The 243793-nt window shown below is 46.0% G+C and overlaps 1 protein-coding gene across 13 annotated transcripts; it reads right to left on the bottom strand.

Moving 5' to 3' along the window:
- Window positions 1–13111: 13111 nt before the first annotated feature.
- Window positions 13112–207843, bottom strand: TRAF7 (TNF receptor associated factor 7). Of its 13 annotated transcripts, none has more exons than XM_085629421.1 (22): window positions 207764–207843; window positions 203265–203427; window positions 163001–163152; window positions 160456–160513; window positions 157788–157879; window positions 139102–139218; window positions 138915–139007; window positions 135010–135043; window positions 133764–133947; window positions 124697–124831; window positions 123573–123790; window positions 121013–121086; window positions 114907–114955; window positions 113790–113917; window positions 111634–111716; window positions 86430–86469; window positions 85925–86041; window positions 48135–48257; window positions 39283–39402; window positions 35820–35951; window positions 26061–26180; window positions 13112–17094 (listed from the first exon to the last, which is right to left on the bottom strand). In XM_085629421.1, exons 4-22 carry the CDS (start codon window positions 160505–160507, stop codon window positions 17080–17082), a joined length of 1926 nt encoding a protein of 641 aa, XP_085485547.1. In that variant the 5' UTR covers window positions 160508–160513; window positions 163001–163152; window positions 203265–203427; window positions 207764–207843; the 3' UTR covers window positions 13112–17079. The 13 variants fall into 13 exon arrangements, 11 of the variants coding, with proteins under 11 accessions (XP_085485547.1, XP_085485538.1, XP_085485543.1 ...); XM_085629412.1 differs by having other exon boundaries at window positions 157788–157882; window positions 163038–163152; XM_085629417.1 differs by having other exon boundaries at window positions 163038–163152.
- Between the last annotated feature and the right edge of the window lie 35950 nt (window positions 207844–243793).

Raw genomic sequence — 243793 nt, 5'->3', positions numbered from 1 at the left:
AAACCTTGCAAATTCACTTAAAAAACCATAGGTTTCACACATGTTATAGTTAGCTGGACATTTCCCTCGTAAAAAAACAATGAAATTCCCCCGTTATAGTTAGTGCAGGCAACTATAACTCATGCGACCGCAATCCTCTGCTGATGACGTCAGATATTACATCACTGATTACATATGTGTCTTTCTGAAAAATAAATATTTGTAATATATGTATAGCTAAAGATTAATGGAAGAAGACATGGGTAAATAGGTGTCTAAATACAGTGATGTAATATCTGACATCATCAGCAGAGGATTGCGGTCACGTGAGTTATAGTTGCCTGCACTAACTATAACGGGGGAATTTCATTGGTTTTTTACGAGGGAAATGTCCAGCTAACTATAACATGTGTGAAACCTATGGTTTTTTAAGTGAATATATATATATATATATATATATATATACACACATACATATATATACACACATACATATATTAACTATTGGAGGTTGACAGTAAGAAGTTATAGTTAGGACCTATTTTCCATAGGAAAAGTGTTTTTTGATTTGCCTATAACTTTGGCGCCGTTTGCCGGATCCTCACAAAAGTTTTAAAATGAATGGGCCACTCACTTCAGCTGTTGTGTTGAAAGTTTCGAGGTGAGCCATCAAGCGGGGGCCAAGAAAAAGGAGGGGGTCCAAAAACGCTTTTTCTCCATGTTAATTTCTATAGGTAACTTTAGACACGGCTACAGACAAACCTGCTGAACAGAATTACACCAAATGTGGCAAAAAGGTAGTTCTTGGTTCAGAGAGCACTCTTTTTGTTAAATGGTGTAAATCCGTTGGGTAGTTCCTGAGAAATTTAAAGATTTCTCAGATCTACAACTGTGGCCGCCGTGGATCCGTGAACCCTCCCGATCTCGTGACTAAGATCTGATTGGCTGCCATCTTGTGACTCAGTTGAAATGAGTCACAAGAAAAAAGGTTAAAAAACAAGAAAAGGGGGCTGGGTAGAAACACCCTGAGCCCCAAGCATGTTCAGGGGATCCCACAGGGACTCCCCAGGACCAAAAAAAGCATTTTTAAAAAACAATTTCGGCAGGATTCGCAGTAGATCTGTGAATTCATCTGAAAGTTAAAACAAAAAAAAATAAAGCGCAGACTCCTGTGCTTAGTTTCCGTTAGGCCCCTGGGTGGGCCAGGTCCCAGGGACTATTAAAATGATGTAGGGGCCCCTGCAGCTCCAGGTACCGCCTCCACCCCGGGGCTCATAGTGTGAAATGCGGGGGGCCATATGGCCTCTGCAGCCCTGGGGACTGCCACCTCCCTGGGGCTATGTTTGAAAATGTGTTGGGGACTGTAGCCCCCCCCCCCCCAAACAGCCCCAGGGACCACCACCTCCCCAGGACTATTTCAAAGATAGGAGGGGGCCGCCTGGCCCCCCTACTGGAGCCATAAATGGTCCTGGGGATCGCCACCTCCCAGGGCCAGGAGGCGGGGAGCCAGCAGGGACAGCGGGGGCCTTGAGGCTCCCCCGTGGTCCCCAATGACCTGAGGTCCTCTGGTCCAAAAAATTACCTGGGATGGGGGCCTTTCGCCCCCCCCCCACCTTCCTTTTTTACTGAAAAAAATGGCCAGGCCCTGGGGGATGGGGTCCACAGGGGCCAAAATCAGCCAGGGGAGGGGGGCTGCGTGCCCTCCCTTAAATGAAAATACATTCTAAAAAAAAAAAGAAATGGCCAAGCTCTGGGGGATGGGGTCCCCGGGCTGAAAATGACCTGGGGGAGGGGGTCCTTTCGGCCACCCTCCCTTTAAAAAACAAATGCAAAAAATATCGCCGAGGCCTCGGGGTTGGGGTTCCAGAGTCTGTGAGGACCCCACCCCCAAGAATGTACTTGAGGGCCAACTACCCCTCCTGTTAGGTCTAGTAGGCCCCACACAGCAGGCTTGCTGAGAAGTTGTCGGAGGTCATGCCCCCTTTCTCCACCACTCTGCAAATGTGCCTCCCAGTGCACTACTAGTTGGGGGATAAAGTCCTCTTGGCTCGAAAGGGACCTTGGGGGCCAAGAAGCCCTGCTGGTACCTGCTGCAAGTCCTACACAGCGGAATTCCTGAGAACTAGTTGGAGGCTCAGCTCCCTTTCTCCACCACCCTGTAAATGTGACTGCTAGTTAAAAAAATCTTAGAAAAAAAAAAAAAAAAAAATCTTAGAAATTCACAAAAAAAACAAAGGTTACAGAGATGTTATAGTTAGTAAATAGAATTAAAAAAAAAAAATTTGTGTGAATGTCTAAGGTTTTTTAAAGTATATTTGTTAACTCTAGTGTCATGGTAAACCTTTGTGTTTTTTTTAGTAGAAAAAAAATATACATATGACAAAATTCGTATTTACGACCATCAGGTTATTTTCTAACATGATTAGATACCATGCTGTTTTTGTATTTCTAGAATGAGGCTTTTAGCATATTTATTGTATTTAAATACTCTAATGTGTTTGCAACGAAATAATCTGACTTCATATGATTTTAAACAGAATTTAATTTTGATTTTGATGTATATATTTATATATTTCTAGTACTGTCGGTAGTTTCATGGCAATTTACCACGTGTTTCGAAGTCTGTTGTCTAGTGGCGGCCACAGTTGTAGATCTGAGAAATCTTTAAATTTCTCAGGAACTACCCAACGGATTTACACCATTTAACAAAAAGAGTATACTTTACTACTAATTAGCGATTCTTTTAAAAAAATAAAAATAAATTGTGGGTCCATATGTGACTATGTGCATCCAGGTGTGAGTGGGTGTCTAAGTGACTGTACAGGGTGTAGGTGTCTGTATGGGTGTATACGTGAGTGTCTGAATAGCTGTGTGGATGGCTTAGTGGCTGTGTGATTAGCTGTATTGGGGAGTGAGTGGGTGTGTGAGTAGCTGTATTGGAGTGAGTGGGTGTGTCAGTGGCTGTATGGGTGGGTTAGTGGGTGTGTCCATGACTGTATGGGTGAGAGTGGCTGTTTGAGTGAGTGGTTAAGTGAGTTGTGTTTGAGTGGCTATATGGAAGCGTGAGAGTCTGTGGGATTGGCTGTATGGGTGACTGAGTGGCTGTGTAGGTAGTTGTATGAATGGGTATGCGAGTCATATGAGTGAGTGGCACTATTGAGAGGCTAAAGGGGTGAGTGTGTGTGTGGCTGTATAGGTAAATAACTGGGTGTGCCAGTAGCTGTATGGGTTGAATGTGTGTGTGGTTGTGTGAGTGGCTGTATGGGTGAGTGACTGGTTTTATGATCAGGCACTATGAGTGACTGGGTGGGTGTGTGTGTATGAGTGGCTCTATGGATGTGCGAGTGGTAGTGTAAGAATTTGTATGGGTCTGTGAATGGGAATGTTAGTGGTTGTGAGGGTGAGTGGGCATATGAGAAATTGTATAGGGGTGAGTGGTTCTGTGGATGATGTCATCAGTGATGTCACTGACTGTCATCAGTGATGTAATATGTGAGGTCATAAGCAGTGCATTACAGTTAGCTCAGGTAACTAGAACTGCTGAATTTCACTGGTTTTGTACGAGTAAAATCTGAGCCCAACTATAGCATCCCTCTAACCTTTGTTTTTTCCAGTGAATATCTATCTATATTGACCCCCCAAAGCGGGGTCGACCCCCCTATCTACATTGCCTTACCTATATATATATATATATATATATATATATATATATATATATATAAAAAAACAGAGTTCCCTCCAGGTAAGGCCACACATGGCAGGTTAATCCTTTAATCTGGGGATAACATAAGCAAACAGCCTGGCACTCCTCGCACATATAAAAAGCCAAACGCGTTTCGGGCGTGGTCCCGCCCTCGTTCACTGGCTGCAAGGAATATATATATATATATATATATATATATATATATATATATATATATATATATATATATATATATATTCACTTAAAAAACCATAGGTTTCACACATGTTATAGTTAGCTGGACATTTCACTTGTGAAAAACCATTGAAATTCCCCCGTTATAGTTAGTGCAGGCAACTATAGTTCAGATAACTATAACTCGCGCGCCCGCAATCCTGCTCATGACGTCACATATTACATCACTCATGACATGCTCAGTGGCATCACTCATGACATCACTGACGACATCATCCTTGTGATAGAGTGGCGGTCGCGCGAGTTATAGTTATCTGAACTATAGTTGCCTGCACTAACTATAACGGGGGAATTTCAATGGTTTTTCACGAGTGAAATGTCCAGCTAACTATAACATGTGTGAAACCTATGGTTTTTTAAGTGAATTTGCAAGGTTTTTTAAATGCTAATTCCTAACTATAACGTGTGTGAAACCTATGGTTTTTTCAGTGAATTTGTACGGTTTTTTAAATGCTAAGTTATGTATTTATTTATTCATTTTTTGTAAGGTTTTTCACCGTACGCGCACCGTACGCGCACGGTGCGCTTCGTGCACCGCGCGCCCACGTTACGCATTTCGCGGAATTTTTCTGTTTCTACCGTACGCGCACACTACGCGTACTCCGCGATTTTTCGTAAAAAAATTAAAATACATTTTGGCCCTTGGGGGTCCTTCTGGGACCCCCTGACAAAGGCTAGGGGGTCAGGAACTGTCCACCCTGCCCCCTTTTCACGTTCTCCACCTTTGTTTTTCACCCCCTCAGACTGCGAGAGACAAAATGGCGGCCGACACTTCCTGGTTTCGACCGATTCGAATGTTTGCTAAGATGTAACAACCAATCAGAATCGCGCTCGCGCACGGCAGCGTGCGCGTACGGTAAGTTTTACCGTACGCGCACGGTGCGCACTTATAGATATATATATTGATTTAAATGCTATTTTCTCAGGAAATACTGAACAGATTTACACCAGACCTGCAAAAGGCACATCCCTGACCTGAGGACAAAGTCTCTGCCAAATTTCAAGTAATTCTGTTCAGCCGTTCGGGCTGTAGCTTGGACTAAAGGTCCTATGGAAAAATGCATGGGGAAAACGCGTTTTAGGACCCCCCCTTTTTCTCAGCCCCCGCTTGACGAATCGCCCCGAGACTTTCAGGGAAGGAGTGGCGCGGATCGCCCCACCTATTTTGAACATTTCGCGAGGATTAGTCAATCGGCGCCAAAGTTATTCCAAATAGAATGTTGCGGATTTCCTATGGAAACACGATCCTAACTATAACTATCTACTGGCGACCGCCAGTAGATAATATATGTATATATATATATACACATATACACCTACCTATATGCCCCCTTCAAAGGGTGTCGACCTGCTACCTACATTACTTTTCTTTTTAAATGTGGTTCACATTGATATATATCTATATGTAGATTCCCTTATCTATCTATATGCCCCCCCCCCAAGCGGGGGTCAACTCCCTCCCTACATTGCTTTACCATTTATATATAGACATATATCTATCTATATATATGCTCCCCCAAAGGGGGTTGATCCACTACCTACATAACGTTTATTTCCACATGTGCGGTTCCCCTGGGTGCCTGACGGAGCAATAAGCAATGATCCTCCGTCAGACGCCTTTGGGATCGTGGAAAGGGCGGAGAGGTTTCCACAAATGTAGGAGTGCACCCCTTCTGCACAACCTGAAGCAACCACTTATCGGAAGTAACTGCAGACCATTGGTGTAGATAAGAAGGTTATGCTGAATGGAGGGTGTACTAAAACGTCTTAGAGGCTGCGGCTGCCCGAGAAGTGGGGGACTGGACAGCATGCTGGGTCTAGCTCCCGCATCTTCTTTGAGCTTCGAGACCCCGCCCACAAAAGGACGGATTAGTCTGCTGGACTGGTGGGTCCGTCTTGTACTGTGGTTGCACATATGTGCCTCAACCAAGTTCGAGGTAGGGGTGAAATGGCTGCTGTTGAGATCAACCAGATAGTGAAAGCCCAAGGGGCTTGGCGGTGTCCAGCCCTCCCGAAAAGGCTCACTCAATATGTCAGCACCGTCACCAAAGGGAAGATTGGACTTTCCCCCACGAGAACACAATGGACCACAACCAGGCGTGGTGGCACAGCGCCACTCTAAAAGCCATGACTCTACCCAGGTTGTCCGTGGTATCCAGCCCACACCTAATGGCAAATTTAGCTGCATCTCAGCCATTCACCAGGGCTTGGTTGAGGATGCCTCCTCTGGAAGTATGGGAAGCAGCTATGCAACCGAATCCCAAAACATATGGCAATATCGGCCCAAGAGGCGAGCGGTATTCAGCAATCACAAGGCTAGTTCTTCTGTTCTAGCGCGGGGACACGCTCTGAGCGTAACCAAGCGCTCTATAAAATTCCCTTATTATTATTATTAGACTGGTGAAAGAGAAAATACGCTGCTCGAAGGTGTCCAGCCTTTTAGATTTACTGTCCAGTGAGGGGTGCTGGGAGAGAATCGCTGAGCCTCCTAGGGCAAGTCAATCATGCGATGCACAGGAGCCCCTGTGCAAATTTTGGTCCCCAGTGATGGCTTTTTTAAAGGGAAGCAGAAGTTCAGCCGAACTGGCTCCTGGATAAAGCACCTCTGTCAAGACATTAGTCTTGACTTCAACAGCAGGCAGCTCAAGGACCTCTGCCGTAATGCACATCCGGTGGCGAAGGATGCGCCTCCCTTGGACACAAGGCCTGGAGGGAAACCTATGCCAGAGTCCAGTGAGGTGTCCAGGCCACCGGCATCACCCAGCTCCTTATTCCCGTTTTCTGCATAGTCCTCTAGGGGACAAAGGCCAGATGTGCAAACATTAGGAATACCAAATTTCTAATTGTGATTCTCTCTGAATTGCTGTTAGAAAATCGGTTTTCCTAATGTATAAAACATTGCGTTTCATTTAGGGATTACTTTTGGATCGCAAATCAACCTACCCCATCAATATTAATGAGGTAGGGTGAAGTATGCTACCCATTAGGAATCACAGCCATCACAGGGATGGTGGCCTGCTAAGGTCAGCAGTCCCCCAGATCTGTGATTGCTTTTTAATAAAGCATTTTTTTTTATTGCAGCCAGTTTTCCTTAAAGGAAAACAGGATGCGTTAAAAAGAAACAATTTAAATCTTGAAGTTAAAGCACAAGTTACTTACTTGTGTAACGATATATCTGTAAGAGACATTAGTTAGTGATAGATTCCTTACCTTAGAATATCCCCAGGTGTCAGACTGAATCCGGAAAGTTTTCATCAGCAGTATCCTTGCGCATCGGTATGCGCCGTTGTGCAGCTCCGCGAACGTCGCTGGCGTTGTAGTCGCCGAGATGGCATCGTCGGAGCTACTTAGACGTGCCCACGCGCACGGACGTCCGTTCTTTCTTTTTCTGCGCCAGCTAGCGCAGATCCGAGAAAGAGCAGTACTCCTAGTTCATATTTTAACTTTGTTTTGAGACACGTTTCTCTTGTTTTGTTGAGTTCTCGAATTCTGGTGCAGTGCTCTTAAAAAATATTTACATTTTGAAAGGGAAAGGGGTCCCTTGTGGCCCCCTTACCCTTTGCAAATGGGTTACCTCAAGTTTAGAACTGGTGGTAAAGTATTAGTTTTGCGACTGGAATCAGTCGCAAAACAGTAATACATACCATACCGATTATTTGGATGGGACGCCCTAAACATGGCCCTTCCAAATACTGAACCACAATTGCAAAATGGGATTTGGTAACAATTTACAGAATCACATTTTGTATATTTGAAAAAGTATTTTTCTGGTCGCAAAAAGCCAAATTCTACAGAAAAATGTTTTGCATATATGGGTCCAAATCATTCCTCCTCATCTACCCCTTCAGGAAGAAAGGGGTGATCTATGGGCATGAAGTCTACAGGTAGGTGGGGTCTGGACAGTACTAGCAATGATGTCAGATGGGGCTGGTGAGGCACAAGCTTGGAGTCATGAATGACAGACTCGTCGTTGAATGGGGCCCGTGGCATTGGGGATATTGCTGGAATAACCGGCACAGGGGTGGAATAAAACACCAGTGATGGCAACAGTCCTGATCGGGGGTAGATCCAGAGGGCCTGGCTGGCATTGGGGGTGAATCCACCGGGGGTAATCCTTTAGTGGCACCACATGGCACCATGGGGCCCGAAGGCACACCAGTAAGAGTCAGCGCGTCAAAAGTGGCATGCATGTGCTGGTGAAGCACTGGCTCCAGGGAACTCAAGGTAGGGCGCAGGTGGTTTGCGGGAGTGTGGCCTAGAAGCACAGCGTTTGGACAAGGAAGCCTAAGAACGCTTCAATTTTTTTTTTTGCTTCTTGGACTTACCTGACTAGGAGGAACAGTTCTTGGATCGTGAAGATGATCATCTGAGGAAACTGCTCCAGGAACGGCCTCCCAATCTCCCACAGGAGCAGTGAGGAGCCTTCTGCCATGCCGCCAGGTGCTTCAACGCTCGCTCGCGAATTGCTTTCTGCTTCATGGGCTTGTAGTCTAAGCAGGCCTTGGGGTCATGGCTCGGCCCGGGCACCACAGACAAACCAAATGTGAGACTGAGATAGATAACTCAGTTTATTGGGAGACATGTCCCCAAAGCTTTAAACATTTTTTTGAAAAAAGACGTGAAAAAAAGTTGGGAAAAAAAAAGAGGCAAAAAAAAAAGACAGAGGAAACTCTCTGGATCCGAGCAGCTGCCGCAGAAAGAGAAAAACTGATGCCAGCGCGCAAGTATGGTGCTTATATGGCCACCGCAATGTCACTTCCGACAGGATGATGCAGACACAGCCGTTCCATGCCACCTACCGGTGCATCCATAGAGTTTCTGCTCACAACTTTCCGGATACTGTCTGATGCCTGGAAAAGATTCTAAGGTGGAGAATCTGCAGTAAGAAGTCTCCATCAGAAAGAAGCTTAATAAAAATAGGCTGATAATATGTCTTGAAGCACCACAGTCCACTGACATTTCTTAACGAGTATATTGGTCTCTCTTCCACCAACCACTCCCAGAAAGCCCAACAGACTAGGGTTATTCTTTCACAACCTTCACTCAAAGTCCTCTTATCTATAGTCATAAAGCCACACTTTCTGACTTGTGAATGGAAACTTGAGATTAGGGAAACTTCTAAGCCTTGACAGTGTCAAATCTCTGTTCTACTAGTGTTCACTTTCTGGAGACCCTTTCAATCAGGTCTATTAATTCTCTGCTTGAGTGCTGTTCCAGTATTCGTTATCCTTTTTATGACACTCACAGCAAACACAGCACTAGCCTCCTCTATCTCTGCAGATCTCAAACCCTCAAATTTCCCAACATCCTTCTGCTAAAAATGTTGGTTAGTGAACCATTCTATTTTATTTTGGTTAGGGGCATGTTTTCATTTACCATGACTCATTGTGAACCCACACTTAAAGCTATGCACTTTAATGTCTCTTGTACAGACATTATCATTGTGACAGTAACTAGCATTCACAACCAGGTGGGTAAAGAGTGCTGCTGCAGTAGTGGCTCCAAATGCCAAGGACAAATACTAAATACAATCTCTGAAGGCTGCCGCTGCATCTTTTGATGTTCCCAATGCCCCTCAGTTGTCTTGAAAGGTCATATATATATATAGGAAAACGTGAGGAAGGCATCACATGAGGTATTGTCGTGGTCAAGAAGAGATTACATACTCATGCCTGTTGGGTCACAGGTGCTTTGCGTGGCACTCAGGACAGTTATGAAAAGGCATCAGCTTCAGTGTGTGCATTGTCAACGAAGGAGTGATAGTAGACGAGGGGTATCTCTGTGCATAGCCAACTAGGGAGGAGTCAAAGTGTGTTAAAATCCGGGATCTCTGGTTGGCACAGGTAGGTACTTGTGACAAGCAGGGAACCTTTCCTCTAGTCAGGATAAGGGGGTACACTCCTAAAATAACCCCTGCTCACCCTCTAGGCAGCTTGGCGCGAGCAGACAAGGCTTATCTCAGAGCGTTATAGGTTAAGCATTTGTGAACACATACAGTAACCAAGTGACAAAACTACAAATGGACACCACATTATTAAAAATAAGGATTCTTTATATAGAGTTACCACAAGACCATTAAACGACAAAAATACACAATACTGTCACTTTAGATGGTAGAAGGTTGCTTAGTTCTCTTAAGTTCTTAAATGTGACACTTTAAGTCAATGTACCTTTTAGATGCGACACGCAGGGCAACGAAAGTGTTGTAACAATGTTGATGCAATGAAGTTTTTGGTGCAAAGAAATAAAGACGTGAAGATCTTCCAGATGTGTTACGCTTCTCCGATGTTGCGAGAAGACTCGACGCGACAGCTACAGCGGCGTGACCATTTACACGATGCGACGACAGCGGCCTTGGCAGCGGCACTCTTCTCCGACGTTTGCGAGACGCTTCCGCTCGATGCGATGTTGCAGCGGCGACACCCCTTTACGCGATGCGACGACAGCAGCTCCGACGGCAGCACGCTTCTCCGTGGATGCGAGGCGCTTTTCTTGATGCGGTGCGATGCGACAGCTACGATGGCTGCGATGGCAACACGCTTCTTCCTCGATGCGAGACTCTTCTCTTGATGCGGTGCGATGCGTCAGCTACGATGGCTGCGATGGCGACACGTTTCTTCGGCGTTGCGAGACACTTCTTGGATGATGCAAGACGCTTCCGCTCAATACGATGCTGCAGCGGCGACACACTTTACGAGATGCGACGACAGCAGCTCCGACGGCGGCACGCTTCTCCTCGAGTCGCGCTTCCAGCTCCTTGCGACACGCAGTCCCTCAGAAGGCCCAACAACAGCAGCAGGCACTTCCAAAGAACTCTGGGGAGCTGGGGGGTGAAGTCTGTTCCTGAGACTTCAGCAGGAGGCAAGCTCTATTCCAAGCCCTTGGAGATCTTTTTAAGCACAAGTTGAAATAAAGTATTTTGTAGTCTTTCTCCTCTCCTTCAGCAGCAAGGCAACCACTGCAGGCCAATCCACCAGGTCAGGAACAGTACTCCTCCTGACAGCTTTCCCAGTTCCTTCTCCTCAGGCAGAGGTTCTTCTTGTCAAGCAGGATCTAATTTCTTGGGAGCAGGGTCCCAATACTTATACCCCCAATTCCTTTGTTCCTCTGGGGTAGAGGGGCCTTTGCCCAGTCCAAACCAATTCCTGAGCACTTTGTTGACATGACTCTGACTTTCTATTCAGGGTGCAGGGCAGAGACATCAGCCACTCCACAGGAGGTGGAGCCAGCATTGTGGTGGCAGCGCACGGCCCTATTCAGAGTCCAGGTGCACTCCTCCCACCCATCTGGATGTCAATCTCTCTATTCACCACCAGGCTACCTAGCCCTGCCCCTCTTGGTTTCCCCAGCCCTGTCACTCACACAAACCAGACAGGCAGATACACATCATAGCAGAGGCGGGCTGAAATGGTTAGGCAAGCAAATACCAACTTTCTAAAAGTGGTACTTGCAAACACAGAATATTAAAATAAACTTTACTAAAAGATGTATTTTATTATTCTGAGTTCAGGCATACAAAACTCGAATTTCTACCATGTTCCCTGGGTCTGTTAGGATCATAGGATGTAACAATTCTAACAGCCCATTCTGGCCTATGGGAACAGGGAGCCTTGCAATAGTGAAAAACGAAAATGGCTGTAATTCACTATTAGGACATACCACACACATCAGGGCTTGTCCTACCTTATGCTTAAAATGCACCCTGTCCTTGGGCCTACCATAGGGGTGACTAATATGAAGTTAAGGGAAGGTTTAGGGACTGGGAAGTGGGTGCACTTGCCCAGTCAGCATGACAGTACCAGACTGCATGCAGGTTCTGCAATGGCAGACCTTAGACACATTTTACTAGGCCACATCTGTGGGTGGCACAACCAGTACTGCAAGCCCACCAGCAGCATTTGTATTTACAAGCCCTGGGCACCCCTGGTGCACTTTACTGGGGTCTGACAGTAAACCAAATAAGCCAATCATGGAATCCAACCAACATATACATTTTAAATAGGGAGCACTTGCACTGTGGCACTGGTTGGCAGTGGCACAGTGCTCTGAGCAGCTAACACCAGCAAAACACATGAGGCACAGCGACAAAAAGTGGAAGGGAGACTCACGCCAAGGTGCCAGGTCTAACAAAGTGCATCCCATGACTCAAAAGACTTTCTTCAGAAAAAAACAACTTGCAAATGTCCAAGCCTAACACTAGATGACAGGAGTATGCAGAGCATATGCATCTACAGAAACACATGCTAGGAACATATGTTCTTCTCAGCTTTCTAAATGTGGGAAGAGGGATATGATTTGGGAAAAAACTAGTTTGTTCTTTTTCTTATTACACAAGCAGCAAAAACACCTTACTTTTGTTCTACAGTTATTTATGCACCATGTCTTTTTCGTTACACACTTTATTACAATAATAATTTTTTTTTTTAACGTTTTGTCTGAATGCGAAAACTATGTCATCTGTCCCAAATCCTCATTGCCCAACCCGCTGAATGGATTTGATCTGAAATTTGCAACAATGCAAAGATTATGAAATATGACTCTTAGAATTGATAAAAGAAGGTTAGCAGAGGTTGTGAGAATGTGAATATTACAATTATGTTACACTTCCCCCTTGCTTTTAACCTAATGTGGAAGTTGGAGAACAGTTTTCTGATGAGTAAATTTGTTGCTTTTTACTACGATAGATCAGGGTAATGATCCTATGCTGCACAATACTACTGTGCACTTTTTTCTAAAGCATTCTCTTTTTTTTGTAGGCTGCCATGTGAAAGGTATATTGTTACTTCGCTTAATATCTGATGGAACTACAAAAAACCAGAGTTAGTCGTTGGGGGCTGAAAGAAAAGGCAACATTGACCGGATTGTGGTCCAGGATGGAACCTCCGTCCTCTACCTTTTTATACATCACAAAAAAAAAAATTGTAAAAAAAAAACCAATAGGAAGACCACACAATGGAAGTAGTTGGGGTGTTCAAATGATCAAAGCAACACTGATTATCAAAGCAACACTGATAATCAAAACGCACAAAGTTCCTCTTAAATTCCAGGGAATTCGATTATTAGCAATAAACACAAACCGCATAACAGTGGGCACTGTCTCAAACAAAAATTAAAGAATTTCAGCTCCAACCAATGCTGTCAATACATTTACATAAGCATCACACATGTCTTTTCAGGGTCCACCAACAAGGAAAAAATAGTTAAATCTTTATTACACTTAAAAACAGTACAAAAAGTTGGGTAAAAATACAACCACGATTTTTCCGCTTTAATCCAGAGATCATGACAGTGGAAAGAGGGCTTTTTTTTTCATAACTTGATTTACAAGATAATTTGCGGCATTAAAAATCGTACCTGTCAACACAGTTCATGAAAATCCTCAAAATTAAATATATATAACCAGTCGACCAAAGGCTACAATTTGGTACACGTGTATGAACTAAGGAGTGCGTGAATATAAATATATAAATGCATTTATTTATGTAAGATTAAATCAGAGATCTAATATTTTTTAACTTTAGCTATAAGCAGGTTGAATGTATGCAACCGTGTATGTATGGAACTATCATGGTACTGGTATGTGAGTTTACGTATGTGGCTATATTAAACATACACTTGTTTATTACCACAGAGCGAAAAATCCTCAGGGTGCTCACTGATGGTGCTGGCCTGATTGCATTGCAGACAGAAGTCCCTTAGCAGCGAAGGCTTCCCCTGTACACGCAACGGATGGGTATGACCAGGACCCTCACCTGGTGTACACTGTACTCATTTCTGGACCATTCGGCCAAAAGAGAGCGGAGAGCAAATATGGTGGTTTTAGAGAATTTGACACCTGCCCACTGGGAAATAGAGACCCATCACTCGTTTCTCGAACATCATAGAGCAAGCTGCACAACAGTAATAAACTCTGATCAGAATAAATTTGAGTCTGATTTATTTTGGCTGGTCGGAGAATGGAAAGGAAAACTGGTCCAGACCACTTATTAACCTTGTACCAAACATGAAGGAAAATGTCTGTAAGGCCTGATGTCCAAATGGCTGATCATATCCTAGAATTCCTCTACTATGAACCACCTGAGCATGAATCCAGGACCCATGATCCCGGTTAAAGATTTGAACAGTGTAAACAGGATCCCAATGAATCACTTATTTGAGTAATTACTCAGTCACTTTCCACATTTTTGCCAAACCAAGTATGAGAAAATTACCAAAAAATCTAGTTCTGAAGGTGGTACTAGGCAGAGCTTAGCAATGGTCAATAGCTCACTAATGCCAAGGCCTGCAAGCCATATCCACTCCCATAACTAATTACATGTTCTTGTTACAAATGCCAGATTGTTCACAATAGAAAAGAACACCGTCCCAAAAACAAACCGTTCCAATGTATACATGTTACCAATAATTTAGTGCACTGAATAACGTGACTCCTGCTGCAAATGACAGTGCCCATTGGGCACCCAGCAGTGTGTATAACACATATAAAAGCTGAGCGCATACAACTACATTGACACAATATAAAATGTCTAAAACGGACTATAAAACTTTTCTGAAATTCACCCCACCAGGAAGAATTTTACAATCTAGGAAGCACCCCATGCTAGAGAAGGAAAATGTTACTTACCTGTAACACTTAGTTTGCAGCTTTTAGTGCTGTAGATTCACAAGCTGTGCATTTCTTCCGGCTTCTAGTAGTTGGGGTACAATAAGAAGATAAAACACAATCTAACCTGGTATAGGGCCTCTGTTCCCTAGCATCATGAGGGTTCTGCACTTAGAACCTTCCAAGTCCACTCCCAAAGATTTTAAACTTTGAGAAAACAATTGTTCTGACCCCCAACCCCTAGATGCTGAAAGCAATGCACAATATGTGTTGCAGAACAACACCTGCTGCAAATAGAAGCATGTATATGTTTGTATGTGTTGGAAGTTTATTTGTGTCAAAGTTTGTTCCCTAGACCTACCTTGTGATTGCAAATACATGAATATGTTGGTACAGGATTTGTAAAGGGACTGCATTAGTTAGGTATTTGCATAAGGCTGAACCTAGTGTCCTGTTAAACAATCCATATTTTTCACTGAAGTAGTGTTTCAGAAACTGATGCATGTGTAGAACAATAGATTAGGGCAACCAAAAATAACCTAAATAAGATATATTAGCTATCTTTTCAGTGACTAACAAATCACTAAGGATGCTACAAATTCACGTTTTCAAGTTTTTAATGGAATGTCTTATCTATGTATAAATAAACTTAATTAAAATCTGTACCAAATTAATAAAACTGTTTTGTGGATTCAGCTGCACTGGCCTTCTATGATGTTCTGCCTTATCTTGGAGTTGTTTACCTCACATGGTTGGCTCACTAAGTTAAGTGGTTTATGTTCTACAGCAGAATGTGCATCTAAGCAACGGGATGGCACTGATCAAACCGTATTTAACGAGCTATCAAATTAATTAAAAGTGTCACATGTAAGAGTGCAAGAAAGACCCATGCAAGAGTGGTCCAGAATGCCATCAGTTTTTAATCAAGAAGTAGCTCTTCCGCAGCCATAGGGGGAAGGAAAGCTGAAGCGGAAGCATACAAACTGAACCATTATCCACAGAGGTCTAAGGTACTTAAACTATTTTAGAGAACATCCTCCCACAGGGTTGCATCATCTGAGCACCATGGCACCAGAGTGGACACTTTCCAGAGACATCAATGGACCTATTGAGACAGTAACATAGTGTGGTCTCTTCCATGATATAGCATCACTGACTTGGGACCTCACTCATATGGAAAGCTGGGGTTTTCTATATAGCAGATCCTGTACTGGGGAGCCCTGTTAAGTCAGCCAGATTTATTTAGCATGAATGTGTAAAAACACTTATCAGATGCACTCCAAGGATCTGGAGCCTGCTAAAGTAAAATAACATGTGGCAGATGGCACTAATGTTGGCACGCATGCTCGGGCCTACCTGAATAAGGGGGCTTAATAACTTGTTTTTCCACCAATTTTACTTCATGTGCTGAATATTCCTTACTAGCTGCTTCCAAAGTTGTATCCCTCTAAGAAGACCATGAATGTCAAAAATCATAACTCAAACCCAATTTCTTTTTGTGGTTACAGTCAGACTAATGGAGGCTGTGGTAGTCCTTTGGAGCAGAGTCAACCCACCACATTTTATCTCAGTCGGTAGAAACGTGATTGTAGTCTAACAAAACTATTATTTATGAATAGATGGCAGATACCTACGTAACTGTGTAAATATTTGAGCTTAAGCAGACACAATTTTAAGTGTGTTTTAACACACATTACCAGTGAGCTTGAAGAAAGAGTGTGAAAACACATGATTGCAATTTGGAGTTTTAGCACATGAAAACGCGGATTTGCAAGAATGAGGAGGGATTGCATGTAATAACTGAAGTGTCACCAGCAGGGCATGCTAGCACTAGATATACTTTCAAATTACTTTTAGCGATGGTGTTTTTGCCCAGGGTATAAACAATATGATCGCTGGTCTCCATGATTGCACTTCTGGAGCCCTCCAAGCAGGTTTGCACAAGTGTGATGCGGTTGCAGTGTATGCACAAAGCAGCACAGTCCAGTCGGATAGGTCTGTTCCAAAGAGGTGATAAGGCGGTGTTTGCATTGCTCGGTTACCTCTGGTCTTGTTTTGGCGTTTATCTGACACCATTTCAATCTGAATACGTGGAAGGCTGCAGCTGGGTAAGAAGCAGCACCTCGAGCTGGCACTTATTAGCAGCAAGGTCGTTTTGGCCAACAAGATATGGCCATCCAAGGTTGGACTGTGTGCACAATCGATGTCCGACTGTCCTATTGCACAAGTATAGCCGCTGGCTTCAAAATAAATGCCATGTTCATTCTAGCAACTACAGTCAAACAGAGCATTCCTCTTCATTTGATTAAAAATAGTTTTGGTGCTGTGAGGCATCTGTCTTTGGCCTGCTCCACAGTCTCTTGCAGAAGTGGGTGGCATTTTCAAACCGGCAGATTATGGCACCCAGCAGAGATCCTCTGCGCAGGAACGCCTTCGAGATGACTCCGCAACGAGTGCAAATAAGTAAGATCCAGCTGTCTGTATCATAACCAGGCCCACCCACTGAAGGCAGAGGAAATTATTTGGTAACGGAGTCTGAGGAATGGTATGTCAATGTCTATTAGCAGGTCCAAACCTGAAAAAATAGATAGTGAAAGAAAGGGCATTAGTGGAGAATAAGTCTGAGAGAAACAGCACATCACATCAACACGGGGGAAGAAAGCTTCACACAGACTAAAAAAAAAACCTCTGTGCACCGATGGCTCATGACTTAACCTCTCCTATCTGCTCTCCACTACAAACAGGTCTCATCTCTCAGCTGCTTCCCAGGAAAATATGCCTCATACCTTTCCATCTATCAGAAGTCCCCAGCCAAAGCAGATGTCTTAAACTTCACCTCAGTTGACACCACCAACACAGGTGTCCTAAACCTTCACTTTTCAGCTGGCCCCACATACAAGAGAGGCTTCATAAGTTTAAATCCCCTAGCCGCTGCTGGCAACAACAGATGTCTTATGCTTTCACCTTTTAGTTGCCCCCATGTACAAAAGGCACAGTACACCTTCTCTCAGCTAGCCCCAACTATAAGGGAAAGGTCATAAGTTGACCTGTCTGTTGGCCGCAGCAACACATGCCTTATACTGTCAACTCTTCACTGTCCCCACTTGCAATATCACCCATTTGCTATCCCCAACTGCAGCAGATGTCTCATGACTTCAGTACCTCTGCTGATGTCAAAAAAAGATCTGACACCGTCACGTCTCAGCTGTCTCCATTCACAACAGACCCCTCTCAGCTTTCACCTCCCAGCAACCTCCTGTTACAGCAGATGTACTGTAACTTTATCTACCTCGGCTGGCCCCAGCAACATATGCCTTATACCTTCAACTCTTAGCTGTCCTGGCCTACCGCAGATTCTACGTACCTTCACCTTTCACTATTCCCAACTACAATACATATCTCCTAACATCACCTCTCAGCTGTCCCCAACAACCACAAATGCCACACGCCTTCACATTAGAGCTGCCCTAACTACACCAGATGTTTTATATCTTTACTTGTCACTATCCCTAATACAAGACATGTCTCGTAGCGTTTCCTCTCTCAGCTGTATCCAGCAACCACAGATGCCAGACACTTTCACATCGCAGCTACCTCACTACCTAAGATGTCTTATATCTTCACTTCTCGAATAACCCAATGACAGATGTCTCAACTTCACCTCCCTCGGTAGACCCCAGCCAAAAATGACTCCTACCTTCACCACATAGCTGTCCCCAACTACAAAAGATATCTCACACAGCCCTCCTATATATGTCCACAACTATAACAGATGCCCAACACGTTAAACTTCAGCTGTTCCCAACAACACATACCTTAACCTCTCAGCTGTCTCCATCCACAACACACACCTTAACCTCTCAGCCGTTCCCATATACAACACACACCTTAACCTCTCAGCTGTCCCCATCAACAACACACACCCTAATCTCTCAGCTGTCCCCATCAACAACACACACACCTTAACCTCTCAGCTGTCCCCATCAACAACACACACCTTAACCTCTCAGCTGTCCCCATCAACAACACACACCAAAACCTCTCAGCTGTTCCCATCAACAACACACACCTTAACCTCTCAGCTGTCCCCATCAACACACACTATAACCTCTCAGCTGTCCCCAACACACACCATAACCTCTCAGCTGTCCCCAACACACACCATAACCTCAGCTGTCCCCATCAACAACACACACCTTAACCTCTCAGCTGTCCCCATCAACAACACACACCTTAAACTCGCAGCTGTCCCCTTATACAACACACACCTTAACCTCTCAGCAGTTCCCATCAACACACACCTTAACCTCTCATCTGTCCTCATCAACAACACACACCTTAACCTCTCAGCCGTTCCCAACAACAACACACACACCTTAACCTCTCAGCTGTCCCCATCAACAACACACACCTTAACCTCGCAGCCGTCCCCTTATACAACACACACCTTAACCTCTCAGCAGTTCCCATCAACACACACCTTAACCTCTCAGCTGTCCCCATCAACAACACACACCTTAACTTCTCAGCTGTCCCCATCAACACACCTTAACCTCTCAGCTGTCCCCATCAACAACACACACCTTAACTTCTCAGCTGTCCCCATCAACACAACTTAACCTCTCAGCTGTTCCCATCAACAAAACACACCTTAACCTCTCAGCTGTCCCCATCAACACACACCTTAACCTCGCAGCCGTCCCCTTATACAACACACACCTTAACCTCTCAGCAGTTCCCATCAACACACACCTTAACCTCTCAGCTGTCCTCATCAACAACACACACACCTTAACCTCTCAGCTGTCCCCATCAACAACACACACCCTAATCTCTCAGCTGTCCCCATCAACAACACACACACCTTAACCCCTCAGCTGTTCCCATCAACACACACCTTAACCTCTCAACTGTTCCCATCAACAACACATACCTTAACCTCTCAGCTGTCCCCATCAACAACACACACCTTAACCTCTCAGCTGTCCCCATCAACAACACACACCAAAACCTCTCAGCTGTTCCCATCAACAACACACCCTAATCTCTCAGCTGTCCCCATCAACAACACACACCTTAACCTCTCAGCTGTCCCCATCAACACACACCATAACCTCTCAGCTGTCCCCAACACACACCATAACCTCTCAGCTGTCCCCATCAACAACACACACCTTAACCTCTCAGCTGTCCCCATCAACAACACACACCTTAACCTCGCAGCTGTCCCCTTATACAACACACACCTTAACCTCGCAGCTGTCCCCTTATACAACACACACCTTAACCTCTCAGCAGTTCCCATCAACACACATCTTAACCTCTCAGCTGTCCTCATCAACAACACACACCTTAACCTCTCAGCCGTTCCCAACAACAACACACACCTTAACCTCTCAGCTGTCCCCATCAACAACACACACCTTAACCTCGCAGCCGTCCCCTTATACAACGCACACCTTAACCTCTCAGCAGTTCCCATCAACACACACCTTAACCTCTCAGCTGTCCTCATCAACACACACCTTAACCTCTCAGCTGTCCCCATCAACAACACACACCTTAACTTCTCAGCTGTCCCCATTAACACACATTAACCTCTCAGCTGTTCCCAACAACAACACACACCTTAACCTCGCAGCTGTCCCCCTTACACAACACACACCTTAACCTCTCAGCAGTTCCCATCAACACATACCTTAACCTCTCAGCTGTCCTCATCAACAACACACACCTTAACCTCTCAGCCGTTCCCATCAACAACACAGACCTTAAACTCTCAGCAGTTCCCATCAACACACACCATAACCTCTCAGCTGCCCCCATCAACACACACCATAACCTCTCAGCTGTCCCCATCAACAACACACACCTTAACCTCTCAGCCGTTCCCATCAACAACACACACCTTAACCTCTCAGCTGTTCCCATCAACAACACATACCTTAACCTCTCAGCCGTTCCCATATACAACACACACCTTAACATCTCAACTGTTCCCATCAACAGCACATACCTTAACCTCTCAGCTGTTCCCATCAACAACACATACCTTAACCTCTCAGCCGTTCCCATATACAACACACACCTTAAACTCTCAGCCGTTCCCATCAACACACACCTTAACCTCTCAGCTGTTCCCATCAACACACACCTTAACCTCTCAACTGTTCCCATCAACAACACATACCTTAACCTCTCAGCTGTCCCCATCAACAACACACACCAAAACCTCTCAGCTGTTCCCATCAACAACACACACCCTAATCTCTCAGCTGTCCCCATCAACAACACACACACCTTTACCTCTCAGCTGTCCCCATCAACAACACACACCTTAACCTCTCAGCTGTCCCCATCAACAACACACACCAAAACCTCTCAGCTGTTCCCATCAACAACACACACCCTAATCTCTCAGCTGTCCCCATCAACAACACACACCTTAACCTCTCAGCTGTCCCCATCAACACACACCATAACCTCTCAGCTGTCCCCATCAACACACACCATAACCTCTCAGCTGTCCCCAACACACACCATAACCTCTCAGCTGTCCCCATCAACAACACACACCTTAACCTCTCAGCTGTCCCCATCAACAACACACACCTTAACCTCGCAGCTGTCCCCTTATACAACACACACCTTAACCTCTCAGCAGTTCCCATCAACACACACCTTAACCTCTCATCTGTCCTCATCAACAACACACACCTTAACCTCTCAGCCGTTCCCAACAACAACACACACCTTAACCTCTCAGCTGTCCCCATCAACAACACACACCTTAACCTCGCAGCCGTCCCCTTATACAACACACACCTTAACCTCTCAGCAGTTCCCATCAACACACACCTTAACCTCTCAGCTGTCCTCATCAACAACACACACCTTAACCTCTCAGCTGTCCCCATCAACAACACACACCTTAACTTCTCAGCTGTCCCCATCAACACACCTTAACCTCTCAGCTGTTCCCATCAACAACACACACCTTAACCTCTCAGCTGTCCCCATCAACAACACACACCTTAACCTCGCAGCTGTCCCCTTACACAACACACACCTTAACCTCTCAGCAGTTCCCATCAACACATACCTTAACCTCTCAGCTGTCCTCATCAATAACACACACCTTAACCTCTCAGCCGTTCCCAACAACACACACCTTAACCTCTCAGCTGTCCTCATCAACAACACACACACCTTAACCTCTCAGCTGTCCCCATCAACACACACCTTAACCTCGCAGCCGTCCCCTTATACAACACACACCTTAACCTCTCAGCAGTTCCCATCAACACACACCTTAACCTCTCAGCTGTCCTCATCAACAACACACACCTTAACCTCGCAGCTGTCCCCTTATACAACACACACCTTAACCTCTCAGCAGTTCCCATCAACACACACCTTAACCTCTCATCTGTCCTCATCAACAACACACACCTTAACCTCTCAGCCGTTCCCAACAACAACACACACCTTAACCTCTCAGCTGTCCCCATCAACAACACACACCTTAACCTCGCAGCCATCCCCTTAGACAACACACACCTTAACCTCTCAGCAGTTCCCATCAACACACACCTTAACCTCTCAGCTGTCCTCATCAACAACACACACCTTAACCTCTCAGCTGTCCCCATCAACAACACACACCTTAACTTCTCAGCTGTCCCCATCAACACACCTTAACCTCTCAGCTGTTCCCATCAACAACACACACCTTAACCTCTCAGCTGTCCCCATCAACAACACACACCTTAACCTCGCAGCTGTCCCCTTACACAACACACACCTTAACCTCTCAGCAGTTCCCATCAACACATACCTTAACCTCTCAGCTGTCCTCATCAACAACACACACCTTAACTTCTCAGCCGTTCCCAACAACACACACCTTAACCTCTCAGCTGTCCTCATCAACAACACACACACCTTAACCTCTCAGCTGTCCCCATCAACACACACCTTAACCTCGCAGCCGTCCCCTTATACAACACACACCTTAACCTTTCAGCAGTTCCCATCAACACACACCTTAACCTCTCAGCTGTCCTCATCAACAACACACACACCTTAACCTCTCAGCTGTTCCCATCAACAACACATACCTTAACTTCTCAGCTGTCCCCATCAACACACCTTAACCTCTCAGCTGTTCCCATCAACAACACACACCTTAACCTCTCAGCTGTCCCCATCAACAACACACACCTTAACCTCGCAGCTGTCCCCTTACACAACACACACCTTAACCTCTCAGCAGTTCCCATCAACACACACCTTAACCTCTCAGCTGTCCTCATCAACAACACACACACCTTAACCTCTCAGCTGTCCCCATCAACAACACACACCTTAACTTCTCAGCTGTCCCCATCAACACACACCTTAACCTCTCAGCTGTCCTCATCAACAACACACACCTTAACCTCTCAGCCGTTCCCATCAACAACACACACCCTAATCTCTCAGCTGTCCCCATCAACAACACACACCTTAACCTCTCAGCTGTCCCCATCAACACACACCTTAACCTCGCAGCCGTCCCCTTATACAACACACACCTTAACCTCTCAGCAGTTCCCATCAACACACACCTTAACCTCTCAGCTGTCCTCATCAACAACACACACACCTTAACCTCTCAGCTGTCCCCATCAACAACACACACCTTAACTTCTCAGCTGTCCCCATCAACACACACCTTAACCCCTCAGCTGTCCCCATCAACAACACACACCTTAACCTCTCAGCTGTCCCCATCAACAACACACACCAAAACCTCTCAGCTGTTCCCATCAACAACACACCCTAATCTCTCAGCTGTCCCCATCAACAACACACACCTTAACCTCTCAGCTGTCCCCATCAACACACACCATAACCTCTCAACTGTCCCCAACACACACCATAACCTCTCAGCTGTCCCCATCAACAACACACACCTTAACCTCTCAGCTGTCCCCATCAACAACACACACCTTAACCTCGCAGCTGTCCCCTTATACAACACACACCTTAACCTCTCAGCAGTTTCCATCAACACACATCTTAACCTCTCAGCTGTCCTCATCAACAACACACACCTTAACCTCTCAGCCGTTCCCATCAACAACACACACCTTAACCTCGCAGCCGTCCCCTTATACAACACACACCTTAACCTCTCAGCAGTTCCCATCAACACACACCTTAACCTCTCAGCTGTCCTCATCAACAACACACACCTTAACCTCTCAGCTGTCCCCATCAACAACACACACCTTAACTTCTCAGCTGTCCCCATCAACACACCTTAACCTCTCAGCTGTTCCCAACAACAACACACACCTTAACCTCTCAGCTGTCCCCATCAACAACACACACCTTAACCTTGCAGCTGTCCCCTTACACAACACACACCTTAACCTCTCAGCAGTTCCCATCAACACATACCTTAACCTCTCAGCTGTCCTCATCAACAACACACACCTTAACCTCTCAGCCGTTTCCAACAACAACACACACCTTAACCTCTCAGCTGTCCCCATCAACAACACACACCTTAACCTCGCAGCCGTCCCCTTATACAACACACACCTTAACCTTTCAGCTGTCCCCATCAACAACACACACCTTAACCTCTCAGCTGTCCCAATCAACAACACACACCTTAACCTCTCAGCCGTTCCCATCAACAACACACACCTTAACCTCTCAGCCGTTCCCATCAACACACACCATAACCTCTCAGCTGCCCCCATCAACAACACACACCTTAACCTCTCAGCCGTTCCCATCAACAACACACACCTTAACCTCTCAGCCGTTCCCATCAACAACACAGACCTTAAACTCTCAGCAGTTCCCATCAACACACACCATAACCTCTCAGCTGCCCCCATCAACAACACACACCTTAACCTCTCAGCCGTTCCCATCAACAACACACACCTTAACCTCTCAGCTGTTCCCATCAACAACACATACCTTAACCTCTCAGCTGTCCCCATCAACAACACACACCTTAACCTCTCAGCTATTGCTATCAACAACACATACCTTAACCTCTCAGCCGTTCCCATATACAACACACACCTTAACATCTCAACTGTTCCCATCAACAACACATACCTTAACCTCTCAGCTGTTCCCATCAACAACACATACCTTAACCTCTCAGCCGTTCCCATATACAACACACACCTTAAACTCTCAGCCGTTCCCATCAACACACACCTTAACCTCTCAGCTGTTCCCATCAACACACACCTTAACCTCTCAACTGTTCCCATCAACAACACATACCTTAACCTCTCAGCTGTTCCCATATACAACACACACATTAAACTCTCAGCAGTTCCCATCAACACACACCTTAACCTCTCAGCTGTCCCCAACAACACACACCTTAACCTCTCAGCTGTCCCCATCAACAACACACACCTTAACCTCTCAGCAGTTCCTATCAACAACACACACCTTAACTTCTCAGCTGTCCCCATCAACACTCACCTTAACCTCTCAGCTGTCCCCAACACTCACCTTAACCTCTCAGCTGTCCCCATCAACAACACGCACCTTAACCTCTCAGCCATTCCTAAATACAACAGGTCTTAAATTCTCAGCTATTACAAACGACAGCCTCTCTCAGCTATCCTAGCTACAACAGAATGCTAGTACCATCACTTCAATTGATATGCTTAAACTACAACAGATGCCTCCACTTTACTCTCCAGTTGTCTGAACAACAAAAGAAGCCTCACACCTTTAACTCTAAGCAGTCCCAAACTGCAACAGATGCCTCACAGCTTCACCCTCTCAGCTGCTGTTCCACTATATACCAGACGCCTTATGTCGTCATCACTCACATCTCCCAGTGTAGTAGAGGACTGTCACTCATAGCGAATGTCTCACCCTCTATGGTCCTTATAAACAGTCTTATTCCTTGCACTACACGAGTGAGACCTCACTGCAAAGAATATTTCGTGCAAACATTATCTCTCAAAATTGTCCTCAGTCGCTAGTTATAACAATGGGAGAGCCATTTATTACCTTTTCCTGAAGCAACCTTTGCTGCAAGAGACATCCACTATGTCCACTAGACTTAGAGCTTAGGATCCCTAGAGGGGCTCCACATCAGGTCTATCTTAACAGCACAATCTTTCTGACCTCTCTCTCAAGAGGCGATCACCTTCACTCAACATGAGAGGTGACTTTTGTTTGAACTGCACAGTGAGCAGTTCATTACTGTAAGACATGGCTAGGAATTTGGTAGGAATATTACTCAAACTGGTGCTAGTATAGTTTCCAAGTGCAATTAAGATCAATACAATTTCAGCGTTTATCTTGTTTACAGAAATACTGACATACAAGCAAAAACAAGCTATCAAACCTATGTCACTCGTGAGGTGGTCATTTTGTCTAAGTTATTAGTTTGCATGTTACACAATGGAAACTAAAGCAACTCTAGGCATCTTCAGTTTCCCAGAAATACACTCCAAGTATTATGTAGTGACCTCATCCACACAATATAACCTATATATATACCTTGACAGTGCTGTCCACAGCCCCAGAGAATAGACGCCCACGGGAGACAGCAAGGGCAGTGACACTGCCCTGGTGACGGAGCAGAGTCTGGGTGCAGATCATATTGTCCATGCTCCAAACCTATGGGATTAGGATAGAAAGTTAGTTAAAGGTCTAGAAAACAGGATTGTGACTTGCCAGCCAAGATCAAGCCAGTCTCGAGGCCTGTTTACCTCATCCCTGACCCACCACCAGACTTTCTTACAAGCCAATCACAGACCTATGATAGGCCCCACATCAGCAAAGCAAATCAATGGCCATACCCTACAAAATGTTTTCTTTTAGATTACAGAGATAAAAGGACACAAGAAAAAGAACAATTTTTTATTATTTTAAGTTCAAAATGTATATGCATAAAACAACCACCTACTATATGCCTACTAGACAAGTAGAACAATGTGTTTTTGTTAAGTGTATTTAAATGTTTTGTTAAGTGCAGACTTGTGGCAGGAGCCACTTTGAGTTTAACATTTATTACATCTGTACAAAGTGACCATGCATACATCCGCCTGCTGCAAAAGGGCCCTGCTAATCCAAGCCTCTTTCATAAGGAGAGAAAAAAACAAATTTTTTTTTTGTTGACATTTTTTATGATATTTGCATTAAATCACAGCCGTTTACAATCAAATGTATCTTATGTCTCAGCAGATCTAACGTTATCCACACCATTGCCACACAGAACATCACATATGTACAGATTAGTTCCTCCGCAATTCCCCACCCCATGAACAGTAAAGTACGTAAAATCGTCCCCAGTAGCACATCCGTTGCATTTGTCATTCGCTCAGTTCCAGATCTGAGTCCTCTGGAGGAGGGGCGAGTACGTTCCCTCGATAAGTGTTCCATTTGCCCCATATCCTCGTCCATTTTTGCGGACACCCTCTATGAACAAACACCGTTTTCTCCGCTACCATTGCGCTGTCTAGGTCACAACACCACTGTTGATGGGAGGTGACCGTCTGTGCCCACCAATGTTGAGCAATGTTCCGTTTTGCTAGTGTAATACCCATGGTTGCCCAGCTCTGCTCCGCGTGGTTAAGGTCTGTTGGCTCCCACACATTGAGTAGACATCTCCTCGGCTCCGGGGATACCTCAAAGCCACTCACTCATGTGATCGTATCCATAACCGCCCTCCAGTACGAGGTAATGTGGGGACAGTCCCATAGTGTATGATAAAAGGAGCCCGCCACTTTGCACCCTTTAAGACAATGCGGTGATTCAGCCCTCCCTATTTTGTAAAGTGTGGTCCTAGTATAATATGTTATGTGCAATATTTTAAGTTGCACAAGCTTCAGTCTGGATGGGGTTGCCACCTCCCGTGGGGATGCCAGGGCCTCCTGCCAGTCTTGTTCATCCAACTCACCTACCTCGGCTTGCCACTTCTCCCTGAGATTGTGAGTGGAGTCATTTTGGTTGTTGATCAGTTTGCGATATGTTAAAATTGCCTTTTTGGTGAGGTGGTCCGTCAATAGTCCATCCTCGAGTGGCGAGGACTCAGGGAGGTCAGTTCCAGGGGGTATGGCCTTTGTTAGTGCGTGTTTTTTTTTAATGTATCTGTAGTGCTCCGTCCCTACCATCTGGTATGTTGCTTGCAGCTGTGCCGAAGTGACCACTCCCCCCTTCTTCCACAGGTCCCCAACCGTGGAGATGCCTATTTGGTGCCAATGGGAGAAACCTTTGCTGGTGCGTAGCTTACCCCAAACTAGGGGTGTCCCAGAGTGGCGTCTGTCGTGTTATCCTTCCTTCCCCAACCAAGCGCTCGCTGTGCTACAAACCATACATGCACAGTGTAGGCCGTGGGGCCAAACAGAGCTTGTTTCCGAGTTTTATCATACAGGACACCCATGATTCCATCTATGCCAAGCGTGTGCCTGTCCATACTTAATGCTGGTTCCTCTTGTGGAGCGTGGAGCCATGGGTTGATCACTATAAGCTGCGAGGCCCAATAATATAACAATGTTGGGAAGGGCTATTCCCCCGTCATACCAACTCCATGTAAGTTTACGGAACGCTATCCGTGGGGGCCTCCCCTCCCAGAGAAGGTGCCCCACCACTGCCTCGATTGACTTGAAGTAGGAGTTAGGGACAGGGGCTGGGTGTTTTACAGTGCATATAAAAACCTGGGTAAAGCCATCATCTTGAACAGGGCCGCTCTCCCCAGTAGCGTCAGCGGCAGGGAGTGCCACTATTTCACATCACTGCAGAGTCTCTTCAGGGGGGGCAGGAGATTGCGGTCGTAGAATTGTGCGTGATGTGGCGTGATGTGTATGCTTAGGTTATTTAAATCCACCATCCGCTAGCAATATCTCCACGCCCCGGGATAAACGTGGGGGAGGACCCCTAAGTATGTAGAGCACCGATTTCACCCAGTTAATGGTGGAACCGGAGACTCTGATGTAGGACTCGCAGATGTCAAGCAAGCATATGAGGGACCCTCTGGGGTTTGCCATATATAGCAAGATATCATTTGCGTCGAGGGAAATACGATCTTCCCAACCCTCTGTCCACCGCAGCCCACGTATTAGTGGATCCCACCTTATCCATGCCACCAATGACTCGAGCACTAAAGCAAATAGAAGCGAGGATAGAGGACACCCCTGCCTGGTGCCACGTACCAAAGGAAATTCCTCTGAGCGACGTCCATTGACTACCACTTGCGTCAGAGGTCGCGTGTACAGCAACCTAATCCAGGCACAAAACTTGGGCCCAAAACCAAAGTGCTACAGCACCGCGACGAGGAAGGGCCATTCAACCCGGTCGAAGGCCATGCTGGCGTCCAAGGAGAGAATGACCGCATCCTCCTTGATGGTGGGTATTCTGGCCAACAAACCATAAAGTCTCCGGAGATTCATTGCCGTGTTTCTACCTGGCATGAAGCCGGATTGGTCGGGGTGTATCAGGGTCATGAGGTGGGGCTGTAGCCTGGCTGCCAGTACTTTTGCAAGTATTTTCGCCTCTGCGTTAAGATGCGAGATCCGGCGGTAGGAGGCACAATCCTGCGGGGGCTTACCTGGTTTTGGAATCATAATAAGCGTGGCTACTCGCTGGTCTCTTTGGCAGACGTAGGTCTTTGATATAGGCCAAATTTTCTTCTACAGAAGTCGTTGCTACGGGGTGTATACTGTTTCGTAGTGGTGTGAAAATGCTGTGACTATGTAATTTGGATCTGTTAGTGTCTCACCTGAGGGCAGCTGGTTCTGTGCCACCCAACGACTGGCCCATTCTTTTTTTATCTAACCAGGCTAAGAGCCTGCCCGCCTTGTCTCCAACTTCATAGATGGTGTGTTGTGTTTTTGCGATTTTCCCTTTAGCACCCTCCCATACGTAGTCCCTATAGGTTTGTTTCGCCAGGTTAAGGGAGTGGGTCGTGAGGTCAGTGGGATCAGCAGCATGCGCGCTTTCTGCCCGGCCAACCGCCTGTTCAAGGCTACCCAGGAGGTCATCTGCCTCAGCAGCACTTAGAACCCTACACTGGCTGCCTATTCATAAGAGAGTACTATTTAAAATCCTGCTCATCACCTTCAGAGCCTACCACCAGTCGGGTCCCTCCTACCTGTCCCAAAGGTTTGGAAAATACACCCCCTCTCGATCACTCAGGTCTTCCAACCTGAACCTACTGGTGATCCCTAGATTCAGGCTCGCAACCAAAGGTGGCAAATCGCTAGGTTTTCTGGGAGCTAGAGCCTGGAACAAACTCCCCTCCCAGATGCGTCAGATCCCCTCTGAAATCCTATTTCGCAAGGCCCTCAAAACCTGGATTTTTAATGCGCCTGACACGTTAGTCCTAAAACTAATCTAACCTAACTCTCCTTAGTTCTTTCTGTCAGCACTTTCTCTTTCTTTTTCCAATGACACTCTCACCACTAGCGCCAAGATGCTCCTTGGAGTGTAAGCCGCGCTTTACAAAAACTACAAAACTACATCAAGTTCCTCCACCTGTTGTGTTTGTTCCTGTTTGTGAGCAGTAATTAAAGAAATAGCTTGTCCACGGAGGACTGTTTTGTACGCTTCCCATAGGGTGACGGGGAAGCCACTGAGTGCGTGTTTTCTCGAAAGTAATGTTCAGAGGTCGTATGGAGGCGTTTCCAAATTTTGGGTTCTCTGAGGTATTTAGGATGTAAAGGGTATGTACGTCTTCTGCCCATGAGGTGCGAAAACACCAATATTGAATGGTGGGTGGATGAGGCCATAAGGTAATGTTCAAGTTGTGAGAAGAAAAGTTACTTAACATCCTAGGTTGCTTCACCTACTGGGGATCTACATTGAACATCAAAAGTATTCAATAGAATAGCAATTCATCCGAACAAAAGTTTAGCATATGGGTCCTTGACTTCCTTCAGGATGTTCATACAGCCCTGAGGGGTGTTCAAATAACCATCTTGCATGAGCTCAGAAAACAGGGTACCAAATTCGAGGATGGTAAGTTGGGGGTGCAGGATCTGGACAAACTTGTGGAAGAGATCCAAACTGCATGGAAGTCTCACATGCAGTCACACTGGTAAGTGAAGATGATCAGTGAACCACCACTGGTGTGACCATTTTGACACTAAGAATAATCTTTGCTCAGGAGTATGCCAGCATGGTGATGACCGACGGAATCAGGGATATCAGAAGAAATGCTTGCAATAGCTTCTCTGACCAGTTAATGAAAAGGGTATTTCATTTTGTCCAGGTGAGTAGTACATGGAGGCGAAACCTAAGAATTTCCTGTTTTCTGCAACTGTGGACACTCCCATGTGTCGAGGATGTGATCCTGTACATGGTCATTTATGACAGACTTGAAATTCTCCGACAAATCTTGCTGTGTGCATCTGTTCTTGCAATTGAACACCTGGGAAGGTGAACCTTTGCAATTTACAAGTCTCTGGCTACAAATAATTTTTAAACTGCTTGTGCTTCAAAAGATAGGAGCCTGGATCGTTTTGAACCTAAATTGGTCAGATAATGCATTGTGGCTGTACTGTCCGTTTGAACAAGCAAATAACTTATTGCTGGAAGAAACAATTTTAGTGCGAAACAGCCTGTCCTCAACGACAGTAGATTCATATGGTATGACCTTCTTATTTGCAACCATATGCCTTGTAGTCACAGATGAGAAACCATTCCCCAATTAATCTGGAAAGGAAAAGCGTTATTTGCTTGTAACCCTAATTCTCCCCCATGGGTAGTCCCTCTGAATTCATAAAAGGCAGAACACCTAAGCATATGTGCGAGACGCCAGTACACAAATTAAGACATTTTCACGTTTCCCAAGCCGATCAAATGGAAGGAAACATGCTGAAAAAAGTAACATTTACAGTTTTTTGTTCTATTGGCCAAAATTGAAAAATCAGCCATACATATGGCTATGAAATACCACTTAAAATATAATAAACTACACAACATAAACAGGAAATAGTGACCCAAGGTAAAACAATACACATTCAACCATGCTTCTTTAAGAACCTTGGATGACTGCATTGTCGTATCAGGCCCAGCAGGATGTAGGTTAGGAAGCGCATCTTTAGAGTATTGTGAAGATACGAATGTACAGTAAGCCAATTGAAACTTGTCACCCCAAATGCATAGAGGTAGGCAGGGCTTTCATTTAGAGGGAATACCCATGAGGAAGAGGAAAAAACTAGGATTACAATTAAGTAACATTTCCTTATTCACCAAGAGATTCCCTCTGACATTTATGAAAGGTAGAAGGAGAAGAGCGAGATAACCCAATACAGAACTGAACCTTTTGTCAAATAAGTTATGAAGAGAAGCCTGACCCACCACAGTATCTATCCAGGAGACAGTCCAGACAATACTGATCAGTAAAGGTATGGACGGATATCCAAGTGGCCTCATGACAGATGTCAGGAATGGAAACGTTCCTCATTAGAGTCATATTAGTGGCTATTCCCCTTGTGGAATGGGTCCAAGGCTTACCAGGTAAGGTTCAAATAGTTTTCTCATACAAGGTAACAATGCAAAACCCTATCCACCTACCTAGGGTTTGTTTGCGGAAGACTAGACCAGTCCAGATGGTACCATAATTGGCAAAAAATTGATTGACCTTACAAAAACCCTTTGGTCTTCTCGAAATATCGTAATGCACCTTTAACATCAAGGGTGTTTAAGGTGCTCTCTGCTCGCGACTCTGGATTTGAGAAAAAGTGGAATTCGGAAGAAATAAAGGGTGAGTTCTTGTGGTATCAGGTGTGAGAAGATGCATGTGTATGCTGCAAATTATTGCGCTGTTGAGTATTCTCAGTGTTGGAGTAGTCCACCAGGAGTCAGTTAGGGACCTCACCAAGAGAAGGGCTGAGATGCATTAACATTTGCTCCCGAAATGTTTTTTGTATATATATATTTATGCCTAAACTTGTGCCTAGTTAAATAAACCAGTGAACTGAAATTCCCCTGCTGGGGACAGTAAATATAACTGTTCTGAATGGTATGTTTTTACGAGGAAACAAACAAGTATAGCCTTAAGGACCAGTCTGGCTGCGGCGTTCGGAACTTTCTCGAGTTTCCTGAGGAGTTTCTGTAGTAGAGTCTGCTGCTGATGAGTGCGTGGGTGACCATCTTTCTGGCCTCAGAGGGGAGCCATCTGAAGGTCTTTCAAATCAGGCAAAGAGTGTGGAAGCATGAGGAGGAGATGCTGTTGATCTGGCGATTCATCATGAGCGAGCAGTTCAGTATGAAGCAGAGGTTTCATGTGCATAGTCCGTGGATGGGGGTGGGTGGTTTCCTAATGTGGCGGGCCACGAGGAGTCTTCCAAGCGGAGGTGTTGGGCCCCAGGATGAGGACTTAGGTCTTATCTGAGTTGCGCTTGAGGCAGCTGTCTCTCATCCAGGTAGCGACAGCCTTCACCCCTTTGTGGAAGTGGTTTCTGGCAATTGTGGGCTCGTTGGTGAGGGAGAGGATAAGATGGATGTCATTAGCGTAGGAGACTATGTTGAGTCCGTGGTTCCTGACTATGGCTGTGAGCGCTGCCCTTTAGACGATGAAGATGGTGGGGCTCAGGGAAGAGCCCCGAGTGACTCTGCAGATAATCTCCATGGGTTCTGAAAGGAACGGTGGTAGTCCAACTCGCTGTGTTCTACCAGTGAGGAAGGAACAGATCCAGTCCAGTGCTTTGTCGAGGATGCTGGCGTCATGGAGTCTTGTGCTTAGGGTGTGGTGGGAGAAGGTGTCGAAGGCAGTTAGAGGTCCAGGAGAATGAGGGCTGCTGTTTCTTCCTAGTCGTTGAGAGAGCGGATGTCATCAGTGGCGGTGAGGAGAGCGGTCTTGGTACTGTGATTGCTTCGGAAGCCGGACTGAGAGTAGTCCAGGACATGGTTGGCTTCGATGAACTCTAAGAGTTGAGCATTGATGGCCTTGTCAATGACCTTGGCTGGGAAGGGGAGCAGGGAGATTGGTCTGCAATTCTTGAGGTCTGTTTGGTCGGCAGACTGTTTCTTCAGCAGGGGGTTGATCTTGGCGTGTTTCTAGTCGGCGGGGAAGGTGGCGGTCTCGATGGTGCAGTTGATGGTACGGCGTAATTCAGGGGCGATTGAGGTGTCGGCTCTGTGGGAAATGTGGTGTGAGTAGGGGTCCAAGGGTGCTCCGGAGTGAATACTCATCATGGTCTTGAGAGTGTCGTCTGTGGTGAGAGGGGTTCCAGTTGAGCAGGATCTGTTGGGGGGCGGCGTGGTCGCGTGTGGAGGTGGGAGGGTCTTGCGTGTCAAAGCGGTTGTAGATCTGCTTGATCCCATGGTGGAAGTCGGTGCCGAACTTGTTGCAGAGGTCGCGGTCTCGCTGTTGGGTTTGGTAAACTCCTTGACGATGGCGAAGAGTTCTTTGCTGTGTTGTGCTTTAGCACTGATTCTGTCCTGGAGGGCAGTTTTCTTTGTAGTTTTCAGGAGGATGTGGTGTGTGGTGACCATGGCTTTGAAGTCTGCAGGGGCTTTCAGGCTTTTGTTGTTCCTCCATCTCTTATCGAGCCTTCTACAGTTATGTCTGGACTCGTGGGGGGCGGCAGTGAACCAACTGGGTTTCTTGGAGTGTTGTTTGCTGGGTGCTTGGATGCCGGAGTGTGGTTGTGCGGATGGTGGTGCTGAGGTGTTCTTTGGTGACCTTGTTCCAGTTACGGCTGGCGTGTAGTGGTGTACGGTGGGTTTGGTGAAGGCAAAAAAATGCAGTGGTCGGTCCAGAGGAGTTCAGAGGTGCGGCTGCAGGTGATGTTTTCGCTGGCTGAGAAGACTGGGTCGAGCGCATGTCCCACGGCGTAAGTCGGAGACGTGGCTAGCTGCTGGATTCCAATGTTGATGAGGTTCTTCAGAAGGGATGCGGTGTTCTGGTCATTTGGGTTGCCTAGGTGGAAGTTGAGGTTGCTGAGTAGGATGTACTCCGTAGATGCGAGAGCCTGGGGTGCAATGAAGCTGATGATGGTGTCAGTGAAGGTCGGGCGGGGGCCGAGCGATCTGTAGACGAGGGTGCCGGTGAGGGTGGGGTTGGTCTGGACCTGGATGTGGAGATGTCCCATGGTTGTCGATGGGTTGTCCGAGTGGGTGGTCAGGCGGAGGGAGTTCTTATGGACGATAGCGATGCCTCCTCCTAGTCAGTCAGGTCCCTGCAGGTGATCTTGTAGCCGTCGGGTATGGCGGTGGCGATGTCCGGGCCCGTACTAGGTTTGTCCAGGGAATGTCAGGGGAGATGGAGTCGAGGAGGTCCCAGATTTCCGTGGCGTGTTTTGTGGAGGGAGAACGTGTTGAGGAGGATGCAGCTGAGCGGCGTGGCGTCCAGTGTCACGGGCGAGGAGGGTGCTGGCGTAGTATCAGTGGAAGGTCTGAGAAGCAGGGTCAGGGCGCAGACTGGCCTGCCTTTGGTGCGTCCACTGCGCGGCCGCCATTAAGTAGTGTGAGGGGGGTTGGACAGCTAAGAGGCGGGAAGCGCGGCCCTGGAAAGGGTGGGGCCACGGGGGTCCAGCACAGGCACGGCGCAAAAAGAGGGTGAAAAGTGATAAAAAGTTAACAGAGTAAAAAGTGAAAAGATTGAGCAAAAAAGGGGAAAAAGAGGAAAAAGGTAAACAAAAGAGACAGAAGCACAAGGACAGAAGACAGACCAGCAGCAGAGCAAAGATGCTCCCTACTTACCTACCTGGGATGAGATGCAGGCGGTAGCCTGCGGGGGGAGGAGGGCCTTGAACACCAACCGGCAAGCGTCAGTGGACCTGCAGGGGCAGCATCTACCAGGCGGAGATGCGCAGGGAGGGAAGCAGTTCACTGACCAGGTCAGTGAAATTGCGCCTTTTCTGGCGCAGCAGCCGCCATTTAGTGTGAGGGAGAGGGCTGGGAGGCGGGAAGGGGGAAATGCTGCACTGGAAGGGGCGGGGCCACGGGGGTTGAGCAGAATGTTGGTCACCGAATGGAATCCTTTTTATGCTCCATTTGGCGGCTTTCCATCCATGCACATGGATGCTTGGGTCTAGTTGTGAAGGTGTTGCACACCCCCTCTTCTGGTTCAAGGAGCTGAGGATGACAGATCTCTGATGATCAAGACCTTCATTTACATTACACAAGCATAATCCTTCGGCAGCCCCTGGCTCAAGCTTCAGATATCGCTTTGGATGAGGTGGGATACACAAGGAACCTTGCCTCCTCTCCCGGTTTGTTGTCCTTTCTGATGCAGTCCCAGGAATGGACTACTGTTTGGGGCAACACAGAACCAGAGGCTAAAAAAATATTAAGAATTAGTACTCTTACCCTTAGTGACCGGTCATATGAGGCGCTGAAAACTTTGGTTTGGTCTGGGGTGGAAATGACTGCCAAGGCATAAACGGTGCCCACATGGCCTGTCAGAGTGCGCACCTGCTCCTTTGTCTCAATGTCCCACACCTAGAAAACAAAGACAGAGTCATCACATCAGGTACAATCGCATCACATAGAAACACTAGCATTAACTAATATGACATTTACAAGTCTTGACACACGTTCACCAATAAACCCTTTTATCTTATGCCACAATGCATGCCCATATTCTGAGAGGGTGTATGGAACAGCTTGCAGGTCCAGTGTATCAATCCTAAAGGCCTAGTCAGGAAAGTCAGCCTTATATCTGACCCTATTTAAAATGCAATTATGTATTTAAATGCTAACATAGAGAAAAAACAACATCAAATGTAAATATTTCTTAAAGTACACCGCTGGAACACTCCATCTCATGATGAGGAGGTCTTTTGAAGGTGTTCTCAAATTAAGACTGCGAGGCTTCCCTACTTTCTTCTGCAGCATCAGCTGCCTGCTCTCGTCAAGTCCAATCTCCTTTATATAGCCCTCAGTGAGTCTCATGACTATCAAAGACTCTCTATCCCATACAAGTCATATTCCCTTTCATCCAACTCTGTAGATCTACCTTTCCCTAGACAGGCATCTCAATTCTTTCATACACTAACTCCCCTGGGAGGTGCTGTTGTTACTCAATCTTGTACACTCCCCTGTGAAGAATACCTCCTTTCTCTGGAGCACTCACTGTCCTATGTCGTTTTGTATCACTGAGGTACATACACTTTAAGACTTTCACTACGTTTCTACTGAGGCCTTTCTCTCATCTGTAAATGTAGAGGTAAATCGACATCTATGAAAAGCGTCTCTTCGCACTGTTGTCCACAGCCTCTCAATGAGACCATTCCGCACTCCATTCGGATGACCGTCTCTCGCAGCCTCTCCTATTCCATGCAATACTCAACCTCTCAGATAAGGGAGTTCTCTTTTCCCAACACTCCATCATGATCTTAATCTTCTCTACGATATAATTCCACCACTGAAAACATTTTTCTCCTCAGAAAGGGTTCCTTCATTTTTCATGCTCTTCACATTCTTGGCATTGTGAAGCCACTTTCTCTTGCTTGTGGTCCTGCAATGGTAACTCTTCTGAAAGCCTTTGCGTTTTCCTCTCTATCTCAACTCTATCACAGCAGGGACAGACACTACATCTACTCCTTGTCGCTGAATAGCACACTTCCAGCCCACTCAATTCCTTGAGACAATCCAATGCATCTGGCGGGCCACTTTTTTGTTTTCAACCAGTTTGAGATTTAGGTATAATTAAGACATGCACAGTACAGGTCAGATAAGGATAACATCAAAATGTCAAGGATCAATTGAACAGCATTCAACATGCAGTGTAAAGTCTTTGTACAAACTGAAAAGGCTAAAAATCAGAGATGAATGAGTACAGATGTGTGGGAGATCGGAGTAACAGTAATAGAATCCTAAGATAGGTAATAATATCTCGCCTGAGGAGTGAATGAACTAATATCCAGATCGAAAAGTACCATGTCAAAATTAGAGAGAGAGAGAGAAGAGAGAGCCGCAGCACTCGGGAACGATGTGTGTTAGAGAGAGAGAGAGATATATAGGCGGGGGAGAAATCTGGTAATGTTGACAAGTTCGACAAGACCGGTAGCGGGGCAGGACTGGAAGAGTCTCAATCCAGCATAGGTTTCCAAAATAACCTACATAGTTTGTGTGGCTGCACACTTTTCATGATGGTTTGGACTTTTGTAAGTAACTATCAAATGAAACCTACAGTCGGCATGCACTGGATGCATTGTGTAGCTTTTTGTACATTATATTGTCTGCACTTCTAGTGTGCCACCGTTTATTAAAGGGAACCTCTGATGTTGATTTCTTCTCTAATAATATTGTCTTGACACCTTAAGTCAACATAAAGTCTAACAATAATAGTTTATGCTCCGGGAGACCTTTGGTGGATGGGTTGTTGGCCGCAATCTCCAATGTTACTGCTAAGAAGTCAATTATAGTAAGTGAAACTTTTTTTTTTTTGCACATTTGCTACTGTGAAAGTTTTGATTACAGTCTGTCTCCTCTAATGCTATTTCCTGTTTCAAAGGTTGATGGAAGATCACAAAAAGCTGAAGAAGAAGAGTGCAAGTGGTTAAATGCAAGATAAATGGTAACGGTACAAACCCAGAATTTGAAACATCCATCACAACGAACATGTTATTTTCAGGCTGTCAAACACACGGTTTGCTTCCAATGTACTTAGAGAGGATTTTGGGTGCACCCCCTTCAACCATTGGCCTTGCACTTTGTCAACCATATCTGGCTTAGCCAAGAGGAGCATTCGTCTCTCACCTGAGGTTATTGGCTGTGAGGATGCAACTTTCTGCCTTCAATCCAGTGCTTGCATTGACATGCATAACAAACTAATTTACAACTATAGGCGTCTGACGGCTCCTGCTGGCTCCCCCTGTGTCTCGCTCTGCGTTTCGTGGTCGCTCTTGTTCCTGCCTCGTACACCTCACATTTTACCTTCTGTGCTCTTTATTCCCCTGCAGGACAACATATCTCATTCCTCCCTTCTGTTATCCTATGTGTGCTTCTTGTCCACCCCTCCCCCCCACCTCATCATTTTTCATTCCTTCTTTCCTGGGTTCCATCCGCCTTCCACCTCCTTTCAATAACCCATCAGCCTGTACCCTCCTGCCTCCTCCCCATTAGTTCTGCTGGGACAGAGGTTTTTTTTCTCCTCGGTGCCTAAAAGCAAAAGGCAGTCTATAAAGAAAGCTTCATAGCCTTCAATACAATCTTTTGTTTTTCTGTTTTCTATATCAAATGAAAGTCGGGTGGCAAGGGGTCTTAAATGTAGCCCTTCTTTTCTTGCAATCAGAGTGAAGGTGGAATATAATATAGGTTCCCTTGCCATTAAAATTGTATTTGGCATATAAACAAAAACAGAACTGTACTGAAGTCAAGGGATCTTAGGCTGGCTTTAAAGTGCTTACGCTTTTGGTGGCACACTAAAACCAGTCCTATTTTCTTTGGCAAAGCATGTTTTATAGCGTATATACAGAGTCATAATTTAGAAAAGAAACTGCTTAAAGAGTAAGTGATTCTATACCACCTGAGCACGAAACAGTTAACAATTTTGGGAGAGGTGGAAATGCTTCAACCTACCACTGCTTAAGGAATATCTAGCTACATCGCCATGGGCTGTACCATAAACTTACTTGAATCTATGAGCTGAGGTTTTCTATTCAGGCACAGAGCTAAAAGCACTAATGAACTTTTATTGAACAATCAGCAGTCACTTTAATAACCCACACTGTGCACAATGTTCTCCTGTTATCTTCCAGGTGCCAAATAAAAATGACCACCCAAACACTGTCCACCGCAGCAAGTCAAGAATTTGAGAGGCTCTTACGTGAATGAGGTTCTCATATGTTCCGCACACAATGTGGTGGTTTGTCACAGCGATGGAATAGACGCTCCCGCCAGATGTCTGCAGTACGTGGATGCAATCTAGGGTGCGGATGTCCCAAATCTGAAAATGGGAAGGAAGAAGAGACTAAGTTAAAGGTTTGCAGGCAGAATATTTTGCATGTCACTCTAGTGATTGTGATCCTCCACATAGTAAATTATGCTGACTTTTCTGATGAATACTTCCAACCCCAGATTCCTCACCTTTAGAATATCCACCTGGTGCCAGACCGGATCTGGAAGCTTTTCATAATAGTGCTCCAGTGTGGTACTCAGTGGTGCTGTGCAACTCTAAGCTGGCTTTGTTCCACCCTATATATGACAGTAGAGCCACACATAAGTGCAAACCCTTGACGCTGATGTCAGTTCCTTTCTTTCCGTTCCTTCAAAGGCAGATCTGGAACTCTGTTCCTCCTTTCGTGGGGTCTTTTGACAATACCCAAATAATTAATCCAGTGTGCAAGGGAAAAATGTCTCTGCCAGAAAATAATTGGTTTCAAACCATGTTTCAACTAAAGAAAACAGATTTTGGTCAAGGATCCACTCTAGGTGTGCCTTTGGTGTTTGGGCTCATGGCACCACTCTACGTCGTGCAATGAGTGCACCCTCATGTACCCCGAAGGTGATCCTGGACCATGAAGCAAAACTGAATGTCGCTAAACACAGGAAGAAGTCCACTACTGCAAACGGTCGTTGTTGCGGTCGAAGTTGTCTGGAAATTCAAAGTCCAAGAGAAAACATATGAAAGCAAAGCAGAACTATGGGCCATTACTCCACTCCCTTCCCGAAAGGAAGTTGAGTTGAGAAGCCGCGTTACTGCTGGCAGGTCAGTCTCCACTGCCATCTGAGCCCCTGGAACACATCTCAGGTTCTGCGCTTACTTCAGTGTAGACTTCTCACTTTAAAATCCAAGACCTGCGCTAGTCCCTTCCCCATCAATGCCGGCACAGATGCCACCCATGCTAGAGGAGGATCCGGTGCCAACTCCGATGTCTGACCCACAGCTGGCTTTGTCTTGACCTTGACCAAGGTCACGCTCTGAATCCGCAACAATAAACCCAATCATCTTACCGCCTGAGGCTGATCCCCTGCCTCCATCATCACCTAGGCATACTAAGGCTGCAGTGTTTATTTGGATCCTATTCGGACCTGAGCTTTCCTCCACTCAAAGATGACGATGGTGTGGATGGGGATGATTTACCCCTCACTATCATGAGCACAGTTTCTTCATGGACTTGCAAGAGGCCAGTGGGCTTGATACTACCTCTGATACATGGTTGATTTTGATCCTTGAGCTCCCAATGGAAGAGAGTAATTCCTTTGCTGTGGTAATTCAACATGCTGCTGAGGTCCTGGATCTACAGCTGCCTTCAGTGAAGGCAAATGTCTTTACTTAAAGGTTTTCCAGTCTGGGCTTGATTCATCTGAGGCCTGCTCCTATTCACAGAAGACCTCATTGACACTCTGATAAACACTTGGTCTGAGCATGTTCTTGCCCACTGATGAACTGGCAAGTGGGCAGACACCACAAACCAGCACCTGGTGACCCTGATTACCTCATGCAGCATCCTATTCTAGATAGCCAGGTAGTCCAGGATTCCACCATGAAGGTGAATCACAATTCATTCCCTACAACCACCCTCTGACAGGGAGTCAAAGAAAACTCAGACGCTCGAAAATCTAATGTTTTCTTGCTCTAGCCTCGCCTTGAAGTCGGTAAATATTGCTTAACTACTGGGCTGCTACACGCACTTCTTCTGGGCCATGGCCAGCAAGAATTTGCTAGCTATCCCGGAGGAATTTAGGGTCTCCTTGGCTCAAACCATTCAGGATGGTCAAGATGCAGCCAAATACGTGTTTTGTGCTTGCCTAGATACTACGGATTGTCAGAGACGAGCAATCAGCACTAATCTGGTGAGCCATTTCCATGTGTGGATACGATCCACAGGTTTATTTGGTGACATATAGAAATCCCTTCTGGACATGCCTTTCGATGGCTCACACCTATTCAGCGATAAAGCCGATTCCGCTTTAGAACGTTATAAGGGCACGGAATGCTACCTAGGCCTTATGGCCTCTTCAAGACTGTTCCCTCACCAGTTTAGGGGCTTCAAGGCTACTCCAAGGGATTGGCATACAGGCAATGTCAGTCTCCCCAGCCCCCCACACCAGTCCCCATAGTCTTTTTGGGGACAGGGAAGTGGTTCTGAAAGGTCTTCCTAGCCCCCTACCTTGTGGCTAAAGCTTCCAATCTGCTTATGTTTGCCCTTAGTAGCACATAACCACCCTGTGGGAGGCAAGATCCAGTACTTTCTCCCAGGATGGAGATCTATCACATTTGACAGGTCGGTACGCCAAACCGTTCAGTATGGCTATGCCATACCATTTCTTTCTGCCCTGCCACACCTGCTGTCCACATCAGAGCGATTCTCAGAGGAGCACCTGCTCTTTCTCATGCAAAAGGTACGAGCTTCACTCTCCAAAGGAGTCACAGAGTGGTCCGGACTCAGAATTAGTGATAGGTTGTTACTCTTTGTATTTCCTCGTGCCAAAGAAGTATAAAGGGCTTCAGTCCATCTTAGATGTTTGCCCTCTGAATCGTTACCTGTGGCAGTGCAAATTCAAAATGCTTACACTAACCCAGGTTTAATCTGCCCTGGGGACCCAGATGATTGGATGAAGACCTTGGACCAGCAGGATTCATATTTTCATATACCCATCCTGCGGTCCCCCAGATGGTACCTGCGGTTCAAGGTTGGCCAAGAGGACTTTCAGTTTCTCCTGTTCCTTTTCAGCCTCACCAGTGCCCCTCTGGTGTTCATGAAAGAACTTGTTCATCTGGCTTATTTATGTTGAATGCAAACGAACAGTAAGCGTCTTAACCAAAAGGAGGCCTTGTGAAAAGAGGGATGAGAGTTTGCATACACTATGGGAAAAAGGGTGGTGGTCACACCACTACTTATTTGGTAAAACTGCCTTCTTACTTTAAATATAGAGATTTGTGTCAACATTTTGAGATAACCCATACTGATTTCTCCCACGAGGGCGGACATGAAACAAACCCGTCCACATATCTACACACAAGGGGAACCACCACCCTCACTTTTTTCTAAAATAGAAACATTTCCTCTGATTTACTCCATCTCCTAATTTTTTTCTCTCCTAACTTTACCTGTATTTTACACACTTGGACACATCTATCACAACACACTTTACCATTTTCAGGTGTGGTCACAGGTTTGCTGTGTCATGGAAGGAATGGATTTATGTACATCTTTACAGATTTATCCCATATGATGACTGCAGATCAAACTAAGCAACATTTATTAATGCTCCATAAAAAGGGTTTTTGATTTTTTGTTTCCACCATAATTTTGCTTATAATCAACCTTATCAACAATTTTGCTGTGAACAACTTCCACTAACAACTTTGCTAACCAACCCTTCCGCCGACAGAAGGGCTCATCATGAACTCCCCTTCTATTACAGGTATCACAAATCATCCCAGCAAATCTACTCAACGTGAAACCTCTCAGGCATTCGGCTATTTGTGGATTCTCTAAAAATGCTGGCAATCAAGAATGCCACAATACTGTTTACCATTTATTTCTCAACATACACATAGTTGCAGGCATCTTTGATCAAGGAAGTGAGGTTCTCAAACTGTTAATGCAGATGAGACTTTTTCAATCTCTGAAACCTCCTGCCCTGGGATAGGAGCCTTCTCAGTGAGAGCTCGGTTATAAGGATCTTCTTTCTTCATGCTAAAGAGAGATGTCAGCCTCCTCCCGGAGACCTTTCCACCCGGCCAGAAAAGGGCAAGTTCACCCTATGACCCCAGACATGAGCAGAGATGAATGAATTCCTTCGATGAGATGTCAGACATGCCAACAGCTGATAGCATCCTTGTATGAGGGAAAATGTGTGACAGCCTTCCCACCGACACGTGCAGAATGTGGCAGGAAGGGTACACTCCTGTCATGTTCCCTACTCAGGGCTCGACAAATCCACTCGCCCGCTCGCATTTGCGAGGTACAATTGATGAGGACGAGCTATTTTTAGGTCCTACTCGCCCTTTCTGGCGAGTAGGAAAACAAACTAACTTTTGTCCTCTGTCTTTAAAAACAGAGCAAATGTGACAAGATAACCAGATTTAAAGGCATTTTTATTGCTCACAAAGCGAATGAGCAATAAAGATGCCTTTAAACCTTGTTAACTTGTCACATTTGCTCCGCTTTCAGAGACGGAGGTCAAGTAGGTTGCAGTTAGGTCGAGGAGATTTTTCAAGGTACTAGACCTGCAGGACTAGTACCATTTTTCGGATTTTTCGAGCCCTGCTACTGCTTAAGGGGGCACACTTTGTAGAACTCCTTAGCCTTAAAAAGGAAATAATACTGTTCATATAATTTTCAGAGAAAAGAACGGGTAGATATCTCTCACACCTCTCTGTAATGAGTTATGCTCAAGTTAGATAGTGGGTGTTAGGAGTAAGACAAACAAATTATCTCGGATTTGCATGGGGTATTGTAGAATCCTCAACTTAGTCCCCAGAATGAGATAACATACAATACTTAGTATTTTCCAATAATTAGTTATTTACTATGCAGTTTGTACAAATCATATGTATTGTCATAATCATATGTATAAGAATAATAATATTTATACAAAATCTCAGCAGGCCTAATTAGAACATGGCGAACCTTAAATATTCCCAAAATAAATTTCACCACATATCCCTACTCTATTAATCTAAAAACTACTTTATTTGTATAAACACTCTACAGATTATATGCTGCTGCAGGGTTTCCAGTCGGAAATCGACCACTCAACAACATCTCCTCAGTAATATGTCAGTGAATGCTGCCCCTCCCTAATTAGATCATTCTTCTATACCTTTGTCTCCAATGATTCCCTATGTAGAGGCCACTTCTGCACAGTTCTTTGGTTGCTACTTTGGAACAATGACACTATCTGCTTCGCAGATGTGCACGGAAGGTAAGCAAATGTAACCTTTTATGCTTCTTTCTACTTCATATCTGTAAAAAGCAGGATAGCTTCAGGACTGAAATCATTTATACGCAACTCTGCAGCCTTCGGGGAGCAGAAAGTTACCGTTCTCGGTTTTATTTATGCAGCTCCAGATAAAAAATGATGATCGAGTAGACACTTTCTTAGCATTACTATTAGTTAGCTTTCTATACCCCAAGTTTATCAGAGGTTCTAAGAAACTAATACATTCGTGTTGACATATAATCAGGCCGGGTTTGTAAGTAACACAGATCTATTACCAGGGAAGTCCTGCCAACCACAGCACTCTCTTAAACCTGGCACAGAGGAAGTTCCTTTCCCTTAGATTTCTATACAAGAGAAGAGGGAGGACAACCCTGTACCTCTTCCTGAGCGCTTCATGCCTGGACATAGACTGAGGCATCTACCCCACAACCTACATTTTTTCATGCAGATGACAGTTTACCAGGAATCAAGCAGCGCATAAGGCGGTCCCCTTGCTGAGACTTCTAGGTCTAAGAAAAGAGATTAATTTTATTTATTTTGAAAGTTTTATACAGCGCGAACAAGACCCAAAGGGATATCTGAGCGCTGTTGAGCGTTGTCGTCAGCAATTATACAGAACATAAAGAAGGTAATACATTTACGAAGAGTAGGGTAAAACAGTGGTGCAATATAGCGCTCCAAGTAAAACATCATACAAATAGAAAGAACCAAAATGTGCGATGTGCATCAAGGAATATTAAAAAAAAGGGAGCGAGCAAAAATCAACAGTTGATGCAGTTAAAGGAGCTCTCTAGGACTGGAACAAAAAGAAGGGAAAAATATATCCTAGAACATCAGTGAAAAATATTTCAAGATTTTGGTTATTAACAGAACATACTAACATGATCAGAGCGATTAACGTTCGTTCATTAGTAGTCTCTTGACCAGTTCCACTACTTCCTTGACCAGGAAGTAGTGGAAGGATTTGATCTGATCTCTGATGGCAAGGAGTTCCAGAGTCTTGGAGCAAGACCGGAGAATGCACGGTTGTACGATCTTTTCTTTTTGAATCTTGGAGGTTTCAAGAGAAGGGTGGACGTACTTCTGATAATCCGGTTGGAGCCCGATAGCTCAAGTTTATTAGCTAAATAGTTTAGCTGCAAAAGGTCGGGTGAAATGTGATCAAATTTCCTAGAACCCGTTAAAAGCCTGGCCGACGCATTAAAGGTAGCTCTGAGAGGGGCCAGGCTAGCTTTAGGAAGTCCTGCGAGGGCCACTAGCCCATATTCCAATCTAGGTATAATTAGGAATTGATCCGCCGGCCTGAGATCTTCGGGGTGAGGAATGGTTTGATTTTCTTCAGTGTGTTGAGATGAAAATTAGCTCCCCTAGTAATAGCACTGATGTGTGCTAGCCTGTTTAGGTGTTTATCCAAGGTGATACCTAAATATATAATTTGAAGAGAGTGGGCGAGACCGTAGAACCTTGTGGGACTCCAATCAGGGTAGGGGTACTGGAAGCGAGGGCATGATTAACTTTGATCCTTTGCGTGCGGTTGTGAAGGAAGGAAGCAAACAAATTTAGGACCGGGCCCGACAATCCCATTCTAGGTTGTAGGAGATGAATAAAATGTTTGTGTTTGATGGTATCGAAGGCTGAGGACTTGTCTAGAAGGATCAGGAAACAAGGGACATTTTGGTCAAGGGCTCTCACGGCATCAACAATGTGAGTTAGTGGAGTCTCAGTGCTGGGCCCTGCTCTGAATCCTGACTGATGAGGATCCAGGAGTAGATATTTCTCAATATGTTAGCAGAGCTGTGAGTGAACGCATTTTTCAAGCAATTTCGTTAGAGTTATGCTGTTGGTGATAGGTCGGAAGTTGTTTGGATCTGATCGGTCCGCATTGGGCTTCTTAGGAATGGGAGTAACTTGCCCAGCTTTTAGGCAGTCCGGAATCTTTCCCTATAAGAGGGATTCATGCATGATCCTGGACCAAAGAGGGAGAATGGCCGAGATTAAATCTTTATAGAGCTTGGCGAGTAGAGGATCACAAAAGTGGTTTGAGGGTTTGATGGATGCCATGTTGCGAAGTATCTCAGTGCAGTCTGGTAGGAGAAAACTGCTCCAAGAGGCGTTGTTTTTGAGGTCCAAAAGGTGAGTGTATTGTCGTGAATTCTGCCGCCTCTCCTGATCCTGCGGGTGGTATCTTGGATAGCAAAGTTGGGGTAGTGGGTAATATCTCCAGCTCTATTTTCATTGTTTTTTCAGCTAAGTGAGCTGTAAAATCATCACCACTAGGGAGCAGGGATAACAGGTGTCGAGCTCTTGTTAGAAGATTGGTTAGATTGTTCCTTAATGATTTCGAAGAGTTTTTTTGGTCTGTTTTTGGCTCCATCCAGTTGAAGTCTGAAGTGTTTGATTTTTGCCAAGTGTATGTGTTTGTTGTAAACGCTTATCATTTTCTTCAGTTGAGAGAGATTTGTGGTGGAAGGCGAGTTTCTCCAGAGTCTCTCAGAGAGTCTTAGATTGCGCCGTTCATCATTTAGGGCACCATTAAACCATGGTTTAGAAAGTTTGACTGGGATCCTTTTGAACTGTTTCGGAGCAACCGAGTCAAGAATGTTAGAAAAAGTGTACATGTAATGCTCTAAAAGATCTTTAAGGTTGGTCAAATTAGGAGGGGGGGGGGGTGGCTGTAGTCTATTTTTGGTGATTGAGGATATCACACTAATGTCGAGGTCTCTCATATTGCGAGTCATTTGTTTCGCTTTAAGGGGTTGACCCTGTCGACCCAGTCCCTTGTCTAAGAAGAGGAATGGAATTTGAAAACGAATAGACCACTCACAAGGTAGGACTTCTCCTATTTGTATGAAGTTGTCTTTGGCAATGATGAGGTCTGAAGTGGCGCCTTTATTGTGGGTAGGGCCGTTACAGAGGTGTGAGAAATTGAGGTCAGAGAGGAAAGTCTTAAAGGAATAGACAATTGGATCATTTGTGTCATTCCAATGCAGGTTGAGGTCACCGAAGAATATGTGGCAGGGTTGATCTGAGCTCGAGCTAATGACCTCCATAATTTGCTCTGTGAAGACTAGATTGTCAGCAGGAGGGTGATAGATCGAGAGCAGCACACAAATCTTCTTGCCTTTGTTCCAGATTTCAGAGACTAGCTGTTCACAGGCGGATAAGACAGTACAGGAGGATTGTTTTACTGTGAGGTTGGAGCGATGAATGCATGCAATGCCCCCTCCTGTTTTATCCAGTCGATCACTTCTGAGTATAGAGTAGTCGGGAGGTATTAAGATGTCAATAATTGGGGAGGAAGTATCTTTGAGTCAGGTTTCAGTGATGATCAGAAGGTCCAAGTTGTGTGCAATGATGAGATCAGAAATATCAGAGATGAAGTCTTATATTCAATGAGCTCAACACCACAGATTTTAAAACCAGGTCAGAAAGAGTAGGGCTCATCTTGTGGCCTTCAGGCCTTATTAGACTGATAAGGACCAACGCTGAGGCAGCCATGGCAGAATGGTGAGAGAATCCACATAAGACCAACAAGACTTCACAAGAGACCTCCTGCAGAGACATACAGACATGGACTGAGAGCAGAAATAAACTTCAAGAGACGGACAAATATGGAAAATAAAAAGACACAAACTTTCTCCCGAGATTCACACATCTGATCACAGGGAAAAGTGTAATCTATAGACATTTTGCACACAGTAAAGATAGGACAGAAGAGAAAGTAAGGACCTACCCATGAGACTCCTCACACTGAGGCTACTAAAGCTTGTCTTTTGCACATACCTTTATTGTCTGGTAGGAGCCACTGTACAGGTAATTCTGGGAGGCAATGAGTGCACGCACCCAATGATTTAACCCAGTCAATTCTTTCTTCAGTTTCAGCTCTGTGCCCACAATATCCCAAACCTGCAAGAAACATACAAGAGAGAGGGAATAGTAAACAATAGACTGAAGTTCAATCGTGTAATCTGTATAACAAGTTTACTTCAATAATCTTCAGTTGTCAATCACATCGTCCCCATCCAACAGACAAAGATATATAATGGAAAGCAATCCTCATTACACAAGGAATACCATCTGCCAAGGCAAGTGGTAAAACCTTTCAGCAGACTGGTAAACCCATGCTATAAATGGATTTAAGATGATAACTATTTTGCATTGTTAGAAGAGAAAATGTGTAATGAAGACTGTTTATCCAGCAGTTTAAAAACTTCCTCCTGGTATTTTAGAAGAAAAAAAGTGGTAATTAGGACCAGTGAGGCTCCTCCCTGAGAATGGATGGATGTGTATAGGAGACACAAACCACTGCTTGCACAAACAGTGCACACATTTACAACAGAAGAACAATGGTCTAACTGTGGGACGTGTTTGCTCTGTAACGGTCAGGCATGTGATGGTGAATGGGCTTTTGTACACAGGGCACAGCCATTCAAAAAGGGCAAAAAAGCCTACTGGCAACCAATTGCAGAGACTCTCAAGGGGGGCTTTGCCCACTAGTATGAGACTGCTGCCGAACACCAGGAATTGAATAATGGGTGGTAGGTAATACTACCATCAGGTTCTTAAAGATTTACCCATGACCATAACTCTCAAGTGAAATCTCAGCTTGTAGGAAATTAGGTTCCTGGTAGAGCAGGGTGAAACCCTACTCAAGTAGAAACCACAATTCTTGTCAAGGTAAAGCACTAGCAAACCTCAAATTAACCTCAGCTTAACTCTCTGGTAGCTTGGCACAGAAGCAGGCAGACTTAACTTAGAAGATATGTGTAAGGTATTTATGCATCACCTAAGCACTAATGAAGTAAAAACACAACAAAAGAAAAACCCATATCAATTTACAAAAATAGAGTAAAATCTAATAAATTAGTTATTTGATAGTAAAATGAAAAAAATGTAATTAGTAGAACTAGAAATATACAATCTTAAAAATGTAGGTAAAAATTAGTGCTCAAAAGCACAAAGCGCCAACTATGATTATCTGGTCACGCCAGACCGAGACAAAGACACAAGTACAGTCCGATGTGATGGAGCGCAGGCTGGAGACAGAGACCAAGTTAGACCCACTGAGCAAAGCACCTTAAATCCTGGTTGCGCCGAGGACTGTCGTGCATCGGTGGTCCAAGGAGCTGGAAGACTAATGCGAGGCCCTGGATCGAGGATGCGTTGAGCAGCAGTGGTTCTGAGGAGTTGTAGACTGCGATGCAAGGCCCTGCGTCAAGGATGCGCAGCGCAACGGTGATTCTAAGGAGCAGGTCCTACGTTGAGGCTGCATCCCACAGCAGCGTGTCTGAGAAGTTATGGGGTCCTGCAGAGGGTAAGCGTCTCGCAGCAGCAGCGCCAATGCAGAGCTGTGAGGTGATGCGCCGGTTCTACTGGGACCACAGTTTGGGCTAGCAGAGCATCTTTAAGGTCCCCTTTCAGGGGTCCAGAACTGGGGTGGCACCACATGGCTAGGATTTACAGCAGGTAGAGCCCAGGTGCAGGGTTCAGGGTGGTTGGAGCCTTTTCTGTCCCTGAGGCTCCTATCGTGGCCTACCAACTGGCTCTTGGAGTCACTCTGGTGGTCCTGGATTCAAGATGCAGGTCCAGTCCTTCTCACTCAGGCAGCAGAGTGGCAGGGCAGTAGAGTAGCAGTCTTTCTTGTAGCATAGCAGTCCTTCTTCTGAGTCTTCCACAGGTCCAGATTCGTACTGAAGAGTTGGGTCTGAGGGTGCTATATTTATACTTCGTGCCAGCTTTGAAGTGGGAGAAGCTTCTAGAGTGTTCCACCCCCAAAGGTGTTTGGACAAGCATGTCTGGGGGCACAAAATACTTCCTGTTCTGGCCAATGGCATTTGTATGCGAATATCTTCATGCACACATTTGAAAACAAATTCATCCTAAGCCTTGAAACCTGGAAAAAACATGCCATGATATTTCTGCGTTACGTTGACGATATGGAAAATGCTACTTACCAGTATGCATCTGTTCTTGGTATGTAGCGCTGTAGATCCACACACTGTGCATAGATCGCCATCTGGTGTTGGGCCCGGATGTTTGCACTTTGTTGTTGTCCTGGAAAGTCTTTGGAAGTCACGGGATAGGTGGCTCCTCCTTTGGACAATAGTGCGCATGGGCATCGACTCCATCGTCAGATTGTTTTTTCGTCAAGAAGAGAAATGATGGCGTTTTGTAAGAAATAGATGTCCATGTCTGTTGTATCTAAATAAGATAATACTGGAACAGATAAAGGTAGTCGGGGAGGTGGGTGGGCGTGTGTGTATCTACAGCTCTACATGCCAAGAACAGATGCATACTGGAAAGTAGCATTTTCGAGGCATATGAGCTGTAGGTCACACACTGTGCATAGATTGCATAGCTGTACTCCTCCTTAGCGGCGACCACCAGTATCTGCTGCAGTAGTTTGAAATAGTGTTTTGAGTACAGCTAGATGTCATCTAGGGGAATGTTCCCTAAAAATGCCATTGAAGCCCCTATCTTTTGGGTAGAGTGGGCTTTAGGGGGAATAGATAGTGTACGTTTTGCTTTGTGATAGCAGATTTGTATACATTTGACAATCCACCTTGCAATGCCAGATTTTGATATGGGATTGCCTTTATGTGGTGGTGAGAATGATACAAAAAGTTGTTTTGTTTTACGAAAGGGTTTTGTTCTATCTATATAGTAAAAGGGGTGCTCTTTTTATGTCCAGTGTATGAAGAGCTCTTTCTGCTACTGTTTGTGGTTGCAAGAAGAACACTGGCAACAACAGATTGGTTCAGATGGAAGGGAGAAGGAATATGCTACTTACCAGTATGCATCTGTTCTTGGCATGTAGAGCTGCAGATCTATACACTTTGCATAGATCGCCATCTGGTGTTGGGCCCGGATGTTTGCAGTTTGTTTTTCCTCTTGGAAAGTCTTTGGAAGTCACGAGGTTGGTGACTCCTCCTTTGGTTCGTATTGCGCATGGGCTTCGGCTCCATCCTCAGATTGTTTTTCGCCAGCAGGGAAAGATGGAGCGTAGTAATAACAGTAAAGAAACCCATGTGTGTTGTATCTAAATAAGATAGACTGGAACGGATACCGGTAGCCGGGGAGGCGGGTGGGCGTGTATAGATCTGCAGCTCTACATGCCAAGAACAGATGCATACTGGTAAGTAGCATATTCCGTTTGAGGCATATGAGCTGCAGATTATACACTTTGCATAGACTATATAGCAGTACCCAACCCTAGCGGCGACCACCGGCATCCGTTGCAGTGGTTTGGAACAGTGTTTTTAGTACAGCCAGGCCCACACTAGCTTGCTGCTTGGTTTGCACATCTACACAGTAATGTTTTGTGAAAGTGTGCGGTGTTGACCATGTCGCTGCTTTGCAGAGGTCATCTAATGGTATGTTCCCTAGAAAAGCTATAGAAGCCCCTATCTTCCTTGTAGAGTGGGCTTTAGGGGGAACAGATAGCGTTCGTTTTGCTTTGTGATAGCAAATCTGTATGCATTTTACAATCCACCTAGCTATCCCTGATTTAGAGATAGGGTTGCCTTTCTGTGGTGGAGAAAAAGAGACAAATAGCTGTTTGGTTTTTCTGAAAGGATGTGTTCTTTGAATATAATAAAGTAAGGCCCTTTTAACCTCCAGTGTGTGTAGAGCCCTTTCCGCAACAGTTTGAGGTTGTGAGAAAAAAACTGGTAATTCTACCGATTGGTTCAGATGAAAGGGAGAAATTACTTTGGGTAGGAATTTTGGGTTGGTGTGGAGTACAACCTTGTTCTGATGCATTTGGAGAAAAGGTTCCTGTATAGTGAGTGCTTGTAATTCACTAACCCTTCTAAGGAAAGTGATGGCCACTAGAAAAGCTGTTTTCCATGTGAGAAATTGCAGTTCACATTTATGCAATAGTTCGAAAGGCGGTCCCATTAGCCTTGTGAGAACTATTTTTAAGTTCCAGACTGGTGAGGGTGGTACTCTGGGTGGAATTACTCTTTTGAGGCCTTCCATAAAGGCTTTGATGGCAGGTACCCTGAAAAGTGATAGGTGCTGTAAGTAAGCAGCAATTGCTGCGAGGTGTAACCGAATGGATGTGTATGCTAGGTTACACCTTTGTAAATGGAGCAAGTAACATATGATGTGCTGTATGGATACATTTAGAGCAGAGGTCTTCAAACTTTTGGATGCCGAGACCCCCCTGTCAACATTTTGAGGCGTAAGGACCCCCTCTTGACAAAAATGTCTAAACCTGTTGACTAAATTGCGTGTGATGAAAATGTAAATAAGGTTATGTGATGCCGCGTATTTTGGGATAGCATTGCTTCATTATTTTGATATTTGTTACACACAGTAACGCTGAGGAAAGATTTCACCCAATCAGTACCCATTTATAACCAAAATACAGCAATTATCATCAGAAAGATTTCAAGTCAACCTTTGTGAAGGGCCTTCCACTCTGCAGCAATACGTGCTGCCACATTAGAAGCTCACCTGGCCCTGACCGGAAGAAGCAGGGGTCCCTTAAAACCCTGGCGGTTTTGTGTAGAGTTAAGCCGTTTACCCATGCAGCTTTCCTCTCACCCCCTCCCTTCCATCCCTCTCTCCTCTCCTAACCCCGGATCCCTCTCTCACTTTGCAGGTCATTTTCTTTCACCCCTTTTTACAACTTCTGAACTCTCCCCATTCAACCTCTCACTTCACCTTTAATCACCTCTTGCCATTCTGTCCTTTCACTGCCCTCATCTCTAACAGTCTCTCACATGTATCTCATGGCCTCTCTGGCCCTGTCACCTCCCGTGCCCCTCAGCACTTCTCATTCACCTCGTCTCTTCATTCAAATTTTTGTCTATTTGCATCTTACACCTCTCCAGTCCCCCCATTCCTCTTCCACATCTCCCATTTGTTCTAACAGAAGCCCTCACCTTTGGATCACACTCACTTCTTGCGTGTCCACACTTCTCTGCGGCAATTCACATTTCTCCTCATCCCTGACCTCTTCAATCAAATTCTCTCACTCCCTTGCTGTCCTCTCTCATTTTGGGTGCGGATGCAAGTTCAGAATGGGATGAATGAATGTATGATTACTGATGGGCTTGTTTGAGTGAGTTGCATATTGAGTAGTGAGGGGTACAGGTGAGTGAAGTGTCACATGAGTGCAGGATGAGTAGTGTACTCGTGTGACTGCAGGTTGAGGTATAGTGTGAGCAGGACAAGTGCATTTTGAGAGCAGAGTGATCACTGTGAGTGCAAGGTGAGCGGGTGAATGGTGCAAGTGCATGGTGATCAGTGTGAGTGCATTGTGATCGCTGTGGGTGCAGGGTGAGCGGGTGAATGGTGCAAGTGCATGGTGATCAGTGTGAGTGCATTGTGATCACTGAGTGCAAGGTGAGCGGGTGAATGGTGCAAGTGCATGGTGATCAGTGTGAGTGCATTGTGATCACTGTGAGTGCAAGGTGAGCGGGTGAATGGTGCAAGTGCATGGTGATCAGTGTGAGTGCATTGTGATCACTGTGAGTGCAAGGTGAGCGGGTGAATGGTGCAAGTGCATGGTGATCAGTGTGAGTGCATTGTGATCACTGTGAGTGCAAGGTGAGCGTGACAATGAAGGGCGAGAATGAGGAATGAGTTGTCTGAATGCAGGGTGCATTCCCAGACCCATGAAGTAACTCAGCATGTTATTGACGGGGGCGTAGACTTTAATATCTAAGTTAAACTATTGCGGCATTAATCGGGGATCGAGGGTGAAGGAAATAAATAATGTGCTGATCCTGCAACAAACTTCCAGTCCTATGGTTAGGGTTGCCAGCAGATTATTTTGGTGGCCCAGTCGGTACAAAAAAAAGCAGTCACCTAAAGCGGTATTTTCAGCGCTTATCTGTGCATACTTCCCAGGGCCGGCTTTAGTGCTGGTGGTGCCCTGTGCGACAATGTTTGTTGGTGCCCCCCACAATGACCACCCCCACCACGGATTCTCTCACTAGCACCCTTTAACAGTGACCAAGTCTCCATAACCCCACACTCTCAGATGCATTGAATTAGTTATATAGTGCCACTCATACCAGTGTAGGGTGTCCGAGCACTTTGCATCACACACACATTACACAGAGACAATCAATCATAAGTGTGTAAATCAGTGTATAGGAAATGTTACATAAGCCAAAGGACTAAAAGTATAGGCGTCACATGTCATCCATACTGGTAGGCAGTATAGTTCAAGAGTGCTTGGTGTGGAGAAGCACAAACGCAGAGTCGAAAAAGAAACAGCATAGTTAGGAGTTTCCTTTAATAATAAGAATTGATTTCTAGCCAAATTAACCCTTTTTGCAACATTAATCAATGGTCTAATAATGTATTCTTTGTAGTGTGCATGCTGTTCTAGGATGAAAGTTAATAGCTCACTATTCTCTATTAGGACTTTAAGTTATAAATTGCAAGTAACAAAAGGATGTCTCTTTTGAAAGCAGTAACCTGCTGATCTCTTCACATCATACCCACTCTGTAATCTACTTGGTACACGTTCTTTGCAGCAGGCATATTAACCCTCTGCACTAACTTCACTTAAGTCCAAACCTCAACTATACAAAATGCTGACCTCTCTCCAGGGAGATAATTAATCACACGAGTTATCTTGACATTTATGTGAGGCCTGGTAATTGCCGGGAAAGAAACGCTGCAGCAGGTGCTTCAAAAGCACAATAAACTTTCACACACGGCGCCCCCAGGAAGCCAACTTTGTATTCCTTTCCATGAAATGCATTCTCACACTACGGCAGTGAATGTAAAATCCAAATGTAAGGAATAGGCACAGTGGGGACCCAGGGGGTACTGGAACCAGCAAAAAAACCTAAGCCTCTGTAAGCAGTTTACAAAGGCATGTTAAAATGCAAATGGTCTTTAAAGACCTGTGAAAAAACACGGGGGTGCCGGAGATAGGAATCCAGACACTGCCCACCTGAGCCCCCAGCAGCTCAAGTTTCACTGCAGCAGGCCGGGCTGAGACACAGTACGGGGGGAGTGTGGGGGGGGGGGCTGAAGCCCTTGGGCCTGAGCAGAAGTGTGACTGGGAAGGCGCGACCCCCTTTGCATCACTCCACGGCCCCCCTGGGGGTCGCGCCCCACAGTTTGAAGACCCCTGATTTAGAGGGTTGATTGTGTTGTTATGGCAGTAAACAACAAATCTCTTCCACTTCGCAGCATAGCATGCCCTAGTAGTAGGGCGTCTAGCTTCCCTGATAATATTCATGCAATCAGGGGGAATGAATATGCTACTTACCAGTATGCATCTGTTCTTGGCATGTAGGGCTGCTGACATTCATATCTGTGCATAGATCGCCGCCTAGTGTTGGATCCGGATGTTTGCACGTTGTTGTCCTGGAAGAGTCTTCGAAGTATCCTGAGATAGGTGACTCCTCCCCTGGACCACAGTGCGCATGGGCATCCTCTCCATCCTCAGATTGTTTTTCGCCATTGTGGCAGTGATGGAGTAGATACAGAAAGTGATGACCATGCTATACAGTAATTCTGAGAGCTGCAGCTGCTACAGGCGCCGGGGAGGAGGGTGGGCGATATGAATGTCAGCAGCCCTACATGCCAAGAACAGATGCATACTGGTAAGTAGCATATTCAGTTCGAGGCATGTGGGCTGCTGAATTCATATCTGTGCATAGAATACATAGCAGTACCTCCCATTAGCGGCGGCCACCAGTGCCAGCTGCAGCGGTCTGAAAAAGAGTTTTGAGAACAGCCTGTCCTACAGCTGCCTGCTGTTTTGAGTGTACATCTACACAATAGTGTTTGGTAAATGTATGTATAGTGTACCATGTGGCTGCTCTACATATATCCTGTAAAGGAATGTTTCCCAGGAAAGCCATGGACGCCCCTAACTTACGTGTTGAGTGGGCTCGTGGGGGAATCGTTAATGTGCGTTTAGCCTTTTGATAGCAAATTTGAATACACTTAACGATCCATCTGGCTATACCTGCTTTGGAGATGGCGTTGCCTTTGTGTTGGGGAGAAAAGGCAACGAAAAGTTGTTTTGTCTTCCTAAAGTGCTTAGTTCTGTCTATATAGTACAGGAGGGCTCTTTTGACATCTAGTGTATGGAGCATTCTTTCAGCGACATTTTGTGGATTCTGAAAGAAAACGGGCAGTTCAATAGTTTGATTCATGTGGAACTGCGATATTACTTTAGGCATGAATTTGGGGTTAGTACGTAGTACGACCCTGTTGGTATGAACTTGTATGAATGCCTCTTGAATGGTTAGTGCCTGGAGTTCACTAACTCTTCTCCACGAAGTGATTGCCACTAGGAAAGCTACTTTCCAGGTGAGGAATTGAATCTCACATGAGTGGAGAGGTTCGAAGGGTGGACCCATGAGTCGGGTGAGGACCAAGTTGAGGTTCAACACTGGTGCTGGTGGGTGTCTTGGGGGAATTACTCGTTTAAGTCCCTCCAAGAAGGCTTTGATGGCAGGCACTCTGAATAAAGAGAGGTGCTGCCTGTTTTGGAGATAGGCTGCTATTGCGGTCAAATGGATACGTATCGAGGTGTATGCCAGATTGCATCGGTATAGGTGTAAGAGGTAACAGATTATGTTTTGAATGGATGCGTCTAGCGGGTTAATGTCATTGTTGTTGCAATAAATGACAAACCTCTTCCATTTGGCTGCATAGCAAGCTCTGGTAGTGGGTCTCCTAGCTTCCTTAATGATCTCCATACAGTCAGGTGGCAGGTTTAGGTAGCCAAACTCTAGGACTTCAGGAGCCAGATTGCCAGGTTCAGCTGTTGCGGATCTGGGTGCTGAATTTCTCCATGGTTCTGCGTCAAATGCGCGGGTTTGATCCACAGCCTTTGATGCGACACCACGGAAAGTTCTAGAAAGGTGGTGTACCATGGCTGGCGTGCCCATGTTGGAGCAACCAGGATGAGTGTCAGTGAGTGGTGTCGCAGTTTGCGTGCCACCAGCGGTATCAACGGCGCTGGGGGAAAAGCGTACGCAAATCTGCCGGACCAGTTCATCCATATCGCATTGCCCTGCGACTGTGGATGTGGGAACCTGGCGGCAAAGCTTTGGCATTTTGCGTTTTCGCTAATGGCGAATAGGTCTATCTCTGAATGACCCCACTGTTGGAAGTACGGTTGGAGTACTGACGGGTGTAGCTCCCACTCATGCATCTGGTGGCTGTGTCTGCTGAGCAGATCCGCCATCTGGTTGTCCTTGCCGGGGAGGTGTTCCGCCATGAGGAATATGTTCCTCTGAATGGCCCACTTCCACATGCTCTGAGCCAGATGAGACAACTGTGGAGAGTGCGTTCCTCCCTGCTTCTGTATGTAGTACATGGCAGTCATGTTGTCCGTCCGGATCAACACGACTTTGTTGCACAAGTGTACCTTGAAGGCTTTCATTGCCAGGAAGATTGCCATCAGTTCTAGAAGGTTGATGTGCATCTTCTTTTGTTGTATTGTCCATAGTCCCTGCACTGTGTAATGGAGTACATGAGCTCCCCATCCCTGGAGAGACGCGTCCGCTGTTAGTATGATTTGTGGAACAGGCTCTTGGAACGGTCGGCCTTTGCAAAGGTTTTGTGGATTCCACCAATGCAGAGAGTTGTATGCCCGACCGCTCACCAACACTAGGTCTTTTATTTGCCCGTGAGCCTGATTCCATTGACGTGCCAAGCACTCCTGAAGCGGGCGTATATGTAGTCTCGCGTGCGGGACTATGAAAATGCAGGAGGCCATCATGCCTATCAACTGCATGAACACTCGCGCAGGAAGGGAGTGTTGGGGTTTGAACTTTGAGATCAGCATTTGCATGCCGTTGATCATCACTAAATTTGGCTGAGCTGTGGCTGCCAGAGTGTGTATGGTCGCACCTAGGTACTGTTGTACGTGTGCGGGTTGGAGATGTGATTTTGGGTAATTTAGTGAGAATCCCAGACTGTGAAGAAGGTGAATGGTGTGGGACATGTGGCTGGCACATTGCTGGGCTGACTTTGCCTGAACAAGCCAGTCGTCCAGGTAAGGGTAGACGTGTATGTGTTGCCTCCGTAGATGTGCAGCCACAGTAGCTAGGCACTTTGTGAAAACTCTGGGTGCTGTTGTCACGCCGAAGGGAAGAACTTTGAATTGGTAGTGCTGCCCCTGAATAGTGAACCTGAGATATTTTCTGTGTGACGGGTGTATGGGTATGTGGAAATACGCATCTTTGAGGTCTAGTGTGGCTAGGAAGTCTCCCTGTCTGAGCAGCGGGAGAACCTGCTGTAGGGTGAGCATGTGGAAATGCTCTGAGAGAATGTAGTGGTTGAGGGGTCTGAGGTCTAGTATAGGTCTGAGTGACCCGTCCTTTTTTGGTATTAAGAAGTACAGAGAGTACACCCCTGTCCCCTGCTGGTGGACGGGGACGACCTCTATAGCGCCTTTTTGCAGCATACTTAGCACTTCCTGCTGTAATAATGCTAAGTGCTGTGAGGACATAGGACGGTTCTTTGGCGGTATTGTGGGTGGAGTGGAGGTTAATTCGAGGCAGTAACCGTGTTGGATAACATCTTTGACCCACCTGTCCGTGGTGATGGTATTCCACGTGGACAGGAACCGCTGGAGTCTTCCCCCGACAGGTGTTATGTGGTCGGGGGGAAGGGAGAGGGCGTCACTGTTTGTTCTTGGGGGAGGACCTGGTATTGCCGTAACCGCGTCCTCTGCCCTTTGTGCTGGAGCCACGATATCCACTTCGGGTGTTTTTATCGTAGGTACTTTGTGTGCCCCTTTTATTGTAGGTTTGCTGTGACCCCTGTCCTCTACCCGCTCCTCTATTTCCGGGGCGACGAAAGGAGCCACTACGAAATGTCTGCGTTTGCAGAGCCCCCATTGACTTTGCAGTGTCTGTGTCTTTTTTTTATCTTTTCTAGGGTGGTGTCAACCTCTGGTCCGAATAAGTAGTCGGGGTTGACCGGCTGATTGAGGATGTTATTTTGAACCTCAGGTTTGAATCCGGAGATTCGTAACCAGGCGTGTCGTCGTAGCATGACGCTGGTGTTTATTGCTCTCGCAGCTGTGTCGGCGGCATCCATTGCACACTTAATGGATGCGTTTGTGAGAAGTTGTCCCTCCCTGATGAGGAGCTCCGCTGCCTCTTTGTACTCGTCAGGTAGATGTTGGAGTAGGGTCTCTAACGTGTCATAGTGTGAGCGATCGTAGCGAGCTAGGAGCGCCTGTGTATTGGCAATGCGCCATATGTTTGCCGCCTGGGCTGCAATCCTTTTGCCAGAGGTCTCTAGCACCTTGGACTCTTTGTCCGGGGGAGGAGCATCACCAGTTGTTTGCGAGTGTGCCCGTTTGCGAGCATTAGCAACTACGATGGAGTCCAGAGGCAACTGGCCTCTAATGTACGTAGGGTCCCCAGGTGCTGGCTTGTATTGTTTCTCGATCCTGGGGTTTATTACCCGTGCCCTGGTGGTTTCTTTGAAAATGTCCTTTGCTGGCTTGAGGACACCTTTCAACATGGGCAGAGTCTTTTCAGTCCTCTCTGAGGATGCGAAAGTGTCCACCAAGAAATCGTCCTCGATTGTGTCTGAGTGGAGTTGCACTCCATGATTGGCTGCGGCACGTTCAATGAGGGCGTTGAATGCAGCAGTGTCCTCTGTGGGAGACGTTTTTGCGCCATAAAGCTGCGTGTCCTGTGTGTCCATAGCGGCACCTGGGTCTACAGGGTCATCCCAAGCTTGATCAGGGTCCCGTTGGCCTTCAGGGTCCATATGCCTGGGGTAGGTGGTGTAGTCACCCATGTAGTCCTCTATTGCGTCCGTGTCGGAGTGCGTCGGAGAGAAGGACTGTGGATCTGGGTAAAAGGTGTGGAGGCGTTCATAAAGAACTGGTTCCGATTCCGCCGGCAGTTTTTGCTTTAGCGGGATCCTGTAAGAGTCCAAAGCCTGCTCGGAAGTGATCTTACGCTTTCGGAGCATGAGCCTGCCGGTGTCGGCGTCGATGAAGTGGGACGGTGATGTCCCAGTAGGAGAATGTTCAGTAGATGGGGACCTTGTCTGGGTGACACGTGTTCTGATCTCGAATAGTTTCGGCGCCGTGGATGGCGGCAAACCAAAGGTGATGTTGGTTGGTGCCGAAGGTGCCTTTTGAGCCTTTTTCGGCTCGGAGCCAGACGTGGCCTGGAGGGCTGCCTTTTCTCTGATGCGTTGCAAGGACGCTGCAACTTGTTGCACCTGGAACGCCGACGGTTCTTTGGCGCCGAGTGGTTCTGTAGAGGTAGGTGTGGACTTCCTTGGAGCCACAGGGTCATCGAGTCGAGGAGAGGTAGTAGCTGTCGACGGCGTCGATGATTGGACCGTAGTCACTGCTTTCGAGGTGGATTGCGATGCAGCGGCCATTTTAACCTTGGTGGTCGGTGCCGATTGTTTCGGTGCCGGGGGCCGCGGCGCTTTGGCGGTACCGATGGCCTTTCTCTTTGGGTCGGCGCCGACATCGGCTGCAGCGAGTTCGGCACCGATGTCCCTTTTGGTGCGGTCGGAGCCGACTGTTTTGGCTGGCGTCGAAGGTGTGGTGGTACTCGAGCCAACCAGTGTTAGTTTCACTTTCGGTTTCTGTTGAACCGGTGCGACGATTGGTTTCGGTTTCGTGGAAGGGAAACCAGTCTTTTTGGGTAATAATGGCTCTCGCTGGATGTCCGAGGCCGGGCCAGAGGGCGGGGCCGAAGAGCTGCGGGATTGATCTTGGGTAAGGCCCGAAGGCGATCCCTCGACCGGAGCCGGAGACTGACGCACTGGGATATCCTCCGTTTGGACGGGTAGGCCCTGATCGTCACCAGAGCTACCTTCTTCGGCCCCTAAGGCCTCATCGTAGTCTCCTACCTCATCGTCGGCTTTTTCCCTGTGAAAAAGCTCTTCATCTACGTCTTCCGATCTGGGACCGTGTTCGCAAGCGGGGCTGGAGGGTATGTTCTCCACGCTTTCAACATCTTCGTCCTCGGTGCTGAAGATGTTGGTCGGGGCCGGTGCCGCTTGCTGCGCTTCAAGTCTCGCGGCTCGTCGATTCCGGAGAGTCTTCTTGGATCTGAATCGGGCACAGGCCATACATTTCGATTCGTCGTGATCCGGTGAGAGGCATTTGTTGCACACCGTGTGGACGTCGATATGTGGATATTTAGCGTGGCAAACAGGACACCGCTTGAATGGGGTCCTCGATTCCATCGTCGATGTAGGGTCGATGGCCGGATATAATGGATCCGAAAAAGTTGTTAAAGTCGCTAAACTAGCAAGTAAACTGTCGATATCGATCGGGAACAGTACCGACGAAAACTAAAGGCCTTTTGGCCTGAAAACTAAATTTTCCTAACTTGAGTCAAGATAAGCACATCCGAACCCAATGGCGGAAAAAAACAATCTGAGGATGGAGAGGATGCACATGCGCACTGTGGTCCAGGGGAGGAGTCACCTATCTCAGGATACTTCGAAGACTCTTCCAGGACAAAAACGTGCAAACATCCAGACCCAACACTAGGCGGCGATCTATGCACAGATATGAATTCAGCAGCCCACATGCCTCGAACAGTTAAGGTATCCGAATTCTAGGACCTCAGGAGCCAGATCGCAAGGTTGAGCTGAGCTGGGTCCGGGTGTCTGATCTCTCCATGGTTCTGGGTTAGGAGGCATGGTGAGAGGTGCAGCTTTTGGTGTGGTACTACCGAGAGTTCCAGCAGTGTGGTGTACCACGGTTGTCTGGCCCACGTTCGAGCTACTAGGATTAGTGTTAGGGAATGCTGTTGTAGCTTTCGCACCACTAATGGAATTAGTGGGAGAGGTGGAAAAGCGTATGCAAATTTGTTTGACCAGTTCATCCATATCGCATTGCCTTTGGACAATGGGTGTGGGTATCTGGCGGCGAAGCTTGGGCATTTTTTGTTTTCGTGGGTGGCAAAGCGGTCTATCTGTGGATGCCCCCACATCTGAAAGAACGGGTGAAGAACCTGTGGGTGAAGTTCCCACTCGTGGATCTGCTGTGTTTGTCTGCTGAGCAGATCTGCCACGGTATTTTGGACTCCTGGGACGTGTTGGACCAGGAGAAAGATTTTTTGTGGAATTGGCCATCTTCATATGCTCTGTGCTAATTGAGAGAGCTGTGGAGAGTGTGTGCCCCCCTGTTTTTGAATGTAGTACATGGCAGTCATGTTGTTTGTGTGAATAAGGACTGCCTTGTCTAAAATCTGCGTCTGGAAGGATTTTAGGGCGAGGAAGATTGCCAGTAACTCCAGATGGTTGATGTGGAGTAACTTCTGTTGGGGCGTCCATGTGCCCTGTACTGTGAGATGTAACAGATGAGCTCCCCAGCCGGAGAGCGATGCGTCTGTTGTCAGGATTATTTGTGGAACCGGGTCCAGGAACGGTCAACCTCTGGAAAGGTTTGTGGTGTTCCACCACTGCAGAGAGCGATGGATGCGACCGTCTACCAACACCAGATCTGTCAGTTGCCCCTGGGCCTGGTTCCACTGGCGCGCTAAGCACTCTTGGTGTGGACGCATCTGGAGTCTTGCATGGGGCACTATGAAAATGCAAGAGGCCATCATCCCTATTAGTTGCATAAACACTCTTGCTGGGAGAGAGTGATGAAATATGAATTTCTGACGCAGAGCCTGTATGTTTGCAATCCTGGCAGGATTGGGATAGGCTATGGCTTTTGAGGTGTCTATGGTAGCACCGAGGTATTGTTTTGTGTGCGATGGTACCAGGTGGGACTTTTGATGGTTCACTGTGAACCCTAGCTGGTGAAGCAGTTGGATTGTAGCGGCCGTGTGTTGCACACATTGTTCGTAGGACGTGGCCTTTATTAGCCAGTCGTCCAAGTAGGGGAAGACATGAATGTGCTGTCTTCTGAGGTGTGCAGCTACTACTGCTAGGCACTTGGTGAATACCCTTGGTGCTGTTGTTACCCCGAACGGGAGCACCTTGAACTGGTAGTGTTGCCCGTCCACCACAAATCTGAGGTACTTTCTGTGAGCCTGGTGTACTGGGATATGAAAGTATGCGTCTTTCAAGTCCAGAGTGGTGAGGAAGTCGTTCTGGGAGAGGAGTGGAAGAACCTGTTGAAGGGTTACCATGTGAAAATGGTCTGAATGTATGTAAGTATTTAGAGGTCTGAGATCTAGGATAGGTCGTAGAGTCTCGTCTCTCTTTGGAATCAGAAAGTACAGGGAGTAGACCCCTAAATTTTGTTGATTTATGGGGACCTGCTCTATGGCTTGTTTTTGCAGGAGGGAGATCACCTCCTGTTTTAGTAACGTCGCATGTTCTTGAGACATAGGGCGTTGCGTGGGTGGAATGTTTGGGGGGTAGATGTTAATTCTAGGCAATACCCTGAACGAATAATTTGGGTCACCCATCTGTCTGAGGTGATTGTCTCCCAGACGTGAAGGAAATGTTGTATTCTGCCCCCGACCGGAGTGGAATGGTCTGGAGAGAGCGGGGGAAAGTCATTGGGTAGGAGGTGTGGCAGAGCGGGCGGTATTTGTCTTGCCTCTGCCTTTATTATTATTGCCTCTGTATCCACCTCTTTGATAACCCTTTGTGAAGGTATATTGAGGAGGGGATTTGTAGGACGTGGATGCACTATCCGAGGAGTAGCCTCTGCCCGTGCCCCGAAAGGAAGAGCGGCGAGAGGAGCGACTAGGAGTGTATGACTGTAGGGCTCCCATGGATTTCGCCGTGTCAGTATCTTTCTTCATCTTTTCGAACGCTTCATCAACTTTTGGGCAAATAGATGATCTTGGTCAAATGGGTGGTTCAATATAGAGACTTGTACCTCAGGTTTAAACCCTGAAACTCTGAGCCAGGCATGGCGACGGAGAAGGACACTGGTGTTTATGGCCCTGGAGGCTGTATCTGCTGCATCTAGGGCACAGCGTATAGAGGTATTAGTTATTGTTTTTCCCTCTTGGATCAATTCATTAGCCCTATTCCTGTATTTTTCAGGGAGATGGTGCATGATGGTTTCTAACTCATCATAATGCGCCCTGTCGTATCTGGCCAATAGCGCTTGCGTGTTGGCGATACGCCATATATTGGCGGCTTGTGACGCAGTGCGCTTCCCTGACGCGTCTAGGAGCTTGGACTCTTTGTCAGGTGGTGGTGCTTCGCATGACGCCTGAGAATTTGAGCGCTTCCTAGCTGTAGATACCACTAGGGAATCCAATGGTGCAGGACCTTTAATGTATAAAGGGTCTGTGGGGGCGGCTTTGTATTTTTTCTCTATACGGGGGTTGAGGACCCTGGCCCTGACTGGGTCTTTAAAAACCTCCGGTGCATGTTTAATTACTCCCTTTAACATAGGTAGAATGGCAGTAGACCTATGTGCATTGTCGAAGGTGTCTAGGAGAAAATCTTCCTCCACTGGGTCAGTATGTAACTCCACCCCGTGGTAGTGTGCCGCCCTTTGTAATAGGTGGTGAAAGCCTAAGGAATCTTCAGGTGGGGATGGCCGAGATGGGTAAAGGTCATCCTGTGGGACATCTGGGATGTCTGGATTGTTATAGTCGTCCCATGGGTCTGGAGATCCAGTAGGGGTGGGGTCTTGTGGCACATCTGCTGGATCATAATAAGGGTCTCTTAAATCATCTGGGACAGGAGACAAGGTTGGGGAACGATAAGGCGGAGGTGGGGAGGGTGGAGGAGGTGGGGAAGGCACTCTGAAAGGGGAGGTAGCAGTGTCTTTCCTCTTTGGAGGTGGAGGTAGAGCTGGTTTGTCCAAGTGTCTCTTTTTGGAAGACAATGTCAAATGTCCAGTTTTTGGATCCTCGGTGAGTGTCTTTAGCAGAGGATCCGGTGTGAAAAGATCTTGCGACACTGGTTGTTCGGTCGGCGCCGAGGTTTTCGGGGCCGACGGCTTTTTAGGCTTGTCTAAGCCGTGCTTCTTTGGGACCTCCGATTTTTTGGTCGGTGTCGAAGAAGGCTTCGGCACGGGAGTGTCGGTGCAGAGGGCCTTGTGATGTTTGGTCGGCACCGGAAGGGCAGGTTTCGACACCGAAGGCTTTGGTACTGGGTTCGGTGTGGAGATGGAGGCCGATTTTTTCTTCGGTGCCGAAGGGTGTTTTTCGGCACCGCTGGTCGGCTGGCTCGAGCCCGAGCTGCCGGAAGGCTTAATAGGCTTCTTTACCGGGCCCGAAGGTGGGGTGTGAGAAGCAGTATCCTTGGTCTTGCCTAGGCCCGAAGGCGAAGGTGTGACCGAAGCCTTTTTGGGTGTCGGCGTGGGTGTGGGAGGGGGTAGATTGGTACTCACGACCCTCTGCGCCGGGGTGATGTCCTCCACATCGGAGTCGTCGGCCTCGGAAGCACTGACGAGGTCGTCGTCCTCTTCTTCGATGTTCTGTTGTCCCGGAGCTTCGACGTTGTCTCCGAAGAGGTCGACTGGAGCGGAGGTCGAGGAGTGCGCCATGTTGCGTCTAGCCCGTCGATCTCGAATAGTCTTTTTTGAGCGAAAAGACTTGCAGGCGGAACAGTCTCGGGCCTCGTGTTCAGGGGAGAGGCAGAGGTTGCACACCTCATGAAGATCGGTGTGGGGGAATTTGGACATCGAGGGCACTTCTTGAAGGGAGTTCTTTCCATCAGCCGAGACCGGAGCCGGAATAGGCCCGAAGGCCGCCGTCGACGACTGGAATCGAAGAAATGCCGAAGAGAAGGTGATTAAGATGATTTATTATCTGAAGGAGCTCGATGAGCGAGGATTTTTGCGTCGATCGTTGAAGTGAAAAAGTTCGGAACCGGAGCGCGAAGTATTACATCCGAGCCCGATGGCGGAAAAATACAATCTGAGGATGGAGCAGAAGCCCATGCGCAATACGAACCAAAGGAGGAGTCACCGACCTCGTGACTTCCAAAGACTTTACAAGAGGAAAAACAAACTGCAAACATCCGGGCCCAACAACAGATGGCGATCTATGCACAGTGTATAATCTGCAGCTCATATGCCTCGAACAATACAGTTTTGAAGTGGTTTATATACACCGGAATCACACCGGAATCAGAATTTGAATATCGCCAACGCGATCTGTTATGACTGCGGCCAGAGGGATGTTCCCTAATTGTAGAGCACGCATGACATCCAGTTGTTATTTAAACACTCCAAAGATCAGAGAGTGATACCTCCGTGACACGCCACAACCTCTCTAAAATTTAAACAATCAGCCTGTGCATGTTCAACCCCCTTATTTCAATGGCAAAGAGAACCACATATGGATACCCTAGTCTGGAGATGATCATGTCCATCATTAACTGGAATGTATAGCTCCTACTTGTGATTCTTCAAGAATCGGTACTCACGTTGAGAGACCCGGTTAGGTGTGCCTCACTTGGAAAATCCCCCATAGCTGAACACACTTCCACAGATGAATCACTTCCTACCACGTTCCAAGATCACACTGCCCAGTCTGTTTAGTAAACAATGGTGGTGGTGTCAGACAGAACATGAGTGATGATCCTTGAAATGGAAGGGATGACAACCTTCAAGCCTCAATCATATTTACATGCAGGTGGTGGTCCAACACAGATAAAAGGCTCACTGTCCACATGCCGCTATGAGAAGAGTCCCAGCCCAGAGCTGGGAAGCATCGGGTTCAGAGCCATTAGAGTCGGCCAACCCACAGGAACAGGTAGGCTGACCCTTGGGGAATGGACCTGAGGGACTCAAAGCCATTTTAAACAAATCCAGTATGGCAGTACAGAAGGCCTCTGGCTACGTGGGGTCACCCAATGTATTTGGAAATTGCAGTTTCATGTTTTTTTTTAATGCTGCGATTTTCTTCAACGACAAGGAATAGTGTGGTGTTTGGGGAACAATGTCAAGCATCCGAATTGTCCCAGGAGCAGGACGATTTCCTCAAGGAAAGCATTTTGTCTTTTTTTTGCTTGAAGCTATTTCCGAAGCCAGTTCCGTGCCAGGAGACTTACCTGAAGAGGAATGGAATGCTTTGGCGTCTCAAGAAGGTCCTGGGAAAAATAGCTTGGCTTCCTGCTCCCTTGTGGCCTTCTGGCGCATCAACATACAGACGTTCAAGGCTGCAGAGTCATGGTAAAAGCCAAGACACCACAAGCAGATGTCATGTGGGCACCACAGTTACATTTTCTTGCAGCACCTGCAACACGGTTTAGATACTCAATTTTCAGGAGATATTTTACCTACCTCTATCGAAAGTGGAAGAATATAATTGGTGAAACACGGAGAAAAGCTCCAGACAGGCATTGACCAGGCACAGACAACAAGAAGTGACGCCAGCGTGCCGATTGGCACCAAATGTAGCATACTATCATCACATCTGGTGGATGCAGTTGTGGCTGAGGAAACATGGTGTCATGCGGCAGTTTAGGAGAGCTATTGCTGTAGGAAAGGTTTTTTGGCTCCAGCATGGCATCAAGAGGTTATTCATCAAGTGAGAAAATTGCAAGAAGATTTATCCATCATAAGGGCCCTATCCAGACACCTTCTTACATGCAGTCACTCAAGAATGAAGACCACAAGACATGCTATGTTGTATTGGTTACTTGTGTACTGCTTTTTGCCACATTAAGCAGCTTTAACACTGCTAAAAAGAACCCTCTTTGGATAGGAAGAAACATTTGTTCATAACTCTGGTTGCTGATTTTATGCAGGCAGGTGGAAAAGTCTATAGTTGTAAGGAAATCTTTCTCTTCAAGCAGTAAAATGACAACTTGCAATGTGGTCATCTTAAATCTGCATGTGTGTACATATCGTTTAAGCAACTTAGGTCGACTATTGATATTAAAGTTCACCCATCTTTCTTGGTTATGAGGAAGTATACTGATTACATCTTTGTGCCGTCTCGGTTAGAGGCACTTCTATTGCACTCTCATGCGGAAGGTCTACCTCCAAGACAAGTGGTCAGCAGCACCCAATTCTCTGTGACTATCACCTTCATGACCTGATGTAGTGAACTCATATTACCCTACCGTGTGCATGACTGGTCACTTAAGAAACACCTCCTCCCCTAGTGATCATGTCTTGACCTCTTCCCGTTCTTTCAAAGGACAGCTTTTGAGTTTTGTCAGTAACTGTACTGACCAGAATGGTGCTGCACTCCTATGAAATGATGCTCTTCGTTGTAGCCCTTCGATGGATTGACTGTGTCTTTTGATTTGCTAAAGAAGATCCTTGACCCTTAATGAATAAATAAACTGCTATAAAATGGCATAATAAAGACTTCTGTTTGAACCTCAGTTGTAAACCCAGCTAATCAGGGTTAAGCATGCTGTCATAATACTCAACTTCTAGTCAACTGTTTCTTTGCGGATCAGCCACAGAGAGATGGTCTGGCACACATTATCGCCATCTATCGTGCCCCTCAACAAAATGCTGGAAGCCTTCTCCTTGTCCTCTTCAGGTAAGTATTATGAAATGTTCTCAACAGCTTACAAACACCGGGGGTCATATCTACACAAGAGATATACTCATTTGCAATGCACCCTGCAATAGTTGACCCACCTACTTCTCCAGTATGCCGGTCTTTCTACTAGTTAGCAGGCAGAGCTCATTTTAGACGAGATTTGAGAGATCTCCCAGTTTGGCAAAAATATCTTTAGCTGCCTACAGCACCTCTCTCATGCTGGCTTACCAGGAGCCGGTATTGAGGACTTCTCTTTAATTGCTTGCAGTATCTTGGACAATAAAGGTAGGAATGAGTTCCCCTTTGAAGAGGGGTAAGTGCATCGATAAAGAGTCTACTTCCTCTAGCTATACTCCAGACAGATTAGCATGTTTTGCATCAGATTGCTGCAGATGCTAACCTCACCTTCAAGTCAAGACCACAATGAATAAAAATCAGCCGGATAATCATTCTACAATTTTCATTATCCACTCTACATTGGACTCTTCTTCAAGTACATGTAGGTTGGTCACCCGAAGGTTTAATGTGGTGTGTCAAATACTGTGTCGAAGTCATTCTGAAACTCATCCTTCTCTTGTGGGGCCCGACTTACTGGTAGTGAAGGGAGATCGATATAGTCAGACTATCCCCTAGATCTCTTCTGAAAACATTTAGGAATGTGATGTGTCCCCTACTACCATCTCACACCATAATTTGTCAGTCTCAGACAAAATCTGTCTTGCATTCCAATCAAAATGATCAATTACTCTTTCAGCGTAGAGCAATACAGGGCATATAATAATCTTAAGAGTCAAACCTGAAGTGGTTTGTTTTTTTCACTTGAAGTTTTTTTTTACGACTCCTCGGCATATCCCGCAAGTTCAGAAGAGTCACCCCTCTCTCTACCATTAGCAGTCTTCGCTTTGGTAATGATGGCTCTGGCTCTATATTTTTTTAAATTATTTTTTATTTTTTTTTCTGAGTACAGCACAACATATCAGAATGACATACAGTTTTACAGCTGAGGAGAAAAACAAAAAAGGAGAAAAAGAAGGAAAAAAAATCAAGACAATCTGCGTTATGTTTCACAATAGAAAAACCAAACAAGAACAAGATTATGTTATTTCGATTTCCTTAGTATGGCCAACCCTAAATGCTATGGCCCAATCTGACTCAACGTTTCCTTCCAGTTATAGATGGGAGCCCATATTTGTCTACCGAGTGTTTTTGCTCGCTTACCCTTCTTTTCATAAATTCAAGATTAAATACTGAGAGAAGCCGAGCGAGCCAGAGCTGGAATGTTGGGGTCGCTTGATCGAGCCAAGCCGAGGCTACACAAATTCGTAACACTGCCATGGCTAGGAAAAGAAACCGGTGAAAGACAATTTGAGTCTGGGTTTTATCCACCCCAAGAAGTATCAAGGCTGATGTTAGCTTGACTTTAATACCCAGGGTGGACTCAAAAAATGTAGAGATAGAGATTTTCAATATATCTAGGCGAGGAAAAGTAGAAAACATATGGGCTAGATCGGCATCTAAAAAATTACACCATGGACATCTAATGCCCTCCTGCCCCCCCATTGTGCAATCTTTGCCGGGGTGTAGTATAAAGAAAGGAATATGCTACTTACCAGTATGCATCTGTTCTTGGCATGTAGAGCTGAAGATCTATACACTGTGCATAGATCGCCATCTGGTGTTGGGCCCGGATGTTTGCAGTTTGTTTTTCTTCTTGGACAGTCTTTGGAAGTCACGAGTTCGGTGACTCCTCCTTCGGTCCGTACTGCGCATGGGCTTCGGCTCCATCCTCAGATTGTTTTTCGCCAGCAGGGAAAAGATGGAGCGTAGTGATAATAGTAAAGAAACCCATGTGTGTTGTATCTAAATAAGATAGACTGGAACGGATACAGGTAGCCGGGGAGGCGGGTGGGCGTGTATAGATCTGCAGCTCTACATGCCAAGAACAGATGCATACTGGTAAGTAGCATATTCCGTTTGAGGCATATGAGCTGCAGATTATACAGCAGTACCCAACCCTAGCGGCGACCACCGGTATCCGTTGCAGTGGTTTGAAACAGTGTCTTTAGTACAGCCTGGCCCACACTAGCTTGTTGTTCGGAATGCACGTCTACACAGTAATGTTTTGTGAAGGTGTGCGGTGTTGACCATGTGGCTGCTTTGCAGATGTCATCTAAGGGTATGTTCCCTAGAAAAGCCATAGAAGCCCCTATCTTTCTTGTAGGGTGGGCTTTAGGTGGAACAGATAATGTTCTTTTTGCTTTGTGATAGCAAATTTGTATGCACTTCACGATCCACCTAGCTATCCCTGATTTTGAGATGGGGTTGCCTTTATGTGGTGGAGAGAACGAGACAAACAACTGTTTAGTCTTTCTGAAAGATTGCGTTCTTTGTATGTAGTAAAGTAAAGCCCTTTTAACATCAAGTGTATGTAGAGCCCTTTCCGCAACAGATTGAGGTTGCGAGAAAAAAAACGGTAGTTCCACCGATTGATTGAGATGGAAGGGGGAAATGACCTTGGGCAGAAATTTTGGATTTGTGCGAAGTATCACCTTGCTGTGATGTATCTGTAGAAAGGGTTCTTGTATCGTGAACGCTTGTATTTCACTAACCCTTCTAAGGGAAGTGATAGCTACGAGAAAAGCTGTTTTCCAAGTAAGGAACTGCAGCTCACATTTATGCATTGGTTCGAAAGGCGGACCCATGAGCCTTGTAAGAACTACGTTTAGATTCCACACAGGTGATGGTGGTGCCCTGGGCGGAATTACTCTTTTAAGGCCTTCCATGAAAGCTTTAATAGCAGGCACTCTGAAAAGTGATAAATGCTGTCTGTTTTGCAGGTAAGCAGCAATTGCTGCTAGGTGTAAACGGATGGATGAGTATGCCAGGTTACACCTGTGTAGATGGAGCAGGTAGCATATGATGTGCTGTATGGATACATCTAAAGGTTTGATTGTGTGTTACGGCAGTAAACAACAAATCTCTTCCACTTAGCGGCATAGCATGCTCGAGTGGTAGGACGTCTGGCTTCCCTGATAATGTTTATGCAATCGGGGGGAAGGTTAAGGTATCCAAATTCTAAGATTTCAGGAGCCAGATCGCAAGGTTGAGCTGAGCTGGGTCCGGGTGCCTGATTTCTCCATGGTTCTGGGTTAGGAGGCATGGGGACAGGTGCAGTTTTTGATGTGGTACCACTGAGAGCTGTAGTAGTGTGGTGTACCACGGCTGCCTGGCCCATGATGGAGCTACCAGAATTAGTGTGAGGGAGTGCTGTTGGAGCTTCCTTACCACTAATGGAATTAGCGGGAGAGGTGGAAAGGCGTATGCAAATTTGCCTGACCAGTTCATCCATATCGCATTGCCCTTTGGACAATGGGTGTGGGTATCTGGCGCCGAAGCTTGGGCATTTTTTGTTTTCGTGGGTGGCGAAGAGGTCTATCTGAGGATGCCCCCACTTGTGAAAGAATGGGTGAAGAACTTGTGGATGCAGTTCCCATTCGTGCATTTGCTGTGTTTGTCTGCTGAGCAGATCTGCCATGGTGTTTTGTATCCCTGGGACGTGTTGTGCCAGGAGAAAGATCTTTTGTGGAATTGCCCATCTCCATATGCTCTGTGCTAACCGAGAGAGCTGGGGAGAGTGTGTCCCCCCCTGTTTTTGAATGTAGTACATTGCAGTCATATTGTCTGTGTGAATGAGGACTGCTTTGGCTGAGATTTGTTTCTGAAACGATTTCAGGGCTAGAAAGATCGCCAATAACTCCAGATGGTTGATGTGGAGTAACTTTTGTTGTGGCGTCCATATACCTTGCACTGTGAGGTGTAAAAGGTGCGCTCCCCAGCCGGAGAGCGATGCGTCCGTTGTTAGAATCACCTGAGGAACCGGGTCCAGGAACGGTCGCCCTTTGGAAAGGTTTGCGGTGTTCCACCACTGCAGAGAGCGATGGGTGCGACCGTCCACCAACACCAGATCCGTCAGCTGCCCCTGGGCCTGGTTCCACTGGCGTGCTAGGCACTCTTGGAGTGGACGCATGTGGAGTCTTGCATGAGGCACTATGAAGATGCAAGATGCCATCATCCCTATTAGCTTCATAAACACTCTTGCTGGAAGAGAGTGCTGAAGGATGAATCTTTGGCGCAAGGTTTGTATGCTTGAGATTCTGGCTGAATTGGGATAGGCTATAGCTTTTGAGGTGTCTATAGTGGCACCGAGGTATTGCTTTGTGTGAGACGGTATCAGCTGGGACTTTTGGTGGTTCACCGTGAAACCTAGCTGGTGGAGTAGTTGGATGGTAATGTTTGTATGTTGCACACACTGGTTGTAGGACGCGGCTTTTATTAGCCAGTCGTCCAAGTAAGGGAAGACGTGAATGTGTTGTCTTCTGAGGTGTGCCGCTACTACTGCTAGGCATTTGGTAAACACTCGTGGTGCGGTTGTGACCCCGAAGGGGAGAACCTTGAACTGATAATGTTGGCCGTCCACCACAAATCTGAGGTTCTTTCTGTGAGAAGGGTGTATTGGAATATGAAAGTATGCGTCTTTCAAGTCCAGTGTAGTGAGAAAGTCGCCCTGGCAGAGGAGTGGGAGAACTTGTTGGAGAGGTACCATGTGAAAATGGTCTGAATGGATGTATGCATTTAGAGGCCGGAGGTCTAGAATGGGCCGTAGGGTCTCGTCTCTCTTTGGTATCAGAAAGTACATAGAGTAGACCCCTAAATTTTACTGATTGACGGGGACCTGCTCTATAGCTTGTTTTTGCAGGAGGGAGATTACCTCTTGTTTCAGCAGTGTGGTATGTTCTTGAGACATTGTACGGTGCCTGGGTGGAATATTTGGGGGGGTAGATGTTAGTTCGAGACAGTACCCTGACCGAATAATTTGGGTCACCCATTTGTCTGATGTTATGGTTTCCCAGGTTTGAAAAAAGTGTTGTAGTCTGCCCCCGACTGGAGTGGAATGGTCTGGGGGGAGCGGTGGAAAGTCATTGTGTGGGCGGTGTGGCAGAACGGGCGGTGTTGGTTTTGCCCCTGCCTTTATTATTGTTCCCTCTATATCCACCTCTTTGATAGCCCTTTGTGAAGGTAGTCTGAGGAGGGAACTTGTAGGACGTAGAGGCGTTATCGGCAGAGTAACCCCTGCCAGTGCCTCGAAAGGAGGAACGGCGAAAAGAGCGTCTAGGAGTGTGGGATTGTAATGCCCCCATAGACTTCGCCGTATCTGTATCCTTCTTCATTTTTTCCAGGGCTTCGTCTACTTTTGGGCCAAATAGGTGTTGTTGGTCAAAAGGGTGGTTCAATATAGATGCTTGGACCTCCAGCTTAAAGCCTGAGATTCTGAGCCAGGCGTAGCGGCGAAGCAGAACACTGGTGTTTATAGCCCTGGAAGCTGTGTCTGCTGCGCCAAGGGCACATTTAATAGAGGTGTTGGTAATGATCTTTCCCTCTTGTATCAGTTCATGAGCCTTATTTTTATATTTGTCTGGGAGATGTTGTATGATAGTCTCTAGCTCATCATAGTGCGCTCTGTCGTAGCGTGCCAGAAGCGCTTGCGTGTTGGCGATGCGCCACATATTGGCAGCTTGCGCGGCGGTGCGTTTGCCTGACGTGTCTAAAAGGTTGGATTCTTTATCGAGTGGTGGAGCTTCACCAGATGACTGAGAGTTGGAGCGCTTCCTAACTGTGGATACCACTAATGAGTCTAAGGGAGCAGGTCCTTTAATATAGGCAGGATCTGTGGGGGCTGCCTTATATTTCTTCTCTATTCTGGGGTTTAAGACCCTAGCCCTGACTGGGTATTTGAAAACCTCTGCCGCATGTTTGGTCACCCCTTTAAGCATGGGTAATATGGCAGTAGATTTATCTGCGATGTCAAAAGTGTCAAGTAGGAAGTCTTCCTCAACTGGATCACTGTGTAACTCCACCCCATGATAATGTGCCGCCCGAAGTAACAAGTGGTGGAACCCCAGAGATTCCTCCGGTGGAGATGGCCTGGATGGATAAAGATCATCCTGAGGCACATCTGGGACATCTGGATTGTGATAATCCTCCCATGGGTCTGGTGTTCTCGGAGGAGTGGGGTCCTGTGGGGCATCTGTTGGATCATAATATGGATCCCCTTGGTCATCAGGGTCTGGAGACGGGGTTGGAGAGCGATGAGGCAAGGGTGGAGAAGGTGGAGGCGGAGATGGAGGAGGTGGAGGTGGTGGGGAGGGTACTCTGAAGGGGGATGTGGCAGAGTCCTTCCGTTTTGGCGGTGGAGGAGGAGCTGGCTTGTCTAAAAGTCTTTTCTTGGAAGACAAAGTCAAATGTCCAGTCTTTGGATCCTTTGTTAAAGTGTTTTGACGAGGATCTGGCGTGAACAGCTCCTCCGGCATCGATTCCTCTGTCGGTGCCGATGTTTTCGGAGACGACGGCTTCGTTGGTTTATCCGTGCCATGCTTTTTCGGGGCCTCCGATTTTTTGTTCGGTGCCGAGGCAGGCTTCGGCACGGGAGCGTCGGTGCCGAGGGATTTATGTTTGGTCGGCACCGAGAGGCCAGGTTTCGACACCGATGGCTTCGGAACGGAGCTTGGTGTGGTTTTCTTCGGTGCCGAAGGGTGTTTTACGGCGCCGCTAGTAGGCTGGCTCGAGCCCGAGCCGCCGGGAGACTTATGATGCCTCTTCAACGGGCCCGAAGGTGGGGTGATGGAAGCGGTATGCTTGGTTTTCCCTAGGCCCGGAGGCGAAGGTATAACCGGAGTCTCTTTCGGTATGGGCGCGGGAGTGGGAGGGGGTAGAGTACTCACGACCCTCTGCGCCGGTGTGATCTCCACGTCGGAGTCGTCGGCCTCGGAAGCGCTGACGATATCGTCCTCCTGTTCGGTGTGCGCTGTCCCGAAGCTCCGGTGTCTTCTCCGAAGATGTCAGGTGGAGCAGAGGTCGATGAGTGCGCCATGGTGCGTCGAGCTCGTCGATCCCGAATTGTTTTTTTCGATCGAAAAGACTTGCAGGCAGGGCAGTCTCGGGCCTCGTGTTCGGGAGAGAGGCAGAGGTTGCACACCTGATGTAGATCGGTGTGGGGAAATTTAGACCCACATTTTGGGCACTTCTTGAAGGGAGTCCTTTCCATCGGCCGAGACCGGAGTCGAGATAGGCCCGAAGGCCGCTGCCTGGAATCGAGGAAGTGCCGCAGAGAGAGATGAAGAAGATGGTTTCGTCTGAAGAATCTCGATGGACGAGGATTTTTCGTCGAAGGTCGAACTGGAATGATTCGAAGCCGGAGCACGAAGTATTACATCCGAGCCCGATGGCGGAAAAAAACAATCTGAGGATGGAGCCGAAGCCTATGCGCAGTACGGACCGAAGGAGGAGTCACCAAACTCGTGACTTCCAAAGACTGTCCAAGAAGAAAAACAAAATGCAAACATCCGGGCCCAACACCAGATGGCGATCTATGCACAGTGTATAATCTGCAGCTCATATGCCACGAACAAAGTGTTTTATAATGCTGGGCCTGAAGCCCCGCAGAGCATAAAACAGTCTGACCCAGAACCATGGATTGGTTAATATTATCTATATCAGTCCCCAGCCTCTCTTCCCATTTTTTGCCATGTTTTTCTAAATCATCCGATTTAGATGCTATCAATTCACTGTAGATTCCCTTAATGGTACAACCGTCCCCATTACTAATGACGTCCATGATTTTAAGACTTCCAAATCCATTAGAACCACCCAGCTTTTTACTAAGGAAACTGCTAATTTGCAGATATTTAAAAAAATTCCTGGTATCTATACTAAATTTGTCCTGAATTTCCTTAAATTGGTAAAAACCTTCCGAACGTATTAAATCCCCAATTCTCATAAGACCATGTTTAGCCCAACCCGCCATAATTTGATCTGAGAAGATTTCTGGCAGCGAAGGGTTGCCAAATAACTGAGTATAGAAATTCATTCGACCCAAACCAAACTTCTTCTTAAAGGCATTCCAGATTTTAAAGGCTGCCAACAAAGTTTTGAATTTGGTTCTCTTAAAGTAACTAGGCTCGCTAAATTTCAAAAAGCAATTTTCTGCATCTGCCCCCAAAAGTAACCTATATACGTCTGGGATCCTATATTCCATAGCAGGATCTAAATATTTGCCACCAAGCATCTCGCACATATATTGAAAGGCTGCGGCCCAGTAATAATATTTAAAATCTGGGACTGCCCAGCCCCCTCTATCCAGAGGGAGAGTCAAAGCGTAGGGCCCTCCTTGTTTTGCTGTGCGCTCAAATGAATCGATTGGCCATATTATCTAAAACAATGAGCGATTTCTTCTCAAATTCTAAGGGTATTGCCCTAAACAAATACAGTATTTTTGGTAAAGTTACCATCTTAATCACGTTGCAACGGCCAACCAGTGACAGGTGCAGGTTATGAAATCTATCGAGGTCTGTTTTAGCCTTCTGGACTACAGGGTCAATATTTACATCAACTAACTTGTCCAAATCTGGGGTTATGATAATCCCCAGATAGACCGCTGAGTCGATCATGAGTGGGTCAGAGCGGCTAATTGTGCTATTAACTACTATCCGAGTCTTCTGTTTATTCAGGGCATATCCCGATATTTCGCCAAAAGCCAAGGCTATCTCCTCTACTGCAGTTATAGCCGCTAAGGGATTAGGAGTAACCAAAGCTACATCGTCCGCATATGCGAGGACCTTTGTAGCTAGCCCTTGATAAATCATAGGCAAAATTTCTGAAGAAGAGTCGAATTGCCGAATTAAAGGATTTATATATATCGCAAAAAGAAGGGGTGAGCAAGGACAGCCCTGCCTGGTGCCTCGTTTCATCCCAAAAGGTGAAGTGTATTTCCCATTGATTTTAAGGCGGGCAGTTGGAGCTCTATATAAACTGCTGATGGCTTTCATAAATCCTTGCCCTAGCCCAAACCAGCTCATTGCCTCCCATAAATAATCCCGGGAGACCCTATCAAAGGCTTTCTCTGCATCCAGAAGCACCATAGCCCTAGGGTCTCCTGAGACTTCTGCTGCATCAAATAATGTTATTACCCTGCAGATATGCTGGGTGGTCCCTCTCCCCGGGATAAAACCATGTTGAAACGGATTAATTACTCTTCCAATAATGGTATTGAGTCTATTTGCAAGAGCTTTAGACAGGATCTTTACATAAGCATTTATAAGAGTGATTGGCCAATACGAGCCTGGGTCCTGGGGTGGTTTACCCTTTTTTAGGATTACTATAATATCTGCACCTGACCAAGAAACGGGGACTGAGCCCCCCAATTGTGCAAGTTGTATTATTTCAACCAAATATGGTCCAATTTCTTCCAGAAATATTTTATACAATTCCAAAGGAATCTGGTCAGGTCCCGCCGCCTTACCAGAAGGAAGGTTTTTCAGCGCGCAGTAAATCTCCTCTTGGCTCAAGATAGCTTCGAGTTTCATACTATCCTCGTGCTCAATTCCACGCAGTGGTACTTTATTGAGATATTCATGGATTAACTTTGTCTGTCCCTGGGGGCCGGCATCATAAAGCCGTTGGTAAAAAAGTCGAAATACTTCCTGAATCTTGCAAGGGTCTGTTACTATCTTCCCATGTACATCTCTGATCTCCTTTATCTCGCTCAATACCCATTTTTGTCTAAGTCTAACTGCCAGCATGTGGCCAACCCGTTCGTTAAATTCGCGGCAATGTTCCTTTTTAGCTAAAAAGAGCTCGGCTGCTTTTTCGGCAGCACGATTTCCAATTCCAGCCTTAGCCCAGGCAAGCCTGAGCAGAACATCTTCCGTTGCTGAACCTGAGTTTAAGGCTACCACCAGCTCCTTCTCAATACTAGCTAGATTTTTATATAGCGCTTCCACCCTATGTGCCTCCTTCGCCTGTCGGGACACACTAAAACCGATTGTCTCCCCACGTAGACCAGCTTTAAAGGCGTCCCAGACAATCCCGGCGCTAGCGCTATATCTATTTATATCCCAAAAGGTCTTTATCCAGCCTTTCATATGGGAGATATAACCCGAATCTGAGAATAGCCCTCTTTCGAAAGTCCAAGTCCGTTCAGCCCGCCCGCCTTTTGTAAATATTAAAGTAAGGACACGAGGATTATGATCAGATAGTATCCTAGGATACTTCTCTATTTTAGCCCGATACACCAAGGATTGTGCCACAAAAAAATAGTCAAGTCTATAGACTGACTGATGTGGGGCGGAGAAGAAAGTGCTACCAGGATCCTGGGGATTTAGCTGTTGCCATATATCTACCAGTCTGTGATTTCTTACTATATTTGTTAAGGCCTTAAAAACCTTCTTTTTACGACCAACATATAAATCACCAGTATTACTCCACAGCCCACCAAGCCCGTTGATATTAAAATCACCACACAATAACAGTGGGGTGGGCCAATTCTCTAACTCGTCATCTAAGTGCTCCAGGGCCTCTGAATCGTCAGCGGTGGAGCTGTACAAGGAACAGAGAGTAAAATGCTCCCCAGCAAATACACAGTGTACTACCACCCACCTTCCCCACCTATCTGAAATCTTCTTTTTGATGATTATATCCTTCCTACGAGTAAGAATAGCGACCCCTCTTGTCTTAGTCCCTTGTTTAGTAGCCCCCAACAAACGAAATCCTAGTTGTTCTAGGATCCCTTCTCTGCTCTATATTTTCCTAACTGAGGTTGAGTGGTCGTTTTCGAGCAGGTTCCAAAACGATTTTCTATATGAGGTTGAGGTTTTGTAACCAAGATACTAATTTATGCTTTTATTTCGAGTCTAATGGCATTCATATGATCTTTTCTAGTACTATTCTATATTTGTTTGTACACTTTTCGTTTTTCATCATGGGATGTGGGCTTTGGATGGTCAAAATGAACAAGGGGCTTTTCTGTGTAAACATAATAGGGTTCCACAAAGTGTACACTTTAGTGTCCTGCTGTTCTGTTTCAGAGTTAGTAGCCAGAATGTGCAGCACATTTCAGCAAACTGAAAACAAACCCAGTGTCAGTATTAATACTGCTGCACAGAAATGTCCAGTTTTTCTTTGGTATGTAACATACATAATCAGGACAATGAGAATTGGTTTCAGGGAAAATACAAATCACCAAAGAGACCTTCAGTGACACTTTAGGTAGAGGTTGTATGAGAATATTCCATGCCCAGAGAGACGAAAACCAAAAAAGTATTCTATCTGTTCCAGCCCTGCTCTTTGCTATGCCAAACATCATACAATATTCTCAACTCAAGATAAGAAAAGATATCTGAAATTGGTATCAAAGGCACATGGAATTGTTGTTTTCAGGCCGACGTTATGAGTGACTCAGGCTATCCCTACCTGCTTATGGCTGATACAAACAATTTAGAGATTACAGTAGATAAATCGTATTCTAAACCCAAACTTTTACATGGTCTGAATATGCACAGTGTGTAAATCTACAACAGTTTCTCCTAGCAAAACATCATCGTTGATCTTATTACTTATTTTTGTAATGTTGCTGTGTTTTCAACAATCTAGTAATACTTTGGGCTAAAAGGCATCCACTAAAGCATGTAGTTACATTGGACAGGCCAGTTACTGCTTGCTTGCAACATCATCTCGGGTGATCATCAGGAAGCTAGCTGTATCAAACAAGGCTTTACTTTTACAAGGTTTAGAAGTTATATTATTTTGTCTATTCCAGCAGGAAAGGGTTCAAGATGGGTGCTGCAGTAGTAACTTCAGTAATCGTACCAACTGATTTAGAGTATGGTTGCCAGGTTGGCAGTGAAGATTTTCAATATTGATACATTTGATTTTAATCAACCTTGGTTTGTAAGTTATGGAAATGGTGGTTGTACCGGTGGAAACTGAACAGAGAAATCTACAGCAATATCGGAGACCATAAGGGGACATAAAATAGCACGCCTGCAGCAAAATACACTACTGCTATTATCAAGTTGATTCTGTCGACAACCAGGGAAAAGTGTCACTTTGCAGCCAGTACCAGAAATAAACAGTTTCACTGTATCAGCAACGTACAATCCTAACCTTTCCATATGCCCCAGATTCACCTGCAGAAGAAAAATTACTTCTAGACTATTTTACCAATCAAGGTCCAGACGTCCATTGGCATACATGGGGTTTCAAGACACCAGTGGAAAAACCCAGACATCAAACTTGTCAAGTCTAGTTATGCCTCTCACCATTAATTGAGAACCATATGGACACTCTTGCACTGGACATTTTGGATGTGCTGAGCACCTTCTTGCCACCCCATTGTCTCCTTCCTTCTCATTAGCAAGTTCAGCAAAAAAGTGGTCACACATCAAGTTCAGACTTTTGTGGAAACCCATGACACCCCAATGACAAGGAAAAGACCTGAGGCCTCCCTGGCCAGAACAGAGGACAGCTACATAATTTAATTGACATCCATTATGTCATATATATTCTGCATAACCGGTCAGCGGTATCGTCCAGTGGATCACATCTTCTAAGTGGAGAGGGATAAAAGGTTCAGAACTCAAATGAATTCAGTCATTTTTCATGAACCAGTCCAACAGGGTAGAATCTAAATTCCTCCTTCTCGTCACAACTGGTCACATTCAGTATTCCACAGTGATCTGTTCTTCTGCCAACAGGTCACAGTAGTCGTGTGTATACCAGTGTCTGGCTAAAGAGGGCCACTTCTTAGTTTTAAGTGAGGTACTACACCAAACCACCAAAACAAGAGGCCTTAAATTACAGAGAATCAGGAATTAGGCTGCAAGATTATATTCGTACTTGAGGACACACACATCATCATCACTCCACTTTGAAAGAACTACATTGAGTACTGTTTGAAATCAGGAACGAAGTATAAGAAAAATGCACAACTGACAAGGCCTGCAATACCTTAGGCAATTGACCCTCCAAAGCTTTCCTAGTTGCAACTTGAAATCAAGCAGCACCAGGTAGCTCCAGATAGATAAAGTTCCCCATTGCTGATTTGAAAAGCATTACAAATGCAATAGGTCTCGCCTTTGATTAAGTTAAAGCCATTTGCTTTGCTAATGGTATTGTATAGCAAAGCAAATGGCTTTAACTTAATGAAAGGCGAGACCTATTGCATTTTTGATGCTTGTTCCTATTGGTCACGGTTACAGGGTCCAGGTCCTGAACGCATATTTTACACGATATACGGGACACACAACTTAGTTTTCAAATATAAGTCAGGAACGTGAGACGCGAACAACGAGGTCGAAAAGAGAAGCAATGAATAAAAAAAGTTTAAGCGCATCAACTTGGGGATGCTAAGTTGCGTGCTGATGATCTAAAGCTGTGGCATGAAGGTCCCAAATTGAGGTAAGTCCCATGCTATTCACATCTGAGAATCAGAGGGGATTCCACAGTCACAAAGAAGGTCTGGGGACGCGCACAAATGAAGACTGCAGGCTGAGCTGAGACACGGCTTCGTAATCCGTATTGATTCCAAGAAGCCCTCTGCATGGCGAGACAGAGCAAGCGCTGCTTTCGCCAGGCCGAGACCTAAAGATCAATCCGTGTTTTCTCTGCTAAAGACATGAATATAGGGTCGAATAGGGACCGTTTCTAAGTCAGTTGTGACAGGAAAGCCCAGAACCGGAAAGAGTCATCAATGAGTGGTTGGAATAGACTCTGGGTGGGGAGGTGTGTTGTTGTATGTTACACTCCCTGGGACATACACACTAGCCGAGGAGGAAGAAGCCCCCACAGCCTTCATGGAGGGAGAGGGGCTGAGGCCAAACAGGGCAGTTCGGAGCTATCTGACCTGTGCTCATCCTCCCCGTGTTCTGCATTTCAGCAGGAGGAAGAGTGAGAGTGAAATAAAGAGAGTGGGTGAAAGAGCTAGAGAAAGAAAGAGAGTGGGTGAAAGAGAGCTAGAGAAAGAAAGAGAGAGACAGCAAAAGAGAGAGGAAGAGAGAGACAGCAAAAGAGAGCAAAAGAGGGAGAGCAAGAGAGAGAAACACAGAGAGAGAGAAACAGAGAGGAAGAGAGAGAGAAAAACCGAGAGAGAGAGAAACAGAGGAAGAGAGATAAAGAGAGAGAAAGGGAGAAAGAGACAGAGAGAGGGAGAAAGAGCAAGAGATGGAGACAGTAGCGAGAGAAAGAAATAGAGACGGGAGAGAGAGAAAGAAATAGAGACAGAAGAGAGAGAAAAAGAAAGAAAAAGAGACAGAGGGGGAAGAGAGGGAGAAAGAGGAAGAGAGAGAGGGACACAGAGGGGATGGAGAGAAAGAGCAAGAGAGAGAGAGAAAGTGAGAGGGAGAGATAAAGAAGGAGATACAGAATGAAAGAGAGGGAGCGAGAGAGGGGGAAGAGAGAGGGAGAAAGAGCAAAAAATGGAGACGGGGCGAGAGAAAGAAATAGAGAGAGGAGAGAGAAAGAGAAAGAAAAGAGACAGAGGGGGAAGAGAGGGAGAAAGAAAGAGAGAGACGGGACACAGAGAGGGGAGGGCGGAGAGCGAGAGCAAGAGAGAGAAAGTGAGAGGGAGAGGAAAAGAGGAAGAGATAAAGAAGGAGATATAGAATGAAAGAGAGAGGGAGCGAGAAAGAGAAAGAGGGAGGGAGAGAGAGAACGAGAGAGAGAGAGGGTAGAAAGAGAGCAGTTGCAGAGAGAGAGAGAGGGAAGGGAGAGAGGTACAGAGAAAGTAAGAGATGCCAGCCGGGTTCCAAGCCTGGACGGATTCTGAGTTCTAGAAATGACTCAATTGAGTCTGATACTCAACTTTGCATCAACCCATCAACAAAGAGTTGTTTGTGGAGTGCCCCAAATAGTAAACAGATTCAGGGGGTCTGACCCCACTGTAGATAACGGTGTGCAGCTGGTAACTCCGCCCCAAGGGGATGCAGTGTTTTGCCAGTGTGGTTTTACCACGCTATGCCTAGTTTCAGGTATTCAAATGGGAGATATCGCGAGAACAGCAGGTGTTTCTCCCGTTCCAGGGGGCACAATTTCGGATTGTGCAGCCCTGGGCCCCATGCCCACGTGGTTCACAGCAGTTCTGAATAGCTAATAGACTCCTCACCTTTACTCCGTGCCCCTGAGCAGAGTTCAGGCTCCTGTTCCTCGCTCGCTATTTCAGTCAGACCGCGGGCTGCCACTTCTTATTTGTTGTAGGCTTGTCTTTAGGTTTTTAAGGATCCAGGTAAAAAAGAATCTGTGGGGCCCACTTCTTACGTTTATGTCTGGTGGCACGAGCACCTGACTCAAAGTATGAAAAAATCATCCTAGATTTTATACAGCATCTGCTGCCCTCTAGTGGCATTTTGAGCTCCCTCATCATTAATAATACACAAATTACGGCCCACCTTTATAAATCTATAATTAGATTTTTAAGCAAGTGACTATGGAAAAGTGTGGGGGCGGATGGATAATGCTGCCCTGACTCTCCCCTGTGATGGCCCTGCCCGGCTACAATCTTCATTCAGCACTCGCAAATCAGAGACTGGGTTCATAGACAATAACTCACTGTGCAGAGCTATGCTTTGCCCCTACTTTTCCCTCAATGCACCAGAGCAAAGTTTGGCTTCCTCCCCGCGTGTTGTGACTCCGAGCAGACGCCTACTCCTCACTCCCTGTTAAAGAGCCAGCCCTGGCTCCGACCAGTCACTCACCCAGGAGCAGAGCTCAGTCTCTGTCTCCCTACTCGCCCCAGAGCTCATGGCTACCAAGAGACAGCAGAGTGTGTAAACCCCCTTCTCAATCACTGCTCCAAAGCAGAGCTGAATTCCTACTCCTCACCCATGTGTACACCGAGAAGGGGCCTGTCCCCTCTGAGGAGCCGCTCAAAGGCTGAGACTGCCTCGCCGAGCAGCCGGCCAGGCAGGCAGCTGCTTTCACCGGAGGAGAGACGCTGTCCTCACCGACACTCGAGGAGGCCAGAGAGTGGGGTTAGGGTGTCACTCAGACTCAGGACAGAGCTCAGCTCCTCCCTCTTGCTAGAGACGGGCTTTATAAGAGCTGCAAAAGAGATGCGAGACAGGGCAGAGGCACACACAGCAAGCACCCCCCTGGGGCTCCCCAGGTATGTGTATATCCATGCAAGAGATACTGAGCGCCTAACCTGTGCTCGTGAAGACCAGAATGGAATGGTCTAGACCTGGCCACTGTCACGGTGCCGCTACAGCTCAAAGAAGCTCCGGTTACACCATTAGGCGCCCTCACCCTTCCTTAACCCCCCCATCGGTGCCACTGTGAATGCATTAGACGAAACCCTACCCTTCCAAACAACGCACAATCAAGTTTAAAAAAATGTGTATATATACACGTTTCCTGCGGGGAAAAAAATGCCAAGTCCGGAACACTTCTTTCTAAAGTAGCTGCTGCGCTCTACAAGCGGTCTCATTCACGAATGGGGAAAGAAGTGCAGTAGCTAATAATTAAAGGAGTGTGTGAACTGCCCCAAGTAAAAGATCAAAGCCCGCAGGGCGTGGATAAAAGGAGACAGGGTGGCAAAAATCAGCGAGTGACATGCCTTCGGTGCCATCATCGCACTGCCTTTGGCATAATTCGTGACGCAAAACGACGTGCACGGATCAAATCCTAAGGCGGAGCTGGGTCGAGGCTTCTGGAATCGTATTGATTCCAAGAAGCCTCTGCATGGCAGAGCAGCACATGCGCTGCTTTCACCAGGCCGAGACCTGAAAAGAACGCAGAATAGAGATAACTATCAAGTAACCAGGTGCACACTGAATGCAAGGTCTAAAAGCTCTGTCCATTCCTTGCTCATTCAACAAAAAAAAAAACACACTCAAGAAGACCTTCTCAAAAAAGGCCTGCCTTGAACACTCATGCTTCTTGGACAATGTTCTACTTCAGTATAGACACTGGTCACTTCAAACATTTGATGCTCTTCGTTCAGAAAGTAAAACATGCAATCAAAGACACAGAAATGTCTATCTCCATCTCTGAAGAGGCACAACATTCGATAAACACTGGTGAGATCTAAATCCTGGGCAAGCCTGTCGGAGGGGTGAGTGGGAAGTCTGTTTAACAAGTCTAAATAAGTAGTCATGAGGCTATGTGCTAGCATTCTATTAACCATCTGAATAAATAAATGAATGGCCTACTTAAAACCTCAGAAGCTTTATTTCTGCTTCCGATAAATGTTTCAATAAGCAACGACATTACATTTGTAGAGAATCATGGAGGCCTAATATGTTCTGTTGATGCATCTCCGATACTGACGGAAAACAAGCACTTACCCACCCACAGGGTATGCTTCACACCACATTTGCCTACCTTGATTGCTTTGAGTGAGCCGCTGAAGAGCATGTTGTGGGAAGACACCAGCGTGCAGACAGGGTTGTCGTGGGCTCGTATAGTGTTCACCTTTAGAAGGGACGGGATGTCCCAAACCTACAAAAACACGAGTGACAGAAAAATATGGAAAAGGTGATCTAAACATCAACATGCTTGAACATTGAGGCTTTAGACACCCCAACAGTCTGAAGAAAGTGATAATGTATAAAAGGTGGACTATCGCATTACTGGTAACAAAATAAATACTTGGAGACTGAAACTACTGCATACTCTAGTAAACGTTGTACTTTAAGAGGGCCAGTGATCACAACCTTCTTCTAGTGGTAGGAATTTGTGCATAATTTAGAGTGTTCAGAGGCAAAGATCGTTTTGCAAATTAAACAAACTTTCAGGCATTTTACGTGTAAGCCAGGACTGTAACAGCTAGGTAGCTCAGACTTAAATACTTCTAAATACTTTTCCTGACAGGGACAGTCATACTCACAATAATGGTGCAGTCTGCAGAGCCGCTGTACAACTTGTTCCTAGAAGAGGGAAAGTAGGAAAAGCTCAGTGTCAGTCATGCAGCAATCTTACTTTGTGACAATCATTCTCGATGAGACCCCTTAAAGCACATACTCGTGGGAAACATTACTAGCAGTGCTGGTGCACGGACTTCGTTAACTTTATTTCAAGCCCCTACCAGTCACATTGTATTCAGAAGAGCGCCACCTTGTAAGTGGTACTGGTTTAAAGTGCAATAAACAATATTCCCATGATGCATGGCTCCACCCCACAGCCATTTGCTGCATGTACCACCCACCAATTTTTTGTAGTTAACTGCTGATCAGTACAACATTTTTAATGTGTTGGATGTGGGGCACCGAGGGCCACCATGAATTGATGGAACCCAATAATGTAAGCTATAGACGTTATTATGATGATTGGGCTACATACATAGTCTTAGTTTTGCATACATACCCCTACTTCCCCTCTACACCACTGTGCCAAACTGGCACAGCGGGTATCCAAGTCCATTTTCTGATGTTGTGCAGCACAAAATCCTAGCGGTCAGCCTCTTTGATGTGTGCAGAACCAGATCTCCAGTTATTTTTCCAAGTGTCCTTATGGCCCTAATCCTGTGCAGCAAACACCTCCCACTATCCTGCACATACATAGTTAGACCATTTCCTTGGGCGTTTGTACAATTAGTGGTTACTGGGATGGGTCTATAGTGGGTACTGTCATTTATTACCACAAGAAGACTCATTCAGCAGAGCTGATACATACACCCCTCCTTGCTGAAAACTCCGTTCTAAACCGGGAAATACCAAATACTGTGAAATACCCCAGGGCTCCAGGGTTTTTCCCATCATCATTAATCTCTACACAAATCCTCGCAGATTCATTCTTGCAGAGAGCAGCATCTTGATCTACCAATACGCAGATGATTCCCAACACTACAAAAGATATTTTCACTTAAAAACATACAGAGAAAACGCAAATCCTTCCTCAAACTAAATTTCACGAAGACTGAATTCTTTCTGTTTGCCACTCAACAACCCCAGATCCAAGCATAGCTCTCCCTAAATTTACCATGCTTCCCCTCCCTACTGACAGAACATGCGACATCGCTGGAATTTGCCCTTGACAAAGACTTCTCATTTAAGCAACACACCGCAAGGAAGACCAAGGGAGCTTCATTCCAACTATTTCTCTAGAAAAAAGTGAAGCTGCATCTCCTGGAAGATTACTTCTAGAAGATTTCTTTTGCAAGATTACTTTAGCCTAAATCCTTACCCATCTGGACTGAGGCAATGTTCTGGCCAGCGGATGCCCCAATACAACCCTAACACTCCTTAAAGGTATCCTACACACAGTGGCATGCCTAATCAAGGACTCGAAGATACTGGACCACACCACCCCATGTTAAAAGACCTAACTTGCTCCAGTTTCCAGCCCGGATCACTGTCAAGATGAGAATGTCCTTAAGGAGAATCCAGTTTGTCTGGCAAAAACCTAGCCACCTCTGAGACAACACTAGACCAGGATCCTGGATATCACCAGCCTGGATACAATAACGAAAACACAAGACCTCTGTGTTACCACTAGCAGAATCTGAAACAGCATCCCTATCAACATAAGAACAGCACCAACTCTCCCACAATTTAGGAAAAAAAGCTTACGACATCTCTTCATGGAGCACTAGGACTGACCCGACAGTCTACTCTTGAGCTTCACCCAATAACTGCATCTTCCCAGGAGCCATGCCCCAAATTCAGGGCTAACTAAAACACATCCACAAACTAGAAAGATCTTGCTCACCTCCTCAAGTTCCAGCGAGAGCTTGCAAACATGCCATCAGAACACAAGTGTAAATATTACCTGCAAACTTTAGTCTAGACCAACAATAAAGGCAAATTGATCTTCATTGCACTCAAGCAAACCTCTTTATGCCCCTATTCGCGTCTCCCAATCAATACAGAAATCCACTAGCACTAACCAATATTTGTGGAGAATAATAACCCCATCAGATAAACATGGTCAGTGCAAACACAAATAAGGTCAAGTCATGCATTTCATCATACTGAATGCCAAAATGGCACACAGGCTCCGCCAACATCACCACCACCTCACAAGTCGTTGTATATGGTGCTGCATCATTCTTTTCTCTATATTTAAGGAAATATAACAACTCCAACTTCTTCTGCATTGTAAATTCATCTCTATTGATGGCAGCTGTCTCCGTCTCCTTCAAGACTAAACAGCTCCTAACTTCTCAAAAAAAAAAAAAAACACACAACACAGATGACCTCTCCTCCACTACCAAACATGCTCTGCAATTAGTAACCTTTCTTACTCAAGGAACATCCTAGACAGGAGAGTCTCAATCCAGCTCTAGGATAACAATCATCAGTATCAACTGCTTCACAACTACTAATCCAGGTTTCGATCCCCTGTTGAGTGATTTCTAGAGCAACATTGACTTCATGGATGATTTCAGAGAACCCTGTCTCCTAGGTAGTTGTCTGACACACTCAGGAGATTTTTGACAGGGTAAGACATAAGGTGTATAAGCATCTATCTCCTCCAATTAGAACTTCTACGACACTGTCCTCGCCTGGTTACATCTATTCTATCAAACAGAAAACAGTGTTTCCAAATAGACTCATCTAGAACACCGTCATCACATGAGGACTACCCCACATTTCTATACATATTCCATGCGTTTAACTCCTACAAAGAAGCCTTGGGGCCCCCTACTGGCACAAAAAACAAATAGAACTATCAATATGCTGATGTCCCTTAAGTATACTTTGGTGTGGTCAAGGAATGACAGCGATCACCAGAGTATATCTATTGAGAATATCCAAAAATACGTCCACTTTTTTTTTTAACTAAAACTAACTGCAAACTCATATACCTCACCACTTCCAGCCAAGCTTGAATCTAAGCCAGTTTGTCAGACATGAATCTTGAAGGCTTTCCCCTCTGCATCACACTGAGTAAAATTACGGAGAACTCGGAGTAAAATCACAGAGAAATCTGATGGAAATCACAGACTCTAAACCGATCTTAAAGTGAAGAAAAAAAGCCTGAACCTATTCTAATGAAGCACAAGCCTTCTTGTTGCCAAACAAAACAGGGACTTGACTGTCTGGCCCTCTCTCACATCCACCTAAGCACAGACCAAGAAACAAGTGTTCTCTGAATATGCTGCATGGTCCTGGAATGAGCTGCCCAGTCTCGAATATCTCCTCAATGAGATGATTAAAGAACTAAAAACTCACTTCTTCCCCTTACTCCTGCTACTTACATACCGACTCATACTGGCCACATCCTCCACAGAGGTGCATCCCCCAATATCCCCACCTCATCCTCAAGGGCTTATGTAATCAAGTTATTCTGTGAACTTTGTAAATAGCCTCACACTGCATTCCACAACTCCTTAGGCCAGCTTCATACTCTATCACCATCATCCGTGAAATAAAAAAAAAGTAAAATAATCACAGCTTGGATTGTGCTCAGGGCTCATCATTCCCATTTTCATATTTTGGAACACTATCCTGCGGTCATATTTTCACGCATGATGTATAAACAGAGAGCGGTTACATTCCCTTTATTTTGGGTATTATAGTTCAATATAGAAAGTATCACAGGGGTACTTTACTGAGCTATCAAACATAAATTGTGATAGCTGCACTTTATGGAAAGGTAGTGTGCTCAACAGTTCAATTTAAAAGGAAAAGGAAGATTCTGATGGCTTGGTAGGTCTGAAGCTGGACCAGTCATACAATACACTCAAATTAAGAGGTGTGAGCATCCGAAGTCACATCTATTAGAGCGTATGTACTAGAGAAATGGGCCTTTGAAGAAGGCAGAGAAATATTCATGAAGTTTAAGCTGGATAACTTCAAAGTCACACCAGACAATGTTTATCGCAAAAAGGTAAACTCAACAAACACAATTACGGGGGGCGTGGCCAGGCGCCGACGAAGATGGCCGCCTAGGTTTCGAGCTCCGCTAAGCTAACTGTGCTGCCCGCGAAAATTCGTTCAATTATCCGGGCTGCACGCATCAGAGTCACGGCGCTACCTTCCCGAAGGGTGGCGCGGCTGATAGAGGCCGGGAGCGGCGTCCAGAGAGCAAGGGGGAGATCGGCGGCGACGGCTGTTGGTGTCGCGGCGGCATCGGAGATCGGCTGGAGCCTGAGGCGCGGGCTGGCCGCCACTTAAGGTCCCGGCGCGCGGCCTATACCACCTGCGGGGCTGATGCGGGACGGAATATTGTGGGCGGAAGCCGAGCTGCTGCCGGTTGGCGGAGGTCCTGAGAAGCGTAACAGCGCGGGGGCTGACGCCGCTGAAGGCCGGTGGGGGCGGCTGACATCTGCGGCACTGAGCTCCGGGCGTGGAGCTTAGCGCATGGCCGAGTCCGGCCTGAGAGGAGAGGCCTACATCCGCAGAGGCACCACTCCGGGCTGGGAGCAGAGGTGAGGAGTGTGACGGCCCTAGCAATCGGGCCCAGCGGATCACCGCGACCCGCGGGATAAGGCTGCAGGAGGGGCCGCGATCGGCGGAGGCAAGGCAGTTGAGCCGGTGAGGCCTGCCCTGGGGGTGTGGCGCGAACGGACCAGCAACCTATTGCCCAGCATTTGAGGGACCCCGATTGTGGCTCCCGCCCGGTGGATGGCGCAGACGGAGGGTGCGAGCGATTGACGGGAGGAGCGGTGTTACAGCCGGTGATCATACCACGCAGAGGGTGCCGGCCGGAGGGGCGGCGACGGGACGCTGCCCGGGCGGAGAGGAGGTGACAACGAGGAGCCGGGGGTCCTTGCCGGCGCCCGGGCTGGGACACGTCCTTGGCGGAGCGGCAGACTACGGTCACCATGCGCCCAAAGGTGGGGAAGCCCACACAAACCAACAAGCTGGATAAATACGCGGTGCCCACTGGCCCGGCGCTTTCTGAGGTAACGGTGGACGCTAATATGGAGAAGGCGGAGCCCTCCCTGACCTCCATCATGGCCGCCATACAGACACTGGGCACTAACCTTGAGACCAAAATGGACAAGATCTCGATCGAGGTCAACCTGCTGCGCACGGACCTCGGCAAGACCACGGAGAGGTCAAAAGCCAACGAGACGGACATTAAGGCCCTGCAGGCCTCAGAGAAACGGCTTGAGGGCCGCATCAACAACTCGTCCTCCAGCACCGCCAAATGGCCCTGCGGCTCGAGGACCAGGAGGGGAGGGCGCGACGGAGCAACATCCGCGTCGTAGGTGTGCCGGAAGGGATGGAGGGGGGCAGCGTGGAGCTCTTTCTCGAGGACCTCATTCTCCACCACTTGAAGCCCGGGAGGCTTTTGAAGCTCTTCACCGTCGAGCGCGCTCACCGGGCCCCGATCCCCAAACCCAGACCGGGGGCCCCGCCTAGGACAATTATCGCCAAGATCCTGAACTACCGGGACCGGGACGCCATCCTTCAGAAGGCCAGGCAGCAGGGGGATCTTCAGCACGAAGGGGCCACCATCAGATTCTTCCCGGATTTCACGCTCCGGGTTCAGCAGCAGCGCCGCTCGTTCTTGGGCGTCAAGGTGGCGCTCAGGGACCGAGGTATTAAATATATAATGTTTTTCCCCGCCAAACTGAAAATCATCGCGGAGGGCAAGTCGTACTTCTTCACCTCGCCGGCGGCGGTCCAAGAGTGGCTCGACACAGCGCAGATGGAGGAGCGCAGGAGGCGCAATCGTGAACACCCGCTGCGGGTGGTGGCGGCATCCCCTGGCTCGGTGAACGGCGGAGTGGGGAGAGCAGAGCAGAGCCAGGGGTCGTGGGGGTCCAGATCGAACAGCCCCCGATGGGACTCTCCCCCGGACACGGCGAAGCGCTGAACATTCCGCCCACGGCATCAGGCCGCAACGAACAGTAATGTATTTGGCCTGAACTGGGGTCCCGATAGCTGTAGCGGGGCTATGGGGCGGGCGTGGGTGCTCCCCCCCTTAACGACATTGAGATGGTCCCCTGATTGCCTCGCACACTTGAGGGAGTAATAGTTTGGGTAGCACAGTGGTGGCGGCGGCTGGAGTTGGAGCCGGCCTCAGTTCTCCCTAACAGAGTTTTTCCGGGGAGGGTGGTTACTCTCTCCGGGTTGGGCTGGGCGACAGGCGCTCTGCTAATTGGGGCAGTGGGTAGTTTAAAACCTGCGGAGCAGGGGGCAGGGTGGGGGGGCTTGTTTGGGGGGATGTTACAGCGGATGTCGTAGAGTTGTTACGAATGACGGGTGCGGGTCCACTTGAACTGGCCCTACTTGTGATATGCATAGCTGTGGGTTGTTGGGGGGGTGGGTGGGAGGGGGGGGATGTTGGAAGGTTGGTATGGTCACACACTGATGGTCGGCAAGGGATGGCGGGCAGCGCTGGTTCTCGGAGACGGGCGGGGTTCTATAGTAGAGACTATGGCTAGTTGTGGGGGGGACAGCCTTAGGATCCTCAGTTGGAATGTCAACGGGCTGGGGGATGGGCTTAAACGTACCATTGTCCTGCAGTTTATTAAACGCCACCTCCCGGATGTAGTGTTCCTGCAGGAAACGCATTTGATGGGGAATACATGCCAGGCCCTCAATAGATGGGGATCTACTCTAGCGGTGCACTCCGGCTTCACCTCTGGTTCTAGGGGAGTGGGGATCCTGTTTCGCCGTTCCCTGCCCCTCCACATTGACCGCACGGAGATAGACCCCCTTGGCCGATTTGCGGGCCTGTCGGGGAGATGGGCGGGTCGCCGGGTTAACTTCATCTCTACATATATCCCCCCCGGCCTGCAGACACAGGCGTACGTAGACTTGGGTAGACTCTTGCTCTCCCTCGCTGACGGAAAGTTGTTCATCGGGGGTGACTTTAATGCTGTGGCCTCCGGCACCCTTGACAGGCATCCGCCCAGGGAAACGCCCTCGGGGCAAAGGTGGTTGGCGGACTTCCTCGAAGCCTTCGGGCTCACGGCCGCCTGGCGGCTGATGCACCCCACGAGTAGGCACTTCACCTTCCACTCTGGTCCACATCGCTCTTTCTCCCGTCTGGACTACGTCTTAACTTCCATGCAGCCACACATGACCATCCGAGAGGCCTCCCTCCTTGCGCGTGGCATTTCTGATCATTCGCCAGTATACATACAGGTCGCGCTAGGGGGTGGCCGGGAGGGATGCATTTTCCCCATACCCGCTTGGCGTCTCAAGAGTGAGGACATGCGGAAAAAGCTGTCTAGCTCCACTGAGCGCTACTTCGAGCTCAACGTCGGATCGACGAGCTCCACGGTTGCCCTATGGGAGGCTTTCAAGGCGGTGCTACGGGGGGAGGCCCTTTCGGCCATCACCGGCTGCCGTAAGGAACGAGAGGCGCAGGTCGCCTCGGTCGAGGCGGACCTAAGAGCACTTGAAGAGGCCGCCTGTGAGGATACGGAGCAGAGTGTGCAACATCGGCTGCGACTTAAAACCGCAGAGTATAGAGAGCTGGTCACGCACGCTGCCCAGACTGCCATTCAGCACAAGGTGGGCAGGATATATGACCAGGGAGACAAGGCAGGCAAACTTATCGCCTGGCTGGACAAAAAACAGCGGACCACGACAGTGGTGCCGGAGGTCAGGACACCGTCGGGAGATACGGTAATGGAGCCTAGAGAGATTGTCGCGGAATTCGCAAAGCACTTCTGGTGGGTATACAGCAGGGGGTCGGACCCCCGGAGGAGGACTGACGACTTGCTGGCAGATATTCGCATGCCCTGTCTGTCGGAGGCTGACCGGGATGCCCTGGAGGCCCCCCTCGCCGCGACCGAATTGGAGCGTGCGATTGTAGACCTTCGCCCGGGGAAAGCGCTAGGCCCCAATGGTCCGCCTATCGAGCTCTACAAGTTTAAACCTGACGTCCTTGGCGTGCATCTCCTCCGAATGTTCGAGGAAAGCGCAGCGGTGCGGAGATTGCCGCGCTATCAGCGCCTGGCTACCATAGTGGCCATACCAAAAGAAGGGGAACCAAGAGATGCCTGCTCCTCGTATAGGCCGATCTCTCTGCTGAACGCAGAGCCGAAAATACTTGCTAAGACTCTTGCTAACAGGCTCCACTCAGTCCTCCCCAAGCTGGTCCATCCGGACCAATCCGGCTTCATGCCCCACCGTAACACGGCGCTAAACATCCGCCGCCTGCACGGTGTATTGGGAAGGTGCCACACGATTCAGGAAGACGCGGTGGTGGTGTCGCTTGACGCCACCATGGCATTCGACACCCTCGAATGGCCCTATATGATGGCAGTACTCCGCAAAATGGGCTTTGGTCCGCGCTTCATGGCTTGGGTCCGCCTTCTATATTCGGAGCCATTGGCCCAGGTGGTGATCAACGGCAGGGTGTCTGAGGTGTTTGGTCTGGAGAGGGGCACCAGACAGGGATGCCCGCTCTCCCCTCTCCTGTTCGCACTTTCTCTTGAGCCGCTGGCATCGTGGATCCGGCAGGACAGCTGCCTCACAGGGCTGCGGTGGACGGACGGCTGGGAAGACAAAATATCGCTGTATGCCGACGATATCCTTCTTTACCTCTCCCAACCACGGAGATCTATACTGGCGGCGATGGATATCTTTGTCAGTTTTGAGAAGAACTCCGGCTTCTGCATCAACGGGGCTAAATCCGTCCTCTATGTTCTCCATGGCGATCCTCCCAGGCTTCCTGACAGCTGTCCGCTTGCCGTGGCGGAGGAGGGCTTTAGATACCTCGGAGTGTTTGTCACGCTGGATAAGAATCTCCGGTTTGAAAAGAATCTCCTGCCACCGCTGCAACGGCTCCAGCGTGACTCAACCTCGTGGCAGTGGCTGCCGTTGTCACTGCTGGGCCGTGCGGCCCTCTTTAAAATGATGGCACTCCCTAGATTTCTGTATGCTCTCCAAAACCATCCAGATCTGGTGCCTGCCTCCTACTTTGCGGCGGTGGAGGCGGCGCAGCGGACCCTCCTGTGGTCGGGCGCACCTAGAATAGCGTTGCGGAAACTCACGCTGGGGTGGTACGACGGGGGGATAGCCCTCCCGGATATCCGCAAGTACTATTGGGCCGCTCACCTCTCGGCGATCAATCAAGGGACGTACTGTGACGGGAATGACCCGGGTTACGGGATGGATAGATGGTTGCTCCCGGGGGGGAACTATGAGGTTGCGCTGTACTCCAGACCGGGCAGGCTCCACCTCACGGGGCCGACGAAGCATTCGGTGCAAATATGGCACGCCGCGCACCGGGCATTGGGCTGGTCTAACACGTTGACCCTGGCCACACCCCTGTGGGCATCGGAGAGATTGGGTAGCCTGCGACACACAAAGGGGTTCCGTAGCTGGGATCTTATGGGGATCTCCCGGGTGGGCGACCTGTGGGGGTCGGAGGGGGTCAGATCCTTCGCTTACCTCCAGGGGACTTATGACATGGCGCTTCCGGAATATTTTAGGTACCTACAGGTCCGACACTCCCTCCGGGCTAACATCCCTCCGGGGACTCGGTCCCCGCGGGCCTCCCCGCTTGAGGACAGGTTACTGGATGGGCACATGCCGGAGCACGCCATTTCGCTCACATACAAAAAATTGATCAACAACCCCCCTGATCCCCTCGACTCCCTGAAAGAGAAGTGGGTGGCAGATGGACTTGAGAGTGACGACGAGGAGTGGATCACCGCTCTGGCGTCTCCAAGGGAAGTAGCGATATCGGCTAGACTCCGACTGGTGCAGCTTAAAATATTGCACAGAGTACATGTCTCTTGCACCAGGCTACAGGCGATGGGGAGGGGGGGGGGGGAGGGACTGTGCCGGCGGGGGTGTGAAGAGAGTGGCTCCTTCTTCCATATCTTGTGGGAATGCCCAGGGGTGCAGCGGTACTGGAGGCGAGTGGTGTCCTGCATGAGTGAGGTATGGGAGACTGACCTTCGCACAGAGGCTAAGAGGTGTTTGCTTAACATTTGGGAACCCACGGACTTGTCCCAACGAGGGAGACTCTGGGTCAGGCTTGGGCAAATGGTCGCAAAAAGAAACGTAGCCCGTCTGTGGGGTGCATCGACTCTGCCGAAACTGGTGGACTGGCAAAAAGATATGGACTGGTGTATGCTGCAGGAGAAGGCGGTATATACGGCACGAGGGTGCCCCAGAAAGTGGGGGGAGGTGTGGTCGCTCTGGAACACCTACAGAGGGGATATAGTTGAGCCTCCGCAGGCCCGCTTGTCTGGCCTGGAGATCGCGGACGTAACCTAGGCTGTTGTCCGACCTCAAGTATATCAGTCTAGTCTTGCTGCTGTCTCTGTATGTTGCCGGTGCTGTGGCGCCCCTGATGTTAGGATGAAACGATCTGTCTTGTGTGACCTTGTTATGTTATGTTTTTAAAAAACAATAAAAAGATTTTCAAAAAAACCAAACAAACACAATTACTCAGAAATTGTGAGTCATGGAAGGTTATTTAACCATTCTGATGGTGTGATTTCAGACTATTATGGTTTTTACAAAACACAGACACTGAGGGTAACACTGGTTGCACATTTAGGTTTTGATCCGTAGAATTAAATGGTTAGTTTATGTTTCTGCTTTTTGAGATTTTCTACAGGGCTATTGGGCTTTTTTTTTTATATTTCAGTCACCCCTGAAGAAGGGCTTGTGAGCCTGAAATGCATTGGGTCAATTATTACATGGTGAACCAGGATTTGTCAATTCCATTGTGCTACAGGACAAAGACTGGATAGGCATGTCTGTAACATTTGAAGCTTGGAATTAATCTGCCTCTATGTGCAAAAAAGTACAGAAAAACATGAAACAAATTTGGATATTTTGGAAGAAAATTGGAAGTTTGGTTTGTTACCTGATTAATTTACGTCAGTATGGCTGTGCAGCTTGGGACTGAAGCGTAATGATGCACCAGCTTGTTTGGGGAACTTCAAAATGTGCTACTGGGACAAAGCACACATCAAGCTTGCATGCATAATTCTTGCCTTTGAACATTTTTAATTATGTAAAAATCCGAGGAATTTGAGTGCATGGACTAATCTATTAGTGATTTCATTCTTAATGACCAAGTAAGGGGTAGGACTTGAAGAAACCAATGGTGATTTATCTATGAATTACTTCTAATTAGCATTTGAAAACGGATGCATCCAACTGAAAGATTACACCAGCATAGATAACTTTTCAAGGATAGATTACTCCTACTTTCTGTTAGTGGTTCAAGACTCAGCGATTTTGAGCTCATCCACAGTGCCACGATTACAGAAACACTAGATACTAAATGGGAAAAGTATAACACCAGAATGTGCCATCTCAGTCCACTGGTGCTCAGGGATGACAAGTTGGTAGCATAGGTTAAAGCAAAGATAATCATGACTTTGAAAAGAAAACAATCACAATACAGCATAAAGGACTGCCCGGAAGCACATCTAAATGTCGTCATGACATATTATTCTTAAGGATGCAAAAATTAGAAAGCTATCTAGAAAAGAAACAGTGTGCTGATCCATCAAACTGGGAGATACAGAAAGGATGAGTCACATTAAAGGCCATGAAGCATTATCAGAAAGTTGTTTTTGATCTGTTTTAGCTGCATCAACAATTGTTAATTGGGGATTTAACTGGGCACCCCACAAACTGTTCAAGGTTAGTCTCATCGCCCCGAAAACATTAGAAGGTAGCAGGGGGGTTTATTTATGTCAATGTGAAAATGTGCAAATCATGTAAAATATATGAATTTAATAAAGGAGAGATCACATTTGTAGTAAAACGGTCTTATTTAATTTAATGAATGTTCCTAAGTACAACTATCACAAACTTTTGCTAAAAAGACATCTCCAAACAAGACAAAAGGGCAATAAAAAGAAACTGGAAAATTCACATTCATCTATAATCGAAGCAAGGCTAATAGATATCACTAAACTTGGTTCATTGGAGACGGGGTGTTTTAATAGACTCTGAGGGTTATTACTTCCAAAGCTATTATAGGATTATCTTATCTTTATTGTGATTAGACAATGTACTAACCACTTCGCACATTACAATGTAATTACTGTCTTACGTCCCCCAATTTGGATTCATCTACATGTCCTAATTAGGAATTTCTCCAATTCCTATTAAAATTTGTATTTTTCTGTTCAGTCGTTATGTTCATGTGTCTGAAACTTCTTCAAACCAATTTACTTTTGCATGGATGTAGGCCCTAGGAATTATGTCCGCTGTTTTCTTTATTTCTGTAAGCATCAATCATTCATTCAATCATAACATTTGTAAAGCGCACTACTCACCCGTGAGGTTCTCAAGGCGCTGGGGGGTGGGGAGTCCTGCTACTGTTCGAAAAGCCAGGTCTTGAGGAGTTTTCTGAAGGTCAGCAGGTCTTGGGTCTGCCACAGGTGGGTGGGGAGGGTGTTCCAGGTCTTGGCGGCGAGGTGGGAGAACGATCTGCCGCCGGAGGTCGCTCTTCGGATGCGGGGGACTGTGGCGAAGGCGAGGTTGGCAGAGCTGGCGGGTGGGGGTGTAGAAGCTGAGTCGTCTGTTGAGGTAAGCTGGTCCGGTGTTGTGGAGCACCTTGTGTGCGTGGGTGAGGAGTTTGAAGGTTATCCTCTTGTTGACGGGGAGCCAGTGCAAGTTTCTCAGGTGGGGTGTGATGTGGCTGCGGCAAGGGATGTTGAGGATCAGGTGAACAGAGGCGTTCTGGATGCGTTCAGCCGTCTCAGGAGTTTGGCCGAGGCTCCTGTGTAGAGGGCGTGTCCGTAGTCCAGTCTGCTGCCGACGAGAGCCTGGGTGACCGTTCTTCTCGTTTCGGTGGGGATTCACTTGTACATCCTGCGAAGCATGCGGAGGGTGTTGAAGCAGGAGGATGAGACGCCGTTGACCTGTTTAGTCATGGAGAGGGTGGAATCGAGGATGACCCCTAGGTTGCGTGTGTGGTCGGTGGGTGGGTGTTGGGGCTGCTCCCAGTGCGGTCGGTCACCAGGAGTCGTCCCAAGCCGAGGGGGTGGAACAGAGGATGAGGACCTCCGTCTTGTCCGAGTTCAGCTTCAGTCGGCTGTTCCTCATCCATTCGGCGACGGCCTTCATTCCTTCGTGGAGGTTGGTTTTGGAGGTGTGGGGGTCATTCGTGAGGGAGAGGATTAGCTGGGTGTCGTCGGCATAAGAGATGATGTTGAGGTCGTGCAGTCGGGCGACGTGGGCGAGTGGTGCCATGTAGATGTTGAACAGCGTTGGGCTGAGGAATGAGCCCTGAGGTACGCCGCAGATGATCTCGGTGGCTTCGGAGCGGAAGGTGGACGCTCTGTGTTCTGCCGGCGAGGAAGGAGGTGGTCCAGTCCAGGGCCTTCTCTTGGATCCCGGCGTCGTGGAGGCGTGTTTGTAGTGTGCGGTGGCAGACCGTGTCGAAGGCGGCTGATAGGTCCAGAAGGATGAGGACTGATGTTTCTCCGTTGTCTAGCAGGGTCCTGATGTCATCTGTGGCGGCGATGAGGGCAGTTTCGGTGCTGTGGTTGCTGCGGAATCCGGATTGGGAGGGGTCCAGGATGCTGTTCTCCTCGAGGTAGCAGGTAAGTTGTTTGTTGACTATCTTCTCGATGACCTTCGCCGGGAGCAGGGAGATGGGCGGGAAATTCTTGAGATCCTTGGGGGTCCGCCTTGGGTTTCTTGAGTAAGGCGTTGATCTCGTGTGCCTCCAGCTCTCCGGGAAGGTTGCGGTCTCGAAGGAGATGTTGATGACTTTCCGGAGATGGGGTGCGATGGCTGTGCTGGCTTTGTTGAAGATGTGGTGTGGGCATGGGTCTGACGGAGATCCGGAGTGGATGGTGTTCATGGTCTTGATGGTGTCGTCGTCGGTGATGTTGGTCCAGACGAGCAGATGGTTGGTGCGGATGGGGGTCGTGGGGGTGGAGGTTTTGGTGGTTGTCGGCGCGGTCGTGGCGTTGAAGCTGTCGTGGATGTCTGCGATCTTGCGGTGGAAGAAGGTGGCCAGCGAGTCGCACAGGTCTTGAGAAGGTGGGACGTCGTTGGAGTTGGAGAGTTCCTTCACGATGTTGAAGAGCTCTTTGCTGTTGTGTGCGTTGTTGTCTAGGCGGTCTTTGAAGGAGGCCCTTTTGGCCTCCTACTCCGTTGGCGCAGTCCCTGCGGGTGATCTTGTAGCCGTCCGGGATGGCTATGGTGATGTCGGGTGCCGGGGCGGGGTTCAGCCAAGCATTATGTTGATATTTAATTTGTAATGTAAAAAATGGGAATACTATTTTCTTACTGAAAGTTGTGATTAGTTTATGTTCCAGTAGTAAAAATTTAGAAAAGTATTTAGTGCCAATCTGGGTACGACACAACAGGATTGTGCAGAACATTTTGGTGCTGTTGCTAGATGTCATTCTTTCCCATATACTCAATGCTCCTTTACCGTACGCAATTTGTATATGATTTTTTTGGAGGAGGGAAAGAACCATGAATCCTTCTCAGACTCTCTACTTTCCCTCTTATTCAAGTGACTGACTCCTTTCTTCTGCATGCGTTTTCAGTTTCAGTCCATATCCCTTTCATCTTTTTCTTTCCTAGTCCCCCTTTTTCTTTCCTAGTCCCCCATTTTCTTCAGGCTTTTTTTCCTCTTCACTACTTTCCTTTACAATGTTCTGTATGGTTTGCATCCCCCCCCCCCACACCTTATCCATGCCTCCACTCTCACAGTCTGTCGTCGCCACGCTCACAGTCTGTCGTCGCCACGCTCACAGTCTGTCGTCGCCACGCTCACAGTCTGTCGTCGCCACGCTCACAGTCTGTCGTCGCCACGCTCACAGTCTGTCGTCGCCACGCTCACAGTCTGTCGTCGCCACGCTCACAGTCTGTCGTCGCCACGCTCACAGTCTGTCGTCGCCACGCTCACAGTCTGTCGTCTCCACGCCCACAGTCTGTCGTCTCCACGCCCACAGTCTGTCGTCTCCACGCCCACAGTCTGTCGTCTCCACGCCCACAGTCTGTCGTCTCCACGCCCACAGTCTGATGTCTCCACGCCCACAGTCTGTCTTCGTCACCGAATTTTCCCTGAACCCTTATGGCGTTCAACTCATTCCCAAACAGGTAACAAAAATCTGTCCAAACGAGTAGTGACAAAATGGCAGTGTCAGTTTTTAATGATAGTATAATTCTACTGAGAACCCAGGTTGAATAAGATGTTGAGGGAACAAATCACAATTGTTAAGGAAGAGGCAACATCTCAATTTCTGGCATCTCTACGTCAAAAAAGAAAAACTCAATTGGGTGTGGACATGTAGTGAACAACTTCCTAGCCACTTTCCAAACAACGATATTGTCAGGTCCAGCTTCATAGGACTTTTAAGGGTAGAAAAACAGTGGACGACTGTAAAGGAATATGCTACTTACCAGTATGCATCTGTTCTTGGCATGTAGAGCTGCAGAGTTGTACACTTAGCATAGATCGCCATCTGGTGTTGGGCCCGGATGTTTGCAGTTTGTTTTTGTTCTTTGGACAGTCTTTGGAAGTCACGAGTTCGGTGACTCCTCCTTCGGTCCGTACTGCGCATGGGCTTCGGCTCCATCCTCAGATTGTTTTTCGCCAACAGGGAAATGATGGAGCGTAGTAATAACAGTGAGAAACCCATGTGTGTTGTATCTAAATAAGATGTACTGGAACGGATACAGGTAGCCGGGGAGGCGGGTGGGCGTGTACAACTCTGCAGCTCTACATGCCAAGAACCGATGCATACTGGTAAGTAGCATATTCCGTTTGAGGCATATGAGCTGCAGATTGTACACTTAGCATAGATTATATAGCAGTACCCAACCTTAGCGGCGACCACCGGTATCCGTTGCAGTGGTTTGAAAAAGTGTCTTTAGTACAGCCTGGCCCACCCTAGCTTGCTGCTTGGAATGCACATCTACACAGTAATGTTTTGTGAAGGTGTGCGGTGTAGACCATGTGGCTGCTTTGCAGATGTCATCTAAGGGTATATTCCCTAGAAAAGCCATAGAAGCCCCTAACTTTCTTGTAGAGTGGGCTTTAGGCGGAACAGATAATGTTCTTTTTGCCTTTTGATAGCAAATTTGTATGCACTTTACAATCCACCTAGCTATCCCTGATTTAGAGATGGGGTTGCCTTTATGTGGTGGAGAGAAGGAAACGAACAATTGTTTAGTGTTCCTGAAAGGTTGCGTTCTTTGTATGTAGTACAGCAAAGCCCTTTTAACATCGAGTGTGTGTAAGGCCCTCTCTGCAACAGATTGAGGTTGCGAGAAGAAGACAGGTAATTCCACCGATTGATTGAGATGGAAGGGGGAAATGACCTTGGGCAGAAACTTCGGATTTGTGCGAAGTATGACCTTGCTGTGATGTATTTGTAGGAAGGGTTCCTGTATAGTGAACGCTTGTATTTCACCAACCCTTCTAAGGGAAGTAATAGCTACGAGAAAAGCGGTTTTCCAGGTGAGAAACTGTAGCTCACATTTATGCATTGGTTCGAAGGGCGGACCCATTAGCCGTGTAAGAACTAAATTTAGATTCCATACAGGGGAAGGTGGTGCCCTGGGAGGAATTACTCGTTTAAGGCCTTCCATAAAGGCTTTAATAGCGGGCACTCTGAAGAGTGATAAATGCTGTCTGTTTTGTAGATAAGCAGCGATCGCTGCTAGGTGTAGGCGTATGGATGAATATGCCAGGTTACACCTGTGAAGATGGAGCAGATAGCATATGAGGTGCTGTATGGATGCATCTAAAGGGTTGATTGTATTGTTACGGCAGTAAATTACAAATCTTTTCCACTTTGCGGCATAGCATGCTCTAGTGGTAGGACGTCTGGCTTCCATGATGATGTTCATGCAATCAGGGGGAAGGTTAAGGTATCCAAATTCTAAGATTTCAGGAGCCAGATTGCAAGGTTGAGCTGAGCTGGGTCCGGGTGCCCGATTTCTCCATGGTTCTGGGTTAGGAGGCATGGGGATAGGTGCAGTTTTTGATGTGGTACCACTGATAGTTGTAGTAGTGTGGTGTACCACGGCTGCCTGGCCCACGTCGGAGCTACTAGAATGAGTGTGAGGGAGTGTTGTTGTAGCATCCTTACCACTAATGGAATTAGTGGGAGAGGTGGAAAGGCGTATGCAAATCTGCCTGACCAGTTCATCCATATCGCATTGCCCTTGGACAATGGGTGTGGGTATCTGGCGGCGAAGCTTGGGCATTTTTTGTTTTCGTGGGTGGCGAAGAGGTCTATCTGAGGATGCCCCCACTGTTGGAAGAATGGGTGAAGAACTTGTGGATGCAGTTCCCATTCGTGTAGTTGTTGCGTTTGTCTGCTGAGCAGATCTGCCATGGTGTTTTGTACGCCTGGAACGTGTTGTGCCAGGAGAAAGATGTTTTGGGGAATTGCCCATCTCCATATGCTCTGGGCTAAGCGGGAGAGCTGGGGAGAGTGTGTCCCCCCCTGTTTTTGGATATAATACATTGCAGTCATGTTGTCTGTGCGAATGAGGACTGCTTTGCCCGAAATCTGTTTTTGGAAAGATTTTAGGGCTAGAAAGATCGCCAAGGGCTCCAGATGGTTGATGTGGAGCGATTTTTGCTGTGGCGTCCATAGACCTTGCATTGTGAGGTGTAGGAGGTGCGCTCCCCAGCCGGAGAGCGATGCGTCCGCTGTTAGAATCACCTGAGGAACCGGGTCCAGGAACAGCCGCCCTTTGGAAAGGTTTGTGGTGTTCCACCACTGCAGAGAGTGATGTGTGCGGCCGTCCACCAACACCAGATCCGTCAGCTGACCCTGGGCCTGGTTCCACTGTTGTGCTAGGCACTCTTGAAGTGGACGCATGTGGAGTCTTGCATGGGGCACTATGAAAATGCAAGACGCCATCATTCCTATGAGCTTCATAAACACTCTTGCTGGAAGAGAGTGTTGAGGAAGGAATGTTTTGCGTAAGGCTTGAATGCTTGTGATTCTGGCTGAGTTTGGATAGGCAATACCCTTGGAGGTGTCTATAGTAGCCCCGAGATATTGCTTTGTGTGAGATGGTATGAGGTGGGACTTTTGGTAGTTCACCGTGAAGCCTAGCTGGTGGAGCAGTTGGATGGTGCTGTTTGTATGTTGCACACATTGGTGGTAGGACGCGGCTTTTATCAGCCAGTCGTCTAAGTAAGGGAAGACGTGAATATGTTGACGTCTGAGGTGTGCTGCTACTACCACTAGGCATTTGGTAAACACCTGTGGTGCGGTGGTGACCCCGAAGGGGAGAACCGTGAATTGGTAATGCTGCCCGTCCACCACGAACCTGAGGTATTTCCTGTGAGAGGGGTGTATTGGAATGTGAAAGTATGCGTCTTTCAGATCCAAGGTAGTGAGAAAGTCTCCCTGACAGAGGAGCGGGAGGACTTGTTGTAGTGTGACCATGTGGAAATGGTCTGAATGTATGTAGGCATTTAGAGGCCGGAGGTCCAGAATGGGCCTGAGGGTCCCGTCTTTCTTTGGTATTAAGAAATATAGGGAGTAGACCCCTAGATTTTGCTGATTGACGGGGACCTGCTCTATAGCGTGTTTTTGGAGGAGGGAGAGTACCTCCTGTTTGAGCAGTGTGGAATGTTCTTGAGACATTGGACGGTGCCTTGGTGGGATATTGGGTGGGGTAGATGTTAGCTCGAGACAGTACCCTGACCGAATGATTTGGGTCACCCATTTGTCCGATGTTAAGGACTCCCATACGTGGATAAAGTTTTGTAGTCTGCCCCCGACCGGAGTGGGATGGTCTGGGGGGAGCGGAGGGAAGTCATTGTGCGGGCGGGGTGGCAGAACGGGTGGTGTTAGTTTTGCCCCTGCCCTTATTGTTGTTGCCTCTGTAACCACCCCTTTGGTTGCCCTTTGAAAAGGTATTTTGAGGAGGGGACTTGTAGGAGGTAGAGGCGCTATCGGTGGAGAAGCCTCTGCCTGTGCCACGAAAGGAAGAGCGTCGAAAGGAACGTTTAGAGGCTTGTGTTTGGAGTGCCTCCATAGACTTTGCTGTGTCTGTGTCCTTTTTCATCTTTTCCAACGCTTCGTCTACCTTTGGCCCAAAGAGAGTTTGTTGGTCAAAAGGGTGATTGAGTATGGACGCTTGGACTTCAGGCTTGAACCCTGAGATCCTGAGCCAGGCATGGCGACGAAGCAGGACACTGGTATTTATGGCTCTAGAAGCAGTGTCGGCTGCATCGAGGGCACACTTAATGGAGGTGTTTGTAATTAGTTTACCCTCCTGTATCAGTTCATGAGCCCTGCGCTTGTGTTTTTCGGGAAGGTGTTGCATAAGAGCCTCAAGTTTGTCGTAGTGTGCTCTGTCATAGCGCGCAAGCAGCGCTTGTGTGTTTGCAATGCGCCACATGTTTGCAGCTTGAGAGGCGGTGCGTTTGCCAGACGCGTCTAGAAGTTTGGATTCCTTGTCTGGCGGTGGGGCTTCTCCTGAGGACTGGGAGTTAGCCCGCTTTCTAGCTGTGGAGACAACTAGGGAATCTAAGGGAGCAGGGCCCTTAATGTATGCAGGGTCTGTGGGTGCCGCCTTGTACTTTTTCTCGATTCTAGGGTTCAGTACCCTGGCCCTGACAGGGTCTTTGAACACCTCTGCGGCATGCTTGGTGACACCCGTAAGCATGGGCAAAATAGATGTGGATTTGTCCTGTATGTCAAATGTGTCCAGTAGGAAGTCGTCTTCCACTGGTTCGCTGTGCATGTCCACCCCATGGTAGTGTGCTGCTCTCTGCACTAAATGATGAAACCCTAAGGAGTCCTCTGGAGGAGACGGCCTGGATGGGTATAGGTCGTCCTGAGGCATATCAGGTATATCAGGGTTGTGGTAATCTTCCCATGGGTCTGGGGTCCCCGGTGGAGTGGGGTCCATTGGGGCGTCCGCCGGGTCATAGTCCGGGTCCCCGTCGTCTGGATCTGGGGACGGGGTCGGAGAGTAATGAGGTAAAGGTGGCGGAGACCTGGGAGGGGGAGGGGGTGGAGGAGGTGGAGGAGGCAGGGGTGGAGGTAGTGGGGAGGGCACTCTGAGGGGAGAAGTAGCAGAGTCCTTCCGTTTGGGTGGTGGAGGAGGAGCCGGAGTATCAAGGCGTCTTTTCTTGATAATTAAAGTCAATAGCCCAGTCTTTGGATCTTTAGACAGAGTCTTTTGCAAAGGGTCTGGTGTGAACAGAGTCAGTGGCGTCGAATCGTCCGCTGGCGCCTATGATTTCGGAACCGAGAGCTTCGATGGTTTCTGTGCGCCATGCTTTTTTGGGGTCTCCGGTTTTTTCGGCGTCGAAGGAGTTTTCGGCGCCGGAGCATCGGTGCCGACGGATTTGTGTTTGTGTTTGGTCGGCACCGAGAGTCCAGGCTTCGGCACCGGTGGCTTCGGAGTCGAGCTGGGTATCCCTTTCTTCGGTGCCGAATGGTGTTTTTCGGCACCAGGCGTCGGCTGGCTCGAGCCCGAGCTGCCGTGAGACTTCTGAGGCTTCGACACCGGGCCCGAAGGTGGGGTGATAGAAGCTTTGGTCTTGGTTTTACCCAGGCCAGCAGGCGAGGGTGTAACCTGAGTCTCTTTGGTTTTGGGCGCGGGGGTGGGAGGGGGTACAGTACTCACGACCCGCTGCGCCGGTGTGATGTCCTCCACGTCGGAGTCGTCGGCCTCGGAAGCGCTGACGACGTCTTCCTCCTGCTCGGTGTGTAGTTGCCCCGAAGCTTCGGCGCCGTCTCCGAAGATGTCCGGTGGAGCTGCGGACGATGAGTGCGCCATGGTGCGTCGAGCTCTTCGATCCCGGATGGTCTTCTTTGATCGAAAAGACTTACAGGCGGGGCAGTCTCTGGCCTCGTGTTCTGGAGAGAGGCAAAGGTTACACACCTGATGGAGGTCGGTGTGGGGAAATTTAGACCCACATTTTGGGCACTTTTTGAACGGAGTCCTTTCCATCGGCCGGCACCGGAGTCGATGAGGGCCCGAAGGCCGGTGCCGATGTACGGGATGGAGAAAAGTGCCGCTTCGAGAGATGAAGATGATGATGAAGAAACTCGAAGAAAACGAGGATTTTCCGTCGAGGCTGGAACCGTAGAAGTTCGAAGCCGGAGCACGAAGTATCACATCCGAGCCCGATGGCGGAAAAAAACAATCTGAGGATGGAGCCGAAGCCCATGCGCAGTACGGACCGAAGGAGGAGTCACCGAACTCGTGACTTCCAAAGACTGTCCAAAGAACAAAAAAAACTGCAAACATCCGGGCCCAACACCAGATGGCGATCTATGCTAAGTGTACAATCTGCAGCTCATATGCCTCGAACAAGTATCCTCTGAGGAAGGATGTCTCTTAGCTAGGTAGAGCAAATGCAGCATAATCCTGTTCTCTGTCCTCTATGGCCAACAGAGGGAGAAACAAGAGCTCAATCCGCACTGGCCGTCCTCAGAACGCAGCACTGCAGCGGCAGTGACAAAAACGCATACAGGAGATCACAGGCCCACTTTAGCTGAAAGTCATCTACCCGCAGCGTGAAGGCGGGCAGCACAGCACACAAAAGTTGTGGCACTGTGTGTTCTTAGCAGTGGCAAAAAATACCCAGGGCACAACCCACTGGGCAAAAATGCCATGACGCCTTGAGCCACCACCATGCAGACATCATTCATGGTTGTCCAGAAGACATCTGCTGAGCTCGACCATCTTGGCATTTACGGAGTCCACTAAATGACTGATCAACAAAGATTCTTTGCAGGTCAAGTCACCGCGTGAGTCTCAGTGCTTGCTGGAACAGTGCCTGCAACCCCACAAAGCCCTGCTTGTTGCAGTGCACCTGGCATTTATGTTAAAAATCAGGACTGGAACCTCTCCCCTCTCCCTCTGATGCACGGCAGAACAGCCTTTACGATCTCTGCTCCAGCAGAGACAAAAGGCCCCAGGTTTCCACCTTGTTCAGGGGACAGCCCATCCGAAAGATAATGCACCCGTCACTACTGAAAGACTTGGGTGGGGTAGGGAGAATGGGCTGCCTTGGGGTACATTGTCCTCTGACAACCACTACTGAAGGTTCCAGGCTGCCTTGTCAGAAGAACAGATATTGTCTGAGAGGCACCTCCAGTGCTGAGCCCATCACAAGCAGACATTTGACAGCAGAGCCCACATCTACCGGATTTAAGGCAGAGATGACCAGCAGAAGAGACAACATCTTGAACATGTCCTTCCAGCCTCTCAAGTCTTCTCTCTTTTTTTTGGCAACAGAAGTAACACCTTCTGCCCTTCTCTGCTTTTGAAACTCTATGGCTCCCCTTTGACAACAGGGTACTGTTCCTGGGCTGGGACTGTGGCAATATCTGCTGAAGTCTGAACATAGGTAGGTGGACCAGAAGTGGGAGAAGACACAAAAGAAGGTTGGGTGCATGGAGGTTAAATAACTTGTCTGAGGTAAATGACTGCCAGCTGTAGCCTGTCCATATCAGCTGCCCATGTCAAAGAGAGTGGGAATAGGAGCGGCTTGGCTACAATAAGGATAAGCGATGAAGGAGAGAGGGCTGCTGTTCTTACTGGAGGCCTCCACATCTTCTGGCAACACGAAAGTGCTGTACAGGCTACAGAAGAGGCTGAGAGGGCTGCCTTTTCCAATAGGCAGCATTCTCTAACTTTAGGTACTCTTGACAGAATTGGCAGACTAGAAATAGCAAGTAGAAGGAGCAGGTTGTGGCACTGCTTTATTTGGAGCACCCCAATGTAGAGCCAGATTTTTTTTTCAAAAGCCTGAAACCATCATACGACATATCAACGAGGGATGCATGCAGGTTCCCACAATATTCTGTAGCACGTATCCATGCATGATGTCAGGTCCAGACCGGCACTCAATCAATAATTAGCCGTGTCATGTTGGTCATCGATTGGTGCTGCAAACACATTCTGCAACAGTGAGCAAAATCTTGCTGGTCATATCCCAGAGGATAGGTGAATCCCATCATAGCAGACAGGCTGGCAAACTGGCAGATAATTAAATCTTTTTTCCAAATGCTTTCATTGTCTGTCTGACAGGAGGACATGGGGGAATAGCATTAGAGATGACAGTGCTGGAGGAAGCTTGAATCACCACACTATAAGGTATCAGGTGCTCGGGAAGGAAGCCTGGGTTTCCAGAAGCAGGCATGAGGTTTAGCTACACTGCGATTCACCGCCAGAGCCAAGAATGGCTTAGATCAAGTCAGTATCATTGCCTCTGTTAGAGCCTCATTAAATAGCTGCAAGACGCTGAAGCTGCAGGCTGACGCTGCAAGAGTTCAGATGCCAGATTAGTCTAGTTTCTACCATGGTCAACACAACGTTCAACTCTTCTGCTGATCTGCGAATTACCACTGCAGAAGCACTCTCCTCTGTGTGGGGGACTTAGTGGGAAGTCCCAGAAGAGGTATGCAGGTGACTAGCCTTTTGCATACGTCTCCATCAGTGTTGTGAGGAGAAGCAAATTAACAGCCTCCTCGCCATCATCATTATCACGAGGAATGTGCTGAAGCCCATGGACTACGTCTGAATCCGATCCAAATAAAGTCTCTAGTCTCTGGAACTACTGCTTTCATTGTAGTTGCACTGCCTGTGAATCCTCCCAGACAAGGGCTGACATTGATTTCATAATGATACATCAGCCGAGTTTGGGTGAAATCAGCTCCTTATCCGAAACTGTCATCATTATTGGGTCTAGAGTCAGTGGTCGGATACTTTGGCACAGGTGTGGGGGTATGCATCAGAACCAGTTTGGGCTGGAAGGAAACTATCATACGTTAAAGTAGGCCCACCATAAAGTCCAACTTGGGGTCCCAGCATATCTGGGGGCCCAAAGGTGCTCCACGGGGACCTGGAAAAGTCTGGAGTTGCAGCATGTCTTCCTTGAAGGTCTCTACCAGCAACTGAATCAAAGACCGCTTGAGAAACTGTAGGCAAGTCCAGGTCAGACCAAGGATGGGCTCTGAGTTGAAGAGGTAAGTGCAGACAGATCCCTCAATTGCTCACTGCATTACTTTTCCCTGAAGCAGGAATGATGAAAGGGAGAAGAATGTCATTTGGACTTCTTATGCTTATGGCAGGACTTTCCTTTGACTTACCAGAGAACAGTGACTTGCATAAGGAACAAGACCTGGAGCAGGCCTGGGAACTGGAGAAACAGTGCACTCAAGTTTTGGAGCAAAACCTGCTTTATTTATGCTTGTGACGTACAGCTTTGCCTCTGGTTCCCTAATGGTCATAGGGTGTAATAGGGAGCATTTATTGCAGGACTTCGAGTTACGCTTGGACCTTTCTCAGGTGCTGTGAAGCTGCAGGTAAGCCCAGTGGCGCCACCTACCACCACTCGGAAGCAATTGCTAAAAAGTTCCAGATCCAGCCAGTCTGGGACTAGGGGTAATTCAAAATGTGAAGAATCAGCAGTTAAAAAACTTCATCAAGATTTTGGGTTTCTCACGTTACCAACAGACATGGCATTTACATGACATTCTACCTATGTCAGCTTTAAGATGATACAGTTTCGTATACCACTTACTTTAATTAGGCAGCATCTGAATCTGTTTGAGAACACATCATATCAGGTTGGAGAAGGGACATGGGTGGTGAGTGGGTATGCTGTGCATGAGAATGAGTGGGTGAGTGGACACTGATCAGGGATAGGTTGTTGGGCCAGCGTTGAGATGCCTCTGTCAGAGCCTCATTAAATAGCAGCAAGACTCTGAGGTTGCAGGGTCATGCTGCAAGAGTTCAGATGCCAGATTTGTCTGGTTTCTACCATGGGGAACAAAATATCCAAATCACCTCCACGGAAGCACTTTCCTCTGTTTGGGGCCCTAGTGGGAAGCCCAACTCTGTCTCAGGAGAAGTATCCAGTGGACTAGCCTGCTGCATACATGCCTCCATCAGTGTTGTGCAGAGAAGCAAATTATCAGCCTACGTGCTCTGTAGTGTCTAGGTTACATATTTCTGATATAGGGCAAAATATGTCACTGTTCCGCAAAAGGGCTCTTTTACACAAACTGCTTTCAGTCAAATTACTTACAGAACCTAGGAGATAGAGATCCTTGGACTGAGAGGAGACTATGGTATGTACTAGAAAAAGCGAGATAGAGCGAGTGAGTGTGAGTATCAATGCTCTCAAGCAAAAATGTTTGCTTGTATATTCACAACTCTCAATGTATTGATGTATCTTAATCTCATCTGGGTTCACAAACACACATGTGGGGCACTGAGGTACTACAGTCAACTCACCCTTGTATGCAAAGAGCAAGCACAATCCCATCATGTCCCTCCAAGGTCTTCTGGCACTTGTAAGTGGTGCAGGTGTCCCAGACCTAGCAGGGGAGGAGAGTCAGTGGAACAATCACACCATCAAAGTAACAGTAGGAGGATGCTAGAGCAGGACAACAGCAGCGACCGCAGGCCTGATTCCAGTACACCAAAGCATTAGCATGAGCATCATCATGAGGAGAAGATTCCAGTGGATTAGATGATGAGTCAATGAAGCAACTGGAGGGGTTAAGTCAAAGATACCAGAGTACGATAATAAGCAGTGACCACTGTGCCCAACTGCACGACACCAAACAACAACTACATGACCTCATAGCACAACACCAGAGCTCAAGCAATTAAAACAGAGTCTGATTTCAGGGAACCAAAGTAGACGACACTCAGGAAAAGCTGATGTCAAGATACCAGTGAGTCACAAAAAGCAGTGACTGCAACTGAACCTAGAACCAAGAACATGTGTACAAGGCGGCAAGAATAAACAAGTAGGGCCCATTCCCTAAGTCGAGACCATGAGCATAAAAAGTGACAGCAGGGCCGCATTTTAGATCAGGCAGTGAGCACACACGACAGCAGAAGCAGATTCCAAGACACAGAGAGTTATAGCAATGATACCAGGTGTCAATTACATCATGAGTACACTAAGAGACAGTGAAACCTGATTAAAGGTACCAATGTATTACAAACGTTACTGCAGGTCCTAATTCAAGCGCTCAACAGTAAAATCAACATCAAGGTTATATTCCAGCACGCCAGAACAAGAGTGCAAGCAGCGATCCAGGGAATAACTCCAAGGCACTTGAATACTGCAACAAGCTAAGATAAGAGGACCTGAATTCAGGACCGTAGATCATTCACACAAGCATAGAACTCACGATCTAGACCTGGGCAGCACAAGCGTAAGAAGTGTCAGCAACACATGAATAAAGGACACCAGAAGCAAGCACTGACTGCAGGAGCTGGTGTCCTGAACACCACGAGAAGAATCAACACAGAGGACCTTATGTCAGGACACCGTAAGCACAAGCAACGGCAGCCAGACCTGGTTGCAGGGCAACATGAACACAGGAGTGAAAATAAAACCAGACTGTGGGCACAGCAGCGAGTAGGGGGCGTGTTTCCAGGATACAGCACAAACAATTACAGATGAAAGAGCTTCCAGGACACAGTCAGCACAAGCATTGACAGCTGCCGTTAATCTGTGCCACCATGAGTAAAAGCAGAAACAGGCTTCTGAACGCTCCAAGCCCAGGCGGGGTAATTCCAGGCTACTGAAGCACAAGCTGTGACACAAAGGCTGATCAGAGAACATGGAAGCATGCAACAGAATTATTCATTGAAAAGAGAATTTCAGTTTACTTAGAATGGGGGAAGAAGAGAATGTGATGCACAATACAATTGATAATGAGGTTGTCTGGCTATCCTATCGACCCTCCCATCCTATAATAAACGTGTGCTTTCTCCATTTCTTTCTATCTGTCTGTCTTACTTGGGTCACGCAATGTAAACCAGTGTCAAAGAATTCGGATGGGAAACCCGATGTAAACTACTGTTAAAGCGTAATGTGTTTGATCACACAATGGACCGCCAATACCTAGGGTAGTTAAGTTAGACTGGTTTATGTGTTTGCATAACTAAACTAATAAAACATGTTTTTTTTAATTGGAAGGGAATTGACAAAATGAATCCTGGATTCCTGTTAAATTTTTCCATGAGAAGCACGTTGTGGGAAACGTTCCCTGTAAAGAGAAAGTCACCTATGAAATACAAGAACTAGTGCTGGGGAAGAGCCATGATTGGTTGCGGCCAAGAAAAGAGCAATGCTCTGACAGCACATTCTATGTAGAATCCTTTCATTGTGGAAACTATTGATTTTCATGGACACAGCTAAGCTTGGACACCACTCTGTGTATGGAGATATGGGAGACCCATAATTCACATGCAGTGTTTCCCGTAAAGTCAACTATACTTAAAAGGGATTGAAAATGAATAAACATCACCCATGGGGCATAAATGGTCTAATACGTAGAGCTGCAACAGCTAGATGGGTGTGTAAAAGTTCTGACGTTCCGCACTCGGAGTCTGGATACATCACACATCAAAAGGGAAGATGCTCTTACCTTAATTGTTTTGTCCGATGAGCCGCTGAAGAGCAAGTCACCAATGGAGTATACGCATAAGCACCACACAGGACCCTGATGCCCTACAAATGTGCCCTTACACTTGAATATCTGTTGAGGATCATAGGCTGCAAGACAAAAAATACATACAGAGAATCAAGAAACTGACCAATAGGCCACTCCTACTTTAGAAACACACCCCCCCACTGTCTTTAGATTCTCAGTAAAAGTGCTGGGTGCCAACTTATCACCACCTTCAAGCAGCAGATCTCCCACTTGAGAGCTGCAGTTCCCACACCCTCTGAGATGCAAGGTCCTCGGTTTTGTAGGACCAAGGTAATGAGAAAGGGATTATGACTGATTCCCAATATGGCTACCAAAAAGTAAACATTTGGCTTTGTGGAGAGACCCAAACATCCAGCAAAACCAATTGCTTGGCTGCCTGTCATGGGTAGGAGAATGAAATGATCTAACAACAGAGCCAGACTGGACAAAAAATAGGCCCAGACACCAAAATAAAAGTGGCCCCTATTAGTGAATTACAAAATTAAAAAAGTGGTTCATGCTGGCAACCTGGGGTATTTTTGAACTTGTAAAGACAAGCTGTATATATGTTTTACAAGGTATGGATTTGAGCTCGTTACAGGCAAGGTTTGATTTAGCATCCAGGAAATAAACAGTAAAAACCAGCCCAGGAGGCCATAAAGCAGACCCACAAACAGCACAAAAAAACTGGCCCACACACTGACCTGTCAAACCAGCCCTTCTGGTACTGCCTTATTGCACTATAGGCCAGCCTGACCATGTCTTACAATCACATCTGAATCAATTCAAATATCAGTGAAAAGTTTTGTCTCCAACAAGCTCAAATACACCTAACAGCACTTCTGGAGGATGGGGAGGTGGAAGAACCTAGGTTTAGTGGGAGAGTGCCCTCTATTATGCGGTGCCCTTTGTTTTGAATCCTTCGAAAGTTAATATATTTGCAAAGTCAACATTTCTAAAAGAGACATTAAAGGGTGCTTGTATAAGAAAGCCACATCCATCACCATGTCAAGTTCACAGTGAAAATTAGAATGCCGCAAGAAACAATAGGAAACGTGACAAGCATACTCACATCCCAGGATCCCCATATTCAGCCTTGCATTGATGTGGGAAAGTTCATCCTGAAAATGTAGAAAAGCTGTGACTATTCAGAAGACACCACAAATTCATTGAAAGCAAAAATATGAATAGGTATGAACCTAAATCTTGACGTGTACCCAAGTATTCTAAAGCAAAGACTGCAACACTGTAGGTACGCATGAGCCATTAGACCTGCGCCTTTCAGCAACTGGATTCAACCAAGAGTTGGGTCACAACTTACAGATTACAAACAAACTGCAGGGCTCAACTAGTGCAAGAGGGAGAGTAGGCTTTCAGAACTGCACTCCCTAAACGGTGTCTAGTTTGCAGCACATATAGGGAGCTAAAAGATGGAAAGGGAGCATCAGCTTCAATCGTAATGTGGGTCTGAAAAGTAGTACAAGAATATTTGGCTAACAAACATGACTTCAGGGGTAAGAAGGGACAGGAGGATTAGGTTCAGGCTCATGACTAAGCAGGTGCTGTTGGGTAAAGCCCATGAATCTAAGGGAAAACAGTAGCTCTAGAGCAAAAACCAATGACTTTAGGAGTGGCTTCAGACTGGCAGAAACAGCTATATAGATCTACAAAGGCTGATGGAGCAGCACTCCTCTCTGCAAGCACGGCTCCAGGGCTTGGACCAGGGCTCACAAGATTATCAAAAGTTGCTAGTTGAACAACAAGACAGTGGGTGGGCTGGAACGTCAGTGTTAAGAGCAGGACTCCGAGGGGGAGCAGAAAGAAACAAACATTGTACTTATCTGTAACAACAGTTTTTGAGCTTCAGCCTCTATCTAGATTAACCTGCTGTGTGTTATGCCGCCATTTAGTGGTTGGGTCCAGAAATATTCCCATTTGTTGTTTTTCTTCTTTTAGGGAGCCCACCAGGGGATGAGTCATACCAACCCCCATGACTTCTAAAGTGAAACCACATGGCCACAGTACATGGGTACCATCAAGAATCATTTTTTCTGTTCAGCCAACCTTTCACTTTACTGCTTTAATTGCCATTCTGTTGTGTAAAAACATGTATATTCAATTAGTCCAATTTTCTCCATTTGGACACAGTACAAGTACAGTACAATACCAAAAGTAATTTTGAGTGTACACTGCTTCAGTGTCACTAATTTTTTTTCTGGGATTTTCTCGCTTAAATCTTTAGTTAGTCTTAAAATCCACCAACACCGAATCGTTAATGAAGGATCCATGTTGCTCCTTCTGTGCCTCTTTTACCAATTCTGAATCCTCTGCAACAAATAACCAAGTTATTGCAGGGATACCTGGTTAGACTGGGCCATCTCACAGTCTAAAGAGGTATTCTTAACAGCCCAATGCTGTTTCACACTCACCTTCACAGCTGTTGGTCGAAAGGCCTCACACGCCTTATAGCCCTCAGACATATAGTACTTTCACTTATAGTACTTTCAAAGACAGAAGTTCAAACTATACATGCATCTTTCTGTACCAATTTAGGATGGCAGTTAATGTAAAATCTAATAGGAATATTTTCCACAACTCCTGATTAAAAAAACTCAGAAGAAACCCAGGGATATTCGTCATCCCCAGACTTCAGCAGTTTCCAACCTCCCTCAGTAGACGACCAACTAGTAAGTTCGGTTTCCTTTGTTTTCTGATGTGGAGCTTTTACAAATTCAGTGTTTTTCTAGACATCTTTCCAATTTATCTTCAATTTCTGTCTGTGCACCAAATTACAGCACCATGCTTCACAGCTTCTTTCGAAGACCATCTACCCAATGCTCTCTACAATAGCTTCGAACCCAACAGCAGAAAAAAGAATCCTTAATTATGGCGACCATGTATTGGGGCACATGGGTTCACATCATAGGATGTCGGCATGACTCTCCTGGTTGAAATGTTTGTTTTTAAAATGGAGCAGTTTCCGGATCCAACCATTACAGGGTGGAATAACAAATAGCATGTGAATCTCGAAGAGTATGAATGCTGCAAAACTGTAGGCTGAGGTTTAGGACTCTTAGAATAGGTCTAATTTATAGGGAAATGACAGGGCTCCTAAGGTGAGACTGAAGTCCATTGTTCCGAAAGTGAGAAGAAACTATAGAGCTCGTGGGTTCAGCTTGAGCAGTAGGGTGATGTCTAGGGCTATAAGTGTGGGTTGGATCCTTAGGGTGTGGTCCATTGCTGTGGAGTTGAGCAGGATCTTTAGGGTCAAGTTGAGGGATCGGAGTTCAAAATATCCTAGGTTTGGAGGGTAAGAAAGGACTTTTGGGAGAGAAATAGAATTAAGGGATCACATGGGCTGGAGGATGACAATCAGGTCTTTGAGATTGAGCAACAGCTGGGGTTGAAGAACTGGTCTCAGAGGTTGTACAGGAGCTACGTGGTGAAAGTCAAAGTATAAATGGTCAACAGAGACTGCATAAGTGCATAGTTAACAATATGCTCATAGGGGAGTCGGAGCTGTTTTGGACATCTGGGGATGCAAAGTGAATATAGGACCATTGATCGACAATTTAAAACTACCCCAGGAAAAGAATCAAACAGCTGCCAAGCAATTCCTTCGCAAGACAAAAAAAATAACATTCATAAAAACCAGTGCTTAACTTGTACAAAAAATAATAATAATAATAATAATAGGTAAGTGCCTGGGGTCTTGTCAGGAGGCCACAGTAGCTAGCGCCACACATTGCCCCGGCCATTCTGCTAATGATAGTAACACAACTATTAACCATCACACACCCACAAGTGTGACAATTCAGACTATTTCAGGCCCCGAAGCTATAAGAATAGCTTGGGCACCAGGTAATAGCCATTGTTAATGCATACTGAATTAATAATTAACTGCTATTGTAGTCATCTCTAAATTAGCCAGACAGCATCACCTTGTGGCAGACTGTCACCAACGCAGGTGTTGACATTTAAGTGCCAATGCTGAGCACTGGAAACCATCGCCTCAAATTAAGCACTGATAAAAACACAATAAAACATACTCAATGCAATGCTACATTAGCTCACTGAATCAGACAGGATACACCAGGTGTTTGTGAATCAGAGTTCTTCTGTGACTATTAGGTTGTTGATATGAGCCCTAAAGTAGCAAAACAGACGCAAGGCTCTATGGCTTTGCTTGCGTTTCTACACTCTACACTTTCCTGAGCCATTACTCACTAGTGTAGTATCCTGCAATTCATAGAGGAAGGGAGTGCCCAGAGTCTTTGAGACAGAGATCATTTACAGGCTAAAGAGAATGAATACATTGTGATATTTATGCTGCAAGGTACAAACCTGTTTTCCACACTGGTTACATGAGTAGGGGTGTCTCTGACCAGAGGTATGCTAAGTCGCTTCCGGAGACCTGAATTGTTGAAGATTGAATGGTTGATGCAAAGTAAGAGCTCCACCCGACAGGATAGTGGGAGATCTTCATGCTAGAAGATTTCAGCTACGCTTGGCTATACTGATCATTTAAACTGGACAGACCATCTGATTCTAGCCTTATCAGCCCTGCCTCTGATTCCTGGGTTTCCCCATCAGTTTCTGGGGCACAGATGGACACTGAGCAGCACATCAAAAGACCCATTTCTATACTGACACTGAGAGGGTGAGTCACGCATAGGTGAAGTCCTAGGGGATTGAGGGAGTTGGGAATCCACTTGTTAAATGAGGAAAAGAAAACTTGTGTGCCTGTGGTCCAGACACAGAAGAGATGGGTACTTAAGAGGAACTCAGCCTCCAAATGTAAACCTCTAGTGCAGCAGCTTCTGTCACGGTGGCGTTAGGCTGAAGCCAAACAGGCATTTGCCTTAATAAGGACACTTCATATAATGTACACAGGAGCTGCAGCTCAGTACGTTGTCAAGAGAGTATACCGCAATAACAAGAAATGTATTTCCGATAGACACCATTTCATCCATTTTCCACACTGACAATGGGAAAAGGAGAGTAAATGTTAAGGTTTCTTTCCACCAGACCAGGCCTGTAAACCTAACCAAGTATACCAATGTGTACCAAAAGCCATGAACACCAACACTGACAGCAAACTCAACATCTTTCACCTAGTTAAAAAAAAATGCCTTTCTTGCATCACCTCTTCTTGGTTGTTATTAGCAGAATGTTACAAATTAGTGAGAAGAAAAACTGTTCTGACTTATTTGGTTCTCTGCTTTGGCTAAAAATATTGCCAAATTGAGCTTAACTCTTTATGAAAGAAATTATGGCATATAAGTGGCATTTTTTGTCCACTGCACAGCTAGTAAAAAAAACACAGAAGGACATTCACCCGCTTCAAGGAGTGGGGGAATCCTAAATCTCATCCTACATTTCTTGTGGAAGCTGCACCAAGAGTCTGGTGTACTGACGACTTAAGACTACATTTTTCAGCTGTTTTACCTCAGTACCCTCAAGATGACACATTCTCTCTATTTGATCAAGACTCTCTGTTAAATCTAGAAAACCTGTGACATATTTTGTATGTTTTACTATAAAACATAAATCAGCTTAACCTAGGGGGACATATGCAGAATTATTGTAGTAAGTTTAAAGTTAGTTAATATTTTATTTTGTGTTTTAGTTCATGTTTTATACCAAGCTTATATTTATCTTTTTTTTTTATCTAGCTCCAGTGCATTTGACCTAAGTCACTGGAGAAACAAATGTTTAAATACATCATATTTAATCTTCACGTAGGTTGTTTGTTGCGTGCAAAACTAAATTAATATTGACGCACAAGCTATGATTTTAACCAGAACAGTCCGTTTTGTTTAAACAGAAGTTTACCACCCTGGTAACAATGAACCGTCATACTCGAGAGCTCTGCAGACAAATGCCTCCAAACTGCTCAGGATTTACAACAGCTCCAGAGTACTGTAAAAACAACTTTGACCTGGCGGCCTGGCACGGTTTACATCCAAGTACTGTCATCACCAAAGTCAACAGATACATGACTGAAAGGGAGTGTGTGCGCACACACACAAATAAGTGCACGTACATACACAGCTTGTTAATTAAGTCGCTAATAACTTTCGTTTTTAAGGCTGTTTCTATAGTTGGGAGAAAACTGATGACTTTGTTCTCTCGGAGACCCACTGAACGTAAGAAATTTGGAAGCACTTGTTTGTTTTACTATGACTTTTTTGTTTATTTAATTGACTGCTTATTCATTCATACACATACCATAAAAAGGCGTTTCCTGTATGAACTTATGATGATTGTATAGATATAGCCACATGGCAGGAAATCAAGAAACCAGTACATGTTTCCACAAGGTCAGTGGAGGCACAGAGGAAGTGAGTGAACTAAAACAGAAACCCATCCACCGTACGGTTTTGGATTTTTGAAGCATGACATGCAAATTATTTTTTTTACAGAGGTAACTTTTTTCATATAACCACTGGGAAAGTGTGCTGATAGTGGTTGTCTTGGAAATAATTTCGAAAGTATTTATAGCAATGACATTTTAGCTTTAAGAACGCATTTCAGGAATTCTGTTTCTTGCACCATTTAAACTTTCCTCTTTAACAAATACTGCCAATCTTTAATGTATATTACGTTATGGCGACTAATATCACATGCGGAAGTCTGTGACGCTTTGCATATGACAGAAAGACTGTGAAACCTTGATTACTGATACATAATTGCATTACCTAACCAGCTGTCCTGTGCTTCGTCCATGTTATTTAGTGCAATACGGCTAACACTTACATACTCATACAGTGGCTTTACCTATATTTACAGGAATACAGTAAGGATAAAAAAAAATTATACCAAACATGTTTTATTGCTGCTTAAAAGTTTGTGTAAGAGAGTTCAATGTATATGCATCACAGCCAGACCCATACCAGACATTCAGGACATTGGCAATACATTTTTTCATTCTTAAATTACTTAGACATGATTCTGAAAATCAACCCTGGACATGGCTTTCCTAGATATATGTTGGACTTGTCTGGCCCAGTGCCTATAGACTAGCTAACATTATGGAAAAGGTGCTATATGACTGTTCATCCTTCTGTAGGGTTGCACACAGACAGTTGACAGAGTGGCCCATGCAGACGCCAGAGGCCTGCTTGTGCCTCAGGGAAGTGGTATTCCCTTTGATCTTGTACAAGCAGCATACTCACATTCAACATGGACGCGTCCCTGCGGAACTCCATCATGTCCTCGCTCAGCTTGCTCTGATTCTCGTCCAAAACATCTATTATCAACAAAAAAAAAAGCGATCAGGAGAGATCAGGACAAACCAAAATCATCTCCCTGCAAGTGCCCCTGGCATTTGACACGTGACTGACTGCAAAAGCAACAAATGATGGACGGAATGCTGAATAAATCAAGCATTCACCCTCAGTCAAGAGATCTGGATTAAATCCAGCGTTCCTTTGCTCACTACACCACCCCAGTTTGGACCCAGCCATACACAAATCAGTATTGACCCTGCACCTCATTGGACTAGTCCAGCCAGAACGGCCATGCTGGGTCATCCCTGGACCGGAAGCAAGCATCCTGGGACTGGTTTCGGGGTATCACCTCTCATCAGCCAGGCTAGCCTAAATCCAGTGGCACAGCGAGCAATGGATCCACGTCTGGGCATACCAATCTCGCTTAGGGCAGAAAAACGCTGCGGCAACAAATAATGGATGGAATATGTTCTTTTTGCATTTGATACACTAAGTGGGAAGGGTATTCCCGGACGTGGGTCCCGTGCTCGCTACACCACCAGATTCAGTCCAGCCTGGCTGATGAGGAGATACCCCAAAACCGGTCCCAGGATGCTTTTTTATGGTCCAGGGAGGAACTGGCCTGACAGTTCGGGCTGGACTGTTCCCATGGGGAGCAGGGTTAAGACTGATTTGCATATGGCTGGGTCTAAACTGGAATGGTGTGGCGTGCAAAAAAAGCAATGGATTTAACCCAGATTTGTGACTTGGGATGAATGTTTGATTTGTTCAGCATTCTATCCATCTGTTTTTTTTGCATTTGTTGCCCTAAGTGGGGAGGGTATGCCCAGATGTGGGTCCCTTGCTCGCTACATTACCAGACTGAGGCTAAACTGGCTGATGAGGGGTGATACCCCGAAACTGGTCCAAGGATGCTTGTTTCTGGTCCATGAGGACCTGGCCCGGCAGTTCAGGCTGGACTGTTCCCATGGATAGCAGGGTCAAGACTGATTTGCATATGGCTGGGTCTAAACTGGAATGGCGTGGCATGCAAAATAACAATAGATTTAACTCAGATTTGTGACTGGGGGTGAATGTTTGATTTGTTCAGCATTCCGTCAATCATCTGTTCTTGTTGTGACTGCCGCTACTGTCGGAACACACAATGGTCTAGCCAACATTAGCCTAAAGCCCATAGATGGTAAACCACAAATCAGTTTCCTTCATTTCATCCCCCCAAGGTTCTAAGTCTGTCAGGTCCGATAGTCTGAATTCTCTTGCATGAGTGAGCCATTTGATAAGCCTTTCATTTCTGCCTCAACCAGTGATCTGTCCCTGTGTCGCTCTCCTAGCGGAAACATAGGCCTGGGCCCCCCACGATGAATGACCTAATACAAAGTTGTATGGTCCACAGACATTCATTCACTGCTTTACAAGGATCACATGTATCCAGTGAGGGCATCAAACCACTGCCACCTTGAGATGGTCTCTAAATGTCAAAAAGAAGCCTGCTGCCGCTGTACCCTTGGCACATGCCACCATCTGACTTACCACTAGGTGTTAATGTTTCACCCACTGAGAACTCGCACAAGACCATCTTTTAACTACTAGGTATAAAGAGAGCCATAAGCATCACTGACAGCTACCCACCAGGCTATGCACTGTTCTAACGCAATAAGGTATCTTTAGTCGACAGCTTTGTCCCTGCTACAACTCGCACTTCCCAGTTCAGTTCCTGCGTGTTTCAACTGGGTTATTTTTTTTCCACTCTCTGCACTTGAAAGAATGTTAATCCATGTAATTAACACCCCCTTTTAGGAAGAATATCGTAACAAGTCTATCAAGTTTTCCCCAAAAAGCAGCCTCATGCCACAATTTTATATAACCACACCCCTGCTGAAATGATTTGTAGGCGCATGGGGCGTTTTAAGGTCTGCTTATCTTTCTGGAGATGTGGACTCAGGGCTGGACAAAGTAACATCATGAGGCCTCATCGGCAATTTGTAGTCTGGCTTTTATTCAACATCAATTTGCATTCCAGGACTAAAGGTTTTGCATTTTTAGGCATAGCAATGGGCTTTCAAGTCTCGGCATGCTGTTATTCATATCCTGATGAGCCGACTATGCCAGACATGGCATGGCAACCCTGCACATTTATATAACAGGAGCATTTTCAGATAATATTGACATCTTTAAAATGTTCAGACATGGGTAACTGTGTTAACAAAGTGAGTGAGATGATAGTGTGATGCTTGGTAGTTTGGTAGTAATTAAAGGCAGTGCCTACACGGCAGGGAGAGTTCTGCTATACTCTGGGTTACATACCAGAGACCCAGTGAGACACCAGCATGCTTTACATATTCTATCCTTCGAAGGAGAGACTGTTTTATGAGGTTAATGATGCGGATGGTCCTCAGGAAGGGCTATGATATGAGGTTCAAGGTGCTGATGGGTTTCCAACTATGCAGTGAGCTGGGGAGAGCTTAAACACACTTTCTGATATTTGCAGAGAGAGCTTGTGACTCACCAAACTTGAGTTCTAGGTTCTTTTCGAGCTGATCAATCTTCTCCGAGAGCTTGCCCAACATTGAACGGAGGAATGCGATCTCCTGATCCTTTTGCGCCAGGGCCACCTGCATCTCATGGAAACGATCATCTGTCTGCTGCAGGAACTCTTTTAACCCTTCAAACTTGCACATTTCCAGGTGCGTCTCATAGGTGTCCTGGTTACCTATGAAGGTGCAACTGGCAGGAAAGAGGTTGGGTTACAAATAGTACCACTGTAGTCAACTTGATCAAGAAGCCTCAACTAGATCTGTTCAATACACAACCTCTCTGGAGGGACCACCTTCAACACATGCAAGGAATTTTAAAACAGGGCCCTTATCTGTAGGGATCACCTCTAAGGGTAAATGGATAGTTTACCTTCCCTATCCCCTCTTCCTCTGTGTAAAGATAGTTTAGTTTAATATATGGACGCTGTATACCGGGATCACATGTACTAGATGAAGAGAGCTGAACCTCCACGCCCATATATGATTTCTCTTCAGGAATCAACTAAACAGATGATCGGGAATTCAGGCTCTGCACCCACTGAAGGCATGGCTCTCAATTGTGGTTTTGGTGGAGAGGATTGAGAGCAACATCAGGTTCCATGGCTTTTAAATTCATGAGCTCTTTCGCCTGGTATCAGTGCCAGGCATGGCAAAAGTTCAGTCTCCGTTAACTTGCCATTTCTGCCCTTTTCCTGAAGGTTCCTCACTGGACGTACTCGGAGCAATACCCTCTGCACATTCAATTGTTGCCCTCTCCTTAATCGTTAAGCTTCTCTAGAGATGCACCAACCACTTCAGTGAGCAGGATTTCTGGTTTATTGGTCTATAAAACTAGGTCTAGTGCCTGCTGCAGAAATCTATGGAAAATGCACTAGTAACCAGTCCAAATCCTGCTCCTTCAAAAAATGATAAAACCAGTGCAACTGAAGTTAAAAATAATACAGATTTTCACACCACAAGACTCCTCACTTTGTAGTGTGTAGTCTGTATTCAATACATATATTAGTTGCAGGTCAGTAAACTGCAGTGGGTAGCATCTATCCTCAGAAGGGCCAAGAGGAACTGTCCCATACTCCCAAACATTCCTAGTCCTTACCCATATTTGGAGTGAGGGCACTTTATATGTTCGCACTCCTTGAGGTGAGGTTCAAGGTTCATCTTCAGCAGCGGAGGGCAGTTGGGGTTGTTGGGACACCGCACCGGTCGGTAATCACAGCTGCTTTCATGATCCCTGTCACCAAAAAATGGAAAAGAAAATAATGAGGAAATGACACAAAGGTGATTGGGCAGCACGCTCTGGGAGGTGGTGCAGCCTCCAATCAGGGGCACCAGGTGCAAGCGCAACAAAACCACCAGAGTACTGAGCTCAGCACTGGCGACAAGCAAAAGCTTTGCAGTCGGGTGATCAGAGTGGATGGCATGGACAAGGATAGATTAGCACCGGCAAAACCAACCAGACGTTGTCTGTATTAAGGAGCACAAATAAAACCACATATGTCCACTTTTAAAATTAGACTCAGAATCCACCAATAAGTGTTTAATGTGAAATGTTGCTTACACCTGATCTGACATTTTAAACTTCCCACCAACTATGAGCTTACCTAGGATACTGCCGCCCACAACCCTCTACAGATATAACCATCAATGATTTGTGTGGGGGGAACAAGTAAGAAAGATGGAAAAATTTCCGTTTTGTAGAAACTATCATGTTCCAATTCCGACATCTGACATTTGTAATCATGGTTAAAGCTGCCACGAGTAATAAGGCAACTGAACAATAAAAGGTATATCCCCGGGTGGTTTATTGGGCATCCAAGATTGTGGGTCTGTTTTTTATGCTACTTTATGGATAATACTCCTGATTTTACATCTTCTGACACGGTCAGAATGGCTCCAAAAGAGAAAATGTCCCCAGTAGGCGGAGATTGTTCCGTGCTATATAAAATAGTCTATTTTGCCACGCTTTGCTTTAAAGTCAGATGTAATTGCCAGATAATTTTCTCCGCTTGAAATATGTTAACACATGGATTACACCACATTTGCTCTCCTTCATATTTTAAAGAGAAACTTGGGACACTTGTTCCGTAATGAGGAACAAGGTCACTTTTTTTTTTAGTGAGCTTCAATCTAGGAGAATGAACATTAGGGTTTGGCACTCCCACTAGCACAGATGGACCGGATATTTGCCTATGTAGGGGAAAATTCTATTGTCACATTTGAGAGACATCTGTATTATCCCAGGAGAGAGGTGAAGAGGGTATCCCACATTACTCCACATGTTAAGTTAAGTGAAAAACTATCGCCTACATACTAAAAGAGAGCAATGAATGCTATCTGGGCGTATCCACTGAGGACTGTGCCAAGAAGAAAGGAAAGCGACCAAAAACATCCAGTCTCCTGTTGTTACCCACATTAATCCATGAAGAAAGAGTAGAAGAAAATTCAAATCCATCAAAATGCCATTATTCAGGAATATATGGCACTTGAAAATCTGAGAAGGATGTTTTCAGACAACCACTGTCTGTTCTTGGATCGAAGGTCCACCACATCCTGGATGAAAAATCAAAATGGACTAATAAATTGAATATGGAATGACGATGCACAAGTTAAGATGTAAGGAATACAGAGATAGCAGAGGGGGTTCTCATGTCAGTTCCATACAGTTGAACGTGTAAGCATTCATGGTTGCAAGGTGTATAATGCTGCTAGTTAGAATGGCATCAGAAATTCCTACAGCATGGATTCCTTAAGACACTTCATGAAGACTGAAAAACACTACAGTGACAAATAAATAAAGAGAAAATATCTGCATTTGGCAGGCGCAGAGAAAATGGTGGAGGGTCTTAGAGGGGGACCATGGGGAGGTGGACAATTAACACCTTCATGAATAAGTGAGGTTACTCAAAAGTATTTAATAAAATGTTACATGATTTAATTAAGTGATGACGCTCAATAAGCGTTTCTCACTTACGGAGTTTGGTACTCATTTGCAAAAAACAAAAAATAAAGTTAAATAATTCTTAATAAAGAATACATAAAATATAAACTATGAAAAGTATTGAAAAATACATATTTGATGTGAAATGAATGTTATCAGCAAAAACACAAAAAAAGATAATGTGTCTGTGCCTAGCATCTACATTTTTTGAGTTTTTTATACAACTTCAAGATTGCAGTGTGTTAGTAATATAATGAGAAATGAAAAACTGCCATTTACGCCTACGTAGCTGGCTTCGAGACATTGCGTCTATTGAAAAGCCTCTATTAAGGATAACGCACTTTCATCAAATCTTTGTTCATGGATAGTCCACAAATAACTATGTTGGCCTAACCAGGTCTAGGTTCCAGTGTTGGACGATGGGTCCAAAAAACGATTCAGAACCCCATATGGCTAGTTATTCCAGATGTAATGCATTTTTTTCTGCTTGTGTAAATTATACTTAATTGTTTTCTAAGAAGGGTTCAAAAATATATCTAACAGGCAGCCCGGCAACATTAGTAGCCAAGTGATTTCACTGCTGAAAACCTTTTTAGGTCGAGGACCGTCCGGTCTGCCGAAGGCAGAACCGGAAGTCGGAGATTTAATGTTTCTGAGAGTGGCTCTTTAGCCCGCCTCTCTTTTTGCCTCTCCTCCATTGGCTGGCTTCCTAAACGGAGGCAAGCCATTGGAGGAGAGAGCCGTCCCTCCAAATAGGCTCCGTCTTTTTCAGATTCGGGGCGTGTTTCGTGCTCTTCTTTCCACTTTTTAGCCACGCCCTTTTTTAGGCGTGTTTTTCTCTCCTCCTGCCAATGGCAAGAGGAGAGAAAAAGAAACACGCCCCCGAATCTGAAACCGCCGCTGCGTTTCTCTGAGGCATTTCTGCTTCGCCTGGGAGAAAGGCGGTGGGGTGTGCTTGTTTTACTTCCATTCGGAGCGTTTATAATTTTCAGTGCGGTCCGCTTCTGCCGCACATGTTTATTAAATTAATTACTGTTCCTTTTCGGCGCGGTGGGCTTCGGCCATGCTGGTTTATAATTTTGACCACCCCTGGGAGGGGAGAGTTCGATGGACGGGCTCTGACGGAGCAAGGAGACCGTGAGCTTTCCAAGTCACAAAAGGTAAGCGCCCTGCACTGAAACACATGCTCCCAAGTTTCCGACAACGACTCCTGCAGCAGCTAACGTCTGGACACCTGGGGGAGGGGCCGCAGAGCCGTGGACTGCGAGAATCGAGCTCTTTATGGGTAACGTTTGGATATTTTAACTCTAGAATGGCGTGCCCTCGGTGACGCACTTGTAGGGCGCTTGGGAAGCTGTGAGTCCGAAGGGTACGCATGGTTCCGCGTGAGTGTGCGTCCTACTGGGAGACCCCACCTCCTCTCCACATTTGCCTGTTCAAAACTATCACACCTGGGCCGTTTGGTGCATTTTCAAAGCCGGGCTCTGTGTAAGGGATCCATGGGGAAGAGCAAAGGGCGGGGGCTGCATGCAGGGTTGGGCGGGGGCTGCATGCAGGGTTACACAGGGGCCTTTCTGCTCTTCCGGACCCCAAGCATCACTCGCACACCCTCGTCTCCACCTTGGACACTGGATTAACACCTCCCTCCGACTGGAGAGCTGTGCTTCAGGCAGACACACATTCCACTTGCACATATCACACAGCAGAGCTAGCCCTCTGACAACACGTCACACAGTGCGAGGTCCGGACCAGCAGTGTTGTCATGTTACCTTTCACAAATCTTACATTCTCGCGCATCACCACACATATCCCACCAGGAGGCACATATCACGCAGTTGGAGCTATCCCCATCATGCAATCTTAGGTCTAGGGGAGCAGACCCATCATGATAGGTGTAACCCATTTTATAGTCTCACGCCTCAGACAGCAAAGATATCCCCCAGGGAGGCACACATCACACATTCTTATTCACAGCAGAGCTATCCCTCTGACATGTCACACAGTGTGAGGTGCAGGCAGCAGAGCTGTCACCATAGCTTTCACAAATCAGACAACGGGACATTCCACTGGCACATATCACGCAGTCTTCACAGCAGAGCTATTTTTCGGACTGACACACTTTTAAGGTCTCTATACTCCGAGAGAGATAGACTTCGCTTGACCATCACGAAAGCTCAAACCTCAAAAAAGAGCTACCTTGAACAGTACATAGTTATTAGATGCCTCGGAAGCTGAGCTATCCGATAGGTAGGTAATACACATCTCGCGTGCCAGACAGCAGAGCTACCCCTTACAGTACGTATCTTATGAGCTCTCACTTCTAACAGCCGAGTAGCCTGCAACCTGACGGCACGGGTCTTGGTGGCACAATGGGAGAGGTGTGTTGGTGCAGCACGTGCGATCTTTAAACAGCAGAGCTATCTCTGATGTACGCAGATTACACTGACCGTACAGCCAGCACTCCGGCTACATGTCTTACAGCCTCCCTCCATGATGCTCTGTGTTTTTAAGGCGGGGCGCAGTTTTGGGATTGAATGTCTGCGCATCACTTGGAGGGGTCATTAGAGGTCAAACTGTTCTCTTTGGCAAAGGTTTCACCTTTATGTTATTTCCTTTTTAATTGTATTCAATCAATCAACGTTAATTGTTTGGTTAATTAATTAAAACCGTTACAAGGTTACTAAAGAACACACCAAGAAATCTGTAAACGCACTTCAGACCTCAACCAAGACTTACACACTCGATTCTCCCTCTCACATTACTTCCTCACCACCCCCACCCCACACACTGTGGCCATGTGTTTAATTGCTGCATTGCTTACCTTCAGATATACCCGCCCCTTACCCATACTTTCACCATCCTAGTCAATTAAATTGTTAATGTTGGGTTTTGTTTCAGACAAATCTGTAAAAAATCCTTACTTTTGCATGAGAGGCCAGTATTGGTGTACAGTGTGAGAAGCAGATACTGATGTATGAGGGCCAGTATTGGTGCGCAGTGCGAAAAGCTGACAATGGGTTTGCATGAGGGGCCCTATGGTGCACAGTGCGAGAAGCTGCTACTGTTCGAGAGTGTGAGAAGTCACTGGTGGGCAGTGAGAGTGGCACTGGTGAGCAGTGTGAGAAGCTGCCATTGACAGCTTAAGGAAAAGGTACCTGTGGACAGTGAGTGTCTGGGGCTGGTGTGCGGTGTGAGAAGCTAGCACAAGTGAGTAGTGTGAGGAACCAGCACTGATGGGCACTGTGGGAACTAACAGTCGTGGGTTTTATAGTGCGTCTGCATTGGTTGGTAGAATGAAACGTTCATGTAAGCATTTAATTGCGTAACTATTATACACTTATTTCTCTAATACAACTACAATCGAAGATGGCCACCAAGAGAGCGAACCTGTCACTAAACTCAGCAAGGCGCCGCGTGATTGTGTCTGTATTGTTTATCAGTTCCTATTATGTCTTGACATTTGTATGACAACAATGAGGCAGCTGTGCAGCTTCTGACATTTAGCAATCTTACCTGCGGCGTAGTTGCAGCTCCTTCATGTAGGACACACTGCTTAATTTATGTTACGAATGTATTGTGTTACACAGAACGACCTTAAACCAGCGAGGTTTCAAAGAAATGTGCAGAGTAGGTTTAAGAGAACAGCGTATATGCATTGACCGAAAATTAATAAGATGCAGAGTTCAGAATTAGAAGCTCACAACCTCACAACTTCACTCTCTCTCACTCACTACCTCAATCACTCTCTATCTCACTCTTTCTATCTCACTAACTCACTTTCACTCTCTCTTTCACTACCTCACTCTATCTCACTACTTCACTACATCACTCTGTTTCTATCTTAATACCTCACAACATCCCTCACTACCTCACTCTCGTTCACTACCTCAATCTTTCTCTATCTCACAACATCACTCACTGTTTCTATCTCACTACGTCAGAAAATACCTCACTCACTAACTCACTCTTTCACTAACTCACTCTCTACCTCACTCTCTCTCACTACCTCACTCTCTATTTCAATACCTCACTCTCTATCTCACTACCTCACTCTCTCTCTGCTAATGCAATAGGTATCACATATGCAAAAAAAAAACTAATGCCAATAGAAATGACAATGCCATTTATTTAGGGATACAAAAATCATAAAAAAATAATGAGCAATACCAATAGCTCTACCTAGAATGTTGCCGAGACCATTGCATTGTAAATGCTTGTTTTAAAGTTCTAAAGGCAAGCCATATTTTTTTTTTTAAACCAAGGATCTTCTTAACCAAAAGTGAAAGCACAAAAAAGGTGACCGTGAAATGCCAATCCTACCCTTAATGTCTTTTTGTCTTCTTTAATTTCAAGGTCTGTACAAGTGGTTGAAAGGTATCTGGAGCTGCTTCAATGTTTATTGAGTTTTTTTGTATTTATAAAACAGTATGGATCTAAATCTGGGCATATGTGTCAGAACTTGCACAGGAGTACTGAACCTGTTCATACTGGGATAAATCCTAATCATAAGGAGCAATACTACGGTGTATGGAAACTATTGGTGCACATGGGCAATGCCAAAACAAAGAGGAAAATAACAGAGCACAGGGCGATATAATGTATTAGGATTTAGCAAAACAGGAGCGTTATATCAAGGCTCAGTAAACAATGGTAGAGCACACACATGGTGCTACACTCCGGTCTTCGGAGTTACCAGTCTTTACTAAGCATATGTTGAGGAGTGGAGCAAATGGTGCTATACCTGGGCATTGTGGAAATATGGAGGCTATACATTAGTATATAGGGTACTCTTAAGCAGATTGGGCAATACCTGTGCCGAAGTAGCTTTGCCTGTTCATATGCGGCTGTATATGACCATGTGAGGTTACGCCTGATCATTTAGCAGGTGCATGGAGAGAATACATGTGCGCATTACGAGACTAAACTTGACATGAGACTAAGCATAAGAGTTTGAGCCTACAGATATGCTAATGTAGCAACACTTGGTAAACGAAGGTGTACCTCCAAATATGAGGCTAGATCTGTATCTACAAGTCTGCGATGGACGTAACCCATATAGAGGGGGACCAGGGCCAGTACAGAGCACAAGCAATATGCTCTATGTGAAGTAGAGGCCGGACACAGCCACAAAATATCACCAGGGGGCAGTCTGTAATGGGCATGATCACTGCACACAGGGCATGACCAATACCCGTGGCTTGTGCACTGTTCATGCAGGGCTATGGATGGCACTTAGTATTTCATTACAAAATCTATAAAAATCACTGACAAACCCTAGATATGGTAGAGTTAATATTAAGCTGCGAACAATAGTAGTCACGTATCAAATCTTGGAAGTTCAATTTTTAAAAGTTCCGATGGAGTGATGTTTAGATTATATCCCAAAACAGGCAAATTCATTTGAAATTCTGTAGTTAAGAAGATATGTGATTTGAACTCCGTCACCATGCTCTCCTCTGTCCTCACTTGATATCACAAATATCACAATCAATGCCCACACTGGCTGCATCATACAGGACATCCTCACGAAAGACATCCCTCATGTGGTATAAGATGGAGTTTTTCACACACAATTTAGGTCCCAATATTGTGTGGAAACATTATGAATCATAAGAAGGCACACTTCAGTGATAGGACGACGCCTTTGAGGACAGGACATAGAACTATAGCAAAAGATGGCATTTGTAGGTTATTAAACCACACAGGGGACGGACGTCATTTTCAGGCTGTACACTGCCACTCTGAGCATTTCATGGGACTACAGAGCCATATGATAGCACTTCTCGAAAATATGATGCCACTTCTTAGGCACATAATGGAATTTTTTGTCAAATGTTGGTACTTTTTAGACACATGACACTATTCAGACATATCAGTGATTGTTTAAGGTACACCTTTAAGAGACATTATGGCATTCTTCATTTATTTGATGGCATTCATCGCATCGTCATATTGTTAATCTTTTACTCAGTTAAACACATTCACACTTTCTCATGACCTCTTCCCTCTTACTACAATCTTAAAAGATATTGATCTTCTACGGAAAGTTTAAAGGAGACCACTATTGGGTAGCAGGTGCTGAAGGTTACAAAGGGACATTGGAAGATATTTGGAATGTGTGATTAGGTGTAGTGGGATGCTAGGAGAGTAAATGTTGGGTAAATGGCGACTGAGTGGTTTAAAAAAAATGTCACGCCGTAACCCTTAAGTTGCTTCAATTGATGCAGATTATTGCTTCCACCACAACTATCACTCTACCGTAAAAAAAAGGTTGTTTTCCAATGATTTTAATAAAATGTAGTCTATATTCATTTTTGATAACTCTTTTCACTGAATGTGTGCATGGCAGGTGTTATGTAGGTCCAACAAAGACATCTGCTTGCAGCATCCCCAACATGCTTTATCCCTTGAACCTTTCTGAAGAGACTTTTGACCTAGTAGCCACTGAATGGCTGAGGAGCAGGAAAACAGCAACCGACGCCTGCGTGTCGGTTAGTGCCTAATATACGCTGGTGTCGTCTTGCCTAGAAGTGCTGCTGATGCCCTATGGTGCCATATGGCAGGGCTGGAGTGATAATGCTGGAAAAAGGTTTTCCAGAACAGTCTGAAGCCCAGAAGGATAATTCATAAGGAGACAAATATGAAGGAAGATGTATAGATCAGAAATGACTTCTCGGTCTCCCTCCTGAACAGATCATCACATTCATAGCTCTCTAAATCTGCCATAAAGCATACCAGTAAATGGGATTTAATCAATCAAGGTCAAACCATCAACAACCAAAAAGGAAAATGAAGGCTAGAAAGCAGATCAGTGATGTTCATGCCCAAGTTCACTAGATGCAAATTTTAAGGCAGAACTCTTAGACGCAGTGAAAAAAGTTTTTAGAACCATTTTCCATTGGACATGAAAATAATAAGGGATCTCAAACAGTTCTAGTAGCCACTTAAAACTTTACTCTTGTTTTATTAATGATTTAACACAAGTAGTTTTCCAATTTCTGGCTACTCCGCCCCATCCTTACTTTGCTCTCCCCTCTCATTGTCAACCCTCATAGCATGCATCATTCTTTCCTATTTATAGCTTTCTCGCTTTTCAGGTTACATGCCATTGCTGTATCCTATCCTATTGTATTGTGGTCATTCAGTTGTTAGCAGCAGTTTATCCAAGGCATGCAACGCTAAACAAAAAGTGAAAATCATTGGAATGTAATCAAAAGCCACTTACTTGCGTACGGTTAGTTTGATGGTGAAAGGACACCCTCTGGGGTCGACTTCAAACGCTGATGGCTTCTCGTTTGCTGCAGGCTGGCAGCCATATTTACAGTGAATAAAAAGCTCCCCTATCTGTTCCGCTACAGCAATGTTATTGACCACCACTGTCAGCTTGGCATTGTCCACCGGGCACTTGTCTGGCAAGAAGGAAAAAAAAGTTGGGGGTATGTCAGCTGTGCTGCCAGGAAAGAAGTTGAGAGAACCATAGGTGAATGTCAGAACATAAGGGGGCCATACAGTCAAGGGTGTGTCCCAGAGAGTCCCCAGTCTGCTCCAGGGAGAAGGTCTTTATGAAAGAGGCCTATAGGTGTGACATTCAAGTAATAAACCATGCATTGCTTCTTGGAATGATCAAAAGTTGCCACATATCAGGTTGCTCATCTAGTCCTAGGTGGTTCTTCTCATTTTGGTGCAAGCAGTTGTGATTCTACATTATTTTAACAGGGCTGCAAGTACCAGATAGTCAAGAAAAAACAGGACTTAATAAAGCACACATGAGTGAAGCATGGGAACTCAATAGTTCTGACTGCTCTGTGAATTTACCACAATCTTGCTCTTGGTAAACCTTCACTATTCTAGTGCTAGAATAAAGTACTACTCTGTCAAAACATTTTAGAGCGAGCAGTAGAACCCATAATTATTCTGATACTGTAACGACACAGTGCTTCAGCAATGCCCTTCAATCCCGAATAACTGAATATTTTACCACTCTAGCACGAAGACCACACACTAATGCTAATGCACTTCAATAGTCACCAGCAGAAACCCATAACTATTTCAGTGCTGAGAAAATGCACTACTCTGCCATGGTACCACAATCCGAAAAAACAGATATTGTTACCATTACAGTAGCAGGACCACTAAAGGAGCTCAAGCTAGGTCCGCAGAACCCTTCGGTCTTCCACAACTATGACCATGAAACAATTTGTTGTTCAGGTTACAGAATCGCACCCTGCTCACTACAAGCACTGCCAATCCCACACTTCATGATGAATGCACTGCAGTAACAGAAGGCATTCGACCCATCAACGTTTGTTGGTTTAACCTACCCTCCTCTGCTGGGGAATCTCAATACGGACCTACAACACCCTGCTCCCTCTTCACAGTACACCCCAGACACAAACACTAAATAGAAATCTATACTTTAGCAAATTCTGCTATTCCATTCCATGGAGGACAGTGCCAAAGATGGTACCTACCAGAAGTTAATGCACATCGCCGGCAAAACGAGTGCTGTGGAGAAGTGGAAAAAGAAATGTTTAACACATTAATCTGAGAACACTAGAGCACAGTATGATCCTCATAGTGGCACAACCAGTAACTGCAGGCAAATCAGTGGCTACCGATCTTCTGGCTTATTTATACTAATACTGTTGTTGCAACATTAGATTAAAAAGGCACACATGAGAACTTGGGTCAGTATGACCTCACAGAGGATTCAACAGCTTTTTAAAATTTAAAGTAAACAACAAAAACCTAAAGAATAAACAGGTAAGCTGCTTAATGTACAGGAGGAATCAAGTGGCCATGCACTGCTGAGAATTCTGGTTACTTAGCCTTATACAAAATTAAACAAGCTACTCCAAAGAATGTGAATTGCAGCTCAATGATGAAGGATGCTCTAATAGTTAAATAGATTTTTGCAAGTATCCTCTGTGAATTAAGTGTGGTTCATCGTCGTCTCTATTCAAAAACCATGTCTAGGACTTGGCCTAACACCATGCGTTTGTGATCTCAAACGCATGAGGAGATCAGATGGACATATTCAGCAAGGATGTGAGGAGTAGCTCACTTCCTTGCCGACATATGCATTTGCTTTAATGAATGTAAACTGTTAAATAGCTGTTAAGTAACAGAGTTCAACTGAAGCACCAGAAACTTGTGATGTCCTTCATTCAGCTGCTGATGGGTCAACAGTGGATATGGATAATGATCAGAACTCGCCTCCTTGCGACGTCGCAAGTGGGTGACTTCTGATTATTACCCATATTGGTTTCACTTGACTTGCATCTCCAATCATATGCCTCACTGTGGATCCATTTTCATTTTGCTGCGATATTTGCCCGTGGTGACTACGTCTCAAACCTAGTATTATGGAACATTCCTCACAGTTATCAAGTACGCCTGATGAATGGTGCCATATTATATGTAAACATACAAACGCCCAGAAGTGCGGTGTTAAATTTCTTGTTGTCCTTTGCCTCTTCCAGTTTTTTTATTTTGCTGTAGATCCAAATTAGATTTTGCTACGTCCCTTTTCATTTATTGCAAATTAGACGTTTCCATTTGCAAGCATAGATAGAAAACTTGAATTAATCTCAGTCACTGGTTATAACTCTGGTTGCATTCCTGTATTTTTTCTGTGCATTATATGCACGGACAAACATATGCAAATAAGGTTTTGTCTTGCCTTGGGTGCTATGCCAGGTCCACTCAGAACAGAACACAAGCAACCCCACAATGGTTTCGAACACCTAGAGGTGAATTTTGAGTCCCATGGCAAGGCAAAGTCAGGACCAAAGTATGGGTACAACCCTCCGTCTATGACACTCACTTCGCACAAAAAGTGATGAATGGAGTTCTGGAAATAATCTCTGCGATAGGTAATCAATTGTGTCAAGAGTCCGGTCCATTCTTTTTTAAATTCTCTATGCCATTATCAGATCAACCCTATACAAATAAGGATTGACTATGCATCAAGATGCAATCCACCCAGAATTGTTATGCCAGGTACTCTCTAAATGAGATCACAAGCAATTCCAGACTGTTTTCAGTGAAGACTGATTTGCCTGTTTGAGTCATTTCCCAGCAGAACCAATACATTGCACTCTAAGTGGTTCACAACATTACTGTCATTAGGCTATTGAATCATCTGTACAAGATAGTGGATTATTGTTTGGGGTGAGTGATCACCTATTTTGAGGAATATTAACACTAACTTGTCAGGATGAAACCCAAAGTCACTAAACTAACCTGAGCTCTAACCCCTGGTAGCTGTGCACACGGAACAGACTGACTTACTTAACGTATAAAGAATTTATGTATTACCAAAACAGTGATAAAAGCAGAACACAAAGCAATAAAAATCCCAAAGTAAGTAAGCAAATTAAAGTACATTTAAATAAACTAAATGACAGCAAAGCGATAAAATACAATTTGGGAAACCAGAGATATGAAAGTTTAAAGAAAAATAATGTCAAAGCACTAAGCATGAATAATAGTTTATAAAGTGATAGACTGTGGCCTAGGCGCAATTTCCGGACAACAACATTGGGGTGCTGGCCAAGTATCCCAAGTGAGCTCATCCCAGTCAAAGATTCTACCTTCTGACTTAGTTTTTTGTATGGCGCTCAAAGTCCTCCATCGGGGCAAACGTGAAGCTGTATCAAAATCAGTCACCTATGTGCCCCTGACACCTAACGAGGTCTTGGAAGTCCAACAATGTTCCAGAAACCCCGAAAGTTTGGGAGCAGCACCACTGGGTCATTTGCTCCCAGGACCTCAGGGACAGCAATTAGGGGGCAGGATTTACTTCAGCGGAGGCCACCTACGTCAGTAAATCCTACCCCCTAATTGCTGTCCCTGAGGTCCTGTGAGCAAATGACCCAGTGGCGCTGCTCCCAAACTTTCAGGAGGAGGGTGCCTTGGTATGCCATGTTTATGACTGGCATTAGCTAGAGGGTGGGGGGAAAACTCCTGGCTCCTTCCTAACCACTGGGGTAAAAATTCCCAAGACGCAATTCTGCCTACATTTTCAGCATAATTCCACAGGGATTGTAACTCCTAAAATCCAAGATGGGCAAACCCTTTCTATTCTGTGCAAAATTCACATGCCCACTCAGAGGTGAAGCCCGGGAAATAAAAAGTCCCCTCCCTGTGTTCACTCCAAACCAGTTCTGGGGATAGCTTCTCTGCCACTGGGTTGAGAGCTAGCCTGGCTAGTGTGGGCCTTGGGGACAAAAGATTTTCCATCATCTTCCGGTCCCTCCCTACACTAAACTATGAATGGGCAGGCTTCATCTCTGTCTTTTTCAACATAATGAACTTCCTGCATCCATCCCAACTGTCCATCTGGGCTGAGAGGGCTCAAATGCCACACATCCAGTCTATCATGTCAATAGGCCTAAGCTATTTTTCTGCTGTTAGCAGTTTTCACACCTCATTAAGGTCAAGCACTTGCTGGGCAGCAGCTGGCAGGCTAATGCAAATTAACCTTCAGGAGCTTCAGGCAGTGAAACAATAATTTTGTAAAAGTTACTTTTCATAATATCTATAAAAAAATCTATTCTAACATGAATACCATTTTAGAAGTTTCTGTCAAAAGTTACAAGTTTATAATTTATAATCTATACTTTCTAGGATCCGGCTACTGCGCAGCCAGTCAAAATAGCTCGTCACTGGAGCAACATACCCACTTCAATTTCACACATATTCCACTTTTAAATATCAGACAACCCTACCTTATGGGCAACAAGGTGTACTAAGCGATGACACTAATATATAAATGCAGGGTTTCCCACCTGTCAAAAAGAATCATTTTGGCAGGTCTGACATCAGGTTTTTAGGCTGCCACGGTCAGGCTACACTTGGCAGGCGTGAAGCCATATTTTAAGGCCAACCCTATGGATGGAGCCCTAGGTGCTGAATTCCACAGGTGGCATTTAACTTCCAAACCCCGGGTGTATTACCTACACCATATACTAGGGAATTATAGGCACAGTAAAGATGTCGATTAGGGGTAAGTAAATGTAAACATCTTTAACGGGGGAGCACAGGCACATTATTCCTGTTCAGCAAGTGTAAAGGGCACAAAGTTTTTAAAATAACAGCAAAAGTAGGATCCAGAAAAAGGTAAAAGATCTGGAGCTACCATGCTGAAAAGGCAGATTGGCTACAATCTGGAATTAGGAAGTCAAGCAGGATTACCGTACGAGTGCTATAGGTTAGTAAACCCTAATACATCACAACACAATAAATAAAACTCAAAATCCTTCATGTCCAGAGAATGCTATATCTGTTAGTTGTGAGGCGACAATGCTTACATGATTAGGAATCAGTCACAATACAACATATATCTGATAGAAAGATAAAAAAAGATCCTTACTCCACATGTGGTGATGACCGGGTCTTTGAAGACGTTACAGCATAGCTGGCAGCAGAGCTTTACTGATGGCTGTTCGGAAAACACCAAGGGCTCCTGGAAAAGAAACAAGGAGACTGCATTGGAAAGACAGCACCTGAATAGCTCAATATCTTCAAAGGGATCAAACAAGGAGCACTTAGACACTTACCTGCTCCTCCTCTTCCTCGTGCAGAGAGAATGTGGAGCGCAAAGACATGTTAGACTCCGAGTGCAAAGAGCGAACTGAGATGGCAGAGTCTGACCGCCGGGGAGTGCTGATTGGAGGCTACAAAGGAGAGGAAAGAATAGTCACTTAGAAGAATAGATGTCTGTCACAGCCACTAAAACAAATGCATCCGGCTGAACCACAAACACCATTTAGAGCTACCAAAATTAAAACTGCAGAAAGAGCTACCAATAATTGAGCTGTAGACCGAGTAAAGAAAGCAAGAAATCCAGGATGAACTACCAACATATGGACTGTTGGTAGGCACCAACATTAAGTTACCAAAAAAGTATCCTAGGTACAGACATCAAAACAAGATCCAGATACAGCAATCAAAACAACGGATAAAAGCAGAGTTACCAACAAAAGTGCCGCAGGAAAATGTTCCAACAGATGCATAGCCACCAACAAAAGGATCTAAAACAGAGAATCTCAGGCAGAGCTTCTGACAAAGTGATCTCATGCAGAGTTACTAATACAGAAGAGGTGCCTACACAGTGATAATGAGCAGAGCTGCTGACACAAAGGTCTTGGTAGCAAGGCACCTAATACAAGTGTCTCAGGCCCAGTTATCAACACATAGGTCTAGTACAGAGCTGCCTAGTCATGGGCCAAAGTTACCAACACATCTGGACATATGCAGAGATAGAAACAAAGAGGTCGATAGAGTAAACAAATGATGGAGTCCAAGGCAGGCAGAAGAAGACACAATGACCTCAGGCACTTATTGGCAAAGCAGCGTCCGGAAGAGTTTAAGTCCCACATACTATACTCTGTAACAACCAGCATCAATCGGGCCGCGGTCACATAATACAAGCAAGTTAGTAAAGCGTACAGCAAAGGAAATGTCCTCCATCTCTCCCTCATACAAATATTTTAAAAAGTCATTAATAATAGTTGACATTTGTGAGAAGTGTTTGACTGTCTTCTTGGATCTTGATTTTCCAGTGAACATCAGCGTGGTGGTATTTGTGCAAAAATATATAAAATCTCTACAGAACAACATCCCTGCATCCATCAGGACCAGCGTCCCAACGCTGCTCCAATTTAGGAAAGAGGTTAAGACGCGCCTCTTTAAAGAACAGTACATCACAATGCTTTAACCATCCACAGTCCAACTACCCCTCTGATCACTCGTTGACTCTACGCTCGTCTTTCTATATGTACAGAACTCCGCTGCCTTTTGACACACATACAAATACCATTTACTTACACAAATATCCAATTGTTTGATTACTCCCTTGCTGCTCACGCTCTAGACTGAACTCCAGATAAATCAAGCACAGGATTTGGGAGAGGATGGATGCTGGGAAGTAGGGTGTTCAGGGTCGAAACAGTGCCAGAAATTATGTTACTTCCAGAAAAAAGTACCCATGTGATAACGTCAACAGATTAAAAATATTTTCAAAGTATCCAAACACACAGATAACACCACCATATTTTTTAAAAAATCCACAAACTAAAACAGAATGGCAGTTGCTTTTCAAATTTTCTTTCTATGGAGGGAAAAGGTTGGGCAGCCATTTTGTGTCCTTTGGTAACCACCTTTCAAAGAAGCTGCCTCTATAACAACACACATAACCCAGAGCTGGTACCAAAAGTACTTATCGATTAATTTGCCATATGCTCCATTTGTAAGGGAATTAACTTATTGCTCATGTAACAGACCGGTTGAGAGCGCAACAAACAATCAATGTTTCTGCAGCCTCCGAAATGAATAATAAGCGATACGCGAAAACAAGAGGATTGAAAGCATACTAATGAGCTCTACAATCAGGGAGCCGAAATAATCCGCCTGGAAACCGACAGGGCTTGGTTAACGACAGGGTGGCTTGCAAACAATGGGGTTCAATATATGATAATGAAATCCAGAAAATCAGTCCCAATGAAGAGATCTGCCAACCTCTTTTTAGTTCTGTGATCAGTGGCCTATTGCTTCCTCGGCTAAATGTGCACAACATAAATACCAATATTTATACAGATACGTATAGCTGCAGGTAACAAAAGCGGCCTAACTAATAACGATAGGAGCAAACAATAGGTGGGATGAATAATCATGAGATGTGCAAACAATGGCGCTTAATAAATGTGAGGGTAGCACACAACAGAGCTCAAAGGTGATCCCGAGATCTACAAATCCCTGGCCTCCATGAAGGACTGCGAGATGCAAACAATACAGCCAAAATTGTAACTATGAGCCTGCAAACCACGGGCTTGGATGAATTCCACTGAACTCTGCAGGTGGTGGGGCTCACATAAAGGTGCCAAAATACACAAGCAATGAGGCAGAATGCATAATACCATTGCAAAGGACCAGATTCAACGGATAGGAATGAAATCTGCAAATAAACTATACGTGATGAAGTAATGATTTGGAGATCCACATAAGATGGGGCTGAAAAGAAAATGAGTTTGTCATTCAGTGCATGCGTTTACAGCCGGAGATGACAAAACGGTGGACCAGAATGAATGATCGTAAAATCTGTTAATAACTGCGTTTAAAGAATAATAATGATACGAACAAGAAATGGGAAGCAGTGAAGAATAATGAGATCTGAAAGTAATGGGGCCAAATGTATGATAATGAGCTAGGCAAACAAAGGAGCTGGATGATTAATGAGATCCGCAAACAAGGGTTTCAACGAAGACTTCTACACAATGCGGCAGATGAATTACTGAGAGAGTTGCAAACACTGGTGCAGATATGATCTCTCAACAACGGGGTTTAAGGAAAGAGAGATGTGGTTGACAAGGCTGAATGGCTAATAACGAGATCTGAAAAAACGAGAGTCGGTGGCTAATACCATGTAGCTGATCAGCAGAGAAATGGGCCGAATGAATGATGATTTAATCTGGAAGCAATGGAGCAGAATGAATAATATTAAAGCCTGCAAACACTGGTGACATTAGCAAATAATGCATAAACACCAGTGAAATTAGCAAACGATGGGGCGGATGAATAATCCGAGCTCGATAAACACCGGTGAAATTAGCCAACGATGGGGCTGATAAATAATCCGAGCTCGATAAACACCGGTGAAATTAGCAAACGATGAGGCTGATGAATAATCCGAGCTCGATAAACACTGGTGAAATTAGCAAACCAAGGGATTGATGAATAATCCAAGATCTATAAATCACTGTGAAATTAGCAAACTATGGGACTGATGAATAATCCAAGATCGGTAAACGCCTATATAATTAACAAACAATGGGACTGATGAATAATCTGAGATCGATAAACCACTCTGAAATTAGCAAGCAATGGGATTGATGAATAATCTGTGATCGAGAACACCAGTGAAATTAGCAAGCAATGGGATTGATGAATAATCTGAGATCGATAAACCACTCTCAAATTAGCAAGCAATGGGATTGATGAAAAATCTGAGATCGATAAACCACTCTCAAATTAGCAAGCAATGGGATTGATGAATAATCTGTGATCGAGAACACCAGTGAAATTAGCAAGCAATGGGATTGATGAATAATCTGAGATCGATAAACCACTCTCAAATTAGCAAGCAATGGGATTGATGAAAAATCTGAGATCGAGAACACCAGTGAAATTAGCAAACAATGGGATTGAGAATAATCGGAGATCGGTAAACACCAGTGAAATTAGCAAACAATGAGACTGATGAACAATCAAAGACCGATAAACACCAGTGAAATTAGCAACCAATGGGATTGAGAATAATCGGAGATCAGTAAACACCAGTAAAATTAGCAAACAATGGGACTGATGAACAATCAAAGACCGATAAACACCAGTGAAATTAGCAAACAATGGGTTTGATGATTAAACCGAGATTGCGAAACACCGACATAATTAAACAAAGGGATTGATGAATAAACCAAACTCGATAAACACCGGTGAAATTAGCAAACAATGAGGCTGATGAATAATCCGAGATCGATAAAACACCGATATAATTAACATACAATGGGACTGATAAATAATTAAAGATTGATAAACACCGGTGAAATTACCAAACAATGGGACTGAAGAATAATCCGAGCTCGATAAACGTCGGTGAAATTAGCAAACAATAGGATTGAAGAATAATCCGAGATCGGGAAACACCAGCGCAATTCGCAAACAATGGGATTGAAGAATAATCCGAGATCGATAAACACCGGTGAAATTAGCAAACAATGGGACTAATGAATAATCCGAGCTCGATAAACACCGGTGAAATTAGCAAACAATGGGATTGAAGAATAATCCGAGATCGGGAAACACCAGCGCAATTCGCAAACAATGGGATTGAAGAATAATCCGAGATCGATAAACACCGGTGAAATTAGCAAACAATGGGACTAATGAATAATCCGAGCTCGATAAACACCGGTGAAATTAGCAAACAATGGGACTCATGAATAGTCCGAGATCGGGAAACACCAGCGCAATTCGCAAACAACGGGGGTGGTTACATCAAACTTAGATCTTAAAACAATGCATCTGAATTAATTACTGTGAAATAAACAATGTAGTTACATTAACAATAACGAGTTGTGCAATGATTACGATGCCTGTAAACTATACGGCACAATGCAGGATTGTGAGGTCTGAAATGGAGTTGAAGGAATATTGTGAAATCTGTTAATCGCGGCGCTAAAGAAATCCTTTTTTTGAACTATGGGGCGGATGGAACGTTACAAAGGGGATCATCACATATCAATTCACCCACCTGTAATTGGTGAGCAACACTTGGCTACGAGACTATTCAATTAAAATAATTGTTAGAAGACCTTAAATTGCACTTTGCTGGAAGAAGGCACAGGTGCAACGAGTCAAATTTCATTTGGAGGGAGGGCTAGAAACAACACCCGTCTATCGTACCCGAAAAGGCTTTGGCGTGCGTTTCATCAAATCACCGTAAAGGCGTTTAATCCTATACACTTAACGTTTCCTTGAATGTGTAAAAGGGGAAAAGTATGACGGTGTACGTGTGCCTAATACCCACTGGTCTTGCGGTACTGTAAACCCCACACCCTGGCAAGGCCCCTGAAATGTGCCTCGGTGCAACCCGCGGCTTATGGGCAGAGAAGGGCCCTGTGGTCTGCAGGGCAGCTTGGACCTAAGACTCGCGCCCGCCTATTACCGCGCCCCAGCCGGTCCCGGAGACAGGATCCGTACTCCCGGCCCCCACTGAGTACCTGGAAACAAACCAGCCTAGTCTGATGCTCGGACACAGCTGTGGCCGCTCACAGGTAGACGCAGCGCCTCGAAGCACGTGGAAAGCACTGGAAGGAATGCACATGGATCCTATGAGTTTACACAGGACCTGAAGCGGAGCCTGCGTGTGAAAGGTTCAATACTTAGCGCCTGGCCTTCCAGCAGAAGGGGGCCTAGAGGCCCAAAGGTGCAGCGCCTCGAAGTGTCAACGCTTAAAGAAACAGACGCGATATTACCGCGGGGCAAGGGCGCAGATCTGTTTTTCTTGAACCCGCACCTTGGAGCCCAAGAACTGACAGGGTACCTGGCACCAAGCACTGGCAGCTCCAAGCATCAATGTCCTCCGTACTGTGCCGCCACACAAACACATCCTCTGATTTCCACTCTGCTGTTTCCCCGCAAAGCTGGGCACAGGATAACCCCGTCTCAACAGAGGGCATCAGACCAGCCAAAGCCGGAAGTAAATACTGTTTCCAAACCTCAGCTCTCCTCTGGGGACCCGCTCCGACGGCCAGCAACGGACGTCACCTGCACCCCAAAGCATCACTGGATGCGCCCGAGCAGGTGCACCCCCACCGCGCTGTGCCCGGGTACAGCGCCTGCATGGCGCGGGTCGCCTCTGGGCGCACAGTCCATGAACTGACCCCAAGCACGGCCGGCCCCTCGCGGCCTCGGCAGAGGGCTCCGGCCTGTCCCCTCTCCAGCTGACTTCTGCCAGATTTCTTTCTGCCTGAACGTGCTCACTTCCTCCTATTCAATTCCACGAGAGCTCCGCTGCGCCGCTTCCTGTTTCACTGTTTGTGGGGGGCGGGAGGGGAGGCAAAGAGGAACAGGGGGTGGGGGAGAAGGAAAGACGGCGGAAGGCGTGAAATAGGACACAGAAGTGCCCTGGGAAAATATGTGAGCACAAATGGAATTCAGTGTTTCCAAGCCGGTATGGCCGTTCTGCTCACTGGTGACTAACGCTCAATGCGCCAAAGTGGCAGTAAAAAAGCGAACTTGACATGTTCAATTATTTTTATAGAGTTTCAGACGAGTGCTTATGAGGTTTCAACATCATGCGATCCCAATACTGGCATCTAAGTGACCCTAAATATCAGATGTTCCTCGCAATTATTTCAATTGGTAACGGGAGAACTTTAGCTGAGGTCCCCTGGGTCCAAATCCAATATTTGCAAGGCTGCTCTAGAAACAGTGGCAAGAAACGCGTCTCTGACACACAGTTCTTTGAGCTGTTTCAGGTTAGAACCTGATCCCTAACCAGATGTGGGACTCTTTGCAAGGCTGCACTAGAAACAGTGGCAAGAAACGAGTCTCTGACACACAGTTCTTTGAGCTGTTTCAGGTTAGAACCTGATCCCTAACTAGATGTGGGACTCTTTGCAAGGCTGCACTAGAAACAGTGGCAAGAAACGCGTGTGACACACACTCCCTTTAGCTGCTCTAGAAACAGTGGCAAGAAACGCGTCTCTGACACACAGTTCTTTGAGCTGTTTCAGGTTAGAACCTGATCCCTAACCAGATGTGGGACTCTTTGCAAAGCTGCTCTAGAAACAGTGGCAAGAAACGCATGTGACACACACTCCCTTTAGCTGCTCTAGAAACAGTGGCAAGAAACGTGTCTCTGACACACAGTTCTTTGAGCTGTTTCAGGTTAGAACCTGATCCCTAGCCAGATGTGGGACTCTTTGCAAGGCTGCTCTAGAAACAGTGGCAAGAAACGCGCCTCTGACACACAGTTCTTTGAGCTGTTTCAGGTTAGAACCTGATCCCTAGCCAGATGTGGGACTCTTTGCAAGGCTGCACTAGAAACAGTGGCAAGAAACGCGCCTCTGACACACAGTTCTTTGAGCTGTTTCAGGTTAGAACCTGATCCCTAGCCAGATGTGGGACTCTTTGCAAGGCTGCTCTAGAAACAGTGGCAAGAAACGCGTCTCTGACACACAGTTCTTTGAGCTGTTTCAGGTTAGAACCTGATCCCTAACCAGATGTGGGACTCTTTGCAAGGCTGCACTAGAAACAGTGGCAAGAAACGCGTCTCTGACACACAGTTCTTTGAGCTGTTTCAGGTTAGAACCTGATCCCTAACCAGATGTGGGACTCTTTGCAAGGCTGCACTAGAAACAGTGGCAAGAAACGCGTGTGACACACACTCCCTTTAGCTGCTCTAGAAACAGTGGCAAGAAACGCGTCTCTGACACACAGTTCTTTGAGCTGTTTCAGGTTAGAACCTGATCCCTAACCAGATGTGGGACTCTTTGCAAGGCTGCACTAGAAACAGTGGCAAGAAACGCGTGTGACACACACTCCCTTTAGCTGCTCTAGAAACAGTGGCAAGAAACGCGTCTCTGACACACAGTTCTTTGAGCTGTTTCAGGTTAGAACCTGATCCCTAACCAGATGTGGGACTCTTCGCAAAGCTGCTCTAGAAACAGTGGCAAGAAACGCGTGACACACACTCCCTTTAGCTGCTCTAGAAACAGTGGCAAGAAACGCGTCTCTGACACACAGTTCTTTGAGCTGTTTCAGGTTAGAACCTGATCCCTAACCAGATGTGGGACTCTTTGCAAGGCTGCTCTAGAAACAGTGGCAAGAAACGCGTGACACACACTCCCTTTAGCTGCTCTAGAAACAGTGGCAAGAAACGTGTCTCTGACACACAGTTCTTTGAGCTGTTTCAGGTTAGAACCTGATCCCTAACCAGATGTGGGACTCTTTGCAAGGCTGCACTAGAAACAGTGGCAAGAAACGCGTGTGACACACACTCCCTTTAGCTGCTCTAGAAACAGTGGCAAGAAACGCGTCTCTGACACACAGTTCTTTGAGCTGTTTCAGGTTAGAACCTGATCCCTAACCAGATGTGGGACTCTTTGCAAGGCTGCTCTAGAAACAGTGGCAAGAAACGCGTCCCTGACACACAGTTCTTTGAGCTGTTTCAGGTTAGAACCTGATCCCTAACCAGATGTGGGACTCTTTGCAAAGCTGCTCTAGAAACAGTGGCAAGAAACGCGTGTGACACACACTCCCTTTAGCTGCTCTAGAAACAGTGGCAAGAAACGTGTCTCTGACACACAGTTCTTTGAGCTGTTTCAGGTTAGAACCTGATCCCTAACCAGATGTGGGACTCTTTGCAAGGCTGCACTAGAAACCGTGGCAAGAAACGCGTCTCTGACACACAGTTCTTTGAGCTGTTTCAGGTTAGAACCGGATCCCTAACCAGATGTGGGACTCTTCGCAATGCTGCTCTAGAAACAGTGGCAAGAAACGCGTCTCTGACACACAGTTCTTTGAGCTGTTTCAGGTTAGAACCGGATCCCTAACCAGATGTGGGACTCTTTGCAAGGCTGCACTAGAAACAGTGGCAAGAAACGCGTCTCTGACACACAGTTCTTTGAGCTGTTTCAGGTTAGAACCTGATCCCTAACTAGATGTGAGACTCTTTGCAAGGCTGCACTAGAAACAGTGGCAAGAAACGCGTGTGACACACACTCCCTTTAGCTGCTCTAGAAACAGTGGCAAGAAACGCGTCTCTGACACACAGTTCTTTGAGCTGTTTCAGGTTAGAACCTGATCCCTAACCAGATGTGGGACTCTTCGCAAAGCTGCTCTAGAAACAGTGGCAAGAAACGCGTGACACACACTCCCTTTAGCTGCTCTAGGAACAGTGGCAAGAAACGCGTCTCTGACACACAGTTCTTTGAGCTGTTTCAGGTTAGAACCTGATCCCTAACCAGATGTGGGACTCTTTGCAAGGCTGCACTAGAAACAGTGGCAAGAAACGCGTCTCTGACACACAGTTCTTTGAGCTGTTTCAGGTTAGAACCTGATCCCTAACCAGATGTGGGACTCTTTGCAAGGCTGCACTAGAAACAGTGGCAAGAAACGCGTCTCTGACACACAGTTCTTTGAGCTGTTTCAGGTTAGAACCTGATCCCTAACTAGATGTGGGACTCTTTGCAAGGCTGCACTAGAAACAGTGGCAAGAAACGCGTGTGACACACACTCCCTTTAGCTGCTCTAGAAACAGTGGCAAGAAACGCGTCTCTGACACACAGTTCTTTGAGCTGTTTCAGGTTAGAACCTGATCCCTAACCAGATGTGGGACGCTTTGCAAGGCTGCACTAGAAACAGTGGCAAGAAACGCGTGTGACACACACTCCCTTTAGCTGCTCTAGAAATAGTGGCAAGAAACGCGTCTCTGACACACAGTTCTTTGAGCTGTATCAGGTTAGAACCTGATCCCTAACCAGATGTGGGACTCTTCGCAAAGCTGCTCTAGAAACAGTGGCAAGAAACGCGTGACACACACTCCCTTTAGCTGCTCTAGGAACAGTGGCAAGAAACGCGTCTCTGACACACAGTTCTTTGAGCTGTTTCAGGTTAGAACCTGATCCCTAACCAGATGTGGGACTCTTTGCAAGGCTGCACTAGAAACAGTGGCAAGAAACGCGTCTCTGACACACAGTTCTTTGAGCTGTTTCAGGTTAGAACCTGATCCCTAACCAGATGTGGGACTCTTTGCAAGGCTGCACTAGAAACAGTGGCAAGAAACGCGTCTCTGACACACAGTTCTTTGAGCTGTTTCAGGTTAGAACCTGATCCCTAACCAGATGTGGGACTCTTTGCAAGGCTGCTCTAGAAACAGTGGCAAGAAACGCGTCTCTGACACACAGTTCTTTGAGCTGTTTCAGGTTAGAACCTGATCCCTAACCAGATGTGGGACTCTTTGCAAGGCTGCACTAGAAACAGTGGCAAGAAACGCGTGTGACACACACTCTCTTTAGCTGCTCTAGAAACAGTGGCAAGAAACGAGTCTCTGACACACAGTTCTTTGAGCTGTTTCAGGTTAGAACCTGATCCCTAACCAGATGTGGGACTCTTTGCAAGGCTGCTCTAGAAACAGTGGCAAGAAACGCGTCTCTGACACACAGTTCTTTGAAATGTTTCAGGTTAGAACCGGATCCCTAACCAGATGTGGGACTCTTCGCAAAGCTGCTCTAGAAACAGTGGTAAGAAACGCGTGTGACACACACTCCCTTTAGCTGCTCTAGAAACAGTGGCAAGAAACACGTCTCTGACACACAGTTCTTTGAGCTGTTTCAGGTTAGAACCTGATCCCTAACCAGATGTGGGACTCTTTGCAAGGCTGCACTAGAAACAGTGGCAAGAAACGCGCCTCTGACACACAGTTCTTTGAGCTGTTTCAGGTTAGAACCTGATCCCTAACCAGATGTGGGACTCTTTGCAAGGCTGCACTAGAAACAGTGGCAAGAAACGCGTCTCTGACACACAGTTCTTTGAGCTGTTTCAGGTTAGAACCTGATCCCTAACCAGATGTGGGACTCTTTGCAAGGCTGCTCTAGAAACAGTGGCAAGAAACGCGTCTCTGACACACAGTTCTTTGAGCTGTTTCAGGTTAGAACCTGATCCCTAACCAGATGTGGGACTCTTTGCAAGGCTGCACTAGAAACAGTGGCAAGAAACGCGTGTGACACACACTCTCTTTAGCTGCTCTAGAAACAGTGGCAAGAAACGAGTCTGACACACAGTTCTTTGAGCTGTTTCAGGTTAGAACCGGATCCCTAACCAGATGTGGGACTGTTTGCAAGGCTGCACTAGAAACAGTGGCAAGAAACGCGTGTGACACACACTCCCTTTAGCTGCTCTAGAAACAGTGGCAAGAAACACGTCTCTGACACACAGTTCTTTGAGCTGTTTCAGGTTAGAACCTGATCCCTAACCAGATGTGGGACTCTTTGCAAGGCTGCACTAGAAACAGTGGCAAGAAACGCGTCTCTGACACACAGTTCTTTGAGCTGTTTCAGGTTAGAACCTGATCCCTAACCAGATGTAGGACTCTTTGCAAAGCTGCTCTAGAAACAGTGGCAAGAAACGCGTGTGACACACACTCCCTTTAGCTGCTCTAGAAACAGTGGCAAGAAACGCGTCTCTGATACACAGTTCTTTGAGCTGTTTCAGGTTAGAACCTGATCCCTAACCAGATGTGGGACTCTTTGCAAGGCTGCACTAGAAACAGTGGCAAGAAACGCGTCTCTGACACACAGTTCTTTGAGCTGTTTCAGGTTAGAACCTGATCCCTAACCAGATGTGGGACTCTTTGCAAGGCTGCTCTAGAAACAGTGGCAAGAAACGCGTCTCTGACACACAGTTCTTTGAGCTGTTTCAGGTTAGAACCTGATCCCTAACCAGATGTGGGACTCTTTGCAAGGCTGCTCTAGAAACAGTGGCAAGAAACACGCCTCTGACACACAGTTCTTTGAGCTGTTTCAGGTTAGAACCTGATCCCTAGCCAGATGTGGGACTCTTTGCAAAGCTGCTCTAGAAACAGTGGCAAGAAACGCGTGTGACACACACTCCCTTTAGCTGCTCTAGAAACAGTGGCAAGAAACGCGTCTCTGACACACAGTTCTTTGAGCTGTTTCAGGTTAGAACCTGATCCCTAACCAGATGTGGGACTCTTAGCAAGGCTGCACTAGAAACAGTGGCAAGAAACGCGTCTCTGACACACAGTTCTTTGAGCTGTTTCAGGTTAGAACCTGATCCCTAACCAGATGTGGGACTCTTTGCAAGGCTGCTCTAGAAACAGTGGCAAGAAACGCGTCTCTGACACACAGTTCTTTGAGCTGTTTCAGGTTAGAACCTGATCCCTAACCAGATGTGGGACTCTTTACAAGGCTGCACTAGAAACAGTGGCAAGAAACGCGTGTGACACACACTCCCTTTAGCTGCTCTAGAAACAGTGGCAAGAAACACGTCTCTGACACACAGTTCTTTGAGATGTTTCAGGTTAGAACCGGATCCCTAACCAGATGTGGGACTCTTTGCAAGGCTGCACTAGAAACAGTGGCAAGAAACGCGTGTGACACACACTCCCTTTAGCTGCTCTAGAAACAGTGGCAAGAAACACGTCTCTGACACACAGTTCTTTGAGATGTTTCAGGTTAGAACCGGATCCCTAACCAGATGTGGGACTCTTTGCAAAGCTGCTCTAGAAACAGTGGCAAGAAACGCGTCTCTGACACACAGTTCTTTGAGCTGTTTCAGGTTAGAACCTGATCCCTAACCAGATGTGGGACTCTTTGCAAGGCTGCACTAGAAACAGTGGCAAGAAACGCGTGTGACACACACTCCTTTTAGCTGCTCTAGAAACAGTGGCAAGAAACGCGTCTCTGACACACAGTTCTTTGAGCTGTTTCAGGTTAGAACCTGATCCCTAACCAGATGTGGGACTCTTTGCAAGGCTGCACTAGAAACAGTGGCAAGAAACGCGTGTGACACACACTCCCTTTAGCTGCTCTAGAAACAGTGGCAAGAAACGCGTCTCTGACACACAGTTCTTTGAGCTGTTTCAGGTTAGAACCTGATCCCTAACCAGATGTGGGACTCTTTGCAAGGCTGCACTAGAAACAGTGGCAAGAAACGCGTGTGACACACACTCCCTTTAGCTGCTCTAGAAACAGTGGCAAGAAACGTGTCTTTGACACACAGTTCTTTGAGCTGTTTCAGGTTAGAACCTGATCCCTAACCAGATGTGGGACTCTTCGCAATGCTGCTCTAGAAACAGTGGCAAGAAACGCGTCTCTGACACACAGTTCTTTGAGCTGTTTCAGGTTAGATCCTGGCCCCAATCCCAAATGCTGCACCATCCCATACAGGTAAAAACCTCTGTTAGAACTTACAGCTCCAGCACACTCAGAAACATTTAGACTGTCGACTGTTGCATAGAAATTGTAGCTGGTTCAGAGTAGCTACTTTGCAAACAAGCATTGGCAAAGCCAATAGGTCTCACCGACAAGAAAGCTATTTGCATTTTGTGCTCTGTATGTTTTTTAGCCCTGTTGTGCAGCAGCGAAGTTGAAAGTAAAAAACAAAACAAAAAAAGCAATATGAGGCGACCACGTGATTGCGTTTTTTTTTCTTCTATCTGCTGGCTGGGACCGGAGGCAACATGAAGGGAGGAGGTGTGAGGGGAGTAACCTGGACAACGGAAGGTGTGTGGAAAAAGGGCTATGACACGGCCATCACTAGCTGCGTCAGATTTTTTTTTCTGCCTATTGGTGGTTGGGAGGTGGAGGGAGATAAAGTGGAAGGCAACATAGAGGGAGGGGGCAAGAGGCAAAACAGCAGGAGGGTGAGTCGGGGTAAACAGGTCAACAGGGACGGTAGGGAGGAGGGCGGGGAACAAGAACATGGACAGTGAAGGATCATGGGCACGCTAAGTCTGAAGATGGGGGGGCGGAGGGCACACAACAATGTGTACAACAACGGAAGGAGACAGGGCAGGTGGGGGGCAAGCAACAACACGGACAACGGAGGAAGGGTAGGTAGCGACAAGTAACATGGACAAGAGTGAGAAACACAGGGTGGTAGTAGTACACGAGGGAGCTGATTAGAAAAGACATACTCTGGTAGAGTGCTTTAGCAGAAAGAAAAAAGTAGTGCATAAAAAAGTGAGCAGTGGAAGGACACAAGTAATGCATCCATACTCCGGGGGAGGGGCAAACACAAAAAGAGGAAGTAGGCCTATGATAGCTGACCAGTAAGAAGCAAGCAAATGAGAATGACAATGAAGCAAACCAATGGTAAGAAATAGGCGGCCTCTGAGCCCAAGTTAGAAAACAAAAGGTCTTGAAGAGACTGCGCATGCGCTATCTAGGCGAGACCTAAAAAGAAAAAGCAGAATTTGTGCATTTTCTGTATAAAAAGCTTCCATGAAACTTTGAAAAGATCCAATTCATACCCTGAATATCTAATTATGTCGTGCAGATTGTGCCAGTCAATGTAGACTTTTACAGATTCAATTAAAGAACAGCGTGCAGATGTAAACAAAGAACACAGATCATTTGTTTTTAAACACCAAAATTCCTTCAAAAAGTAGAGCGGATCAGTTGTAGAGGACAAATAAACTTTTTTTTATTACAGTACTGCCTATCGCAGTTATGACGTTTAGAAATGCTGTAAATCACAGCTGATATCATTACTCAAGTTTACGGTTCTCCGTTTACTGACCTTGAAAGTTGAAGGAATGTGTGACGACATTCAGATGTCAGCAGCGAGTGCTGAATTTATCGAGCCTTCCAACGAAAAGCATGCAGAATAAAAGGAGAACAGCTTTTATTGTATTTAGAATATGTATACTAAGATGAGGATTTGCCATAACTGAAGACGAGGCCTGAGACGAGTATTTAAAGGACACAAAGATCCTTCAATAAATCAACTTATTTTCCAATTATTTTCACTTGATGTAGCTGCAGTTAAGGGAGGAAATCTGACCTGGCCAGTCAGTATGCGGCAACTTGGCCAGGTGTGCAAGGCAACACTCTATATATTGCCTGTGCCCTTGAAACCGTGGCACAATCAAATACACCAACAACTACAGTGCCAATTTGGTGTGGGTCATTATGTCGGGTTTGGGAGAGAGTAAGTTAACAGTGTAGCAAGAAGCACATCACACTGGGTTTCAGTACCTAAATGGCTAGAAAGGACAGCTCCTCCATCGGAGCGGAGGAGCGTCGCCCCACAAGCCCCAGAGACGAAAAATAAAACGGTGATAAAGTTCATTTATTACTGTTTTATTTTCAGCAACCTGCCCTGAACTAAGTGTCAGGACGGGGCATGGTCAGCGCTGCCGAGTGGCAGCAGCAGAGAGCTGTGCCCTTTAAAATGTGCATGTCTCTTTTGCCGGCCGTCTTGGGCCGGCCAGCCAGACATGCGCATTTTAAAGTTCTCTAACCTAGCTGTCTTAGACAGCTGGGTTACATAAAGCGCCACCCTCCCGTGCCCTTAGGAGAGCGGAGAGAGGCTGCTCTATCCAATCCTGGCGCTGCTTTCATGCTGTGAGAGCATCACCAGGATTGGATAGTACAGTCTCCTGCATCAGGAGCCTCCGAGGGAGGAGGACGTTGCGCTGCAAGATAAAAGGCAAGTCTATTTTAATTATTAATTTTTTGTGTCCCCCTGCCCTACCGCCCCTGGAACAAGCCAGCCGCCACTGATGGCTAGTCGTTCCAGGAGGCACTACCATGTGGAACTAGAACAGCGTCTGAGTCAAGAAACAGTGATGAAGAACCAGAGCTTCGCTATGTATGTATGTATGTATGTAGTATTTTTATAGCGAGAATCTAGCCAAAAGGCAGTGGAGCGCTGTACATGGTCAAACACAAGCCTAAAGTCAATGTATAAGAGGAGATGGAAGTGGGTTGAGGATAGAGAAGGCATTCTCTGCCAATACAAAATTCTATCTTTCGACTTCAATTAATTTAATCACCAGCACATTACTGTATTGTGAGGAAGTTTAAGAAGACTCTACCTCCATCTCACAGAGACTTGACATTCTCATGCTAACTACACAAATGGATTCTGTCTCTAGTACCCACCTTTCCTTCATAAACTTTACAATGCTGCTACAAGACTGATTGACCGATTATAGGACACCTCCTTGTGAACAAAGACAAGGCGTGAACGTTCTGGTCTGCAGTGAAATGCAGTGCCAAGAAGATGCCGGGGTTAATTACTCTTTGTAAAACACAAAGATGTATTATGGTTTTGCTGCATAATCTGTAACTAATAAATGCAGACGCTCCCTTCGATACGCACCTAACAGACCCTTGTGTGCACTAACTTTCAGAAGGCTACACCTGGCCTACATCCATTCTTAAAGAAGCTGAACAACTGCAGCTCCCCCTCTCAGGCACTAAGTATCATTAACGCCCTCCTATTCCAGAAACACTGTAACCCCACGCTTTTAGGACAAGATGAAGGTCTGAACAGGGCTGTCTCTCTTCAATCTTCACCCCTCCAGAGCAGGTTGGCAACTCTATGGATTACTATGGTGGGCTCTTTATAACAACAGATCCTGAGTACATCACAAAGTTTGGTTAATACAACTTCCAAAGAGGTGAACACAAGGACTGCAGCCTTTCTCCCATGTTCACTATTTAATTAAACACATACATACATGTGTTGTGGTACCAGCCAAGACATACATGGGATTGGTAAAATGTCTGGGAAATCTGGCACATAGAACTATGTATTTCATTATGCAGGCACCATTGAAATAACAGCTTAACTTGCTTAATTTTCTGGAGGTGGAGTCGGGTGATGATGTCAGAAGGGACTCGTTGCAGAGTGGGCACCATCAGAATGAAACGTAGGGCACGGTCTTCAGAATAATGTTAATTGTAAATTTAATGTATTGTAAATTTATAAAACGTGCAACTACCTAGAAGGCATCCTAGCGCTGACTAACTCAATAAGAAGGCAATGTTTGCCTATCGAGTGTAAAGCCGACTAAACGTCACACATATAGTACAATTTTTTGGAATATGTCTAGACTTATGGAGACAGTAAACAATTTTGTGTGGGGGTCTTCTGCAAACATTTTCCTAACCCCATGCATATAACATGGCTGGAATAAAGATCTGGATTGAAATGGAATCCCAGCTAAGGTGACTAAAAATCAACCAAAACATTGGGTTCAGTCTCCAAATGTCTACCTTCTGTAGCTTACAGTAAAAGAAAACCTGAAGTGTAAAAGATCGAAAAAATAATCAGCTTGTAAAGACAAGAGCAGCGACCAGAGGAGTTCCTGTTGTCCTAAAGATGTGCAGTAGAACATCTTAACAGTTGGTACCTCTGCGAAGGGTTAGAACCCATAGCCCTTCACCTCAGAAGCCGTAGTTCGGGTCATATAATGAGGTTGGTTGTCTGCAAATAGTTTTTGGCTGTTGCCCAACTGTTTCCATAGAATCTTGCCATCGGCACTTTCTAGTCTTGATTCCAACCCATGCCTCTTTCGTCCACCACAGCAGTGCTTAATTTGAGCTGGTGGATTCCGTGGCTCGGCACCTGCACTTAATTGTCAACACCGGAGCTTGTGATAGTCTGCCACAAGGTGGCGCACTCTACATACTTTACAAATGACTATTACCTGCCGCCCAAGCTATTCTCATAGCTTTTTTATGCCTGAAATAGTCCGAACTGTCACACTTGTAGGAGTGTGGTTAGTAGTTGTGTTGTTACAATTATTGGCAGCATGGCAGGGCTAATGATTCCTGACGAGAGCCCTGGCACTTATTTTTTTTACAAATTAAGCTCCACATCACCATAGACTTCCTGTCCCTATAGCTAACTCTAGTAGGTTCTTTTTCTGCTCTACTCCCCCCCCCCCTTTGCAACCGTTTACCTATATTTCACTTAATACTCATTTTCCGTCTTTCACTCTATTGAGCTGGATCAAAATTTGAGGATACAAAAAATGAGTGCACGCGCCAATCACAGACACAAACTAAGCACTGAAGAAGACACGGATGAAAAAAAGGGGAACAGATATTGATGCCAAACTTTGAGAGTGGGCACTTGTAGAAGAACCAGGAGCTGGCACTGGTACACTAATGCGCTCAACCTGCAGTCACTTGTGCACAGGAGCAATGTTGTGTAAGAGCAGAAAGGTGCACTCTAGCTTTCTGAAGCCACAGGTTCCTGAAGACTCTAGCTATTAGTGAAGGTGTGGGATACGTATTATTCGCCGATTGGTGGCTACAGAAGTGACCCACCTCTACGGTGACAGCAGTATGGCACTAACTCCCAGCAACATTCCTTCAAGGAAGAGCTATGGTGACCCTAACCTGTGGTTAATTTGTATAAGAAGATGAGTGCCAGGACTCTCATCAGGAGGCAGCTTGCACCAGCCTATTTCTGCCTTGAGCTCCGCCTAAAACAAAGCCAACTACTAACCATGAAAGTGGGGAGAATATGTGGCGTAATGGCCAGAGCGTCCGACTTCGGGCTGGGGAACCAGGTTTGAGTCTCGGCATCAGCTCAAAATCCTGTGATTCTGGGCAAATCACTTAATCTCCCCATAAATGAATGTGTCCTTCACTGGTGCTCATGAAAAGCACCAGTGTTGATGGTTAAGTGCTGGTGCTGAGCACCGGAAACCACCGGCTCAAATTAAGCACTGCCCTAACCCCCGTCCACACAATCTCTTCTTAACCCTGACCCATGGCTCCTGCCTTCCTCCACAGATACCTCTGCCAATGGACCTCAATTCTGACCAGCAGCTACTTCTTTTGTATTTCATAAATGGGACCCACACATAGTTCTGCCACTGAAAGAGCAGACTCTACGTTATCAGATATAGGTACGAATCATCCATTAAACTATAGCCTCCACTTTCACCTGGTGTCGCTAATACTGGAACCTACACAGTCTCAATGTACACAAATCCTGACACAGTCACCTGTCTATATATGCATATCAATTGTGACATGATTGGACTACAAGTCATACATAACAGCCCTGTTAAAAATCTCAGTCCTAAACAGAATCCAGCCCAATAACACCAGGCTCCAAGTCTCCCAAGCTAGGCTCTCATGCAGACGCAACATTAGCTCACTGAGGCATCCGCCTGATGTCCAGTACCTACCATGACATCGTCCTCATCCCTGGGGGAGAAGGTCAGCGTGCTGGAAGAGGAAGGAGTCCTGCGGTGCTGCTTGAATGTATTTGTCCCATCGGCTGCTGAGAGACAGAAGAAAACGGTTGAGTGGTTTATTTAATTATGATGTCAAACACTGAAAACAAAACATAACTGGAAAAGACCAAGATTTCTGGTTCCCGTGATATTCCTCTGCCCTCCTTGCAATGCCACTCTAGGTTAACTCCCACTAGTTGCTCGTCTAGGTTGATCTGCTGAATTCTAATAAGATCAGCTTTGATTTTGTAACAAAGGGATGTGCTTGCCACTGAAGTCCTGGTTGATACCACTGTTAATGTAAACATAAAAAATTCTGCATCAATGCACTTGCAAAAATGACCCTCTAGCAAAACTCTGATATATGTTGGGTTTCCTCAGTGTAGGCTAGCAAGAGCTAGACTCCGGGGGTAGAGGAGAGAGCAGGTCACTAACACAGGTACATACTTCGAGGAGGTACCAAGTCTAGCACCAGAGAGAAAGCTCTAGTCTCCATGGGTACTGAAATCAGAGGGTGTAGAGCACAGGAACAAAGAAAGGGTGGCCTGAACCCAGGGACACGACAGTGTAATAGGTCACCGACTCTTCTGTATAGAGGATGAGGCTGGGTTTCAGAGACTTCAATATGGAATGGGGTAAAGGCCTTCATCTCTATACAGACGGTATCAGACTACTTCCAGACACAAGGAATCTTACCTGTCCATGCATAAAGACCCACAGACTTTACACTCTAAGGGGAGAGCATACAGATATAAGGATCTACGGGGAGGTGAGGTGAGAAAAAGTTAGATAAGACAAAGTGGAGAATGACTCAAAGCCAGTTTTCCCTTCTGCTCAGTGCTGGTTAGCACATTACAAAGCAGTGCAACAGACTTCTGCAATCGACACAGGAATCCGGCACAAAGCCCTCGACTGGATCCGCTCATTCCTATCCGGCAGAACGCAGCGGTTTAGACACCCTTCCTCTCGGACCCCACACCGACCACCTGCGGAGTTCCCCAAGGATCCTCCATCAGCCATAACCCTGTTCAACGTCTACATGGCCCCGCTCGCACCCATCGTCAGATCCCATGGACTCAACATGGTATCCTACGCAGACGACACTCAACTCACCCTCTCTCTATCCAACGAACCCCACATCTCCAAACACAACGTCTAAGAAGGAATGGAAGCCATCGCCAGGTGGATGAAGAACAGCTGCCTACAACTCAACACGGACAAAACTGAAGTACGCATCATGGGCCCACACCAAGACGCCTGGAACGACACCTGGTGGCCCCCGCCATCGGTAACCCTCCCTACTACGAATCATTGCGTACTGAGTTAATACATCTGCTTTGGAAAACCAAAGAAATGAGTACACTCCCAGAGCGATAAGGAACACCCACCTCATGGCTGTATGATACTATTAAAGACAGATATCATGAATTGTTAAATTAAAGTCCTCTGCATAACTTAAGCGGTGCTATCCCATGCTTGCACATTTTCGGACAGCCAGCTCTGTGATAGTACTTCATTCGACTCAATAATCATGTACTGCCACTAGACGTGCTCCTTGATCTTGTACAGTTTTGACCAACACCAGATCTCAGCTCCGATGTCAAATGGACGTACAAAGATGGGGATGAGCATTCAGCCTGGCTGCTGTGCCTGGTTTGTTACGCCAACAAGATGTTACATGGAGAAAGTGTGCTGCAACATGAGGCAGCTTCAGGGCTTGTTACATGCTGCTGGCCTACAGAAAATAAAATAAAGCAAGAATATAAACGTGGGACAAGACCTGAAAGTAAAAATGGATGCGTTGTATGAAGAACAGCAATACTGCATCCTCTCAGTTAGACAGCCTGGTCCACTTCCATGATTGAGCTCTAGGGATGCTGAACCCAATCTTCAGAAGGCCGCGTTGTATGAAGAACAGCGATGCTGCATCCTCTCAGTTTGACAGCCTGGTCCACTTCCATGACTGAGCTTTAGTGATGCTGAACCCATCTTCAGAAGCCCACTCGTCAACCTCCCTTTCAAGTCAGTCTGGTGAAATGTTACACTCTAAGCGGGGAGAAGGCGCTCCTACTGCAGGTGGTCTCAAACCTGGAGCGCGAGTATCTTTGCGGTGGGTGGAACACTTCACTTGTTGGCAGGCTAAAAATAACTTCAATTTGGCACTCGAAAAACGCTCTTCTTGCCCCCACTTAAAGCTTGTCCTGGGCCACTATATTCTGCCTTATGACAGTGCCACAACATTGAATCTGTGCTTCACCATCCCCAGCTAGGGCCATGACACAGCCCGTTCAATTGACCCTCTACGTTACTGCTCTGTATAACCTTCAGATTAAATGCTTTGCACAAACAAATATCTAACAAGGGGTTACAGCATTACCATGATTTCTTGCACTTGCTTGTAAACCATTACAAGTACTTTAAACTGGCGGAATTACATTTTTCTCTAAATCTGTAATTAATTCACAATTTCGCACTTCCATCAGTCTAAATGAGAATGTATGTCTATTCAGAAATGATTACACAATAACATATCTGCTGATCTTGCCCTCCACCACAGAGCACTACACATTAGGCTGAAGCACTAAACAGGGCTCACACACAGCTCCCAGGCAGAACATACCCTTTGTGATAGTGGTCACCGCAGAAAAAGCAGGTCCAAACGTGGTTTCCATTCTTGTCTGCAATAAAAACAGGGAAGGAAATGTGAGTGAAAGAAGATTTTGCTTGCAAAGTTACACCTCCTTCTCTCTCTTCACGCGTGTTAGTCTACCTACAGCTAATTCTGGGATATGCTGAGAAACAGGTTTCGAAATACTGAGAATTTTGGAGTTGTGAAACTCCCTGCCTGCACTAATCAACCGAGCTATAAAATCCGAAGTTGCTGGGGCATAGGATGTGCTTGTGAACTCAGCTCCCTGGACGTGTGATGCAATTCTTTGCCACACACCCTCAGGGTGCATCAGAGAAATGTTCTGCTGCCAGTCACCTCGGCTAGAGGTTGTAAAATACTCTGAAACTAAACTAGGTCCACAGCCTCGTTTGCTTGGGTTAGAATTTCCCTCTTTGTACAACTTCAGCTTCCATTTTTTGGTATTTTTTGGTATTTTTGAGACAGTCAATGAGACGCTCATCTTCAACAGTATGCTGCCATGTTTAAGGGGGCTCTAGAAAAGTTTCAAATGTCCACTTTCTACAATGAATGACATCTTCCTAATCTGGGATTTGATGAGTGTGTCTTGTGCCCGAGGTCCAATTGTGTATGGGTTAATGATAGCCTGATTTTCTCTTAACAATTATTACATTGGCCATGGGCAGCATTGCAGAAGGGCAAGCCTTGTGTCTGCCTCATTCTCCCTTCACACATGAACTGTCATCTTCTGCATTGGGGTTGATATGGTGATAGTAAATGTGCAGTAAGAGTATATATGGTTTGCCTAGAATTAAGAGGTAATTTACAGCCAATGATCCTCTGGGTAGGCCCATGCATTTGTTTACCTGTGTCTTCATCCACAATCCGGTACCTCTCACTAGTATTAACAGCTTACAAGCATCTAAAGGAGACCCCCTTCACAGAGAAGACTTTACAAGTAAACAAGCTTCTTTAGATACTGAAAGGAGTGAATGAAAAGTGCACAGTGTGCGTGCCAGGACAGAGTGAGAGGCCGCACTCACTGATAGGATCCCCATTAGACCATGCTTTTCAGCAATTTAAATGATAGGGTGAAAGGTGCCTAGGCCCTGGCGAGCATGCAAGCAGCTAGGATAAGTTCAGAGTCATGTCTATTCATCACAAAAGTAACTACTTTAGGGGTGACAAAATATAGACAGTTGGAATTTAAGATTAACAGGAAAATGCACAGCACTAAACGAAAACAAATTATTACATCTGAAGAAAAAATACTTTTAACGGGAGCTTGGATGAAGAGGAAGGAAACAGCGACTCCTGCTTACACATTTATCTTCTGGGTTTCAGCTCTTTGGCGTTAGGGTATCCCATAGGTTCAACACCACGTTAAACCCCATAAGAGTGACTCACACTATGAGTTAAAGGGCTGTGATATATCTGGATCTTTAGCTCTTTGTAAACAATGATGTGTGCAGCCCAAAATGAATGTAAAACCTACAGCAATACACAGTGTTCTAATGGCTACCTCTGCTCATCTCCTCAGTTTAAAGTGGTATTAAGAAAGAAAGAAAGAAAACGAAAGAAAGAAAACTAAAGAAAGAAAGAAAACGAAAGAAAAAAAAGTAAGTTAGAACAAAAGGTCTGTAAAAATAGCTGGAAAACGGCTTTGAAGAACTACCATAGGATTACGATAACAGAAAGGATGAGGTTGACGTAGAGTTACGATAAAACTCTTTAAGCTTGTGCTAGGCTAATGGACAGTCTGCAGGTTAGGGATCAATAGGAGGCCAGAGTAAGGGTTAGGATAGTGACTAGGCATAGGTATTGAGTCAAAGGATGGGGACGAATTCGGGATAGAATTGGGGAAAGAGTTTGAAATACGGTAATGGTAAGTCCTTAGGCTAAGATTAGGGTAAGGGATAGTTTGTCGGCTAGGGTTAAACAATCTCTGAATTCCTCAAACTCTGTTTTACTGCACGGCATGTATGACAATGTTTATAAATGCATGTATCATTTGTGTAATGTAGTGCAAAACAAAATATAGACATCAATAGGCAGCTTATATATAAACATGTGTATTGTACACAACAAATACATTCATATACAGATACATTAGTTATCTAGCCAGGTCTGTAACATAGCTCTATATCCATTCAAGTATATGGTAGACAGTGGTATGACACCTCATCCCGTGACAAACAAATGTCACAGTACATGGTCTAGGATAATTTGTCACTGTACATTGTCTAGGATAATTAGCCCCGCACCTATTTATGGGGTTTCTTCTCAACGATCTAGGTTTAAAGTTGGGAAGTGTGGGTGCCTTAAGCTGATTGGTTGGTTGGTTGGTGTTATTCAAAATTAATAAATGAGTGGTTTATCTATGGGCCTGTTCAATTGGAAATCAGCCAAATAGGTTCAGGCATCCCACAGGCTGAGCAGGATTTCTGGGCTCAAACCGGTCATGGGCCCCATCCATAATCAGGGAACCTAGCTCCTACGCATTCATGTGCAGGCACACATCACTTATTAAACCTACCCTCAGATGAGAAGGCCATCACCCCATGCAATCTTACCGCAGGGGGGGGTTCCGCAGGGGTGATGCTTGCTGCTCCACCAGAGAAACAGTTGTAGCGTGTAGTCTTGCTCGAGCTCATAATCCTAGGTCAGCATTGGCGTGCAGTTTTGATTCTAGTCAAGAAAAGGGGAAGTCAATGCAGTGGAGTCTCAACACCCAAGAGCATAACTCATTTTGTAATATTTGATTTGATAAATGATAAAGTAAAGCACCAAATATATACATGACAGAAATTCTAAAGCCCAGCAAGGCAGGAAGGGCGTAAGGTGACCAAAAATCAAAGTTGCAGTACTCCCCATCATCACAGAGTAGCAGTGAATCAGCACATGTGGCCTTTAAGGGCTGGAATGACCTATCTTTCTCAAGAATGCAGAAGAAACTAACTTGAAATGCCAAAATCCAAATTGGGATAGAATGAAAGTTTTGGTAGTATCTGTAATGTTCTATATTTTTTTAATTGCCCATATAAAATCCTACACAATCATGCTACAGGTCTTTTTCAGTCTTGATGTGGACATGAGCAAGGCGAATGAAGCATCGTTCTCAATCACCAGCATGTAGAGTAAATCTCCTCTCTAGCTAAGAATCACATTTAAAGATGATCATGAGGGTCTTACAACCTTTCACTCAGTTCCTTAACTTTGTGGTGACAACTCTTTTAAGCTGAATGCAAATCAAACCCTATAAAAATGCCTGCATCACATACACCCACTTGGACAAACCCACAGACATCTATCTTCAAACACAGTTCATTCACACTATGAATTTGAGAGGAGCCATCACATCCATCCTTTCTGCTGATGTTCTCTGTCTTTACAGCAGAGATGGGATGAAAGAGGCCAGAAAACTGTGTCCTCGGTGGGATAACTGAGTATTGCTTGTTGCCGCCAGATGCAGTGCACTGATGGTCTGCAGAACGTGCCTAAACCGGACCAGGAGAAACCGCTTGAAACCAGCTCTGAAAGCTCCCCAATGCCCTCTAGATCTAGATAGAAGAACCATATTCAACGAGCAATACACCAGCCATTGTCGACTACAGCAAAGTATCAGGATGTCTGCAAAAATGAGCACTTCACCGCAAGCCAAACATGGTCACCAACTGCCCAGTTAATCACCCCAAGACTACTCACACAGACAGAACTGGACGGCAGAGCTTTGGAAGGTCAGAAGACAAGGCTATGTATGGAATGTACTGAATCCAGGGAACAACCCAAACACAAGCTGTTCAGGCAAAGTCTAACAATGAAACTCTTCTGGCTTGCTTCGGATCTTCACCCGTACAGGAGTTGGGGTTGAAGAGTATCGGACGGGGAGCTTCCTTATACTCACTGGGCTCCAACTACCTCCTCCCTCGTCTGACAACAAACTAGGCCCAAATATGATGGGCCATCACAATTTGTAGATGAACCAAGATGTAGATGAACCAAGTCAGTCAGAAGTGCTGCAGAGGAATCCAATGAAAAGTTCTGTGGAAACAAGGATTCCCTTCTGCAAATGAGATTCCTGCCATATCTGTAGTGGAGCTATCACACCCTGCAGCGAAAAGGAGGGCCTATGTGAGGGGGGCTTTTTTAATCGTAATTACACTTTCATGAACTAAACTCGAACAGATTTACCATAGGTCAAAAAATATGCTTCAAGGAATGGAACTGAGCTGGTCAAAAAATATGCTTCAAGGAATGGAACTGAGCTGGTCAAAAAATATGCTTTAAGGAATGGAACTGAGCTGCCTCGTTGCTTTTTTATTCTGTAAAACAAGCATTGACAAATGCAGTTTTCCTTATTACTAGCAGATAAAAGGTTTGGCTGCAGCAAAGTTCACTTTTCAGGAGCAAATTATCTTTTTTTCTGATGGTGACAGCTGCCTGACAAGTCTTCTGCCTACTCTAAAGTCTTCAACAGTAGTGGTAGACATATCAATACAATTTAACGAACCTGCCTCCCACAGGGTATCACACCAATTGTAGGCCAGTACCTACAAGTCAGGACTTTACTACTGCAACCTTTTGAATTCTTGAGGACTGGTTAATTTCTCCCTCCCAGACACAGAGATATGACCTTGGACTGTCTTTTACAGCCCATACAAACTCATCAGATGCATGAAGCTCCTTGGAGAAGAGTATGCACGGCTGGTATTTGGTGCTCCTTGTTCATGCAGTACTGTAGTACTTCTTGCCACTGGACCTCTTGCGACATTCCTTTTTGCCGCTTTATGAACTAGCCTACCTTGAGCTTGCCTCTCGGACGAGCCCCATGTCCTCAGCTTTACTAGAATCCATCATGCTCCTGAACAAGCTTGCATCAAACTTCTCTCCGTCCCATTCAGGAATGGTGCAAGGATGTTTGACGCACCACACAAAATAGCATTTTGCCTCTGGAGTGCTACCTATCCGCTAAAAAGCAATTATTTGGCCTTTTCTTATTATTTGCTGCCACCTAGAGACTGAAGGCTGCTGCCTTACCTACCCTTCAGCTTTGTTCTGCCTCCTTTCTGTTTGAATGCTATGCCTGCGCCCTATTGTCCTGCGGTGCCCGCTCCGTCTCCTATCCTGTGCCCTCATTTCTCGTGCCCCCATTTCTCTTGCCCTGGTCTTTGGATGCACTTTGCTGCCCAGCATTGGTACACTGTACTTCCATTCTTTACGTCTTCTTCTGCTCCCTGCAGGCCACCCATTAGACCCAGGCGCTCTTTCTTGCTTGACTTCTGCTCACTGCACTCTCCGGTATTATAGGGCAAACTACAAGTTTCTTGCATGTTAGTGTTGGCCTGGTGCTTGCTCATTTTCTGTCCCGTGCAGGTCTCTAGCTTTGCCTACCATTCCATGCATCTTGTGTTCTGTGGCCTTCTAGGTAGTGCTGTCTGGGCTTGGCTAGCCCATGCATGTGTTCTAGGTTCTTATGTAGTCTATACTACCCTTCCTATTGGTTCTACTTTGTGACACCTGCCTTGTATCCCTTGCGACCTATGCCTTGCGTCCACTGTGTACATCTTTGCCATCGCCTACGTTATCTCATTTTCTTCATGCATAGATTTGCTCCTGCTCTTCAGGGCTCATTTCTTCCCTTGTACTTATCTGTGATCTGAAGTTTTAAATTACGTTAAATATTTTATAGAGTGCATAAATACCAACTAGGTATCCTGGCATTGAACTGCCATAACCAGATTTAGTTAAACAAACATACCTTTTGAGTATTTTCCTGAAGTGCTCTTTTGGTAACAGCTTGTGTGCGCAGGTGCACTGTCAGGTCTTTTTTTGGTGATCTCACAGGAACTATTTGTGCAAGTAATTCATAGTATTTAATTTATATAATGCTTAGCTAGAGCACAGATATATAAATAAATTAGATTAATGTACATCTATTCAAAGAGAACTGCAGATCAGGAGATGCTCCTTTAGTATGGGTCAAAAAGAGGGTAGAGTAGGTGCAGAACACCAGTGGGGCTGGTGGGGGGGATGGTTGTTCCGGGATGGGCATTCTGCCACTACGGTATTTCTCAGGTGGGCTGCAGGTTAGGTGCTGGTATCATGGCTGGAAAGCTTCCATGACCCAACCATGCCATAGGAGTCCAGGGCCGGACTGGGCACCCAAAGCAGCCATGGAAATGTTCTCGGACCCGCCCCAGGTGAAGCACTGCCTGGCCTCGGGAGGCTGGAAATGCTTGCTTTCTGCTTTTTTTCGTTACTGAGGGCCGATAGTGCAGCACCACTGCAAAACCGGCCCCCACCGCTGCAAAACCAGCCCCCGCCCTTCCGGCCTCTCAGAGAAACGTATGATGTCCAGTACGGCCCTGTAGGAGTACCATTATAGTCACAGCCCTCTGCTGTATGTGCTGGTTTGAACATTTTTGCCAAGGCTGATTTTGGTTTCCATTAGGTTCCTATTTGGCAGGTGGAGGGGAGGTGACAATATTTAACTCCGAGTATTGACAATGATCCAAGAGGAGCCTGTGGACAGGGAGGGTGGGGAGGTGTGGCATGGAACTGAGAGAAAGAAGGAAGAGAACAAGAGGTAAGAAAGAGTAAAAGGGGTAGAAGAAAGATCAGCCAGAGCAGGCCAATGAATACAGCGAATACACAAAAAGAGAACAGAAGAAGATGGACTAACAGACAACAGGAGTGGACAAAAAGGTAGAAGGAGAAAGATGGGAGATGAGCCGCTCTGATAAACTGACAGCAGAGCAAAAAAGAAAATGGAGGACGTAATGCAGCTTTTAGTCGCTCATAAAGTAAGAAAGGGTTGTATTTTCCACAGACTTTGTGGCTGGGAAAAGAACGCAGAGGGAGTGGAGTGTTTATGGAAAGAGGAATCAAAAATGAAACCAAGATTATGACCTGAAGGCAGAGAACTGGGAGGGAATACTGTAGATGGTGGAGGAGAGCAGGCCAAAGGACAGGGTGCAGGAGAGAGGGTCTCTGATTTGTATTGGTTATGGTGGAGTAAGTGAGAGGACAAACACCTTGATAGGCTGTTACCAGGAGGGGAGTCAAAATTAGGAGAATGAACAAAGCAATCATTAACTGGTGATTCTACTACCAAGAAGGCCCTACCGCAGAACATCATGAAGAAGCTCTCTCCTGCCCTCAATTTAAACTAAAAAAATCGTGTAAAACCCATCTCTTTTGACAGTCCCTACTCCAATTTTGTCCCCTTTCTTCACCGGGTGTACAAATCTAAACATTCCTACTGTTTATATTTTGCCTTACAATTCTCTAAGTATTACCGTGTGGTTCAATTTATTTTTTCACTATTGTCTGAGAGAATATTGAGAGCAGTTGCAATGTAAAAGCACCATAATTCCTTGTGGTCCAAGAACACCACATAAAATGTTAAACTAAGAGAATAATCAAATAAAGGAACGTAAGTTCTGGGAACCATTCGTACTGAAGAGGCAAAAGGGCCCGAGTTTCAAGAAGCCTAGGGTGGAGTAGATAGAAGGGGGGCGTAGAGTGGAGCGAATGGGAACGGCAGAGCCGAACAAGAAGACGTATGAAGACCACCTCACTCCTGATCCTTACAGACATTATCACCAGCAGTCTTGAAATTTTCACCTACAAATCATTGTCAGGTTTGTCAGTCTAATTAGTTCAGTGGAGGCTGAGTAAGACTACAACCCCATGATGTACTGGGTTATCACACGAAAGTCGAGGACTAGAAACAGGGTCTAATGACCTGGAAGGTGGCAGTCACATAGGAAATAAGATACACTTCTCTCCTGCCCAGCATATAGCACAGGGGACATCCGTGAGAAACAAAGACAACCACTGCAGTATGCCCAGTGAAGAGAGAGAGAAGAGAGCAAAATCAAGTGATCAACACTATCAAAAATAGTGGAAAGATCAAAGAGGACGAGGGTTGATGATGGCTTGTTATGCTGAGTCTACGTTGTAGGACATGGGTGCTCGCAAACATTTTCCCTGGGGCCAAAAAGTTCGGTCTGTGATGTGACTGAGGGCTGCATTGATGCCAGCGGGGTGGCGGTCAAGTGATTGGGGTTTGAGAGGGACTTGCGGTAAGGTGAGTGGAGGGTAAGCAAATCATATACATATAGTGGCTGAACGTAACACTGTGAAACCAGCAACCATGGGATTAATCCCGGCTTCCCCACTTTACCAAATTGTGTGATCCTAAGCAATTGTTTTATTTCCCTTTCCATCCTTTTTCTTCATTATCACAAAAAGATCTCGAAATACATGACTTCAGGATGTAAAAGTCGAAGGCCAACACTATAGTAGTCCATTATATAGGATTTAGTAACGTTTGTGGCAAGATCTTAATCCACCATAAACTGTATAATGTGGTTTGTAAGGCAATGCCAAGACCTAGGAGTAAGGGCAGTCAGTCAGTGCAGCCTTGTCAGCATATAATAATGCGGGGGTGGGAACATTATTAATCATAGGAACAGCAACACAGACTTTTTTTTAGAGAAGAATTCAAATTATCAATGCATAAAATAAAGAAAGGAATGCAGCCCTGGTGTATCCACCGCAATATAGGAAAAGGGTCTGAAACCATCTCACTAGAGTCAAATCTAAGTCTGGCTGCATGCTTCTCATGTAATAAATGCAGAAAAGGAATCAAGGATACATCTAAGCCCAAAACCAATAGGGACAGCTGTAGAGAAAAAAAAACTAATCAGGGAGCACACACTTTACAGTACAAAACATACCGGCACCATTGGATGTAGTGCAACAATCTTCTTTATCTATTTGCGATTTAAAACCATACCGATCCAATGGAGCCGACACATTTTAGACTGTAAATTGAGTGCTCGCAGATTTTGTCACATGTTTTTTTGCCGGCCCAATGGTATCGCGAGCGGCTGGTACCATTTGTGGTAGCACCTACACTGAATTGGGGACAGATTGGGAGGTGCAGTAGTAGGTTTTTTGCCTAGCTACTAACAGAAGTGGCACATGAGTTCAGAAGTTGAAATGTTACAGAAGTATTAAAAACAATAGTCAGCAACATAGCACAGTCCATAAATCTATATTGAATTTCACTAAATCAAAGCCTGGAGCTTTCCCTGCGGGACTCTGGGATATGGGATCAGCCACTTCGTCAAGTTTAAAAATAGGTTTCCCTCTCAAATCCAGTCTTTTTATTAAAAGGACCAATAGGTCTTTGTGAGAGGGTGGGCTGTAGATAGCTTTAATCTGAGCATGTCATTGAGTGACCGTAATATCACTGCTCAGCGTAATTTCCGGCTGTAAATCGTTTTAATAGGATTCATTGTGGACCAAAAAGACCTATGGCTACTTGTGTTCTTGGCAAGAGTCAAAGGATCCCAATTAACACTGTTAATCTCGGCTTTCCTTCTTGTCAATATCTGCTTATATAGAAAGTAGGTGACTCCAACCTCCTCTGTATCCTTAGGTGTAGTTGACAAGAGCTTGAGGCCAACATCGATTAGCATGAGAACATGCGTGGTGGAACCATCTTGGGCCAGCTTTAATATTATGCATAAGTTTCAAAAGGGCTAGATGTATATTAGGATATATACCCTCAAAAGCGATTAAACCACAAAGCCCAATGCCAGCTTCAGATAGACCAGAAAAAAACGGTATAATTAGCAAGTTCTAAACCCCAAAGATGACTAAAACCATGATTGGCAGCCAGGGGGCCTGGAGTCACACCACCTGAAGTAAACACCAATCATTAAGCCATGTTGCCCACCCCATAAAGACTAGCTTCCAATTGGCCATACAATGGCAATACATTATAAACTTTAAAACGGATTGAGAGGCAACAGACACCAAAATGTAGTAGACAACAATTTGGATACAGGACTATAGAAAACAAGATGAGTCAGTCACTGCTTGTAGTTTTCTCTTTCTTTAATACATTTTTTTCAATAGGCACAGCCAACGCGTTTCACCTAAACATAGGCTTCCCTCAGGGTACAATCATGCGAACAAGTGGTCTATTCCTTGTCTGAGCCACATTGTCGCACTCTATAGCAGCATCCTCTTCAGCATATCTACGTTGACAATACACCACTGGCCCACCCAGCATGTGAAGTGGTAGCAGGATTACAATAACATGCAAAGCCACTACATGATAATGGAGAAAGAGCAGGTTTCTAGAAAAAAAAAAATTGTACTGTACAGATCAATCAATGTTAGCCAATCAGGTGAATTAAGTTTAGCTTTAATCTCTGTGATATTCCAACTCAACAGGCCAATGAATGGCTGGCTATTAGATCCACAAGCGTTCGTCCAACGTACCTTAAAACGTAACTATGTTTGTTCTTCCCACTAATGACAATCTGCCAGTGGGGGGATATATCAAGTCAGTCATTAGTGCTAAGGGCTTCATACCTATTGCTTAAGGCCAGCGCATTACCTTGGTTATGAGGAACTCCTATTGGATCTGACTGAATGAGTAGTGTACAACAAAATTCTACTACTGGGTGCCTGGGAGAGGGATGTCTAAAGAAATAACCCAAAGGGAGAGTGATGATTTCCCCGGGGTTATTATTCGCACAGAGAGCAGGCGCAAAATATTTCTCACATGAATGGGATTCCGAAAACGTAACTACAGCACAATCTCATGGTAAAATGTTTGGTGCACACTCCAATCCAGCCTACCCTCCTCGTCATGAGGATTTGGTTACTGTTACCTGTATTACATCTTTGTTTACTCAGACACGTTTGAACAGTAAGGCTGTTTTAACCTGCATTGTTGCTTTCGGATGATTTCGACTGTCACCCAAACGTTCTACCTGTTTATTCAGGGTATTTTAAATCAAGGCAATTGAGGGTAGTTGAACGGGGGTTCTCTAGGCTCCTTACCTGTTGCTCTCTGCATGGCATTTTCCTCACCGCCTCCAGCAGAATTACCGCACCTCTCCTCGGTCCACCATGGGTGTTCCCGTTTGTGTGGAGGGAGTTAGCGGCAACATTTTCCCCCACTTCCGGACAGGGGTGGAGTCACAGGGTCAGCAGTCTAGCTGCTACCCGTGTCTACTTAAACCCATGCCTGCCCAGACGCGCCAAAGGCAAGCCCGTCTGTGCCCTTCCATCGCCAGTACCTCTGCTCCTTACAAACCAGGGGTTAGCCACCAACAGAAATTTTCTTACACAAGTGCGGAGCTTTTCGCGCTAAGATGAGTAAGCTCCTTTAAATGTCCCTCCAAGTCCCTCCCAGAGATGGAGGGACCCTTTGCATGTAGGAACTGCCAATTCCATAGCCTAGAATAGAGGTAGGAACAATTGGGCTCTCTGCTACCGACTCCTGGTAAGAGTCACTTAAACTCGGACCCAAACAATCTCCCTCTCCCCCTCAACACCTCGATTAGTAATTCTAGGCCGGGCTGGCACTGCTTTCTGGCAAATGTTAGATCATTGCCCAAGCATGCTATCGAAATCTGGGACTTGCTTTCTTCAGGGCACACAGATATAGGTTTCCTGACAGAAACCTGGCTCAAACTGAGTTCCATCCCCGCTATTACGGTGGCAATCCCCGATGGCAACCCTATCCAAAGACTTGATAGGCAGTCTAAGCTCGGTGAAGGTATAGGCATTGCTCATAAAGACTCTATTACTGTATCCATACTTGAACAGTGTTGTGGCAATAAACTAGAAATACTTATTTTTAGAATTAATTTTCAATCCCACTGCTGTTGAAAAGGTGCACTTATATACCGGCCCCCAGGGCGAGACATTCCCTGGACAACGGACAAGCAGCACTATTGGTGCTGCTGGATTTGTCAGCGGCATTTGATATGATATCCCATTCCATTCTGCTCAACAGATTGAGGGATATCGGAATCCACGGTTTAGCCTTTCAGTTGTTATCATGTTTTCTAACCCACTGCACCAAAACCATCAACCTCTGTGTCTTTAGATCTCGAACCTCGGAGTTGACCAAAGGAGTACCACAGGGATCTTGTCTTAGTCCCACATTGTTTAACATTTATGTGGCTCCTCTGGCAGATTTACTCAGGGAACAAGGCTTCATTCCAATCTCATACGCTGATGACACCCAGCTTTTAATGGCTTTTGACAAAAACTCTCCCAACATCCAGTTGACCTTTTCAAAAGGTATGACAGCCATTGCTGCTTGGATGAGGAACAACTTTCTGCAGTTAAATGCAGGGAAAATGGAGATTATGCTATTCGGAGATGCCCCTCTGCTCTAGTCTCCAGAATGGTGGCCCACCGAAGTGGGTGCCGCCCCGGCTCCTAAAACCGTGGTAAAAAACGTAGGTGTACTCCTGGACCAAAAACTTACAATGAAGGAGCACGTCACTACCACCGTAGGCTCATGCTTCCATACGCTAAGCCTTTTACGGAGGGTTTTCCCTCTGAATGTGCGTAAAACACTCCTCCAAGCATTAGTAATTAGCCGCCTATACTATTGCAATGCTCTTCTGAATTCAGCTAAAGAGTCCTCCTTTGATAGATTTCAGGTGGTTCAAAACACAGCGGCCCGCCTTATCTCCAACTCTCCTGCTAGGACTGCCTCTTTCTCCCTACTTCAAGGATTACACTGGTTGCCAATCCGCAAGCGGATCAGATTTAAAATCTGCTGCATTGTGTACAAAGCGCTAAATGGCAATGGCCCCAACTACCTAGCAGATAGGCTTTCCCGTCCGTCACCAGCCTTCCAGAACACCCCGTTCAGGCTCTAAGTCGCTACTTTGGGAGCCTTGTGTTACGAAATCCCGCACAGGTGGGAATGCCTTTTATTACCTAGCCCCCTCCTACTGGAATCAACTTCCCAGCCACATTCGGAAATGCCCAGACTATCAACTATTCCGAAAACTTCTAAAAACTGAGCTCTTCTCCTTCCTAACTGTTGCACTTCCGTAGCGTGGAGATACCCCTCCGGGGGTGATTCGGGCGCTTTATAAGTTATAAACTGAACTAAACTAAACTTGCTTAGTCTAAAGCCAATGAATAGTTTTGTTGGTTAATTGTTCCTCTGTTTCTTCTCGGTTACGTTTGAGGAGTGGTACAAGCATCAAAATGAATACATGGGGGAAGGTGGGAGATTTAGCAGAGCAGGACTTGGCACTGGCGTAGAGGCACCACACTCTGTTTGTGATTCCACCTCACTCACTGAGTTCACATTAGACACTACGGCAGAGCTAGTGGCGACAGACTGGGCTTTATCAAAGGGTCGCTTTTGCTATTAGTGGAAGTTACTGCCGAGAGCACATTGACTGGCTGATGATCTATCTGTGAAGGGCTAGGGCCAAGGGATTTGGAGCTCCAGCAGCTAACATTTACAACTCAATACTTCAGAAATGCTCTATAAATCAGTAGCATTTTATCTTTAAATTATACTAAACCTGCCTCATATCTTTCTGCTTGACTGATTCTACTTATCTCTGCCTGTACTAGTTCATTAATCTTGCATGCCTGTGAGGAACAATGTTCTGTCTACAAGCTTGTTTATTGTGGTCCGTGCTCTTAACCAACAGTATAATTTAAAACATCCTCGTACTCGTTTTCATACCCATGCCATAGGCGCTTGAAGTAGGGGGGTGCTGACGCACCCCCAAAATAAACATGCCGAATTCAGCAGCTGAATGGGCAATAAAGAGGACTTTACATGTACTTTTTATCTTTTGCTGTGCATTCAAAGACAGAGGTCAAATGCCAGGCTCTATCTTCCAACAAACTGCTGTTTATTCTATTTACAGGGAGCTTGATGTTTATTTTTCTTTCTCGGACTGCAAAGTGTAAGGATTTATGTGACAATCTTACTGGGTACTGGTAGTGTGAAAAGGATGTAGGATTTTCTTTTTTTCTAGCACACAACAAAATTGAAAAGATCGAAAATGAACTGTAAAAATATTCCAGAAATAGGAAAGCAGAAATGAAGCACGTTTTTTGTAATTCAAAAGTGTGGTGGAAACAAAGATTATAATATGATCAAAACAAATCAGTACATTAGGTGATGCCGATTTCCACACATTACCTTTTGTGAGCTGTAGATTTATCAGTTAAACTGCATGTCTGTGCAAATGTAATGATCATTTCATTGGAAAATGTGTTTTCTGTAAATGGCAGTTCCCTGCCACACCATGTTTTATGTTTATGTTTATATGCTTATATAGCGCTCGACTGCCGTGGCGTCTTGGCGCTGAGATGTGTGGACAGGAACAACACGCTGTATTGACAGGGAAACCTATGCGGCAGTAAACAGCCATGTTTTCAGGCTCTTCCTGAAAGACTGCAAATTAGGCTGAAGCTTCATGGCCAGAGGCAGTTTGTTCCAAAGCTTTGCCGCTCATTGTGATATCGCCCTGCCCCTCCCCCCACTATCTCGCCCGTCTGGTCTTTACGATCTTAATAAGGCCCAGGCTGGCAGATCTAAGAGCACGTGGGGGAATATATGGTGGGAACAGTTTTTGAATGTCCTCAGCACCACCGCCGTATAAAGCCTTATGCACAAAGCTTAGAGACTTGAATTCCACACGCTGTTTGATGGGAAGCCAGTGGAATGATTTGATTCCTGCAGAGGTTGACTGTCCTCTGGGTATGGCCAGGAGTAGTCTTGCTGCGGCATTCTGTAGGGATTGCAATTTTCTCAGCTGAGACTTGTCAATGCCCAAAAATAGGGCATTGCAGTAGTCTAGCTTGGATAGAAAGAGTGCTACCATCGCCGTCATTTGCAACTCATGAGAGATGTATGGAAAAAATGTTCTCAAAGTTTAATAGATAAAAGCAGGATGAGATAAGACTGTTTACCTATATTTGAGGAAGTGTGCTTCAAAATGCACCCCCAGCTACACACTACATCCTTGCCACTCTACGGGCTACACTTGTTAGTGGCACATGGATTTTTTATTATCCCTAGGACTTTGGAAATGTAACATTTATGGCAGCACCCCACTATGAAAAAGATTCTAGCACCAACAGAACAGGTCAACTGTGAAATGTGAATTCACGCATGAGCCCTTGCTGGTACACTTCTTTTCAACCAAACTCATTTCTATGCAGGTCTGGAAGGAAGCAGCACACTGTACTTTACATAACATTTGCTCAAATATCTGGTAGGCACTTCTCAGCTTTTACTTCAGTACTGATGCTGCAACAAGACTAGTCTTCATCAATGAAGCAGATATACTGTGTTATTTGTAATTCACATCTCGGCAAACCATTGTAAAAGAGTTTAATAGGATCATATAAAAACAGTGCAAGAACATATTCAGAGGACTTTTCACAACTATCTAAAACTATACAGTGGTATATAATCAAAAGCAATTAAGAAAGTATGCACAAGGACATTTGTTACAAATGACCATTAGAAGAACCACCCAATATGCTCCTTTCATCAGAAACAATCATAGTGCAAGTTTTGACAAAGCTGGGGTTGTCAAAAAGTTTTTATAGCACTTGCTACCCTACCAGAGCCTGTTTCTAAGCATTTCTAGTTTCCTAATGTTTCACAGATAAGAGGCCAAATGAGTATGGAGGCCTAAGATTCTATTTGATTCCAATGTAATAACAAAGTTGCTCCCTTTGCACACCTGACTAGCTAAAGGTAGCAATAGCAAGCAGAGGGCTTACCCCAGGGTGCGGTAGAGGGACAGCATAGGACAGTATTTTCAAAAAAGTATCCCTTATAGAGACATGGGGCGTAATTCAGAGGACAGTATGGAATGAAATCTTCAAAATAACTGCATGACTCACAGTCCACACCATGTATAACCTTAACTCCACTTACACCCACCTTACATCGACCTACTCCCATGGCCCCCCATTCTTCGGGCATCAATCCAGCATTTGAGCACACCACAGATCATACTTTTTGACCCCTGGCAAAACGGTGTACAGAATCACTAAAAACCAGTCGCACAGCAAATAGGTCCCAATGACAAGACCTCTTGGCTTTGCCAAGGTTTGTTTATCGTATGCGAGTTACCTTTCACTGCTTATGTAAAGCGCTCTAACGCTCCTATGCAAAACTGCAAAAATAAACTACTAAGAGAAATACACACATTCTACCCTCTTCCCGCCGTCCCCACCTCTAAAGTTAGGCAGTCGCATCTCCCTCGATGGTCTCTCTTCTAGCATGTCTGTCTCGTGCCCACCAATCACGTGCCTGTCCTGTCGCCCACGTGTCCTAGTTCTGTCATCACACCGCAGTCTCCGACCGCCCCGTGCCCAGCGCAGCCTCTGCCGTGCCTCAGCCTCCGTCGGTCACCTCACTTTTGCTCCCTCCTCCCTGTGTAGGTGCCTCACCTGCATAGGGTAAAGTGCCTCTTGCCTCTCATTTTTGGACTCGTGCTAGCCAGGGTGCCCGCCTCTCTCTCCGGCTGGGCCCCTCTCCTCATAGAACTTTTCTTCACCCCCGGTACCAATGCCTCCTTTTCTTCTTGCGTCACAGCTGCACATCTCCCTCCGTGTCGGTATCTCTTGCCCCCGTTACCTCCCCTCGATCACTTCCTGTCCCCTCCCTGACTGTGCCTCTGCTGGGAAGCGCTCTCTCGGCCGCTGCTCCCCCGGGCGCCTCCCCTCCGAGACTGATGCACACAGAAAGGCACGCAGAGCTGCGGGTGTAAAGTAAACACGGCCGGGGAATCCCCGCACCGGGCCCTCGGCCATCTGTCCTCCACTGCCGGCGACGTCAGAGGCTCCCCCGACAGCACCGCAGCACCCTTTAAAGCAGGATCACAGGGTGAGGGCGCCCAGACAGCAGCTCTGTGCCCAGCACCACCAGGCGTCATCTCAGACTCCCGCCCGGAATGAGTAGGCACCGGGGTGCAGTCTTTGCAGAAATGGTATACTAAAGTACCACAAACTACCTACAAAATAAAAAACACGCGATCCCACCCGCTCCACCAGATGACCGATCTCTAGCCACAAAAGTTAAAGTTCTGACCCATCTTTGCGGGTGAGCTATTATCACTTACTTACATTTGACATTTAATCCTATACTTTCTAAAAGCATCCTAAAAGTCCCTGGAACAGCCCAAAGTGCAGCAGTCTAGTACTGTGTTTCCAGGGTAAACAAGTACCTAACAAGCTAGCAGTTGGGCATACTGTGGGACTTTCCTCACCTTTTTGTCCTAAAAGTTAGTCTGGGTCAGCGGCGGATTACCAGAAATACTCAGCAGGTAAGTAAAGAAGGCAGCATCAACCTACAACCCGCTGCAAACAAACTCCACTCCGGGCGCCGGAGGAGGCCCTGGCTGCAGAACAGTTTCTGTGGTACCTTCATCATGGGCGTAACACCGGTCCCCACAGAGAAGGAAAGGCCCAACTTGCCAGGGGCTCCCCATTCAGCCCAAGTGCAGTGAATATCCGTGAGACATGGACTCAGGGGGCCTCTCTTCATGTTCTCCAGAGGGGCCCCATCACTTTGCGTTTGGAGTCAAATTTGGAAAAATTCGAAATATAAATAAGTAAAAATAACTACAATCCCAAACTGCTGGTTTCCGAGGTACCCAAAGTTTTGAACATTACCGCTGACGAATCCTATAATCTGAGCTTTATTTTAATATTAGTCGTATCCCATTGAGGTGTAATCAGTGCAGTACAGTTAGTCTTCCTCTGTAGGCTGGTGGAAGATGGGTGCAAAATGGCTGATCATTGAGGTACATCATATAATTTGGCTGGGCCCTTACAAATTTTGGTGAAAACCTCTGTCCAGCACCGAGACCAGATGTAACAAGCATTGGCATCGCCAATAGGTCTCGCTTTTGGGACCTTATAAGTGTTTAGCCATGCAACAGTTGATGTTGTTGCACCAAGGATATTGGGCTGCATAACTAAATACTTATACGGTCCCAAAAGCGAGATCTATTGGCTATGCCAATGGTTGTGTCTCTTTTTTTTTCAACATATTCTACTGGAACTGAGACGGTCTTTGCGACACTGATCAAACGGGAAACTGGGAACAGATTTAGTTAATTGATCGATGCAGTATCGTTATTATTATCACTTTTGTGTACATGCTCACAATAACGCCTCTGCCGATTTATTTATCAGCACAGAAGTAAAAAGTTGCCGGAGCTTTTTTTTGGTGGTATTTGGCAAAATCTTTCACACCATGGAAAATTTAGACAGCACTTCTGGCAATAAGATTTCATTCTGATTTTAATGAGTTTACCAGAAAAGACATCTGGATATTTAGAATTGCTTTAGATCGGTTAGTATCTTACCAAAGGAGTTTGTTACCTGTCTGCTGTTATAACTTCTATACGTAACTTCTATTCTTGCCAAATTGAAATGACATTACATGGGTAATAAATAACAGCTATAGCTACAATGCCTATGAATAAAGTTAGTAACAAGTCTCCACAACACCACGTGAATGATCACTCAAATATCAGCTTTAAATATAGTTCGAAAATGTAACCATTGTTCCCTAGTTTTAAAAAGACAGGCATTTTCATCTGGAATACTCACTTTCCATTTTTGGTATACAAATTAATTCAGCCCAGCAAAAGCTTCTCAGTATGGACTGTATGCAGGAGAGCTACTCACAGGCAGCTGGTTTACTACCAGTAGCTCGCGAGCTACTCATTGGAGACACCTGGTGTAAACACTTAGGCCTTCATTACGAGTTGCCTTGATTGTCAGTGAGTCAAAATGAATCCGTGAGAGAGAGAGTAAAAGGAGCTGAAACGGAGGGACTTGGTGTCTAAAAATGAATGAGTGAGATGAGTGTGAGTGAGAATGAGCATGAGTGAAAATATGTGAAAGTGAGGGACAGTGAGAGTATATGTGAGTGAGAATGCGTGAGTCAGATTGAGTGAGAATAGGTGAGAATGAGTAACTGTGAGAGGAAGTGAGTGAGAAAGTATGAATGAGTAAAACTGAAGGTGACTGAAAGTGAGCAAGTGCAAATGAATGAGTGGGAATTACTGAGTGAAATATGAAAATGAGGAATTGAGAATATGAATAAGTGCAATTAAGTGTGAGTGAGAAATTACATGTGAGACAGAATAAGAATTAATGAGGGTGAGCACAAATGAGTGAAAATTATTGTGTGAGAATATGTGAGTTACTAGCTCATTGGAGACGATTCTGTGCATAAGGGAGGACAATTGTGGCATGTGGCGGGGCAACCCTAACAAAATGAATGGTCATGACATAACGGGTTACCAATAGCACATTTTGAAAAAAAACAAAAGCAAGGTAAACTCTTGGAGAGCATCTTATTTCATTGGCTTGGCACACCACAAAGAGCTTGAAAATGTAATTACTGCCTCTATAGTCTATGGCTTTTGAGCAAATTTACGTGAAAACGTTCCTATTAAATGGACTATTTGACTCTATTTTTTTCGAAATCTTCTCGAGGGAGAACTGCCCTCAAACGCAGTTACAAGAAGTCAGACTCACTCATTTTGCTCGCTCGCTACCATTCAGGGTAAGTATTCCCCAGCACTTTCAAAAATCATGTCAGCACCATACTTTTGGACGGATAAAAAAAACCATTTGTTTTGTGTTTTAAAAAAAATAATCATACAGTTATTTTAAACTTCAGCGATGTGAATTCCATGTCATTAGAATTATGGTTATGTCACAACACTTCCTGGGATGGATTCAGGGTCAAAGGTGGTATGATGCCACTTACTGTGATGCCATTAAGGTCACGGGTTGTGCGTGGTTTCACTTCTGCTCCCCCAGGTATTTTGGTGAGTCCATGTTCATGCGAAACGTAAACAAGTACGCGTTTAACCTAACATTTTTATTTGCCCCAATGAGGTCAGTCTGTGCTGATGTAACGATCGCGCGCGCTGGTGATGCTGTGGGCTTCGAAAGTGACGTCCCCACCTCACCTGGGCAATAGTTCAAAGCTAAAGCTGAATGGAAATGATAGAAGCTTCCGGAACAATAGCCGCATTGAGTCCTTGTTTGCCAAAAGTGAGAACGCGTGACATACGCAAATGAGCATACAAAGTCTAGGATATAGTCCGCGCGCAGTTTTCCTGCTATCAAAGCATCTCATGTCTGTTCTGAGGTAGCACATCAACTCTCACGTCACTGTTGACAACAGAAAGGCCAGCAATGGAAACGTACACGGAAGAAGAAATCCAGTCCTTGGCCATGCTGAAACAGCTGACACTCAAGTGGTTCTCGGAGATGCAGTCCCTCCTTCTGCTGCACAACGGCGCCTTGCCAGAGTGGTTCCATGGCTTCGTCACAAGAAAGTAAGGATGCTTCTGGAAAAGGCTTAGCATGCTGGTATCAAAGGGTAAGGTAGCTCGGTTGGCCCGAAGCTTACAGCTGAGATGGATCTGTGGGCATCTTTCATGTCACAGCCTTGCATCCGGGTGAACAGACTCAGCCATTCATCTTCGTAAGGTTGTCAAAAGTTGAGCTGGATAATGACACGTGTTAGCAATTTCTGTGCAAAGCTGAGACCGTTCTAGCCAATCAAAAGGCTTACAAATGAAAGTATTGATATTTTATTATTTACTATTTAAAGCGTTACTGAACAGAAGTAAGCGCTCTGCAAAAATATAACATATTATTAGTATGTATGGCATGCCAGCCATCGCCGCTTTTAACCTCTAGCTTCACGCAACAAGCATAGCCGCACCGGCGCTTTACTTTGAACATTAAAAGTAAAGCGCGGGTGCCGCGATTATAGTAAAAGTAAAGAAATAGAAAAAAACATCAATTTCTTTACTTTTGCTATAATCGCGGCACCCGCGCTTTACTTTTAATGTTCAAAGTAAAGCGCGGGTACCGCGATTATAGTAAAAGTAAAGAAATGGATGTTTTTTTCAATTTCTTTACTTTTGAGAAAGTGAAAGCGATCACGATCGCGAGGGGGAAAGACAGATGGTGGCCGGCTGAACGCGTGCACGCTCACGTGTACGCAAGCGCTAGGCCAGCCAGTAGCACTTTGAAAACTCACCTACTAAATGTCTCGCCGAGCAGCGCATGCGCGCTGACTCAGCGAGACCTAAAAAACACATTAACAAGCAATTTGTACTGCATTGGCTTTGCCAATGCTTTTGGCGATGCTGTATATCATCAGCGTTACAACAAACAAATGATGGACGGAATGCTGACAATGCAGACATTCTCCCCCAGTCAAGAGATCTGTGTGTTTTGCTGTATATCATCAGCAACATGCAAAAAGCTTTTGGCGATGCTGTGCATCATCGATAAAAGAAAGGAAAATATATGTCATGATACGGCACACGCAAAGCACATTCATGTCATAATGTTAGAGTGCCCGCACCATTTGTTTTACCCATCCCAAACAGAAGGAGCCACAAGGCACAGTAAAAAAAATATAATTGCTAAAGGGCATTTCAGAAAGCTGAGCAGCCTGGCAACAAATGGTAGCTAAAGGTCCCTCCAAGAAAAAAAAGTTGCAAACAAGGGTGAGAGTAAAGCAGAGGGTTTGGCAGAGAAGTACATAAGGGAGAGAACAAAATAGCATGAGGGAGGTATTTTGCAGCGGAGAAGCATACAAGCGAGGGAGTAAGAAAACATTGTTATTGTTATTTCAATCTTGTATAGCGCATATATACCGGCAGGTCTCATAGCGCTCAGACAGAGGAAAAAACCAGACAACGGAAACAGGCTGGGTCCTTAGATGCTAAAGATTTCACACCAGATCAAACGCTTCTCTGAAAAGCAGGGTTTTAAGTTTTCCCCGGAAGGGAAGAAGTCTAGATTCCTTCCGTAGCTCTCCGGGCAACTGATTCCAAAGTTGAGGCAGGAGGATCGAAAAGGCTCTGCCTCCTTTAGATGCGAGGTTAAAACGAGGACATATTAGTCTACTGGCTTCTGCTGAGCGCAGCACCCGTCTAGGCACATATTTGAGTACACGTTCTTTTATGTACTCAGGGGCATGTCCATAAAGGGCTTTGTGTGTGAAACACAGACCCTTGAACTTGGCTCTTTGCCTAATGGGTAACCAGTGCAGTTCACTCAGCAGAGGGGTAGCATGAGCTCTTCTAGGTAATCTAAAAATGAGCCTGGCTGCATCGTTCAAAACTATCTGCAGTTTATTTGTCAACTTCTGAGGTAACCCAACATATAGTGCATTTCCATAGTCAAGTCTGGAGACTATCGTAGCAGCTACTATTGTCTTTATGGTCGAGGCCGAGAGGAGGGGAACAAGTTTCCTCAGCTGTCGCAGCAGACCGACACAAGTACCGACCACCGCGTTAACCTGGTTAGTCATAGAAAGCTCAGAGTCGATCTTTATACCCAGGCTTTTCACCACAGGTGCTGGCATGGGGGGGTCCTAACTCCTGAGGCCAAAAAAGATCATTCCAGGGGTTACCTTTAGTTGAAATGGCAGGGACCTCCGTTTTATCAGGATTTATCTTTAAAGAGTTAGCCGCCATCCAGCCTACCGTGAACCGGAGTATGCTCTGAGCAGACTGTTGAGCAAGGGTCGAGTTCTCAATCCTTAGGATAAGCTGAGTGTCATCCGCATAGTTGAACACTCTGCAGTCCATTTTGGCTAGCGCGGTCACCAGGGGCTGCAGGTATATATTAAAGAGAAGGGGGGATAGTGCGGATCCTTGAGGGACCTCGCAAGATATATTGCCCTTGTCTGATACCTGCTTGGCCAATTGTACCCTCTGCGTTCGTCCTGATAGGAATGATTCTAGCCATTTATGGACCAGTCCTTGAATGCCCAGGTCTGCCAGACGAGAGAGTAGTTTTTGGTGGCAGACAGTGTCGAACGCCGCTGACAGATCTAATAAAATCAGGGCATTCGATTCTCTAATATCGGCTTTTCGTCTGAGTTCATCCACGACCGACAACCTAACCAACTCAGTACTATGGTGGGCTCTGAAGCCTGCCTGGTGGACCTGGAGAATCTCATGCTTTTCCAGAAATGCTGAAAGAGTTATCAGAACATGTTTCTCTAAGACCTTCGCCAGAAAGGGAAGCTGAGAGATAGGCCTATAGTTCTTAAGTATGGTCCTGTCAGCACCTGTTTTTTTTAGAAGTGGAATAGCTCTGGCCTCCTTCATATTAGCAGGGACCTGACCGATTGTCAGGGATTTATTCAGGAGCATAAGAATCTGATTCTCTAACGCAGGAAATGCCATTATAAAGATCCGAGGAGGACAAGGGTCAATAGGGGAGCCAGACTTGGTCCCGTAGGCTAGAAGAGAAAGAGTACTTGCTTCCAAGAGCAGAAAGCTGGAGATGGAATTGCCCTTAAGAGGAGAGGAAGTAGGCGGTTCCGAGGTGCCTGTAGTGATCCGAATGTCTTTAATCTCTAGAAGGATGCCGGCTACTTTCTGCAGAAAGAAGACCTGAAGAGCGTTGCAGTCAAAAGGTGTGGCTGCAGGATTGATGTCAGGCTTTTTGCTAAGTTCTTTCAGAATCTTAAAGGTCTCTTTTTGGATGTTCGGTGCGCTGGCAATACGCTCCGCATAGTATTCGGCTTTCCTGGATGTAATGGCCTTTTTGTACAATGTAAGGAGGGATTTATAGGTAGTTAACTCCGCTGGGTCATAGACTTTCCGCCAACGTCTTTCAGCTTGACGGAGGCTTTGTTTCCTTTCCCTCAAAGATTCATTGAACCAGGGGGCCCCCTTCTGTTTATGTCGAATACTTTCCGCACGCTCTGGAGCCACTTGATCAATAGCAGCCTGCAAGGTGTTAGTCAGGGTAGTGCTTTCTAGATCAATGTTGCCTGTTTCGAGAATGGGAGGAGATGGCCTCTGTAATATCGCCCCTAAAGTCTTGGCCTGGATTTTATTCCAGCTCCGTACCTTCCTCCATTTGAGAGGAGCTAGTGGAGGAGGGCCATTCACGGGCGCCCAGCACGAGATTAGGAAGTGATCTGACCATGCGCAGGGTTTGATGTCCATGAGCCTGTCCCGGCCATCGGAGGACCAGATTAAATCTAGAGTATGCCCCTTTATGTGGGATGGGCGGTCGACTATTTGGACGAGCCCCATTTCTGGCTGTCTGGCATGAGGCTCTCTCGGGATTATTTCCCAATGGTGATTAAAGTCTCCAACCACCATGAGACGTTGGTATCGGGTGCTGAGATCAGACACGGTCTCAGTGAAATAGTCATAGAACCTCGGAGTTGCCACCGGAGGACGATAGACCACCAGGAGCAGGAGGCAAGAAGATTTAAGGGAAAATGTAATTCCTAATAAATCGGTGTTATCAATGCTCTCTGCGATGATCTTGGTGGCCATAAGCTTGGTTTTAAAGAAAATTGCCACCCCCCCCCCCCTCCCCCCCCCCCCCCCTCTTATTATCCTGCCTGTTATGCCAAACGGCATCAAATTCCCCAGGAAGGGCAGCGATAATATCTGGGGCAGAGGTATCAGCCAGCCAGGTCTCTGTTAATGCCAGAATGTCGATGTCCCGCTCCTGGAGAAGCGTGAAAATCTCCAGGTGATGTTTTTGTAGTGATCTTGTATTTAAGACCACTATATTTAAACCCGGAACATGATCCGAGCTAGTGATGTTCAGAGGTGTTTTCCTCGAAAAGGTATGGCTGCTCGTAGCCTGTGGCCTCCGAATGTTTTCCTTATCCAGTTTGGCAATGGTGACATTATTGAGCACCTGATGACCCTCAGCCCACTGAAGCAGCTCCGAGGCAGAATATCTTAGCCTAGGACCAAGGGTTATGGCCCCTAGCCCTGGACGGCCGCGGACGGGCGCAGACGGGCTTGCCTTAGGCGCGCCTTCGGCGCGCCCGCGGCGTGTACGCTCCTGCATCCAAGTTAAGGCTGTCGGCTTCCCCTGACCAGCCAATCAGCTCTGCTGTGCAGCAGCTGTGGCTCCCCCCAACCACTAGACCGCGTGAATACAGCAGAAGTGGATACACGGAGAGTTACGCAAATTTCCCGCGCTGACCCCCAGCAAGTGATAAAACAGTTAGCAGCAAGTGTCTTTACAGGAGTGAAAATGACGCTTGTGACAGGAATTCAAAGATCACATAAGAATATCAGCAGCACATCGCAGCACAATCACCCCCGTTCCCCACAATGCAATTAAGTCAGTGCAGATTCAAACAGTAAGTAAAATAAAGTTTTTATTTTTTTAAAATAAGCAGATAACGCTATCCGGAGGGCAGCCCGATTACCGTGGCTTATCTCTCCCTCTATCGCTGCGCGTACGCTCCCGCATCCAAGTTAAGGCTGTCGGCTTCCCCTGACCAGCCAATCAGCTCTGCTGTGCAGCAGCTGTTGCTCCCCCCAACCACTAGACCGCGCGAATACAGCAGAAGTGGATACACGGAGACTTACGCAAATTTCCCACGCACACCCCCAGCAAGTGATAAAACAGTTAGCAGCAAGTGTGTTTACAGGAGTGAAAATGACGCTTGCGACAGGAATTCAAAGATCACATAAGAATATCAGCAGCACATCGCAGCACAATGAAATGAAAAGTAGATTTATAGAGCGCGGTTGCTGCCCAGGGGGCGTCCAAGCGCTAGAGGCCAGAATAGAAATAGCTTGACAGAGGTAACTTGCTGAAATTACTGAGGGGGGTTAAACAGAAAAGTCTTCAGCTGTTTTCGGAATGAGGAGAGGTTAGGGTTGGATCTAAGATGAAGAGGGAGTGAGTTCCAGGTCTTGGCGGCATTATAGGTGAACGTCCTACCGCCCGTCCTTGCCTTTTTTATTCTCGGAGCTATAGCCATAAAGGCCTGGCTAGATCGAAGGTTTCTGCTGGGTTGGTACTGTTTTACTAGGTCGCGGGTAATCATAGGACCTATGTCCCAAAAGGCCTGATGGGCACTACACATGGCCTTGAAGATGATTCTCTGTGGCACTGATAGCCAGTGCAGGCTGATCAGACCAGGTTTGGCTGATTGTCTGCGTGGGAGCTGTAGCAATGTGCGGGCCGCACAGTTCTGCACTATCTGTAGTCTACGCAAGGTGTACTCCGGGGCGCCAAGGTAGAGGACATTGTTGAAGTCTAAGCGGGACTGTATCAGACCCTGGATGGCCACCTGCTTTGCCTTCATAGGTAAAAGAGGGAGGACTTTCTTTAGCATCCTAAGAAGTCCAAAGCAGGTAGCCGAGAGTTTTGTAGCCTGGATGTTAAATGAGAGGGTCTTGTCCAGCCACACCCCAAGGCTCTTAATATTGTCCTTGGGTACTGGGGGGGTACCTAGACAAGGAGGCCACAAGGAGTTGAAGAAGGTGGAGTTTGAGGGACCCAGGAGCATCAGCTCCGTTTTGTCCCCATTGAGCTTAAGGGATGAGGAGGTCATCCAGCCCTTTACCTCCTCTAAGCACTTTTTTAGCCCCCCTGACGACGGCAGGTCGGCCTCCTGCGCCAAGGAGACCACCAGCTGGGTGTCGTCCGCGTAAGAAATGATCTTAACCCCAAATGGACGAACAACCTCAGCCAGTGGTCTCATATAGATGTTGAAAAGCGCAGGGCTTAAAGAGGAGCCTTGTGGGACTCCATACCTCAACGGCCTACTCATGGACACTGTCTCTCCCTCAAATACTTTGAATGATCTGTCACTCAAGAAGGATTTGAGCCATAGCCAAGCTCCATCCACTATTCAGACACTCGAGAGGCGGCTCAGCAGGGTGTCATGGCTGACCGTATCGAATGCCGCACTTAGGTCAAGGAGGATCACTGCCACTGACCCCCCCTGATCTAGGATTTTTCTGGTTTCCTCAGTGACTGCTAGGAGGGCAGTCTCTGTTCCGTGTCTGGGTCTAAAACCCGTCTGGGTGGCATCTAACAGCTGGTTGTTTTCGAGAAAATTCACCAGCTGGAGATTGATGTACCTCTCAAGGATTTTGCTCACCCAGGGGAGCAGAGAAATCGGCCGGTAGTTGCTAAAGTCAGAGGGATCCAGATTGGTTTTTTTTAGCAGCGCTCGGACCATGGCCCGCTTCCAAGCGGGAGGGACCGTGCCAGAGGTGATGGAGGCGTTCAGGAGGTCCATAATGGTTGGTAAAGTGACCTGAGATGCTAATATCATGACTTCTGGAGGTGCTGGGTCGCATGGAGACCCAGATTGTACCTTGCGGGCAATGGACTCCAAGGATTCAAGGTCTAGAGGGGGGAAGTGGTCCAGTGTTGGTAGGGGTTCTGATAAAGTGTCTCCCAGATTTATTTGGTCCTGAGCTATAGGGACAGTAGTGTAGAGGAGAATGATGAATAGATTTTATTAACTTTTTGGTGGAAAAATTCTGCCAAGTCGTTGCAGTGGGCTGTTGTTTTTTCCTCGTGCAAGCTAGAGGATGGAAGTTTTGTAAGTTTTTTCAGTATTTGAAAAATTTCCTTAGGTTTGGATTTAGCTAGTATGATTTTATCAGAGAAGTATACAGATTGGGCAGCTTTGACCTCGGCTTTGTAGGTATTAATAGCCTCTCGGTATCGGGTTTTTTCCTCCAAAGAGTAATCTAGACGCCATTGTCTTTCTATTTTCCTGCATTGGCATTTCTTTTCCCTGAGAGCCTCTGAGTACCAGGGGGCAGTTTTATGGGAACGTTTCAGCGTTATTTTACTCAGGGGGAGAGTGGCTTCAAGGGATTGTGTGATCCAGTCTTCGAAATTCTGGTTGGCCAAACATGGATCCTCATTGTAGGAGGGTTGGTCAATCGCGAGTCTACTTGCCCATTCATCGGCTGGTAGCCGCACCCAGGATCTGGCGTGTCTTACCGTGGGTCTCACGGGGGGTGGCTTAAATGTGGTCCAGGTGAAAGGCACCAGTAGATGATCAGTCCACGGGAGGGAGATTGGTGGCCCAACCATGAGATCTGCACAGTTACTGAACACAGGGTCCAGTAAGTGGCCCTTAGCGTGAGTCGGGGCCTTCACTCGTTGGACTAATTGTAGAGCAGCTAGGTCGTCTGCAAGTGTCGTAGCTGTATGGTCCAGGGCAGTATCAAAATGAAAATTGAGATCCCCTAGCAAAGTATAATTAGTGGCACTGCTAACGCGTTCAGCCACAATCGAAGGAAGAAGATTGTGAAACTGTTTGGGGGGGCCCGGGGGGCGATATATTACTGTTCCTGAAAAGCAGTTGTTAGGGGAGAGTTCCAGAATAAAAGCTAAGCTCTCACAGTCTGGAATTGCTTCAGGGATAATTCGACAGTGGTATTGCTCTTTATATATAATTGCTAAGCCTCCTCCTCTCCCCTCAGGACGATCCTGCCGAATAATTTGGAACCCTGGAGGGAGGGCTGTCACTAAGACAGGGTCGGAGTCCGACGCGAGCCACGTTTCAGTAAGAAACACTGCATCTGGCATGCGTTCCTCTAACAAAAGGGCAATTTCCACCCTATGTTTAGGCAGGAATCCCTTTTAGGACGAAATCCCTCACCCACCATAGGTGGCATGCTTCATCATCTGGCATTCTCCTCTTGGTGAGAAAACCTAGCCCCCGCCAAGGGCAACAACTCCTTCTCTGAGAGGAAGGAGCTGAGGGATGTTTTATTCCTACTCTGTTAGGATAATCCTGCAGGCGAGAAGAAAGATAACTGGTTGGGTCGAGGGCGCAGCGCAACAAAAATACAAACTGTGTAGGTAGTGATGTTAAAACTAGCTACCGAGAGCTACAAAGCTAACTTTATTGACCTGTTCTTGGTGCCAGGATTAAAAACAGTGCACCTGCAGAATGAGTTTAGAACTGCACGTATCAGACGAAAAACAGGTTTATATGTTTCAGCCTCGAAGACCCAAGAAGGTGTCACGGCTTTCGTCAGGACCTCGAAATGCTACTGCGAAATGGCACGTGATAATTGATGAAAATAATAAGAAAGTTAAATACAACACCAGTAATCCTACTGATTGTGTGGCGATTTACTAGTCATACCTGTAGAGAAAAAACACAACAACAAGAGAAATCAAATAAGCATGTGACTCTAGACATGTTGTGAATACACTTGAAGGACCATGTGGGATCTGTTATCACGGGTACACTGTATTTGGCAGTTCTGAGGACTTAAGGAGTTGCTTATCTCTATTGTACAGATAAGAAGCCTCACCTCAACCTGGCGATAGCTCAGGGAAGGGGCACCGCTCTAAAAGAAAAAAAGAAAAAAAGGAAGTTGGATGTGTCAAATATATCAAGAGTTGATTTGACACAACTCCTTAAAAGACATACTTTAAAGAATACTGATCACGTACAGACCTAGTGCACAAACGTGCTTATCAGTTAGATGTCTAACTTTATCAAAGACTCACAAAGGTAAGTTGTGGAGCCACCACCAGATAGGTTGGACATGTTCTGGGGTGGGTGTTGTAAATAGCGCCATTAGATTAGCCCGTCTAAATATACCCATACAGGATTGCCCTACATGTGACACAGCCAAGTCATCCTAATAAACATGTAGTAATCTTAATGGTTGGCGCAGTTCTTCCATGAAAGAAAGGGTTGGCGCTCTCGATCAATGTTGCCGGGCAGTGTAACGAACTAGGTGTGTAACACCGTTGCATAAACTCCTGGACACAATGGCTCTGAATATAAAGAACCAAAGGTCCATGAAGCAGCGTCTACAACGAGCTCTGTTGATGCTAAATAGACCATTGTGAGGCGAACGAGGTCTCCTCATTAGCGAGACCTCAGAAATGTGAAGAGCTTACTGCGGTGACCAACGCCTTGCACAGAGTTGTGCATAAGGTATGTGAGGCAGTGCCACAGTAGTGCAATGCCCGAAGACGATACATAGGGAAAAGATACCGCAACTTCAGGGCATAAAGGTATGAGAGGCCGTGCCACAGTAGTGCAATGGTCAGAGACGGTACAAAGGGAAAAGATACCTCAACTTCAGCGGGACCAAGACATAACGTGAACTACCCCCAAAAACTCTAGGCAGCATTCTTAAGGATAATGCCCTTTGTGCCTGTGCCGGAAGATTTGGCCGCTTCTAGTCTGAGAATAAACTAGTATGTGGTCATCGGAAGCAATGTAGTGTGGCAGAAATTACAAGGTTCATCAGCTGCAGCAAGTCACAGATGAAATACAACGTGAGAAACCTCCCCATGCTGGGGCCTACATGTTAAGAGAAAATTCCCTGACGGGGGTCTATCAGATGGCAGGGACCGCTACCTGACAAAATACATAACCAGAGTATGGTAAAGTACGGGACTCAAAAGCGACCCGTTTGTGAAAATACTAAGGATACCTGCACATCAGGCCAAATGTGTTTAATCAACTCTTGTGCAAGATGAGCTCCTGCGTGCCTCTTACCTGTCCTTCGGTACCCCAGGCGGTACTCGAGCTGGTACCGGAGGTAATGGGCAGCCGCTTCCATGCAGCTTTATATTTTTCCTAATTTGGAACCTGGTGCGTGTGACGTCAGCGTGTCATCACATGACTAACTTCTGCTGAGAAATGTAGTACGGGTGGGGTGTGTGCCAAAGAACAACTGATTTGGATTCAGTGGTTGGGCTGGCGCACGTGTGCGGCATCACATGGCTGGAGCCATGTAATCCATATTGCTACAATTATTATGGTGTCGATGAAGAGGAGTACCTCCCTCAAGTGGATTGCCATAGCAAGGTCCATCAATAAAGTTAGACATTTGTGGAATCTGAGGCACGTACGTAGGATCACGTGACGCCCGGTGCATGCTGGGAGATGGGGTCCCGCATGTAATGAGTCAGACAAAAGATGTATTAATGGCACAGGATCAATAATTGCCAAACTGGCATGCGTGTGTGCAGACTCACAATATTGCTTGGCATGACACATATTGTAGTAAATCCCCTTTAAGATGTTTTTTGAGACAGGGTCTCCTAATCAAGATGGGCACCTTACTGGGGTCGATCATGCTATCAAGGTGTCTCAATAGAGAATGCTATCGAAGGGTCCCACCGAATTATTTGCAGCAATGTTAGAGTTGGGTGACATATATTCAGTGACCTTACAGTGATACTAGAGTGTAAATGTTAAATGATGTACTGAATGTACTGGTCCCCTATAGTGGCCATATAAAGACCTAGTACAGTGTGGATGGTGGTGCTCTCATCGTTGGTCTGGCTAGTACACCTATCACTGCGGAGTGCAGGGTAGGGTGTGTAAGGGTAAAGGTGTTGCTTTTTAATGCAGTTCAAGGGATGTTGTCATTAAACCCTGTATTGTCACTCTGTAGTTTGTGGACCCATCTTTGATCTCGCAGGAACAGGTATTTGGTTATGTCAGATATGTGAGACGGGATATGTGGTTGTTCTAGCACTGTCCAACTCAATTCTTCTGCCGAGTGATTTTTGTCAAGAAAATGGTTTGCAAGTTTGGTAGATTGTTTCTTACAATGGATGGTGCTTTTGTGTTCCATTACCTTGTTTTGATCTTATGTGTGGTCATGCCCACGTACTGTAGTCCGCATGGACAATTGGCCAGATAGATCAGCCTTTCGCTGTTACAGTTGGTATGGCGAGATAGTACCCATGGCCTGTCTGTGCCAATGTCGATCAAGGTAGTATGTCTAGTTTGTGGGCACGCAGCACAGCCCCCGCATGGAAAATGACATTTGATCGCTGGCAAGCCCCAGGTGTGTCCTGATGGGTAGATGTCTTGGTTTTAGGTCTTTTGGTGACCAACTGTTCCCTAAGATTTGTACTCCTTTTAAAAGCAAATAAAGGTTCAGGAATCGAGGTAGTTCCCATGTTCAAGATTTTCCAGTTCTTACGGATACTCTTCTTTATTTGGTTAGAGAATGTGCAAAACGTGTTGACACATGATCCAGGGAAGGTTTTCTTTAGGTGTGGCGATCTTGATCCAAGCCTCTCTGTTGTTGTTTGCTGTCCTTTTCATAGAGCATCGGACCAAGTTGGCAGGGTAATGTCCATTTCTTAGTTGTGTGGAGAGTGTGTTGGCATGTTCCTGGTATTTCTCCTTAGAACAACAGTTCCTTCTGATTCACAGAAATTGCCCATAAGGCAGGTTGTCGCGGAGCGATTTGGGGTGGTAACTCTTATAGGACAGTAGCGAGTTTCTGGCCATTGGTTTCCTAAAAAGCTCTGTCCCAAGTCCATCACCTGATGGAAAAATACTTATATCCAGGAACTGTAAGCTGGTGTTGCTGAATTTGAATGTGAATTTCAAAAACTCATTTGCTCCACGCCAGATGACAAACACGTCATCGATATAGCGCTTCCACAGGAGAATGTGGGTCCTGTAGGGGTTCCTTTCCGTCAAGATATGCTCTTGTTCAAACAGGTGCACATACAGATTAACTACTGGGCACGAAAATGCTGCCCATGGAAGTGCCCGATATTTGTAAGTACAATACATCTTCAAACCGTAAGAAATTTTTCTTCATGACTAATAATGCACACTCCATGATTAAATATACTGGGGTGATGGTGTCCAAAACCCTGTTGCTTAGTAAAGTTTGTATTGCAGCTAGTGTTTTATCTTGAAGAATGCAGGTGTAGAGAGACTCAACGTCAAATGAGACAAGGTAGTCTCTGGTGACATCAAAAGGAGTGTCGTTTATAAGTCTGAGGATGTCTTTTGTGTCCTGGAGATATGTTGGCATCTCCACAAAGAGTGGTCAGAGAAAATGGTCCACGAAAGTTGAAAGGGGCTCTAAGAGAGACCCTATCCGGGAGATGATGGGTCTTCGGGGGTGGGGGCCTTTGTTCCTTGTGTATTTTAGGTAATACGTAGAAAGAAGGAGTCACCGGATGTGATGAGAAATGTTGCCTCTTTAGGAGTAATCCACCCATTGTCTTAGGCATCTTCCACCATTCTTGTTATTTCAAGTTTCAGTCTAATTGTCAGGTCCATTTTAAGAGGTCGGTAGAATCGTCTGTTTTCAAGTTGTCGTAGGCATTCTGTGCGGTAGGAGGACGTGTTCAGGATGATAATTGCATCCCCCTTGTCTGCTGGCTTAATAACGATAGACTCGTCATTAACCAGAGTTTGTACGGCCATTTGTTCTCTTTTGGGGAGGTTCTGAAAGTGTCTTTTGTAGGTGTTGCACAGATTTGTAACGTCATCTGAGACTGCTTTCTCGAAGGTGAGCACCTGAGAGGGAAACAGTTTAAAGGGGGGATTGAAAGTTGAACGGATTTTCAAACCAGTGTTAGAGGGTCCTTCTTCAGACACATACGTTTTTTTATCCTTGAAAAAGAAATGCAGACGGATTTTCCGAAAGAATTGGGCTAATTCTTGTTTGATCTGAAAGGTGTCTCTATTATAGGTGGGGACATATCCCAGTCCTCTGTGGATTACTGCCAGTTCATCCGGGGACAACTGATGGTCGCTCAAATTGACCACTAGATCGGTTCGGGACTACTCCTTGGGTGTGGAGCGGGCTTCGTCATACTCCGTGAGGTTCTCGGGGAGGGCTCCAATGTACCTGAGCATGTTGCTGTCTTCTCCCTCTCGCTTGTCCTCGGCCAGACCCTAAACAAGCCTGGTTGGGAAAGAACTGGGGATGTAGATGATATGGAAGCATTGGTGGTTGGAAAGGTGGATTTGGATAACGCCAGGGTGTTGGAGGCCACCATTATGCCAGGTGTGGACCGGGTTGGCCGCCCCTCCAGTTGCTTCTGTTCCTTCTGCTTCCCCCTATCCTTTGGAGTACTGCATTAGTGGTAGAATCAGAGTCAATTGACCAATCCTCACTTCCCGAGGTAGAATAATTGGATCCATAAATGTTTGGTTAAATTGTGGCGGAGCGTAGTTGTCGCTTGTGTACAGATAAACTTTTTCAAAGGAGAACTGTGCCAACTCTTTTTTCAATTTGTTGATTTTAGCCGTGAGGATGGAGTCTTTGAACTCCTTGTTGGCCTTGTTAGTCTCACGGTACCATACATGTCAAACTCTGGGTTCCATTTTGGGAGCCCCAAGGCTTCATGGTGAACATGAGGAGGGAGGTAGAGGGATCCCCCCTCCCCCCAGACAGATGTATGTATTGCTGCATTACTGTAAGCTGGATGGAACACATTGGAGCAGGGAGAGCGAGGCTACCCCAGTACACCTCAAAGGGTGCTCTTTGATTCAAAGAGAGCTCACAAGATAGAAGCCTGGGCACATCTAAGGAATGATATGGGACTAATAAGAGAATCATAAAACGTAAGACTGAGGCCCTAGGCTAACCTTTTTATACATAGATCACTGTGGCTGACATCCAGGTGTGAATTCTAATCACTCTCATGGCCTGTGTTTTGGGTCTATCAAATTTCGAGTTGATCCTGTTGTGACAGACTGCTTTCAAGAGTAAGAGAGGGCAGAGGAGTTGGTATTTTAAATGGAAGTAGACCCCTAACAAACTTCAAAGGCTCAGACTTTAAATCTCATTTGGTGTCTGAAAAATCGACTAAAAGCATGAGACCCCCAAACATGTCAACTGTCAAGCAGCCAGTCTGGCTGTGGGAGGAGAAGTTATGTAAGACTTCTGCCTGTGACAAGGATTAGGGCCCAAGGCCCACTAGTCTCCCAGTTGGGTGAGGGGACATCACCCAGGGAATCAAGATCACCTGCCCCAGAGCCTGGAGCACGAGCGCCTGCCTGCCAAGACCAGTGTGCCCTGTGAGGAAGAGTAGAGCGTTGGTGGGAGTGAGGTCCAGTGGGGACTCCTGTCCAGTGGACTCCCTTTGCAAGGTGTCAAGAGATGCTGCTGTGCTGATTAGGTTGCAGACTCTCGTATGCCAGAGGAGGACTGCCATGAAGTGAGCCGTGCACACAACTGTGCAGATCGGGCCAGAGCCTGTGTGCAGTGAGGGACCCGAGACCCCGTATACCAGGAGGGGCCACCGTGAACAGACTGCCTTGTGGAGTGGACCATAGCCCATGTGCGGTGGAGGGCTGTGACACCAACTGCAATGAGGGCTTGATGTGAATGATTCTGCAGTGCCTGTCGAGTCGGAGCCCGTATGCCAGAGGGGGTCACCGGGACCAGCAAGAAGTGTGACCTGGTCAGGATCGGCACCGGAAGAGGGAGGCTGCAGGGGGGGACCCCTGCTTACCTACACCAGACAGAGGATCAGAATCAGGAACTCCGCACTATTCTCCCCCCCCCCCCCACTACTGTTGGATGGACAAAGAACTTAGCCTGCCAGGAGGACCAGCAAAGAACCTCCGGTCACTGTGGCTGAACGATTGCATATGAGGAACCAGAGGACCGCCAAGCGCAGCCCGCCTCAGCTTATGCAGTTAACGCACTGAACAAGCTGCTGCCGCTCCAGCACCAGCAGAGGGGGAGCGCTCAGGAACACTGGTCGCTCCTATCCTTCAGGTGCAGGTAATACTGATTTCGGTCCAGTCAGCCCCGTGGGAGCTTGCTTGTTAAATGACGCTTTGGTGCTTCTTGAAACTCAGACTTGTAGTGGGGCATACCCTAGATGTTGCCTAACGCGTATGGGGAATAACCAGTATTTGGCTGGACAATACGCCGTAGCTGCGTGTATTTTGAGTTGTGAGCCTGTGTTCACTCCCTGTATCTATCCTGCCTTTTCCCACCTCCGAAGGGAGCCTTAGACTGCTCAGACCATGCTATTCCTGAGAGCCAAGTGATGAAGGGGAACTTCGCACTGTTGCTCAGGATCCATAGTAGGTTGGGTCCAAGACATCAGGAGTAAAAGGCCTCAACCAATAGTTCTCAGGAATAGCACAGTGTAGGAGAGGTCAGAGAAAGACAGTTTTCACTACTCTATCCACAATCCCATGTCAACACCAGACATTCAACCAAACACTGTGCATAACAGACTCTTAATAAAAATCAGAAGATTGTTAGCAGGGGGCAGAAAACAACCCAGAAGCTCTTTAACCCCTTCAGCGCTGCGCGGATTCCCCCGCGGTGCTGAAGGGTTCGAGCGCGGGCGGGGCCATGACGGAACGGTTCCGTCATGAGCACAGCTCAACCGATGCTCATGACGGAACCGTTCCGTCATGGGCATGGAAGGGGTTAAAGAGGGGCTTCACAGAAACAAGCCTCTGTCTCTGCAACACCCAAAATATAAAATGTAAGCACTCTATGTTTGAATTGCTAGTCTGGCCATTCATAAGGCTGCTCAAAATACAAGGATAACGGTCAGTTAGGTTTCACTAAGGAGATTTCCCTAATTCGGGAAATCAAATATTTGTTTGCAGGTGTGTCAGGACTCTTATAAAAATGATGACAAACACTCGCCCACCAACCTAGGCGGCATGCAAAAGCTACCAGCACAGATAACACTCTCCCAATCATGCAAACACAAAATACGAGGTTATCTGTCAAACAGTTTTTCTCCCAAAACACAGAACACCACATCACATTTGACCCTGTCTTTACACTAAACCTTAATACTCAACAAAAACTACAAAAAGCAAATGATCTACTTTATGAACTTTTAAAAACAATTAATGTATAAGTCATGGAGGGCTATTATTATACACCTGTAAGGCAAGTATGTGTGGTGAGGGAAAATATATGATCTAATCCATGATATGTACTCAAGCGAAATGCAGTGTCAGTGTGAAAAATAACAAAACCAACCCTCAAGCTCACGATAAGAGCCTCCAGGACATTGAAGGGAAGGTAATAAAAAGTTGGGTGGAACCAAGAAAGTTTAATAAACTTGCTTCAATGGTGCAAGTTAGTTACTTTTAAGACTTTTGTGGTAAGTGGAATCATGTAAGGTAAGTCATGGTATTGAATTTGACCCTTTCTGTTCTTGGGATTATCTGGGAACAAACCCTCAAGAAGCTTCCTTAGAATCTTGTGCAAAGATAATTGGCCTGCCAAGAGTGCAGGAGCAGCTTAGCTCCGTGGTGAGGAAAAAGAAAATGAAAAGGATAAAAAGAAATATATATATATATATATATATATATATATATATCTTTTAATCAACCACGATTTATTAAGAAGGCAGATTACAAAGGCGGTAACCTGCAAAATGAATCAGAGCATATAACAAGGATACTGGTTCAAAGCCTAATAAACTAGACCTGGGTAAGCAGCACAATACATATGTTAAGATTTATAGTACATGTTGTATTTAAAAAAGCATATTGGGAGAAAGTGTTTTCTAATTGCAAGGCATACTTAAAATGTGGGAAGTATAGATAATGTTGGTGCTTGGTGGCAAATGCCACAAGTAATGCCAAGGTGGACCGGATTCCGCAATTATGTAATTTGGTTGGAAAGTGTGTGCTGGGCATTCTAACCTCTCAACATTGACAGTGAATAGATATCCAGCGTTGATACAAATGATGTTAGACAAAATACTTCTTTGATACCTGGTATCCAAGTCTCTGGAGCCCAAAGAATTTTTAAGTGTAATATTGAAAGATAAAACCATTCTTCTGGTCGCATGTTTTGTTACCCATGTTTAATTAAGTAATCCATAGGAGTGCAGTCCCTGAGTACTTGTGGAAGTACTTTGGTCCTTAATTCTTAAAAAAGGCCCTTACACAATTTGCAAAAGTGGATCAAAGCTGATCACATATTCCAGTGTGTGAAGATTACGTTTTGGAACATCTCATAATGTGATGGCATTACGCATGCCAGCTAGCAGGGTGAAGGAAAAGTTAACTAAAATATATTGCAATCCTGTAGATTTTGGCACTCTGTTAAGCAAATTCTGTTGAGATAAAAATGTCAGTGAAAGATACTGACGGTCTACTCCATAATTTAATCATGTACAATGATACTCGGGTGTTTCTACAGTTAAAGGAAAATAGGTGCTTTCTGTGAAAACTAAAAGTGTCAACTGCCTAAAGTAAAAGGTGTATGTTTGAGTTCCCCTTGTTTAACACGCATGTCCCGGATTTGTTTCAATCTCTTAGGCCCATGAACTGTTCCCAGCATGTTTAGACATGGAAAAGATGATCACTTTTGCCTTACGCAGCGAAGTTTGACTGAACTAATTAGACAGTTATCGCTCATCACCAACTTTTAAAGCCTTAACTAGCTTTAATACAGATAATCTTAGAAAGATAAAACTCACACAGACTAACGACATAGTCTTTTGACGAGGTGTATACAACAAAATTCATGGTTTGTTAATGTATACAAACTTGAAAATGTCAAACATTACAACTATTTAGGTGCAATTTTAAATCCAAAATTGTTCTGTTGACGGAAAAAGTTAACCTTTACGAGTGTCTGAGGTATAATTTATTTCAAATCAAGTGGGTCTTCTCAAATAAAATGTAAATTTGTACAATAATGTACAGCAGGAATGCAGTAAAAAAAGCATTATTTAAAAGAATGTATTGAGTAATCTATTTAAGATACTAGAAAGTATATCAGAAGCTTCAATTTGTTGGAAACATGATCAGCTGTCATCAGCACTTTCAATTTTAATCTCGAACTGCAATATGTATACATGCTATACTGGGTAAATTCCATATTTACCCCCTAGAAAGGATTGCAGTTTAACAGTCACATCATAATTGTAGTTAAATACTTCAATCCCACGCTATGTATTCAAAATAAGAATTCTAGCACAATTAATTTGGAAGACTGTCATAAAGTAAGTGATATGAAGACCAGACAATACATATATGCTTTTTGACTATATCAGCATACTGCCACAACGTTACCTCAGGGATCTTCTACATCTATGAGTTTGGCATAAATTCATGCGGGGCAGATTTCAGCACACAGATGTGTTACCACTGAATGCGAAGTGGCAGCAGGAGGATGCACATTTTCTTTGCAGATTATGTAAGCTAGATAAGGAAATGATCCTGCACATTATTGCACATCTTTAGCATAAAGAAGTGATTTTACAGTTGCTTAAAGATTTTTATATAAATTAGTTTTGCACATCAGCGGCGACTAACTTCTCAGAGCCTACATTTTTGACCCGCTATTATTATCCTTAATTTCGTCGCATTTATATTCTATTTAATGCATATCGGTTTGTACAGATTGCAATACACCTAAAACTAACTTCACTCCCCGGTCCCCTATCCTAACTCTCTATAATAATGTAGGGACTCTGGTTTGTACATGAAGGGCAATTAATGATGTTTTTCATGCCCATCTATGTAACACATATTCTGAACAGCTGAACAGCTGAACCCCTCCAGAATAACTTTGCAGCAATTCCGAGCAGATAATCCCCTGCTGCGTCTTCTCCCGAGGATAGAGAATTCCTGGATAGTTCACTCTCCAGAGGAGATACTTGCAGCAATCCGACGCCTTAAGTCCATGAAAACTCTGGGTAGCGATGGTTTACCTTCAGAGTTTTATCGCAAATATGCAGAGATGATGGCTGACCGGTCTCTTGGAGGTATATGAAGAAGCACTGCACATCGGTGGCCTACCTGCCACTATGCATGAGGCATTAATCGTGATGGTGCCGAAACCTAGTAAAGATTCCACGAAAGCATCTGCATACTGGCCAATATCTCTCCTAAACATCAATGTGAAACTACTTAGTAGTGTGCTGGCGGCTCGCCTACTTCCGTTGCTGCCTGGTTTGGTCCATACTGACCAATCTTGTTTCATCCCAAAGCAAGGTACTCTCCAACGTCTAGTTCATGTTTATCACGATCCACAGCTCCTGGACGATACCTACGTCCAGACATGTAGGACACAGAGCAGGCATTTGATAACCTCAATTGGACTTACCTTTGGTATGTACTGAATACAAAGGGCTTCGGCCCTAAATGTATTTAATGGGTCTGTCTTCTTTACTCTGATCCCTGTGCCAATATACGCTTGGTGGGTGTGATGTCTGAGTCCTTTTGGATGAGAAGGGTACTAGACAAGGGTGTCCTCTTCCCCCTGTTTGCCCGTGCCATGGAGCCCATGGTGGAGGCCCTCCGACTTACTTTGGGTCCGTGGGGATTACACTGGGGGCGACCAATCATGTTGTCTCCCTTTATTCTGACAACGCCCTGGTGTACCTAGGATATCCAGTGGACTCGCTGCCTGTCCTACTTCCAGCGATGCATGAATTCAGGGAAGTATACGGACTCCGCATCAATCCTGACAAATCCAAACTATTTCCATTGGGGAAGTTAATCTGAGCCCTGCTAGAGGAGCTATAGACGATGGGATTTCCTTGGATAATGGGTGCTGTTCAAAATTTGCTTGTGTTGCAGCCTTTTCTGCCCGACGCACAAGCTTCCATTGAAAAATGGATGTTTCCGATCGCCCCAAGGGAGGTCGCATCCAAATACTGCGGTCAGAACCGCTGACCTAAGGTCAGGCGGTTCCCAATCCGCAATGGTGTCGGGCGGACACGAGTCTGCCCAACTCCGTAATAAGCGCCTATGTGTTCAACTGAGACTATGTGTTGTACTGATTGTATACCACTGCCCAAAAAACTAACTTAGTAGGATAATGGATCGGCATGAGATGGGGTCCCTTCTGAGCCCCACTCTATAATAAAGACAAACACACACTTATACGAATGCCCAACCTTTTATCTTAAAGAAGTCATCAGCACCACTACTAATTTTAGGTGGTAAAACTGTTAACAGTCTACATACCGGGGTCATTTTGATGCTATGTAGTGCTGCAACAGATTATGGCAGTAATCTCATTATACAAGAGCTCTGAAAATAGCCTCTTTGATTATGCCAAAGTTCATACCATAGTAGGGTTTGAATACTAGCAATTCCCTTATTTTGCCATCTGTCTGCAGATCTAAATGCTGGATGGAGGTATCGATAAGCAATGGTTTCCCATGGTTAGAAAGCCCTTTTGAGTCTGTGCAAACCTACTAATTTGTATATTTTATGGGTTTTCATCAGCTCGTCTCAAATCTTTTTCAATACAGAAAATGACTGGAAATTTACCCCTGACAAGGGCAGAAGTAAAACTTCTTCTAGGGCTGAGGGAAAAAGTGTTTGGTGGGAAAATGGACTTGTTACAGCTCCACAGATTTTCGTATTGGCAAATCTACACATGCATATTTTCTGATGCTAAAATGCAGTTAACAATTATTTTCTAGGAGTACGATTTCCTGACCCACTCCTGTAAATTCTTGTGAATTCATGAAAGGTGTAAATCTGCACTAATGCAAGGACATATACCATGGGTTCACTTTTGTGACTTTCTTTAAGAATTGGGCTCCTATTGAGGTGTGGCGTTAATCAAGACCTTTTATTTTTATTAAAATTCTATCCCTCTCTCTCTGTATCGGCTGGTATGACTGTGAGCGATGGTATTCTGCTCTTCCTCAAGGAGCATTTCGGCTCCTAAAGTAGTTTTGTTCAGTGCCAGGAACTACTGTGGCAATGTGTGTGTTTTTTTACACCAAAAATATTTTTGCTTTTCCCAATGTTTACTATAATGATAAGAGCCCAGCAGCTCCCACTACAATAAAGTTGTGCAAAAACCATGTTAAAACAAGACAAGCATTGACAAAACCAAAAGGCTGACCACCAATGTCATACCTATTGGCTTTGCTAATGCTTGTTTATTTTCACGTTTCCTATAATTTTGTTGAAACTAGTAACACTGATTATCCATTATGAGTATTTTTCAGGAAATACTAGCATGCATCAACACATTTTACTAAATGATGCTTCAAATAAATGATGCCTAAAATGTCACAGTAGTTTAGAAAAACTTTTTCTTCCTAGTTGCATTTTTTTATGAACATTTTATTTTGACAGCAAAGAGTCCTCAATCTTGCTTTCAAGCTTTTGGATATATTTGCATCGAATTAGAGAGCATCCTGGAAGCATTATTTCCGTAGCTTCAGATTGTTCAACTTTGCAAATGTGTGTTCACATTTGTATACTAGAACCGCTGTTAGTAGTGCAGTCTGAACTTACAACATTTCCTTAGAGCGCTCACCCTAATAATAAAGGCTTTGTATTAATGAACCATAAATACAAGTTCGAACAGTAACATCAAGAAAAAAAACACTGGAGTGAAAGAAGATGAATAACTATATTAAACACAGTAGGAAACTCAAATAACGACAACACAATATAAATTGTTGCATGTCACTAAATGAGGGCAACCACATTACAAAATACCTACTGAAAATGAAATACATAAAACACGAGGTACAGATTAAGCGACCACGGCAATGTAGACAGGCAGGTCTGGAAATCAGAATAATAAAGGAACTAAGCAATGCCACTGTAATCTAGTAGGAGAACTCACTTTTCCTACATATCAAGAAACATAAAGCAAAGAGGAGTGCTTGGAGAAACTGCACAAATAAAAGATTTTTAAAAACTGATTTCCAAATTCTACTAGCTGCTGAATGCCTGGAAACATATGACAAAAATCTGCAGACGTACTAGAAACCATAGCAGTATACATACCAAACAACCCTTTTCACATTTTATAGACCTGAGATGTCCATAGTAGGTTCAGGATCACTGGAATTCATGCAAGATTTTTTGGGACTTTCACATGAAGTAAATTTACCTACAATAAATATATCTAAATGGCGCGTGCATACATATTCAGTGGTAACCCTGAACATCTGACATTGATCGGCCGTCCTGGAACTATGTTATACACCCCTATAGGATAAAAAAACACCTTTCTTTTGTGAGTGCATAATGCACAACTGCTACTTCAAGGATACACACCAAATTCTATTAAAGAACAAGTGTGTGTTTAGGTATGCCAATATAAGCATTGCAGCATATTTTTTTTATATGGCCCCTTTCCTATCACTAGAACCTACTAAACATGATCCATCTCTCCTGCACTTACAAATTACATGACATGGCCCCTCTCTCCTGCAACTATGCTTTTCAAGAATACTCGGACAGGAAAGTAATAAAAAATGAAGTTTAATTTTTCTTGCAGGTATGAAATGACAGTTAACAGTAAAACGCCAACAGCTGACTATATAGTATAATGTTCCAACTGTTCACTTAAGAATAAAACGTCTTAAAAACTATTACAAAACAACAATAAAATGTAACAAGAGTTAAAATTCACAATTTACGTTGACTGTAGACATACTTCAAGAACAGAAAGTCCTTTAAATACTTGGTGTTCTCACCACACAGTTGCGACTCCTCGTAAGAGAACCTTGAAGACTATCACTAGATGCAAAAAGGTGATCATTTCTGTCTTCATTGTTCCCATCATCTCCGATGACATCTTTATTCATAATAGAATTCACCTGTGGATTAGTTTCACAGTTAGTATCATCACAATAAAGATTCTGATACATGTGGTCTGCATAAGGAGCACTTGGTTCCTTTACAATCCGTGAACTTGTCTCACATTATGAACAGTGAGCAGTTCCATTATCCATATACTTCATTTGCAATATCATCTAAACTGACCGGAGAACTTTTGCTTTTGTATAGAATTACAACAACCTCTTCTATCACTACTGTTAATATGAGTATTTCTACAGTGAAACCTCAAATTCATATTACTTTCATACTCACACCCATTGCAACCAACTTTAACAACACACCTCTTGTTCCACCACATACCATTCTGCACCTACACCTTTCTTTTGCTCACTAATGTAAGTTTTTCCGAAAACCTGGCAGTTTTTCCCACAGCAAAGGGATCACATCACCAACCATAAAACCATGAACTTTCACATGGTGCATCATATTACATGCTTCAACACTTTTTCTATGGACTTCCAATACTTTCTTTCTAACAGTCTGCATATCAGTAATGCATTATTTACCACAGCCTTCAGGAATATATTTTGTTATAAACTTACGGTTGAACTAACCTGTGGTTGAATATGATGTTATGGGATAGTTACAAAATGTGTCCTTTAATGACTTTACAATATTCCGTCCAGCACAACTAGCTATTTGTAGATTACCTCTAATCTATTCACTCATTCTACTAATCCATTACTTTGTGGACTGTACAAAGCCAGGGTCAACCGTTTGATGCTAGATCTAGTTAAATATTCCTTCAATTGATCTGAAACAAATTGCATCCCATTGTCAAGTACTACACACTAGGAGTACCCATCAACAGCAAAAATGTTTTTGAAAACAGATTTTGTCAAAATACCACATATAGTGCAGAACTCAACCCCAGAGACAACTACCGCACGTAAGGTACAAATTGAATATGACCATTTTTCATAGAAACACAGGAGAACGTGAAAAGCAATACAAATAAAATCATAAAACCCGCAAAACAACCAACCCACCCCCAAAGCACTGTCCTCTAATTCTAGGGTAACTTGTCACTGATACGAACTGCCATTGAACACCAGAAGATCCCATTATCCACTAAACCATTCCCTTCCATGGAGTGCGGACAGAGCGCACGTAGCAGCAAAGTACAGGAGAACTGAGGGACTCAATGATGATATCCCATGGGGCTCACTCCCTTAATCATCACCTAACAATCATGGAGTGAGCCTTCCAGCACCGGGACGTCTGTCTATTTATGGCCTCACTTGACCCCTGAATTGAACGTTGTCTTGTCCAGATGGTTTTTGACCTTTATATGCTCCCACTTTGCCACCCTATGGGCCCATAATACCTCTTTACTGCGGTACGACTTGGTATTAGGATTACCTTTACATGGGATTTGACGCTATGTACATCATACCTTTAGACCACCTTGCATTGCTTCACCTGGCACTGTATTAGTATAACAAATAGATAGTGCCACTGTAGAAGGTTCTTCCTTACTTATTTTTGACATAAGTCACGCATTTCTATTCTGCACCAATATGGCCGCCACGTTTTAGGCTTGCTTCAATAGGAACACCTAACATTACGTGGTATTACATGGGATTTGACGCTATGTACATCATACCTTTAGTCCACCTTGCATTGCTTCACCTGGCACTACATTAGTATAACAAATAGATAGGGGCACATGTAGACGGTTCTTCCTTACTTATTTTTGACAGAAGTCACGCATTTCTATTCTGCACCAATATGGCCGCCACGTTGTAGACCTGCTTCAATAGGAACACCTAACATTACGTGGTATACGCGAGCGCCTTCTATGACGCTTCATGCACGTCACACGCCCCCGACGTAACAGCACTTTCACATCGGAGATGCAGAGTATATCTTCCCGCCACAACCTCTACCAGGTTCCACCCCGGTTCCTGGCGGCAGGGTAGGTGACTCAGCCTAGCGTGAATCGACGCGGGTAAGTACTCTCAATCTCCGTGTTACAGATTTCTCATGCGGATCTCGGCACCCCCACCGCTGAGAGCTATACCTGGGTAGCGTTGGTGATTACCTCCCCCGAGAACACCCCCCCTCCCTCCCGACCCGATCGGTGAACTTTTGACGCACAGCGGAATTTCCATTACCACTCTCCCCCTAGTCACCGGTCCGCGGTTGCTTTCGAGTGGGATTCGCCCTACACAGGACGAGGTGGCTCCCTTCATGCACCCATTATTAGCGCTTATCCCTTGGTAGGCTCACTGCCTACTTTTGTTTACTTGATTTTCTCATTGATATTCATTACTGTACATCCTGATTTTTACTTCTGTTTTACAGGACCCAATCGGTGTCCATTTTATGTTACCGCCAGGATTGTTGCTAGTAACCTTTAGTAACAGACTAGGTGAGTCTAGCCAATAGATCTCCACTCTTGTTACGCTTGAAGCCTTTCCATGAGTAATATATAACTGTTATTCAGTTTTTAACCTAACTATTATTTCTTCAATACTGATCGCGCTTGGCTCACATAGGCACCTCACGGTATAGGTTTTGAATTTGATCTACCTGTGGGTACGGTGACTTTTAGTCTATAATTTGATTGTGACAGTACCCTCATTTCACCACTCCACGATGATATTTGTTAACAGTAAGAAGAGACATATTTATCTTGCTTAACTAATTCTAACTTACTTTTCAGGTCACGGACCTGAGAACGTGGTATGTAGAACGCACCTTACCACGTAGTGTAGATAGGTTTTCTGATCCTGAAAAAGTGCCCAGATCCTCCTGACATACAAGGCATGAAACATGTTGATCTTTAGAGTAGAGCTACACGACTAGATACCTTATCTCTAGTACACAGCCACTCTACACCCTTTTAATCGGGCAGTTTACCTTCTGAATAAATACCGACTAGGACTAACTGACCCGTTTTAACCCACTTTCATTCACATCTACACACACTAGGCCCCTCACCCCCATGCACCGACCGGCAGGAACAAAAGATCCCCGATAAAGAGCCCCGGTTCGGGAGCCCATCAAGTATTGCAGCGCCGACTTGACGAGGGGCAAGCTCATATGATGAAGCTTGACACCTAGTTCGCTGGGTGTGTGAGAGCTCTAGTTCCACCAAGGGAATTCCCCCTTTTCTTCCCTTGGCTACACTCGGGATCTAGTGGAGGATTAACTTTCCCTCACTTATTATTTGCTCCCCGATATCTCTTCTACGTACCAGAGGAACTTTGTACCCTGTTTTGTTTACATCCACACACTCGCCTCATCAGTGCTCAATTTGCGCCGAGACTCTGTACCAGCACTTATTTTTAGGCACCGGCATATGTTTATGAGAGTACACCAGATGGAGGCACTCAGTATAGGTTTTGAAATCAGCACGAGTTTTTATCACATAGATGCCAATAGATCCGATTCAGGTTAAAGACTCAAGATTCTGTAAGTCAAATATGGCTTCATTTTCACTGTTTCCCGCATGAAATTACCTCCGATTCAATTGAAGTCAGTAGGGGAAATACATTCTCCCGATTATTGTTTCTAAATCTCCCACTTTCCTCTTCTAAAATGTTGGCATGTATGTTATCAATTCGATTTATTTAATTAAAAAAAAAAAACATCAAAACTATAATTTCAATGCCATCCCTGCGTAGCCAAGAACGTAAAGTTTTTTTTGTTTTTTTTAAACTGTTTTGTAGTAATGCTGGCACTGCCACTCGAGATCTGTGGCTGGTGCCGACTGCAAAGAATTACCTTGGGCCCTGACACTCATATGTTTACAAATGAAGCCCTGCAAAATCAATCTACTTACCCCAGAGCTAATGTCACACTTTATGGGTCACGGGATGTGATCAAAGAATCGGTCATTACAATGTCCCTAAACTCTTCTGTAACCCAGCCTATGCTACATAGAAATCCTGCAATTGATTTCATTATTCACCAGAAAAGCTGCCATTCTCCTACACAGACACTCGCCCAAGCCTGCCCATACACAGGCTTTCTCTTCCTCTCCGGCCTAAGCAGCCATAATTCTCTTACCCAAAACCAGCCCTCACGAGAGACCATCACCACCCCGGCCAATTGGTAAGGACACTGACATAATCACCCCTTCACGTTCTAATAACACTCAAAAACCATTAGCCCCTGTTCCTAGGCCTATAATTCAACAGAGATGTTTCTTTTAATTAGACATGCCTCTCTGCCAACCACAGCGATCATCATGCATGCTCTCTTAATCGTCCCACACACGCCGCATAATAAGCATGTCACCCTGCCAACTTCCAGCAGCCCTCTGAACAGTCCAACATGATAATCTCCTCACCCCAAGGCACTCACCAGTGTGACATGTCCCCAGTTTCTCCCCAGCACGGAAGGATTTCCCCGGAAACGCCAGGCCAGCACTCCATCACAACAGGCTCCTGGGACGTGTGGTTCTTGTTTCTGCCGTTAGCAATGAACATCAAGGCGTTCCGGACAATTCTTGACTACAACTCCCAAAAATGCCCGCGACTGCGGCTCATTGGTAGATGCTGAATCAGTCTATACCTTTTGAAGTGTTTAATTGGCAGTGCCACGCAACGTCACCAATCACAACGCTAGACGGAATCTACTCAGAAGAATCTTTTTCTTTTTTTGTGCATATTTATATAGCGCGAACTCGACCCGAAGGTATTGGAGCGCTTTACACGAGCACCGTGTTTGCATTACTCATTCAGGCACGGGGAGATTAAGTGATTTGTCCGGAATCACAGGATGTGGACGCGACCTCGAGGCTCGAACTCTGGTTTCCAACACCAAAGTCAGCAGCGTAGCCGACGGACAACATCCTCTCCCCGGTCTTCTCATTGCGACCAGCTATAGCTGTAGCTCAAGTCTTTATAGGGCACTTTTTTTCTAGTTGTATATAGCGCGAACTCGACCCGAACGTATTGGAGCGCTCTACATGAGCACCAGTTACATTACACAAGGACGCATTTTTTGTACGCACTGGGAGATTAAGGGATTTGCCCAGAATCGCAGGTTGTTGAGCTGAAGCTGAGACTCGAACCTGGTTCTCCAGTTCCAAGTCGGCAGCTCTGGTTGTTATGCCACATCCTTTCTTGAAGCTGTAATAGAGGTGGGTGTTGAGAAAGGATTACACAGTTCGTTCAAGTACTGCTATTTGTACCAAAGAATAGTGCTTCTTAATGGTACTATAGTGAATAACGTACACTGAAGATGGAATAACAGGGTTCATTTGGTGCAACCCATGGTTTCCACATCCAGGATTTAACCGCTATTGGGTCTCCGGGTCTTCACTGCCTGTGACTGCTAGGACACAATGGTTTCTGTCTCTATTTCTGGATTTGCACGCAAGCATTCTTAGAACTATGACTAGGGCATAATGTAATGAAGTCGGCAGCTCTGGCCGTTGGGCCACATCCTCTCACATCAGCATCATTGGTGGTAGGATGACCAGATTTTGTAACATAAAAAACAGGACTTGCCACTGACACAGAAGTAGGAACAGGACCTGTTTTATTGCAACAGTATTTGCTGACTGTATATTTCACCCCCCCCCCCCCCCCCACAAAGTCCTCTTTCTCCAAGGATTCTCTTGCTACCACCCGTGTTGATCATCGCTCTACAGACCCTTTCTCACATGTATTTAATTTTTTTATAGCGATACTCATCCCATTGTACGGTATCAAGCGCTTTACACCACATATTATGCAACGCTGATGGCTCATAAGTGTGCAAGTCAAGGTATTGGAACTGTTACACAAAACAATGATGATTGCCAGGTGTAGGAGTCACGTCATCCCTACTAGCAGGCATTACTATTTATACACAGGTACTCCTCTTTTATCCTGATGAAGACCCGTGTACGAATTGTTGGATGGGTCATGTCAACAATTGAGCCTGTTAGCTATTAATTACTCGGGGTTTCAAAGCATTGTATTTAAATCGGGTGTCTTATGGGAAAAATAATTACTCCACGTTTTCAACAATGCTATTGGAATGTTGTTCTTCTTAGAGCAACACTAGCGCAGTTTTCACGATGCTCTTTTGTGAAGCGCGCATTATTATATTGCCCTTTTTGTACTTTGACAGAAATTAAATATCTGTTTTGACTGATTCAGTTGTATGGATTTCGTTCTTAGCCAGTGTGTAGCAGATTTTAATGTAGCAAACTATCCTCATTGAAATGGTTAAATGGTTCTTATCGGCCCTGCCCTACCCTACCCTTTTTTGCTTCTGTGAACCCCACAAAGCACTGCTTTTCCACACAATGGTCCTTGGTGCAATTGATATAAAAATTCAAAGCTCTTCCACTGGATGAGGTGGAGCAAAGAACCTCGGAAGAGCGATGGACTGTCTGATGTGAAAAGGTCCCTGGGTAGAAATGGCACCCCAGTTCTAAGCACCAATTTGTCTAGGAAAAAGAGGGTTCTGTGTTGGTGGACAGACAGCACCAGCAATTCCCTTACACGATGAGCAGATGTTATCACTATGAGGAAGGCTTTTAAGACAAGATACAGAGGAAAGCTGTGTATTGTTTCAAATGGGGTCACAATACATATGTAAGAACCAAGTTCAGGTCCCCTTGGGGCATCACAAATGGTTTAGCTGGGAATATGTGGGTTAATCCTTTTCAGAAAACACACCATAACAGGTTATTTGGACAACAAGAGTTGACCTGGTAACGGCAGAAATGCAGACTGGGCGACAAGTAACCTTTAACAGAGGCCGCAGCAAGACTTTGCTGGGTTAGGAATAGCACCAAAGCAGTATATCTTACAACGTAGCTTGCAGGGGCTGTATTTGTGTTGCCATAAACCAGGACACACACTTTTCCCAACACCCAGCATAGAAAGATATCGTAGATAGCTGCCAAGATCACATCCACTCCCTTGGGAGGGAGGTCAGAAGCACTCAACTGTTGCAGCTGAATTTCCAAGCATGGAGATGCAGGTTGTGTAGGCCCAGGTCTGCCTTGTTATCGCAACAGAAGATCCTACTGAAGCAGCTGCCTAACCAGAGAACATATGCTCATCCCACAAGTTTTGGGTACCACACTCTCCTGACCTAGTCCAGGGCCACTTGGATGACTTGGGCTTGGTCATTCCTAATTTTTTTCAGAACTTTAGGCAAGTGAGGTAGAGGCAGGAAGTTATATAGGAGTCACAAGCCTCACTGTAGTTGAAAAGCATCTCCAAGAGAGAGTCACCTTGGGAACCCCAAGTTGCAAATGCACAGCATTCTCAGCAGTGGCTAAAAGATCAAGCCAGGGTTGTCGCCATTGCCGGATGGTCTCCTGTGCCACTCCTGAGTGTAATTGCCATTTGTGATCTGCTATGCAACGCTGGCTGAGTTCATCTGCTGTGGTGTTCAAAGATCCTGACAGGTGGTTGGCAACTAAGGGGATGCTCTGGCAGCTCGGCCTGTTCAAGAGGCGCAGAGTCTTTTGGTACCGGACCCCATTAGGTCCTGTTTGCTGCAGTACCACATGGCTGAGTTGTTGTCAATGAGCACCTGAACTAGCTACCTTTTGAGGGATGGGCGAAGGCCTTTAGTGCCAAAAAATATTACCCGTAACTCCAACAAATTGATGCGGAGGCGGGTCTCCACAAGAGACCAGAGTCCTTTGCTCTCCATCTCTCCCAGATGGCACCACCTAGCAATAATGCATCCATCACAACCATAAACTCTGGGTTGGGACAGGAGAGGGTTCTGCCACTGGTGCAATTGCAGATAAGTAGACACCACTGAATTTCTTTCGCAGTCTCCTTTGCAACCTGACTGGAATCAGACAGATTTCTTGGTACTGAACTGAGTGAGGCTTGAAATCCCACTGCAGAGCCATCATGTGCCACCTGTCGTGTTCCACCAGCAGGATGCATGCGGCAAGAAGGGAAAAAAACCTCTGAGCTCCTCTCATAGAGTCCCTGGACAGAGGCTGAAACATTTGGATCATAGTCTGAATGTCCTGGACGTTTTGGAACGGTGGAAAGGTTTGAAAAAAGTATTGTATCCAGAACAGCTCAGATTAACAAGAGCCTGTAGGCAGGAGCCAGGTGTGGCCTCGGCACATTGATCAAGAACCTCAAAGATGTCGTCTGGAGGTGATCTATGACGAAATGTTGCAAGCCCTCCTTCATCGGCCAGTCGTCGAGATATGGGAAGACTGGTATTTTCAACTTCCAAAGATGTACAGCAACCACGGCCATCTCTTTTGTGAACACCAGAGGGAGACTGGTGAGGCCTAAAGAAAACAGATGTTACTTGCTGTTCAAGTTGCACCACAAGCATTTTCAGTTTTCTATGTGACTGCAGGAAAGGGATGTTAAAATAGGTGTCCTGCAAATCCAACACCACCATTCACTAGCCTGGATCCAGGACTGATAAGCATTTTCTTTTGCCCTTTATGAGAAAGAACTTGAATAGGCAAAGTTCTAAAATAGGATGAAGGCCTCTGTCTTTTTTAGGTATAGGCCATGTGGCTTAGTGGCTACAGGTGCTGACTGTGACTCATGGGTAACCAGGTTGTAATCCTGTCCTCAGTTCCACATCCTGTAAAACCTGCAAATCTGCCTCAATTATAAAAAAAGAAAGCATGTAAGGTATTCTTTGTCTATTGCACTCGTATGTCCATAAGCATGATTCATGTGAAAATGACAAAAATAAAATGTGGATTCTACCTTCACCCACATAATATCTCCTTCAAGAATTAGGGACAAAGCATTACACTTTGATGTAAGAGACACCCATCTAGTGGCTGAATTGCACAGAGTGAAACCTTAATATGTGTTAGCAATCCCGGGTTCCCTGCTTGACCAAATTGTGTGCTTCTAGGCAAATACTTTGTCATCATGCCTCCTATTGGTTTATTACTTATCAGAGAACCTTCAAATACCCAAGTTCAGGATATGCACTGTTCAAAAACATCTTTTCAGTTTGATTTAATAAACTATTATGTTGCTCTATGTATAATAAGATTCTAGGCCACACATAGGGTTCACATGAAAAATGACCTGCCTTAGTTTGCTAATAGCATTGTCATCACAGCATGGGTAGGAATGTTTCTCTATTTCTGTTTAAAAAGTATAACTTTTAATAAATACTTCTTGATTTAGAGCTACAATTGTATATACTAAGGTGAAACACTTTTTTTAAATTAAAAAAAACCTTTATTCAACATTAAGGCATGATACAGGTTACCATTCCATCAGGTGACATAGCAATTGTTACATTTGTAAGTATATTTGACACTGCTAGATAAATATCGGACAGAATGTACCATGGCACAGCACATCGGAGAGGGAAATGTGGCTGTTACATCAGTGGGAGGTGAGGGTGGTCTGTCGGGCATCAAGGGGCAGTCTTGTCAGTGCAATCGTCGGCGATCTGGACGTCAGTGATGTGGGAGTTTGCAGTAGGTTCTTCCGGGTTGGCCTGTCAGTGGAGGTAGTAAATGAGAGGGCCCCATATATCTGGGGGTCTGTTTGCCGCTGGCATCAGGTTCCAGAATTCCCTAAGGAGCGTCTGACAGTGAGCTGCATCGTCTAACTAGTGTCTGGCCTGCGGTGCCGGTTTACGGCCCTAGTGAATAGCCACCCGGCGCTTGGCGAGCACCAGTAGCATCGCAGCTAATTTGTGATTAGCGTTTGAGATGTCTTTAACATGACCCAGGAGGCACAGTAGGGGGTCAGGAGCGATACGCTCTAGTGTGATATCGGTGATTACAGAGCACACCTACAGCCAAAAATTAGAGACTTTGGTGCATGACCAGGCCAGATGCACAAAGCCCGCACCAGTAGCCAAGCAGCGCACGCATCTGTCACTGTTCATCAGCCCCATCTTGTGCAGCATTATAGGGCTGCGTTATAGTTGGTTTTGTTGGACTGAAAAATGCGTCTAATCGACTCCTTCTAGCATTGTGCGAGTTAAGTTAGCATTTGCGGGACCATTTTTTATTCAGCCGCCATTGTGTACCATGATCGAAAATAAGCTTCTGCCTCATACTGCCTGCCTCAGTCTCGATAGTTTCTCTTTATTATTCAAGGTTGAGCTTCGCTGCACTAATGAATAGATCATTCTGTCACTGTATGCCTTTCCCAGTAGGTAGGCCTGCTCCAACTCTCAGAGAGATGGGCACGGGCAGAGTAACCGTGAAACCAAGATAGCATGTACCCATTCTCAGGATTGTAGCCCATCCTTCTGTACCTTCTTTGTTCATCAGCACCCAGACTGGAAAATTCCAGTCTGGGCGGGTCTTTAGGGGTACTGGAAATGTATATCTTGTATTACCATGTTGGCGGGGGTTAGTCCCTCTGCAGTAATCCAAGGAGGCTGGTCAGACTGGACTCCACTCGAGTGCAAGACAAATAAATAACTTTGGTTTGTATTCTCTACTGTCTGACTGTCTCTTCATTTGTATGGAAGGCTGAGAGGTGGTCGCGAGTGACCCAGGTGGCCCTAATCGGGTCACTTCCTTCAGTGTAGATATTTGAAATGAATAGGCCGCAGCCGATAGTTTGGGGAGAGACGCTTGGTTTGGCTGCAGCATTATTGCCATTGCGCGAGGGAGAGGCTGCCTTTCAGGGACGCACCCCACGTGTTGCGGGCACGCTCCGTGTTTATGGCTGGACTGTTCCCATGAGGCACAGGGTCAAGACTGATTTGCCAATGGCTGGGTTCAAACTGGAAGGGCATGGTGAGCAAAAAAACGATGAATTTAGGCCCAGATCTCTGTACTGGGGTGAATGTATGACATTGTTCTGCATTCTGTCCATCAACTGTTGTTTTTGCATTTCCCACTCTCAGAGAGACAGGCATGGGCAGAGTAATCTTGAAACCAAGATAGCATATACCCAGTCTCAGGATTGTAGCCCATCCTTCTGTACCTTCTTTGTTCATCAGCACCCAGACTGGAAAACTCCAGTCTGGGAGGGTCTTTAGGGGTACTGGAAATGTATATCTTGTATTACCATGTTGGCGGGGGTTAGTCCCTCTGCAGTAATCCAAGGAGGCTGGTCAGACTGGACTCCACTCGAGTGCATGACTAATAAATAACTTTGGTTTGTATTCTCTACTGTCTGACCGACTCTTCATTTGTATGGAAGGCTGAGAGGTGGTCGCGAGTTACCCCGGGGGCCCTAATCAAGTCACTTCCTTCAGTTGGTGCCCAATAGGGACCCCATCGGGTGGGTGACCCTTCCTAGCCCGCGGAGGAGTGAGTGGGACGGGACCACATCGGGTCGGACGGGCAGACCGGGGATCACTGCACAAGAGAGTCTGGTACTCGCAGCTGCCACGTCTGTCTGACCGGGCGGTGCCTCGGCCAGTGGTTATCCTGGCTGGGGTCCTGAACGGTGAAACCCTTGTATCTGACCGTTTGGTCCAAAGAGCCGGTAGTGGAGAATAAATTTGTTTGACCTGTGTGCACCAGGTGAGTTTGCTTTGGTTTTGTTTTGTGGCTATGGCGCCACCCACTTTGGTTTGTGTTTGGTACGGTCTGAAGTTAGTTTTTGGACAAGCGCTTGAATTTGTTTGAGTTCTTTGTGAACATGGTACCACTTTGGTTTGGATTTGTTGAGGTCTGAGGACCAACTTTAGTAAGATATTTGCAAATATCTGCTCGGCATAAATAGTGAACACATTTCCGTATGAAAAATGCCCTGTTTTATTAAGTTGTGCTGTGTGAGTTCTCGTTGTTGTTCTGCTGATGCTTGATTGGAAGAGAGTCAGCCTGCACCTCCGAAATGCACTCCAAATTTTGAAATGTATGTCAAGCATGGCCTTGGCCCTATTATGTTTAGTACATTATGGCACAAATATATGAGGGAAGAATAAGCGCCTGGAATTATCCCGAGATTCTGACTTTCTGACTTTGAAAGATCTGACCTAATGTATTGTGCAGTGACTCTGAATAGTGAAATGTGAAGCTAATGTACTATGCTGCATCCTTGAACATTAAGCCTTGAGAAAGCCCTGGCCCGATACTGAGCCATAAGGGTGAAACACGTGTCGGCTGTTTACTTCTGCTTCAAATGTGCCTATTCGCCTTATTTGAAAAATACAATCCTGAATGATTGGATTATCTGAAACAGAAGTCTTTCGTTTGAACAAATAAAATAATAATTTGGATTTATCAATCTATATTGATTTTCTTCACTTTTAAACCTAATTGAGAAGGAGTGAATTGACTCACAACTGAATGCATGTACTTTTTTGAGACCATAGAGGTCCAGTGTCTTGAGTCATCCTCCACAAGGAATAAGTTACATAAAAATTTGGGCAATTTCCTCCAGAATTGGGATCCCTGGACCTTGGTATTTCTGCATTACAATGCCAAGTTGCAGTGGCCGTTGACAGGCACTTTTGATGAGCAAAAGCATAATATCCTGGGTAGGTAGTCAATGTTTGATTCCCTTAGTATATGGCAAAAGGAAGCTAAACAGAGATGAATGAAAGCAGACAGAAGGCCGGAAAAGGAAGGATGCAGACAGTGACTCACAAAGCTGTTGCGTATGATAAAGAGAAGACTGAGAAGGGGATAGAGTGTGCTGATAGGAAGTTTCGATTGCAATGTGAAAAGTCTTATGTGGTTCGAGAAGAAAATGAGACATTTGTAGAGGAATTGTTAGACACCCGACCTTCACCTCCATATGCCCCGCAGAGAATATACCCTGCCGTGCCACAGCCTCAGTCGTCTGTCTCCTCTGCCCCTGTTGTTTCTATTTCTTCTGTTCCCGACCCAGCTGCTTTGACTGCCACGCCTCCTGTCATTTCTGTGGCTTCGCCTTCTATGCCTGCGATAACTGCTAGTCTCCCTGCTACGCCTATTGTGTCGATGTCTCTCCTCTCTCCAGCCCTTACACCGACATATACCTAACACAGCCATTAACGACATTGGTTCCTTCTGTTACTACTCCTCCCCTTTTCCTTCATTCCCGACGGTACTGGGTAGCGGGACGCCTGTACGTGGATCGGGAGACGGGGACTGGGCAACTGCTAGGGAGCGACTGGGGCAGATATTGATGTGATCTGATGTGGGAGAGGAAGAGAAAAGGGCAGTATCCAATCTGGCCGCTCAGTGGGCTCATCATCCCATCTCTAGTACGGAAGATGTGTGGAGTGTGATGAGAGATTATGAGCCGTTTGTTCAGAAGCATGCCCTTAAGAACATGTCGGCTACGCTGATTGGATTGTGGGAACAGAGCTTCAACGATGTAGCACCCCAGATTATTTATGACATCAGGGACAATGTATATGCTGCTGGTTTGTTGCCGGGGGAGGTTTTCGTTAATGTTGCAACGTTGGTAGCTTATTGAAGTAGGCTGTTTGAGAAAAGCACGAAGACAGTATCCCAGTTTCCGATGAGGGAAGTCCATCCAATATACCACCCTGAATTACCGGAACTACCAGATCAACAGAATACTGTTATTAGACCGAGGGTAGAGGCCGATTTCCAAGAACAATGAGTTTATACTCAGTGGAAAAAGAGTGAGGTTTTGTCCCTTAAGACTCAGTTACCTGACCCTAGGAAAAATACCACTGCATATTATAGGGAATTTACTGAGGCTGCTTCATCTACGGTGATGATGCTTGCGGATATAGAAATGTTCTTTGGTCTGCTGGTGCCTGTTTACATTTGGAGACAGGTGCACATGCAGGACCACGTTGTGGAATTGGGTGGTACCTTGGATCAGATTAAAGCATGGGATAAGGAGAGGAAGCCTCGGGGAAAAGCCTAAGGCCGAGATACTAGCTTTCCCTGGCCGAATTATTACGTATATGCACTCTCTCATTCCACCGAGAAGGGTAGATTGGGACAAGTTAACGGCATGTCGTCAGATGAAAGTGTGTCAGATTTCTTCACCCGGTTTGAGGGTGTCTTTTGGGATCTTAGCGGACATGATTTGTCGATTGAAGGGGGTGTTTGATTGTTCATTAATAGATTTGTTACGAACCTGCTATCTGAGATAGCAACTCGTTTGCAGGTTTCAGAGAGTACTTGGAAGACATCCTCCCCTTCTGTTATATTGAGTATGGCACAGTATTATGAGAACAGGGAGAAGGAAAAGGTGGAGAAGAAGCACAAGGAGTTGAAGATGAAGGTGTTGTTACAGCAGGCGCCTTGGGGAAATGGAAGGGGACGTGGTGCTGGTCCGGCCCGGCAGCTTTCCCTTACTAGCAGGAGCGCTGCACCTGTGAGGCCGAATCAGTGTGCATACTGTAAGGAGGAGGGGCACTGGCGTAGCGAGTGTCCGGTGTTATTACAGAAAGTTGCGGCCCCTAGAGGATGGGGTTCTCGTGGACGGGGTCATGATGAAAGTGATCAAGATAGGGTTCGGGAGGCTAGGACATCGCAGGGTCGCTCAGATCAGAACTATTTTGATGACCCGAGAAAGAGAGAGAGAGAAAGAGACAGTATTATCACAATGATTATGATCTGGACGAGGTGACAGGAATGTCTCACAGCTAGAACAGGGGCAGGGTGAGGGACCAGTCCAGATACCTGTAGATCAGTGCATTCCTTATGTCACCGCAGATGTGCAAGGCTCAGTTAAGAAATTCTTAGTGGATACAGGTGCAATGAATAATTCTGTTTCTCGTTTGCTGGTCCCCGGGGCAGCTCTGTCTGGCCAAAATAATGTTTTGGTAGGATTTTTTAGTGTACCGGGTGTAAGCCCTATTTCCAAACCTCTTGCCTAGACTATCGATCCTTATACTGTGGATTCACCGTTCCTATTGACAGACTGTGGAGAAAATTTAATGGGCCTCCATTTATGAAAGAAGTTGCATGTGACCATTTATTGCTCTCCGGAAGGTGTTTATATTACAATGGGTCTGAATGTGGTCAGCTCTAAGCAGTGTCTGTCCAAAGATGTGTTTGAAATCAAGAGGAGAGTGAGGAACTAGAGTAGCTAGTTCGCTTCCCCGAGGGATATGTAGTAATCAAAATGAGCTAGCTACTAGGTAGTGTACGTTTTATATGTGTTTGTTTTGGGAAAAGAAACGCTTGGTTTTCTTATGAAGGCCCTCACCCACCAACCTAGTTGGTGGCATGCTTCATCATCGGGCCCCACCCAAGGCACCGAGTGTGCCTCAGGTGTGCTACGACGCCTGGTTACAGCGGAGCCAGTTTTGTGTCAAGTGAGTGTGCAGTGGGGGTGTATTGAGTGGGGTTTTAAAATACTGTCCTAGAGGTCCCAAAATATTACTTTATAAGTGGGTCCTGGGCAGGGTTAAAAACAAGGCTTTTAGACGTGGTTGGAGAGACTTATGGTCTCCCACGTCCAGTGTGGTCAACTAGTTTCAGCCAGGCCTTATTTATTATAACTGGCTTTCTTCAGGACCTATGTGTGAGGGGGTGAAACAAGGAACTCATGTGTTGTCAGTGCCTTTATGTGAAGCACACGCTAAGGTGCTATAATTGTAGGAGGAGGTTTTCCTCTCGGTTTGTACCTGGAAGGAAAGGGACGAGACAAACACATAAACAAATACATTTTGTAACACGTAGTTTTTATAGGCACATGATGTGTGGTGGCAAAGCCATGGTGCCTAAAGGTGAGCGAATCAGTCGACCGTGAATTTGCGGAAGTGTCGGTTGTGTGGCATAGGCCGGATAGTCATGCTATGCGATAGCGGTGCTAGTACCTGTAAGCGAGTAAAATATTGTGGTGACCAAAGTAAGGTAATTCCTGATTAGAAGGAGAAAGCTTACTTCCTAAATTTGGAGGACAAACTTCATGTGTCTCTGGCGGGGATCCAAGACTCTTATGCACTCTTAGGGGAGGGGGGGGGGTTTTGAGAGGGATAGAGGGTTAAAAGGTTAAGGGGAGAAAGAATCACTGTGAGCGGTAAATAATGCGCACTCAGGAGAAGCCAAAGCTATATCCTGGTGGCGATACCGCGAGTGAGCATGGTTCTCCCCACTTACTTGGCGTTGTCTCTGGATCCTCTGGATCACCTGCTGTGTCCGGCCCGGAGCTCCGTGGATGTGGAAGCCGTGTGCCGGTGTGGCTTAAGTATGCATTGGAACGCCGCAGCTGGGGATCGTTTACGCGGGGCGTGGCTCCCATGTGAGTAGCATCATGAGGAAAGCGTCTGTGGAGGGAAGAGTAAACACAGAAGATACACTCCTATGGCATACGAGTTCTAAATGATGGAAATGTTAACCAAGGTGGCCAGGATGTGAAGGCTAAAATTTAAAAGTAACAAGTAAAAAATAAAAAGTAAAAAGGCGTGGTATCGCTAAAGTGGCCCAAGATGGTTTGATAGGCAACTGGAAGGGGGTTTACCAGGGCTGTGACGTTTGGGAGGCCACTGTTCATTAGAATGCTATAACGACTGTGGCAAAAGGGAGAATGCTACCCCATGTGGATGACTGGGGTAGAGAATGCCTGACAGTAAAAATGAGGACCGGGTGCATGTCCTGCCCCAAGTTAATGCGGGGGTGCCAGGGCTTGCTAGTGCGTGTGCTGTCACAAGTAGTGGTGACTCTGAGAGCTATGACATACAATAGGTGTTATGTCTTGTGTATCATTTACGTAAAGGCGTGTGGTGGTGCCAGAAAGAGAAGGCCAGTGCTCAGCGACTGAGGCTACTCCACAGTATATTGTCATTCAGCCCATGGGTATGGGTGAAAGTCTGTAGATCCAGCGTTGCTCCTTGGTGAGGAGTGTTTTCTCATTGTTGGTCTGGTGGACAGGTATTTGTTCAATGACCGTCCATCGCAGACCATTGGGTGTGTGCCCTAGTTGTAGATAGTGCTCCATGAGTCTACTGTTGGTCTTTTTGCAACGGATCGTGCTCCTGTGTTCCACAATTCTTATCCGTACCTTTCTTGTGGTCATCCCCACGTACCGCAGTTTGCAGGGACACTCTATGAGGTATATCAAGTTAGTGGAGTTGCAGTTAGTGTGTTTTAGGTGGTGCTATGTTTTGCCTGGCTCCAGGTCGAGGGTTCTGCTGTGTCCTGTGAGGTGGCAGACGCTGCAGTCACCGCAGGGGTAGTGCCTGACCACATTGGGTAGGCCCCATGCTGTTTGTAGCGTGTTTCTAAGCGGGGGTGTGGTAACCTTAGGGCGGGTTGACACTAGCTGGTCCTTTAAGCTGCTGGATTTCTTGTAAGCAAACAATGGTTGAGTGCAGTTTCTGTTGCCGGTGTTTATTATTCTCCAAGTTTTGTGAATTATTCTGGCCACTTGGTTGGATATACCGTTGTATGTGGTGACACAGGTCAGGGGAGTAGTCGTCTCTGGTTTCTTCCAGGAGTGCGTCTCGGTTCTGATTCCTAGCGTGCTTCCTGGTGGTTTCAATTATCCTCTTGGGGTATCCTCGTTGTAGGAAGGTGGATATCTGACTATGGTTACCCCCAACTTTTTGCCTAGTGTCTAGCTGGTTTTTCGACTTAGTTGGCCTGAGATCCTGCCATTCATGTTCTCAGGCTGTCTGCTCTCTCTTTAAAATGGACTCCATGTACCCTAGGTACATACCCAATTGGTAAGGATCACCTTATTGGACCCTGTACAGTGTACCCTAGGTACCCAGGGCATAGGTGTACCCTAGGCCTCCCAGGGGCTGCAGCATGTATTATGCCACCCCTGGTCTGGCCTTCCAATCAGACACAACTGGCTGATCCCTCAGCTGGGGCAAGGTCGTGTAATTACCCCTTGCTTAGATATAGTATACCTATATCTACCCTTAAAATAGACACATGTGTACCTGTGAGCCACTCCTATGGCAGGCCTTAACAATCCTGGAGGCAGAGTGCTTGGTAACATGTGAGATGGTGCTTTAGCATGAGCTGAGCCTGTCTGCAGCTTTCGGAACCATGTCCTTATAGCTGTTCTATGATATAGCCTACCATATACTCTTAAAGTACCTTATAATCTTAAACGGTTATGGTAACTATGGTTTGGCTTTATCAAAACATGTTGTGTAAGGTGTCTAACACTTTGGAATAATACCCCCATACCATTTCTGGTGATGAGGATATTATTCCTCCCTTCTAGAGGCAGGGACATGTTAAAATCCTACTTTGCTGTTTAACTCTGACCAAAGCCTCAGCATCACAAAATGGATGCTGCTGCCACAGACACGAGTCTGACCTCCTGCAGCTGGGAGCCCTCCCAGCCAGGGAGGCCTGGACAATAGGTTTCCTGCTTGGGGAGGTGCTAGCACCTCCCCAGACAGACTTTAGTGTATTGGGGCAGGGAGGGCTGAAAGGAATGAGATATGCCTGGGGCACACAAGGTGCTCCATGCATAGTCCAGTTCAAACCGGTGCTGGGGCACTCCAGCCCCAGCTCTGGCGCGAAACTGGACAAAGGAAAGGGGGTGTAGCCACTCCCCTTCCTGGTCCCACCCATAGGAGGGACCTTGCAGGTAGCCCAGCCCACTAGCCCAGTATATCAGTAGGTAGCTGAGCCCTGCTAAATTAGATTAACCTGAATCTGCAACTTGAACAGAAACTCTGGACCTTCGACATTCGACCTCAGGAAGAAGACTGAAGAAATCTCCCTTGTGGCCAAGGAGAGACCACCCTGGGCAACCAGGCACCATCCAGCGACCGCTGCTTGCTTTGCGACTGATCCTACGAGGGACGACTGCAGAGACTGACCAGCACCGAGACTTCCAGACACCTCTGACCCAGATCCACATCTACAGCGAAGCTGAGACCCGTGGAGGCGACGAGGGACGTGGGACCGGCGACTTGGGAAAAGTGGCTAGTAACTGACTAGCGTGACTTCTGAGGCTTCCTCGAGGCTGTGCTTGGGGAATTGAGAAGCCCCCATCCCGAGCATCATCTGCAAAGAAGACCAGCTCCCCACACTTCACGTGTTCTGCGTGGGGCCCTTCTGCACCTGAGTTGCTCGACGTGTTGTCCGGTTGCTGGCCCGTTGGCTAGTGACCTCTGCGACGACGAACCTTTGTTTTCATCTTGCTGGTCCGGCTCCTCCAGACTGGCACCCGCTCCTCTGTGAAAGAGAAGCGCCCCAGACCTTCCTGTTCTGCACCAGAAGCAAGTCCTCCATCCTGCGTGGGTTCCGCTTGCCAAGGCTTGCTGGGTCCTAACTCGACATCGACGCCGCCGACAGCAAGAGCCTTCGTGGGACAGCTCACCTCCTGGTCCGGGTCGTCCTCGACGCCTCCTGGTACCCGTGGCTGCTGCGACAAGCTTCACCTCTTCACCTGCATCTTCACGACATCGCCTGGTTCCTTCCTGGTTCCTTCCCGGCTCCTGGCTGGTGACCTAGACTCTGTCCCTTCTGCTTGCAGGTATCCTTCCTTCTTTATTCCATTTTAGGGATCCACGGACACTCTTCACTGACTGCCTGTCAGCAACTTTCCTTCAGGCATCCATAGGAGTCAACGACGAAACCCGACGCAAGTTCACACCTATGCACCCGCAGCCCGTGGGCTAGGTAACTTGAGTACTCCGGTGCTCACAAGGGTATTGACTATCCTAGGGTCTAGTTTCCGAGTCTCGACTTCCTAGCTATTCCAGAAGTGTCCTAAAACTGTTAAATTCTAATAACTTCTATTTCTATCGACTTTTACGCATTACGCGTGAGTGTTTCCACTCTGCACCTGAATCCCGTAGGCCTCCCACTTCCTAACCTTTGGTAGTATAGTGTAGCCCCAGCGATTCCCGAGGCCTAGGCCTATCCTGTATTCGTGACAGTGGTTCTTTTACCACTTACTTAGTATATGGTTTGCGTGGCCCCTAGGGCCTAACTGTATTACTTACCTGTGTGACTTAATGTATGCTTAAATAAGACTGTGTTGTACTTACCTCGAATCTCATAAAGAGTGCTGAGGGTTTGACTAGAATAAATACATTCTATTTTTATATATATCTGTTGTGGTGTCCTTTCATTTGGTATTCAAGGGATTGCATATGGTATAACAGCTGGATTCACATGCCATACAGAGTTTAGCCTAAGACTGCTCTTGTCCATGCTACCACTAGGATAGCTGGTCTATAAGGTTGACTTTACAACCAATAACCATAAGGGTTGTTTGGACTGATACAAGGTGTACACTAGAATTAGTGACATCATATATCAGGCCAACATCTCACATTGGTGAGCAGCGGTTGGGATCTGAGCTTGCTGTTGTAATACCATTGTAATCTTGAGATACTAAATTGAAAGATCACATAGATATTGTTAGGTACATATAACATAGATTATAAATACTTAAGTCCTACTGGACTCAGTGGTTGTAGATTGAAGGGCCTAGCACACCCTGACTACAACTACTAGAGAGGTTTTGTAGATGCAACTAGTGTAGGTAGGTGCACACACCACTCCCTCACTAGATCATGTCTCTGAGAGGAGATCAAGTTGATTCTCTCTCAGGAGGGATAGATCCTAGAAAGATCCCCTCTAGATATGATACCCTAACTTTTCAGGAGATGAGACAATTGTGTACCTCCAGAAAGTTAAAACAGGGTTCAAACCCTACCCTCATTCAGCTAGTGGAGATCCTAGAGGAGTATGATGCTCATAGGGCCTCCCAGGCTAGTACCCTAGGTACAGGTGAGGGTCTACCCACTACAGATGAGTCAGATGGGACTTCAGAAGATGAGGTAGACAGCCAGCTCCAAGTTGGGAGACTTAGCCAGGCTAACTTAAGCCTACATGGGAGTCTGACTGGGGTCCCCCCATTCAGACCCTCAAGTAGACTTAACCAGAGAAGCAGGAGAGGAAGATCCCCTTCAAGGGAATCTATCCACTCCCATGTCTCTAATAGCTCCAATGCCTCTTCTCACAGGGGAATGACTTCTCCAGAGAGAAAAGAGCATCAGGCCAGAATGAGGGAAGTCAATCTGAGGATTGAAAGGGAAGAACTTGCCCTTGCCAAGGAGAAGCTTGCCCTGGCCAGAGAGCAAAAGTTAAGTGGGCTAGGACCCACTGGTGGCAGCAACATTCCTAAAGATAGGGATAGGTCTTATGACCATAGAAACTTAAGCAAGACAGTCCCCCCATATCAGAATGGGGATGACATCCACAAGTGGATGACTGCTTTGGAGAGGGCCTGCAAAGTACAGCAGGTACCCCAGAGTCAGTGGGCAGCTATCTTGTGGCTCTCCTTTTCTGACAAAGGTAGAGACAAGCTCCTCACAGTTAGTGATGAGGATGCTGACAATTACAAAGTCCTGAAGAGTGCTCTGATAGATGGGTTTGGCTTAACCACTGAGCAATATAGGTTGTTGTTCAGAGACACCCAGAAGACACAGACACAGGACTGGTCTGATTTTGTGGATTGTGCCACTAAGGCTTTGGAAGGTTGGTTAACTGGCAGCAAGGTGCAGGACTATACAGGATTGTACAACTTGATTATGAGGGAGCAGATCCTTAATAATTGTCAAAACCAGCTTCTCCATCAACACCTGGTAGACTCAGATTTGACCTCTCCCCAAGAATTGGGAAAGAGGGCAGATAAATGGGTCAGGACCAGGATTGGGCCTAAAAATCAGGGTGGTGACCAAAAGAAAGATACCACCAAGCCTCAAGAGAAGGGTGGGGATAAAACAAAAGAGAAATCTTCCTCAGGGCCCCAAAACTCCACACAGGGTGGTGGGTCCCAAGCTCCCTCCTCTACCACAGTTAAAAAGCCTTACTGCCATGAATGTAAAGTCCCTGTGCATTGGAAAACTGACAGCAGTTGCCCAAAGGCTAAAAACAAAACTGTTCCTCCAATTACTCCTGCAACACCACCTATTACTGTCAGCAGTAATCCCCCAGGTGGTGGGAGTGCCCCCAAAAATTTGGTTGGGTTTTCTTGGGGAACACAGGTGGACCCTGGCTTAGCCAAGTCCCCTGCAGCAGCTACTCTTGTCTGTGATGGTGGCATTGGGTTTGCCAACTTCACTGCCTGTCCTAACACTTTGGGTAGGTACAGACAGGAATCCTACATCAATGGTAGAAAAGCTGAGGCCTACAGAGACACTGGAGCTAGCATCACTATGGTGACTCACAGACTAGTTCCCTCTGAGCAGCTTTTGCCTGGTTTCTTATACCAGGTAACTAACATTGATGGCAACCAGAACAGTCATCCCATGGCAGAGGTATGTCTCAGCTGGGGAGGTGTCACTGGCCCTAAGAGGGTGGCAGTGTCCCCAACCTTGCCTGTAGACTGCTTACTGGGGAATGACTTGGAACTCTCTGCTTGGGCTGGAGTTGAACAAGACACCCATTCTAAAATGGTAGGCCTTTCACAAAAGGGTAGTGGGGTTGTGCCAGCCACAACCCCTGTCCAAGTAGATTTCCTCCCTGAAAAGGTTGGAAGGGCAGTGGTAGCCACAGCCCAGGCAAAGACAGACTTCCCTGTAGAGATTGGCAGAGCTGTGACAGTCACAGCTCAAACCCAAACTGAGTGCTTCCCTGGAAAGGTTGGCAAGGCTGTAATGGTCTCAGCCCATACTCAGACTGACATAGGTGTAGTGAAGCCTGAAACTATGGATCACTCCACACAAACAGAGAGTAGTGGAGAGGAAGAAAAGTCTCCCTCTCCCCAGACATTAGGAAAAGGTCAGCCTCCTCAGGGATCTGACCTCACCCCTTGTGAAGGAACTGCCCCAGAGGTAGCCAGGCCTGGCCTGGCAGAGCCTCTGATGTCAGTGGCCCCTTCCAAGGTGGGACCCAGTCTGGTGCAGGTAGCCTGCCTCTCTCTACCCCGCCCAGGGCTGCAGAGGTCAGGGAGGCCAGTGGACCCCAAGAGGGCCCCTGTCCAGAAGAACCCCCCCATCAAAAGAATGAGGATTGCCTGGCTAGTAGCCCTAGCCAGGTGATGGTTAAAAACATTCCTGAGGGATCTACTTTACAGGTAGTTAGGGACCTCCCCCAGAGGGATTCTGTTGGGCACAGGCAAACATGGGACCTTAGGGCCCCAAACCTGACCTGTCCCTCCAGTAAGCCCACCAAAGGGACCCAGCCTCCAGCTTTAGGTAGCCAGAGGCTGACCCTGAGAGCACAGTGCAACTCAGTTAAAGAAAGAAAAGCATCCATGGTGGAGGATGATTGGAGGAAGCTGAGGCCTCACTTTGAGGACACTCACTTCAGTACTCCATCTCAACACCAGCCTTTTACTTTGCAAAGACACACCAAAGGTAGAGATTCCCTATGGTGGAGACCCTATGATACCTTTAGGATGAGGGATTGCTTAGTGGACCATGAGACAGGGGGTCACCATGCCAGTGCTGGTTCTTCCTTATATGGCCACTTAGGCAATATAGGCTTACCTGGTCAAGGACAGCCTTATCTCCTTTCGTTTGGGGGGGGTTGTGTAGGAAGGTGGATATCTGACTATGGTTACCCCCAACTTTTTGCCTAGTGTCTAGCTGGTTTTTCGACTTAGTTGGCCTGAGATCCTGCCATTCAGGGTCTCAGGCTGTCTGCTCTCTCTTTAAAATGGACTCCATGTACCCTAGGTACATACCCAATTGGTAAGGATCACCTTATTGGACCCTGTACAGTGTACCCTAGGTACCCAGGGCATAGGTGTACCCTAGGCCTCCCAGGGGCTGCAGCATGTATTATGCCACCCCTGGTCTGGCCTTCCAATCAGACACAACTGGCTGATCCCTCAGCTGGGGCAAGGTCATGTAATCACCCCTTGCTTAGATATAGTATACCTATATCTACCCTTAAAATAGACACATGTGTACCTGTGAGCCACTCCTATGGCAGGCCTTAACAATCCTGGAGGCAGAGTGCTTGGTAACATGTGAGATGGTGCTCTAGCATGAGCTGAGCCTGTCTGCAGCTTTCGGAACCATGTCCTTAAAGCTGTTCTATGATATAGCCTACCATATACTCTTAAAGTACCTTATAATCTTAAACGGTTATGGTAACTATGGTTTGGCTTTATCAAAACATGTTGTGTAAGGTGTCTAACACTTTGGAATAATACCCCCATACCATTTCTGGTGATGAGGATATTATTCCTCCCTTCTAGAGGGAGAGACATGTTAAAATCCTACTTTGCTGTTTAACTCTGACCAAAGCCTCAGCATCACAAAATGGATGCTGCTGCCACAGACACGAGTCTGACCTCCTGCAGCTGGGAGCCCTCCCAGCCAGGGAGGCCTGGACAATAGGTTTCCTGCTTGGGGAGGTGCTAGCACCTCCCCAGACAGACTTTAGTGTATTGGGGCAGGGAGGGCTGAAAGGAATGAGACATGCCTGGGGCACACAAGGTGCTCCATGCATAGTCCAGTTCAAACCGGTGCTGGGGCACTCCAGCCCCAGCTCTGGCGCGAAACTGGACAAAGGAAAGGGGGTGTAGCCACTCCCCTTCCTGGTCCCACCCATAGGAGCAGAGACGTTTTAATGCATGGGCAAAGTGGGCTCTGGCCCAGGGCCCCAGCCTTTCAGGGGGCCCCCTGATAGAGTCAGCTCCTTCTCCAGTGTTTTGCTTTAATGACCTTGAATATTTCTTAAACAGATTGCATTAAAGACTGTTTTCATTTAATTCATTTTTTTATGTACCCGATGTGTGAGAGTCTAGTCTAGTACAGCCATTTTGCAGAGAAATGTTTTGTTTATGTTTCATGCAATATACATAAAAAAGTTTCTTTTACATCAAAACAAGGCCTAACATATAAGAAATGGGAGGGCGTCGCAAAGATTATTTGCAGTAATATTGGTGAGCTGCTGCTGTGTTATAATATTGAAAACACACATAACTATCCCTGAATATTCGATGCAAACACATTTAGGGCCTTATTTATGAGAAGTGATGCATCGCTGTGTGAAAACAGGGATGTGTCACTTCTTAGTGCGCCCTCCTTGCGACATGATGGATGCATCATATTTACTGTATGACGCATCATGTCGCAAGGAGTTACAGATACGTCAGTATTTCTGACGTATCTGTAAGCGCAAAAGTGATGAATTGCTGGGGTGTGTCTGAAAATAGACGCAACTCCAGCAATGTGTCCTTTCACATGGGGCAAGCCCCATGTGAAAAGGCCTGCATCAGTCTTACGCCTGCTGTGAGGCAGGAGTAAGATATTGACGTAATGGCGTCCTAGAAGTGGCGCACTGAGTTCTTATAGATATCTACAAGGCTTTTTGCGGGGCAACACCCACCCAGCATACATTATACCTGGTTTAGGTATAATGTGGTGCAGATGTTTACAAAGTGACGCATCCGCCTAGTTGCGACACTTTGTAAATAGGGCGCAACATGGCACATTTATCACGCTGCCGGTGCGTCACAAAAAGTGACGCACCGGCAGCATAAAAGTGAAGCAAGGCCTCATAAATAAGGCCCTTAGAATTTGGACGAGTGTTCCTTTGCACTGTCAGGGACCTAATGAAATTAAATAGTGTATTTAATAAAGCGCGCAGCTACTCAGACTAGAGTGTCCTGACGTATGAAAGCGGGTGGAAAATGTCCATAAATGACCCATCAGTTATTAAAAAGCCAGGTTTTTAAGTTCTTCCTGAAAGAGAATAGGTCTGTGGTTAGTCTCAAAGACTCAGGGAGGCTATTCCACAATTTTACGCCTAGGAAGCCGAGGGATCTGCCTCCAGTGCGGGCACAGCATATTTTAGGCACGATGGCCAGATTGACATTGCAAGATCTTAGGGGTCTAGATGCTGTGTAGCGATTAACGTTCTAATTTAGGTAGCCGGCTCCTAAGCCCTGGAAAGCTTTAAAGAAAATGGTCATCGCTTTAAAGTCGATCCGTTCTTTTATGCCGAGCCAGTGTAGAGACTTAAGAATAGGGGTCATACTAGATCTGGGTTTAGGTCTCAGGATGGCTCTGGCCGCCACTTGTAGGCGCTGGATAAGGGATTTGGGAAGACCGAGGTACAAGCTGTTGACATAGTCAAGCTTTGATGTCACCAGAGCCTGTACCACAGTCTTTCTGCTCTCAAGCGGTAACAGTGGCAGGATTTTTTTTAGCATCCAGAGTATGCCAAAGCAAACGCCAGTTAGATTTTGGATTTGAAAGCGCATGGAGAGTGTATTGTCTATGACAATTCCTTATGGCCACCAAAAGCTCCAGTCAGGCGTTTCTGGATTACCAAAGAAAACAACTTCAGTTTTGGCAGGATTGCACTTCAGCTGATTGATCTTAAGCCAGTTAAAAACCTTTGTGAGGCAAGACCTAATCTTTGCCCAGTCAAAGTTGGTTCCTTTCTCACACGTAAAAATCAGATGAGCGTCATCAGATTAGGAAACAATTTTGGTGCCCTCTTCCTCTACCAGAAATGCAAGGGGGGATAGATATATATTACAAAGGGTAGGACTGAGAATGGAGCCCTGAGGGACACCTACATTCATGGACGGAACCGGGGATGAGAAAGGGGGGAGACAGATGTCCTGAGATCTATTTTCCAAGAAGGATGACATCCATGTTAAGGCGGTGTCCCCCAGGCCGATGTTAGCATGTCTGTCCAGGAGCCTTTCATGTGGGACCGTATCGTAGGCTGCCGACAGATCGAGCAGCATCAGAACAGCCTTGCCTCTCTGGTCCAGCTTACCCTTGAGAAATTCAATCACTTCCAGCAGAGCGGACTCCGTACTGTAGCTAGCCCTAAAACCGGATTGGGACTCATGAAGGAGCTTCCCATCTTCAATGTGTTTTTGAAGGGCCTTGTTTACATGCTTCTCTAATACTTTTGAGAGGGCCAGAAGAAGGGAAATTGGCCTGTAGTTGGCAGGGTCCGTTGGTTTGGCGTTCGCCTTTATTATCAGTGGAATAATCTTAGCATTCTTCCATATTTCGGCATGTTGCCTGAGGAGAGGGAAGCATTAAAGAGCTGGTTTACCGTGGAGTTTTTGGTGGGAGCTAATAGGTTCAGGATATTTGCTGGACATGGGTCCGTAGGAGAGCCAGACATAATGCTTTGGAGAAGAGTCAGTGACTCTTCAAGCTGAAACTCATGGAAAGCTAGTAGAGATGGAGGATCCAAGAGGTGAAATTTGCTATTAGAACTAAGGTAGAAGGTCAGTTCTTCCTCTGAGATGTTAGTGAGATCTTTTTGTGGAAGAATTGAGCTATTTGCTTAGTCCATTCTTGGTTTGAAAGAAGTTTTACTTGGCTGCCTTCATGAGAATGTAATGAGCTTTTAATGTATCGATATACACCTTCCTGTCCTCAGGTAGATAGGCTTTACGCCATTTCCATTCCATTTTTCTACAATTTATTTTATTTATTTTGTTAGATCGGAGGGAATCGTTAAACCATGGAGCTGGGGGGCCAACCTCTTTGAGGAGTTGAAAACAACCGGTACCGCTGCATCAATGTTGGTTTGGAGCCATGAATCTATTGAGAGGGCGTCCGAGTCAGGGCAGCCAGACAGCTCCGGTGAGGAACGACCGAACATGTCTGCTAACATCGGGATAGATACTTTGTGGAACGTCGTATAATTAGGGACCCTCTGCCCTGCTTTAGCCCGAGGGGCTGTGGCAGAGTTGGGAATGGCGAATTTTAATAGGAGGTGGTCAGACCAGGTAATGGGAAGAGGTAAGCTTACTGATATGTCAAAGTTGTGAAAGATTTGGTCTAGGGTATGGCCCTTCTTATGGGTGGCCAAAGAAATAGATGGAACATGTTGCAGGCCTGCAGCGTCTCCGACAAGGAATTTGTTTGAGGGTCTTTTCCATTGTCCATATGTATATTGAAATCTCCCAAAATGAAGCAGTTGTTGTAATTTAAGGCCCGGGAGGTGGTGGCTGTATTAAGCATAGTAATAAAATTTCTAATTGCACTGGGAGGTCTGTAAATCAGAAAAACAGCTATGCTATGATGGGGGATAAGGTACAGTGGAAGACTAAGGACTCTGCGCCCTCAATGTTTTCCATTGGGATGGAAGAGCAGTCTAGTTTTTTTTAATTATGGCGGCACTGCTCCCTTCCCACTCGGTCGGTCCCTCCTAAGGATTTAATCACCCGTAGGGATGGCTGAGGTGATAGTAGGGTTGGAGGCTTCAGACAGTCAGGTCTCAGTGAGAAAAGAAGATCAGACTGTTCGTCTAAAAGTAGGCGATAAATGTGTGGTTCATGCTTTTGCTTAGAGCGACAACTTTAAAGGGTGGCTTTTAAGTCCTCTGTTTTCTTATTGTTTTTACACTTATTGTTGTGTGTGAGGATTTTGGGTATGAGTTTCCTGGGCTGGAGGAGAGACCAGTTTCACTTATTACATCAAAAGTCAACCTCCAAGCTCGGATCAGCCGCTGTACACTGACATAATGGTAGCCGCCTAAGGCTAAGCAGTTTTTCCTTATTGTAATATAGTGGAAGAAACTCACTGGAGGGGAACTGGACAGCATGGCCGGCACCAGACACCTCCGGGCGCAGACAGGCTTGCTTTTGGCACTCGTTCGGCGTACCAGCAGCACGCCCGCAGCGCACATCCGCTGCGTGCGTCCGTTTGCATCGGGAATAAATAGGTTAATGCCTATGATGCAAACTGGATTGCTAACGCAGCTGAGCAAGTGGAAACTGCGTGGGCAGAAGTGAGGAGCCCAATAATAGCCCGAGCCTTCCACACAATCGGCATATCAGCCGCGGCGGACCAGGACTGGAGGAAAAGCGAGATGCGAATCAAAGCAGCTAAGGAGGTGTAGGCAAGCAGAATCCAGTAAAGTGCAAGTGCGCATAGGTAGGAGAAATTGTTAAAAAGCACAGAGTAATTCAGCCACACATATACAATTTAAAAAGTATTAAAAACCTAGTTGCAGGGCAAGAAATTCTAAATCCTACGGCTGTCAGCTGCGTGCATCCGTTTACATCGGGAATATATAGGCTAATGCATTTGATGCAAACTGGATCGCTAACACAGTTGAGGAAGTGGAAACTGGGTGGGCGAAAGTAAGAAGCCCGATAGTAGCCCCAGCCCTCTGCAAAATCGGCATATCAGCTGCGGCGGACCAGGACTGGAGGAAAAGCGAGATGCGAATTGGAGCAGCTAAGGAGGTGTAGGCAAGCAGAATCAAGTAAAGTGCAAGTGCACGTAGGTAGGAGAAATTGTTAATAAGCACAGAGTAATTCAGCCACACATAAATAATTTAAAAAGTATTAAAAACCTAGCAGCAGGGCAGGAAACACTAAATCCTACCGCTGTCAGCTGCGTGCGTCCATTTACATCAGGAATATATAGGCTAATGCCTACGATGCAAACTGTATCGCTAACGCAACTGAGGAAACAGAAACTGCGTGGGAAAGAGTGGCTCAAATTGGATCATAAATTCAAAGCTGTTCTGAACAGGGGCCCCCAAAATATGTTTGGCCCAGGGCCCCCAAAATCCTTAAGATGTCCCTGCATAGGAGGGACCTTGCAGGTAGCCCAGCCCACTAGCCCAGTATATCAGTAGGTAGCTGAGCCCTGCTAAATTAGATTAACCTGAATCTGCAACTTGAACAGAAACTCTGGACCTTCGACATTCGACCTCAGGAAGAAGACTGAAGAAATCTCCCTTGTGGCCAAGGAGTGACCACCCTGGGCAACCAGGCACCATCCAGCGACCGCTGCTTGCTTTGCGACTGATCCTACGAGGGACGACTGCAGAGACTGACCAGCGCCGAGACTTCCAGACACCTCTGACCCAGATCCACATCTACAGCGAAGCTGAGACCCGTGGAGGCAACGAGGGACGTGGGACCGGCGACTTGGGAAAAGTGGCTAGTAACTGACTAGCGCGACTTCTGATGCTTCCTCGAGGCTGTGCTTGGGGAATTGAGAAGCCCCCATCCCATAGCACCATCTGCAAAGAAGACCAGCTCCCCACACTTCACGTGTTCTGCGTGGGGCCCTTCTGCACCTGAGTTGCTCGACGTGTTGTCCGGTTGCTGGCCCGTTGGCTAGTGACCTCTGCGACAACGAACCTTTGTTTTCATCTTGCTGGTTCGGCTCCTCCAAACTGGCACCCGCTCCTCTGTGAAAGAGAAGCACCCCAGACCTTCCTGGTCTGCACCAGAAGCAAGTCCTCCATCCTGCGTGGGTTCCGCTTGCCAAGGCTTGTTGGGTCCTAACTCGACATCGACACCGCAGACAGCAAGAGCCTTCATGGGACAGCTCACCTCCTGGTCCGGGTCGTCCTCGACGCCTCCTGGTACCCGTGGCTGCTGCGACAAGCTTCACCTCTTCACCTGCATCTTCACGACATCGCCTGGTTCCTTCCTGGTTCCTTCCCGGCTCCTGGCTGGTGACCTAGACTCTGTCCCTTCTGCTTGCAGGTATCCTTCCTTCTTGATTCCATCCTTGGGATCCACCGGACACTCTTCACTGACTGCCTGTCAGCAACTTTCCTTCAGGCATCCATAGGAGTCAACGACGAAACCCGACGCAAGTTCACACCTATGAACCCGCAGCCCGTGTGCTAGGTAACTTGAGTACTCCGGTGCTCACAAGGGTATTGACTATCCTAGGGTCTATTTTCTGAGTCTCGACTTCCTAGCTATTCCAGAAGTGTCCTAAAACTGTTAAATTCTAATAACTTCTATTTCTATCGACTTTTACGCATTACGCGTGAGTGTTTCCACTCTGCACCTGAATCCCGTGGGCCTCCCACTTCCTAACCTTTGGTAATATAGTGTAGCCCCAGCGATTCCCGAGGCCTAGGCCTATCCTGTATTCGTGACAGTGGTTCTTATACCACTTACTTAGTATATGGTTTGCGTGGCCCCTAGGGCCTAACTGTATTACTTACCTGTGTGACTTAATGTATGCTTAAATAAGACTGTGTTGTACTTACCTCGAATCTCATAAAGAGTGCTTAGGGTTTGACTAGAATAAATACATTCTATTTTTATATATATCTGTTGTGGTGTCCTTTCATTTGGTATTCAAGGGATTACATATGGTATAACAGCTGGCTTCACATGCCATTCAGAGTTTAGCCTAAGACTGCTCTTGTCCATGCTACCACTAGGATAGCTGGTCTATAAGGTTGACTTTACAACCAATCACCATAAGGGTTGTTTGGACTGATACAAGGTGTACACTAGAATTAGTGACATCATATATCAGGCCAACTTCTCACACTCGTTCCTGCAGTTTTTAGACTAAGTCAGCCGATTGCTTATGATAGTCAGCAGGGGAACTGCAGTTGCGTCTGATGCGCAAGAATTGTTCAAGTGGGAGATTCTCCCTGAGGGGTCGTGGATGAAAACTCTCAAACTGGAGTAAAGAGTTTCTTGACGTGGGTTTGTAGTATGTGGAGGTTTTCAGTGTGCCTTCTTTGGCCTCTATCATGAGATCCAGGAAAGGTATCCTCTCTTTGCTGGCTGTGCTGGTGAATCATAAGAACGGGTCTCTTTTGTTAAGCCATTCGAGAAAGTGGTTGAGTGAGTCTTGTGTACCAGTCCATATCATTAGAATGTCGTCAATGTAGCGGTGCCAGAAACATATGGTGTCTTTGTAGGGGTTGGTAGCTGAGAGGATGTGTGTGAGTTCAAAGTTGTATATGTAGAGCCCCGCTACGCTCGGTGCGAAAACACTGCCCATTGAGGTACCGTTTGTTTGTATATAGTAATTGCCCTCAAATTCAAAGTAGTTTTCTTTTAGGGTCAGTTTGGCGCATTCTAGGATGAACTCTTTTGGGTAGAGTGTTCCCAGTGGGATCTGGTTAGCATTTCATAAAGCATTTTCAGGGTGGCATCTTGGGGGAGGCTTGTGTACAGGCTCTCAATATCTAAACCCACTAGTAGTTGGGTAGAGGGATCAAAGCTCTTGTCCCCAATTAGGGATAGCAGGTGTCTGGTGTCCTTGATATAGGTTGAAGCTGCCTGTACCAGGGGGTTGAGAAAGAAATCACAGAACCTGGAGAGTGGCTCCAGGAGTGAATTGATGCCGGACACGATGGGGCGTCCAGGTTGCGGTCTTGTTTCCTTGTGGATTTTAGGGACTGTGTAGAATTAAGGAACTTTAGTTTTTTTTTTACATAGGTAGGCTGCCTCCTGTTTGGAGATGTGGATCTGGTTCTCAGCTTTTAGGACCAAGTTAGTTATGGTTGTTTGTAGGGCTTCAGTGGGGTCTTGTGTGAGCGTTTATAGTTGCGTGTGTCATCTAGGAGTCTGAGGCATTCGGCAGTGTAATCCTGTTTGTTCTGGATCACTATTCCTCCACACTTGTCAGCGGGTTTGATTGTGATGTTAGGGTTATCCTGGAGGTTCCGTAGGGCCTCTCTTTCTTGTTTGGAGAGGTTGTTATAGGTCTCAGGTTGTTTGGTTCTCTCTACTTCATTATAGACTGCTTGCTCAAAGGTTGTTATTTCAACCGGAATGCTGGAAGGTGGTGGTGTAAACGTAGATTTTGGTCTAAGGCCAGTTTAGTTGGCGCACACCGTATTGTCAGACGGTTGCTGTTTCTCAAAGAAAGCTTTGAGCTTTAGTTTTCTGAAAAAATCAGCTAATTCCATGTGCAGGTGGAATTTGTCCACTCGTTTGGTAGGGACGAAGGAAAGTCCTTTGTTCAATATCTTCTCTTCCATCATAGTTAATGGGCAAGAGGATAGGTTGAAGACAAGTGAAGGGGGTTGATGTGGAGTGGTTAGCGACTACCGCTCGGTCCTGGTTGTGCTTCCTTCGTTTTGTGTCTCGTGTTCGCACTTACTGGGCCATCCTCGTCTGACCAGTGTACCTGTTGTTGGTTCCGTCTGCGGCCCCTGGATCGTCTGCCCTGGCCTAAAAAAGGCGGTCTCTGGTGTTGTCCAAAGAACGTTTGTGGGGCTTGGTGGTAAATTGGGGGCCAGCCAAAGTAGGATTTCTGGTGGGGGTGGGTGAATACTGGTGGTCCAAAGTTAGGATGGCCAAACAAACCGAGAGGAAAACCTCCTCCTACAATTATAGCACCTTAGCGTGTGCTACACATAAAGGCACTGACAACACGTGAGTTCCTTGTTTCACCCCCTCACACATAGGTCCTGAAGAAAGCCAGTTATTATAAATAAGGCCTGGCTGAAACTAGTTGACCACACTGGACGTGGGAGACCATAAGTCTCTCCAACCACATCTAAAAGCCTTGTTTTTAACCCTGCCCAGGGCCCACTAATAAAGTAATCTTTTGGGACCTCTAGGACAGTATTTTAAAACCCCACTCAATACACCCCCACTGCACACTCACTTGACACAAAACCTGCTCCGCTGTAACCAGGCGTCGTAGCACACCTGAGGCACACTCGGGGCCTCGGGTGGGGCCCGATGATTAAGCATGCCACCAGCTAGGTTGGTGGGTGAGGGCCTTTATAAGAAAACCAAGCGTTTATTTTCCCAAAACAAACACATATAACATGTACACTACTAAGTAGCTAGCTCATTTTGATTACTACATGTCCAAAGATGTGCCCATTCCTGCTGAGTTTAAGGATGTGCTGCCACTTTGTGGGAAACAGGTGACACGGATGTAAGACTATTGCAAATTCCCCCAATTTCCATTACAGTTAAAGGCAATGCCATTTTGCCTCGTATTCCCCAGAACAAAATTCCACAAGCGGGAGAGCGAGCTTTCATGCGAACTATACAAGATCTGATTGAGTCGGAAGTGGTTGAAGAAACAGCGGCGAATGTGTGTAATAGTCCTATTCTTCCGATTCTAAAAAAGGCATCTTCAGACTCCTCCAATGACCACCCAGATGTTTATCGATTTGTGATTGATTTGCGCGCAGTTAATAAAATAGTGGTCCCTCAGTTCCCGGTAGTCCCTGACATTACTGCCCTTCTGACAATGATTTCTTCCTCTTCTAAATTCTTTTCTGTCATAGATTTGAAAAATGCGTTCTGTAGTATCCCGATCCATCCTGACAGCCGACATTTGTTCGGTTTTACGCTAGCTGGCAAAAGCTTTAGATTCTGTTGCGCTCCTCACGGCTATACCTAGAGCCCTAGTATATATAGCCAAGCCTTGAAAGCCCAATTGGACTCCCTCACGCTTTCCCCAGGTAATGTATTGCTTCAATATGTGGATGATATACTAATAGCTTCTGACACTGAACAGGGATGCAAAGATAGTACGGTTAAGTTGTTGCTACATTTGGCTCACCATGGACATAAAGTGTCCCTTTCTAAATTTCAATACTGTCGAAAGGAGATTACCTACTTAAGTCACCTACTGTCGAAGGAGGGTAGGAGATTGACCCCTGAGCGCATCAGCGCCATTATTAAAATACCTATCCCTAACACTGAGAGGGATGTGTGCGCTTTTATTGGCATCACTTCCTACTGTCGCCATTGGATCCCTAATTATTCATTACTAATAAAGTTCTTGCTTGCGCTAACCACTAGAGATGTGCATGAGCCCCTGCCTTGGACGCCTGAATGTCAGCAGTCTTTTAAGCAATTAAAAGTTGCGCTTTGCTCTGCACCTGTGCTTGGTACGCCTGATTACCTGAAGCCGTTCATGCTGTATGTACACGATATGTCTGGCTCTGCGCTCTCTGTCTTAACCAAGGCCTTTGGAGGTAAGCAACGGCTGTGTGCTTATTTTTCTGCTCTGCTTGATCCAGGCACCAGAGCCCTCCCGAGCTGTCTAAGAGCGGTCGCGGCTGTGGCCGTCTCCATAAGGCAATCAGCTGGGCTCGTACTTGATACTGACCTCACAGTCATGGTGCCCCATGCTGTGGACACCTTTTGAACAAGACCAAGACACAGAACCTTACTAGTGCGCGTCTGACTGGTTATGAGCTAACTCTCTTTGCCCCACATATCACGATAAAAAGATGTGCCACTCTGGACCCAGCCACGTTACTACCCCTCCCTTCCGAGAGTAAGGAAATTGACATGATGATTGTATTTTTAGGCCAGAGGAAGAGACGACGGGACAGGTAAATCTGACTGATGTTCCTTTATCTGACCCCCAAGGGGAACTATATGTTGATGGCTCTTGTTTCAAATTACCAGATGGCACCATCACTGCAGCGTATGCGCTTACTACACTGCATACAGTAGTTGAGACATCACGGGTTCCCTATCAGTCCGCTCAGGCAGCTGAACTGGTCGCCCTTATTAGAGCTTGTGAATTGAGCGAGGGACTGGCTGTTAATATTTATACTGACAGCCAGTACGCCTTCAGGGTCGCCCATAATTTTGGGCGGCTCTGGGCTGAGAGAGGGTTCCTTACTTCCCATGGGACCCGTATCCAGCATGGCCCTCTTATTCATAGCTTCTGTCCGCCTTGACGCTTCCTCAGAAATTGGCTATAGAAAGTGCAGTGCCCACAAGGCAATTACTGATGATATGGGAAGAGGGAATGCATTTGCGAGCCAGACAGCGAAGGAGACAGCTCGAACAAAGATGAAGAGGATGTTTGTTGCGGGTCCCGCTAGGTGGGTGCCCGAGTTCACTATGCTAGAGGATATGCTGGACAATGTGAAGGAGATCCAAAGTGAGGCAACAATTGAGGAGTTAGCAGTATGGCAGGAAAGCACAGCACACTTAGATGAAGATGGGTGTTGGACGGATAAGTCAGGAAAGCAGAGATGGATGTTACCAGATGCATTTGTCCTCCCTGTAGTCACTATGGCGCATGTGCCAGCCCACATTAGTGCAAAAGGTATTTGTAGACTGTTAGATCCTGTATGGCAGAATGACAACATTCCCAAGGTTGCTGCTCATCTAGTTAAATACTGTATGGTGTGCATGATGTATAATCATAGAAAAGGCAACTCTGCACCCCCTTGTAATTTTGCACTCCATTCCTTCCCTTTCGAGGTCCTTCAGATGGATTTTATCGAAATGGAGCGAGTCAACAATCTGAAATATGTGTTAGTGGTTGTTTGTGCATTCAGTAAATGGGTTGAGGCTTACCCTACTAAGGAGAACACAGCCATGGCGACGGCGAAGGCACTGCTAAAGGAGTTCTTCCCTCAGTTCGGTTTGCCCTGCTTGATTTGGTGTGACAACGGAAGCCACTTCAATTCAAAGGTTATCCAGTTGTTGTGTGATAGTCTGCACATCAAATAAAAATGTCATGCTGCAAACTACACCTAGTCAGCAGGACTAGTTGAGAAGTACAATGGTACTCTCAAACTGAAATTGGCAAAGATTCAGGAGAGCATAGGATTGCAATGGCCAGATGCTTTACATTAGCTCTTTTGTCTACAAGAGCTACGGCTCACACTCGGACAGGGTTGTCACCGTACGAGGTCGTGTTCAGACACCCGGCGAATGTCTGGGTCGTTCTGCGACCTTGACAGTTTTCAGAAATTGAATACCCTTTGCTAGTGGATTATCTGTATGAGTTAACTAAAAACTTGCGTTCTATTCACCAACAGATCCATGAAGCCTTACCATCAGCACCCGAGGAACCAGGGCACGATATCTGGCCTGGAGATTTCGTGCTGACCAGACACTTCCAGAGGAAAGGAATCTTGGTGGAAGGGGCCTGCGCAAGTGCTCCTAGCCACCTGCACCGCGGTGAAGGTGGCCGGCCAGAAGAATTGGATACATTCCCAACATTGCCGCAAGGTGTCCCTCCCTTTACCCTATGACCAATGGGTGCTTGACGGATTCGGTGACTCTGAAACTGAGCAGATGCCCCATTTTGTTCCTTTCTCGGATGCCCAACTGACTTGGGCACAAACGGAGGGAGAAAACGATGCAGTGTTGAACGAGGCAGTGTCATTCAGGAGCCCCAGTCTACTGTCCCATCTGTGCTTGAGCCCAAGTCCATTGGCCCCTTTGTGTCTAAGCCCCATTTTGCTGACCCCTCTGTCCCTGGAGTAGCTAGGTATAATCTGCGCCCCGACGGAGGAACAGTACACCAAAGGATAAGTCAGATTAGCAGGGATGGACTCGATAAGTCAGGCAACAGTAGCATAGGCAGAGGCGAGATTGGTGCATTGTTCGGACATTGGACAGGATTGATCGAGCGTGCTCCGCCTGGGAAGAGGGGGTGCTTTTTCCTGAGCAACATGGGATTCTTCAAGAGCTGGTCCGACAGCTCCACCGCCGGTGCTCAACAGCGCCAACACTGATGAACAATAGTAGTCTACTAGTGAGGCTCTGAAGGCCACTGGGAACATTTGCCCCTTCTTGTTTTCTTGTCATTGGCTCCATTGCACGGCCTTTCCTCTGGTTAAAATGTATCCATTTGGTCGCCCCATTATGGAGGAAGAACACCTATTTGCAGCCACACATTTTGGGCAGAATGAGTCTGGTTGGTCCAGTTGGTCTACAAAGAGTAAAATAGTTTTCATGGTAATTGACCTGATTTTCCTGATAGCAGTACTTGGAATAGTATGGTGCCTTGAGGAGACATATCCTGTGCACTCTTTGATTGGTACAACGCCTGTTCCCCTTAAACACATGTTTGTTACTTTGGCCCCCATAAAGGTGAACACAGAAAAATGTACATAGATAATGTGTATTTGCAAATGCTCCACCAAGCCCATGATACATCTAACATTACAGACTGTTGGATATGTGGACTGCTCCCTTCTGTTACACATAAGAGGGATAGCCTGTTGTCGCTGCCTATGTCTTATTTAGGCAGTTGTGAGGGATGGTTCGAATTGTTCTCTTTGGTATACATTCATTATCATTCTTGTACTATGAATATGACATCTGCCGATTATCTCACAGTGTTAGAGATAGTTAGTCCACCAAGGATTTACCCCGGGAGAACAAGGGACCCCCGATACATTATCCCCAACAGCCTGCATGAGTGTATATAAAAAAGAGAAAAATGTAACATGGCTTCAAAATGAAATGTTGGATTTCCAGGGATTTAATGTCACTGAATACTTTCACTCATTCCAGATGCGCAATATTACTCAGGATGAGACAATGCCCGTGCCAGTAGTCAACACAACAGCTGGGTTTTGTGTTCGAGGGTTTGGGAAGGTAAAAGTAGGTGAGAGTAATTGCAACTATACATATACATTGAGCACAAGTAATAGCCCGGCCTTGGCTCTCACCGTCTAATATCTACTTTGTTTGTGGATCTCAACCTTAGGTTTCCTAGGGGACGGTCAGGTGTAGGTTACCTCTCTTTCCTCCTTCCTCCAGTGTACATAGCACCGTCCAATTATCATAAGGGCCATCGATTGCAGCGTAGGAGTGCCCATCTGTCCCGAATTAGAAGTGTTATTAACACAGACGACATAGACCAGACAGACACCACTCTGCACTAGTTCACAGATGCTATGAAGGGTATTTTACACTTTGCGGCCTTATGTCCAATAGCCTTAACTTTCGTCGGCTCACCAGAATTGTGGAAGGGGTCATTAATACCACAGCAGGGATTTCGACAAATATTACAGCTAAGTTCCAGGCTACGGGGCTTGTTGCTCTTCAGAACAGGATGGTGTTGAACGTTATCCTTGCTGATCGCGATGGGCCTGTCGCATCATTGGCAGCAGTGCTGCATATATATATATATATATATATATATATATATATATATATATATATATATATATATATACCAGACCACGCCCTTAATGTATATGCTGCTATACAGATGTTGCAAAGGCTTGCATACGACATCCACCAAGAGGATGGTACCTGGAGTCTTTCTGGTTGGTCCTGGGGATGGAAGATTCTTATCTTCCTGACAGTAATTTTGCAGGTGTCATTTTCACATGTTGCCTATGCGTACATTGCCTTCCTGCTTGTTGTGCTTCCTGTGTTGGAAAATTGACACCCACACTGAAGGCCCCAATACGTGATGCCAAGTCTATGGCCATGATGTTACAGGCTGTCCACAACCTTATGTCCATAGATGAGGGTATTTTTAAATATTGATAATGTGTTTATTAACATGTAATAATGGTTTTCTTATTATGTGTGAGCAGTTAATGGATTCCTAGCATTAGGCACTATTGTTAGCAAATGTTAAAAGGAGGGTCTGCAGGTCTGAAAAATGCATCAAATCGACTCCTTCTATCATTGTGTGAGTTAACGTAGCATTTGCGGCACCATTTTGTATTCAGCCGCCATTTTGTACCATGATCGAAAATAAGCTTCTGCTTCATACTGCCTGCCTCAGCCGAAAAAAGTCTCAATTCTTTCTCTTTATTATTCAAGGTTGACCTTCGCTGCACTAATGAATAGATCGTTCTGTCACTGCATGCCTTTCCCAGTAGGTAGGCCTGCTCCCACTCTCAGAGAGACGGGCACGGGCAGAGTAACCGTTAAACCAAGATAGCATGATCCCCATTCTCAGGATTGTAGCCCATCCTTCTGTACCTTCTTTGTTCATCAGCACCCAGACTGGAAAATTCCAGTCTGGGCGGGTCTTTAGGGGTACTGGAAATGTATATCTTGTATTACCTTGTTGGCGGGGGTTAGTCCCTCTGCAGCAATCCAAGGAGGCTGGTCAGACTGGACTCCACTCGAGTGCAAGACAAATAAATAACTTTAGTTTGTATTCTCTACTGTCTGACTGTCTCTTCATTTGTATGGAAGGCTGAGAGGTGGTCGCGAGTGGCCCAGGTGGCCCTAATCGGGTCACTTCCTTCAGTGTAGATATTTGAAATGAATAGGCCACAGCCGATAGTTTGGGGAGAGACGCTTGGTTTGGCTGCAGCATTATGTCCATTGAGCGAGGGATAGGCCGCCTTTCAGGTACGCACCCACGTGTTGCGGGCACGCTCTGTGTTTATGGGGGAGGCCGCCAGAGTGAGAGCGTAAAGCCTTGTGACCATTTTGCGCAGGGAAGTGGAGGAGTGAATGTATTTGACGCAGAGTTGGGCAGGGGAGCAAGTGGGAAGGTAGGATTATCGCTTTTGCATGTGGCCCTTGTCTGGTAGTAGAACAGCTTGTCAAGTGGAGTTGGGTCATCAGGGACTGAGAGAAAGCTGTTGTTGGGATAAATGTCGGCGTTGGTGCGGATGCCCAAATCTGGGGCGCGGCGGGCCATGTCCGCTGTTTGTAATGGGGGGGAATGAGGGGTTGCTGGCAAGCTGCATAGATGGCACAAAAATGTTTTGTACCTGTGTACCTGTGCAGCCTGTCCCATGCCCAACGCGCACATTCCACCGTGTCAACCTCACCTCGGGGGGTTTTGTGTGGCAAAAAGAGTGCTGTCTGTAGTGGCCAGGGAGATGCCGGGTCCGCCTCGACTGCCACATAAGGCTGGAAAGGCGTTGGGTGTATCCAGGAATGGAAAAAACTGGTTTGGGCACACAACGCATAGAGTCTGAGATCAGGGGCCCCCATTCCGCCACTGACTTGGGGGAGCGTGAGGATGTCGTAGGCGATACGAGGCTGGCATCATGCCCAAATCAATGTGATAACACTAGAGCATAGTTTAAAAAAAATTGTGATGTGAGAGGGATGGGGATGTTTAAAAATAGATATAGGAATTTTGGGAGCACAATCATTTTTAAAATGGCTATACGCCCGGCCAGTGATAGGGGGAGTTTTTGCCACAGATGTATTTTAGTTTCAAGCCAGTCCATTGCTTTGC

The sequence above is a fragment of the Triturus cristatus genome, chromosome 10 (genome assembly GCF_964204655.1).
Source record: "Triturus cristatus chromosome 10, aTriCri1.1, whole genome shotgun sequence".
In the NCBI taxonomy this organism is placed as follows: Eukaryota; Metazoa; Chordata; class Amphibia; order Caudata; family Salamandridae; genus Triturus; species Triturus cristatus.
The sequence above is the reverse complement of the archived record's forward strand: the minus strand, read 5'-3'. Positions and strand labels throughout refer to the sequence as shown.

Coding starts and splice junctions, on each gene's coding strand:
- TRAF7 (XM_085629412.1), bottom strand. CDS start 163,118: ATGAGCTCGAGCAAGACTACACGCTACAACTGTTTCTCTGGTGGAGCA. Junction 160,514..163,037: donor CTGCGGAACCCCCCCCTGCG/GTAAGATTGCAT, acceptor TTTTTATTGCAG/ACAAGAATGGAAACCACGTT. Junction 26,181..35,819: donor CATATGACCGGTCACTAAGG/GTAAGAGTACTA, acceptor CTAATCCCATAG/GTTTGGAGCATGGACAATAT.